At 38.1% G+C, this 229,470-nt stretch overlaps 5 protein-coding genes and 2 long non-coding RNA genes across 7 annotated transcripts; 4 read left to right on the forward strand and 3 right to left on the reverse strand.

Moving 5' to 3' along the window:
• Window positions 1–3,895: 3,895 nt before the first annotated feature.
• Window positions 3,896–39,668, reverse strand: cspg4ba (chondroitin sulfate proteoglycan 4ba). Its single transcript, XM_065266941.2, has 10 exons — window positions 39,499–39,668; window positions 34,891–35,054; window positions 27,847–31,419; window positions 27,304–27,771; window positions 24,357–24,533; window positions 23,197–23,395; window positions 21,818–21,949; window positions 20,402–20,574; window positions 8,866–9,049; window positions 3,896–7,985 (listed from the first exon to the last, which is right to left on the reverse strand). Exons 1-10 carry the CDS (start codon window positions 39,557–39,559, stop codon window positions 5,968–5,970), a joined length of 7,149 nt encoding a protein of 2,382 aa, XP_065123013.2. The 5' UTR covers window positions 39,560–39,668; the 3' UTR covers window positions 3,896–5,967.
• Window positions 39,669–40,194: 526 nt separating this feature from the next.
• Window positions 40,195–44,630, forward strand: LOC135748641 (uncharacterized). Its single transcript, XM_065266892.2, has 9 exons — window positions 40,195–40,312; window positions 41,153–41,191; window positions 41,323–41,472; window positions 41,558–41,678; window positions 41,869–42,081; window positions 42,521–42,604; window positions 42,978–43,119; window positions 43,238–43,400; window positions 43,940–44,630. Coding segments are annotated over exons 2-9 (1,098 nt in total). The 5' UTR covers window positions 40,195–40,312; window positions 41,153–41,189; the 3' UTR covers window positions 44,163–44,630.
• An 8,769-nt stretch (window positions 44,631–53,399) lies between these two features.
• On the forward strand, window positions 53,400–155,800 carry wdfy3 (WD repeat and FYVE domain containing 3). Its single transcript, XM_065266889.2, is given in 66 exon segments — window positions 53,400–53,605; window positions 60,036–60,246; window positions 61,784–61,907; window positions 67,141–67,250; window positions 75,646–75,807; window positions 76,062–76,254; window positions 76,551–76,737; window positions 77,354–77,520; window positions 82,154–82,621; window positions 82,979–83,077; window positions 86,972–87,165; window positions 89,787–90,244; window positions 95,333–95,416; window positions 98,419–98,590; window positions 99,195–99,409; window positions 103,730–103,842; window positions 105,569–105,803; window positions 108,039–108,139; window positions 113,253–113,471; window positions 113,836–114,017; window positions 114,665–114,896; window positions 116,498–116,658; window positions 117,545–117,656; window positions 117,772–117,962; window positions 118,289–118,441; window positions 118,585–118,658; window positions 120,223–120,384; window positions 121,290–121,384; window positions 121,512–121,632; window positions 121,750–121,967; window positions 123,726–123,916; window positions 126,779–126,913; window positions 127,103–127,282; window positions 127,432–127,665; window positions 128,210–128,309; window positions 129,177–129,337; window positions 129,956–130,185; window positions 132,803–132,912; window positions 133,015–133,197; window positions 134,247–134,404; window positions 134,516–134,593; window positions 134,723–134,950; window positions 138,158–138,169; window positions 138,171–138,327; window positions 138,789–138,949; window positions 140,091–140,239; window positions 140,374–140,494; window positions 140,583–140,668; window positions 140,768–140,848; window positions 140,947–141,001; window positions 141,079–141,198; window positions 141,352–141,469; window positions 141,547–141,653; window positions 144,792–144,945; window positions 145,040–145,131; window positions 145,331–145,543; window positions 146,493–146,640; window positions 147,435–147,589; window positions 148,421–148,579; window positions 149,900–150,079; window positions 150,321–150,503; window positions 150,621–150,711; window positions 150,856–151,221; window positions 152,858–152,969; window positions 153,080–153,277; window positions 153,432–155,800. Coding segments are annotated over 66 exon segments (10,569 nt in total). The 5' UTR covers window positions 53,400–53,576; the 3' UTR covers window positions 153,553–155,800.
• Window positions 155,801–157,587: 1,787 nt separating this feature from the next.
• Window positions 157,588–195,270, forward strand: cds1 (CDP-diacylglycerol synthase (phosphatidate cytidylyltransferase) 1). Its single transcript, XM_065267194.2, has 13 exons — window positions 157,588–157,910; window positions 173,907–174,055; window positions 177,859–177,955; window positions 178,525–178,622; window positions 179,037–179,176; window positions 184,664–184,722; window positions 186,069–186,151; window positions 186,277–186,364; window positions 186,492–186,560; window positions 186,976–187,128; window positions 187,290–187,409; window positions 187,516–187,619; window positions 191,257–195,270. Exons 1-13 carry the CDS (start codon window positions 157,848–157,850, stop codon window positions 191,390–191,392), a joined length of 1,359 nt encoding a protein of 452 aa, XP_065123266.2. The 5' UTR covers window positions 157,588–157,847; the 3' UTR covers window positions 191,393–195,270.
• A 1,916-nt stretch (window positions 195,271–197,186) lies between these two features.
• tmem175 (transmembrane protein 175) lies at window positions 197,187–207,273 on the reverse strand. The gene is made up of 10 exons (XM_065267007.2): window positions 206,488–207,273; window positions 206,258–206,296; window positions 205,991–206,088; window positions 205,817–205,868; window positions 205,655–205,690; window positions 204,992–205,075; window positions 204,717–204,881; window positions 201,144–201,225; window positions 199,835–199,970; window positions 197,187–198,057 (listed from the first exon to the last, which is right to left on the reverse strand). Exons 1-10 carry the CDS (start codon window positions 206,677–206,679, stop codon window positions 197,388–197,390), a joined length of 1,554 nt encoding a protein of 517 aa, XP_065123079.2. The 5' UTR covers window positions 206,680–207,273; the 3' UTR covers window positions 197,187–197,387.
• A 1,994-nt stretch (window positions 207,274–209,267) lies between these two features.
• On the reverse strand, window positions 209,268–210,656 carry LOC135748928 (uncharacterized). The gene is made up of 3 exons (XR_010532260.2): window positions 210,092–210,656; window positions 209,468–209,652; window positions 209,268–209,344 (listed from the first exon to the last, which is right to left on the reverse strand). It is a non-coding gene; the product is annotated as an uncharacterized lncRNA (long non-coding RNA).
• A 9,626-nt stretch (window positions 210,657–220,282) lies between these two features.
• Window positions 220,283–222,962, forward strand: LOC141282238 (uncharacterized). The gene is made up of 4 exons (XR_012336760.1): window positions 220,283–221,085; window positions 221,196–221,367; window positions 222,020–222,192; window positions 222,347–222,962. It is a non-coding gene; the product is annotated as an uncharacterized lncRNA (long non-coding RNA).
• Window positions 222,963–229,470: the final 6,508 nt, after the last annotated feature.

The following is a 229,470-nucleotide window of genomic DNA, read 5'->3' on the forward strand; positions in this document are numbered from 1 at the left end:
CTAGCAACCAATCCCATAGACTGCCTTTATAAAAGGCCCAGGTGGATATCTTTGCACCACAGACAAGGGAGTGGGCTCATTTGACTTAGACATCCAATAAGTCTCTCAGGAGCTATCAGCCATGCCCCTAGCAACCACTGTTAAGCAACCTAGCAATAAATACTCAAACAGTTATATCTTCAAATCTGATTGTCGTAGAGACATTGGGGTTGGTTTATATCATTCATGCTGCCAATTAAGTCTATGGAGTATAATCATTGGCCACTGCTAAGCCACTTCCTAGCAACCAAAGACAGTACCTAACGGAATTAACAAAGCCAATATCTCTGCATCAGAACATCATAGAGACATGGGGGTTGGTTTATATTATACATGCTTGGCAAGCAGCCTTTGGAGTATCGTCACTGGCAGCTGCCAAGCCACTTCCCAGCAACCAAAAACAGTACCCTAGCAACACAATTAAAAAAAAACAATATCTCTGCATTAGAACACTGTAGATACATGGGAGTTGGGTCATTTTACTTGTAGCTTGGAGTATACAGTAATGGATTACAATTTACTCCCTATCAACCAAACATTGGTACCCTAGCAACAGAATAAACAAAGCATATATCTCTGCATCAGAACACCATAGAGGCTTGGGGATTGGTTTGTATTATTTATGCTGGCAAGTTGACTTTGGAGTATCGTCATTGGCAGCTGACAAGCCACTCCCTAGCAAACAAAGACAGTACCCTTGCAACCGATTAAAAAAAACTATATCTCTATATCAGAACACCGTAGAGACACAGGGGTTGGATTGTTTCACTTGTGGCTTGGAGTATAATTATTCTTGGATGATTTTGTGGTCTGTGTTTTGCCACAGCAAGCATCACTTCACATTTTCTTCAGAAAATGTACCTATGTAGCTTGTCTTACTGTGTTTCTTAAGCAAACTGAGAGAAACATTTGAACAATGAATAATAAGATAAAACATTTCATTTCAAAAGCTATTTTAATTTTGTTTGGTTTTGATCCTGCATACCAGGCCTCATATGTAAGATCACTTTTGGCTGACATTATAAAAATTGTTCTATACCAAATTAGGTAGTACGTTCCATTATGACATATCTGGTAAAGATTATCTATGACATCTAAATAGCATGTAATCAGTATGTGATCTGGATGTTTTTTTCCAGCATGGAAATATGTTTTGCTACTCTTTCCTCATAGATTAAAGGACACTATCCTGTTTAGTTAAAAAGTGTATATCTTAAATCTCTAAATCAGATGTGCATGAGGGCACAATATTTAAACATGATTTGAACGATTCAGTGAACAGCATGCCAGAAAATTGAATTAAGACAGGAGGGTAATTTTTCTGTTGCCGGGCAGCATGTTTTGGTCTTCAGAGTGCAGACTGGGCCAGATTAAGCTCATTATGTTTCGGTCTCTTAAGAGACCATCTTTAACAAATCACATCTCAGTTGTTTAGTCACCAGAGGCAAGTAAGAACATGCTCAACCAATGTGCAGACAAGAATAAGGGTCTTATACAGTATATTCTCTGACTAGACTTATTATTTACAACAATTATCTACAACTGTGAGGAAAAAGATGAAAGGAGAAAGATCATTACAGATAATAGATAATGTGTCTCTACAACAGACCTTAAATTAATCCTTTTCACTTATGTACAATACATAAAGAGATCCTTTCAGATAATAATATAGCACTTAAACTGTCAAACTTTTTCAATGACAGAGTAATAAGTAGTTGAAAAATATGTTGATTTGTGCATTTCCTCCTATGCATTAAAGGAAAGGTTCACCAGATTATGTGAATTTCAGAATTTTCTCACACTTGTGGATCAGGTTTATGGAAGGTATTTTTGGTCTTTTTTAAATTAATTAATTAAATTATAAAATAAATAATGACATCGCAAAATATGTCCCAAATTTGAAAATTAAATGCTAAAATAAAAATTTTAACATTTTCAATTGGAAAATGAAATGTCAAATCATCAATTTTATTTTATTTTTCAATTTGGCCAGAATGATGCTTCATCACGTTGAAAATAATAATGAAATAATTTAATTTAATGTTTTAATTTTTATTTTAGCCTTTAATTTTCAAATTCGGGACATATTTTGCAATTTAATTTTTTATTTTATCATTTAATTAATTAATTTAAAATAAGACCAAAAATACCTTCCATACAGGTTTACAGTATATGACTAACTTTCTTCAGCCGTAGAGTTACATTAAATTCTAGCTTTATAATGGTATTGAAAAGTACCTGAGATATGAAATTCTAAAAATTATCCATATTACTTTAGTGGGTTAATATTCACTGTATGGACCAAAATTTTCAAAACACACTACTAATGAACAGGTGTTACTGTACTTTTGTCATTTACGTATCAACACAAATCTTAAAGCTATAGCATATGATGATATTCTCAGGAATTGTATGCTGCTAATTTTATGGCAACAGTTTGGGCAGAGCACCTTATTTTTGAATTATTATTAGTAATAGTGTGGGTGTATGTGGTCATGTATTGAAGTACGCTAAGAACTACAGGAGGCATGATATGGAGACGTGTTGGTCGCACTGGTTCTTATGTGTCATGTGACGAAATAGGCATATGACAACTTGAGACATGCAAGAATCCTGTGGACAAATTACAACTAAAAAAGCAAATACTCCATTTCATGATACATCTGACCGATGATAACCCGTCATACATTTCATTTTTAAATATTGTACTAAAATTCTTTCCTTAGATAAATGAATTGTAGGCCTATATTTGTGTATTGCCTTTCTAGCAACATCATCATCTGAAAATTGAATCAACCTCTTTAAATTCCACCTCAAAATGATATAATAAACACTGGTCTGTTTATAAAAAACTAATCATCAAATGAACTGAGCTTTCAGCCTGCATCCTGAAAGAGGTTGAAAAAGACACTTTTAGCGCATCTTAACTGAAATGATAGTAATTAAATACAAAGAGTATCATGGCAATTACATCTGCAGAAGCACCTTGTGTGTGCTCCATTAATGGAAGATACTTTAGATTGTACACTATGCAATAAAAATCCACATATAAACAAATGATTCAGAAACTGAAATGTATATTAAAGGGACAATCCACTTTTTTTGAAAATAAGCTCATTTTCCAGCTCCCCTAGAGTTAAACATTTGATTTTTACAGTTTTGGAATCCATTCAGCTGATCTCCAGGTCTGGCCCTAGCACTTTTAGCATAGCTTAGCATAATCCATTGAATCTGATTAGACCATTAGCATCGCCCTCAAAAATAACCAAAGTATTTGCTGGCTGCAGCAGGCGCATTGCCCAAAAATAGTCCTCTGTTTTTGTAACCAAGGGGAATATTTTCGAGCCTTCGTAATACATTCGTGCCAGTTCCGCCGGACACGTTGGTCGACCGCATACGTCATCAAGGTTTAATATTTCTGGTTTAATTTCAGAAAAGCAACTGTTACATTTCAAGGTAAGAATTAAACTACAATGATTGTATGTCTTAAAATAAATAAATCTTAATTTTCTAATGTATTTTAACTGAAATGTGAGAACCTCGGTGACGTATGCGGTCGAGCAACGCGACTTCCGGAGAACGAACCCGAAAACATGTTCGGGACGTGTCCGGCGGAACTGGCACGAATTGCCACCCTACTTCGTAATATCATTGCGTCTGTTGCAGCCATGGTACGACAAATGTTTCACTCTAGGGAGCTGGAAAATTTGCCTATTTAAAAAAAGTGGAGTGTACCTTTAAGTTTGTCATGTCTAAAGTATTATGTATGTCAATACATGAACAGAATACTTTATAAATCAAGGCAGTAATTACAAAAATCAATGTCAACCTGATTGTGCTGTAGTACATGCTCAGTTTATTGACAGTCAAGTATACATATTCAGTGTATTATATAAATGACTCTTACATAAGGAAAAATATACAATGATCAAAAATACTGAACATGCTATAAATGAAGTATATTCAGTCTGAGCACCAACCTTTATTATATCTATATTCAATGAAACTAGAAATCACATTGCCATTTAGTACAGAGGTCACAGTGGGCATGTTACAATGCTACATACAGCATAATCGATAGCTGCAAATACCACACCACATGCCTAAATGTAGTGAAATAAAATGATAAATTCACTCTTGACCACAGCTGGTTGAATTACTACACCTAATGTAGATTAATTCAAGTAATACAGTGTTTAAATGTACCGTAAAAAGTAAATAAGTGCCAGGAATCCAGTGGTTTTAACATATTGCATCATTATTTAAAGTGTTACAACCTCCATGTATAGTATTACTTCCTGAGAGTATTAAAACATTAAATTATTACACACAAAATGAATCAATAAAACATATCCAAAATATATACATCACTTATGCCATTAAAATGTGCACACCACACGTTTCTACCTACAGTGTGAGTATATCAGTGCCAGATATACAATTTGTGAATCGATAATAAACATCCTTAAAGCTTAAAATATTATACATTTATAAAGACATAGTACCACATATTGTTTTCCCAACAAAATCATGTCACATTTCATTTAAATATTTTTCAATTTTATTCTGACCTATTGAGGGCATTTGACCTGAGGTAGACGCAAAATATATTCCTAACAAAACAAACAGTCTCAAAGGGCACAGATTTTTACAATATGTAATATAAGTCTTATTATGTGCCCAGAATGTGATTGTGAAGTTTCAGCTCAAAATACCCCACAGATCATTTATTATAGCATGTCCAAAATGCAATATTATACAACATCTCCCTATTGGGATAGGGTGGACATTGACAACTCGCTGAGGGCGAAAACTATGGTAATGCAGGACTGTCAGTCAGTGGCTGTAGGCGAGGCTTTATCAGATGTCACATTAACAAGAGAATCAAAATGGCATGTCTAATGAGACTGCTTTGGTTTAATGGGGTTTAAAAAAGGAACTGGTGGATTTTGTTATTGTATTGTGGTTGTGTTTACACACTGCCAACACACATTTATGTCCACAGTTGATTTTGCATAATAGCTGGCCTTAAAATGACATATATAACAATATATGTATATAACAAATAGCAACAAAAATAACTTACTACATTTAAAATACTATTGTCAGAATGATTTCATTAACTTCCAATTATTAAATAATCAGCAAGTAACTTTAATAACAACACCAGCATCTTCAACTAACAAATTAGTTTTACAGAGGAACATTTGTTGTGTCATTTTGTATAACACCAGGGCTGTTCTTATTGCTGTATGGAAATGCATGCAAAATATATCCAAAAACCAACAGGCATTTTAATTGCATTGATTGTTTAATAAACCTGCAGCAATGTGGCAACTCAGAAATAAAAGTGAAAATGACGTATTTGCCAATGTATGGTAACCTGTACTTGGAATGTGACCTTTGTATTTAACCCATCCAATGAATAGTAAACACACCCGGAGCAGTGGGCAGCTATCACTGCAGTGCCCAGGGAGCAATTGGAGTTAAGGTGCCTTGCTCAAGGGCAACCTGCCAGTCGTGAGCCTTGAATCGCCAACTCGCGGGTTACAAGCCTGATACTCTAACCCAGGGGTAGGCAACGATGGTCCTGGAGTGCCAATGTCCTGCAGATTTTAGTTCCAACCGTGATAAAACCTTCCCTACCTGTATTTTTCATGTGACTTTCAACCTTGATTAGTTGTTCAGGTGTGCTTGATTAGACCAGGAGCTAAACTCTGCAGGACATCGGCACTCCAGGACCGACGTTGCCTACCCTAACCACTAGGCTACAACTGCCCTTTACCCAAGTGTTACATACACTAACAAATGTTATAAATACCAATTCCCTCTGTAAAACACAGAAAACCCAACATCAGTCATCAGCATAGTTCCAATACAGTGATGAATATTAAGCTTAAATAGGTTTGTACACACTAAGGTCATAGGTCACACCCAGTACTGATTGTTTCGTAGGGTTGGGTTTGGGGTCCTGCAAAGTATTGAAAATTCTGGCTCCTGGTTTTCAAAAGAGCACAGAGACATGGCCTGGTCATATGGGTTTTCACCTCTGGTCTGCAGTCTGGTTATGGGAGAACTTCCAGGGTTTCTAGGATTAAGAGGAGTGACGGTTACAATTGGGATGGAGGCACTCCACTTGGGCTGATCCTGAATGGATGGATCCTCTGTTGGTTGTGAACGAACTGATTTGCTCTTCTTCCGGTTCCGCTTTAAGAGCAGCGTTAACACAACAACAATGATGAGCAGAAGAAGAACAGCAAGCAGAGGCAATAGGATGATCGTTGAGTTTGAGGAGTCCGTCTGGGTTACTGATTCCACTTTCACTGGGGTATTATTTATTGGATAAATCTCCTCCTTCCCTTGCGTTGGTTTAGGGATAGTGGTATGTACGTCATTGCTGTTTGAGTTACCCCATCGATTACGATTTTTTAACTTGGACACAGACTTGGTCGCTTGTTGAGTCTGCCTCACGGTGGAAGATGTAGAGGTAGGGGCAAGGCCCATTGCAATTGTATGGTTATAAAAAACAGGTCTGATTGTGGACATTGAGACCGTTGACATCTCAAGCGTGGGAACATAGGGTACAATGCAAAAGGGGAAAATCCCTCTGGCAGGTTGGACGTTGTCGGCTTTAAGCACAAATTCAAATGAGTCGTTTAATTCCTGGAGTCCCGTCAGGTTCGCCTTGAACTCAAGGGCCAGTTTCTTCTGCTTTAATTCGCCGAAAGTGAAAGACTCCACAGATTCGGCTTCCCTTTCCTTGTTGTTGGTTGTCCTGATAACCCTGCCATATTCTGGATGTGATGTAATTTCAAACAATGGGTCACTACCGCTCAACAAAGCCAGTTCAGAGACATTCAGAAAATCTGGCTTCAGCTTATTTCGAATTCCGTTTGCAAACTTTGCCCCTTTTGTGTACTTAATGAGCGGCTTCACTGTTATATTAACTACTTGATTGCTTAGATTTGCCTCTGATGTGAAGGCAGTAAACTCAAAGTTATCATAGGAAGATGAAAGATTGATCATGTGGTAGCTTAGCTTTTGCACCTGGAGATCACCTTGATTAAAAACGGTGACTTCCTCATTATCAAGTAGAAGTCTGCCATACTGCGGAGGTATTGTAATTTTATAATGAACTGTAGTGTTTTTACCATTGGTGACTGCAGCTAAGTGTGACTGTGTGAGTGCCACAGAGGTCTGTCCTTGATCCAGTAGCACTTCTGTGTTGTTAACAAGTGAAACAGTGATCTCGATTACATCCAGGTTGAAGAGTTTATATAACGGACGATGATGGCCATCGGTCACGCTGAAGTAGAACGCCCCAGATGCTGGGCTGCCATCATGGACAAAGAACAGCTCTCCGTTATTAATCTGAGCTTGAGAGAAGGCATCCACCGACTCGTTCAAGTGCCCTGCGATAGCGAGGAAACCATTGCTAGGTTTGCTAATCACGGTGTACTGGATTTCACTGGGTGGATTATCTAAGTCTACAACATTTAGATTGTTGGGTCCAATAGCAATGGTGTCACCCTGAACAACTTTAAGGCTGGGGGCTTTGGTCTTCAGAACCGGTGGCTGATCGTTTACAGGGATAATAGTGATATTGAAAGATTCGGACACTATCTCAGAGTCATCTAAGGGGCGGTTTGGTGGTTTGCTCTTTAGGTTGAGAAAGACGTCAAAGTCGAAATTGTCATAGGTGGTCTCAGAGTTGTCATGATGATATGTGATTCCATACTTGTTAAGAATGTACTGAGAGAAATTTGGTTTTTCTTTGGTGAGATTTCGCTCCCCGACGATGATGACACCATGCCGTGGCAGAGATGTGACCTGGTACCAAACCTCATAAGAGCTGTGCTTAGATTCAGGCAGTTTAGTCATGAGGTTGGATGCATCCAGCATCGATTTGTCAATTAACACCTTGTCTCCCTCAGTTACCTGCACAGCTGGATGAAATTAAACGAAAACAGCAAAAAATAAAATTTAGCACAACGCTTTTAAAGTTTTTTATGAAAATATTTCCAATTATATATATAGACGGTTTCATCGGACGCACGTGCGCTGACGCGATACACGTCTGGATCCGAACTTTACTTCCGGTTTCATTTTTGTAATGGTCTGACTAGTTGCTAAACTGATCTCTTGAACAAATGCCTCGTTGAAAATAACAAATCTTTTGGTTTCTTAGGTAATCTATGTGTTGTTTTTTTTTTTTGCTTTTTATATAAATAAACTACGTTTAAAGAACTTTGTTGTTATTTATTCTTAGCGGAGTTTACCAGAAGTTACGTGCGGACCGTGACAGCCGCTTGTTTATGTTGTTCCTGCTGAAACCGTCTATATATCTTGTATATATAATATGATTTGAACACCATTCTTTTTTCACCAGTTTCACCAGTCTGTAAACAAAAATATACTAGTCAGAATTTCAAGTGGATCAAAAATTTCCCTAAGACAAGAATGTGTATTGGGTATTGGTTTTAAGCAAACTTTTAGGAAAGGTTTTTGTCCACTTCAAATGTCGACTAGTGTGGATAATAGATGAGCTTAGATGCAAAACCCTCTAAGCGCACCTGACATGTTTTTTGGTAAATTAGCATTTTTATCAGACTCTTAGTGGATTCTGCCAACAAATTGCTATTTCTAAATGACCTGAGGGCTGGATTAAAGGTCCACTGTGTAGAGTATTAGCAGCTTTTAGCGGTGAGAGGCTTTTGCAGCTGAGCTCTTCATATATAAATGATAAAATATTCTTGCTTTGTAACTTAACAACATTCACTACAAACAGGCAGGGTGCATTGTTTCTGTCACATTTTCAAACTGTACCTTTATTTTTGAGGAGCACAGAGCTTCGCTCAGATCCAACATGTTCATAAGAAATGTCGATGTCGAACGTCTGGGTTTCAAGCGTAGCAGGAGGAGATGACACCGTAAATGTAAACTTGTCTAGTGCTGCCCATCCCAAAGAAGTCGCATGACTTTGCTCATATGCGATTTCACCCTCATCCACCTGTAATGATTACAGTTTTATAAGTCAAATATGTGAGCCTGGACCACAAAACTATTTTTAAGACGCATGGGTATAAGACTTTAGTCTATTTGTAGAAAAAGCCAAAAATATATTGCATGGGTTAAAATGATTGATTTTTCTTTTATGCCAAAACTCATTAGTATATTATGTAAAGATAATGTTCCATGAAAATATTTTGTAAATTTACCGTAAATATATCCAAACTTTATTTTTGTGATTGGATGCAGCAAAATCGCAATCAGAATTGGCCAAAAACTCTCCAACAAACTTTGCTTTCCCATTCAAGTTTGCTTCATGTAAAGCTTACAATTTTCCCCATTCATCATTCCAGAATCTTCTTAAGTTATACCTTATTGTTAATAGGTGTTTCCCGAAACGATCTTAGGTAAGTATACCTTCTGTAAGTCATACGCTCGGAAGGTTGGTCTGGAGTCATAGGCCACATTTACACATAGCTGGGTATTTTTAGAAACAAATATTTCCCAACCTCCGTTTTCAATAATAACCTTGTGCACACTACATCGTTTAAAAAAAAACTTGTCATTTACATCAACCCGCATAAATATGCTGCCGAGCACTATTATAACTATGCCAAACCTATGGGCGGCAGTGTAGGGAGAGGAATAAAGCCATGCAAGCCAATCAAAATCCTCAGAATCAACACAAACAAATAACACGAGCGACTTCCTGTTCCTTTCAAAACAGCAAACATAGAGTGCTGCGTTAAGCATTTTTTAGCGCATAATGTGACGTTTCGGAACCTAAAATCCCGTTTCTCCTAGTTGATACGGCAACACATAACCGGGGTTATCAGAAATCTCAACTTTAACTGGAGGTTTTAGAAATAATGATGTTTTCTTGTAAATGAGAGGCCAAACCAATATCTGCATATTTCCTTCATGTAAACGGCGCATTAGCTATGCCTTATCAATCTTTACTCCGCTAGGGGCCACCACTGTGACAAAAGCTTGTGTACATAACAGTCTATAATTAAAGATCTGTAAAAAAAAAAGCTGCAATACACTTCGTGTTTAATTATGCAAAGCTTTTATATTTTAAAGAATAAAACCCACACATAATTAGACATTTATTATATTAGAGGAGAACCGGGACAATTTTCTACAAGGCCTGATAACATTTGCATCCCAAACTATGACGGCATCTTTAGCACGCAACCCTTGACAGACCTGACAAATATTGCGTTATTTACTCAACGTTTTCCACGTGTAAATCCAGAAAGGTGTTCCCCTTCGAGGGAACTCGAGCTGCGTTGCCGAAGCTACTCTATGGGAACGCCCTCTGCGTGATTGCGTCTAAAGCACGTATGTCAAATCAACCCAATGGTCAAGTGACACGTCATAGGCGGGTGACGTGGGAACCAGGAAGCTATAAAAAGAGCACCCGGCAAGCCGACTTCAGCTCTTTGTGCCTCAGCAAGCAAATGTGTGTCATGATCATGTCCAAGTCCAAACAAAGTTTTAAGGAGTGTGCTTCCCCGTGTCCTCGTTTCATTACGAGCGAGGACTCGCATCGTCTCTGTGTTATGTGCCTCGGGGCACAACACGCACGATCATCTCTTGAGAGGGGTGGTTGTGCACATTGTGAAAGGATGCCGCTCCGTACGTTGCGCTCGCGGCTCGCACTCTTCGAGGAGGGTGGTGAGCCGCGTGTTCCCCACGGTTCTGGCCCCGCTGCTGCCGAGGCAGAGCGGAAGCTGCGATCGCGGGGATCACAGCTAGATCTCACGGACGAGCTTGAGACGGGTCTCCCCCTTTCTCAGCCTTCACCCGCGGGATCTAGTGCCCCGTCTCTGGATTCGGAAGCCCGCCCTGCGGTTTCTTCCGCCCAGGGCGGGAGCCCAGATTTGCATTTGTCGTCGCCCGAGGAAGTCGATATTATGTCTGTGGACGTGGTGGACGCTGAGGAGCCTTCTCATTCGTCCCCCGCGTTTGATGATTTATTGGAGGGTGTCACTAGTGCCGTGGCTCGCTTAAAATTAGACTGGCCGGCGGAGACACAGAGCGCGCATCCTCAGAGCGCGCGTCACTGATGTGTCACTCAGGGCGATTAAAGAGACTGCGAAAGCCGTGGGTAGATCAATGGGAGCTCTCGTAGCCACGGAACGCCATTTATGGCTTAATCTGTCCGAGCTTAAAACCTCGGAAAGGGCATTTCTCTTAGACGCGCCCGTTGCGCCTTCCGGTCTCTTCGGCGATGCCGTTAATACTGTCGTCGAGAGATTTGCGGAGGCTCGTAAGCAGTCGGCGGCGTTCGAGCGCTATCTCCCCCGCCGTGCTCTTGATTCTAGGGCTGCTGGGCGGGAGCAGCCATCGACATCGTATAGAGCATCGCAAAAGCATAGTGTTGCCACTCGTGGTCCCCCTCAAAAAAACTGGGGTTCAGGCGGTCGCACTCAGACATCATCCTAGCAGAAAACAGACCTGAGGGCTGTTATTATGGCGAGGAAGGCGTCGGCTAAAAAGAAGTCCTGAGGGACGTAGTGTCATATTTCCGAGGGCAGCCCCCAGTCGATGCCCTCGGGATGCCAGTGTGTTAACCCCGCCGCAGTGTGTGTTTCGGGGCACAGCGGCTTCATATTCTTGTGTGCCTCGTGCGCGGGGCACTCAACACCTCTCTCCGAGGAGGGAGGCATTAATATCACCCAGGTTGAACCCTGCCAGTTTGGTTCAGGGCACCGGGAAAAGTTTAAGCAGTACACCAAAAGCCAGTTTCGAGAGGCTGGTCCCCCTTATAGAAAATTTGGCAGCATGGAAACTCCTGCCAAACGTGTCTCAGTGGGTTCTGCAAATAATAGAAAAAGGCTACAAAATTCAGTTTTGCAACCAGCCACCCCAATTCAACGGCGTGTTATCTACCATAGTGGGTGCTGGGCAGGCTCTAATAATGGAACAAGAAGTAGAAACTCTCTTGTGCAAGGAAGCCATAGAATGTGTTCCTCCTCACGACAGGGAGTCAGGGTTTTACAGCCGCTATTTCATAGTTCCAAAGAAAGACGGGGGGTTACGTACTATTTTAGATCTACGTCATCTGAACCGGTCTGTTGCAAAACTAAAGTTCAAGATGTTAACTATAAAGCAGATCGTCCCACAAATCAGATCCGAGGACTGGTTTGTGACGATAGATCTAAAAGACGCGTATTTTCACATATTTATCCTCCCGCAACACAGGAGATTCCTGAGTTGCCTTCGGGGGCGTGGCTACCAATATCGGGTTCTCCCTTTCGGTCTATCTCTGTCACCCCGTACATTTACAAAGTGCATGGATGCAGCGCTGGCTCCATTACGACTCCGGGGCATCCGTGTCTTAAACTACATAGACGATTGGTTAATTTTAGCCCAATCAGAGAGTATGGCAGCGCAGCATCGAGATGCTGTGCTGACCCACATGAGAGGACTGGGGTTAAGGCTAAATGCAAAGAAAAGCATGCTCTCTCCAGTACAGAGGACAGCTTTTCTTGGCGTTATATGGGATTCAACAACAATGCAGGCACATCTGTCCCCTGCTCGTGTGGAATCCATTCTTTTGGCTGTAGGCAGAGTGAAGTTAGGCCAGTCACACACTGTAAAACAATTTCAGAGGTTGTTGGGGCTCATGGCAGCAGCGTCCAATGTGATACCCCTTGGGCTGCTTCACATGAGACCGCTACAGTGGTGGCTCAAAACCAAAGGGTTTTCCCCGAGGGGCAACCCGTTCCGTCTGATCAAGGTCACGTGCAGATGTCTTCGTGCCTTAGATCTTTGGAAGAGACCATGGTTTCTCTCCCAAGTCTGATGTTGGGGGCTCAGTACCGTCGAGTTACGCTGACAACGGATGCTTCCCTCACAGGCTGGGGAGCAACTATGGAGGGCCATTTGGCTCATGGATTATGGGGGGCCAGACAGCACAGTTGGCACATAAATTGCCTAGAGATGATGGCGGTGTTCTACGCCCTGAGATGTTTCATCCCTCACCTGCGGGGCCATCACGTGTTAGTCCGGACAGACAAGACGTCGGTAGTCGCGTACATCAACCGCCAGGGGGGTTTGCGTTCACGCCCCTTGTAAAAATTGGCGCGGCATATCCTTCTGTGGACACAGGGGAAGTTGCTGTCCCTCAGAGCAGTGTACATTCCCGGGTGTCTGAATCAGGGAGCAGACGTCCTGTCGAGACAGGGGCTGAGGCCCGGGGAGTGGAGGCTCCACCCTCAGGTGGTGGAGTCCATTTGGACGAGATTTTACCAGGCGGAAGTGAATCTGTTTGCGTCCAGAGAGACGACACACTGTCCGCTATGGTTTTTTCTCACACATCCAGCACCGCTGGGACTGGATGCCATGGTTCAGCCGTGGCAGAGGCTACTGCTGTATGCTTTTCCCCCGATCACTCTGCTCCCGGGAGTTCTGGAGAGGGTTCGTCGCAACAACGTCCGCTTGTTGTTGGTAGCCCCCCTCTGGCCGAACCGAATATGGTTCTCGGACCTGGTGTCCCTCCTCGACGGCTCACCTTGGGAAATACCCGTCAGGAGGGATCTCCTCTCTCTGGCGGGTGGCTCGATTCTTCACCCCCGCCCAGAGTTATGGAAACTGTGGGTCTGGCCTAGGGCTGCACGATTCGAAGAAAAAAATCTAATTGAGATTTTTCTGATCAAAATTGCGATTCGCGATTTAAAGTGCGATTCATTAGTATATAATAAAAGAGCTACATCCAGGTTTGTTGTGGTGGTTTTAATAGCACCAAAGAAAGATGCTGTGCTACTGTTTATTTAAAACCTCTTAAACATTGTGCCAAGTTGTTTTTTTTTACTAAGAACTTTTTTTTAATCTAAGAACATTAAAATACAATTTAACAACATTTTTTTGAAAGTTTTATTTAAAATAACATATAGGCCAACGTATTTTGGCTGTCACTACATCAATGCTTTTGACAAGCAAATGTTTAGTTTTTTATTTTAATCATAAGACTATACTCATTTTGTTTTACTTTTCAGGCATCTGTCATAAATGTAAATATATTAGTTATTAGAATCTATGATTGAACATAAGCAAAAAATACAAATAAAACACTGCACAGTCCTCACTGTAGGATTTTAAATGTGGAGCTGCAGAAGCTTGTTCAGTTAAGAGTAAGGAGTGATTTTAATTTTTGGTGTGTAATAAACATTTCTGACACAGAAAGCACCAGGTTACTGTCTGTCACTTTAAGACACAAGACAGCTTTAAAACTGCTCTGCTTCAATATACTGATAAACATCCAGCTGTTTATGTTCACTTAGACAAGAAAGAAAACTTAAGTTTAGTGATCACGCGTGTGCTGACTGCTCTCTGTGTGCGCGCTTCATGAACCCTCGTGCCTGTAAATATTCAAAGTGGTGCAGATGTGCGGGTGCAAGAAAGTATAATGTACCTCTTTCGTCTGCTGTGTTCCGGGCTATAAACCTGCTTATAGTCTGATGAGGCGCTTGTCATTGTTTGCGATGCATGACGAGAAACGGATGTATATACACCTTTCTTTAAGTCCAACATTACACAAAAGGGAAATGTTTTCGCGCATTTCTGTCCTTTCATTTGCCGGTTAATGAGTTATAATGGGTTTTTAAAATGACTGAATCCAAAATCTGCCAACTTCATGACATTCCGCGTTGTGCAGTTAATTCCATTTGTATGCATTTCGCGATGCTGTCCGTGTTTTCCGCATCGCGGAAATCATATGGCCGTACACTTTGTTGAGGAGTTGAACTGCTGCTCGTGCTCATGTTTTCCAAATGGTGTTATCTGACGTGTTGTCAGCACCTCAATGTTAATGCCCTCTATTGGTTTAAACTGCATCAAACGTAAAATGCGCATGAAGCGAACTGTCAAAAACTGCGTACTAGATGATTGTTATATTTGATAGTTTTGAATCGAAATAATCGCAGCTCTTGCGATTCGAAAATCGCATCCATTCACATCGCGATTTCGGTTTAAAAAACGATTAATCGTGCAGCCCTAGTCTGGCCACTGAGGGGGCCAGACTCATAGAATCTGGTCTCTCAGCTGAGGCTGCTGAGACCATTCTTCACTCCAGAGCTCCCTCCACGAGGAAGCTTTATGCCTTTAAATGGAGAGTTTTTACTTCCTGGTGCAGAAAACACCTGCATGACCATGTGAACTGCCCAATTGGTACAGTCTTGGAGTTTCTGCAGGAAAAGTTCACCGCAGGGTTATCTCCTTTTACGCTGAAGGTGTATGTGGCGGCCATCTCGGCTTACCATGTTCCTCTGGCCGGGCAGTCCCTTGGGAGAGACCCGCTGGTGCAGGCACGTGCACACATAGACATCAAAGGGGGCTTGAGCACCTGCCCTTTTTATTCCTGGAGAGAAAGTGCCCTTTTTTTCTGGGGTGCTTTTAAAAAAAATACTAATAAAATGATCTTTATTCGTATAACAACTGATGTCTGTCTGTTTCTTGTGTTTTTTACTTGTTGCTTATTTAATTTAACATGAATTTATTCAGAAATCATTTAAATGAGATTTAAACTCTTATATAAAGAAAAATAGCGCTATTTGTGGCACACAAACGGTTAACAGATGAGTCCCGCCTCCAAAATTCACATCGCTAATATGATTGGCTTTACCTTTACTTAGTCCCGCCTCTCTAACTTATTTCGCTTTATGATTGGTTTGTCAACACTCGTGGTGCATCATTCGCGCTTCAAGCGCCAAAGCTCAGCCCGACCGAGACGTGATCATGTGCATGATTTTGCAGGCAGGCAGCTACCGGTAAGTGTGTGAGGAAGAAAGCATTCTTATATTAACAGTTTTATGCACAAAATATGGGACACGTTGTTACACATAACGATTCAGGGACATTGTTTTCCATGGCAATCCCATATTAACCTGAAGAGTTGCAAACTTGTAACAGTGTAGTGTATGTAGTTTAAACAGACTGCTCATAAAATAATAAAGCACAAACAATAATACAATTGCTAACTACAGTAGTAAACTTTTTTGTTTGCGTTTTTTGTAATGGCTGTTAAATAAGTATAATGTGTTATACTGGAGTGCTGGAGTAGATTGGAAAGAGATATCTGATGGTTCAGTATTTTACTTGCCCAGTCTGAATTTTCACTGACATCACAAAAAAGTTAAATATAAAATACAAATAAAATAGGCCTAATCTATATTTGTTGTTTCTGACATGTGTAACCCTCATAAATATGAAACCTAAGATTAAAGGTGCCATAGGATGTGTTGTCATAATATGTTAAATTGTTCTTTCACAATAACATTGAATGTATGTTGCTTTATTAAGTGCAAAAATTATCCAGAAACGTTTTTACATGTCTATTTACAACCCTAGAATTTGACATTTGAATGAAATGGTCTATTTTTGCCCTATTTGAAAGGGTCATGAATAATAATGTTGAGCTCTGCTCTGATTGCTCTGCTCTGAGGCTCATGCCAGAAGCTCACATTAGTAAACAGACCTTATATTTTGAGCCCTTATCAGACAAAAATAAATTTTGAGTAACAACTAACAACTAATCAGCTAAACGCTAGCATATGATATAGCATTTATTGGCATGTAGCGCTAACTCAGCAGTCACAACTTTGTTTTTAGCATTTTAACAAATTTGTAATTAATGTTATTGTAATGTAATTTAATGTTTTCAAAACATGCACATTGTGTAATGGCTTCCTTTGCTGCTCTATAAACCTAGCCTACTAAAGAGACCATGTTGTCTGTGTGAACTGATTATTTTGTAGACATCTTTTGAAAATTAAACAATTGGGTGAGTTTGAGGAAGATAAAATTAATTAACCTTTTTAATATTTTTTTTTAAAAAGGAAGTCAGAATTGCATTAATATATATATACTTTTTGTTTAAAAAAAAAAGAAAGAAGAGAAGTGCCCTTTATTTCACTTGAGCCCCTGCCCCTCAAAATGTCTGTGCACGTCCCTGCGCTGGTGGTCCGCTTCCTTCGTGGCACTCGGAGGCTGAGGCCTGTAGTCCGACCCAGGGTCCCAGCTTGGGACCTGGCCGTTGTGCTAGAAGGTCTGTCCATGGCTCCGTTTGAGCCCATTGAGACCGTTCCAGTCAAGTTTGTGGCACTTAAGACAGTACCTCTGTTGGCAGTCACTTCTCTGAGGAGATTGGGTGACCTTCAGGCCCTGTCGGTTTCCCCTACGTGCCTTGAATTCGCACCGGGGATGGTTAAGGCTTTCTTGTACCCAAGGCCCGGCTATGTGCCTAAGGTACCGACTAATGTGCCATGACCTGTCGTACTTCAGGCCCTCTGTCCTCCCCCATTTAGGGATAGGAATCAGGAAAAGCTTAACTTGGTGTGTCCAGTGCGAGCACTGGATGCCTATGTTCACAGATCTTCTTTGTGGAGGAGGTCTGAACAACTGTTTGTGTGCTTTGGCTCGCCCAAGAAAGGCCTGCCGGCGACCAAGCAGACACTCAGTAAGTGGATAGTTGAGGCTATCTCTCTGGCTTATGAGACCACTGGACGGCCTTCACCTATCGCCGTCAGAGCTCATTCTACTCGGGGTATGGCAGCCTCCAAGGCCTTGTGGCTAGGGGCTTCAATGCAGGATGTCTGTGATGCGGCAGGCTGGTCCTCTCCACTCACATTCGTTCGGTTCTTCGAGTTAGATGTTAGTGCTACGCCTGGAGCCCAGGTGCTCATGTCTTAAGCTGTGCGCGTTTTTACACACAGACAGGCACTTGGTAGTATGGTGTTTTGGTACATCGTTCCCATAGCGTAGCTTCGGCGACGCAGCTCGAGTTCCCTCGAAGGGGAACGTCTCGGGTTACGAATGTAACCATTGTTCCCCGAGAAGGGAACGAGACGCTGCGTCTCCCTGCCATACTCCCTGCATCCCTGTCTCGCCTTGCTTCGGCACAATCTAGCTGAAGTCGGCTTGCCGGGTGCTCTTTTTATAGCTTCCTGGTTCCCACGTCACCCGCCTATGACGTGTCACTTGACCATTGGATTGATTTGACATACGTGCTTCAGACGCAATCACGGAGAGGGCGTTCCCATAGCGTAGCTTCGGCGACGCAGCGTCTCGTTCCCTTCTCGGGGAACAATGGTTACATTCGTAACCCGAGACGTTTTCAACCATGATAAGTAAATTCTTAAAGTGGTCATTTTTTTCTTATAACGCGTTGTGTTACTCATTTCATGTGTTACAGTGCTGATCAATCTACAAGTTATTTAGTGCTCTAACACATCCTGAAGTTTGACTTCTCAGAGTTTTCAAAATAAAAGTAAATCAGGTTTAAATGTCATTCTTAAAAGTTTTTACTGTTGTATATGTTGAAAATTGATATTCTAATTTGATTAAAATTCACTTTCATAGTGTTTAAACTGTTGAACAAATTTTTTATTCTCAACAATTCAAGTTTGTACTGTCGGTTGCTTTTAAACATTTGCTAAAACTGACATTTAAAATGAAAATGCAATTTCATTATTTTTTTTCATGTATATTTAATAAAAACAAGTGTGACACAAAAATATATCTTGTTTTGTTATGTTACTTTTGACCCACCTGTGTGTTACTTTCGTCCCTGCTGACAGGGTCAAAAGTAACAATGTGCTACCTATGCTCAAAGTGAAATTATACTGAAGTCGTTTTACATTTGTTCAAAATTCCACCTGATATTAATAGCCCACACTTGTGAGTTACTGACCACAGCAAAAATATATCTTAAACTTTATCTTTTAAAATTAAGTTTTTCTGAAAAATGTTACTTTTGCCCCTGCTCTCCCCTTTATTTAAAAGAAATGATTGTGAGTGGAGGAGTTGGGGAATCTATGAAAGCTATACGCTGCGCTATGAAACCCATTCATTTCAATGGCTTGTGCCGCGCGAGGGCGGTTTTTTTTGTTGCGCCAAGCAAAGCGCGAGCGCAGCGGTCAAAGTTCAAAATAGTTTAACTTTTGCGCTGCGCTCTGTGACTATTACCCGCGTGGCCAATAGAAACGGGGCATCCAAACAAGCAAAATGGACGAAAGCTTATACTCGGGATTCTCAGAGCTTTATAATACAAGTTTATGCTCCTACAGAGACATGGGAAGGAAAGCCGAGTCATGGAAACACGTAGCAATTCAAGTTGGCATGTTACATGTGGTTTAAGTCAAGCAGCTTGTTGTAGGTATGCTTAAAGTTACGTGAAATGGAGACGAGCAACATCAGTCTCTGTATTCCTCGTCGACTATTTAACGCAAATATAAACACTGTAGTAATTTATTGAAAACCCCGCCTACTTTGGTCTGGCCATCAGAGCACAAATCGCTTGGCTGCGCCGAACCCAGCGGCGAGCGCAGCGCACACCGCATCCTATGTGAAAGCCACATTATAGTCTTACTAAATCAAAGATAGTGCTGTACACAGGACTATTTAGTGTGTGTTTAGTGTAGTGTATTGTCTACTTTTGTTGAAATTCTTTAACTTGTGAAGCGTCCTTAAGCTTGGGAAAGGCGCTATAAAAATTAAACATATTATTATTATTATTATCATCTGCATTCCATCCATGAAATCTTTAGTTTACCGGCTAGTATTTAAGCTGCAAATAAATGAATGAATACAGTAAAAATCGTATGCCGTGGGAGCAAATTCAGCTCAGTTTTGGACGTGCTCACCAGAATTCTGCACCAAAGAGCTATCAGGTATGTTCATGGTAAACAAAGCAATGAGACAGCCTGTTAGTTGATCCGTTGGGTCAGATTGCTTTCACACTTATAGCAAACGTTGTTTGCAATCGAGCTGAGACCAACTCTTATAGGCTGTCTTGGATCGATTGTTTTGGTGCGAATCCGAGCCTGATTGCCATGTTCAAATTTGCCTAAATGAACCGAACCAAGGGAGAAAGGTCTGAAAACACCCAGGATTATCTCATGATTTTAAATCAGACTCCAGATTTTCAAATAGTTGTATCTCAGCCTCATATTGTCCTATACTAACAAACCATATATCAATAGAAAGCTTATACAGATGATGTATAAATATTCAGATGATGTAAAAAAAACTGACCCTTACAACTGGCTTTGTGGTCCAGGATCAAATATATTTTCTCCAAAATTATACAAAGCATTTGCTTTCCCCACCTCCCACCCGACACACCCAACATCTCAGCCATGACTGCAAAGTATTTTGTTTTTACTGGTGCGGCACATTTAGTTCCCCTGGTGTAACTTTCTTTACACAAACCAATACTGTCTTATACCACATTCAGTGTAGCAGCTACCCAGGACATTTAGCTATATTAGAACATGCAACATTTAAAGCATAGCAGGCTAAGCTCAGATTAAGCTCACAGTAAATGTACATTCATAAAAGAACTTACCATTTGTTGTGTGAAAGATGAAATTTCGGCTGTGGACCTGTCTGCTTGCACACTGACCAGTTTTCCAAATTTTGGAGGAGTGATCACAGTGAAGTGAATGGTTCGATTTGAGGCACTGCTATCATCATTTGTTACTGCATGAAGAAGATCTTTTGAGATCAAAGATAAAGAGCCTAAACGAAAAAAAAAAAAAAGATAAAAATTACCCTAAAGTTAGCTAGAGGGAACTGCCTAGTGCATACAAACAAAACCGCATTGTTTGGTGCACACCAGTTTAAGAAACTTTTAATGGAAATACTCTGGATTTTTTTATAGCAACTTTTTACAGAAGTGTTTCTAAGTGTGAAAGTATGCAGAAATGACAAAAACCAGAAGTCACTGCTATATTTGCATTAAATGTGTAAAACCACACTGCTTTAAGCAGGAAGAGTATTTCAGGATCAGGTTTCAAATCTCTTTTAGATTACAGGGCATAAGTATGACAATGAAGAACTATAAACTGTATTAAATTATGTATTTTGCTAAAATACACAAGCGCTTTCATTTATGGCCTTAATGGGAAGGTCTTTCTAATTTATATATATATTTATAGTTTCTGCTGTGTTTTACAGGCAATGAAAACTCATTCAGCAGAAGGCCGTAAGACAAGGCTGAGAGTAAGTGGTATTCAAAAGTACTTTCCAAACTCCCACACGAAAATAAAACAGCTGTTTTCTGCCAAATTCGACATTATTTCTACATTTCTAATGATGCTGTGTCAGATACCTTTTATTCCAATTTTGCTATAGTCAGTTCATTTTAAAACTGAAAACAGATGCAGCAGATGTTACTCAGTTGTACTGTCCCAGACAAAGCAACTTCGGGGATCTTTTTAGCTTCTCATATAAAATTTGTCACATGACAGTGTTTCCAAGTTAAGAAAATGACCGAAGTCTAACAAATTTAGGGACTTTTCCCTATGATCTTTTCACATGCACTCCTCTGAGCTATTTATAGTTTGACAATAAAAGTAGTCTTGTTATAGCATGGATTGATTGCACTAGGCTTAAGAAACACTGTGTTAATGTTTAGACAGACTACGAAGTCTTAACTGGCTACAAATGGGTGGTGACTCATTTTGTTGACTTCATACCGAGCGGAAAAGAGGCGTCAAACGGGTTCCCTGATTCGGCATGCGAGTCAGCCAATACTCCAGATGCTAAACTAACTGCTGAGAGTAGCATAGAGTGTTATTGTACTTTATAAAACCAGATGGTTAGCCTAAACTATTCTGTTACTAAAGTCATAAAATACTGGTTTTGTTTTTATGCTTGATAGCGTCTACAATTTGATATTTGATTCACTGCATGCATAGACTGATTTCCTTTTAAAGATCATGTAACATGTTTATCAGTGTTAAGGGTTTATCAGTGTTACCTGGAAACACATTAAGAGGTCCAGCCTTCTCTAGAGTAAGAACCAGGGCACGGGCCATAACACTGAATATTTGCCTAGGGGCAAAGTTCATACCATCGTTTACTTGAAAGTTGAAACCACCTGCCATAGCACCTGAAAGCAGAGCAAACATCACTCACATCAGGAACTAGTTTCATTCACATTGCATTGCACCATGGGAAACAACATAAAACCATATCACCTATTTTAAATATCCATTACAATTGTAATACTCACTACAGTTAGATCATAAATAAGTACACTTTACTATATATTAATATTTAAGAGTGTGCCTATATATATATATATGTTTGTCCACATTTCAGGGTAAAGTTATTGTGTTATATAGTTGTGAGCCATTGTTACACTTTCCTGTTTTCCCTAAAAAGGACATGGATAGAAAAATTTGATGATTTGTCACAAAACACTGTCATCTAGTGGTTAGAGATGCCATTACAGACCCTGAAAAAAAAAACATGATTGTTCTGTCCAAAATCGCCTACTTCCATACTAAATAGTAGGTAAAAATCAGTAAACGAGGTGAGTAGTATCAAAGTCCATTTAGGAAAGTTTGCGCCACTAGGTGGCTATGTTTGCAACGCCTCTGGGCAGTTATTTCAGTCATGCAAGACTAAAGTCCTATCTTACTTGAATGGAAAGATATTTCAAAAATCACTTGCTAAAATTCCAATTAAACAACATATTTCTGACCAACAATGAAAACCTCCATCAACAGTACCATAACTTTTGTTTCTTAAAGGGACACTCCACTTTTTTTGAAAATAGGGTAATTTTTCAGCTCCCGTAGAGTTAAACATTTAATTTTTATTGTTTTGGAATCCATTCAGCTGATCTCCGAGTCTGGCGCTAGCACTTTAGCATAGCTTAGCATAATACATTGAATCTGATTAGACCATTAGCATCGCGCAAAAAATATCCAAAGAGTTTCGATTTTTTTCCTGTTTAAAACTTGACTCTTCTGTAGTTACATCATGTACTAAGACTGACAGAAAATACAAAGTTATAATTTTCTTGGCCGATATGGCTAGGAACTAGTGATGCACCGATGTATCGGCCACCGATATTTATCGGCCGGTTTTTGATGAATTTGAAACCATCGGCTTATCAGCAATAGCACGAGAAAGGACAATACCGATTGTTTATTAATTAACTGCATAAAGAAATCCATTATATGTAAAAAAAAAAAAAAATGCTGAATAGCAAAAACCACCTTCACTGTTTTAATGGTCTATGAGTAGATACTAGAGTGGAAAGTAGATCATAATTCAACACCTACTGTCACAGTATGCGATTTTGGACTTGGGGATTGTTATAACTTGAGAGTTAGCTTATGATCTCACCATTATGCACAAAAAGCAGCTGCCGGTGAACAATGTGAGCTTGAGTAAAGTTCATAATTGGCCTGTTGGGGGCGCTCTTGAGGGCCAGATGACCATTGCTAGGTTGGGTAATGATGTACTCCAGTAGTTCAGGCGGCGTGTCCTCATCCTCAGCATTCAGATCTTCAGGGGTGATCTCTGTGATTGAGTCCACCCACACCTGAGTAAACCATCACACAAATAATGAGACCTAGTGTTAGAAAGGTTTTTGCCTTATTTACACAGCTCAATGTTTCCCAGCCAGAAAGAACAAAAAGAACTTGGATTAACCTACTGAATAAAAAACATTAAATATTTATGTTACTTCCGTACAAAAAAGAAAATAATGTTTGAGATGTATGCAAATTATGGATGATACTCATAGCAGAATATGTGTTTTTGTTTTGTTATTATTTTTAATACAATAATATACACAATATCCTCAGTGGTAGACCATTGCGTTAGTAGTGCAGAAGGTCATGGGTTTGAACCCAGGGTACACATACTGTATACTGATAAAATATGTATACCTTGCACTACTCTGCCAAAACGTAAATGTGATTTCAAAAGTGGCACTAGTGAGCCACCTTGTGGCCAATTATTGATATTTAAATGGTTGTGTTTATAATAAATAAGCAATTGTGTTATTAAACAGAGTGATTTTCCTCACTCCTGTGTGGATGTTATTTATCTTACAACATTTCTTCTTGACTAGAGTATTAGGTTGAGTATCAGGCAGTGAATTACATATATTGAGATTGTAATTCCCTGCAGTTTAAAACCATGACTGGAAAGCCTTGAAGAATCTGAAGCATTTGGGGAGGATAACCCTAACTCACTGCCTATTGTCCTTAATATTAACACTGTTTATTTTTTTAATTAAGGTTAAAAGACATACGTTAAAGCCAGTAATTTATGATAAATTTAGAGGCTTGACCTTATGGGTCTCAGGAAAGTCTTAACCTTATTCTATTTTCTATGATTGATCTACAACACTAAGATCATTGGAGTCACTTTACAAAACTATTAAAATATTGAAACAGAAAACATATCAGCTATAAGTTTGTGTACTCTTGCCTTTGAACCCCAGCTGACCCCAGCTGATAAAAAAAGAGTGATATTTATATATATAGTAATCTCACCCGGAGGACCTTGTTGGCAGTAATGACCGGAGACTCATCGTTGATGGCTATGACCTGCACATAAACAGTCCATGGTGCACTATGTTTTCTCAGCTCCGTGTCATTTGCAGTGATAGTGAAGCTGTCCTCTAAAGTTTCTGTGTTGTCATGGACATAATATATAAACTCCTGCTCCACCTGTTACAAGAAAAAAACATTAAATACGAGGTGTCTTAAAGGGACATTCCAACTTTTTTGAAAATATGCTCATTTTCCAGCTCCCCTAGAGTTAAACATTTGATTTTTACCGTTTTGGAATCCATTCAGCCGATCTCCGGGTCTGGTGCTAGCACTTTTAGCATAGCTTAGCATAATCCATTGAATCTGATTAGTCCATTAGCATCACGCTCAAAAATGACCAAAGAGTTTCGATATTTTTCCCATTTAAAATTTGACTCTTCTGTAGTTACATTGTGTACTAAGACCGACGTAAAAATGAAAAGTTGTGATTTTCTAGGCCGATATGGCTAGGAAAAATCAAGGAATAATCCAAGAATTTGCTGCCTTACCATGGCTGCAGCAGGCGCAATGATATTACGCAGCGTCGGAAAATAGCCCCCTTGGTAACTTTCAATAGACCCCTTAATCGCCCACATCACTGTGACGTCACCGCTCTAGCTGGAGGCAAAAAACTTCCACCGACTGCGGAGCGGCTGCAGATCAGCTCCGCTGCGTTACTGCTCCGCACTCCGCCGTCCTCCAATACCCACCAGATCCGTATTTGTTGCAGAGCGGCTGCGTGCTGAAGTGACGAGGACCCATGAGGTCTCGCAAATTCACGTGATGATCGCGCGATACCTAGTTCTGTCTCTGCCCATTATGCCGTTGAATTATGACGTTTTTACAAACCACCCCAGATCACAACACGAGATCTCGCGTAGACAGAGCAGTACATCAAATCCATACAAAATTCAAAAAATAAGAAGGCTGCTAAAACATTTATTTATGCTCTATCTTTAATGTATTTATTTGAAACTCCCCCTGGCTCTGTTCGTGTCTATTATTTGTTGTTTCTGTATTAATGACTTTCTTTGTGTGTGTTTGTAATGTTTGTATTGCAAATATTTAATAAAAAAACAGGTATGATCACGCGATAAAGTCATGGCTCCGCCCTGCGGAGCTGTCCGGCATCCGTCAAAAATAGAAGCTTTGCGTATTTGTGCCGGAGGGCTGCGGATGGCCGCAGTTGTGACAGATTCGGAGCGCAGTCAGTGGAAATACACACATTGACTTGAATGTAAACCGATTGACTCCGCCGCCGTTCCGCAGCGGATCCGCAGCCGTTCCGCAGTCGGTGGAAATCCGGGGTTAGCCATCTCGCTAAAAGTTTGAGGTTTGGACTTTAAAATGTAACCTTGTTGTTTTTTTGGCTGCCAGAACAGAAGGAACAGCACTTTTGTTTCAAATCGAAAGTTTTACCGGATTCCGGCAATTGTGGTTAAATGCAATACGGCAGAGGCGATCATAAATAATGCTTGTGTTTGCAGAGCACACTTCATATCATGTAAAATAATCTATGCATATGTACTGGTGTGTTGGTTTTATCTAGTACAAATCTGAAAGTGTTTGTTTTATAGGTGAAAAGTCCCCGACCGTGATATTGTTTAGCTTAAATGTTACAGCGATAGATGTGTGTGCCATCCTTTGAATGGTCTCTTAAAATAATCCACATTGCTAATCACAGCTAGCCCAGCGATAGGTTACATTAGACCCTGCTGAAAAAAACAGCATACCAGCAAGACCAGCATATGTTGTGTTTTGGTGCTGGTTTGCTAGTGAACACCAGCTAAACCAGCATCAAACCAGCATCAGCACCAGCATTAGCACCAGCTAAACCAGCACCAAACCAGCATTAGCACCAGCTAAACCAGCATTAGCACCAGCATCCCATGCTGGTCATACCAGCATATGTTGTGTTTTGGTGCTGGTATGCTGTGACCACCAGCTAAACCAGCATAGACCAGCATAATTCCTATGCTGGTTCATGCTGGTTTGATGCTGTTTTTTCAGCAGGGTAAGCCTGGAAAAAATTCCCCAAACCACCTGAAAGTAAATCATATGTTGTCTAGGAAATATCCAAAACCTGGTTAAAATCGCGAGAGTTAATTTACAAAAATAGATGTCACGGTCCCGCAGAATCAGTGACTGTACATATTCGGACAGTTCCGAAAGGTCTTCTGCATCCATGTTTAATAAATCCCTCCTAAAACGCACTAGCCTAAGTTTGTCAACATTGCCTCTGCGGCTCTTTCTGCCTCCAGATAAGCCCCGCCCCCACACAAATACGTCACAATGTTTACTAACTTTGAAAGGGTCATAGCAGGGGAATATCATTGCGCCTGCTGCAGCCATGTTACGACAGCAAAGTCCTTGATTATTACGCCGGAATGGCAACTTTTCATTTTCCGTTGGTCTTAGTACACAATGTAACTACACAAGAGTCAAGTTTTAAATAGGAAAAATATTGAAACTCTTTGGTTATTTTTGAGTGTTATGCTAATGGTCTAATCAGATTCAATGGATTATGCTAAGCTATGTTAAAAATGGTACAGCCAGACCAGGAGATCAGCTGAATGGATTCCAAAACGGTAAAAATTAAATGTTTCACTCTAGGAGAGCTGGAAAATTACCCTATTTTTTTTTTAAGTGGAGGGTCCCTTTAAAGCTTAACGCTAAAGTGTCACCATACATGGTGACCAGAAGTGGTCATTCCTGGTCCTGGAGGGACACTGTCCTGCAAAGTTTAGCTCCAACCCTGATCAAAATGTGTTTGATTAGGGTTGGAGCTAAACTTTGGAGGACAGTGGTCCTCCTGGACCAGGAATGCCCACCCCTGCCATACACAATATTGTGAAATATTATTACTTGATTGTTTATGCCTTTTATATCCTACTTGGAAGATCTGTACCTGTTTCCTTGTAAAGTAGGTTGTGGGTATCCCCGGGAAACGTGAATTCTCGATGCGGCCGTGCAGGGGTCCCTCAGAGACGTAGTATACAAAATTAAGCCCGGTGAAATGTGGGTTGGTGACTTTGATGATCACCTCAGTGAGAGCTTTAGATGCCCCTTCCTTCAATGTGATATTAGACACCTCAATCGGTATGAGGAGCGGGATAATATCCACAGACACGATTATGTCACTGACCTCTGCAACCCCATTGCTGGCCTCTAAAGTGAATGAATCATTTGTCTGGCCAGGTGCGACCTGTACATACTGAATGTTGCCAGCATTAACATCCTGCTGGGAAAAGATTACCAACTGGTCCTCCTCTGTACCCTGGTACTGGTCCTCAAGAAAAAGCCGCAGATATCCATAAGATGGAGGAACTTTGACAGTGAAGCTTATTTCTGCGGGTGAATTAGCTTCATGAGTCACCTGGAGAGAGAGAGAAAAAATAGGTAAAAATTTTAAAAACCTGTGACTGTAAGTAACATAAATATTGACATTTACCTTAAGTTTACTGCTCTCAATCTTGACTGGTTTTCCTTCTTCTACTATTAAAATTTTATTATGAAGGACAACAGGTGGCCTTTGATGGCTTTCCAGGTACACCTTCACATTAATTTGTGCGTCACACTTAAATCCCTTTGCTTCCACTTGGAGCATAAAAACGTCGGCCAGATTTTTGCTGTTGTCATGGTGATAAGACAAGTCGCCGTTCCTCAGGTCATGCTGGGAGAATGACTCCGTTTGACTGCCTTTTAAATATAGACGGCCATTTTTTGGAGCCTCTTGAATACTGAATATGATTTCGTTGTCATTTCGGATGTCAAGGTTTGTATCCACACTGAAGTTAGCATAGCTAAGGGTCTTGACTTGCCCTTTCTGAACCAAAAGACCTGTGTTGTTGCCAACTTTCAAATAAGCATCCTGCGCGCTAATATCCAAAAGGGAGGAAACATAGTGTTTGCCATCCGATACAAAGAGGACAAAGCGACCGGAGTTCATCCCGTGGTGAATAAACAACACCTGTTTCTGTTCCAAGTCTTCCTGGTAGAACTGGTATAGCTTCTGTGAAGTGTCATTTGCAAGAACCAAGTCCCCTATTGGGATACCTCGACGGGTGTAGACGAGCTGCCCGTCACTGAAGTCTGAGTCGGCATCATGGTAACGGAGATCGTCGAGGGTAAGTAATCTCTGTCCATTTTTGACAACGTGGAAAACCTTGTCTACGATGCGAATGGGTTTTTCATCATTCACCAACTGTATGGAGATGTTGAAGATGCCCTCTTTGGGGCCAATGTCATTTTCTATCATAGTATTCTTAGTAAGTGGACTTTTGGAGGCTGTGAAGTTAAAACTATCAAGATTTGTTTCACTGTCATCGTGAACATACATGATACGTTCCTCTAGAATGTCCTGATTGGTAAATGAAAGAATATTGTCAAACTCTTTTGTAGAGTTGGACGAGTTGATTCGTGTTAGCTTGCCATGCTGTGGAGCCTTCGTGACAGTGTAGTGTATTTCTCTAGTGCTAAGAGTTTCGGCAAACAAGTCATCTTTTGTGATAAGCTTACTTTCACCTTCAAGAAGCGCCAACCCATTGTTTTTCATAAAAATGCTGTTAACATCTGCTTTAATGTTGATTTTGAAAATGTGACTAGTGGAATGTGCATGCTTGGAGACTATCTGAAATGCAAATTCATCGCTGGTATCCTCAAACGATCTTTTCACCAATCTGTATTCTACTTTTAGATCGGTGATGTTCCTTTGACAAAATGTAGAATTGACATCCAACTTGGTATTACTCATTACAAGCGTTCCTCTTGTTGGTACAGTCAACAACCTGAAACTAAGCTCATCCTCAGACAAAGTTACACCGTGTGCTGTTGCATACAGATTCTGGGAGTCAATTACAGCGGTTGTAATTTTATCCAGTTCTATGGCTTCATTCTTCTCCAATGTGTAGTTTATCCACTTTACTCTAATGGGAAACACCAACTCCTCTGTAGCTCTGGAAGCCACAGTGACTTTACATTTGAAGTGATCCATGCTATTACTTGTTTGGATGGACTGGTAAGTGTTAAGGTAACGCAAGCGCTCCTTTTCAAGAACTCGTTGAGAAAACGAACTGGTGACCTTCCACTCTCCATTTGAGTGAAGCCTCTGAAGTTCACCAAATTTTGGTGGCTCAATCACATCATAACGAATATCAACCATCTGCTTTACTGTATTTGTCCAGACTGCGAGTTGGTTGTTGCTTAACAGAAACATCTCCCCTTGACTGACTTCCAGGCCGGTGTTATTAGAGATTTTATACTCCAATCCCACTGCCATGATTCTGAGGACCACTGTGTTACTCACTTTCTCTCCATCGCTTACTCTCAGCACAATCCTGGAGTTCCTTACCCCTGTATGGACATAATTGATATTTCCCTCTATAAGGGACGAGTGAGAAAAAGAGGTTACAGGTGTACCCGGATTGTCTTCATTTTCCAAATACCCAGCATCAGCATTAAGATTGCCTAATACAGAGTAAACAAGATCTGTATAATTGCTATCAATGTCTACGGCTTTCAGAACATCAGTGGTCAGCTTCTTCCTGGAGTTCTCTAGAAGAATAAACAGATTCCCTTCGGGTAGACTCAATTCAGGGGCATCGTTGGTTGGCGTGACACTGACATTATATCGGTACAACTTGTGTCCCTTTAGATAGCCTGGAACCTCCTTTCTGCTACTGGAGAACACAGAGAACATAAAGAAGTCTTGGGGGTCTTCAGATCCTCCGTGGATGTACATCACTCTGCCGTGCCACAAATCCAACATGCTGAATGTATTCTCTGCCTGTTCTTGGTCTACATCGAGCCTCAGTTGACCATGCACGGGCTGCTCTTCAATCCTAAAGATAATCTGAGACTGGCGGATACCAAGTTTCTTAAAATCGAGGTTAACTTTTATGTGCTTTGCATCCAATGACGCCCGACCACCTTCTGGAACAACAAGGTTCTTAAGCTGTAGAAAATTATGTCCATACTTCTTAACAAGACCTTTAGCTAGGGTAGAGACATCTGTGAGAGGCAGTTGTGTGACAGTGCTAGCAGGGGTTATAGGGAGAGTTGCTGGGCTGACTGTAGTGCTTATCTCAAACTCCTTTTCAGGTTCACAGCCAACAGAGATGTCTTTAGTGACCACAGCATTGGGGAGACCCATTTTAACATTATTTACTCTTATGTTCCTGAAGCAACCTTTAAAGGAACCACCTTTAACACGCTTTCCTGCCACTGAAGAAAGGCCAACCTTTCTGACCTCAGAACGTGTGCTGTCATCGATTCCCCCAAGAAAAACCAAACCTTTCAGGTGTAAGGTTTTGGATCTAGAGCTAATGCTGGACTTTACAGTCTCTCCATCTACTGTGAGTTGGAGGCTTTTCGGAGTGAAGTAGAGTTTGACATCATGCCACTTATTGTCATTAATGAAGGTGAGAGAACGTAGTTCTGTTTTAGTACCGTCTTTACCAACCACAGCAACAAGAAGACCTTTCTGGATCTCCAAGGCGACAAAATCTCCCTGCCGTGCAGAGTTGTACATAATGATCCCCTCTTCGGCCGAGGTGTGGACTGAGCTTTCGAGAACCCACTCTTGTTGTGCTGTCCATGGAGGAAGGGACATGTAAGCCCTCGAGCTGAAAAAACTGATTGGATCATCCTCATTTGCAAAGAACTGAGGGCTGCATCCAAGAGAAACCTCATAGACATTCTTAAATCCTGAGTAGGGCCTCAGTGAGGAGAGAAGGTTGTGCTGATTAAATATAACTTCATCAAGACAACCACGGAAGCCATTGAGATCACTGGACAGATAGGGCTGATCCAAACCTCCGGTACCACCCACATATAGACCAATGTTGATGTTCAGCTGCTGTTCTGGACCTGGCATTTGCAAGCTGCTCTTGGAGTGGTTGTCCACAGTCAGTGTGACATTGTGGTATTCATGGAGAAGCTGTATGTTGTGCCAGGCCAGATCATTTAGCTGGGTGCCACTGTCTGAAAGAAGAATCTGCTCTCCAGAGCCCAGGTCCAACCGTGCCTGTAAACGATAGAAGCGAACAAAACGTTAAAACAACGATAGAACAAGAACATCTTTACATAATTCTAGATTAAGGCTTAAATAAAAATGGTTGCATCTAAAGTATAGATTAGTGGTTCTCAAACTTTTTGGCATGCACCCCCCTCCGCTTGTGTAGGGTGCATCCCTTCGTCCCCCCCAAAGAAAATTCATGACATTAAACAATCTTAAACTTAAACTTTTAATTAATCAAAATATATAACATGACACAAAAAAGTGTCACAAAAAAAATATTTTTCTGAGATTTAATTCTGTATAATTTATTTCTGTATCAATGTATGATGAATTAATGTATTTTAATTCCTTTTCATGGCACCATCTCACACCCCAAGGGAAAATATTTTTATATTTCTATTTAAAGAATATACTACTTAATCAAAAAATACTATTAAATATCACATTGTGACCCTGTCTGTGAAATCCAGGCTTATAATCTATGAGATTAGGAGAATAAAATTGTCAAAGAAGCCCTTTACATTATGTAAATATGTTTAAAACAAGCGTGCCGCACAAGCCCTGAAAAGTGAAGCCAAAACATCTCGATCGCCCCCCAGTGACTGGTCCCAGTATAGTTCATAAACCCCGCCTCCCCATGTTATTCAATGGGACTTGAGACCAACTAAAAAAATTAATTACACTTCAATTAACTTTTTTCAGAACCTGGTTTCTGTCATTTATTGTAGTTTTTATCACACCGATGTAAATTCAAATGTTTGTTTTTAACATAAGTTTGTGTTTAGTTAGTTATTTAATGATATAAAAACGGTGGTGTCACGTCATGATTGACAGCTGTGATATCGTGTGATATGCGCATTCTGCGAGAGCCAGGGCGGGGTTTTGATTTCGCGGCTTCACTTCCTGCTCACTACTGCGCATGACTGGTCCCGAAATCGCTACTGCGCAGACTCAAGACCCAAGATGTCAGCGCCATATCAGGACACTGGCGGCTTCACTTTTCACCAATGGAAGGGAGCGAACAGGCGTCGTCCATCTTTTTTTACAGTCTATGATTTAAAACAGTAAATCACAAAAAATAACTTAAGCTTGGTCACATGGGGCGGTTTCCCGGACAGGGATTAGTCCTAAACTAAAATAAAGAGCTGTCCAAACTGAAAACAACTTGCACTGACATATCTTAAAATACATCAATGCCCTTTGTTTTGTCTAAAAATGCACACAAGTAATGTTTTAGTAAGGCATGTTTATTAAAACTAGTTATATTTCCCCATAAAACTAAGGCCTAGTCCTGGTTTAAGCTAATCTCTTTCCGGGAAACCATCCCATTGAGTTTAAATAAATTCAATAAAATACTGCATAATGTTTAGAATAAATATTACAATATAAAAGTTGTTCCCACAACATCAATTCCTATTAAATTTATCAGAATTAAAAACAGTGTGTAATAGAACAAGCATTTTAATAATTTATTAATATCCATATGTCTTTCATGATGAAAACAGATAGTTGCAAATTGCAACCAAAGTATTGCATTTCACTCTGAACTTGACTTGCGTCATTGTCATTACACGCGATAGCAAAGGCAAACGTGTCAAGGCTTGCAGAATATTTGTAGTCTTTTCTCAGTGGAGAGTGCAATTTTAATCTCTGTACTGGTTTAAAAATATTAATTTCCAAGCTAATAAGACCTCATCAGACTTAATTTGAGCTGTTCTATTTTAGCCCAGAAATAATCCCTATTAATGAGATCTTACAAGAGAAATGTAAATAATAAAAATCCACTAGAGATTCATGCAAAGATTTTGAATTCAGTGGACTGTAGAAGTAGATTTAATCTTGTCTAGTGGGTAGAAATGTTCCCTCACAGTAAGAATGTCCCGGCTAGGTCAGGTGGCCTTTCTGTGTGGTGCTTGCATCTTTTCTCTGTGTCGGCCTGGGTTTACTTTGGCTCCCACAGGCCAAAACATAGAGGTTAGGTGAATTAGAGATTTCAAACTCCCCCTCCACCAAGATGTATGAGATTGACCAGTTCTCGCCATGTATACAGCCAAATAGTTTAATAAATATCATTATAATTAGGGATGCACCGATACCACTTTTTTGGAATACGAGTACGAGTACGAGTACGAGTACTTGCATTTCAGTACTTGCCGATACTGAGTACTTAATAAAAAAACATGATTTAAATTTACAGGTAACAGCTTTAGTCATATAATTTAACAAAAAAACAAAGGACTAGTTTTCCAGTATGTTGTAAACTCTGCCTCTTTGGACAACACAAGAGGCATTAACCCCTTACACGTCGCTCAAACATAGACATTTCTCAGACCGTGGTAGCGATTCCAGGTACCGGGGACTTTTAACGAGTATGAGTACTTAAAGGCGTTCTAAGCGAATCTGCAAGACGTTAGTTTTTGTTGACGTTTGAATTGTTTTCAAACAGATGGAGCGTAGCTAACTACTCCCCCTCCCCCTCCCTTCCGTGCTTTCATGAACGCGTACAACCCCCACCCCCAAATCCTTCTTGACGTTTATTGGTTAGAATACTTTGTTATGGTTTCTGTTTGTAGGTTTGGCCACTGTGTTGTTATTGCCGTTTGTGAAGTCTGGGCTGTCTACAGAGATCGCGTTTTTTTACAGTTTGATCAGCAGACAGGCAGCAAGCAGATAGTGAGGAGATGTTTGCTGTATGTAACAAAAAATGTTTTATGGTCTAAAACGCGTCAATTCGCTTAGAGCACCTTTAAGAAAATGTGGTATTGAGGCCGATACCCGATACCAGTATCGGTATCAGTGCATCCCTAATTATAATAAACAAACAAACAATCTTGTCTAGCAAATCCACTATGTATGTTTCCGCTTCTCTCACATGTCATTTCAGCTCACATTCTTTAGCCCCCATGCCTGAGCAATGATAAGCTTTGTAATGTAAACCTTCACAGCTTTCAACAGGAAAAGAAATCTGCTTTGAAATTCAGCTGTAGTGAATGATAATTTTTTACTGCAGATCAACTCTGGTTCAAATACAAATACCACTCTAAAAAAACTCAGCATTTTGTCAAAAATATAAAAAAACAACATTTGAGTTAAATTAAGTTTAGATATGACCCGAAAACAATGGGTTAAAAAAACATAACTTTTAGGTTAAAACAATCCAGCATAGGTTAAATTAATCTAATGGGTCAATGTTAGTCAATTTCTGACCCACCGCTGAGCTGAAAATAACTCAGCATTTTTTATAGTGTCTATAATTTTCAGGTAGACCTTGAATATCTTGTTTAAGCATGGGAGTCTTAATTTAAACATTTAATAAACATAATATTACTTATGATCTTTAAACTCTACTAATGCTTATTGTAACATTTAGGGCTATAATTTAATTGAATTTTGAGTCTGTGTATTGACATGTTCCAGCCTGTAAATTTGTTGTGATCTGAGGGTGACTGTTGTGAAGTATACCAACGTGTAACTTACCTGCAGTCTGCCAGCATTCATCTCCAGCAGGATGTAATCTGTCTGCCCTGCAGCTAGGAAAAGCAGGCCGCTTTGGCTGGAGGTGCGGAAGCGGACGTGCAGCGTGTTACGGCTAGACAACTCTGTCCCTTTCAACTGCACAAATCCATCACCAAAGAATGAAGCTGCAAAGAGGAGAGTTTTAGCCATGATCCTTTCATTACATTTCATTAAATGTTATTGTAAATTGCAGTAACATGAAAGCAAATATAATATGTGAACACATAGAACAATTTGAAATTGAAACTACGTTCAATTTATGATCTAAAATATAACTGATTAATGTGCAGAGATAAATATTGTTATGTATATACTTTCACACAACCTGGCCATTGTCAATATACCGCAAACACTTCACTTTTAGGAGAGGTCTGATGGCGCCAGGGAAGCGCTATGATATCCATGTGCTTGTGCTGGCATGCTTTGCCCTGACAGCAGCCTGCTCTCTCAACATAAAAGACTCTGACATGGCCACATTGTCTTAGCCCTGCTGTCCATAGATGGAGGCTTGCCTTGGACGCAGCTGTTTTTCAACCCAGTCACTACATGTCACCCTCTAATCTACACTAATGTGTGTTGTGTACTCTCATCTGCTCTTACTCCACTCTCATCTGTGTTACTATAGTATTTAAACTCTTAATTAATGGTTCCAACCTTTTTTAAGTCTTCTGTAGAACCATTGGTTATCATTTTTGAATTGCTACAAAAACAAAAAACACCTCCTTAAATGAGTTAGTTCATTTTTATTGCCTTTGTCTATAATGCACCATAAACAATGTAATTCACTTTCAGTGACCAAACTGTATTAAAGGAAAACACCACCGTTTTCCAATATTTTACTATGTTCTTACATTAACTTAGACAAATTAATACATACGTTTATTTTTTCAATGCGTACACTTTGTACAGCGAGTCGTGAATGTGTAAGCATTTAGCCTAGCCCCATCCATTCATAAGGATTCAAACAGGGATGAATTTAGAAGCCACCAAACACTTGTTTTAGGCCATGTTTTCCCTATGAGTAATTACACTAGTATGTATGGTAGCACAAAATTAAACATGGCGATTTTTTAAGCGGATAAAAATTTGAACTATATTGTATGGCGAAAGAGCACTTAGTTACTTTGCAGCACTTCGACCTCGGACGCAGTAATATTGAAGGAAGTTTGAGTGAGAGGGGGAGTGGTCAGGAGTAGAGGTCGACCGATATGTTTTTTTCTCTGGCCGATGCCGATATTAAGAAATCAGGGCATCCGATGGCCGATATGTTTGGATGATCTTCTACATGTACATAATAATCAAAATGTCCTCATCATTACCACATATTTTAAAATGTCACTATTTAAGCCAAAGTATTTAAAAAAATTATGACTGGTCTCTCAGTCCATCAGCACCATGCATTTATCAGACACCGATATTACCTGACACTATGGTGTCATCATCTTTGATCAGTTTTTTACCATGGCATTTATTGCTTTGTGGGATAAAATCCTTATTTGATAGACCTGATAAATTATTTAATCATCATAAAGTTAACATAGTAAATGTCTATTTGTCTGTCTGTTATTTAGGGCAAATCTTTCTAAACACATTTACATTCTCATTTCTGAGGCGCTATGAGTGACTGATTGTGCTGCCAGTGATGTCTTGTGAGTTTAGTGTTGGGACAGATCTGTCGTTTCAACCGTTCATTCAAATGAATCCATTCAAAGAAGTCAGTTCGCGAATCGGACACGTTGTGTGCTAATCCAGGCTGAGCAACGCAAAACTGTAAACAAAGTGTTACTGTAACAACACGAAAAACATTTCCTCGCTGGATATGATTTGGTCTTCAGACCTTTCGCCATCGTGTCCGTTTTGTTTTGAGTAATATGTGCGAGGGAGCAACCCTATATCACGAAAATGCGTGACTATTTCACGCATGGACCAGCGTGACAATGTCACGCTTTGCCGCGTTTGAGCGTGAGCATGTCACGCTTTGCTGTTTGTGTCACTGTCACGTATTGGTTACTCAACTTTTTTTTCCTATTTTCAAACCATTGTCGCTTCGGTTTAGGGTTAGATTTGGTGCTTGTGTTATATGTCACTTTAAGTATTTGTCACTTTAAGTATTGGTTTATAAAAATAAAAGATACAATACTTATTCTTTTATATTTTCTAAACTTTAACCAATTGTCACCTGACGTTGGGGTTAGAGTTTGTTTAGGTAAGGGTGTCATTTTATGTAAATCTAACCCTAAACCGAAGCGACAATGGTAAGAAATTAGGACAAAAAAGTTGAGTAACCAATACGTGACAGTGACACAAACAGAAAGCGTGACATGCTCACGCTCAAACGCGGCAAAGCGTGACATTGTCACGCTGGTCCATGCGTGAAATAGTCACGCAATTTCGTGATACTGGGTTGGAGGGAGAGAGCAGAGAGACAGTTTAAAGACAGAACGTGTGCACGTGCGGCTCTGCTCACTCGGTCACGCAAACAAGGATCATCACTCATTAATCACATGAAATGAGCCCAATCTTTGCACTGACGGTGCACGGCGAGACATAAGCCCGTCGCGCTGTTGTACTGGCTGCTTAATTTGCATGATCCCGCCATCGTTTACGAAAGCTTGCACGGCTGCAGAGTCTCACACACACGGGAGCGATCTGCTTGCAGCAAGAGGCAGCGTCACGAGTTCTACAACAACGCTTAGGTGCCCACAGATGCACCTGCCTATTAATCGGCCTAATTTTGCAGCAAAATCGGCCAAAGACAATTTTTTTTAAATATGCCAAAAATCTGCCAAATTATCGGCCCGGACAATAAATTGGACGACCTCTAGTCAGGAGTGATGATGTTACTGCGCGCCAAGGTCGAAGTGCTACAAACTATACCCATACAATATAGTTCTCATTTTAATCTGCTTAAAAACTCGCCACGTTTTATTTTGAGCCACCATACTTACTCGTGTAACTACTCATGTAACAGTCTTTAAATAGGGAAAACATGGAAGTGTTTGGTGTCTTCAAAATTTTTCCTGTTTGGATCCCAAGGAATGAATGGGGCTAGGCTAAATGCTAACACATTTACAATGCACTTTACTAAGATTAAGTGTACGCATTGAAAAAAGATAGATATGTATTCATTCGTCTAAGCTGAGGTAAGAACATAGTAAAATATTAAAAAACGGTGGTGTTTTCCTTTAAAATAATGGAAAAAATGTGTTGCTATATAAATAAAACTTCAACGCACTTTAGATCACTTTAGATAAAAATGCATGAATGTAAAAAGAGATTAATAGTAAGAAAGATAATACTGTGAAATCATGAGTAATCATGTTTTATTTATTTTAGAATAGCAATATTAAGACCAAACAATGTATTAAATGTATGTACACAGTAATGATAAAAATTTTGAATTGAGACATTAAGTTGCTTCTTATCCGATAACCAAACATCAGACTAACAGGATTTTGGGCTAAACCAGAAGTGACAGAGAGGAGACTGGAATGCAGTGCTGTCTTTAGTCTGTCATTACCACACAAAGAATAAAGGTTCTGGATCTGACATCTCAGAGATTTTATAAGTCTGGACACTGCACTCCAAAATAAGACCCCAGAAGACATCTGCATTCTTCAAATCAGATGATGCAATATCTTGATAATTCAGTGAAGCTGATATTGTGATGCATATAACCAACCAGCAACTATTACAACTACATGAGAAGAAGCACATTTGCATATAAGTTTCATCTAAAGATGTTTGTCATAAGAATGTGTGTATAAAATATATTATCTTCCCATGACTTTTTAAATAAAGATGAATATTGTGTACTTTGTGTGAATAGATTTTCCATTATTTTCCCATTATTATAATATGCACAAACTATGTTTATAAAACAATGGTTAATTATTAAGTAATGCAGAGATATACACCAATAAAACATTTACTGTAATAATTGCAAAATCTTTATTTACCAGTTCTATCATTTATTTTCTATGACTGTTGGAATGATTTCTGAATTAATTTACCAATATTTATATAATCCAGTAATAAACCATCCTTTAAAACGTGTACTATTTCATAGTTTTTGGCCTTAATTTAGCTTTTCTTTGTACCAAGTCCTTAAATTGGGCAAACTGAATTTTAAATCTCTAAAAAGGGACATAAAAATATACTGAATGTTACAACCTGGACTGGATAATACACTGATTTGAGGAACAACAGTCTAGAACCGAAGACCATAAACTGCCTGAAGAGCAAGGTGTAAACATTGAAGTATTTATTAATTGACTTATCCCAAATATCTGGGAATAAAACCTATAATTTATTAAAACATTGAATAGACAATTTAAAAAAGACAAACAGCAGCAGCCATAGCAAATTAAGAGCTAAGAGGAACGTTGTCCGGTCTGGTGCATGAAACATCAAAGAAACGCGTGATATTTAGTCAAAATCAGGGGTCGGCCTCTTGCCTTCGCTGAAGCCCCCTAACTATAGTGTAAAAAGCTGGACAAAGTTAAAAGCTGATGCTTCCATTCCATACGTGCCTTGCATTTGCTATACTTGAATGATCAAACAACTTACCCCCTTGTGCGAGTCCGACAAAGAGCAAAAGCAGTCCGTTTATTAAAAGGGTCGTCTTCATTTTAACATCAGTGTTATGTGATATTTCCGCTTAAAGTTGAAAAATATTGTGATTCAAATCCATTGTGTTAACAAGTTCAACGCGGTTCCACAAGTGAAGTCCTTTAAAATCTTTTCACAAACTTGCCCACTCGAGCAGCGAGCAGAAGAAACTCCGCCTCCTACATCTACAGATATTTACCCCCACCCACAGCCCCTGCAAGTCTTTGACAGACAGTCCGGGAATGTTGGGGGCAATTAAACTAATTCCTTGGAACTTTTTGCATTATTATTAGGCTACTATTATTATATGTAACATTACTTTAATTTTAGGGATTTAAAGTGTACACGTTATTTTAATTATTACATATTATAACATTCTGGTTAATATTTTCTGATTAAAAATAGTGAAACAAAATATTTCCCATTGAAAATATTTTTTCTTGCTTGTGTGGTACCATTCCTCATTGCAATTCATCTAGATAAAAATGTCTGACAAACTTTAAATAAAAATTAGGTAAATCCTCTTAAATGGCAAACATTTACATTGACAAAAGAAGTAGCAGATGCAGCTGCGCGTTCGACTTGACTCGACTTTGTCCCGCCCACGAATCCCAACGAGCCAATAGGAAAGGCTGTAGCCGCTCACTGCGCATGCTACAGGAAGTCTGCGTGCTGTGGACACAAGACAGTTTGCATGCGCAGATCTTGGGACACAGTACTGCAGGTGATCTGTACTCTTCGCATCACCGATATTCTGAACAACTTTCATTTGGTATGTTAACAACAAAGTGATAAACAGCACGTTTTTCTCTGCATGCCATTTTTTCCGATACTGTCGTAGTCTTTTATGTTTTGACCAGATTTTGAATGAAAGTCGTGCACCTTCCTTCAGAAGCTAAGTGGTGTTAGAGATAATATCTGCATTGTTCGTCGACATCATTCTCACTTTCGTTATTATCAAGTTTTTTTTTATTTGATATCGTTTGTTTATATATAAATATCTCTGACGTTTATTATAATGTTTAAATGCGTTTATTGTATAGACATCGCACACCGTCACTTCCAGTAGGCGGCGATGTCGACATCAAAAATACATATTATGGCCCTATTAGTTTATTATCGTCCTGCGTACAAGATGTTCGTGGTAGTTTCGTCGATTTCAGTCTGTAGTATTAACGCATCTTTCGGGTGTTAGGATTAGTACATGTAAAATTTAAATGGGCCCTACACCTTTCAATATCTGGATGCATAACGATTAATCATGATTAATCTGTAGCAAAATAAAAGCTTTTGTTTATATCTTATATGTGTGTGTGAACTGTGTATAATAAGTTTGTATAGATAAATGCACACACATGCATGTATATATTTAAGAAATGTTTACATGTGTATATTCATTTGTATATTTATGTATAATTTATATTATATATAAATATAAATACTTAATATATAAATATATATTTTTTCTTAAGATTATACATGCATGTGTGCATAATTATATGTACATAATTATAATACACAGTTCACACACATATATGATGTAAACAAAAACTTTTATTCTGCTGTAGATTAATCACAATTAATCATAATGCACGCCTACTTTCTACCCTAGGTATTGAATCTGACCACCAGCAGTTGACACAATAAAAATGTAAGTATGATAATGTTATGTGATAATTATCAAAATAGTAAATATGGTTAATTGTTTGTGCCCAAATATACATTCAAATATACATTATGGATGCACTGTGTATTTATATAGACCTTTCTGTTTCATTACAGGATTGGGTTGAAGTGCTACTTCTCTCTTCCTGTGGCAGCGGGGGCTTTATTCGTGGTACTCCCTTACAGTATATCTCTGGTTGCCCAATGGCTTTATGGCTGGCCCAATAAACCTGGGTACCAAAAATACATAGAGGCTCTCAAACCAAGGTGACATGGCATGAATTGATTTGGAAAACATTTATAGTTTTGCTTGTGTGTTTTTAAGGATTCAAATGTCTTCACTTCTCTGCAGGCGCATATACTGTTTGACAAGAGCCGTGCTTGAGATGCTGAAGTATCTGCAGTATGGGAAACTGTATTTTCAGTGGAAATTGTGGTACAAAAATGACAAAAATAACAAGCACTATGTGAAAGTTAGTTCTGTTTTTTATATCTGTGGTAGATATAAATGTAGTCACACAGACTGTAAAAAAGCTATAAATATATTTTTTTCCTTAAATTCGTCGTTTTTATACTGCTGTGATGCAGTAGAAATTTTTGTATTAGAAAGTTATGGAAATTAGTTACTGGATAGATTACATAATATGTTATGTCCTTTCTTAGGGCATCACCTTTGGTCGCAGAGGTAACAAACTAGATTTATACTATTCACCAAATGTGGGCCGTTCTGATGCTGGTCCAGTACCGGTGGTTATATTTGTGTATGGAGGTGCCTGGGGCTCAGGAGACAGATCCATTTATTGTCTTTTAGCTCTACAAATGGCAAAAGAGCTTAATGCCTCTGTAATTTGTCCAGATTATTCCATATATCCAAAGGTGAGTTATTAATTTTTATATTAACCTTTCTACTATCAAATGTTTTTAAAGGGGACATCTGACTTTTTCCATGTTTAAGTGCTATAATTGGGTCCCCAGTGCTTCTATCAACCTAGATTCTCTGCAAGCATATGAAATAATAGGTTATTGAAATTTGGCTCCCCTTGTGAGGTCAGAAGGGGATAATATCGTCCTTTAATCTGCACTATCCAACTACGGCACTGCCATTTAGGCACATTTTTGCTCACACCTACAAAGTGGCAATTTTAACATGCTATAATAAATTATCTATATGGTATTTTGAGCTAAAACTTCACATACGTACTCTGGGGACAACAACGATTTATTTGACATCTTAAAAAAGTCTTGTGAAATGCCCCATTTGAGATGTTTTTTTAAACTGAAATTAACAAATACGCAATATGCATTGTGTTCTTAGGGAAATGTTTTAAATATGGTTCAAGATATTAGTGACAGTTTGCTGTGGGTGAGAGAAAGGGGCCAAACTTTCAATCTTGACAAAGTAAGTTTTTAACTCTATTCCATTTTGAACTTGAAAGACAAACAAATGAAGTGGCATTACAAATGTTTGTTTTTTTCAAAAAAAGTTTTGAATAGCCGTTGGATGAGATGCATTTTTAAATGTCTACATACCTGTGTTGCACATTTTATATTAATGCAGCAAGAACTGTAGCAGTGTTGCTTGGCAACCACAGACATCCTACATTTAGGATCTTGAACTACCTTAGATGGCCTATGTTTATTCTGATGATTCATAAATATAACTATTTATTCAAGGTGCCATTTTAAAACATTTTATATTATTGAAATGTTGGCATAGCAAAATCTGTGTAAATATATTGACTGTTTCTCATCCAGAGTCTTTTTTTATGCAGGACAACATAGTTTTAATGGGTCATTCTGCAGGGGCTCATCTGTGTGCCCTTACAACACTGTTTTTATTAAATGGTGAAAAAGAGCTGTTCATTGAGAATCACAAACAGAGAGAACTTGCATCTGCCATTAAAGGACTCATCGGTAAATGCACCATGTGTATTGTTAATATACTGTATTTGATTTATAACATTACCCTATTGTTATATTTAGTGAAAACATGATTAAAGATTAATGATTTTGTGATTTATTTTCATAATAGGTCTAAGTGGAGTGTACAATATAATGGATCATTATAAACATGAGAAAATGCGGGGTGTTGAGTACGTGTCAACTATGCACAAAGCTATGGATGGGATGGAGAACTTTGAGTATTACTCACCGACATCATTACTCGAGAAATTGAATGAGGATCAGTTGAAACGGTATGAAATAGTTATTGGGTTTTTTTTCACTCAGTCACACATTACATACAGTAAACAGCAGGGCCATAACCACAAAAGACATTTAGGGGGACTCAAGGTGCCATGGTGGGGTAACAGCTTGGTATACAACAGCTAAAGCAGCTCCTGTATACATCAATTTATGCAGCAAATTCATGAGCAGTCACAATAGATGGTTGGTTGGTTTGATCTTTTAATCACTCTACTGCCATTATTGGCCAGCAAGTCAACAAGTAGTTGTAACCTGCTTATTAGGTATGAATACAATTCACCATTTAAGAGTACAAATGTGTGCACAGTTGTAGTGAGGCTGTTGGATAAAAGCTTTTTGTTTTATGAGCTATTATGAAGGCCAGAACAATACATTCCTTTGAGTGGATCTGTCAGGGAGAAAACACACAGACGTGAATTACAGTGTAATAGGAATTGTTACTTGTTGTGTTATTTATGTGTAACTTAAATAATTGTACAATTATTACTAGTGAACACTAATGTTGTCTTTGTGTCATGATTTTGTCCAGAGTTCCTCCAGTGACATTACTTCATGGAAGCAGTGACATCATAGTTCCAGTGGAGTCATCAGTGAGATTTTCTGAGCTCCTCACATCTCTTTCTGTTAGGATGTCTTGTTATCTAATACCTAAAATGAACCATACCGAGATGGTCACTGACCTTATGGCACCAGACAGGCACTTTTACCACACTGTTTATGGCTGTATTAAACAGGAATACAGTAAATTTTAGAGTTATGTGTTATTAAGTCATGGAATTACTAATATTTTAAAGCAACACAATGTAGTTTTTTTACCTTTAAATAATGTCTCTAAAATTATTTCAGTGATAGAACCACTTTTAACTGGACAAATTGTACTGTTGCTGCAACCTGAGCAACCTCCTAACTACAAGCACACTCTGAAAGTGACAGTGGAGGGTAGAGCACACGGCCCTGCCCCTCCCTCTGCCTGCAGAAAAGTGTCTGATACCAGGCACTGTTGCGCTTTTCAACCACATGGGGGAGTCATTTTTACATGGAAACTACATAGTGTTGCTTTAATTTCCAAATAGTGTTATTTTAAAGTTTACATTTAAATGTTTAATTTTCTGTTCACTAATGTCACGGTATGCCTCATTTACAACGTATGTTTAATATGTTGGTGAAAACATGTTAGTTATGTGCTTGTTGTCTGTCTAATAAATTCTACTTAAAAATCATTTGATGTTTAATTAATTGTAAATAATGAAAGAGGAACTGTAACAATATCTTCTGGAAACTAATATGAGAGAAAACTACAATATATAAAACACACATACATGCTTTTTGAAAACCTATTTACATATTTGAAACTAATAATCTGAAACTTTACTGCTTTGGCGATATAAACTTATTCTTGGACTATATAGAAGTATAATGGGCTGCTAACATGAAAAGCATATTAATCACATGTTTATGCTTTAATTTTCTTAAGAAACTAATTATATTAATATTCATATAATATATAAAACACTGGTCCATGGTGTTTACCTGTTTAACCTAAGATACCTGGGATCAATCACACAACCCATCGTCACTAGAATAGATGGCTTACAAACACATCTACACACATAGATGACAATAACTAACAATTATTCTTTACATTACTCTCAGTGGCAATGAATTAAGTTAAGATAACACTACTAATACGCATAGATTGTCCACTAATTATGATCACCTTTCTGACCGTATCGCTATGACCAGCGGGTGTCGATGTTTCCCGTGTGTTTTAATTTTTTACAGTGAGCGCTGTGAGGCAGCAGCGTCTCCCACACCGCTGAGATGAAGTAGGAGCTGGGACGAGCTCGAGCTTGTGTTGTTTGGGATGTCGAGGATTAAATATGGCCACTAGCTAGCTAATCTAAAAGAAACAGTGAGCGCTTTAAAAGCACCCGTGAAACATGGATGGAAAAAGCGCGAGGGGGTCTCTATAGAGCGGTTCTTGCTGAAGCTGAGCACATAGGCTGATCTGGTGAGTTCTCATGGATATGCGGATACACGGGAGACATCCAAAACACGCATATACACACACGCACACTGGCGCTAGCTTCCTTTCTCTTCAATACAGCTTCCTTTTCACTATTTATAGAACTCCATTTAAATGTGAATTTGTTATTTGTTTAATATAAACGATATGTCGTGCAGTCAGTGTATATGAAGATGAAATGCACAGTCAGACGTGTATGGTTGTGTGTAGCCGGGCTAGCTGCGGCTAGGAGTCCGTTAGCTTGTTAGCTGCAGGCAAATGTTGTGATACATAAACAGATGCCGTCGTTTATTATTATACAAGTTAACTAACAGTAGTTATTTAAAGACATATTTTAAGGATTAATGGCGAGCTGTGTTTGTGTGTTAGCTCTACTGTCACTAGATTGCTTGACTCGCGACGCGACGGCGTTGAATTTATTAGTGATTCTTGTCAATGTACATTTGTTTGGTTGGTTTTATGTATGTTAGTCTTTTCCTAGTTTTGTTTTTTTTTTGTGGCAATTTGCTCATTTTATTGTCATTGTCATATATTGTCATTTGTGAGGCTGCACCGGCATACTATGGCATCTTTATGTGTATGTGGTGGAGGTTACAACGTTACAACTGTAAACATTTTAAGGATTAAAAACACTTCTGTCATATACATGATATATGTATATATATATATAATATCAGATGTGATGTTGGAGGCAGTCGTGATTGATTTCTTGATGGTGCTGTTGTGTGCAGCTGCTCCAGGTGAAAGGTTGAGGACTCGAGAACAGCTGTGTGTGGCCTTAACACGTCCAGACTGCGTATATATGTATGCCATTTACTTTCTGTTGTGACTCTTTACAAGCACATACAAATCATATTTGAGAAAAATCTCATTCGATACAACCTACGATTGTGTAAACACCTCACTGATTGTATTGTGCAAGTCATCCATCAAACCCATGTGCTGTTATTCAAATCATAATATTGGCATGGGTCCATATCAGTCTGACATGACCTCAATTGCCTCTGTTTAAGGGCTTATAAACGTATTTATACTTGGCCTGGTGTACAGCATAGCGATGCATCTGAAAGACTTTAACTAGTAAGATGGTTTGACAGGATGTTTGTTTTTGGTCAAGCACATTTGCAAACCATGATTGTTTGGTTTGTCTGTTACAGTTAAGATGTATTCCCACCTATGCTCATTAAAGTGGATGTGTTGATGCATCATTAAATGATAGTTTTTAGTATAGCACATTAATGTATATAGGTCTGTGACTACAGTAGTTCACAGTGAGTCACACAGGATATGCAAGTCATGCATTTCATGTGATATTTTGCACAATACAGGCTTCAAGTTTTTAGTGTTGGCTAAATGACATTGTTGGAAATGTGACTCATTTTATTTGCAAATGGCAAAGTGTTTGTTTTCAGGGTTGAATGCTATTAAAGATGTGTAACCTGGTTAAGTAACAGTTCTGTCTTTCTGTTATTTTCGGTATTCTGTGTCATTGCAGCCTGGTTTTGATTTCATGTACTTGTTTGTTTCATCACTCATCTTATTCAGTTCTTCCCTGTAATTTTGATTTTATTATTATTATTATTTATTATGGTACTTTGTGCCAATCCAATATCTGTTTCAGGTTTCTCAACATGACCATGACATTTTTTTTCATTAAAAAGCATTTATTGTTTTGTGGTTACAAACAAAAAGTTTGTCTTCTGCACACTTAGACATTGGCCTTCTTTACGGAGAGTAACACTGTGTCCTAATTAGACACAACGCGATGCTGTGACATGTGATCAAAGGTATCTTTACCATGTTAATCAGAATTTTTTGTCCTAACCAGCCATTTTGATTTTTGAAACGGGTCTATTTTTTCAATGTCGCGTCTGGCAGCTCAGCCTACACAGAGATCTCATTTAATGAAACTTCTGCACATTATTAATATTAATCATCAAACATGGATGAGGAGAGACTAATTATACATTTAAAAGCAGAACTATATAACAAATTACCTTAAGTTGCACAAGGAAAGCTATAAAAAAGCGGAGGGATGCTTCTCTGAAAGTGTGTGCATTCCCCAGCTGCGTTGCGAGAGAGCAAAACTCAAACAGAGCAAAACTGTTCTGATTGGCTGTGTTTTATGATTGATTGCATCGCACTACGCCCCTTTTTGCATTTAGTATGGACAGGCAAATTGCCCATCGTTGGAATCATACCACATCACGTCTAGCTGGGGCACGGTGTAACGCAGCAAACTTACCATAGACGGGAATAATATTATTCAAGTCACATGATTAGTTAACGTTTGCCGATACAACTGGTTTCTATACTGAACAGCAACACAATCGTAAAAATAAAACGATTTGCAGTCTAAAGGGCTGTTCACACTTTAACGATAATGATTTCCCACATGATTTTGTGGAACCATGGGGCTGGATGATGTCACCTAATAAGCATATTCATGATGTCATTACTTCATACTTGTTTTACTTTAAGTATGTTTTACATTTATTCATTCACAAGAAGGGCTGCATACCGATTAATCGCGACTAATCGTTTGCAGAATATTGTTTTTGTTTACATCATATGTGGGTGTACTTAATAATAATACGCATGTATATATTTAAGAAATTTTACACGTCTTTAACCAATGTTTTTTTTACACGTTCTTTAACCAAGATAAAGCTGAAGCAGGATTGTGAGTGTCCATACCTACAAAATGTATTTGTGTGTAATGTGTGATGCGCTCATTGCACACCACAATATTCACACACTGAACATGTAAATATAATGTTTTTCTTGCATTTGCTCGGCTATAACCAGCAGATGTCTTCAGAAAGCTGCATTTTGTGTATATCTAAACAGAATAACCACATATCGCCAATAGCGGGCTTTCATGAGGATAGTTGGCAATAGTTATTATAATTATTTTCATCATAGTTTCATATTAACATGCGCATAACTACTGCCTCGCCCCCCGATACTATCGTGTATTGGCGATCTCACAGGTTGATGATAGAACGATCTCAAAATGGGGCATATCGCCCAACACTAATGCATGTTCAAAGGCACCAATTTCCTTCTCCGCCGGTGGGTGCTCTTCACAACGTCAAACTATGCTTAGCAACGATAGATGCTCTGGATCGTCCGTGCGCTTTAGAAAGGAGGAGAGAGGCGCGGTCACGATTTCCGCATGGTTTTAGACGCGACGTGAAGTAAATGTGAAGCAACTGTGCATATGTGCTTGGCCATTTCGCTGGGTGCTTGAGAGGAGCCCCGGGGCACCTACGGTATCGGCGCCTATGTGTGTGTTTATTGTAGCACTTTCCTCCATGAAACAACAAGTAAAGAACCTTTTTGGGGTAATGTTTCCAGCCACGCTCAAAACACGTTCTGATGGTGTACTGGTAGCGCAGATTGATACTTGTTCATAACCTTGAGTGACAGAACGTCCGTTTCTCAATCTGAAGGTTGCGGCCTCTGGAGGTCGCATATGCCGGCTGCATATGTCATCAAGGCTGGTTTATTTCAGCTAACTGAGCATTACATTTGCTCGTCATAAGCATATTACTACAATGTACGATTATTAACAAAGAATAATAGTCAACTTTATAATTGTTAATGTTATGAGTTAACATAGTCTTGATGACATCACTGATATGAGTTGCCTTCCCTTGCAAATAGCGCACTAACTATGAGTCTGCTGGCCGTTCGCGTTTACACAAATTGAAGACATCTCACTGGGTGGGATTGTACTTCATATATTTCATTTTTTGTGACATGCACACCACCACAGGGCGCACTTCCCCACTGCGGTTCGCACTTCACCACTGCGGTGGTTATGACAACCGTCACAGCCTTAGTGATGAGCTTCTCCATGGTTTAGTCTGCCATTTTAAAAATGTGAGCACCATAAATTAAAATAAATTGGATTGGCTGGCTGTGGTTTATTGCATATTAGTTGAAAAATATCTCTCTGAACGTGATCCCAATGGTATTGATTGTATTAATAGTTGTGGTATGAACTCCGGTATTCACTTTAATTTAGAATTTTTTTTAACTGTATAGTTAGCGTTACTGTCCATTAGGGGTGGGCAATAAACCGGTAGACATGATTAACCGGTAGAAAATTGTCAACCTGTAGAGATTTTGGACAATCGTCTCTATCCAGGTTACGCGCCCACGTCACGCTCCTGTGCGCGTTGTCACGGAAATGTAACGTTTGTACACGTATTTAAGCACCACGGTTTTAAAACAAGTTATTTTAAGCCATTAAAACACAAACCACAGATCTTTATGCGTGCGCTCTTTCTGTGTGTGAGGAGTAGGGTTGCCATGGTGACAGAATTTTCCCACCGCTTAATCAGCGCGTTACAAACCCGGTTATCCCGGTATCACCGGGTGTGAGGGGCTTATAAATGCCCTTGCAGACGTGCACATTTTACTTTCACTTTTGAATTACGCAACTGTTTAATGCAGTTCTTGCGTAAGCTGCGTTAAATCGCTTATAAATTTGCGTGCAATGCAAGTGCAACAGCTGGTTTAATTAAGTGCTTGAGTCAATGTGCGCAGGTAATTCTCACAGAACCCGCCAGTCCCAAGCAGAGCAACCAGCTACTTCTCCATAAAGCGCTGCTTGAATGATGGGTTTATTATTTTTCTTGATGAAAAACACAACAATAAAACGATCTCGCTTATATTAAACAACATATATGTATATTATAACAAAAACGAGTAAGCACGCGGCTTCTGCTATCCTCTGGTCAGTCAGCTCGTCTTGCACACTCTGATAAGAATAAATGAAATCTGACATCTGCTGCTCTGTGACGTGACGCGCGTTCAGCTCCGCTGAATTCAGGCAGCAGATACATTTAGTTGTAAGTGTTTGCTCTCTCAAACGAAACTAAATGATTTAATTACACGAAAATATCAAAATATCAAAGACGGTGTCGCAGTGGGCAAGTGATCTAACCGGTGAGAGGCTGAAGCACCAGTAATCACCGTTTCACCGACTATCACGGCAAGCCTAGTGAGGAGCAAGCGAGTCGCGCAACCCCTGCTCATTTAGCTTGTGAGCATTTTTGCCGTTTTATTGGCATTAAATAGATATATGCGTCAAAATTCCCGTCTTTGCAAGTATCCTCATAAACATTAACATTTAGGGCTTAAGAGAAAGTGAACAGCTAAAGGTCCGGAATTTAATTCCTTACATTTATATAGCGCTTTTCTCAGTACTCAAAGCGCTTTACATGTGAACGGGGGAATCTCCTCAACCATCACCAATGTGCAGCATCCACCTGGATGATGCGACGGCAGCCATATTGCGCCAGAACGCCCACCACACATCAGCTTATTAGTGGAAAGGAGACAGAGTGTTATAGCCAATTAGTATGAGGGATGATTAGTAGGCCAATGGGCAAGTTTGGCCAGGATGTCGGGGCACACCCCTACTCTTTTTCGAAGGACATCCTGGGATTTTTAATGACCACAGAGAGTCAGGACCTCGGTTTAACGTCTCATCCGAAAGACGGTGCTTGTTGACAGTATAGTGTCCCTGTCACTATACTGGGGTGTTAGGACCCACACAGACCACAGGGTGAGCAACCCCTGCTGGTCTCTCTAACACCTCTACCAGCAGCAACCTGGTTTTCCCAGGTGGTCTCCCATCCAAGTACTGACCAGGCTCAGCCCTGCTTAGCTTCAGTGGGCAAGCTGTCTTGGGCTACAGGGTGATATGGTGAATTTGGCCTTAATTATAGGGATGGGCGATATGGCCTAAAATCCATATTGCGTTATACATTGCAGCCTCTTGCGATAGCGATATGTATTGCGATATAATAATTTCAATAGACTCGTTTTAGAACAGGTTATATAGACCCTTAGAAAAGCCAAACTGCTTAAAAAGTAAGTAAAAGTAAACCGTTATGGCCAGATTAGTCTTGTTACCTCTCTTAGCTGGAACTTTTGCCTGACGCACTCTACAGCAGGGCTGTCCAGACTTTTTTGTGTGGTGATCTACTTTTAAAATGATAAAGCCGACAAGATCTATCTGCTAAAAAACACAGTTAATTATTTTTATAACACTAAACACTTTAAATGCTTGTAAGGACTATACTGCATATATATACTGCATGTTTCACAATTACTAGACCATAATGCCAATTTCCCGCGTGGAGCAGCAGTTAACTTATGTGCGATCTACCAGCATTGCCGTATTGGACACCCTTGCTCTACAGAGTATATTTTCCAGCTGCTTGTTGGACGGCTTAAATCCAAATAATGTTGCATCTGTCTTTTTCACGAGTTCCTCTGTTTCGCTGACGCTTTCATCATTGTTTATTCGGCTGCAGCTCGTGGCTCTAAAGTTCGCGGGTAGATTGTGTCATCAACACGCATTATCGCGATAGTGCAATAGATTTAAAATCTCTATCGTATGCCAATTTTCTATCGTTTATATTGCATATTGTTTATATTGCCCATCCCTAGTCTTAAAGGGGAAGTTACTTAATTTTGCTCCTGTCTGTCACTCATGTTTATTGAAACAGCATTAAGAGAAAATCTCTCACTGCTATTAACTAAATCACTTTTCTATCTTAAATTTTATATATATATATATATATATATATATTATATATTAGGGGTGTAACGATTAACCGTGCAAATGCGCGTTTTCTCAATGAATGAATTTGAATGAATTGCGGTGAAATCCAGGCACATCCGAACGCCAGGGGGCGTGCAGAAACTCCCTTTGTGCCACAGAAGAAGTAGCATTAAGAATGCTATTCCAGGAAATGTCTACAGGAATATTTATATTGCTGTTCTTCAAATTTTTTCAGGTATTTTCATGATAATAAAGAATATTTTAAATGATTTTGTTTAACGAGTGTTGCTTTTTTAAATGCACGTTATAAACGACTCCGACTCATAATGATTTTAGATTGAAAAGGACTTCCTACTGACCAAATGCCGTACACGCACAAGCTGTGCATGAAACAAAGAATCGCAGCCTTACGATTCAGAATCGATTTCAGACAGGCATTTTTAATGGGACTCACGGTTGAATCGTTACATCCCATATATACATATACATAAAGAAGTAAAACTTAACCAAAGAGAGACATTTTGGATATATTAACTTAAGGCTATGAAATATAAAAGGGGACTAAAAGGTTGTTACACTATGGACAGTAGGGGTGGGCGATATGACCAAAATCTTCTATCACGATATATATATAAAATGAATCCTATCGTGATAGAAGATTTTGGTCATATCGCCCACCCCTACTGTCCATAGTGTAACAACCTTTTAGTCCTCTTTTATATTTCATAGACTTAAGTTTATATATCCAAAATGTCTCTCTTTGGTTAAGTTTTACTTCTTTATTTTCTTTCCTTAGTTATGCTGATTAATACATTTTAAGAGTAGCTTGATTACTGTTTACTGCATTCATTTAAATGTTTTGCTGTAGGCTATTATTTATTTCCCTTTCTAATAGCATTTTTGAGTTCAGCTAATAAATCAAGTATTTTTAGTTCTAACAATAACATTGAGATAAGTCCAGTTTAAACATAAATGTTTTTTACTGTTTAATCAAATATTAATTTGTTTTTACAACGTGAAAAGTCTTTCTTTGCCCAACAGTATTATATGAAATCGGACAGTCTATAGAAAGTAGTTTAGGCTTTTGGCCATTGTTGTTCCAGACCACAGTTAGAACAGAGTACATCCTCTGAATCAGATGACTTGCTTCCCCTTTCTAAAAAAGCATACTCTTATGAAGTTTAGAGAATGACTATTGAACCTGTTGATCTTTGTAATTATTGTGTGATTATTGTGTAACTACCACCAGTTTATAAATAAAGCCCACCCCCTATACTGTCGATATGGTATCTCCTGGTATGACACTGGCCATCCCCCCCGTGGTGTGGCCACGTGGTAGAGCTGGTGACAGGGAGGATCAGCTGTGCCAGTCCCTGCAGGCTGCTTGGCTCTTTGGTGCACAGGTCTCCTGGCAGTGCCAGTGAGGAGTGTGATTCGAGCTCACTCCTACAGTGTCCTATAAATGGTTTCTGCTTTTCAAAGTAAACAGCGCAGATTAGGAACATTTATTTTCTTCTCCATCTTTGGATCGACATCGCATTGATAACAACAGGGATGCTCGCAGAGCACAGAGAGAACAGCAGGTATGGAGAAAAACATGTTTTATATGTCTCCATGGTGACAAGGCGTTTGTTTACACTTTGTAGCTTTGTGTCATGGTTTTATTTGCTGCAATGGTGGTCTTGAAATGGCTTCTTTGCTTGCTACTGATGTGCCAGGAGGCGGTGCATTGCTGAGATTTTTTAGACATTCAAATAACATTTTATGTGTGGTTGTTTTAATTAAATTTAAGGCCATTTAAGGTAAAGCAGATAAGTTAGCAAATGACAGATGGCAGAGCTACAGTGAAATGATGGCGCTGTTCTTCCTGATAAAATAAAAGGTTTCTGTGTATTTCATATGCAAGAACGGTTATATATCTTGACTCACTACTAGAAATAATAAGCGTCTTGCGTCAGACACTGTAGGCCTAAATGATTTCTTTACTGATGGACCCAGTTGTCATTTATTCTGAAATTGTTATTTTGAAGGCCGCGAGCTTGTGGTTTCTTGCTGCTCATTGTAAATCAGGTTAAGACATGTTTGAATGCAAGGTCTTCATTAAATGCTGACGCATTAAGCACAATGACTTGACAGAGAAAGGTCTTTTCATTTTCGTGCAAAGTGACCAGTGGCATAAATTTATTGTTGACTGGTTGAAGTTGACCAATCTTCGACTAATCTTAAGATTGTAGCTACTGAAGGTGGTGTTTGATTATTGTAGACATCTAACCTTCAAATTTAAGAGGACATGTTGTTTCTTGTAAGCCATGTTTTGAGCATCTGCCAGAGACATGCCAAGAAAATATAAGTGTGATGGTTAAAAATATCTGTTGTTATGAAATTAAAATCTTACAAACTTATAATAGTAGATACATTTTTTATATTAGACAGCATTTCTATAACAGATGTTAGCTTTTTTATTAACATGTTTTATTTTTTAATTTTTTATCAGGTACCTCATAAGACTTTTCAGACTCATTCAGACTCCTGATACAATTTGGTTATAAAACAAATAAAGTAATAAACAACATTTTTAAAGAGCAACTATGGTCCGATTCACGTTTTTAGAAGTGTGTATTAGTACATGTTAACGGTATGCATGGGGTACATACCCCGAAGTAAATGATGACGCAAGTTATCGTTTTCAATGTAAATCTCTTTTCCTGGACTACAACAAACACACGGATTGTAAGCAACAGTTTACTTCCTGGGCCGGTTGATGTGAAAAAGACCGACATTATCATAATTCCTCCCACTTAGACTCATAGCCTGTAAGTTAACTCCTGTCAGCATTGCCTTGTGAGCTAATCTTTCAAACATGGTAAGGACCGTCACATTTCCAGCTGATGTCAGAGGTATTCAGGCCAATCACAATGTACAGATCAGTGACACAAAGCTTTTTAGATTGAAGAGCTTTGTACAAAATCAGAGCGTTTGAGGAAAGCAGTATATTTGGAGCTACAAAAATGTTCAGTATGTGGAAAATAATGTGTTTTTTAACCGTAAACCACGCTAACACATTGTATTATACCAAATAGACCAAATTACTGCATTTTTAGCAATGAAATAGGTGCACTTTAAAACAAATATTGAGGTCAGGAAAGCATCAAGTTCCTAAATATAAAAATACTATACATGGTTCATGTCTATCCTTGAGTCCGGTGAGGTGTTTTATAATGACATGTTGACAATGTAGCCTCATGTTTACTTGCATAGTTCAGTGCTTCTGTCCACCCCACAACAGTGACAGAGATCAGAAGTTTTTGTCTTTACGTCACTCAGCATTCCCAAGAGACTTTGAAAGGCTTTGAGGAGGTTGAAGCAGTGCTTTTTTTTCTCACACTGTCCTTTTAGAGCTTGCATTGCTTTCTCAGACAATCATTGGAGCTGGCAGCTCTCTAAGAAATGCCATGAAAGAATTAAAGCGTAAAAGCTTAGCCACATTTTACTGAACTTTTTATGTTGCAGCTACCTTACTATTCATTAATTTACATCAAAGCTGCCTCTGTATGTTCTATAGCACAAGATTATATGTTGAGAAATGACAAATATATTAGATTTTTGTTTTTAAACAAGCTTTAGGTTAATTATACTTAAGCAAATTACAGTTAGACTTAGCAGCACAGTTGTAAAACACATGCATGTTTGGATTAAGATTAAATTTGCTGCTGTTTTTACTGACCATATTATGTACCTCATACAAAACTTAAAAGCACTTTTTTAGCTGGTAAGATGGTGTCTGATGGATTCACATAAAATTAACATACAGAAGCATTTAAAACTCACAAATGGGGTGTGTGCAAGAAAACATTTGTTGTGGAAATACCGTAATTGAAAAGTGTATTCCTCTCTGTGTCAGTGTTTTAATGTTACAGTTTAACATAGCAAGCAGTATTAAAAGCCAAATGTCAGCCATTTAAGTACAAAGTGTACTCCAATATAGAATTTTTGTAAACATTTAAAAAACAACTATTTTTAAACACAGTGGTTAACCACTGACCTGACTTTGGGGTATGCACCAGTTATGCAGTGAGCTTGGTTCAAAAGAAGAGAACTTCATCTGCCTTCGTAAAAACCTTCTGATGCGCGCAGCAGCGTTAGGTGAATGTCCGAGCGGCACACGCGACCGACCAACTAAGCAATATGATAGACATGTGAGAGGGCTGTGTGTCATCGCGCAACAATCGCCTCTAAATATAAAACACAGACTTAACATTACGATGGGCTTCAGTGTTAAGGGAGTGCTTTACTTCCTGCTTTATTCAAAACAATTGCATCCTAATGACAAAAGCATGCCCGTGCTCGGATCGATAAATGGACACTGCGAGTGCGTGATTCTGGGGGACTAGGGAGGGGGCATGGTTTGGTTTGGTGCACCCTAATGGCGCTTTTCCATTGCATAGTACCCCACGTTTAGTTTAATTTGGGTCGGGTCAGCTTAGTTTTGGGAGCTTTTCCATTGGGTGCAGTACGTATTACCCGGTCCTTTTATTCGTACCACCTCCGTTGGGGTTCCAAGCGACCCGAGCTGATACCAAACGTGACGCGAAAACACTGTAGATCACTGATAAGTTCGACAGACTCGTCACTACAGCGTCATCGCTATAATGTAAATATTAGCTTTACCTTAGTGTTAGCTTGCTGTCTCGAGGAAACATGTTGTCTTCTGTTCTGCTATAAGTTCCCAAACTCCCATTTAGCGATGAAAAACATCCACAGGTTGAGAATCAGTGACACCATAACAGTTTTTTCCAGACTTGCGTTTGTGGCGGAACATTCGCGATGAGCACGTCAGCATTATATATGCTTAAATGCAACTTATATGTGGCTCCGCGGAGCGCCGTCGGCTGACGCCGCGGGTGTTTGAACAGAAACTGACATGTGAGACAGAGGTAGTGATAAACGCAAAGTGCAAACATCTGTTTGTGGTGGTCAATTTTAATTTTGTTGCGGACTGAGAAATAAATAACTGTATGGGAATATACAACGACGATCTCACTTGTATGATGTCACAGCAGGCAGCGCAAATATAATGACACGCCTATAATCCCTCCCACTCCGAAGTGTTACTAAACTCGATGGAAAAGCTAACCACGCCAAAGTGAGGTGAGCTGACCCAACCCGAACTAAACTAAACCGTGGGGTTTTATGCAATGGAAAAGCGCCATAAGTGAATTGTAAGTGTGCTACTCTTAACTTTCAAACAGATTCCCATTTGTTCTGTTCGGTTTCCTGAAGAAATGTTGCAGCTTAGGTTGGTAAATATAACTCCTCAACTCGTTTCCTTTTTGTTTTTTTACTGAGGAAATGCAACACAGATTTTTTTTTACCTGATGGGAGAGGTTTTAGCAGACCAATCACACTGCTTGCAGTCTGCGTGACTCGTCTTTACTACATTTTTGGAGAGGTTCGTAGGATACGGTGTAGGGTTCTCATCTATGCGTAGGCTACTATGTAAAAACGACGCATCAATATAAATTGGGTTTAAAGAAATGAGACTAAAACAACACTATTGTACATCCTTACTCAGTGGAAATTGTGATACTTGAGATGTTTCACTTGGGTCTATCTGTAAAACTAAAATAAAAAAGCCAAATAAAAGAAATGCTGAGCAGTTGTTTTGGTTATGCAAGCCACATGTGGCATCTCAGCAAGCTTACAATTTTTTCCACTCCAGTCTGTCTGAGCTTACAATTTTGGATAATTGCAGCTATTTTTGGATTATTTAGAGCCAATTCAAGGCACCATAATTCACGAGGGCTGAGCAAACGTTTTTGATTATATCGTGGCTGAAAAGTTAAATGACAGTTTGTTGAAATGATATTCCAAAATCTAGGACCTAAATCATGGATAACATTTTTAGTTAGCAGTCTTGAGCTTGTCTTTTGTTTCTCATCTTAAAGTTTTACTGACTTCTTTATTAGCTGTAACTGTCGGCAGTCTTTTTGTACAATGTGTTTACGCAGATGTTGGGTTGTTTGCTAAGGGCACTGCTGAAACATCAGTTTTCTGCACTGGCTCAAGTAAATGTCTGTCAGATGTGTGTCCTATTTTGCCTTATGTGGCCTTTGGCTTCATGTAAAGGTTTGCGTGGTTAAAACTTAATTGTTCTGCCCAAAGTTTGTAATCATTACCTAGTTGGATGGGGTTCATTAAATCACAGCAAGCCACCTCGTACAACATAGGGGGAAAAATGTTTTGTTCACATTGTTTTCACAGGAAACATTGTTTGGTACAGGAAACTTTCATTTTTTTTAACCATACTTGTCCGGAGCACAATCTGGGAAACCCAAGTGCATCTATTTGTTTAGCTCTTGCTGCAGCAGTCTAAACACAGAAAACAAGATTGTTTCTTCATTAGTTAAGAAAACCTGAGTCAGTTGCATGCATAGACCTTTGGCGGTGCGGGGGCAGAAGTGACAAAAAGGGCATTTAATGAACATAAACAAATGCATTTTTTGGCAGTATCTAAATAGTTAATTATTTGGTAAATAAATCTGCCTTAAAAATGCATTTAAAGTAGTGTCTGAAGGTCTGACTGACTTTTAATATTTGAAAAGGATTGTAGATGTGAAAACACGTAATGTGGGTTATATTTATGAGGGCAAACCAGTCTCATTATTATTTATCATTGCTCATTATGATAGCTCATCATCTCTTTTTCTTAAAAATTATCACACATTATGACATTATTACTCATTATGACATCTCTCATTATGATATAATCACTGGGGGGCATTATGACACCATCACTCATTGTGACATCATCACCCATTATGACATCATTCATATATGATATAATCACTGGGGGGCATTATGACATCATAACTCAATGTGAGATCTTCAGTGGTGGTCTTTATGACATCATCACTCATTATGACATGATGAAAGACAAAATAATGAAATATTAAAATATTATTATAATATTTAAGTTATTTGCCTATATTCACATATACAAAATAGCAGACAGACATAATGTGCAAATAGAATTGCCCTAGACTATAAACCAGTGATAGACATATTTTTAATGATATTGACTTTTAAGCAATATTTGTATGGTGTTTAAACTTAAGCAAATGTGCCTTTCAAATTCTGTATTTTATTTCGGTAGTGTACTTCCTGTATTTTACTGTAAATAATATCTTTAACTCATTCCCCGCCAATCCATTTTTTGAAAAGTTGCCTGCCAGCATTTTTTGTGATTTTCACAAAATTTTCACAAAATGCCTTTCAGGAATATTTTCAAAAAAATATATAAACATACAAATATATCAAATGAAAGAAAAGACCCTCTGCTTTATAACAAACAATAAAAACAAACAAACTAAACAGGGAAAAAAACATTTCTTCCTATCTATGTGTTTTCTCTTCTTATAAACTCTTAAATATGGGTATTTTTCTTTAAAAATATTTTTTTTTAGCAAAACTTGAAATAATTGCATTTTTGTAAAGGAGTTTTGTTGGAGATCAGAATTAGAATGATTGTTTTTAAAAATTGGGTAAAATTCAAATGCCAAAAATTAATCAGGAATACATATTTTTTATGCAAATGTTTTCTCTTAATTGACGAGATAACTTGTCAGTGGCGGGGAAAGAGTTAATATACAGTCATAAAAAAATATTATCCAAACACAGAGCTTTTCAATAAATGTAAAAATATATTTACACAAAATGCTTTAGATTTATCCAAACTTCAACTGTATATTAAGTTCCCTTCTATGAACAAATAACAATTTGGATATAGTTTTGCGTGTTTGTGTCCAACAGTATTTCTGTACCTGCAGCAAAATCATCTTTTAAGGACTCACAGCCAGAAGCAGTGCAAAAAATAAACAGGCTGAATTTGATCTGCAACTTGAAGCTAGCATATCATGTCACATTAGAAGTGGACTTTTACTATCGACAATCAATTTTCCTGACATTTTTCCCCTCCCCTTCATTTCCTCTTCTCTCTGCCTGCATGTTTTTCAGGGCTGGCTTTGGCCTCAAGAAGCCTCTTAAGATGAATATGGTGAAGAGGATCATGGGCCGGCCGCGGCCGGAGGAGTGCAGCCCGCAGGACAACGCGCTGGGCCTCATGCACCTGCGCCGCCTCTTCTCCGAGCTATGCCACCCACCGCGACACATGACACAGAAAGAGCAGGAGGAGAAGCTCTACATGATGCTGCCTGTTTTCAACCGGGTGAGGGAAAGAAACGATTATTTAAAGATACAGCGTCATTTAAACAATGAGTCTTTTCAGGCAAACAGTACATTACAAAAAGAAAACAAATGTTAAGCAGTAATACAGAGGGCCTGCTTCACATTCTGTGGGGATGGCCTGTTGCTAATTGTTCCTCATTTTTATGTTATTAAAAGATGAAAATTTCCCTGTTTCTGTTTTATATTGTTCAACAAACTTATTACCAAAGATTTAGGGTGCTTTCATACTTTGGTTAGGACCAGGCAAATTAACATAGTTCGATTGCTCCCCTTCCCCCACTGGTCTCTATTATCATCATATTATTTGGCTCTGAACCACCGTAGACTTGCGTCATCAAGCTGCAGCCGTGTACCGATGTTGCTAGGCAGTGGCGAAAAGGCACCAAAATATTTGTTTGCATCCTCTTTCTTCTTTATTTAAAGCTTTGGTTTTGTTATCAAAAAATAAATACAGAAACCCACTTGCGTCTGTCTTCTGCAAAAGTATACCTGAGAAAGCAAACCATTCACCGACATTTGCTGAGGCAATCCGGGTGGGCATCAAAAGTGCAAGTGTGAAAACCCCCTGAGAAATGATAAGAAGATATCTGGCTCCTTGATAGATAATCTTAGCTAGTGCAATAACTATTTAATGGTAATTCGTAATGCTTCTTTAAAATTATTTATCATAATATCTAACCCTGTTTCAAGCTAAGCCTTAATAGTATCTGGACCACACGTTCAGAAGAAAAGGACCAGCTGTGACTAGTGCTTAATTTTCAAATGCTAAGTGGCCGTTAAAATCAAGTGACTCTCACTTGCTGGTGAAGAGCATGATGGTGATAATCATGCTGCATTGATTATACAGAAAGACTAGAGATGACATTAGTTACAGCTCATTATTGTGACCTTCTGCAGCCTGGGTGCATTAGGTGAGCACTTGTTGAAGTGGGTGAAACTACGCTTTCTATAGCCAAGCTATCTTGGGTGTTCAAGTGTAATAGAGCCACTGTAAATGCTGCAAATTAGCATTAACACCGCAATATGTCAGATTTTTTATTTATTCGTGATCAGAGGACTGCCAGCTTAGCTTTGACTCATTGAGGCACGATTTGTGTTGCACATGCTGTGTTGAAAATAATCTTTTTTTAAAAAGCAATACAAATATTTTTTTTAAGGTGTTACACTAATAGATTGACTATTTTGGCAAATATTTTTTTTAAAATGCCAAATGTAAAAAAACACCCCAAAGAAATGTCAAATGTGATGTCTAATGCAACAGACATATGGTCTTTATAGGTTAATTTATACTCATTGGATTGGACACTCTTGTGTGCCGTCTGTGTCTTTTTGTGCTGTTATTAAAACTGACATATTACCAAAAATTGTGTGTAAGACCCTTCTGACAGAGGGATGGCTTATTAAATCTCAACATGAGCCCAACAGGTCCTTGTGTGTGTGTGCAGAGGGATAAAACATTTTGCTTGAAAAGAGCTTTGTGTATACTGTGTGTGTGTAACCATGTCTTTCTATAACAGGTTTTTGGGAACGCTCCACCGAACACAATGAATGAGAAGTTCTCAGACCTGCTGCAGTTTACCACGCAGGTGTCCAGACTGATGGTGACCGAGATCAGACGGAGAGCATCCAATAAATCAACAGGTACTTTATCACATGTGCACACATGTTCCAGATGTGCTGTTAGCCTTCAGGCTTTTCAAAGGCCTTTTCAGTTTGTATAATCGGGTATAATGCAGGTTCAAGGAAAGGTCAGATTAGTATTTCCAAACCTATTTTTCTTATGTATTCCTCACAGCATTAAAAATATGTTATTACATTAGATTTGCAATGATTGACTTTTAAATATACAACTCGAATTCCAGAAAAGTTGGGATGGTTTTTAAAGAGCACCTATATAACGATTCAGGATTTTAAATTTTCTTTGGTGTGTAAGTGTGTATTAGTACATGTTAATGATATAGAAAAGGGTACATACCCCAAAGTAAACTATTGCACGAGTTATCGTCTTAAACGTATATCTCTTTTCTTGGACTACAACAAACACGGATTGTAGGCAACAGTTTACTTCCTGGGATTGGTGATGTAGTAAAGACCGACATTATCATAATTCCTCCTGCTTTGGACTCAGGCTGTAAGCATTGCAATGTGAGCGAACAATTTTTAAGTCGTGTAAGTTTGTAAGTCGCTTTGGACTAAAGCATCGGCTAAATGCCTAAATATAAATGCGAATCTTTCAAACATGGTAAGGAGCGTCACATTTCCAGCTGACGTCAGAGTTATTCAGACCATTCACAATGTACAGATTAGCTGGCCAATTAGGGACCCAGCGCTTTTCAGATGGATACGTTTTGTACAAACATTTCAGGAAGACAGGAATATCTGGAGCTACAAAAATGTAAGTTATTTGGAAAATAATGTGTTTTTTGAACCATAAACCATGCTAACACATTGTATTATACCAAATACACAAAATAAATAAACGTAGTTTTTAGCAATGAAATGGGTGCCCTTTGAATAAAATGAAAACTAAGGGTGTTTTCACATATACACTGTTAAGGTCGGCCCAAATGACGTGTCGCTCCGAGTACGGTTCATTTGGGTCAGTGTGAACACAACAGCCGCTCTCGGGTGCGCACTAAACAGCCGCTCCGGACCGCTCTAAACAGGTGGTCTCGGAGCGGCTGTCGCCGAACTCTGGGGCGACCCACCTGTGGTGTGAACACTGCTGGACCTCGGGCCGAACCAAATACAGGAAGTTCTCCACATGTTTGAGCCACTGGGCTTCCGTCGTGACGTGAGCCGGGTGTTATATTGTGGGTTAACAACAAACAAGCCAATCCTGGTCCATGGCAGATTCGCAGTCTCCTTTACGTTTGAGCTGATGATTTTATAAATGCATAGCTGTCCTCCACACACAAATAGTGACATTACGGGCTTTTTAGCAAACGGCTCCGTGAGAAAAACTTTAATAAAACAGCTATGCAATTTCGCGTTAAAGCAAAGAAACTTTGCAAAGACGTGCATCGTTTATCTCCACATCTTGATAGCTGCGCTCTCCCTTTCAGGCTGGTTGTCGTGGAAACGTGGGGGTGGTCATGAGACGGTAAGAGCTGTCAGAGACCAATGACAGCGCTGACCGTTGTCACATGGTGTACGGTGCGGCATTTCGAGTACAGCAAAAAAATATATATGTGAACACGGACCGCACTAACCGAAAAATGATACAATGTATTTTGGTGCGCTCCGAGGCCGCACCACGGTGCGCACCAACATATGTGAAAACAGCCTAAAAGACTTTGAAATCCCCAGAGCCAATATTTTTTTCACAATAGAACTAAGATAACATAACAAATGTCTAGACGGAGAAATGTTAGACTTTTATCCACTGAATGAGGTCATTTAAAATTTGATACATGCTACAGATCTCAAAAAAGTTGGGACGGGGTGTGTTTACCATGGTGTAGCATCTCTTCTTCTTAAAACAGTTTGAAGACATCTGGGCACTGAGCTTCTGGAGTTTTGGTGTTGGAATTTGGTCCATTCTTGCCCGATATAAGTTGCCAGCTTCTGAAGAGTTTGTTGTCATCTTTGACATATTTTTCGTTTGATGATGCGCCAAATGTTCTCTACAGAGGATAAATCTGGACTGCAGGCAGGCCAATTCAGCACCTGGACTCTTCTACAACGAGGCCATGCTGTTGTAATACCTGCAGTGTGTGGTTTGCATTGTCCTGCTAAAAAACACAAGACCCTCCCTAAAATGGTCATCGTCTCAAAAAACCTTTATTACCAACTAGAATGTAAAAGTCGGACTCGTCCGACCATAGAACACTATTCCACTTGGAAACAGTCCATTTTAAATGACCCTTGGCCCACACAACAAGATGGTGCTTCTGGACCATGTTCACACGTGGCTTGCTTTTTGCATCTATAGATGGCACGGCGGATTGTGTTTACAGACAGTGGTTTCTGGAAGTATTCCTGGGCCCATTTAGTAATGTCATTGACACAATTGTGCCGATGAGTGATGCTGTGTCGTCTAAGGGCCCAAAGACCACGGGCATCCAATAAAGGTCTTCGGTTTTGTCCCTTACACTCCGAGATTTCTCCAGTTTCTCTGAATCTTTGGATGATCTTATACACCGTGGAAGATGAGATTCACAAAGCCTTTGCAATTTGATGTTAAGGAACATTGTTTTTATTCCACAATGTTTTTATGCACTTTTTCACAGATTGGAGAGCCTCTGCCCGTCTTAACTTCTGAGAGACTTTTATAGCGTTTTATAGCTAATCATGTTACATACCTGATATCAATTAATTAAATTAGTTGCTAAATGTTCTCCCAACTAAATCTTTTCAAAGTGTTTTGCTTTTTCAGCCATTTGTTGCCCCCGTGCTAACTTTTTTGAGACCTGTAGCATGCATCAAATTTGAAATGAGCTCATTAAGTGAATAAAAGTGTAACATTTCTCCGTTTAGACATCTATGTTCTATTGTAATTATTGGCTCATGTGATTTGAAAGTCTTATAGTTTTCATTTTATTCAAATAAAAAAACGTCCCAACTTCTCTGGAATTCGGGTTGTATACTGTTGATATTGTGTATAGTTCACCCAAAAATGAAAATTCTGTAATCATTTACTCATGTTGTTACAACCCGCATAAATTTCTTTGTTCTGATGATATTTTGAGCAATGTTTGTAATCAAACCATTCATGCCCCCCATTCACTTCCATAGTAGAAAAAAAGAATAGAAAATGGGATCCACGGATGGTTTGGTTACAAACATTTCTCAAAAATATCTTCCTTTGTGTTCATCAGAACAAATACATTTATACAGGTTTGTAACAACATGAGAGTGAGTAAGTAGGTACGTTTACATGTAACCAAATAATCTGTTTGTATTCGTATTGATGGGTCAATGGTATTGAAAAGCCTTCATGTAAACACCTTAATCAATACAATTGAGGACGATCGGATGCAAATTTGGATTCTATTGAAGGGGGTGGTGTACTCCGATCTGTGATCCGATCCGCAGGAGAAAAGTACGCATGTAAACGCGTGAATCGTAGTATTTTCTCAATCGGATGCAAAAATACATTGTGCACATGCGCAGAACATTTGTGCTCAAGTTCACGTCTTATATTAAACTCTTATATCACATGAATCTCGTCACAGAAACACGCAATAGCAAGGCAGTGGCATCACGCATTTTTAAGGGTTACTGGGATCACGCGATGTACATTCTGCTGCGTTTATGTGTACTTTTAAAACATAGGCTACTTAAAGCAATATTATAGCGTTGTGTCTTTTGAAAAGTGTGTTTTCATCACTATATCTGAAAACTTCTTAAGAACAACTTTCTCCAACTCCGCTTTGACTTTAATCCAGAGATAAAGCCTGAACTCGACGAGAGATGCTGTCCGCAACGAGGCGTTGCCAATTCCTCTCCTTTGTTAGATTTGAACTACTGTTTAAACTGTTTCCACCAGCTTTTTTTCTGCGGGTTAAAAATGAAAGTATTTCGTTCATTAGTTATTGGTATTTGGGCTGTGAATAGTCATTGGGGTGCTTTTGGGCGAGTTTTGAATGTCCATTTGGGATGGTTGTGATACGCGAATCTGGCAACCCTGGCTGTGCGCTTGCGCAGACGTTCGGATTGAATAGAATGTACATGTAAATGAACATTTAAATAAGATTGCAATGTTTAGGGTGCATGTAAACTGTATCGTCGTAACCTTCAATCGTATTAAATTCAATCGTGTTGACAAGATTTTGTGCATGTAAACATAGCCAATGATGACACAATTTAAATTTTTGGGTGAACTATCCCTTTAGATGTTCTGTGTAATCCTGTTTGGGAATCAGTGTGTTAGCAAGTTTAAATAATCATCAATGATAAGTCACATAACAATATTAAAGGAACAGTATGTAGGATTGTGGCGAAAACTGGTATTGCAATCACAAAACTTGTGGCTAAAACTGGTACTGCAATCACACAGCTGGTGGCCAATACACAAAATGACAACATAAACATCAGTTGAGGGCTGCAACTTCACTTTTTAAATGACAATATCCTGGCCAGACAACTGTTGTCGGTGATATAAATATTTGAAATGAAAATGATATCTTAATGTCTAGTGACATATCAGGGCCATTTTAGGAATCATTTCTTACATACTGTTCCTTTAAGACTTATCATCATATGTTTTGAGAGTGAAATCATATTACATTTGATCTATGCTTGTGACTTGATCCTGTCTTCATAGTCTTAGGATTTGTCTACTATATATTGTGTGTTGGCAGCTTGTCTTGACATATGATGTATGGTAATGTTTATTTTTGGTCATGAAACCTCCAGCATATGCTACACAGAGCCTCAAAACACAAGACTGAGTATATTACCATGTAATGACAAACATACGCTTTATTAATATGGATGCTTTAACATACTAAACATGTTTATTGTTTCAAACGCAGTAAGTCAAAAGAACAAAAGGGAAAAACAACATCTGTTTAATTTGACAGTCAATGCTATAATTACACTAAAACATAATGTACATTTTCTGTATTTTTCGATTTGATATGTTGAATGTATTTGGTGCACTTATTTAGTGCAGAAAATAATGCACTTCTGAGAAAATCATATCCGATATAAATTCACTAGAGTGTGTCAGTGTCGCCTCTCAACCAGAGGAAGCGATGGAGAAAAGAGATCTGAAACTGTCTGCATGTCTTCACCTCTAATTGACTCAGCGTCCTTTCCCAGATGAGGCCAGTCACACACAAGCTGACGTGTGAAAATGGATTCGATCCACACGCTCAGACTGTTAACCGTGTCGGTAATTGTGTTTATGTCTGTGCTCCTCCCACAGAGGCCGCCAGCAGAGCCATTGTGCAGTTTCTGGAAGTAAATCAGAGCGAGGAGGCGAGCCGGGGCTGGATGCTTTTGACCACCATCAACTTGCTGGCCTCCTCTGGACAGGTCTGTGTGCTTTTATGCACTTCAAAATTTGACACCCAAAATGTAGCAGTTGATTTAAGTATAGAGTTTGCACAAAAAAAAAATAAGCAGGCAATAATTTGATCATATTGACCTGCACAAGGAACAAGAAATTTATGAATAGATTCAGTGACTCAACAGAATGTATTTCAAAGTTGAAAAACGACACACTGAGGCCAGAGGTTAATGTGGTTTAAAAATGCTTACTGTCACTGCCATATGTGATTAGAAATAAAGTTCAAGTTGAGCTTTATTGTCCTTTTGCTACATGTGGGGACATACAGTGGAACTAGATGTTGTGCCCTACAGGACCACAATTCTAAATAGGTCAAGACAAGGAATCATCTGTGCTAGGTTTGCCCTGTCACAGATTTATTGCTTTCGTTGTATTTATCAAGCAGCAGGTGTAATTTGTTGAATGTGTCCCTAGTAATTTTGCAGCTAAATAAGACTTCCTTATCTCTAGTTGAGCTGACCTGGACATTTTGCCACCTCCTTTCACTGTGAGATTAGGAAACCCAGAAGGACCAGTATGGTGACACTTCATAGAGTGGATTCATGGTGCTGCCAGGCTTGAGCATTGAGTATTAACCTCTGAGCTGAGAACTACTCCATCTATGTCATCGTGAAAGATAGCTTCTTCATCTGTAGTTTTAAAAGTGGCTTTAGGCTAGGCTTAGATCTAACCTTTCCCTCCTGTTCCAGGATTGGTCGATGTTCTTTACTGCTTTAATTTCTCAAGCTGTCAATTGCTCAAACCTATAGGACTGTGAGTTTGATATATTAGGCTTAGACCATTCAACCATTTGTCCCGTTACGGGCATATTTGAAACAAGCTCTATGTAATTGACCATACCTCTTTGACTGATTACACACCACATGTAAGATCTTAAATTACAGTGTTTTTGATAGCCCTAAACTGGATTTTTCCTTGCTCAAAATGAGTTGGAGGTGGTGAAATTTTTATGTACACATTCCTGTTTAACATGGCCTAACAACACACCTTACACGCGACATATTGATTTTTTTTATAATTAAAGGTGGGGTGCATGATCTCTGAAAGCCAATGCTGACATTAGAAATCACCTAAACCAAAACGCCCCTATAGAATGTGGATTTTTTTTTTGATAGACCCGCCCCACACATACGCAACCCAGGGCACAATGTGATTCACTTGGCCCGACCACCTTTTTCAAGGTTTTTTCTTAAATCATGCTCCCCGCCTTTTAAATGATGAGAAAATGACAATTATTTACTTTTTCATAAAACATGAATTAAATACAACATAGCAGCTAATGTGTTGATTTCCAGTTAACAAACAGCAAAGTTATATAACATAAAAGCAAAGAAATGCAAGATAAGCTTTTCCTTTACAGTTCTAATGTACCAGTACACGATCATAGATGACTGTCACAGTCATTTTTTCCTCCACTCTTGACAAAGAAGATGTTGCTAAATATAATAAAAAGTTCTGTTACGATCCGAATCCTTTGCTTGATCTAATAATTATTAGATCACAACTACAGTTTGTTTTTGTAGGATTGTTTGTGCTTTTTGTAAAGAAACATGACAAAGACACCTGTTGAGAGCCAGAGGCTCTATGCAAGCAAAACCCTGCCTAAAAGGATTAGTCCATTTTCTTAAAAAAAAAGGATTTTTCTCATTTTAATGGACTTTAATGGACCCCAACACTTAATACTTAACTCAACACTTAACAGTTTTTTTTCAACGGAGTTTCAGGACGGTTTCACATTTGGTGCGATTGCCTGGTCCGAACGTGAGTTCGATTGCTTCGATTGGAAGTAGGCGATTTGGGACGCAGCGATGATTTCTGAATGCCTCCGCAAAAATTGACGTCGGCGGACAGCCCGTTGTCATCGAAACGACTTTAGTATGTTTGGGGCAGACAGACGCAAGTGCGTTTCTGTATTATTTCTTTGAAAACAAAACCAAAGGTTTAAAAAAATAAGAACAAAAGTCAAGCAAGCATTCTATGCATTTTGTTGTCAAGGTAAGTGCACGCACACAAACACACACGTCTGTTTTGGTGGGAAATTCCATATAATACGTAATTAACAGTGGTTCACTTCCGCGATTTGGTACGATTGCGCTCACATTAGCAGCGAACCGATCTGGAGTTCACATGAACCGGACCCCAGACCACCCTTTTTAAGCGGACTCGAGTACGTTTCGCGGGTGCGCACCCGAGTTCGGAAGACAGCGTTCACATCATCCAAATGTACCGAACTCTGATGTCAATCGAACCTGGGTGCGCACCAAAAGTGCTAATGTGAAAACGCCCTCAAAGGACTCTAAACGATCCCAAATGAGGCATAAGGGTCTTATCTAGCAAAACAATTGTCAGTTTTGACAAGAAAAATTAAAAATATGCGCTTTTAAACCACAACTTCACGTCTTCCCTGGTCCTGTGATGCGCCAGCGCGACCTCACGCAAAACGTCATCACGTCAAGAGGTCATGGATGATGTATGTGAAAGTACGCCCCAGTGTTTACAAGTGTGGAGAAAGAGGACCGTTCCGACATTGTTGTATGTGGAATGATACTAATTAATGTCTTTGTGTCAGTTTATTGTTTAAAAGGTCCGCAAATGTGCGTTTCATATATGTAACATGTGACCTTTCGACATCATTACGCAATTATGTGAGGTCGCGCTTGCGCGTCATAGGATTGGAGATGGACGAGGAGGTTTGGTTTAAAAGAGCATATTTTTTATTTTTCTTGTCAAAAATGACAGTGGTTTTCGCTGGATAAGACCCTTATGCCTCGTTTGGGATCGTTTAGAGTCTTTTTTTATCTCCGTTGAAAAAAACTGTTAAGTGTTGAGTTAAGTGTTAAGTGTTGGGGTCCATTAAAATGAGAACAATCCTGGAATATTTTCCTAAACAAAACATAATTTCTTCTCGACTGAACAAAGAAAGACATCAACATTTTGGATGACATGCATGTGGTGAGTAAATTATCTGGATTTTTTAAAGAAAATTGACTTATCCTTTAAGCATTTTGTTCCTGTATTGAGAAGCATGGGTTGATGAAACAGACAAAGGCCTGCGTGTCATTCATCATCAGATAAGGAAAATCTGATCTTTCTTTCTTTAAAGTTCTTTTAAAGGTACTGTTCACTTTTGATCTTAAAAATGAATGACTGATATTTCAGGTCACCTCAAAGGAGGTGCAGATTTTCAGAACTGTTAACTAAAATGTCACCTCCAGAAACGATTACCTTAATTATGTGGGCACCTTGATGTCTTCTGGTTTTCAGTAAATTGATGTCACAGAGGTAGTGGGATATCCTGTATTTCATTGTAGGAGCTGTGCTAATACTCTTAAAGGGGTACTACACCCAAAAAGGAAAATTCCCAAAGAAACACCCAACTAAAGATATTATGATAAATAGGGCTGTGACGTGTCAGTATTTTAGCACAGTGGTGGTTATAGAATGCATGTGGGGTGCGCACATGGACGTGCACATTGATGCATAAAGGCTTATATATGATGCATACATATATTTTGTAATATAAAAATGTAAACGAGCATCAGATATAAAAAATTTTAACAAATGTGCATGCTCATAGGCTCTGGTTTCGTTTTCCACCAGTGGGTGCTCATCACAACGTCAAGCAATGCTTAGATTACTTAGCAACAAATTTTAGACGCAAAATGGGAAGCAATTGAGCATATGTGCTTGGTCATTTCGGTGGGTGCTCGAGCCCCTATTTGCACTTCCATCCATAAAACAACACTCGGTTCAAGTGAGAAATATTTTTAGGGTTATAATTTTCCCAGCTGTGCTGAAAACATGTTCTGATGGTGTACTGGTAGCACAGATTGATACTTTCTAACAACCTTGAGTGACCAAGATATATCTTGCCCATCATCATTGATATCAGTTGCCTCCACGCACTAGTCTGCTGGCCGTTTGCGTTAACACGAACTTGAAGGCATCTTGCTGGGCGAGATTGTACTTTATATTTTTCTTAGTTTGTGACATGCACTTTACCACCGTGGGTCGCACTTCACCACCACGGTTGAGCGGTGGTTATAAAAACCGCCAAAGCCCAAATAATGGTAAGCACACAGTTGATGGTACCCATTGACTTACATATTAAGAAAAACAAATACTATGGAAGTGAGTGGGTACTGTCAACTGTGCACTTACCATCATTTATCCAAATATCTTCTTTTGTGTTCAACAGAAAAAGAAACTCATACCGGTTTAGAACAACATAGGGTTGAGTAAACGATGACTGAATTTTCGATTGTGGGGATACAGTAATTTATAGCGTGGTAAATTGTATTCACTACCTAGATTTGTGTTTGCTCTGATCTCTAATCCTTAAGGGTCATTATCTCTATAACATGTTAAAGGAAACGTGTGCACAAAATTTTAAATGCAGATCTGCCCTAATAAGTGCTCCTTCTCTCTCACACACTTTCCTCCCTTGTTTACACATAATATATAATTGAAACACTTTCTGCTTATAATCTTCATGCTGCTATGGTCATAAAAGCAACAGTACTGTAATAAACCAACACTTACATTTCAACTGAAAGCTGATATTATCCACAGGATGAGCTTGAATTATTTACACAGGCACCACTTTCTAGACAGGATTCTTTGGTTTTGATAAGTTTTCGAGGGGTAAAATATGTTTGTATTCCAAGCCGTGAGTTGCAGACAAAACGCTGTGCTCCTGGCAACACACCCCCTGTCCCTGGATACAACAAAAGTCTTTTCTTTTCTCTCTATAAGGCTGCTGTTTAGTCTCAACATTCCCAGTGCACCCTCAAATCACCCTCACGGAGGCTATTTCTCTTGTCTGAACTTTTTTCCTCACTGCAACAGCTTCTGTTACTGGTCTGTGAAAAGTCTTCCAGCTCTTTCCTTCTTTATATTCACCAGCAGTCAGGTGGTATTTTTCTACATCTGACATAGTCATTTTTGTCATGTACACTTAACCCAGGCCAGTATAACACTATTTGCTGACTCAACCTTAAAACCTATCACTAGTTTTATAGCACGGTTATAGCACACACATAATAGGTTTGTGATAAATGCATTAAGAGCATCCTCCATAACATCACCCAGACACCACATGACCTGCAGATCGATTGCTTTGTTCCGAAACCAAGGGTTAAATGGCTACAATGTCGCAATTTCATCTTGGTTTTGGTTCCTTTAATTGGTCAGAGTGCATCTGTTTATATTGCGTGATTCCCTAAAGTTGTCATCCGTCAGGATGGACTGACAGCAGCTTTGCGGAATTATTATTGTGGCTTTTTGGTAACAGCTGTTATATTACTTCATTATTTTAATTAGGAATCAAAACTTATATGGGACAACATTCTTACCATGTATCTGTTGCGTATAAGAGCAATTAGAAGACATTTTCAAAGGAAAAGGCACGCTTTTGGCGCTGACATGCTCACCAGAATTCGTCACCAAAGAGATCAGTTATCTTAATAGTTAATAAAGCAATAATAATGCTTGTTCATTGGTCCATGGGGTCGGATTGCTTTCACACTTCTACCGAACCGCTCAAGTTTGGGCGGTCTCCGAACGATTGTTTTGGTGAGGTGTGATGGCTCTGTACCACACCCAGGTGCGGTTTGGTTAATTGCTCGCTGGCAGGCTTGCATAGGTGGGCTCGAGCGTGGTTCTTTTGGGCTCAAGTGTGAAACGTGCAATGGGATCGCAAATCAGAGCATGGATCAAAAAAAAAAAACGCCAATTTGCGTGACCACTCACCTTCATCTGCCTTGATGCAAGCAGGGTTACGTGAATGTCTGAGCTACACAACCCCAAAACCAACTAAGCAACACGATGGCATGTGAGAGGGCTGTGTGTCAACGTGCACCAAAACACAGACTTAACATTATGATGGCTCAAATGTACAGTGTGGGTGCGTGCTTCTGGGGGAGTATTGAGGAGCGGCAATCACGCTGGGGCACGGTTTGGTTTGGATAGTGTGAATGCGCCCTTAGTGTTCAGGCAAACTACCACAGAGAGAGCTATTCCAGGCCTTGACCATCTGCCATAACAGAAGCAGCAGCATCTTATGCTTTGTGTGGTGTCCAACTGGGGTTGCAATTTCTCGCACACATGCACCTTAATTTACTTTGCCTAGGAGGCTTTATTTCTGTGACCTGCCTTCATTTTTCACCTAAATTCTAATTTGAAAGGAAAACACTATTCTTTTTTTAGCTTTGTCCAGACAGAAGTGGTTTGTATTGGACGCCATAGTGTTCCTAAAAATGAAAATGCCAAAGTGGTGAATCTCTTCTGCCTTTTGCTGTCTCATTTGTATGAGATAGTTAGTGTGACAGTGCTTTAATGTATCCTCTATTACTGCGCGGCACTGCTGAGATTCTTTGGCTAGATCCCACTGTCTACTTGGGGTTGTTATTATAATGGATTTAGCTGTTTGTACCCTTTGTGCAGAGGCATGTTTTTGCAAAGCAGCGTGTGCATACTTCTTCAGACTAGATCTGTAATGAAAAGGGTTAGATAAGTCTGTGTCTGTGCATGTGTGTGCGTGTCTACCATTTTCATGACTCCTGAAAGCAGTCAATGGGATTTTATCCCCTTACATCAGTGTTGCATTGGCACCAGTAGCAGGATCTGCTCTGATTAGTGTCAACGCAGTTGCGGCTACAGGTGACATGGCTGGGAAGAGTAGAGCTCAGATCTGCCTGCAGTATCACGTCCACCTGAGCCCCTGTCCTGACAAGAGATGACATCATTTGCCTGTCATATGTGAAATTCTCCAAAGACCTGAGGCAACAAAATGTAGAGCGATGCAGCATCAGATTGAATGACTTATTTAATGTTGATATATAGTCTATATATTTTAGGAATAATTGACAACGGGCTGTTGAATTATTAAAAAATAATGCACACCCAGCATACCTGTCAACATTGGGATTTAAAAAATAACGAACATTTCCCGAACCCCCCCCCCCCCTTTCATTACTATGCAAGTAAATGGATGGGTACACTGCAACAATACTAAGAAAGTATTTTTGTCTTGTTTTCAGTACAAATATGTTATATTTCTTAATCAAGATATATTTTTTTGATGAGCAAAATGATAAAGAAAAAGGATAGATATCCTCCAGATAGTGACGGTCCTGACCACTTCTTTCTCATTTCGGCCGCGTGGCATGCTTGGCCCCTCGCCCGCTCGCGGTGTGAAGATCGTCCGTGCTATTCTCTGATATGCACTTGACGGCCTTTTTTCTGCAAATTTAAAAGAAATATGTATAAACACTGTAGTAATTTATTGAAAACCCTGCCTACTTTGGTCTGGCCATCAGAGCACAAATCGCTTGACAGCGTATTTGAAATATAAACAGAGAGTGCCTTTGTGTTTAACTAATCACATATTTGAAAACTGCAATTCTAATTTCTCACTAGAAATGCAATTTTAAAAAGGTAAAAAGTGAAAATATACATTTATTTACATTAAATTTGTGCTCCAGCCACTTTCCTGGCCAACATTTTATTATTTCATACTTGACCAGGCTCGACCAATCACATTCCCCATGCGCACACACTCATAGAATTTTGGGACAGGACGATGGAGGTATCTCAGGAGACAGGAAGTAAACCTAACATTGGATTCGGACATGCCTTGATGGCTTCCTGCCTTGCAATGCTGCCTCAGAAGACAGAAATTTAGAGTTTTCGGACGCAGCCTCGGAAAGTGTTTCTTCTTCTTGTTGTTTCATTGGCGGGTGTCGTTTGAATGATATACAGATATACTGCCACCTGCTTTATGGGAGGTGAAAGACATCAAAAGCAGTCAGAGGAATTTTTTTTAGATACACTAAAAATACGGGAGAAATATGGGAAATGAATTAAACGGAATGGTGGCGGGAAAGAGTGGTAAAAAAACGTGAGAATCCCAGCAAAAATGGGAGGGTTGACAGGTATGACACCCAGGGTGGTAATGCAGCACGAAGCAAAGCAGACTGCTGTTACACCATGGTTGTGCATTATTTCCAGTTTTTTATAGTTATAACTATACTTATATGAGTTCATAAAAAATGTATGTAGGTTTTTTACTGTAAGGACAAGAATCACTTATGGTCAGATCAGGAGGTTCAGACCTAAAACTAAAGTTTAAAGACTTTGTTCTAATACTTATTTTGAAATATCATATTAATTCAATTTGATTCACTGATTAAATTTTGTCGTCTTTTTGTATATTCTATCTAGCAAACTTGTTAAATATTAAACGCTTAACTGAATCTTTTGGCCATACACAAAACACTGTATGCTTTGGTTACATGTATATGTCTATGTATAGAAGTCACTGGTGGTTCCTTGACTTTAAAATCCTTTGTGTTTCTGCAGAAAACTGTGGACTGTATGACCACCATGTCCGTGCCCTCCACCCTGGTGAAATGTCTATACTTGTTTTTCGACCTGCCCCACATGCCCGAAGTTCCTGGTGCCACCCAGACTGAACTTCCCCTGGCTGATCGCAGAGCTCTGCTTCAAAAAGTTTTTGTCCAGGTCTGTGTGTCCACATGAACAGTGTCAGATCTCACGGTTATACCCATTAAACATAGTTTCTCTGCTGTTTTTAATGTTATGTTGTTATATAGCAATTAAATGCTGATGAAAAGCCTAATAATGATAGTTCGCTTTCATAATGAATTAACTTTAATATTATAATTAAACAATGAGTTTGTCCCGAACATAATATATGATTTTTATATTACCTGTGACATTTAAAGTGACATAAATTTTTCTGGTTTTCCACTTAGATTCTGGTGAAGCTGTGCAGTTTTGTGTCTCCGGCAGAGGAACTTGCTCAGAAGGATGATCTACAGCTACTCTTCAGTGCCATCACTTCCTGGTGTCCCCCTCACAACCTACCCTGGAGGAAGAGCGCTGGAGAGGTTCTCACCACTATTTCCCGGTATGGCCTCAGCGTCAATGTCGTCAAGTATATCCACGGTGAGTAGAATTATAGTTTTCCGTGATTTAAGTTTAATATGTGCGTTGTCTGTTTTTTAAACAAAACCAGTGGATAACGGGTGGGATTACTTGTTTGCAAAGGGGCTGTAGGACTGTGGGTGTGAATGTTGTGATTCCTTTTTGTATTCTCATAATTTTTCTAGTTCTGTACAAATGAAACACCCTAAGCAGCTGTAAGGCATTAAATGTTTCCCCGCAGATGGTCTGCCAAGGTTAAAACAGCTCAGATGGTACACAGGCGACATGACATGGTGTGTTTTGTCTCTCTTTTACAGAGAAAGAGTGTTTGTCGACATGCATCCAAAACATGCAGCAGTCAGATGACCTCTCCCCTCTGGAAATTGTGGAGATGTTCGCTGGGCTCTCATGTTTCTTGAAGGATTCGAGTGATGTATCTCAGACGCTTTTGGACGACTTCCGCATGTGTCAGGGCTACACCTTTTTGATCGACCTTATGATCAGGTGCCTAATCTGTGATTATTTGTTACACATCCATTTCTTCAGGGTTAGCATTTAGCAGACACTTTAAACGAAGTGCATTTCATTTACGCCACACATTTTATGCATACATTCAAACATAATATTAGCATTGCTATGACCAGACTCTACTAGTTGAGCTGCATGAAAGTTTTATAATAATTATTCATGTACTCCATTCTTTTAGCTATAAACAAAACAACTATTGAGACCGTTAAGAATAGGGATGCTCCGATCAGGATTTTTGCAGCCGATGAGTAACGGTTTTCTGTTTTCATGATCAGCCGATACCAATTCAAGCCGATTCAAGCTGATATGTAAGCTCCTTGTTTAAATCATATGTAAAGGGTGCTGATGTCCATGCCCAGTGTTTACACACAAACAGATTTTTCTGTTTGCGTGACTTTCAGTGCACTCATGACAAAAATTACGAACTGAAAAGAAAAATCTACTTTGAGATTCATTAAGAATAGGAAGCAAATATGCCTTGGGTGTTAGTAACTTTGTGTTAATTATATGCGGTTTTCTGTAATTGTAGGCAAACTTGTGATTATTGCTGAATAGTTGTGGTGATTCCCTGTTATCATTCCTTGGGTTGTAGGTTGGAACAGGCCAAAGAGGATGAATCCAAAGATGCTCTAAGGGACCTAGTGAACCTGGTGACAGCTCTGACCACATATGGTGTCAGTGAACTGAAGACAGCTTGTATCACCACCGGTGCACCCTTCCTGCTTCCAGGTTTTGTGGTTCCACAGCCTTCTGGGAAAGGTGAGTCCACCTTGACATACAGTTGACTTCTTGACTTATGTCACAGCACAGCTTGCTGTGTAAGCAGGTGATGTGAAATTCCGGGAATGTTGGACTTTAGCCAGGAAAAAATAAGAAATATTTGAATGGCTTGTTTGCTATGTTAGGGATTTAGATCTATTGTTAGTGCTTCAATAGTACAGTCATTCATGTCTCATTTTGTTCTTTGTTCCGATAAGAGGTTTGTATCATTTTTGCAATACATTTCATTTCATTCACTTAGCACATAAATTGTTAATTAGCAGCTTTTAAAAAAATATTTACGTTAGAATAATTAATAAAATAAAATATATTATTTATACATTTCACATAGCAAATTGTAAAAATATTTGTAGGCGAAGTTCAAGCTGTATAGTAAAATCATGAAAGAACATATGAAGAGTTTGGTTCCAAAACGCAATAAATCCATTTTGACTAATTTCGGTAAAAACATGTTTTCTATAACCAGAAAGTGACAAGATGAAAACCACTTTTCCTGTTACAAACTTTCACATAGCATCTTTAGGTTATAAAATTATTATAAAAACAAAAAAAATTTTCCACAAAATGCAATAAATCCATGACAAGTTTATTTTCAAAACGCTATAAATCTGTTGAGTCAATATATAAATGTGCATTCATCTTTGCCATGTTATATTAATTCATTTAGTTAACTAGTGGTATACACTGATTATTAAAAAAAAACATTAATGGCATTAACCAAAACACTTACTTTGTCATATTAAGAACACTGTCATTGCTTGCTTGGGATGTCGTCGTTGAACTTTTTTGCCAGCGATCAGCTGTAAAATGTTTGGTCTTGCTCGATTTTCGTTGGCTTCGTGTAAAATAAAAGTTTTATAAGATCCCCTGGGGTCAATGTGTTAGCACGAGAGAAGTTGATGCTGTCAGGGGAACAAGCAACCGGCATTTTCCGTCTCCTGATTGCCTCTCATGTAAAGTATTTGATGTTGATGGCTTACGTTTGTTTCCCATCACAGAAAACCACCACAGGTTTAGCAATGCCATTGAAGTATTTTTTTGTTTTTGTTTGTTTGTTGATCACGAAGTACAAATTAGATGAGGAAAACTAAGATTCCGTTTATTCAACACGCCACCATTGTTTGCTTACAATGCGTGGAATAGTGCGCTGTGATTTGTTGAGCAAATGTATTGCTTTCTTTACAAAAGAAGGACTGGCGTTTATTGCGTTTTGTGAAAAAAGGGAGAAAAGATGACAGAATAACATGGTGGATATTGTATTTAGCTTAAAATTAAGAATTTACTTTTAAATCCTGACCTAATATAATACTGATTTTGGCAGTAACTCACTTTTTTTAAAATGGCGTTTATCGTGTTTTGGAACCAAACTCTTCATATTTTTGTTGTATTTAGGGATGCATCAATTACTTGGCCTGTAAACGTTACCGGCAGATAAAACAAAATTTTCTGACTATCGGCTAATTGTTTAAAAACAGCCAATTATACTTTTTGCCTACAGTTTTTCAAATATTATGAATTCAGACACACTACAGTCGCCTACTTCGCCTACTACAGTATAGAAGTGGCCATTTAGTATACTTCCAGCAAGATTTTGAAGTGTTCATCCATTGGACTCATTATGATCCTGTGAGCCCCCTGTAGAGGAGTCACCCAACAAAGAAAAAGGAAAGGTGTTGTGGTATTAAAAGCAGTACCGCGGCTCTATTCAAATGTAAATACATAAGAAAAACAGCTGTGGTTAAATTGGGCTTCTTTAACATCATCTAAATATCTCACTGGTTGTTATGGTGACGTATGTCACGTGATGTATCAACATGGCGGATGTAGTATGTTCGAATTTCATTCACACTTCCCATATACATACTACATAGAGTAGAACATACTGTTTTAACAGTCACTTCATTTTATTCAGTACGTACTGTCACAGTATGTGATTTCGGTCACGGGACACAGTGAGTAAGCCATATTCAATGAACAAGCAATTTGGTTGTGAAACAGTTCAAACGCTTTCACTTCCACCATCAGACAAGAAGTTTCATCTAGGCTTTGTATGTAATGTGAGGTACTGTAGCATTGTGGTTATTTGCGTTCACAGAAATGATCTAAATTAAGATCCTCGTGCATGACCCCTATTTTAGTCTTGCAGGATGAATAAACCTCTGTAATCAGTGGCTTTCTAACCCATATTGTGAGATTAGCAGTATTCTTCCTCTCAGCATCATCATTTGATTTATGAACCTCCCCTCACCAGACTAGATTACACTGTTAATCACACAGGGAGGAGAGCAGCCTGTGGTTTCCGAGGGAGAATTAAAACATTAGTGTTCGCAGGCTGTAAATGGCATTAATTGGACAGAAGGAGGCAAACTGAAGATACCTACTGTGTAATCTGGTTAGGTTATTTGTTTGGCCTGTCTTATGCCTTGCCAAAAGCCATTAAATGCTGTAATTAAAATAATGGCTCCTGATAATGATGTTTATGCACCCAGTCACATCAAGACTTCCTCTTATCCAACAACCCAATCTAAACCAGTTTATTCCATGCTTTACTGAGTGTCATGTTTTTATGTGGCCGAGATTAGCATTGTGTTGAGGGTGCATAAGGGTTGAATAAACAAGTATGAGGTTTTTATAGTGCAGGGTAACAGGCTGACTTTTTATTTTGCTGAACGATTATGTGATAGACTGACATTACTTGTTAACATTGCATACTGTAAGTCTTTTAGTAACTCTAGTTTGTTCGTTTGTTTTATTTGGATCCCCATTAGCTTCAGCATAAGCTTAAAGCTATTCTTTCTGGGGTCCTATAAACTTTTCATGTGACAATACATTTACAGGGCTCCAGACTGCCACCAAATGGGGGCATTTTGCCACCAAAATTGGAGAGTGTGCCACTGAATTTTACATCCAGTTGCACATGTGCGTCCAGTAAATTTGACCTTTTTTTGTGATATAACACTGAATTTGAAAACAGCACATTGTACTTTCTGTATCTATCATTAGTTTTTTTAACAATGTGTGCCCCTAAATTTTCTGGTTAAGCCCCTAAAATTTTCAGTTGGGGGCCACTGTGCTCCTAGTGAAAAAAAGTTAGTCTGGAGCCCTGATTTACTCCATCACATAATTACATCTGCACATTACACACATCACTTCACTTTACACACATTTAAAATAAACAATTGACACAACAAAAAATAAAAATAAAACTCCGAGTAGATCTAAATCATAATAAAATCAAAATAAAATACCAAGTGACCTCTACAGTCTACCAGAATCTCTCTAATTAATGTTAAATATTGAAATATTTTTGAAGGCAGTATTTCTTTGATAATATTTTAAACCCATGATAAGTATTTTGTTGTTTATTTCTAGTCTTTAACATGATGACACAAAACAAAAAACTTTGTGTTTGTTAAAATGTAATTATTTATCTCAGTCAACCAGGGAAAGAAAAGTGCAGCAAGCACTTTTTGTTGCAGACAAATAACTACTATGGTCATTACTTTGTGGACTCTACGTGCACTGCGTTTCTGCCGTCTATGACTGCTTCCTAAACCTTATGTGGCATTCACACCAGATGCGGAAGAGGCAGCAAAATCACGCTATTCACGCGTAGTTGGACACTTGAACATTTTGAGTTTACTTGCTTTATTCGTGTGTGTGAAATTCTAGTCCTTCGAGACATTCATATGGAAATTTGCGTTATGGGAGGGGCTTCTACAACTCCGCCCACTTCCTGTAATCCCGTCCCTTCTAGAGCAAGTTCCTGATTGGTTAACGGGCGCAAATATCTGCCAAAGTTTAGATTTTTCAACTTGCGCATTTCCCGTGGCAACGCTCAATTTGTGCGCTCCGTGCCATTCGCACATATCCGTGGCACAGGATGCCTTTTTGCGTCTTTGCATTGACTTAACATGTAAATCACTCGCGCTTGCCACCTCTTCTGCGTCTGGTGTTAATGCCACATTAGGCAGCTGCTTACTGCCTCATGAGACAAGGACTTTGGAGCATGAAGGCAGCTCCAGGGAACGCATTCGGACAGCCTTCATAGGCAGCGTAATGGAATTCTGTTTGAAATATAAACAGAGAGCGCCTTTGTGATAACTAATCTCATATTTGAAAACTGTAATACTAATTTCTTGCTAGAAATGACATCAAAAGGTTTATAAAGTGAAAATGTAACTTATATTTTTTTATATTTATATATTTATATTATATTTACACAAAATTTGTGATTCAGCCACTTTCTTGGCCACCATTTTATTTTTTCAAACTCAACCAATCACCTTTGGTGGCAGCATTATAGAGATATTGGATGCAGCCTATGTAAAATTATTATGCTGTGTCTTAAATTTAGACCTCAATGAAAGTCTGAGAAAATAAAACCATGTATGGTTGTTTTTAGCTATGCAACAGTTCCCCATACATAGGTCACTGGAGTTTCTAGTGTTGCCATACTGTCAGTATCACTATAGTGCTACTGTGGTGTCATATGTTATGCAAAAACCATTGCAAAAACAACAAATCTAATGGTGGCATTGTGGCCTAAGACTTTTGCCCAGTACTGTATATTTTATATTGTTGACTCAAGTTTTTTTATTTTATTTTTCAGGCCACACAGTCAGAAACATCCAGGCCTTCTCTGTCCTACAGAATGCCTTCTTGAAGGCCAAGAGTGGTCGACTAGCTCGCATGATCCTCGAAGCCATCGCCAACATCTACGCTGCCGACTACGCTAACTATTTCATCCTGGAGGCTCAACACACGCTGTCGCAGTTTGCAGAGCGGGTGGCCAAGCTACCGGAGGTGCAGTCCAAGTACTTCGAGCTGTTGGAGTTTGTCGTTTTGGCGCTCAATTATGTACCGTGCAAAGAGCTTTTCAGCGTCAGCGTGCTTTTGAAGTCGAGCACGTCCTACAGCTGCTGCATCACGGCCACTCGCACCCTTCTCAAGCTGGGACGCCACCACCCTGTCTTCAGTGATGTCTTCCGTGAGTTCGGATTGCTTGAAGTGCTGGTTAATTTGCTGCACAAATATGCAGCGCTGTTAAAAGAACCATCGCAGGCCCATGGCGAGCAAGGTAAGACTAAACTCTTATTAATGGCTATTTTATTATGCACAAAGTAAAAATAGGATTTAGCCATTAAACCGATTATAATATAACAAACTTTTTTTGTATCGTGGTAAAACCATGTCAGTTTTGAAACACCTTTGACTGCCATGTCAGTTTTATTGTTTATGAATACATATGATGTATATGTATCTAAAATTCTGATGCCAGGTGAAGGTTGCATGACCAAACTTCAAAATCTGGTCAAAAAGGAGATATGCTGTGTTTTTGTGTCTACTGTAAATGGTGCAGTTAGCAGCTACAATTTACACTACAGCGATTATTCTCTCTCTCTTTCTCTCTTTCACTCTCTCTCTCTGTATTTAGGCGATTCCAAGAACAATGTTGCTGAAGAGCAAAAGCAGCTTGCCTGGCTTGTCATGGAGACACTCACTGTTCTCCTGCAAGGCTCAAATACCAACGCAGGTAACATGATTGTTTCTTCGAGAGGGTTTATATATCTTCTGAGGTAAAACTACATGTTTGTGAGACAGAACTATTTATATTTTCATTATGCTGCGTTTACACCAGCCACGGTAGAGGCGTCAAAACCGTGTCTACCACATCCAGTTTGCCGCTTAAATACTTTGAATGCATTTGCGCGTCTACAGCGAAGTAAAAGCACAGAAAAAGCAAGCATTTAATGCACGTCAGAGGCGAAATCTGCTTCTTGTGGGAGGGGCAAGTGCTATGAGGTTGTCTGTTTGCAAGATGGCTGATGTTGATCGTGCATTCATCCAGAGAGTTACAAGTTTGTATTTGGTCACCTTACTATAGGGGGAAAATAGTTTAAAAAACATTGGGAATGCCGCGGGTTGATAAACGTCACGCGACTCAAAAGTGAAATGTGTATTTACAACTTACCAGGTTGCTCAATGTCCTCATTGACACTCTTCCAAGCGAGGTCCTTTTTATTCCCCTCTTTTTAAAAATAAGAACTTGTGTCGTATAACTCCGGGTGACTTCTCACGGACAATATCAAGCGTTCCTTCATGTTGAATGAGTGATTCCGGGCGGGGCTTCCAACACAGCAGCAAGCAGGCTCCTGATTGGTTAACGGGGCGTGAAAATCCGCCAAAGTTCAAATTTTTCAACTCGGGTGTCAGACGCAAATTCGCGTGAAACGTGACAAAAAAAACACCATTTGCGCGTACCGTGCCAGGAGCTCAATTCACGCCATTCGCGCGAACTAGACGGCCGAATGAGGCAGAATCGCGTCTAACGCGTCCCGCTAAACGCCTCGTTTGCGACGCGAGACCTCCAGACACACGTCAACGTGTCTTCACATTGACTTAACATTGAAATCACTCGCGCTTCACGCCTTAACGGTGGCTAGTGTAAACGCGGCATTAGAGTTGCGCAGATGCACCATAGTGAGGTCGTCGCTGATAAACGATAGCATAGTCACACGATAGTTTTTTATTTGTTCATTTTTTTACTCATTTATGCCAAGTCCCTGGTTTGGTGGGCAAAAAGCAGAAGCTAATTTACTCTAAGGGCAGCTGGCAATGACCGCAATGTGATGCGCAATGTGCAGTTGTGTTGCAAGTGCGTGTTATGCAGGAATGTTAATTTGAAACTATGATGATAATAATAATTATAGCATAATAATATTTAAAACCGTAATGGGCAAACATGCAAATGCTCCCTATCGTCCATATGTCCATATGTTTGATCGTCTATCGTCACAACCCTAGTGATCATTTATGACGTGTACTGGATGTAATATAAACAGACAATAACAGAATAAAAGTTTAAATATGGCAGCACAATATAATATCATATGCGTGTTTGTCACGTAAGCTCAAAATATTAAAGGGATAGTTCGGCCAAAAATGATATTAAACCCATGATTTACTCACCCCCAAGCTGTCCGAGTTGCATATGTCCATAGTTTTTCAGACAAACACATTTTCGGATATTTTAGAAAATGTTTTAGATCTTTCAGTTGATTAAATGTAATGTTACGGGGTCCAGGACCTTCAAGCCCAAAAAAAGTGCGTCCATCCTTCACAAAATAAATCCAAACGGCTCCAGGATGATAAACAAAGGTCTTCTGAGGGTAATCCGCGTGGTGTTGTTGTAAAAATATCCATATTTAAAACTTTATTAACGTAAATAAATACCTTCCGGTAGCGCCGCCATCTTAGTCTTGTCCGCATTCAGGATGAGAGCTTACGCAGCCTACGGAGGCTACTCTGCTGCTGCTCTGTGCCCCCGCCCTCCGAATTTGTCATACGTCACTAAGAACAGTGCGTACACTACACTAATACTCTCTCCTTAATACAGAGGAGTCTAAGATGGCGGCGCTACCGGAAGGTATTTATTTACGTTAATAAAGTTTTAAATATGGATATTTCTACAACAACACCGCACGGATTACCCTCAGAAGACTTTTTGTTTATCATCCTGGAGCCGTTTGGATTTAATTTGTGAAGGATGGATGCACTTTTTTTAGACTTGAAGGTCGTGGACCCTGTAACATTACATTTAATCAACTGAAAGATCTAAAACATTTTCTAAAATATCCGAACATGTGTTTGTCTGAAAAACGATGGACATATGCAACTCGGACAGCTTGGGGGTGAGTAAATCATGGGTTTAATATCATTTTTGGCCGAACTATCCCTTCAATAGTTTTCTCTCACAATCATTTTGTTTCCCTTCAGAAGACATATATTAGCTCATTGGAGTCCTATGGATTACTTTTATGATGGATAAACTGGGCACTATTCATGTATTGCAGAGCTGGAGAAAGCCAGGACATTGTTTAATATAACTCACAGTGTGTGCTGTTAAATAATACTCAGAATTGGATTAACCAGTCAAAGTACTGATGGATGTGAAGTACTGTTCAAAAGTCCACCAGCTTTGTTGTTTTAGCAAAGTTTTAATGTCCATCCATATTTTTTTTCTCACTCTTTTTATTAAGATACAGACAGAAAATACAGGAAATATGTACACAAAATTATAAACAAAAAAAAATTCAGAATTAAATATCTTCTTCAGGCATCAGTCAGTATTTAGTTTGACCTCTCTTGGCACTAAACGCATCTTTAGGGAGTTTACCCTAAATCCTTTACACTTCAGCTTATACTTTTATACAGTTTTTAATACTACATACACATTTCCTGTATTTTTTGGTTGTATTCTAATAAAGAGACATGAGATATGATTATATATGATCTCTATAACATTGCAAAAACGACAAATCTAATGGTGGCATGGTGGCCTAAGAGTTTTGCACAGTACTGTATATGTTTACAAAGTTGAACAAAATCACACAATGAACCCTTGGGGTTTTCACCTAACATCTTTACAAATTTCTGCCTGATTCAGCTATATTTTCGTAGCTAGCGATACCTGGTGTGCATTCTTTGATCGTAAATGTTTGGCGTAAAGAGCATCTCGAGGTGCAATGATTATTTATTTTGCTGTCATCAAGAACAGTAATTACAGTAACAGTAACTCTTTGTAATTACAGTAAATCATGCATGACACGGACACATTATTTTACTGTGTGACTGCCTGGTGTGATAGCTATCCTATGCTGAAATGATATGTGTAAGAACACCAGAAAAAGATGTGACATTTACATCCATAAACCACTATTTATCCATAGACCACAATAAATGTCAGTCATTTTCTTTGAGTATCTTGAGCAGTTTATCCATCAAGAATAGCAGCCTGCCCTTAAATGGCTAATTTAAACTTCTGTACAGATTCTAAACACACTTAACTGAATAATTCATGTAAGTGCATACAAGCTCCTTATGTATTCTTTTAAACCTTCAGCTTTACTTGGCACATACAGTGCACATCGATTAATACTGTATGCTTGTATTCACATTTGTCATTTGGTTTTACAAACCAGTGGACTACTTTTTTGCGGTTATCGACGCTATGCCATAGATGATAAAGCTGAAGTTGTATAGAAGCTGGAATGTTTGTCTCAGGCCCTGGATCAGTCACACTTTTTTGCTGAGTCAGCTCTGTGGAAATGCTGTTAAGTTTAGCTCTCTAATCATTTCTCTTTGTTACGACTGCTGCTCGGTCTCGGACCACTGACTCCCGCAGATGCTCTCATGCTTTATTCATTGTTAGACAATCAGATTGTTTTTAATGTAAAAAAATTACTTGAGTGACTCCATATATTCATACATCACCATAATCAGTCATTTTATCTCAGTGCAGCCAATTATTGTCTTGATGTATGTGATGTTTACATATGGATTTTAAACGATGCATTAAAGATCTTGCTGAGCTGTAATCCCCCAAGTTTGTCGCAGTAAAATCATCTGTTTTCTTCCAATCTGTCAGGTTTATTTCGTGAGTTTGGCGGCGCGCGGTGCGTGCACAACATCGTGAAGTACCGTCAGTGTCGCGAGCATGCTCTGATGATCATTCAGCAGCTGGTGCTGTCGCCATCTGGGGATGATGACATGGGCACGCTGCTGGGCCTTATGCACTCTGCGCCATCGACAGAACTGCAGCTCAAAACAGACATATTGAGGGTGAGAGAGCATTTTTTACAACTTGATACTCATGTTGTGTAGATTGACATCACTTTATGTTTTCCTTGTTCTATAATGACTCTAGTGTAGTAAAATTTTGGTACAAATAAATATGAAATGAAAAACGCATACCTTCCTTTAAAAAATGTATTGGATTTATATACTTATATGTAAATGTACTGTAGCTTATTACTGTGTTGTGTGTGGATGTTGCAGCAGACAAATTTCTCTCAATGGAGACAAAAAAATACTACCTTGACCTAGACCTAAGCAATACCTAGCATATATATTGAAACTTTAACACTCTAGTTGATATTTTTTTGTGACCTAGATGTAGGTGAAAATGGGTTAGTGCTTATCAGACGCCATGAATCTTATCTAGGATATTACCATTGCTTCTGTCTGGGATAAATTTGACACCAGCAAAAACAAACTGTAGATTAAGTACAATAAAGCAGTGGTTTTCAAACTTAGACATTTTATAAAATACATTAATTTATCATAAATTCTGTGTAATTAAACCTAAAAAAAAATAAGGCTACTCACAAACATCACTGCTTTGTATACTTTAATATGTTTTGTCTAATTAAAATTTTTTGTTTAAAAAAATCATAAATTTTCTTTGGGCCGCGAAGGAATGCATCGTACACAAGGGGGGGTGGCATGCTGAAAAAGTTTGAGAACCACTGCAATAAAGAAGTAAATGAATAACAAAATTACTAGAAAAAGTAAACCGATATATAATGGATGCATCATTCAAAAACCAATAAATTATGAGAATTCAATGAATTTTGAGTACATTCAGTGTACTTTAACAAACTTTAATTTAAAGGAACAGTATGTAAGATATTTATATCAATTAAACATACAATTTAAAATTAGTTGCAGCCCTCAACTGATGTTTATGTTGTCATGTTGTGTATTAGCCACCAGTTGTGTGATTGCAGTACCAGTTTTAGCCACAAGTTTTGTGATTGCGGTACCAGTTTTGGCCCCAATTCTACATACTGTTCCTTTAAAACACTAAGTTTGTTTAGCCAGGAAATTGGCCTTAAGGCCAAAATGTTTTTTTTTACAGGTATTTGAGGGTCTGAGTACAGTGCGTGTGACGCAATTGTTGTCATCAGAAGAGTGCGTGCATACTGTACGCGCCACGCCAGATTTTTGATACATTTTATGCGTTGGACGCACATGCGTGTAAAGGAGAATGTAGTATGTAGCCCATGACATTTGTTGCATTAAACATCTGCATACATGTACGAGTAAAATAAACTATACTTTGCAAGGTTGGGCCGTGCACGCACATTCACGTACATGTAAAAAATAAAAAACTAACTATACTCTAGCACTGGTCGATAAAACGATATCGGTATGTACCATTAATATACACCTTTATCGTTAACTATAGGAACCTTTTGATAAAACGCCTGTTAATGTACAGTGTGTAATTTTTAGAAGGATCTCTTGATAGAAATGCAAAATAATATACAAAACTATATTATCAGGGGTGTATAAGACCTTTCACAATGAACCGTTATGTTTTTATTACCACAGAATGAGACGTTTTTATCTACATACTGAGGGTCCCCTTACATGGAAGTTGCCATTTTGTGCTACCATGTTTCTAAAGAAGCCCTTAATGGACAAACTTTTTTTACTAAGATGTCTCCGAAGATGACATGTTTGTCCAGTGGTGGCTACCATAGCTTCTCAAAAGCATTTCAAAAGCGAGGGGTAAGCAGTGAATGGAGCCATTGGTTGCAATTCGCAACCTCACCACTAGATACTGCTAAAATATACACACTGCACCTTAAATGCATTGCTAAAACTGTATTGCACTACATTAAATCGCCGTTTCTAGATTTTAAACAGCAAACAGCCAATAATAACAAGTGTTGCTGTGGGGTTCGGTTGCGCCATCGCCATGTAACAGGAAAAGCATGAAAATGTGTAAAAATAAGTGCTGTGGCCGAGGAGATTGTCAATAATAAAAGGAAAAGTTAGCTTGCCAGTGTGGAAATTCTTTGTTTTTTGCTTCAGACCAGCATCAGAACAATGTTGTGTGTAAGCTGTGCATACTTGTGGGCCGGGTATACTCGCAGTGATGGCAGTGTTCGACACATATTAAATATAAAAATTATTTCTTATTCAAATGATTACTCTACCAGGCCGTATTGATTTGGCGATTTACAGTTTAGAACAAACAACAAGAAATAAAAAATTATGGTGACAAAAATGCTCCAGAGAGAGCATTTATAGTCTATTTAACACCAATTTCGTCTTTATGTAAGATATACACATTTTTTGTACTGCTAAACTAAAATAGTTTATTGTTTGCCTTAATAAAGTGTGTAAATACAACATATAGTTAAATAAAAAAAATCTACTTGTCAATTTTTTAAAAGCTTAATAAAATATATCAATAATTATCCCTATTGAATGATATATCATGTTATATCGATGATAAACATTTTAGCACTATCACCCAGCCCTACTATACTTCGGGCTTAGAGTCTCTTACACCACAAAATGCATTTTGCTTCTTATAAGCTCTCCATCCACATCCAAATTTATTTACAATCATTCAATAACCCTTTATCATTCTTTCTCTTCAAATTCAGGCTTTGCTAGCTGTCCTCCGGGAGAGCCATCGAACACGCACCGTCTTTCGCAAGGTGGGCGGCTTCGTATACGTGACCTCACTGCTGGTTGCCATGGAGCGGTCTCTCTGTTCTCCACCTGTCAGCGGCTGGGAGAAGGTCAACCAGAACAAAGTCTTTGAACTTCTGCACACTGTAGTCAGCACGCTGACAGCAGCCATGCGATACGAACCCGCCAACTCGCACTTCTTTCGCACCGAGATCCAATACGAGAAGCTTGCTGATGCGGTGCGACTGCTGGGTTGCTTCTCCGATGCTAAGAAAGTTGGTCCTTCGACCGTTTTCCCATCAAACGCCCAACCATTCCAGCGGTTACTGGAGGATGAGATCATACCTGCAGAAAACGTTTGTCCAACACTGAAACACTGCAGCAAGCTGTTCATCTACCTGTACAAGATGGCCACAGACTCATTCGACAGGTGTGCATAGAAGTGATCTTTTCTTGATGAGTAAACAGAAACATTGGGTCTCATTCACTAAGCATGTGTACGCACAATTTTTTTTGTAAAATATGCGTAAGGACGTTTTAACTTACAAATCATGATTCAACAAAAACGTTTATACTAAAATGTATTTTAAATGTATGCAAAAACGTAAGAACAACTTAGACCACACATACACAATAATCATGAACAAGGAACAAATATATAAAATATTTAACAAGATATATATTATACGGTTCTTTTTCTTTGTTCATGATTATTACGTACGTGTGGTCTTAGTTGTTCTTACGTTTTTGCATACATTTAAAATAAATTTTGGTCTGAAAGTTTTTGTTGAATCATGATTTGTAAGTTAAAACGTCCATACGTCCATTTTACGAACAAATTTGTGCGTACGCATGCTTAGTGAATAAGATCCAATGTGTTCATGTGTCTCTGACAAGATTACAATTTAAGTCATTTGTGTGTAGAAATCTTTACAATCCTGCCGATAAAATATGAATTATTTTAATAGCATACAGTGACAGTATACTCACCTACGTTTACTTTCAGTAGTAGAATATGGAAAATAGTAATAATAATGACGCAGATTATACAATGACCTCCAAAAAGGTCAACCAAATTTTAATTATCTTTGAAGTCGCCATCCTTTGCCAAGATGGTTTTTGCATTGTTTTAAACAACATCAAAATAGCTGATTTATACAGTAGTTGCTATTAATGTAGGCTCATCCTCAGACAAACCCCAGGACCACCTATCTGATGTGTATTGCACACAAAACTGTAACTTTATGTTCGCACCGCCATAGGCGAGAGCGTAAAAAACACACTGGCTGTCCTTCCAATGACGCTATAGAAAAAGAGTAGTGGACGCTCGAATACATTCGCTGGAATCCTTTTCCGCCTTTCCAATTGGTTGCTGCTGAACCGTGTCATAGCTCATTACCATAAAATTGAGTTGATTTTAACTCTCCTTGATGCTCACATCGTCCAAGATGCACCACGGCACTGCTCATCGTAGCTCACGCCACGGCCAGCTCTCATTGAAAATGAATGACTTCCGGCCACTTTGACACTTAGGTAAGATACATCTAGAAAGCACTAATCTGATTGGCTACCTTCGTGCTTTTTTAGGGACTACTTTAACTTTTCTTTGTTCAGTTGTAGTTTAATATTTTATTCACTACTATTAACGGCTCGTTATAGTTGTGCGTAGGTCCTACGGCGTAGCCGCGATGGCGTAGGTTCCGCATCGGTTTTCATTTACACTTTTGTGTCGTCGTCCGCCTCGACGTGCAAACACGTGTGCAGACCGCTGGTAGTCAGTATCCACGTGTATAATCACAGTTGCAGAGCGACCTACAAAGAAGAAGAAGCTTAGCAACTTAACCCACAAACGAAGAAGAAACAGCAACTTGTTGTGTATGATTTGAGAAGACCAGCAATGATGAAAATAAATAAACAGCGACTTTTGTTGCAGTTTGAGTTAAATCACTCCTCAACTTGGCCATTCTTTGTTTTCACCATCGCAAACGGAAATACCTATGACGCAGTTTTTTTACCTGACGAGAGGGGTTCTGGTGGACCAGTCACAGTGCTTGCAGTCTGCGTAGAACTGACCCGCTGTTAAAAAATATTGTGAGGTGCACGTCAGGCTACGCATAGGCTACGGATAACTTACGCACGACTATAAATCAGGCTTTAGTCTGTGAAGGGATGGTCACACCAGAGTCGTATAATAACAGAGTTACGAAACGCTTTGATCTCGCCGCCGCGCGGTCACGTGATTCAGGTAACGTTCTACAGTTCCAAACCAAGCAGGGCTGTCAATCTGTTTGCATAGGTTTTCAGCTATTTTAGGTAAATATTAGCTTGTAATGGGAATTGATCACTATACTTACTGTGTTTATAACGTTTTTTTTTACTAGGGAGTGATGGAAATACAGTAAATCAGTTAACTTCTTACACCCTGAAGCTATTTTGGGGATTTTCGCTTGGATTTGGCCTACCCAATTTCAAAAGCATCCCATACCCACATGCAGAGGTTTACATACAAAAGTTTGGTATCATTTTACAGGTAACCCTTTGAAATTACATAAAACACTGTTAAAAGTGCTCAACATGGTTGTATGTGATATCAGTCCTCTAATAAACACAAAAATAAATAGGCGCTTTTTGATGTTTTTTTCTAAAGTTTTTATTTGAAAGTATATAACTCTGGCCCTGGGTATCTCAGGTCCCTGCAGACAGTTTTGTTTGATTCCAGCAATTGTCAGCTTACAGAGGAAAAAGGAATTTTTTCTCTATCATAATATATGCAAAAGTTATTTTACTCCAACTGATGGGAGGAATAATACGCTTATGGTGTACAATTTCTGCCAAAAAACATTTGAAGTGCTCCCATAACCACATACAGTGGAATAAATGCAATATCTTTATATCATTTTAAAGAAAACCCTTTTAAGTTACATAAAAAGCTGCTGTTTGTGACAAATATTGTTATTTAAGTTGTTTTTCATATGATGAAACACCAAATTTTATTTTTTATGTTGTAAACACTGTCTTTGATAGTGTATAACTCTGGTTCTGGGTGCTCTAGCAGACTGCAGACAGTTCTGGTTGTTACCAGCAGCAGACAGTAAACACCCAAAAAAAGAATGAACTCTTAAGCATGTCGCATTCAAAAGTTATTCTCATTTTACTAAAGGGTGTGAAAATACATTTTTCATAAAAATATTAATTTTTTGTTTTGCACATATAATAAATAGCAAGGGATTATATATGCACACAACCAAAGAAAATGCTGTGAATGGACTCATTGTTTAGAGTAGGACCTAAAATAAAAGATGATGTATCATTTGTGGCTATATGTGCTATCTGAGGCAGTCCACACTCAAGTTTCCCATATGTTTACAAAAGACCATTTTTTACCTTATTATTCATTCAGCGATTGTTGGATATGTGTTGATATTAGAACAAAAATAACGATGTAGCCTTATTCCTGAGAGTGAGAGCTTTCATTTGATATAAGACTTGCCCATGTTTGTCATTTTTGAAAAATATGAAATATGTAAATATTAAATGATATAATAAAATATTGGGGGGGTGATAGTGTAAATTAAGTGTAAATAACTTTCTTACAGTAAAAGATGTGTCAAAGTGATGCATATCTGCAGAAAGTAGAGACTCTAAGCTTTCAAACAGTATCTCATATTTGTTACTGGGGTCCATGACGGAGCATCAAAGATTAAAAGAATATTTTATATTAAGTCAAAATACGAAATTCTGGACCCGGGACAGGGTCCTCAGGGTTGAAGAGGTTAATAAAGATAAACAGTTAATTGTGACCCAAATATAACTGTGGTTATCTATACCAACTACAGCAACACAGTTTATCTTTTATTTTTGTACCAAAATATGGCTATATAAATGGCTATCAATCTGCTAAAAATATAATTCCTACACTTTTACTATATTAAAATCACAAAAAAGATCGCCAACGCGGTTATTTGTAACAGTGAAGCATAACAGAAACACACTAAATTCATATTTTAAATTCACATTAAATGTTAATATAATCATACATGATTTTCGAGGATACATCACTCGTATTACTTACCAAACACAATGAAACACATAGCAGCATTGTGAAGCAGTGTGACTTTCTTATAAGGCATTTAGCTTGTCGCTGTTGCCCCCTAGTGTTACTCGTAATATATAAAAAAGATAAGTATAAAGTAGATGGCCACCAGTAATAAAATATTAAACCATTAAATCTATATTATTCACACATTATACACAACTCATTAAAATATAAAAAATTTACTAGTTATTATTAACGATAATCATTCATAAAATATCACTGTTGACTATATTAATGAAATGTCCGAAAATGTAAAGAGAAACGGTAATTTCATCGATTTACCAGCAGGTGCCATTGAAATGAATGGGCTTCAGTGCTGCGTTTGGAACTATGCGTCACTACCGGTCACTACATGAAACGCTGTTTCTTCCGCATTCCATTCTTGCAACGGACGTCTATGTGAGTGTCGTAACTCTATTATTATACGACTCTGGGTCACACTACACTGTTTATTCTATTGACTTCCATTTATATGCATGCGGATGCATCAGAAAGAGGTTGTGCAAAGATATTTTCGCACCAGAGATCAAGTATGGCAAACTTTCACCTGGGAATTCGTATCACGTGGAGATATGTGACTAGTAGAAAACTGTAACGTCACAGCGTAACATTTATTTCTACTGAAAAGCAAAGATGGACGAAGCCAAGAGCTTATATTGAAAAATATAGTCCGACAAATAAGTCTAGTGTGACCATCCCATGATTCTAGTGTAATATAGTCCCACATAGCCAGACCTTCAGACCGACGGCAGTAAGAATGGGGTCTAGCAGCTTTCATTAACCAAAGATTGCCCTAAATGCCATCTGACTGACAGGTAAAGCAGCAAAACACCGTTTTGTTATGTTTTCTGCATATAGTTACAGACTAGGACACATGATTTTCATGTTTTTACAATTTTGTGTGCCTTTTGCGTCAGACGTTAGCCAGTGGTCCATGGGTCTGAGGCTAGGTATAATATAGCTCTGATAACCCCACCCCTTAATGACATACAAAACAAAAATTACCATCCTAGCGTCTCTTCTGGTGCTAGATTTTTTTTTGCCAGCGAAAGCCACAACACTATTTATCTGCTATTTATTGAACATCCTTACTTTACAAAGTGATGCAAATGCCTTTTCATGCCATCTGAGCAGCAATGCTTTGGGCTTGTGTTTGTGTTAGATTTGCATGATGTATAGTTCCTCTATATGTGCTTTGCTGTGAGCTGTATTTTCAACAGGAACTAACTGCCTCCCTCTCTTGCTCTTTCTCATTTCTCTGTCTTTTTGTAACCTCTGGCATTGCCTGGCTGCACACGCTGGGTGTGTGTGGTATGGAACGGCTGTTTGTTTGTGTTTGGATGGCTGTGGGAATGTTCGGTCTGTCTTTATGTTGATTGTCGGGTCGTGACTCTGCGTGTTTGTGCGGTTGAACGGCTGTAGTCGTGCTGAGCAGGTGCCTCCCTGCTTGACTCACGAGACCTCGTTGCCCTCTCCATGGGGCACGCCAGCAATCGCCAGGAAGAGGTACTGCTTTCTGTCACCTCTTCCTATTTTTCCTCTGTCATTTCCTCTTTTTAATTCTTATTACTTGCCTGTTCAGTCTTCCATTTCCTTCTCTCTTCTTTCATTCAACTATTCCCTCTCTTGATCACTATATTTGTTTATCGTTTCCTTCAATCTTTCTCTAATACCTTACTTTGAATTATTTTGTTGGTTACTGTTACTTGGTTTCTGTGTCTGGTGTTGCACAGATTAGCCCGCACACCATGAAGCGTGAAAATCCTTATCCACATATTATGTATAATGAACTTTGAAATATTTTCTGATTGGCTGTTGTTTTGCTGCATAACTGCATTTACACATTTATTCATCACCCTTTACTCTTCTCCACATCATATCATCTGCCGTGTTAAGTTACTTTTGCTCACCGCTGAAGCTCGTTTTCTTGAACAATTCTGTATTTTAGAGAATGTTTAATCCAACAAATTTCACTGACGCATTGTCTAACCATTAGTGACATAATGTGGTGCTGCTTGTCGCTTAACGCTGTCGATTGCTTGATTACTTCAGCATTTTACCTGTTTACCCTGTAAACTCATTGGCCCAACATTCTGCTTCCTGTTAATATATCACTTGTAAACATGTATATAAAAAGACAGATTGTGGAGGTGCATAGTAGGATAACGTGCCAATTCCTAAAGCTTCACATAGTAAACTATTAAAAGCACATTACTGTAATTTTGTTCCATCATGTCTCATCTGGTTAGGTTACATTATATCTGGATAATACTGCCAATATATGAGGTATACAGTCCTGGTCAGAGTTGACATGCTTAAATATGAGCCAAAAAGGTTGTTGAAAGAAATATGCATTGTTCTATCAGTCTTTTTTATTTAACAAAAAATAAGGGGGAAATTAAATAAATAATAGATCTCTAATAAAAAAATATATTTTTTATGGCATACAAAAAAGGGTTTGTGTTTGCATAATATTACACACAGTACAGACACATATATTATGTATATACACTCACCTAAAGGATTATTAGAAACAACTGTTCAGTTTCTCATTAATGCAATTATCTAATCAACTAATCACCTGGCAGTTGCTTCAATGCATTTACTCCAAATTGATGTCAGAATGGGAAAGAAAGGTGATTTAAGCAACTTTGAGCATGGCATGATTGTCGGAGTATTTCACTGGGATTTTCAGGCACAACCATTTTTAGGGTTTACAAAGAATGGTGTGAAAAGAGACAAAGATCCAGAATGCGGCAGTCCTGTGGGCGAAAATGCCTTGTTGATGCTAGAGGTCAGAGGAGAATGGGCCAACTGATTTAAGCTGATGGAATAGCAACTTTGACTGAAATAACCACTCGTTACAACCGAGGTATGCAGCAAAGCATTTGTGAAGCCACAACACGCACAACCTTGAGCCAGATGGGCTACAACAGCAGATGACCCCACCGGGTACCACGAATCTCCACTACAAATAGGAAAAAGAGGCTACAATTTGCACGAGCTCACCAAAATTGGACAGTTGAAGACTTTCTTTTGAGACATACAGATGGTAGAATCAGAATTTGGTGTAAACAGAATGAGAACGTGGATCCATCATGCCTTGTTACCACTGTGCACGCTGGTGGTGGTGGAATGGTGTGGGCGATGTTTTCTATGGCAAACTTTAGGCCCCTTAGTGCCAATTGGGCATCGTTTAAATGCCACTGCCTACCTGAGCATTGTTTCTGACCATGTCTATCCCTTTATGACCACCATGTACCCATCCTCTGATGGCTACTTCCAGCAGGATAATGCACCATGTCACAAAGCTCAAAATTTCAATATTTCAAATTGGTTTCTTGAACATGACAATGAGTTCACTGTACTAAAATGGCCCCCACAGTCACCAGATCTCTACCCAATAGAGCTTCTTTGGGATGTGGTGGAATGGGAGCTTTGTGCTCTGGATGTGCATCCCGCAAATCTCCATCAACTGCAAGATGCTATCCTATCAATATGGGCCAACATTTCTAAAGAATGCTTTCAGCACCTTGTTGAATCAATGCCACGTAGAATTAAGGCAGTTCTGAAGGCGAAAGGGGGTCAAACACAGTATTAGTATGGTGTTCCTAATAATCCTTTAGGTAAGTGTATATATAAATACACACAAATGCATATATATAAATATGTGTGTGTATTTATGTATACATAACAATAACACACACATATATTATGCAAACACTAACTTCTATTTTGTATGCGATTTATCCCGATTAATCATTTGACACTACACATATTTCAAATGCACATTGGCCACAATTATTAGTACCCCTAGAAATCTTTATGTGACAAATATATGAGGTAACACAAACGCCAAATTCTATAACTTGCACAAGATGGGTTTTTTTGCACACGGTTAAATATACTCCTGGATCTTTAATGTTGTGGGTCTTGTTTAGATACACAGAATTATGGATTATATTAAACACCAACAAATAATATCCTGACATCCTTTGCTAGAAATCTTATAATGTGCCAAAAATCAACTCAAAAATTGGTTACTGAGCACAATATCAAAGTCCTACCATGGCCATCCGAGGCCCTTGACCTAAACCCTTAGAAAATTAGTGAGGTGTACTGAAGAAGAAAAAGCCCCAACGTGGACCAATGTAAAAGTAGGATAGAGAGAGGATCTGTTCTGTCTGCCTTCAACCTCATGAGACATTACAGAGGACTCAGAGCTGGCATATTGGTTGCAGATAATATTCAATTATTTAAAAATGGGACGAGTAATTGCTAAAGCATGAGAAAAGCGCATTTCAAAATGAGCTTCCTCCATTTTCAATTATTTTGGTTCAATGAATTGTTAGATTTTGTGATTTTTTTTTTTAAAGATCAATATAATACACAGTGCATTTTTAATTCCGCAACTTTCTTTGCTCATATTTAATAGGACTGCACATGTGTATGATTGTTTTGTGCTAAAAACTAAGATGAGTGATTAAACAATCTCTTCTTTTCAATAGACATGGCTATCACGGCTCATCCAATTCGGCTCCTGGCAAACCCTTAACAGACCTGAAGGTGCACTTAGGAAATCCCTCTCAGCACTCCTCAGACCCGGTGGTCATTCACCCTGGAGCAGTGTTGGCAATGGTAGACCTTCTACCTTCCGTGTCTTCTGACACACAGCCTGAGGTATGAGCTGCTTGCTTGTACATTGGCTCTGTCTTAAAATCTAGTGAGCAGATACCCTCTGACCTGTCTACATGGGCATCTCTTTGAAGAAAATGGTTGCACAAACGGTTGTTTATCCCTGACTTGAAACTAGAAAAGCTTAATGAATATCAAATTGCCATGAAAATATATACAGTAGTACACAAAATGCAGAGCTTGGTTTGCCACATCCATGAAATGTGATGTTTACGCTGGTGCCTACAATTTGAGATACCAGCAGCATGCTTACTATGTTCATTATGCTTTGAGACAGAGCCAAGTTTTTACATCTTCAAAGACATCGCTCATGAATCGTCTAATGGACAATAAAAACATCCATCTCATGTACCATCAATATTAAGTCTATAGTCAATACTATTTCAGGATCCGCAATGAGAATCCGATCTCCCTAATGGCCTCGCTGATTCACTGCAGTGGTCTACAGAACTTACTGACATTATCATGCAATTATCATGCAATGACTCTTGGTGTTTGGCTAAGCTACAAATCTTAGTTTTTCATTTCAATTCAAAGTTTCATCATCTTTGAGGCCTGAAACTCACTTCACTCTCACCTTGCTTCTCAGCATGCTCTGGATCTTCAGTTAGCGGTTGCTAACATCCTGCAGCTTCTGGTGCATTCGGAGAGGAACCAGCAGATCCTTTGTGAGGCGGGTCTGCACTCACGCCTACTTCAACGCTGTAGCTGTGCTTTAGGAGATGAAGATCACCCGCTCCACCCACCCCTACAAAGGATGTTTGAGCGACTGGCCTCTCAGGCCCTACAGCCCATGGTGCTCAGGTGACTCAAAAGACTTTCATTACGTTATCATCCTTCGATAAGCGGTACGAGAGGAAATTGCTAAAGGGAACTTGAGAAGAGACCAACAAAGCATTCAAAACAATGCCGCTCAGGCCTAGATAGAGCTGTAATAGGATTTATATCCTGCAGCATAATGGCTTATAGCCTTTTGTAATACCGTTTTATCAGTTGAGCATTGGAGCCCTAAAAAGCTTCACACTAGCTTGATTGAATGTAAAAATTGGGCATAGAGATTGTACAGCTGTTCACAGTAGCAAGAGTGTGTATGTGCATACAGTGCATCAGCAATAATCATATTACAAGCAATTTACCTGGGTTTGTCCACTGAATGAAGCCTTGTTTATACTCGGCGTGTCCCCATAAGCGTTGGTGCGCGCTGCAAAACTGACGTCAACGCGGAGTGGGCAGTCGTGCGCGTTGGTTGCGCGAGACCTCATTTCGCATGGAGATGTGCAATTTTTTTAACCGCACATGTGGCTCCACATCCTAAAATGAACGCATGTACTATGCATATACTATTTATCTAACGCTATTAAAGTATTGAAACTTTGCTTTTTAAATCACAAATTCTTTAACATATTACTCAAAATTATTGACTTATATTTGTATTGAATGTACCACTGGATGAGGAAGAAAATACAAACCGTGAGATTTCTTTATTGTTTGTTTAGTAAAACGTTCATGAAATTACATATTTAAGAGATTGTTGTTTTATTCATCAGTTATTTTAGGTTTTTTCTGATTGTTTCGGGCAAGGTAAGGGTAAGATTCCTTGATCTTGCTGGACGTTCTTAAAAAATGCAATGGAATATGCAGGATATTTATGCAGTTTTATGCGATGAAACTGCGGGAACTTGCAAAAACTGTTTGCAGCTTTTGCAGCTTTTTAATGATGTTCACGTCACATAATCACGTCACTTCATAACATTCCCATGGCAACTTTTTAACTTTTTGCTAAGATATATGTGATTTTTGAATTATGAAATCATGCAAGCCCCGCATATTTTGCACACGGAAATCTGCAATTTATGCTGCGAAAGTGCGGCGTATTTGAAAAAATGTGGCCCCTGCATAAATATTTGGACTTTGGCTGATTATGCTTCATGTTTTTCATGTTTTAATCATGTTATTCTGGAGGGACTGATTCATGTTCGCATATTTATATATCAAGCTTTGATGTTACAAGCATAGATATGTATAATAAAGGCTAGATGTCTCGCCCGTGCTGCTGGCCAATGGAGGTCGACGTCCGCACCTGGCGGCCATCTTACCTCAGACAGCTCGCTCACTGGTAGCATTGTGTTTAATGGAGCATGTACTTTTAAATGACCATTACTTGCTCAATTTTCTATCGATTTTCAAACGGTTTGGTTTGTTATAAACGTCAGAGATGTACCTATGACACTGTATACTTATGATTCATTTTCATGAAATATGTTAAAGCATCCAGAATTATAGCCAGGTTAATAACATTTGTAAGAAACCAAACCAAATTGAATGTGGTGTGACACAAAGACTGTGTACGGGTAAATAAAGCAAGGACACTTTCTTTTATTACACTTTTTTTAACTGGCTGCGTTTAAAAACAAACATACAACTACTTTCAAACAGATTAGTGTTGTCCATATGGTAAAGAAATGGCTTGTTTGAGCTGTTTATTTTAATGATTTACTCAAAGTTATTGCTTTGGCAAATCCTTAACTGAATGAACCCCATTTACTCCATCAGAGTCATGTTTGACTCACAATGTGTTATTGTGAATTCTGTCTTTATAAAAGTTTAACTGTGGTAATTCATTTGATGCTGTTTAGTAATATTTAGTAGGTTGTATAAGTAATTGTTTGCATACACTGTACATATAATGTTAGAAAGTGTAATCAAAGACATGTTGTCTTGCCATTATATCCCAGGGAACACACATATACATTTATACCTTTAGACCCTTTGTATAAACGCGTCTGCTCTACCAAATGCATAATTAAGATGTAAATGTATAGATAGACAGACAGACATAGTATTACAAGCTTTACAAAGGCTGCATTACATTGTATACTTCTAAGACTAATATTTATGGATCTATATTTTAATGGAGTATGTTTCAACCCCCCCCCCCACGATTGCATTGCATCCCACATCTAAGCTCCTTTCGAACCTGTGTTTTTGTTTATACCAAAACCAGATGAGTCAGTTCAAAATTAGTTTTGCTCCTAGGGGTCTTGCATGATTTGGTCTTTATAGATTTGATCTCATCACAGCTGCGCGTTTGCATAAAAAGAAAATAATCAAATTTGACACATCTCAACGTTATTTAAAGCTCTCCATGGTTAGTCTCTAAGTAGAAGGGATTAGTGATTTTCAATTTTCCGCATGGCTGATCTAAAGGGGTGCAGACTTTCCTATAAAATACCAAAAACAGCAATTCAGCTCAGCTCATCTAAAACCCAATTCATACTTCTGTGTCGATTGTACAACGTAGCCTACGCTTAGTCGGTGTTACACAGACTGTAAGTAAACCTAAATGCTTCAGACCTGTTTTATAGTAATAAACAAAAACACATTTCAACTTGAATCATGTTAAAACCACTTATGTGCTTTTAAAAAAATTCTTATTGCATTTGGAACAAGAGAGGGTTGAGGAGAAGGTTTTTGTTTTTCAAGTAAAGTGAGTCGTGATATTTTGTTTTGATATGCCACAATCTCTAGATTGTCTAAATTGCTTTTTTTTAATAATCCAACACAGTTTTACAAATTATAGCGTATTATTTCCCAGACCTCCTGGCTATGGATTACGGACCCCACTTTGAGAACCCCCTATACCAGTAATGGGCAACTTCGGTCCTGGAGGGCCGGTCTCCTGCAGAGTTTGGCTACAACTTGCCTCAGCACACCTGCCTATGTTTCTAGTATGCCTAGTAAGACCTTAATTGACCGCTTCAGGTGTGTTTAATTATGGTTTCAGCTAAACTCTGCAGGACACCAGCCCTCCAGAACTCCAGGAGTTGCACATCCCTGCCCTATACCATTCTTTGAATGGATTTTCTAAAACACACTCTGTTTCTCTTTGTTCTAAGTGTTAACACTTTACTTGAAGGAGTGTTTATAAGACTGACATGACACCTTCATAATCATGACATGACATGTGTCATGATTATGAAGAAGATTTTATGCACGTTTATGACAACTGTCTTTACGTGTCATTTGTTCAATTATATATTTTTTGTATGCAAAGATGACATTGTTTGAGATGACTTTGTTAGACAACTTGACATAAACCAATACATCATAACTTCATCAATCATAAATTTCTCATAAACATGACATAGCAGATTAATAATTAAATTTAACTACCTAGCTTTAGCTTCAATATGTACCACGTCGGAAATTGAGGTCAAGAAACATATTCATAACGCTGTTTAGATTACTTGACAGAGGATGAACACTGACATTTGACAATTACATTTTAATGACAATTCAGTTTGTATCGCTCATAAAAAGTGGTCAGGAAAATATTCATGACACAATTATAATGGCCTCATGACAGTCAATGTCTAAAACCGACTACATGACAGTTTAATGTAATGTTAACCCATAAAGCTAGGTAGTTTCTTAAGTTTGATTATTAATATGCTATATCATGTTTATGACAGATTTATGACAAGTTATGATGTATTGGTTTATGTCTAGTTGTCATAATAAAGACATCTAAAACAAAGTCATCATTTCATTAAAAATAACATAATTGAGCGAATGTCACTTTATCTTTTCATTTTAAAAGAACCAAACCAAGTTCACTTTGAGTGAACCAGAAAAGGAACTAGCCGAATGTGAACTCAGTCCTTTTGATGTTCACAATATAGTGGACTCCAATGAGTACCCAGTTCTTTTTTTGGTCCTCTTCAGAACTGAAGTGATCCCCTTTCTTGTTCACATCACAACTTCATAAGAACTCAGATCCCAGCTTTCTGTGTAGCAGCTGATTTTGATACAATGTCAAAACGTGTGGTCTGAGTTCGGTTCGCTTTTGGGTCCTTTTAAGGGGGTCTGAGATCACTTGGTTTGTTCACATATACACCCTGAACTGCTCCGAGAGCGTTTGGAGGGCTCAAACGAACTAGGTGTGAAAACACCCTTAATGACAGGTATCATAAATGTGCATAAAATCTCCTTTATGTGTCATGTCATGATTATGAAGGTGTCATGTCAGTCTTATAAACACTCCTTCAAGTAAAGTGTTACCTATTAAGTTTACAAAATATGTAAACATATCTTCATAAAATATTGTTTATCCATTTTTTGCAGGGAATTTCTACGGCTAGGAAATCCTCTGAATTGTGGCGCTTGGGACAAAAAGCTCTTGAAGCAGTACCGGGTCCACAAACCGAGCTCCCTCAGCTATGAGGCTGAAATGCGAAGTAAGAATAAAGGAATGCATGTGGACTAATAGAACTGTCACTGTGCTTTTGTGCCATCCCATAAAGAGTCTGTGTCCGTGTTGTGTGCACTTGTTTCTGTAGCTTCTCTGTGGGCCAGTGAAAGGAGAGATATTACTGTAGGCTTCACTGAATCAATCACTATCAGAATCAAACAAAAGAAATTCCCTTCTCCTTATCCTCGGCTCCTCGTTTGCCGGAGATGAGTTCCTAGCTTCCTTAATTACCAGTGAAATTACTTTTCTCCGAGCCCACGCTATGTTGAACGATTTTGTTTGAACTTGTTAAAGTAAAGGTTTTCGCTTACTGGAATGGGAGGTTGTGCACTCAGGGGTCCAACCGCACAAGCAGTTATTTTAGTTGGTTATATTCACAACAGATTAGCGTAGTGATCTCACTTCCTACTGTCTGGATATGCAGCTGCCTTTTAAGGCAGTAACCTAATTATAATGAATCCTCACTGGTGACTTATGTAGAGTGCCTGCGAAGACTGTAACTCATAACGGCACACAAATGGCACTCGATATTGGAATAAATGTGAACTACAGTACATAATCTTTTTTTTTAAATGCTGATATTTTGTTTCTCACACTGAATTTATTTATTTTCTGCCATATTCACCAGCTAGTTTTATATTATTTTAATACTCTTGCAATAACTGTTATTTAAAGGAAAACCGTTTTTCAATATTTTGCTTGGGTCCTTTACACACTGCATATTACTTTGGTTGTTACTTCACCTTTTAATGCTTGATCCTGTTCTGTACACACACAGTTTAGTAATTTACGGGACTGACAACCGCATTCACAACCGAATTAACTTCTGCAAAATGCAGGTATAGACAACCGCATTTACAGAAACTCTGCATAGTGTGTACATAACCGAACTGAACAACTAGTAGTTAATAAAGTGTTTAAACATGCATGATGGACATGACAGGTCTTTCTTCTGAAAAAAATAAATGCCTAGAAGGGGAAAACTTATTTTGTATACGCGGTGCAGAAAATGACAGAGGCACGAGCGTTTGCTGACTTGTGTTGCCAGATCTTGCACGAAAAAAACTGCGAACAAGAAAAATTAAATGCGGTTGTCACTTGTCACTCCCGAAAGTTTGCAGTGTGTACGAGGCCTATGTTCTTACCTCAATTTAGACAAATTATAACATGCATATCTTTGTACAGCGCATCGTGAATGTATTAGCATTTAGCTTAGCCCAATTCATTCCTTAGGATCCAAACAGGGATGAATTTAAAACCAACCAAACTTTTTGTGCCACTGTACTGACTCCTGTGACTACTCATGAAACAGTCTTTAAAAAGGTAAAACATGGAAGTGTTTGGTGGCTTCTATATTCATCCCTGTTTGGATCCTAAGGACTGAATGGGGCTAGGCTAAATGCTAACACATTCACGATGTGCTGTACAAAGATTAAGTGTACGCATTGAATAAAGATAGGCATGTATTAATTCGTATAAATTGAGGCAAGCAAATGGTAAAATATAGAAAAATGGTGGTGTTTTCCTTTAAATGACAAATTGCAATTGCGTTAATGTTATTTTATATTTTACCTTACATAGCAGTTTAATGCTACAAGCATTTATAAGACAAAACTGGCTGTATCAGTTCTTTTTTATTTTGCATGATTTCCTGTATAGTGTAGTCGTGTATGTGCATTTCCCCACCAACATCTGTTCTTTTGCACCTTCAGACAGCATGACCTTGTCCATGGAGGGTTTTGGGCCAGACAGCGTGTTTACAATTAATGAGGACAACAGCCAATACCGGATCAGTCGGAGTCTTGTGCGATCGGCCGAGGGCAGCACTGTGCCCCTCACCCGAGTCAAGTGCCTGGTCTCCATGACGACGCCCCATGACATCCGTCTCCATGGCTCCTCTGACACACCTGCTTTCGTGGAGTTTGACACGTCATTAGAGGGGTTTGGGTAAGGCTACTGTTTGCATAGTCACTGACAAACAAACATGTATCCATCATTCATGCATCAGAGATTTATTGAAAATTCAACATGCAGTACTTTGATCAAACATAAATTTAATGTTGTGCTTCTGAAAGCATGACCTAGTTTTCAATCCCCCAAAATACAGGCTTGAAACGCGCATAAATCTCTCAACATAACACAGTTCAAAGCACAACAAAGAATCCACACTGTGAGCCTCCATCTGTTTCTGTTTAACATAATCCCATAAGGACACATTTTGAACTGAAAATCAAACAGATCTGATGTTTTATCATTTTCATTCATTATGAAAGCACAATTATCATACTTTGTCTCCTTTCCAAATAGATAACTGCTTGAATGGCAGTTTTTTTTAATGAAAAGACAGGCATGGCTAACCCACATGCCTTAAATAATAGCAGTTGTGCACCGATTACATTCTTATTTTACCAAATCTCCCAGTTTGGTCATTTTTTTCAGTTTAATAGTGTTATTTCACAGCACTTTTATTGCTCAGTGGACTTCAATTCCCTGTAAAGCTGTACCAACTGTGCAGTAAAAAAATTATGTTTCAGTCATATGTTTCCTCCAGTGTCTTTAAATATTTCCTTCTGCATCCGTACATTTAAATAGATGTGCTTTAGTATAACCAAAGATGTAAAAATCACTTGTACTGGCCCACAATTCATCGCACAAATGCTAAAAAAATCAGCACACGCAGTGCACTTCCCATCTGCCTTCATAAAATATTCATTTAAACACGTTCTGTATTTGGGCGTGTGGACGAGCCTAATGGTGCCGCCACAGCTGGTCTTAGAGCTTTTTGGGTTATAAGAGAGTGCTTAGAAAAAAGGGATAAACATTAGACCCTTTCAGAACACATTTATTGAAAAAATAATTTTTCTTTGTATTTAAAGCTTATTACAATTTAAAAACCCTAGTCGTCTTATAAAATAAATGTTAGCATTTTTTAATTACAAACCAAACATATTTAATTCATGAATGATTTTCCAAATTATAATATCCTCTAAATGTCTAATTTAACTAACTTATGGAGACAGTTTTGTACTTAAATTATAGCTAAGCCCAAACACACACACACAAACACGTCTGGTGGTCCGTGTTAATGTCTAAACGTTTCTGGTTGGATGGTTGTATTGTTGCGGGGTGTTTCAGACCACAGCTTGTTCGATTTTAACAAGACATATGAGGCTTCCTTTGAAAGAGTTAATTAGCCTCCACAGAGCTCTGTTCAGAAGCTATTTTGAGTGACAGTGGGGTTTTCTGTTTATTTGATAAAAACTGAATGTTTAATAAAGTAGAGATTGACAGCAGTATCACGATGCACAAAACCTATTTTCCTATTTTATGAGCAAACCCTTAAAGGGACTTTTTTTTTTAAAATAGGCTAAGTTTCCAGCTCCCCTAAAGTTAAACATTTGAGTTTTACCATTTTGGAATCCATTCAGCCGATCTCCGGGTCTGGCAGTACCACTTTTAGCATAGCTTAGCATAATCCATTGAATCTGATTAGACCATTAGCATCATGACCAAATAGTTTCAATATTTTTTGTATTTAAAACTTGACTCAAGAAAATTAAAAGTTGCGATTTTCTAGGCAGATATGGCTAGGGACTATACTCATTCCGGCGTAATAATCAAGGACTTTGCTGCCGTAACATGGGTGCCGCAGGAGCAGAACGCCCGAAAATAGTCCTCTGGGTAACTTTCAATAGGAAAAATATTGAAACTCTTTGGTTATTTTTAAGTGCGATGCTAATGGTCTAATCGGATTCAATGGATTATGCTAAGCTATGCTAAAAGTGGTACCACCAAACCCGGAGATTGGCTGAATGGATTCCAAAATGGTAAAAATCAAATGTTTAACTCTACCGGAGCTGAAAAATGAGCATATTTTCAAAAAAGTGAAGTGTCCCTTTAAAGATCGTGTACATGAAGTCGAATTGTTGATTTTTAAGTAAGTTTAAATACACATTTTCATAATGTGCTATATTACGATGTACTATTTTGTCTGTGTTACGTAAAGCAAGACACCCACTAATATGAATCATATCAATCTCCTTTACTTTATAATCCGTTAGTGTGAAATTTTCTCACATTTTATGACTGTCTATCACCGAGAGGCACAAAAAAAAACGCCCGGAACGCAGGAATTCCTGATATTTATCTTTTGTTGTTTTCTCATCCTTCTTTCCTCTCCAGCTGTTTGTTTTTGCCCAGTCTGGCTCCTCACAACGCACCCTCAAGCAATGCAAACACATCTGGAGTGAGTGATGGGGCGGTGGTCAGCGGTATGGGAAATGGTTCGTATGCCCGCACACAACACAATCCTTTCATTTACATAATATCAGCCGATAGCATCTCATTTGTGTGATATAAAGCCCAAAATATGAAATAAATGTAAATGTTATCATTAAGTTGATAAAGTATGCTGCAGTTAGACATCCATTAAGTACAGGATAATGTACAGTCAAATGATCACTATCGCTTTGTTGGTCCTGATCATACTGCTGGGGTGAATTTAACAATTAATGGCTGATTGACTACATTATCCTGCTTATTACAGCACTAATGACTAAATTAATATGTTTTAAGGCAAAACCCTCTAAGTGCGCCTGACATGTTTTCCTGTAAATTAGCATTTTTTTGCAGACTCTTAATGAACTTCTGCAAACAAACTGTGATTTCTTAATGGCATGCGACTGGGATTAAGTGCATTTAAAGCAAATGTATCTGATGAATGTATAATACATGCCAAGAGCATTCGGTTAATGTGATTCTTTCATTTTTGACCCAAAGTGGCGTTTAGCTGATCTGGGCTCTTCATATATTCATGTTCAGAGAGACATAAACATAGTTTGATAAAGAGTTTTTTGTTTGTTTGTTTAAGTTTAAGAAGGTGGGTGTGTAGGAGGCAGTTTGACAAATTTTGTAAGGAGTATATGTGTTTGACAGGCATGAGGTGGAGAGGGAAGGAGCGCAATGAGTGTGACTGAATCTGGCGGAGTCTAGAGAACAGAGAATTTGCACTGAAACTTGACAGAGCTTGACAGAAATTGTGTGTGTGTGTGTGTGTGTGTGTGTGTGTGTGTGTGTTATGCTCCTATGTGAGAGTCACCAGCTCCTAGCAGCCTTGAGTAGGCGTGCAAGTGCCTATGTAGTATTAATGAGGTGATTCAGGGCTCGCTGCCTCTCTCTCTCTCTCTCTCTCTCTCTCTCTCTCTCTCCCCCCTCCCCTCTCTCTCTCTCTTTCTCTCTTCATTTTTCTGTCCCCTGTTTATCCTACATCTATCTCCTCCCTTCGCTATGTCTTTCTCTCACTCTCTGTCTTGAATGTAAATGGATGACTTCAGTATTTATAGATAGATTCCTGCATCATGTCCACTGACCTATTTTTGCCGATTACATCATCATCGTCATTCCTGCTTGGAGAGTTTCATTCAGATCTCTTGCAGTCTGGTTCATTGTTCTTGACTTCTTGCTGGGGGTCCCTGGGTTTGGGTTGCAAGCCCAAGTGGATTTTGTGTCCTAATAAGCTTGGAATAAAATGTTAAACATGTGTGCTAGAAGAAATAGTTCATTATGAAATAGGACTTTGCAGGGAGTTTAGCTTGGTAATGATTTTTGATGTTTATAGAAAATGGGACTGTTGTAACTTGGAAATGCTTCATGCTTATCTGCATGCCTTTTACAGTTATGCATTTGATGCTTTTATCCAAAGCAACTTACATTGCAATCAGGCTTTCCATTTTATTAGTTTATGTCTTGCTGTTGATAGGGTGATGCTCTCTGCTATTGTAAAAGTGTGTAGTACATTGTGTCTAACCAATGTTCATTTTAATGGCTGGCACAGTTCTCTTACTTCGAAAGCATTGGGTGGTCGATGGCTAGTATGTGACCAAGTCTGTGAAAACCTAACAAAAGTCGTTTTTTTTGTGGTTTACTGTTTTCTACTACATAAAATAACCCTACATGTCCATTCTGTGGAAATAGAGTCTTGATATTGAGTAAGTTCAAGTAAAATATTAAAATGAATGTGAAATCAATGACTGAAATCAAACTAAACATCTCCATAATTAGATTATAAGGCTTCAGATTGGATTTCACAGGCTGGGTCAGAAATATATACAGTAAATCCACAAAACACTTTACAGAAAAATGAAAATTACTTTATGATTTACTCGCACTCAAGCCATCCGAGATACATATGTGAGAATCATATAAATTTGAGTTATTTTAGTAAATGTCCTGGCTCTTCCAAGCTTTATAACTGTAAAAAACAGGGTCCTTTCAAGCCCAATAAGTGTATACTGTACATTCTTTACAGAAATAATCCCCAGGGATTTAATAAAGGACTTCTGAGGGTAATCGATGCGGTTTACTTTATAAACTACACTATTCAACATTTCAAGTGGATCAAAACCTTTCTTAAAAGTTGTCTTAAAACCAATACCCATTCTTGTCTAAGGAGAACTTTGATGAATGTTTTGACCCACTTCAAATGTTGACTAGTATATTCTAATTGGCTTTTGTTGGCGGCAAGGTATTGGCAATAATAAAAGTCATAGCCAAAATCATTTAAAGATCACCTATCGTCCGATTTTAAATTTGCTTTGGTGTGTAAGTGTGTATTAGTACATGTTAACTATATGCAAAAGGTACACACCCTAAAGTAAACGTTGATGCAAGTTATCGTCAATCTCTTTTCTTGGACAACAATAAACACACGGATTGTAGGCAACTGTTTACTTCCTGAGATTGGTAATGTAGAGAAGACCGATATTATCATAATTCCTCTTGCTTGGACTCACAGCCTGTAAGTTAACTCCTGAAAGCACTGCATTGTGACCGAACCTTTTAAACATGGTAAGGAGCGTCACATTTACGGCTGACATCAGATGTATTCAGGCCAATCACAACATACAGATTAGCTGGCCAATCAGGGACAGTTTTGTACAAAATCCGTGCATTTCAGGAAGACCAGGAAATCTGGAGCTACAAAATGTAGCCTGACGTTGTCATACTCAATTTTAGTCAGAATTTGAGTCTGTAACCGCGCCATTGGGCTGTGATTATAGGGCGTGTTTAAATCGAACTAGGACCAAAAATTCCTCTTAGACCTATAACCAATCAGAGCAACCCAGTGTGCGACGTATGTTAAAATGGCATCTTTTGCAGCCTGAACGAACTGCTAGTTATTTCGCTACAATGACACTAACATTATTATTATGCTAAGTCTGAGTTAGCGAACGTACCGACACCTACTATGTTTACAACATTTCATTCATATCATAACATTGTGAGTTATTTACTAAGTCATACAGTCAGACTATCTCTGACCATTCGTAAGTTAGATGAACTTTATCCACGGGCTTCCGAAAAGGAGCTGGCAACGACGTTAGTTATATTCACGTTGTCGTGCATGCCGTGTTGCCTATTTTCATTGTGTTCCATCGCTTTCTCTGTTCATCTTTTAAAATCAATGCGCTGTCGTTATCTTCTAAAACAGACTCGATGGCAGAATCTTCACATCTCAATTCTCCAGCGGCAGCCATCTTTGTTGTAAATGGATTTAACACAAGCGCTCTTTGTTGACGTTGTTGATTACGTTACTGTTCATCATCTGTCCATCATCGTATAACGCCCTGCCTGACAATTTGATTGGTCCGGCAGTTTTTGTACGAGCATAGTAGCACCACTACGGAGTGACTCCAGACCGAATTTCCCCAAGCCTACAATGTTGTGGGCAGGGCTAAATTCGGCTGGCACCCAGGCTGACAAAAATGTACAGTATGTGGAAAATAATAACCATAAACCATGCAAACACATGTAATTTTACCAAATACACAAAATAATGTAGTTTTTTAGCAATGAAATAGGTGCACTTTAAATAAATGGCCTGGCCGTTGTATTGGTGTACAGTAATGTTTTTCTAAATATGACACTTTATTTTCTTAAACACATCCTTTCCAACAATAGTTCAATCTTCGCTTGCAAATGAGACTATTTTGATTCTCATAATATCTAACATTAGTATTTATGCATCATAGATTAAATATTGTTTCTGATTCTTGGGAATTAGGATAAAACAGGTTTAAATTTTGAAAAAAAAAAGTTTGTTAAATTACAAAATCTGAAGGTATATCATTATAGACCAAGGTCTTGGCTGTTCAGCAATTTACTGGTGCAACCTCCCCTGTTCGTATTTTTTTCATAAAATAGGCGTTTTTCCAGTTATTACTCATACAACGTTTACTTTAAGCCTAAATAGAATAAGTAATGATTTTTTTATTTAATAAACATATTTTTGTATTAATAGAGACTATTAATTTAATAACTCAACAGCACTGAAGAAACATATTGTAAGCATTTTTATTTAAAACAAATAAAACTCCATCTGATGGTGGTGACATTGGCCTTGTTATTTCAAAATGTATACCACTCAAGTCAATGGCTTCTTGCTTAAAATTTATGTAAATATTTGGTCCAAAAATAACAATCCTGAGCACTGTGATGAACAAATATCAAATCATAACTTCCTAAAATACATAAAACCTGACAGAAAAGACAGAAAACCTGACGGTGGTGACATCTGAGGGTGGTGACAAAAACCTAATATAGATAAAAAAAATAGATGAGTTGTTCACATTAGCCATCTTGTTTCCCCTCTGTTGCTAGCTACTTCAGACCTCTTCTTAAAAATGATACATTTATTTCATAATCTAATGTTTTTTTACAAAGATGACGGTGTTGACATGTTATGGTTGTCACAGTAGCAGTGTCCAAAATGATGAACAAGTTTAAGAGAAAATAGCAAACATACAGGAGCTTGAGTGATCTTGAAGCATGCAGTAAAGCTAAAGGTTTGAAAATGGGGTCCTCAGGAATGCAGTTGACCCTGTAGTTGTCTGATTTTTTTGCTTTTTATAAATATCTGATGGTGGTGACGAATATGTGGGACACATTTTGAGCAATCACAAATTAATAGTAAATATTGTTCAGAACTCACTGTTTGTAGTTTTTAATACAAATTACAATGTACCCTTTCATGTGGTAAATATATTATTCAATTCAATTATTACTTTTGGCTTTTTTAATCAAGTTGAAATGATTATCTCTTAACCGAGGACAGCTGATTTTGTAGGCAATGGGCCAGCATATAATCATAAAATTAATTTAAAAAAAAACTAAAAAAAACCACACATATCTGCAAAGGACCCCCTGATTATAACATTGATTCTTTTTCTTCATGAAAATGTTTTTAATTTCCAACAATTAGCACTTTTTTAGTGGGACATGTTTTTGCCAAAGTTTCAAGAATCAGTGTGTATTCCCAAATAAAAAGTAAATAAATAAAATGAATTGAATGAAATGTCAGGAAAATGATTAAGTTGTGTTCATTTTTTATCTCTCTAGGAGAGCGATTCTTCCCCCCCCCATCTGGCCTGAGCTACTCGACGTGGTTTTGTGTTGAGCGCTTCAGCACACCGCCACAGAGCCACGCGGTTCGTCTGCTCACAGTGGTGCGGAGGGCCACCTCATCCGAGCAGCATTACGTGTGCCTGGCCATTGTGCTCTCCGCTAAGGACCGATCTCTAATTGTGTCCACCAAGGAGGAGCTGCTTCAGTCCTACAGCAAGTGTTTTAAGAACTACATTTTTCATGACACTCGCACTTCCTTTACCACAAATTAAAGTTTATTAAAGTAAATCGTCGGATGTAACCTTTACAGATCTGATATTTTTACAGACCAACAAAGCTGTAGAATCTTTTAATTAGGAAAATTAGAAGTATGAAAAAAAAATGTTTAATTCTGTTTTCGTAAGTGCCATAAAAAAAATGTTCTGGCTTGTGATGACAGCATGCCTGTGTGTGCTGTAGTCAAACTAACAAAAGACAAATAAATGTGTAGCAGAGTTTCACAGACTGAAATGCAGAGGAAAAGTTCCTTTGTCTGTGGTTAGTGACATGACATCATTTCCTTTCTCTCCCCTCACAGTGGATGACTTCAGTGAGGAGTCCTCCTTCTATGAGATCCTGCCCTGCTGCGCTCGCTTCCGATGTGCTGACATCATCACCGAGGGACAGTGGCACCACCTGGTGTTGGTTATGAGCAAAGGAATGCTGAAGAACAGCATGGCAACTCTCTACATTGATGGTCAGATGGTCAACACAGTCAAGGTGTGGCCCAGCTTCTGATGTGAACATGTTTATTGTTTTGTTTTGTCTGATGTCACAGGATAAGTGGCGGTTTGATGATTTGTGTTGCTGGTGTCTGCTGATTCTGTAGGACTATAGCGTTTATTTTGCATTTGAACTGGCTTTTTACCTTCAGAAGACATTACAAGATCATTGTTACTCCATGTACACTGTTCTTGTATCACCATTGCTGTGGTCACATTTTCTTGCCTCGTTTCACGTGTTTAACATTAGTACCTTTAGCAGAACCCAAAACTGGCCTCTTATTTGACATCAGAAATATTATACGGTATTTTAACCATTCACAATTTATGATGAGTGACAGAATGACGTGGGCTATTGGTCATACATCTGAAAAGAAATAAACTAAAATAATCATTGCAAAAATGTTTTGTTAAAATAATGCACAAAATTATTTTATCTTCTGTAAAATAGATTTTAGCAGCTCAGTTTCACACCTTGTTTATTTCACACCTTCAGGCCTCTGCTTCCTTTTGAGGTTTCATGTTCTTGTTTCATTCACTATAATCACTGCAGCTTTAACTATTACTCTGATTGATCAAATGCATTTCCTGCCTCAGGAACCGATGAGGTCAGACTCACCTCTCTTGTTATTCTTATCATTGCAGCTGCACTATGTTCACAACGCCCCTGGCGGATCGGCCTCCGCAAACCCACCCGTGGTTAGCACGGTGTACAGCTACATCGGCACGCCGCCGGCCCAGCGCCAGCTCTCCGCTTTGGTCTGGCGACTGGGGCCCACACACTTTCTGGAGGAGGTGCTGCCTGCTGCAAGTGTAGCTGCCATCTATGAGCTGGGACCAAATTATGTTGGCAGTTTCCAAGCTGTTTACATGCCATGTGAGTACCTGTGATTTTACATTGTGGTGGATAACTATGGTCTCTGTGAAAAGTTTGATTGTAAGTTAGCAGGGCTGTCACTTTTGAGAAAAATCAAATTCGAACGGATTTCGAATATCATGCAATGTATCCGAATATATTCGAATATCTAGGCGCCCCCCACGCGCATCGAAAACCCACCGTAATGGAGGTTCAATCACAAAATTATTAACAGTGACAGTCATAAACAGGGTTGTCTGGATTACTTTTTTACTTAATGTTTGAAACAGCATGTTATACACTTATGAATAACAAACTTATATATATAAAAAAATGATTCAGAACCGTTACAAACAATAACGTGACAACTTAAATAGCAGCAGGAGTATAACGTTATAGGCAGACGCAAACGGAATTCCCGCCCGCAGATTTCGGCAGAAAACTCCGCGGAATTCCGCGTATTTAATGCCCGTCATGCTCAAGCGCGGGATATGTATACAAAGCCTATCCCGCGCGTTTGTGAGCCGTCATTCACAAGTACATTAACCCTGCGCGTGCTGTTTACTTGCCCATTTTCAATGATAGAGAGCACAAACCATTTGATACTTGAGATGAAATTAAACTTACTGCTTTAAGCAGATCTCACTTGTCGTCAATGTGACGCGCAACAGTCAGCACATGATCATTTCAAATCCGTTTACAAGACAAATGCTGTTGTTGTTTAATATAAAGTTTACATTGCGTTGTAAACATGATGAAATTATCTTCATAGATGCTAATTTCATAATGTGAACGTATTAACACAAGCTTTTTATTCTGCTATAATATTTAACACTATAAACAATATGTCATTTTTATATACAAACTAAAATTCTATTATGACATGCACATGAGGTTCATTTTGGTCCCATTTGACTCCCTCTCTTGCGCACAGTTGCCGTCATCGTTCTCACTCTCAGCCTCCTTCCTATTATGAGGTGTTACTGTAAAAAATGCGCTACACATGGCATTTAAAAAACCGGATGGTTTATTTATAGTTCGAATACGGATATTTCACGTCATGTTCGAATGCATATTCGAATATCGAATAAAAAGTGACAGCCCTATAAGTTAGTGGAGGTTGTAAACATTGGGGCAAGGGATTGGCTAATAATGTAACGTGCCCGCTAAGCAAACAGCAAAAAACAGATTGTGTTTCAGATTGTGCGAGTCTTATATTTTTGTTTCTGTGATGGTTGTAACATTATTTGCCCTCATTTGATAAAAACACTACAAAAAATAGTTGAGTGCTTATAATCAGCATAAATGTATCAAGCAAATAGTGTTGATTTTGTAAATATGTCCCTCTCCACAATGAGCCTAGTTTATATAAAATAGAAGCAGTGCATGCTTTAAAACAGCTAAATTTAAATACAACTAAACACTGCTTAACTGTGTTTTGATGATAATTAAATAAATTTTCACACTGAAAAACTGCATGCAAAAGTGCTTGAGCTTGAATTTGGGCCTGTATTCTGAGTATGTTTTTTTTTCTCATGCATATGTAGGACACAGCCTTATATCACATGGTTGCTTGTGGTTTTTTTTTCTGATCAGTCAATGTTTTCCTATGGTGTCTCCAGGTAAAGACTCAAAGACTGAGGCTGTGCCGCCCTGCCCTGTTGCTTTAGTCCCAGAGGAAAAGGTCTCCTTCAGTCTCTATGCACATTCTGTATCTTTTCTCACTGTGGCCAAGATCAGAAAGGTCTACAATAAACTGGACAGCAAAGCTATTGCCAAACAGGTCAACAGTCTTGTTCTCTTTCTGCTTCTTTCTGCTTAATTTTATTAAGTAACACTGAATATTAAATGACATAAATGATGCAATATCCTGTAAAACCGATGTACTTGATTCAGGGTTCCCACGGCTCCTTGAAATTTGTGAATCTGGGGGGAAAAATTCAAGGCCCTTGAAAGTATAAATGAAAATAAACATACATGCAGGTCATTGAAAGTGCTTGAATCTATTTTATGCAAGAAGTGTTTTGGAAAAAAAATCCATATTATTCCCGGTGTTTGTAGGGTAATGTCATAAAAATGTCAGACTTTTAAGCAAAACTCTTTTAAGTGTTTTATTGTTCACTTTAAATGCTTATATCTTCTGAATGTAAATGTCGATACATACCAAAATACTTTTTTGCATAGTTGTGTTTTGCACATCAAAACGTCTCTGGTTACGTATTTAACTGTTGTTCCCTGAGAAGGGAACAAGGCGCTGCATCTCCCTTGCCATACTTCCTGCGCCCCTGTAACGCTGTCTTTGGCAACATTTCAGATAGCAATATACTTCCTGGCTCGCACGTCACCCTGTCTTTGTCGTTAAGCCTCACCATTGGTTGAATTTGATATACACATTCAGACGCACTTACACCTGGAGGCGTCCCCAAAGTGTCACCGCAGTGACACAGCGCGAGTTCCCTCGTAAGGGAACTGTAACAATGTATCTTAAAAGGTAACAGGATGTAACCTTGTTCTCACTTGAAATGTGTCCCCAAATTTATTCCTTGAATTTGAGGGTACTGGACCTGGAAAGTGCTTGAAAGGTCCTTGAATTTGAAGTTGACTAAGGTGTGGGAACCCTGTTGATTAAACAAGCTTCTCTGATAAATAATTTTCATGCTTTTTTTCAGCTGGGGGTTTCCTCTCATGACAGCGCCACACCAGTCAAGCTTGTCCACAACGCAGTGGGCCATCTCAATGGACCTGCCAGAAATATCGGAGCAGCAGTCATTGGTTACCTGGGTGAGTGTTTTGACTCGGTCTGACATGTGCTGTTTTGTTTTGAGTGACTATGAGAATATTAAAAAAGTGTCACAGCTCAGCCCCTAAACAGTAGCTGTTATCTTGTTCTATCTAGGTGTGCGTGCCTTCGTTACCAAACCTGTGGCAACAAACCTTCAGTACACGGGAGGAGCAGCAGCCATTCTTGGCCTGGTTGCTATGGCATCGGATGTTGAGGGTCTCTATGCTGCAGTTAAAACATTAGTGTGTGTTGTGAAAAGCATCCCGCTGGCTAGTAAAGAGATGGAGCGTATCAAAGGCTACCAGGTGGGCTCTAATAACATTTACTTTGTGACCTTTGAGCCGAAGCTGTCTCTTATTCCCTCTGCTCTAGCTATAGGCTGGAATTGGTTAGTGAGGTGGCAAATTAAATGATAATAGGAAGCTTGGACTGTATTCTGGTGCGACTGGTAACAAATGGGTGCTCGTAAGGGGGTGTGGCATGCTGTTTTGAAGATAACAGATGGTGCTCTGTTTTACTTTCCTGCTGCTTTAATTATGTCTGTATTAAAATGCAATTGCTCATGAAGCTTATGTTGGTTGTGATGTTTGAATCTTTCATCTGGTCTTTAACTAAACATCTTCTGTTCTAGCTTTTGGCCATGTTGTTGAAGAAGAAACGGCCATTGTTGAACAGCCATATTCTGCATCTGACTTTCTCTCTGGTTGGGACTGTGGATAGTGGCCACGAGACTTCTATCATTCCAAACTCCACGGCTTTCCAGGATTTACTCTGTGATTTTGAGGTAGGGAGGAATTAAAATCGCATCAGGGTTATGCCTTTATAAACAAATAAAAAATGTACTACTTCTAGTAAAACAGTAGAACAAAATGTAATCAGCATTTTTAAAAATTCTACATTGTTAGAACTTTTTTGATGTTGTTTCAGGTTTGGCTTCATGCTCCCTACGAACTGCATCTTTCTCTTTTCGAGCACTTCATTGAACTTCTGACTGAATCAAGGTAATTCATCTGTATTCCAACACTGTGTACTGAATCATTAACCCCTCTTACTTGGACCTGAACGCTCGCAGCATTGACTCCTTCTAGCACATGAACTTGTAATGTACATAATGTACGGATTCTTCTTTGGACATGAGCTTGTAATATGCATAGCTCTGCCATTTCTTTGCACTAAAGAGGTTGTTAGGCGCGCAAGGGTTTAAACTTAAACCCGCTCCCTGGCACACAGGAAATTTCAAAGCGTCTGGGCTTTAATGACACGCTTGGATTAATGGCATCAAAAGATTGCGGTCATGACAGGGTTGCCCTTAGAGTAAATCAGCTTCTTTTTGTCCACCAATCAAGTGACTTGTCATAAATGAGTAAAAAAATGAACATAAATAAATAAATGAGTCAACCATTAGGCCCCCCATATTATTGTGTATTGACGATCTTACAGGCTGACGATAGGACGATCTCACAATAGGGCATATCGCCCAACACTATAAGGAACATATAAAGAGTTTGGTTCCAAATAAATCCATTTTGACTCATTTCGGTAAAAAAACTGTTTTCTGTACCAAGAAAGTGACAAGATAAATTCACTATTTTCTGTTACAAACTTTCACATAGCATCTTTAGGTTATAATAACATTAAATATTCAAATCCATAATTTGATTTTCAAACATTTATTATAAAAACTGATTCTTTTTTTCCCGCTAAATCCATGACAATCCAAGTTTTTTTTTTTTTATGTTATTAATCTATTAAATCAATATATAAATTCATCTTTGCCATGTTATATTCATTTAGTTGACTAGTGGTATACACTGATTAAAACAAAAAAACATTAATGGCATTAATCAAAACACTTACTTTGTCATATTAAGCACACTATCATTGCTGCTCTTATACTTGGGACGTCGTCGTTGAACTTTTTTGACAGCGATCAGTTATAAAATGTTTTGGTCCTGTTCGATTTTCATTGGCTTCGAGTAAAATAATAGAACGTTTTTCATAAGATCCCCTGGGGTCAATGTGTTAGCATGACAGAAACTTGATGCTGTCATTTCAGAACAAGCAACAGCCGGCATTTTTCCTTTGCCCGAGTTTCTCTCGCGTAAATTTTTAGATTTTGATGGTTACGTTTCTTGCCACAGGTTTATCAATGCCATCAAAGTTTTCTTTTGTTTTTGTTTGTTTGTTTGTTGATCACAAAAGTACAAAGTAGATGAGGAAAGCTAGGATTCTGTGTGTATTCAACGTGCCGCCATTATTGTTTACAATGTGTGGAGTGGTGCACTGTGATTTGTTGAACGGATTTATTGCATTCTTCAGAGAAGGAGGAGTGGCGTTTATTGCGTTTTGGGAAAAAGGGAGAAAAGATGACAGAATAACACAGCGAATATTGGATTTTGCTTAAATTTAATTTTTTTTTTTTCATACTGACCTGATACAATACTTATTTTGGTTGTAACTAATTTTTTACAAAGGCGTTTATTGAGTTTTGGAACCAAACTCTTCATATAGCTATACTGTGTATATGTTTGATAATTGAACTGGTCCAATTGTTTGTGTTCTCAGTGAAGCTGCTAAGAATGCCAAACTATTGCGGGAGTTCCAGCTGATCCCCAGACTGTTGCTCACACTGAGGGATCAGTCTCTGTCTCAGCCCACCATTGCTGCCATCGGCAATGTCCTCAGTCTGCTCCTGCAGGGCTTTCCCAACTCCTATGACCTGCTCAGGTGAGATGCACAGCCATATTTGTACCACAAAACTACAAGACAGAATCTGAATAAAATTTGGGACGGTTACCGTTTTTGACTTATCTTTATTCTTATTAAAGAAATGGTTCACTTTAAAATGAAATTGATCTCATTTGCTTACCCTCATGCCATTCCAGTTGTATATGATTTCTGTTCTTCAGCTAAATTGGTTATATTAAGTACTATGTAAACTCTTCCTAGCTTTGTAATGGGAAATTGTGGTCGACATTTTTAAGAAAAAAGCACATGTGTCCATCATTTAAGTAATCCAAATGACTCCAGCACATCAGTAACATCAAATCTCATTAGAAAGATGCTTATATCTAGGCACAAGACACAAGAGAACCAGTGAGATTGGGCTTTATCGATGTGGTGCCACTATATTTTTTAACTTACATTGCCAATTTGTATGTTTAATATGTGACACATCAATCGCTCGACAAGTCATATAGGCCTACATGTATGATGGCAGAAGGGTGAGTAAATTATAGGACACTTTTAATTTTCTGGTGAACTTAAGACTTATTTGGATAAGTTGTATGGCATAATGTGCGATCAGCCAGTCAATACTGGAAGATCAAAATGTTGTTTCATCTGTGAAAAGAGATTTATGTTATGATAATGACTATATAAATATAGATTATATCTAGTTACTAAACAATTATTTGGACAGTTAAACATGCTTTTTTAAAAACATTTTTAAGAACACAGAGGTGCTGCTAGAGACAAAAATACCAAAATAGTTAACCACCAATGAGAATTAAGGATTCCAGAGAGCAGTCTAATACAATTAAATTATTATAAACTATTGATTTGTTTGTTTATTTTTCATAAAACTTGAAAAAAATCAGTTGACTGATGCCAATGTTTCTTTGCCTTGTCAGGTTTGGGCAGTTCATCTCCTCAACGTTACCAACATTTGCAGTTTGTGAGAAGTTTGTTGTTATGGAGAACACCAATGAGGAGAAAATCGACAGAGGTAAACTCACACATATTAAAAGATGTTAGCATTTTGTTTATGAAGAAAGACAACTCGGCATTACGAAAAGAAGTGCTAAAAGTATAATTTCACCTTTCAATTGTGTGTCCGTCCTGTATGTATCTAGGAATTGATGATGAATTTGGAGGCCTTTTGTCATCCAACCTCATTCTTCTGCGAAACAGACTGCTTGACATCCTGCTCAAGCTGCTCTTCACCTGCAAAGAGAAGAACACGGTTAACGCACAGTGAGTTTAATTTTATATCTAGCGTTTTATAAAATTTTTAAAGTTTAACCTTGATGTTTATTGGTCATCATCAACGATCTTAAAACCTTTGTTTTGCCCTTCTGCTGCCACCCACAGAGCTTGCGAGGAGCTTGTACGCACCTTGGGTTTTGATTGGTTGCTTATGTTTATGGAAGAGCACGTTCACTCCAGCACGGTGACGGCGGCTCTCTTGATTTTGGTGGTGTTGCTGAGTAACCAATCCATCCTGAGCCGGTTTAAGGAGGGCCTGACAGGAGGTGGCTGGCTGGACCATACAGACTCTGTGCTCACTAATAAGATTGGCACTGTTCTTGGTAAGCCTTGCAGGGCCTTACTGGCTGTTAACAAAAAATTTTTACAGGAACTGGGTTTTTATGCACACATTACATTATATGACAACAGCCTTTTGGGGTCCTGAAACACAAACTTTTGTAAAGGGGTCTAAAGTGCAAGTATTTGAAAGTATGGCTTGTTGACAAATCTGCGATAATGGTGATGTCATACATGTGTTAATTCGGTCTATAGGCATGCGCGAGTATAACCCAAACAACAGTGGCGGCCGATAGGACTGTGTTTGTCTGAGTTTATTTACACTTCTACAACAAAGTTTACAAAATGTAGCTGTTTTATAGTTCAATGTCACTTTGTTGTAAAAAACTTACCGTACCTCGTCCATCTAAACAAAACGTGACGTCTTTAAAAGAATAGTCTACCCTTTTGCCACATTAAACTATGTTATTACCTCAATTTAGACGAGTTAATACATATCTATCTGTTTTCAATGCGTGCACTGTACAGCTTGTCGTGAATGTGTTAGCATTTAGCCTAGACCAATTCATTCCTATGGTACCAAACAGGGAAGCCACCAAACACTTCCGTGTTTTCCCTATTTAAAGACTGTTACATGAGGAGTTATACCAGTAAGTATGGTGCCACAAAATAAAACTTTTTTTTGGTACCATAGGAATGAATGGGGCTAGGCTAAATGCTAACACATTCACAACGCGCTGTACAGTGCACGCATTGAAAAAAGATAGGTATGTATTAATTCGTCTAGGTTGAGGTAATAACATAGTTTAATATGGCAAAAGGGTAGACTATTCCTTTAATGTTTGTATTTACTGCTCTGTAGAAGAATGTGTATGTGTGCAAGTGTGTTTCTTTACAAAGTCGCATCACCATCTACTGCCCTGGCCCACATAATTCAGCATTTTTAGTAATTTTAGTGGATCAATGTTAAACGGATCTTCCTCACAGCGTTGTCGTTTGTACATATAAAGTAAAAAAGCAAGGTTTTTCAACAGTGTCATCATGTAAATGTAGCCTTAAATGTAGCCTAATAATAAATTAGATACGCATCGTTATGATTTTTTTTTTGGGGGGGGGCGATACTGATTTAAACAGCCAACTATTGTCCAATATCGATATTAAACACTTCTATACAATGATTTTTGGTCTTTTTCCGAGATTTTGAAAAAAGCCCAGACCACAGACGTTTTCCGTTTTACTCTTACTCTGACCGCATGGCTGACGTGAACAAGTAATCCCTCACGATTAACATTGTGATTTACATTTTTTTCCGTCTCATACAGTATCTGACACACTATCATTTGTACAGATTTTATTTAGTTTTTGGAAGTATTTAATTATTTTGATAATATTTTTTTAAATGCTGAATTATGCAACAGACATGTAACTTATTGCCTTCATGCAGTTATTTAATAAACAATCGGTATCTGCCTTTTTTATGCTATTGCAATTTAAATGAATCAAAAATCGGCTGATACATATTGCCGTCCGATACATCGGTGCATCACTATAATAAATTATTTGTAGCACTAGACTGAGCTTTGAAAAATTTAACTTGTCAAATGAGCCCAAGATAAAAATGAAGAAAAAGATTTGATTTTGAGGAATTAATTAAAAAGATTTGTTTGTGAGGATTTGATTGTGAGGAATTAGGCCTAGTTAATATATGCCCTGAAAAAGTGCAAGACAATGTTATTATAACGCAGTTATTAGAGGTTTGTGTTTCTGATGGTTCAAAAAAAAAATGTTTTTTGCTGTCACAGGTTTTAACGTCGGTCGAAGTGCAGGAGGCAGGTCAACAGTGCGTGAAATCAACAGAGATGCCTGCCATTTCCCAGGATTCCCTGTCTTGCAAACACTGCTGCCCAAACACACCAATGTTCCCGAGATCTACTTCATGCTCATGGCCCTCTTCCTCCAGCAGCCAATCACAGACCTACCTGACAGCCTTCAGGTACATGTCAGTATTCAACCCTTTTTCCTACTAAACAGACTTCAATCTTTTGTGTGGTTTTACAATCAATATTAACACTCATTGTTTTTTAAGGTAACTTAGTGCATGCTAACTTTTCTATGATCAAAAATGACAGTCATGTTATATAATCACATTTCTGTGTTATTTCCAGTCATTAAGGCTATATCCACACGAAGCCGGTGCATTCCCTATCCGATAATTTTTTTTCCTTGCTCTAAAAAAATAATCCGTAAACACAAACCACTGAAACCGACTGAAAGCGGTGTAGTATATATGCCGGACCAGTATGGGGCGCTGTAATTCTGCCACAGATATACACTATACACGGAGAAGAAGACTTTGAGCATGCGCATAGCCAACGTATGGTGTTGTCCATTATCGCTTGTTGGTCACCACAATTGCATTGAAGCAATAGATTTTGCTGTAATAAAGCTAGTAGACCTTAGTGGTTGTTGCTGTTACGTGTGACGCTTCCGACACGTGATGTGATGACGTTTTCGCTTCACAAAATATACGGATTGGCTGTACAGATGAAACCGCAAGGGTGTCGGTTTCAGATTTATCCACTTTAGGACCCGGTATCAAAAAATAGCGGATTCAGTCTCCCAAAACGCCGGATCCGTGTGGATGAAACGCCAATACGATAACAAATTTATACGTATACAGTGATACGCGTCTCCGTGTGGACAGCCCCTAAGTCACACATTTTATGTAAATAGTATAGTGGTTCCAAACTGGTTTTGCCTCAGAACCCAGATTTTTCATTGGAGAGGCAACACAGCACAGTACAGAAATGTAAAAAAAAATTACTCACACATTAAAATGAAAATGTGCTTTCGGCAAACAGTTATTAAGAGCGCAAACATATTGTGGCCTGCACAAATTATTTAAAGTATATTCCACTTTTATAAAAAATCTCTAATTTACTCACCCCCATGTCATCCCAAATGTCTATGTCTTTTTTTGTTCAGTAAAGAAGAAATTAAGTTTGATGTGCTTACGCAAAACGTGAGGTCTAGTGCAAGATGAGAAGTTGTGGTTTTAAAGTGCATTTTTTTTTCTTGCTGCAAATGACAATTGTTTTGCTAGATCAGACCCTTACACCTCGTTTGGGATTGTTTAGAGCCAATAAAGTCGATTAAATTGAGAAAATTATTGGAATGTTTTCCTCAAAAATCTTAAACGTGCATTGTGGGACTTTTAGCAGCATCTAGCATTGAGACTCTGAATTGCCACCAACAGCTTGGTCCATAGCTCACCCCTCCCTTTCATAAAGCATTGTGAAGCTTTCGTTTTCTCCTGCAAAAATCTGCAGGTCCAATCAGCGAACAGAGGGGGGTGGCTAAAAATGATGACGTTGAGGTTGTGCGTCAGTTTGAGTTGTAGTTCAGTAATGACAGCGGAGAAAGACGTGAGAAAAGCTATTCGGTCCGTTGTTGCAAAGCTGTCGAATATACAGTAGTTAAAGCCGGAGCAAGAACCAGGTTTGCTAAGTTTTGTTGGTCTGATTATTCGTACTTGTTGTTTCCGTCCGGTTTCGGTGCATGATATACGTCACGACCACACGTTAGCGACTGCGTATGGCAGATCCTGAGTGACTCTGCGCAGATCCAATAGTTTTAAACTTCAACAGAGGACCCTCCTTAACGGAAGCAACGCTTTGCAATGGAGCGTGGCCAGACTCTCTGTACAAATGAAATGAATGTACGAGAGTCTGGTTGGACCAGGCTACCCCCAAACCATGTCAAAAGCTCCCCCTCATTTGTATATTACATATATATTTTAATAAAGCAGATTGTCTCTTTGCACAAAATAATCAACATTTATTAACCAGTTTTTAAGAATCTCATGTGAATTATTTGAGAAATATTTTAAAAATTATGAGAAATATTTTTATATTTGTAAAAAGATGACATAAACATTCTTTACAAATATATTTAAATCCATAACACTACATACTTTCTGCATACTATTTACAATTATAATGCGAAGTGTGTAACAGAAGCTACATAGTTCACAAATCATTTGCAATGAATTACATAACTGTGTTGTTAAAAATAATAAATCTAAAACTATTTACAAGCAATGTATCTCACCTCACTATAATGGAAAATTTTTTTTTTATATGTTTATGTAATATGGATGGAAAAATCACATTTCAGAACAATTAGGATATTTCAATTATTTTAATATTTTGATTTAGCCTAGCCAAGGCTCCCCTGCAGTACCGCGACCACAGTTTGGGAAGCACTGCTCTATAGAACAGTTTGTCCATTTAGGGGTACTGTAGAAACATGACAGTGTGAAATGGCAACTTCCATGAAATGGCAACTATGTACATAAAAGGGCTCATTCTAATGTAATTAAAACAAAAGAGTTCATTTTTTCATTTAGGGTCTTTTAACACCACGTATAATATAGTTATGCATATTATATTGCATTTCTTTCAAGAGATTCTTTTAAACGTCATACGTTCCAGCTTCAAATCTTAAGTAGTTGCAAGTGAACTCATATTTATTTAATCTGGTGCGTATTTTACTTAGCATAGTGTTATTAATAAACTTGTAAAAATGAGGTTGTCACACAGATTGTGCATGTTTGCATTTGCTTAATTTTACCAGTTGCCAATCAGTGTGCACCAAAATACCACAGTGTTATATTGAACTACAAGTCATTTCTGGGTAGTGATCCAGCAGTTAAGGACTACTGATCTGTAACAGTAACGCCATATGACTGTTCCCTCTGTTTGAGAGCTTTGTAGTTTCATCACACTACACTACACTCCTTTGGGAGACTTTTGATAATATCAAGCTCCTGAGTTGTCTCTTTCTTCTCACACAGTTTGACTTGGACTCTATCTGGACGTTTATATTTGGTGTCCCAGCCTCCAGCGCTACAGTGATGGGCTCCATTCATAACATGTGCACTGAAGCAGCATTCCTGCTCTTAGCCATGCTGCGCAGCATGCTGAACCTGGTGAGTCTATAGTCCGCCTGACAACGACAGATGACTTTTTTAATTTTTTAAAAGCCCCCTTTACTCTACTCAATCTTTCTAGATATGCATTGCATTTGGAGCAACAGCTAAATAACATCCATATTCTGTCTGTTGAAACTGAAAAATGCAGCTGACAGATTTTGATGCTTGCCTTGTGTTTTCTAACAGCCTTGGCAGTCAGAAGAGGAGGGTTCATGGTTGAGAGAATATCCTATCACTCTCATGCAGTTTTTCCGATACCTCTACCACAACATCCCAGACCTGGCACCTATGTGGCACAGCCCGGACTTCTTGTGTACACTTGCTGCTACAGTTTTCCCTTTCAATATTCGTCCCTATTCTGAGATGGTACGAAGCTAGGTTTTGATTCTTGGTTTAAACCTATTAGCTGCTTTATTTCTTAAACCTTTTCAGTCATTGGATAATTAGATTTTTTATATGACAAATAAATGGAGATTTCTTGTGTTTTTACTGTATTAAATGTCATTTATTTTCAGGTGACTGATTTGGATGATGAAGCCGGCTCACCCGCAGAAGAGTTTAAAGCCTTTGTTACAGACACAGGCATGAACCGCAGCCAGTCAGAATACTGTAACGTGGGCACTAAAACCTACCTGACCAATCACCCAGCCAAAAAGTATGTTTTTGACTTTATGAGGGTCCTTATAATGGACAACCTGTGCATGACACCTGCCAGCAAGCAGACCCCCATCATTGATCTTCTGCTAGAGGTGAGAAGCCTCTCCATCTTTCAGTTAATGTGACCCTTGAGCACATATCCAGTCATAAGTCACAAGGTTATATTTGTAGCAGTATCCAACAATACATTGTATGGCTTAAAATTGTCGATTTTTTTTTTAAATCAAGTACAGATCATGTTACATGAATCTATTTTATAAATTTCTTACCGTAAATATAAAAAATGAATTTATCGTTAGTAATGTCTTTTGCTAAGGACTTCACTTGGACAAATGTTAAGGTGATTTTCTCAATATTTAGATTTTTTTTGCACTATTTAGATGTTTATCTTGGCCAAATATTGTCCTATCCTAACAAACCGTCCAGCTGATGGTGTATAAATCAAAAAATTGACCCTTATGACTGGTTTTGTGGTCCAGGGTCATAAATATTTAATCTCTTACCAGAATTAAGCCAAGCTATGTTCTCATTTGGATATATTTTGTATTGTCCTGTATCACTGGAATAAATCTTAGGTTCTTAGTAAAAGCCATTGCTTTTACATTGCAGAAACACTAACTTGGTTTCTGTTTTCAGGCCTCACCAGAGCGCTCCACCAGAACTCAGCAGAAAGAGTTTCAGTCCTACATCTTAGACAGTGTGATGGAGCAGCTCCTCGCAGCAGATGTTTTATTGGGTTAGTTCTGCATCCCAACCATAAGGGTTATTTTTAAAATCTCTACTGTTGTACGTACTTTAAAAATAAAATTCTGTGGTTTGCTTATCTTCATATCATGTTAAATCTAATGGCACTTTTCCATCTCATAGTACCCCACGGTTTGGTTTGGTTTGGTTTGGGTCAGGTCGGGTCAGCTCACCTCACTTTGGCTTGGTTAGCTTTTCCATCTAGTTTAGTAACACTTCGGAGTGAGAGGGATTACAGGCGTGTTTTTATATTTGAGTTGCTTACTGCTGTGACAACACACAAGTGAGAGCGTTGTTATACATTCCCATGCATTCTTTCTCGGTCCGCCACAAAATTAAAATTGACCGCCACAAATAGATGTTTGCACATCACGTTTATCACTACCTCTGTCTCACATGACAGTTTCTGGACAAACACCCGTGGTGTCAGTCGACGTTCACCGCTTGAGCCTCAGTTAAGTTGCATTTAAGCATAAATGCGAACGTGTGCGTTGCGAATGTGTCGCCACAAACTGTACGTTTGGAAAAAAACTGGTATGGTGTGCCTGATTTTCAACCTATGGATGTTTTCATCGCTAAAAGGGAGTTTGGGAACTAACAGCAGAGCACAGATGATAACATGTTTGCTCGAGACAGCGCAAGCTAGCACAAAGGTAACGCTTATCTTTACATTATAGCTATGACGCTGGTAGTGACGATTCTCTCAGACCAATCAGTGATCTACAGTGTTTTCACGTCACGTTTTGGTGTCAGCTCAGGTCGCTCATGACACCTTCTGTGACCCTTGACCTTCAGTTAATTTCTTGTCATTGTTTTCTCATTGTAAATCTTCTCTGGCTGTGGATCTGTCCTCCAACAGGTGAAGAGGCGTCATTGCCAATAACAACAGGAGGAAGTTATCATATCCTGGTGAACAATGTCTTCTATTTCACCCAGCGTGTGGTGGATAAGCTATGGCAGGGAATGTTCAACAAAGAGTCCAAGCTAGTGGTGGAATTTATAGTTCAACTGATTACCCAGGTGAGAGAAGATGCGTGACCTTGTATCAGGTTTCCTACACGACATATAATTTTTTTTTTTTTTGCACTGCCTATGATTGCCAAAGCAATTGCACATCAGTTTAAGGGAGATTTTCCCAATTCAGTAACATACCTTATAATTATAAGGTTTGCAAAAGCAAAATATTGCTGCAGTATGAACTAAAAAATATCTTTCATAGTTTATAAAGATTAAAGATCATTTTATATTAATGTTTATTCCCTACTACAGTACATACAAAGTATGGTTCATGCAAACTAATACTTTAGTTTAGTGCAAAAAAAATAAACAATAAACAAATGCCAAATTTCAACCTTTTCTGCTATATTAGCATCTGAGTGAATAGGGGACACAATTAAATATGTTAAAATATTTTTGCTTTGTTCTGTTACTTCTTTATTAGTTATAAAATACCTCACATTCTCTTACATTCTTAATCCTTTTAATGAGTTATTAAAACCCATGCAAAAACTCTCTTTTTGTGTGTAAGACTTAGAAAGATTTAAAGTTGAGTTCTCATGTGACTTGTATGAGTGTTGGTTTCTCAACAAAACTTTTCTTACATTTTCTCACTTCTGTTTCTCCCTGTTTCCTCAACAGTCCAAAAGGCGATCGCAGGGTTTGTCTCTGGACTCTATCTACCATTGTCTAAACCGAACAATCCTATACCAGCTCTCTCGTCCACACAAGACTGTCCCGCAGCAGGTCACACTGCTGGACTCACTGCGTGTCCTGACAGTAAACCGAAACCTCGTGCTGGGACCCGGAAACCATGACCAGGATTTTGTGGCTTGTCTGGCCCACTGCTTAATTAACCTGCACACGGGAAGGTGAGAAACAACAACTACAAAGTTTTTTATATATCTTTAAAGATTTATACATATTACTCTGAGCTGCATTTGTGTGTTTTGTACATGAACACCTTGAAGTCTGTATTATTAGTTTTTAAATGTTTGATAGTTTAGTATTTAAATGTCAGTAGAGTTTCAGTAATTTTGATCAAAATGGTGACTTTGCCAGGCAGTTGAATTTTTTTACATTTGTATTGTTAACTTCTATAGTAAGTGACAAATACATTTGTAAAGAATACTATCATTTGATTGGAATCATGACTTTCGATGTTAAAAACTTTAGAGACTAAAATATTATTTGGGGTACTTACTTTAAAAGTAAGCCTATTGTCTAAAAAGACAATCCTGTTTATTATGCTGTCCTAGCTATGCACATTTTTTTATTATTTGCTTGTAGCATTTAAGTAAGGATGTCACATAAAAGAAAGAAAGCAGCACTGGGCCTAAAAAAATGCATATTTTAATTTGTATTTGATAGTGGTCATGTTTGTCAGTGCTGATCAGAGCAAAATTGGCAAATTTTCAAACAAAGGTCTTATATTATCGACACTCTTATGAGAACATAAACTCAAATGAACTAACTATTAAGTTTGAATATTGGATTAAGCAGATATATACAGTAGATAGGAAGACAGAGGAGGTATTTTCTCATTTACAGGATTGTTTGTGCACTAGTATGGGCGATATTCTCTTGTAATATAAGGGGGGCGGGGCAATATTTTCTTATTTATTTATTTGCACATTTTTTGTATATAACAAGCCGCTGGATTGGTCAACAAAAACAGAAGCTGCTTAGCTACCTTAAGGGCAGCTGGCAACTAGGGGTGGGCGATAAACCGGTAGACAAAATTAACCGGTAGAAATTTGTCAACCGGTAGAGATTTTGGACTATCGTTTCTATCGAGGTTACGTGCCCACGTCACGCTCCTGTGCGTGTGGTCGCGAAAACGTAACGTTTGTACACGTATTTAAGCACTGCAGTTTTAAAACAAGTTATTTTAAGCCATTGAAACACAGACAACAGATCTGTATGCGTGCGTTCTTTCTGTGTGTCAGGAGCGGACAAGTCGCGCAACCGCTGCTCTTTCTGTCTGTGAGGAGCGCGCAAGTCGCGCGACCTCTGCTTATTAAGCTCGTGAGCATTTTTCCCGCTTTATTGGCCTTAAATACACATATGCGTCAAAATTCCCGTCTTTGCAAGCATCATCATAAACACGACCAGTAAGGTCTTAAGAGAAAGAACAGCTAAAAGAGCTAAAAGAGAAAAGCGCATGTGTAACAGTGTATTGGATCCGGACTTTGGTCTTAAAGGGGAAGTTACCTAATTTTGCTCCTGTCTGTCACTCGTGTTAATCAAACAGCATTGAGAAAAAAATCTCTCACTGCTCCTGATTAAATCACTTTTCTACCTTAAATAAAAATATATATAGGCCTATACATACATGCATAATTATTTATTATCATTCTTATTGACTGTGTATCTTCAGAGAGCTTGAGTTTTGTTTGTTTTTATCTTCTTTCTATGCTTGTATATGTTTTTTGTGAGAATTATGAACATTTCTATGGTATTAAAGATTTAAACCTTATTAAAACATAAAAAACTCTACCGTGATACATATCGTTATCATGATATAAAATTAATCCTATCGTGATAGAAGATTTTGGTCATATCGCCCACCCCTACTGGCAACACTGTCTGGACCGCAACCAAACGTTATGCCAGTAATCCGAGTGCGTCATCAATGCCCGGGCGCTGTAAATTACTTGCGTGGCAGCAAACGTGAACAGCCTTCTCACTTGTTAGGAAGCCCTGCGGCATTACAAGCCCAGGTGCGAGAAAATGTCCAAGCTTTGCTTATTGCAAGTTCAGGTGCAAGGAGACGTCCAATAGTGTCGTCTATCAGCACAACCCTATTGTGCACTGTGTATTGCTGTGCTGTTTTCGACTTTTGAGAGTCTTGCGCTGTATATAGATCCATTCAGAGCTTTAGAGAGACTGAGAAATGAGATTAGCACAGAGACAGTGAACAAAACTGCATTAGTGTGCTGTGTTGCTAAGCTGAAAGATCAATAGCTTAAACTGACTGATTTCATTTCGAGTGTCTGGTGATGTGCAGAAATGTTTCCTTATTATTGTCGGATTCAGACACTGTACTGATCAAATGAATGTGTGTCCCCGCATGTGGAAACCCAGCTAAAGTCATTTTTGTGATTGATTGTTTTCTACATAAAATCTTCATGTAGAACATTCTGACTGAGTACATTTTATATTAAATTAATTATTGAAATTAAACTTTAATGCTCCTAAAACTGGATTTTACAGACAGGGTTACAGTAACTGTAATAATATTAGTTTCCCTTGTAACTATTAACTTATTACTGTTGGCTGGGAGTAATGATATATTACTTTTGAAAGGAGTAACTAGTAATGAATAAAATAAACATTTATTTGAGTAACTAGCCCAACGCTGATGCAATGTGACATACAAAATGGGTTTTCAATAATAGCTGGACACTGTAGAAAAGACATTTGTATTGTATGACTATATGCAGTTTATTGAGGAGTTGCTCATATCACTCTCATCTTGTTTTCCAGTAGCGTGGAGGGCTTTGGTCTGGAGGCGGAGGCCAGAATGACCACCTGGCATGTTGCTGTTCCTTCCGAGAACGAGTCGGACAGTGTCCAGAGCCAGGATGTTAGCGAAGGTTGTTTTGTCCATAAAATTTTAGCAAATAGTTTTAACTCTTCAATACCATTACTTTTTTGTTGTGTGATTTTAACCTTGTCTGGTATGTGTGTTTGTTTAGGGCGTCAGTTGCTGCTCAAGGCAGTGAATCGAGTGTGGACAGAGCTCATGCACAGCAAGAGACAAATGCTGGAGGACATTTTTAAAGTGTCTCTACCTGTCAATGACAGAGGACACGTGGACATTGCCACCGCTCGACCTGCTCTGGAGGAACCTGCTGCCAAAAGCTGGCAAAACCACTTGAGTGAGGAAAACATCCAATCGACCACACTTAAATATTCACTTTATCCGTTGATTTACACAAAGACCAATAATTATTTAATTAATATCGGGGTGCGGGGCAGTAGTTTTCTTGTTTATTTATTTGCTCATTTTTACTCATTTGTCTATAACAAGCCGATGGATTGGTCAGCAAAAACAGAACCTGCTTTACCTTAAGGGCAGCAGGCAACACTGTTTCATTGTGGTTTAAAAAAAAAAAACAGAAAATGCTTTCCAGGAAAATTTTCTTCTATAAATATATTTAAAAAAAAACAATTATACAAAAAGTATCACATAAATGTGAAAAAAAAACATTGCATTAATATTATATATAATGTAATGAATTAATTGCATTTTTGTAAAGGACTTTTGTTAGAGGTGAGATTCAGAACGATGAGCAAAACATACATTTGTTTTACAATGTTGTAGAATTAGTTGATGTTTGTTTTTTATAAAATGGGTAAGAACGCCCCCAGTGGATAATAGCGGAATTATAGATTACTGTAAAAACTGGTCAGAGTAGCATCATTGGCAGAGAAATGTTTTCTCTTAATTGACGTGATAACTTGTCAATGGCAGGGAAAGAGTTAAATTGTATGGTATTTTTATTGATAATTTGATTTACTCCTGCCCAGGAACAGCAGATTTATGTAGCTAATTCTGGGGCAATCCTTTGTTATTGTCCATTGTCCCTGTCAAATAAAGAGTGAAATGAATAAAATAAAAATTCTAGGTAAATGTTAATAAAAAACATCTACAAAACTTTAAAATTTAAATCTCAAATGCTACATTAAAAGTATTATTGGATAGTATTTTATTCATGGAAGGTGTTAAATCATCACATGCACCCATATATTGCACATATTTACAGTAATTTTAGCAGCTTGTACACACACACATTATCCTGTGTCTGTCTTTGTCACTTTGTGCTTATGTTTCTTGCTGAAAGTGCTTATTAAAAATTCTCCCTGTCATCTCATCCTCTGATGGTTTTTATAGCTGCGTCAAAGCTTTGTCTGTTTTCATTTTTAGTTCATGAGAAGAAATGCATCAGCAGGGGCGAGACAGTTGCCCCGGCGAATCAGTCCAAACTGTCTCGGGTCAGCAGCGGCTTTGGTCTGTCCAAACTGACTGGGTCCCGCCGCAGCAAGAAGGAAAGCGGAATAAACAAAAACAATCTTTCTGCCCAGGTAGCAAAACAGTGAAAACTATTTCACAGCTGATGTAATCGCTTCAGCCAGCAGCTTGTTTTACATTTATTGTTTCTAAAAGAGAGTTTTGATTGTTTTGAATGGCCACAGGAAACATTCCAGTGGATGTTCACACACATTGCTGTGGTTCGAGATTTGGTTGCAATGCAGTACAAGGAGTATCAAGAGGTAACCTGCACAGTAAAAACCTACATTATACAAACAATGCTTATTCTTAGATTTGGTTAGATTCGATCACATAAGTATTTTATTAGTGTGGCATGTACAAAATACGCATCCAAATATGTTTTTTAACAGAGGCAGCAGAATGCATTGAAATATGTAATGGATGAGTGGGCAGGGATTGAATACGAGCTTCTTCGGGAAAGGGGTCTCTGGGGTCCTCCTATTGGCTCCCACCTGGATAAATTTCAGTTGGACATGACCGAGGGACCGTGTAGAATGAGGAAGAAGATGGTTCGAAATGACATGTTTTACATCCATTATCCTTATGTGCCTGACCCTGAGCCCAACGCCAGCACTCAGGTTAGTCTATCTTATTTACCTGCTATTTACCTGCTTCCTAAAGTCACCTTCCCACTGTAACTTGAATTAAAAACATTGCCGATATATACATTTCGACTCCCCAAAATAAAAAAACACAATTTCATCCCATTAACCAAAACAAAGTTGTTGAAATTTTCTATAGTTTGAATGTGAATCCTTTACATTACATAAGGGGTGAGCAGGGCACAAACTAACACGGAGTTATCTGTAACACGGCTACTTTACATATGTATTCAGGGCCGATCAATCTGTGCTTTTGGTCTTTTTTTCTTACTGTAAGAAGATGATCTCCTGTGAATTTGTGAAAAGTTTTGTGTGTTTTCGTTAACAAAGAGTGTTTTGGGGGCATGGAAGGAAATTTCTTCATCTGATGTTTTTTTTTTTCGATTTCTGAGTTGGGTGTGTAAGTCACCAAATCCAACCTTATATTATTTTAATCTTGTTACATAAAACATAAAACAGTACAGAATATATACGACATCAACTGTTTATTGGTAATGTTTATAATAGTTCTTAATGTGTTTGCAGGTACTTTTGTTGTTGTTTTAAATGAAAAAGATAATAATTTTACAATAAACTAATAATTTCATAAGCTCATGTTTCCATCTAGTGCAACAGAATCTATGTAATAATATTTTCATTAAAAGAAAACAATACTGAATGCATTAATAGTTTAATACTTTTTTATGGGTTATTACATACTTTTAAAACCCTAAGGCAGGGGTTCCCAAACTTTTTTCCTGCGCACCCCCTTCTATGTTCCAACCGGGTTGGCGCACCCCCGATCCCTGCTTAAAAAAAAAACATGCTAAAAAGATTTGTTTTTAAAGACTCATGTTTAATCATGCGCAAATAACCAGGGGCCGGTTGCAACAGCCGGACGTTAAGAAGTTGGGTGTAAGTCCTACGTCGAACTTAGCTACGTCTGACATTGTGAAAAATATTTATGCGTGTTGCACCATCTGAAACTACGACCAGACGCAGCTACGCTCAGCGTAGATGATGTGCGCCCCCGTGTATGCGTTTAACCACTGTGGTATTTAGATGCCATTCGAGTTTACTATGGTAAAAAACATACACTTACTGCCGTCAGCTAATAGATGATAAATGAGAGTTTCCTCATGTTTACCAGTGCGCTCTCCTTCTAGATGCGTGCGTAACGTGCAGACCCATCATTCACGAAATATGATTCATTATAATCATATTGAATCAAAATGAAATGAAACAAAATTAAATGAGAGCTTTTAATAAGTTCTCTACATTGTCTTTGTAAGTATTTATGTATTTTATTATATTATTCATTGGCGGTCTCTTTACCATGCATGAAAACACATTGGTCGCATATCCTGTGCATTAGTCGTGCCCATGTCTCGTCACATTTCATTATTTCTATTTTTGCCATAAAAAAGTTTCTCTCTCTTGGTCCCTCTACTCCATCGTGACTAACAACTTTATCATAAGATGTCCCACACTTGACAGTTTCCCTGATTTCAGCCAGTTAAGCATATTTATAATATACATGGAATGAATGAAATGAGTTGGCACGCATTTAGGCTGCAGTGCATAACAGAAGAGCAGTGCGTAGAAAAAGACAGCAGCTGTCTTCTACGTTTCTATCAAAAACTAATAAATTATAGTTTTTTTATTTAAATTAAAAGTGATTACAAAGGAAATGTTTACTGTTCATTTTTTAAATTATTTATTGTATGGAAAAATCCCACTTAAAGAAACAGACCGCCATTACAGTTTTCCTCTCGCGCACCCCCTGGTGGCAGCTTGCGTACCCCTGGGGGTGCGCGCACCACACTTTGGGAATCCCTGCCCTAAGGGACAGTTTCACTCACAGGAAATATTTTAAGAGCGGTCCAAACTGAAAACAACTTGCACTGACTTAACTTAAAATACATCAGTGCCCTTTGTTTTGCCTCAAAATGCAAAAATGTAATGATTTTAGTAAGGCATGCTTGTTAAAACTAATTATATTTCCTAATTAAACTAAGGCCTAGTCCTGGCTTAAACTAATCCCTGTTGGGGAAACCACCCTTAAGTGTGCCTAAACTACAGCCCTGCTGTTTGCCCTATAATAACTGCATTGCTTAATGCTGAAATGTAAAAGTCATTGCTTCTGTCCAAAAGCGTCTTTTTCTTGATGGCTTCTGTTTTATGATAGAAAGACTACACCTCTACACAGCTGTTGAATGCTGGTTAATTTTTTATTTTACCAGCCTCTAATACTCTAATATTTCACACACAGAGAAACCTCTAGAACAGCAGGTTTATAACCTGCTTCTCTGATGTACTTACAAATCCCATAATCTGCATCCACTGTGTGAAGTTTAATAATATTCAAACGATTTTTGAATGTCTTAACTCAACTCAGTGGTTGTTATGCACAGCTGGTCCACACAAACAATAAAATGCAATTCTGTTTGGAGCTACTAGCTGCTGTGCAGAAAATGCACAGTTCACCTTTATTATCTCTTAGGGGTTGGTGCCACTACACTTTTTGTTCCATTGACTTCCATTTATACACATGTGAATATGTGTCCGACCAAAAACTTAAAAAGCTTTAAGGGATAGTTCACCCAAAAATGAACATTTTGTCATAATTTACTCACTCTCATGTTCTTACAAACCCACATAAATTTCTTTGTTCTGATAAACACAAAGGAAGATATTTTGAGGGATGTTTTTAACCAAACCGTTCGTGGACCCCATTTACAGTACTTCCATACTAGGAAAAAAGACTATTGTGGAAGTAAATAGGGTCTACAAATGGTTTGGTTTCAAACATTTCTCTAAATATTTTCCTTTGTGTTCATCAGAACAATGAAATTTATACAAGTTTGTAACAACATGAGAGTGAGTAAATGATGACAGAATTTTCATTTTTTGGTGTACTATCCCTTTCAAATAGTCACGAGTGGGGGTATTACTGGTGCGTTTTATGTCATTAGAATATGTTTAACCAAAACCGTATTAAAAAACAATGTCTTTGGGGTGATGAAACCTGAGGCGCTAAAACGCTAACTCACTTTTGAGTTTTGCCTACAAAAAGACATCATCCCTGCGGCACTCTGTTACACAATTACAATTATTAAGATTGTGTTTCCCCCTGAACCGAATAAATATTTTGCAATTAAACTGAAATGTAGCAATAATGTTCTCATATTTCAATTATTTCAGAAACCAGCGCGGGTACCGGCGAGCGATCAGCTATGACAGTAAGGAGTATTATATGAGGCTGCTGTCAGGAAACCCAGGGATGTACCAGCACTCTATTGAACAAAACACTGAGGGAGAGACGACACAGCAGGAGCCTGAACACGGGGAGGACACCATCGCAAGGGTCAAAGGTCAATATAACATTTATGTGCTTCTTATGACATATTACACATCAAATTTCTGAAGGGAAGTAAACAAATCTAATTTCAGTTTGGCTGTGAATTACTGGGTGTTAAATTACATACTGGGTGTTTTCAGATAAAACTAAGTGGCTGCTCTCCACCTTTTTTTTTTTTTTCATTTTGCGAGTGCTTATAATTTACGCAATCTTATTTCAATCAATTGCTCTGAAATATCTACGAAACTCTGGTTTCACCCGCTACACTCCAATCTAAGTTTCTGAAAATCTTCACCATAGCAGGAGTTTTCATAAAAGTTAATTGTCAGTCACCTGATTCTGCGTTCGGGTGTGAATGAATGGCCAAGCCGCATAGATTAGGCCAAGGTTTTGCAATTACCTTTGTATGTGTGAACAGGGCCTTAATACCAGGTATAGACAGGAGCTTAGCGTACTCTCTGTGTGGTGTTTTAGGTCTGGTGAAGGCTCCTTTGAAGCGCTCCCGGTCCACAGCAGATGGCGCTGATGAAGAAAGTCAGGACCAGTTGCAGGAGCTGCTGGAGTTAGGAGCTATGGACGAAGAGCAAAAAACAGACAACACCACGCTGCTCCGCCTGCTGGAGGAGGGAGAGAAGGTCCTACAGCTTTTATAGTTCTTACACAGTTTTAAAGCCTAAAAATGAAAATGTTGTCATCATTTAGAGGCTGTTAACACTTGGCATTAACATGCGTTTTCGTCGATCGGATCACAAGTGGACAACGTTAATGCCAGGTGTAAACGGTGTTCAAAACGTTTTGAGCTCGTCCACTTTCAACCACTTTCAACCACATCCAGAGGTAGTCGAAACCACTTTCGATCGTATCGCTTTGGAGTTGCGGAACGCATATTTGGTTGAATGTGTTCGAACAGCCACACGCAACCGCCTTCTCTCCGCCCATTTATCTAATCTGAGGTATTAAACACAAGTTTTACACCTTTTTTTGACTTCTGGCGTGAACATATGGTGAACAGCGCTATTTTTAGCCTTTCATTGATAAAACTAAAGCGTCTGATCTCCGTAGTTTCGTTTTGAAAGCGTGTGAAAGTTGCGCGATCCTATTTCATCAATTGCGCTGAAAATTCAGAGAAAGCTCTTACATACACACAAACAAAACACTGTGCAGCATGTTTACTTGCTAAACAAGCAGTGGACTCCGACATAATATTAGTTTGCATCCATATAAACTCATAATTACTTCCGCTCGGGTTTGAATGACAGCATAGAGACTCGCCCACTGTCTCACAGACCACTCCCTCACAGTATTCAGGACAGATACGGTCGAAAGTGGACAAAAGAGACGGATTTAAATACCAGGTGTAAACGTAATGTGTCTCTCTCGTCCACTTGTAATCCGATCGATGAAAACACATCTTAATACCAAATGTAAACAGCCCCTTACTCACCCTTTATACATTTCTTTGTTCTGCTGAATCAGGCAGTAAGCAATATAGCACCATTAAATTCCATAACAGGAAAATATAAAGCTATGGAAGTCAATGGTGCTCAAAAACTTTGGTTATCTTTTTTGTTACCTTGAGGGTGAGTAAATTTTGACAGAGTTTTCTTATTTCATTAATATCAATCAGTAATTTCTGGTACACCACCCTGCATTGGTATAAAGAAAGTTGTAAAATAAGCTGGTTGGATGATTATTCAGACTGAATTATTAATTGGGCTTATGAATATGAATGTACTGCATGTTCATGTGTGTTGTGTATCATGTGTTTATTGACAGATCCAGCACATGTACCGCTGTGCACGAGTTCAGGGTCTAGACACGAGTGAAGGGCTACTCTTATTCGGGAAAGAGCATTTCTATGTGATCGATGGCTTTACTATGACTGTGACCAGAGAGATTAGAGACATCGAGACACTCCCTGAAAAGTAAAATTTTGACTTTTTTTAAATGTTAATGTGAAAAATGTTTTAGTATATGTTTTAAAATGATTAACTTATATTAGAAATCAACTTTATAGTGTAAAATGTTTGTGACCATACTGTTTCTGTGATATGTGCAGTATGCATGAGCCCATCATCCCTCGAGGGGCACGGCAGAGTAAGAGTCATCTGAAACGAACCTGCAGCATCTTTGCTTATGAAGACATCCGAGAGGTGCACAAGCGTCGCTACCTGCTTCAGGTGTGCACATGTACCATTCGGCATACGCAAATAATTGTGATATAAATTCTGATTATAACCTTAGCCTGTATTGTTTTATTCCTTATAGCCAATGGCAGTAGAAGTGTTTTCAGGAGATGGCCGAAATTATCTGTTGGCTTTCCAAAAAGGAGTTCGGAACAAAGTTTATCAGAGGTAAAGTAAATGAACACTCATGCCTCTTTGTATAACATTTTCCAGACTCGATAATCGATCAAGAAGTGGCTTGTTAAAAAGAAAGTTCTGGTTTTCTAGGTTTCTGGCAGTTGTTCCCTCGCTAGCTGACAGCTCAGAATCGGTCTCTGGACAGCGTCCCAACACCAGTGTGGAGCAGGGGTGAGCTACTCAAACATGACAAGCTCTACTATTTACTAGGTTATGAAGTATTTAGAGTTTATTTACAAAAAATGGTAAGCTTATCTCTTTGTCAACAGGTCTGGTCTTCTCAGTACACTGGTCGGGGAGAAGTCAGTGACCCAGAGATGGGAGGTACAGTATATTTTGAAACAGTTTTTCGATTGTTTGTTTATGTGGTGTTCCTCACGAAAGACGGTTTGTATCCGCAGAGAGGAGAAATCAGTAACTTCCAATATCTGATGCATCTCAACACATTGGCTGGCAGGTCATACAACGATCTGATGCAGTATCCCGTCTTTCCATGGATCCTGGCAGATTTTGACTCTGAGGTACAAAACCTCTCCTTTTAACTTCCCATGAGTGACAATTATAATTTTATTTTACAATGAAAATGTAGATGAGTCTGATCTTCCGTCAGTACATTTGTTTTGTGACATTGGTGCGATTTTTCTCGGGGTTAATAATGATGTATTATTCCTTAGGAACTGGACCTTAATAATCCAAAGACATTCCGAAATTTATCCAAACCTATGGGAGCTCAGACAGATGACAGATTGATCCAGTACAAGAAAAGATTCAAAGACTGGGAAGATCCTAATGGTGAGTGAAAGACTCGTTTGTGTCGAGCTTTGCTTATCGTGGTGACACATTTTAAGCACGTTTGGGTTTTCTCACAGGTGAGACTCCAGCGTATCATTACGGCACACATTACTCTTCGGCAATGATTGTGGCATCATATCTGGTCAGAATGGAGCCGTTTACTCAAATCTTCCTTAGGCTTCAGGTAAGTACAATTGATGCACCTTGTACTTGACACGTTCACCATCTTCATCCTGGATTGCTTTTATAATTTTTTTCCTTTTATTTTAAGTCACTTACTGAAAATTAAAAAGTCTGGTAAAACACTAATTTTACATCTCAGTAGTGATCAAAAGTGATGTCCAGAAGTCACCATATTTGCTTTTAATGACCCCACAGTTTAGATTAAACCATCAAAATTATATGAAATGGATAAAACGCTAAATTTAGTTAAAGGACAAGTTCGGTATTTGACACTAAAAGCCCTGTTTTCAGATTGTTTATGATGATATAGAACGGTATTGACCGAAATTTGGACATATGATGCTGGCCCGAGAATTTTGGGGTGTTTGTTGTATCAGCCCCCACCTCTACAATGGCTGTATAGGTGCACAGGAGCAATCCTTCCTAAAATGCATTAAACTTTTGTTTACAAAGACGTGAAACTCACCGAGTGGTCAGGGGTGTTCACTGATATGCTCACACAAAAATCGCTTCAAAAGATGCTTTCCAAAATTTCCAAATTTCAGTCAAAACCGTTCTATTTCATCATAAACAACCTGAAAACAGGGCTTTAAGTGTAGAAATACCGAACTTATCCTTTAAGGTATTTATTTGACAAAGTCCCCCCCCCCAAAAAAAATGCATACTACAGTGTATCAGGAAATATGGGGTTTTGTTGTAATACATATAATCAACTGCATAGAAAAAAACAAACTCACAGATAAAAAAAGCTTATATTGACTGCAATTTTGCTGGTTGTTAATAATATGTTGATCCTATCTTGTTTTTGAAAAGCCATTTTCCTGGGCCTTGACTTGTGCATGTGTTGTGTGTATTTTTGTCAGTCTTACTTAATTCTTCTCAACGCTTAGCATTGTTTACACCCCAAGCACAACTATACAACATGCACACAAAATTTTGTAATACATTTTTAATAAAATATATGAATTAGGGATGTTAACAATTAATCGATCTTCGATTTATTGTCGATAAGAATTTACTCGATAAAACTTAACGATTGTTGAAAAACAAGATCATGCACGTGTGTGCGGCGCCTGCGCAAAACACATACAGTCGGAGAAAAAAAAATTAAGCGAGCGCGCAAAGAAACTACTAGCTATGATCACAACGATACTCGATGCCAAGCACACGCATGTGCTTTTTAACGTCATGCGAGACGAGGCTGGCTGGCTGCCAACGCAACGAAATGATGACATCCGCAGTGGATCTGAGAAGGTCCGATGCAAATACGTTTAGGATACTGAAAGCAAAGACCCTCTTCATGGAAGCCTGCAAAATTAGCATAGCAATGCTGCTATATACAAAGAAGGAGACCAGAAACCGTTTTTAATGAACAGATTAAAATGTAATCTTAAATTATGGCAAGAAACTGTCAAATGTAAACTGTAACTGACTGTCGTTACACCCTGAATGCCCGCAACATATATCACTGATCATCATTATTGACTGGCTGAGGCGCTGCGTGTTTTCTAATGGAAGGTTGCCATCTCCGTAATATAAGCATCTTTGCTGAAAGTACGTCTAAGCTGAGGTGACGACGAGAAAAGTGCCCTTCGTGTGCTTCTTGGATATAATTACAAACAGTGTATCAACGACTCGGAAAGCGAGGTAAACAACTTGATAAATAACACTTGATGATAATAAAACTGTTATTTTGACATGGACTTTCATGCGTCTGTTGCAGAGTGCCCATGTGAGGCGGAGTTATACACTGTGTCTATTAGTCATTATATTTCATTACGAGATAAGTTTAAATTGATGATTTTATCAAAACAACAACTACATTGACTCATTTTACAATCCCACTAGCATGTTATTTAGACAAAATAAAATCTTTTAAATCGCGTGAGGAAGCTGTCGTTTTTATGCACACTTTTATGTCATTGGATATGCCACTGCAGTGAAGGCTTATTGCACTATTACTGTTAACGATTATTCGATTGATTGATCGTTAATTTAAATGAATATGGGAAATTGCATAAATTGACATCCCTAATATGAATATAAGGTAAAGACGTTAATTTTATAATTAACAAAGTTGGATATAACTTTTGGCCATCCCAGAAAGATTCCAGCTTTTCAAATAGTTGTATCTCGGCCAAAATATTGTTCTATCCTAATAAACCATACATCAATAAAAAGCTCATTTATTTATATGTTTACATCTCAATTTCAAAAAAATTACCCATATGACTGGTTTTGTGGTCCAGGGTCACATATGCAAAACTAGATCCTTTATGCAAAGATAAACCTCTCAAGAAAATTAATTGGGTGTTGCTTCTGAACTAATGTCAAATAAGCCAAAAAGCTCTCCCAGTTCTTCCCACCTATTGAGTGGCAACAAAGAAGGAGAATTGGCAACAAGCAGTGACAATGAGTCAGGGACCTTTAGGTCAAGAAAGGACTGCTTGACTTTGACTTGGGACATGAAAGTTGTTTATCTTGGATAACACCAAGCTGGAGGCTACAAAGGTTGACCTTTAAAGGGGACAGAGAATGAAAAACCATTTTTACCTTGTCTTTGTTGAATAATGGTAGTCTACCCACATTCACGAACACACAAAAAGTGCTAAACATGCTAAACATCTCAGTCTCATAGAAATTCCTCTTTTAGAAATTTCAGCCAGAAAACAGCCCAATCTGAAAAACTGATGCTTATGACATCACAGGCATCTAACTGCCCCTCCACTTTAAAATGATTGGCTACATTTTTTTGAGTGGCAGCAAAGTCAGCCAATCAGTAATGAGATTGCAAGTTAAGCCAGTAGGGGGAGCCAAATAGGTGCAAAACCACTTGTTTAAAATCCCCCACCCTAATAGAGCTATCTGAGAGAGGTTTTTAGGAAGCTTCTAAGGCATTACAGACCCACACAAAATTTTTTTTGTCTACATGTCACATCACAGAACAAGGATAAATACCCCGTTCAATCACTCTATTTCACCTTTAACTGAGATATATGATGAGAGTGATCTCTGGGAGACCGAAAGGTCCAGTCTTTTTAAGATAGTCTTGTTTCTTCCTCTTTTACATTCCCCTGTATATCCATTATTATACAAACAGAAATATATTTTGCAACCGATTTCATCTGTTTACCCTCAGGGTGGACATTTTGATTTGGCCGACCGAATGTTCCACAGTGTGCGGGAAGCTTGGTTCTCTGCTTCCAAGCACAACATGGCTGATGTAAAGGAACTAATCCCCGAGTTCTTCTATCTTCCCGAGTTTCTGCTCAATTCCAACAATTTTGACCTTGGTAAGTAAAAGCTTAACAATTAGCTACATCGTAACACTCTAAATACACTTCTATATTTTTTGTGTTATTTAATTTGATTGGTCTGTCTTTAAAGGGAGTAAACAGAATGGCACCAAACTTGGAGATGTGCTTCTACCTCCATGGGCAAAGGGAGATCCAAGAGAGTTCATCAGAGTTCACAGAGAGGCAAGTATTGAAAAAATTCAACTCTTACAGTTTCACAATCTTTTAAAGAATTTGAAATGTCATCGTTTCATCATCTCCAAATATAGATTCTGCTTTTTTAGTCAACAAGTTTTTTTTTTACTTTTGGCAGGAATCTTTAATGGAGTATCTACTGTAGTTTTGCTGGGGCTCCTAAGTTATTGTTTCTGTCTGTTTTCAGGCTTTGGAGTGTGACTATGTCAGCGCCCATCTGCATGAATGGATTGACCTGATCTTTGGTTACAAGCAGCAAGGGCCACCAGCAGTTGAGGCAGTTAATGTCTTTCACCATCTCTTTTATGAGGGCCAGGTGGACATTTACAACATCAATGACCCACTTAAAGAAACCGCTACAATTGGATTTATCAACAACTTTGGACAGATCCCAAAACAGGTAACCCATTTTGTTCTTATGATGATTATTGATTATACCACAGGGCTGTTGAATGCTTTATTCTGATTGAGAAATGGTCCACAGGTATGCATTATTATTCAATAAATGCACACCAAACCTGTGAAATGTCTTAAAATAACCTCCAGAGCAATGTCTTTGGTAACCGTGGTATAAGGGGAATAATTGACTCCGGTACTTTGAATAATTTGAAACGGCATAACCACCTTTGGTCTGCATTATTTTCAAATAATTCAACGGCCCGTCATTAATTTTTCCTTACATATTAAGCATGTCGACTGGTCTGAAGACCATCATAAAAGTTACAGGTTCTTAGTGTTTTCTATCTTTAAAGATTTTTGTCATGGCAGATTTCGTTGAGACTTTAAGTGTTGCCACATGCAATTCTCAATATATGTATGAATAATTGATCATGTTAATATCATATCCATATGCTTTAAAGAAGGGGTCTCCAACCTTTTTGTGAGCAAGGGCTACCACAATGGATAAAACAATCGTTTTTGTTATAGTCTACTCAAAACTTTTTGGTTTTACTTGTTGATTTCATTTTATTTTACCTGTTGATATGTTTTACTATTGTTTCAAATGTTAACACACGAAAACCAAGCCAAGCTAATATAAAAAATATGTAATAAATAAATATTACAATTGAGACTCTGTGCGGGCCACCTGGAGACCCCTGCTTTAAAGTATTTGTAGACTTCAGCCATACTTGAATGAAAATCTTTGCATTATATAACAATATATCAAAAGTATGGAAATAACATTTTGTCATTCAAAACATTTCACCAAATGCATTGCAACACACATTATTGTAAATGTGACTTAAATGTTCAAAAAGAATTTAGAAACTTTTTGGAGCTCCAGTACATTTTTGCATTTGTTTATTTTTGCCCAGGATGCACTAACATTGTTTTTTCTTTAATTATAGCTATTCAAAAAGCCACATCCTCCAAAGCGTGTGCGCAGTAAATCAAATGGAGAAGTCCCTGGTGTGTCAGTTACACTGAACTCCACCTTAGACAAGATCTTCTTCCATCATCTGGACAACTTGCGGCCTTCTCTCACCCCCGTCAAGGGTAAACATTTATAAATGGTCTTGACAATGCCCAAACAGATCTTACAAGGCTTTTTTATAACTATAAAGCTTAAGCATAGCCAAAACGGTTTAGATCGAAATAATTCCTCCCGCTTTGACTCATAGCATGTTAGTCACATCAGAGGTATTCAGGCCAATCACAACGTACAGATTAGCTCGCCAATCAGGGATACAGCGCTTTTCAAATTGATACATTTTGTACAAAATCCGTGCGTTTTTAAGAAGAGAATGAAATCTTGAGCTATGATACAAAATACACAAAATAACGTTGTTTTTAAGCAATAAAATACACTCTAAAAACTAATGGTGCTTATTGGCTTGTAATCATAGAGGAACCATTTTTAGTGCTATATCACCTATGAAGAACCATATGGGGGTCATATAGCACCAATGTAGCACCACATATAGTTCTACATAGCACAATATGGTTCTACACAGGTACTTCACCGGTGCTGTATGGCACTTAAAATGGTTCCTCTATGATTACGAGCCAAGAACCACTTTTAGTGCTATTTAGCACCGTTTGTTTTTAGAGTGTAGGTGCACTTTAATCTCATTCTGTCCTTTGTTGGCTGTTAATAGTGAATGCATGTTCTGTAGTTTTTGCATTATAAAAATATCTATATAAAATATCTATTATTGTTCTACCTTCAGTTTATAAATTTGGTAAAATGATATACTTTCTTATAATAAAGAATTTGTGCTTTGCCTCAAGGTTGCAGGATATTCTTAATGCATTTTAATGAGTTGTGTTGTGTCATTTCTGTCTTGCAGAGCTTAAGGACCCGGTGGGTCAGATAGTGTGCACTGACAAGGGCATTCTGGCTGTTGAGCAAAACAAAGTATTGGTTCCCCCTGCCTGGAATAAGACCTTTGCCTGGGGCTACGCAGACCTCAGCTGCAGACTCGCTAACTATGAGTCTGACAAGGTCATCAGCAACATTCATGTTACTCAGTTTGCTTACAGCATCTGTTGTTTTTGACTGTCAGATTCTAAATGTGCTTTTAGAAAAAAAAACATTTACAAGACTTAATAGAGACTTAATGAATATTCATACAGTGTATCTTCTAGAAATTAGTTTGTGTTACAATTTACTTAAATGATCAAAAAGCATTTGAAATGAAAGGAGTTTCTATTATGGCTGTCAGTTAATCTAAATATTTAGTAATTAAACACATTTATTGCATTGTTTTATTTGTTCACATCATACCACTTTAAACATTACAATAATACAGTTGATAGTACAGAATAATTTGGGTATAGTGAAATGGGTCTTCTAAAGAAGCTAAAAAGCTTATAGGTGGCGGCCCATGGTAAATGAAAGGGTAGTGGTACGGGCAATGTACACAGTTTCCACCTGTCACCAAAATATTGAATAAAAGCATGCAGAAGCACACAAGAACATACATAACAATACATACATATACAATAATACACATACATCCCATCAATCCATGAAAACAGTTTCGTGTTAAATATAGGTTAATATGAATTTTTGGTTTGTTTTTAAACAATTACAATTAGGTTTATTAAGGGATAAGCTTTTTTTGGAGCTGACATTCATAGCAGAATCTTCTCTACTAATCTACTTTACTGTATGTATATAAATGCAGTTTTTGTATGTTTGTCAAGTGTGGACACAATCTCCAAAATGTTGTTTAGATTTATTTGCATTTTACGGTGTATTAGTGCTCACTAGTTGTTGTATGTGGAGGTTGCTTGTGCTGTTGGCTTATACTGTTTTTGTCTTTTCTCACAGGCAGTGGTAGTATATGAGTGTTTGTCTGAGTGGGGGCAGATCCTGTGTTCTATCTGCCCAAACCCTAAGCTGGTCATTACTGGAGGATTCAGCACAGCCATCTGTGTGTGGGAGACTGGGACCTCCAAAGAAAAAGCCAAGTCCCTCACGCTCAAACAGGTAAATGTTATTATCATATATATTAAGATTTATTGTGTATTTAAGTGCTGCTGCTTTCAATCTTATTTTTCACATGCATTCATTTTACATTATACTGGGACAACTGAAAATTGATATGTGAAATACGGAAAAGGAAGTTAATGTCCTTTAAACTGCTTTGCTAAACCGTGGCTTCTCACAACTGTCCTGGAGGACCCCTAGCCCTGCAGATTTTCCATGTCTCCTTCATGTGATTGGTTACATGTGTGTGACGTAGCAAACCAAAAAAGGCGATTTCAAATCACAAGAATTAGATGTCTCTGGAAACTCAAATATTATGGATAAAATGCAAAGCAATGTTGTTGAATGATGAATTTGCACATGAAACACTATAAACAACAATAAAATCTTGATTTTCACCACAGTGAGACTTTTAAGTGTCGTAAGATTTCAGGACATAGTGAAAATCAGATGCTGCTTCTTGTGAAATCATTTAAATTATCATTCAAATGTATTTATTATAGTGCTTCCCACAGTTTTGCATTGTTGCAAAGCAGTTTTACACTAATAGTACAGGACTTGACTCCAATAGGCTTTATGCCCAGCTGCACTACTTCCTGAACTTCAGCCAGCTCCTTGTTTCCTGTCTGCCATTATTGGACAAATCCAGGTGTGCCTGACCTCAGTAGTCACAACAACAATAATCAGACACACCTGGATTAATCAGTTTGTCCAATAATGGCAGACAGAAAACAAGGAGCTGGCTAAAGTTCAGAGAGTAGTACAGCTGGGCATAAAGCCTATTGAGAAGTCATAAGTCACATGTTTTTTCCATCCTGCACTTAAAGGGACACTCCACGTTTTTTTGAAAATATGCTCTTTTTTTTCAGCTCCCCTAGAGTTACAAATTTGATTTTTATCATTTTGTAATCCATTCAGCCGATCTCCGGGTCTGGCAATAGTCATTGATTATTACGCCAGAATGAGAGTATAGTTCATAGCCATATCTGCCTAGAAAATCACAACTTTTAATTTTCCGTCGGTTTTATTGCACAATGTAACTACAGAAGAGTCAAGTTTTAAATAGGAAAAATATCGAAACTCTTTGATTATTTTTGCGCGCGATGCTAATGGACTTATCAGATTCAATGGATTATGCTAAGCTATGCTAAAAGTGGTAGCGCCAGACCTGGAGATCAGCTGTATGGATTCCAAAATGGTATAAATAATGATTTTATGACTTTATGCAAAAATTCCTTGTAAATCCAAAGTTTTACATGCATGTACAGTACTATTTCTTGCAACTGTATAGTATTTGTGAAGCATTTGTCATGTTTGCAGGCTCTTTTGGGACACACAGATGCAGTAACATGTCTCACAGCATCTTCAGCTTACCACATCATTGTGAGTGGCTCCCGAGACCGAACTTGCATCATTTGGGACCTGAATAAGCTGTCTTTCGTCACGCAGCTTAGGGGCCACCGGGCTCCTGTATCAGCGCTCTGCATCAACGAGTTGACTGTGAGCCTACATAAATGCTTTCTTAGAGAGCAAACATACATTGCTCATAACCTCTAGAATTAATGAATGAGTTTTATAGTGTAGTGAAAATGCTTTCAAAATATTTTGAAAAAATTTTGTGTTCCTCTTATTTTGTAATTTCAGAGGATAGAAGCAACAAATTTGTGTTTTCTTATATGTTCCCACAAAGTGTCATAAGCAATAAAAAGAATGTTTAAACCATGTGTGTCTAAATATATAGGGTGATATAGTGTCCTGCGCTGGAACGTACATTCATGTGTGGAGCATCAATGGAAGCCCCATTGCCAGCGCCAACACTTTCACTGGCCGCAGTCAGCAGATCCTCTGTTGCTGTGTCTCTGAGATGAATGAGTGGGACACACAGAATGTTATCGTCACGGGACACTCCGACGGTGTCGTTAGGGTAACAGTCCTCTACCTTATTTCTCTCCTTTTTTATGCATCTTTAAAAATGTAGTATTGAAGAAGCGACAGGGGTATTAATACAGGTGTTTCTTTGTTACATTATATTTTTTCATAGTTCTGGAGAATTGAGTTCCTGCAAGTCCCAGAAACTCCTGCTCCAGAACCTATAGAGCCTCCCGATGTGCCAGACTGCTGTGGAGAGATGGGTAATTATATTCTTTGTGGAATTTATTTTAATAGATTATAGATTAATCTTGATGTACACTATGTTTAACTCTTTCAGCCCACCTGCTGCATTGCAGCATTTTCCATTTAACTTTGTTAACAAACCCCAAATCTTGTTTCTAAAGAAGGTCGTGATGCTCCAGACGATGACAGCAGTGAGTCTGAGGGAGAGGAGACCAGTCTCATTCAGGACACAAAACCTCGAACCTCAAATAGCCAGCCCAGCAGTACCGTTCACAGACCCAAACCCCGCACAGGAGCCTGGTCGGTGGACAGTGGCTCTGATGATTCCCGCCGCTGGTCAGACACACTCAGCATTGACGAGAAGGACGGCTTTGTTTTTGTTAACTATTCAGAGGGCCAGATAAGACCAGGAATTCCTGCGCTGCAACATTCCCAACCTAACTCTCAAGCACCCCCACAGGGGCCAGTACCACAGCCGCTTCAGCCCAGTACTATAGAGGCACGATCCTATAACAAACTCAAACCAGGTATTGTAGATAAAACCAGCCTGTGCATTTCTATGTACTATTCAGTCCCTCCAAAAAAACGTGATTATGCGATTACATGATTTAGCGCATAATCAGCAAAAGTCCGCATATATATGCAGCATTTTTGCAGCATAAATTGCAGATTTCCGTGCGCAAAATATGCAGGGCTTGCATGATTTCATAATCCCCGCATTTTGGTAGCAAAAATCACATATATCTTAGCTGAAAGTTGAAAAATGTTGCCTTTACCTCACACAAGTGCAGCCATGTCCCCTGTTGCCATGGGAACGTTATGAGTGACATGATTATGTGACATGAACATCATTGAAAACAGTTTCAGTTCCAGCAGTTTTTTTCAAGTTCTCGCCATTTTATTGTTTGAAATTGCATAAATATCCCGCATATTCCATCGCATTTTTTAAGAAAATGTGCCGCAAGATCAAGGATTTTTGCCCACAACAATCACAAAAACACACTGTGTTTTTCTGGAAGGACTGACTATTGTATCACAGATTTTAGGTTACAATTACTGGAAAATTAGTGCAAATGCTTTTGATTTGCGTTTTTATTTTATTTAGCATTTTCTGTAATGCAATTAAATGATCAAAATGAATTCTTTACATTATAAACATGCATAAAAGGTTCATGGATTAACATTATTTTTGAATGCTTTAGTATTTGAGATGTTCATGTAATGTTTTACATGACAGCATTTCAACTGGATGAAATTTGTGTTCATTCACAAAAATGAACTTTTTTAAAATATTTATTTCTTTCTATTTCCTGGTTCATTTCCCTTGTGATTAAAGGAAAACCCCACCGTTTTTCAATGTTTTACTATGTTCTTACCTTAACTTAGCCAAATAAAAACATATCTATCTTTTTTCAATACGTCCACTTAATCTTTGTACAGCGCATCATAAATGTGTTAGCATTTAGCCTAGCCCCATTCATTTCTTAGGATCCAAACAGGGATGAATTTATAAACCACCAAACACTTCCATGTTTTTCCTATTTAAAGACTGACATGAGTAGTTACACAAGTAAGTATGGTGGCACAAAATAAAACATAGCAATTTTTTAAGCGGATAAAAAATGAGAACTATATTGTATGGTGGAGGCGCACTTAGTTTGCAGCACTTCGACCTCGGGCGCAGTGATATTGGCGGAAGTTTGTGCGAGAGGGGGAGTGGTCAGGAGTGATAATGTTACTGTGCGCTGAGGTCGAAGTGCTGCAAACTAAGTGCTTATCCGCCATACAATATAGTTCTCCTTTTTTATATGCTTGAAGAAATCGCCGCTTTATTTTGTGCCACCATACTCACTCGTGTAACTACGCATGTAACAGTCTTTAAATAGGGAAAACATGGAAGTGTTTGGTGGCTTCTAAATTCACCCCTTTTTGGATCCTAAGGAATGACTGTGGCTAGGCTAAATGCTAACACATTCACGATGCGCTGTACAAAGATTAAGTGGGCGCATTGAAAAAAGATAGGTATGTATTAATTTGTTTAAGTTGAGGTAAGAACACAATAAAATATTGAAAAGCGGTGGCGTTTTCCTTTAAAGGAGTCTTCACATTGTTTTAATGTGAGCAACTGCATGTTTGTTGCCAATCGCTTTGTCTCACGAACAGGCTACAGATGGGAGAGACAGCTGGTGTTCCGGAGCAAACTCACCATGCACACTGCATTTGACCGCAAAGACAACGCTCATCCTGCTGAAATCACAGCGCTCGCCATTTCAAAGTAAGTTTGTGAAATGATGCTGAGATGAAAGAGAAACTTAAGGGCTGAATGTGATCTAAGGTGCTAGTGTTTGGTCAAAAGATATTAAATGGCTTGTCTGTTGTACTCAGAGACCACAGTAAGATTCTGGTCGGTGACGGCCGTGGTCGAGTGTTCAGCTGGTCTGTCAGTGATCAGCCAGGTCGCTCCACGGCAGACCACTGGGTGAAGGACGAGCAGGTGGACAGCTGCTCTGGATGCACTGTACGCTTCTCCCTCACTGAAAGACGCCACCACTGCAGAAACTGTGGCCAGGTCTTCTGCCAGAAGTAAGCTGCATTTCATTCAGAATCATTTTAATGAAAAAGTAATTTAGTATATTTATTTAGTTTTAGGTGTTGGGTTGTCGTGTCGTGTATTTTAGAAATGTAATTGAAATTGCTTGACAAAAATGACATTGTGAGTTGTTGGATGTTCCCTCAGGTGCAGTCGCTTCCAGTCAGAGATTAAGCGGCTGAAGATCTCCTCTCCTGTGCGAGTGTGTCAAAACTGTTACTACAACCTGCAGCATGAGCGGGGCTCTGAGGAGAGCCCGAGAAACTAAATCAACCCCACCGCACTTCACACCCGTGCGCCTAAATCCCCAGCTTCCCTCTTAAAATAAAAACACCCATCCCACTGCTCCCTGTGCAAAATCCCTATCTGTAAAGCACTGACGTAACTAAAATGGGATCACTAATGCTCGTTTCGTATATCGCGGAGGTGTGACCATTAAAGAGAGAGAGAGAGAGACGATCTTTTACCATTATTGCATTTTACTTCTGCAGTATGCTCGGTCATCTCAGCATTGGCATCATCCACCAAGTTGGCAATGTTTAGATTATAGGAAAAGCAATGCACATAAAACACTTCCTCCTGAAACGAGTTGACATTTGTTTATATTGTAAATACTTACAATGGCCTTTTTAACTAGAAACAGCAAAACAAAAAGTCATTATTAAAAGATAAAGAAACACGACACATTGCTTGTAATATAGTATTATGTTAAAAATCACTTATGGCTTTAAGAAAACCCCGAAAAGGCGAGTATGTGTAGTTGATGTCACAAGTCACCGCATCCCAGTCGAAATATTATTGGGGGACTATGAATGTTGATAATATTTGTAGGTTGACATTACTAGCGTGTCTAGTTATGCAAATGCTTATTTTATTTGTTTTGTACGTTCTGTTGAAGTGTTGCCCACAGTATCAGCATGTTGCCATATAGAAGTTTTAATTTTACATTTTGTTGCCAAACTGCCTTGATTTGTAACTATTAACGTATATTGTAACGTATTGGATGATGTTAGTATGTAAATTTAGACGTTTTTATCACTTTAAATGATTTTTAATGACAGGGATTCAGATTATATCAGATTTATTAGGAAAGGATTTGCAGGCCTTTAGATGATTCCACGACCTTTTTTATGCGTTTCAGAGAAAGGAGTATTTATGGTAAATTGAAAGACTAGATTATGAGAGATGTTTGTAAATGTCAGTGCTCTGTCTGTATGTTTTTGTGTAGTGCCAGCCTTCCGTCTTTCTCATCCTAATGTGATTCTTTGTTCTTCTTAACCAAATATGAATTAGACAACTTGTTATTGATGCTAAACCAGCTCTTGACAAAGATGAGTTTAGGTTAAAACAGCTATTTTTAACATACTGTGTATATATCAGTTTTAACAATTTGCAAAGTTGCACCAGTGTATATGTTTTTAGATTATTAAAGCAATAGTCACTGACATTTTCACTCCTATTTACATTTCAGCAAAGTCTGTAGCTTGAAAGTTATTGTGTGTAATGATGAGTAAGGGATTTAATAAGTTTTAATGTGTAAAAGAAGACTGGAACATTATTGTCCTTATACCTTTCAGGACTGAAAATGTGATACTGTGGGCAATACGATATTAAAAATGCTGCTTTGATTAGGAGAAAGAATTCCTTTCTCGTTCTTTCTCTGACACTTGCATCCTTAAAAAGATGAACATTTTGTTTTATTCCTTGTTATATAATTTCTGTCATTAGCTGTCCAGCCTAATATGCACTCCTTCTAGTTTATTATACATTAATGTACTGTAATTCAGTGTGCAATCTTAACATCAAGCTGTTGGGATTTTGCTGTCAACAAGCAGCTTTAAGATCAAAATGGCTATATCAGTCTGAAAATATTTTTGCACCTTGACATGTAGACAAGAAAGACGTTGGGTTATCGTTGTTTTGATCAAATGCATTGTTATGTTGTGGGCTATTATTTTAAAATGGTGCATTTCATCACAGTGAAATGAGCTGTACAAAGTATTTATGCAATTATAAGATTTTCTTTTTTTTATGATTAAATAAGTTTTGTAATTTTTCAGCAAGTTTGTTTACTTGTTGCATGTTTAACACAGCTGACTTTATGTGTCAGTGTATTGTACATGTTTTGGCATTACATTTGATTTCTCTTATTTGTAAGGCATTATTCAACAAGTTGATTCTGAAAACCCTGAAAGTTTTGTGTACAGTTTCGGTAGGTATATCCCACAACTTATGAGTTGACTTTTATATTCTTATATTTAGACGTTAAGGACTGATCCCAGGACTGAGGAAATACACGGATTGTCCCTTTTTTTGGTGGTCTTGTGATAGACTGCATTACTACAGTATCTAGTGTGCAAAACTGTGGTAGCTGAATGTTCATTGTATATTTGTGTTGAAAAAAATTACATAAAACTCTCTCCCCATAAAGTAACCCCATACCTGTTATTATAATGCAATAGATATGGTACTCATACTTTTTAATTTAATGTCAATTAAATACTTGCTGTTTACCACCACCAGTGTATTCTGTTCAGATGAGTCATTGTTACTTGCAATGTAGTGCATCACTAAACTCTTAAATGCGCTTTTATTTGGATTCATGTGTTAGATTAAAAAGTGGAAGCTCTTTTACTCAAGTTTAAAAAATATTGTATTTAAGATCAAATGTGATATTTTAAATAGCACTGCCTTTTGATTATATTGATTTGAATAAATTTTTTCCAGTAGAATGTTTATTGTAAAACATACAATAAGAATTGTGCTTAATTTATAGTGGGACTTTCTAGATTTCATAAGCAACAACGCCTCCCATTTATGATGACTGTTTTCCAGGAAAACTCCTGAAAAATCATTTGATTGATTGAGAAACAATTTATTTTAGTGAATCATGAATCCCTCTGAGTTCTTGCAACATGCATGTTTAAATTTTGGTATCCGCTACTAAACCACTGAGCCATCTAGAAAAAGCTACGAGACATTGTGTCACTGGAATGCTTAAACCATAACTTCTTTAATTTTATTAATACATAATAAACAAATCTGCTTAGCAGACAGATAGCTAATGTACACCTTCCTATACAAATTTTAACAGTTTATATTACAAATACCGACCGTTATGAACCATGAGCTGTTTACCATTAAAAGAATTACAAAACGTTCACAGGTGGTTTTCCAGACAGGGTTTAGGTTAAGCCAGGACTAGGCTTTAGTTAATTAGGAAATATAGTTTTAACAATCACACCTTACTAAAAACATTACTTGTGTGCAAACTAAGTGCACTGATTTATTTTAAAGGGGTCATTGCGTGAAAATCCGACTTTTTCCATGTTTAAGTGCTATAATTGGGTCCCCAATGCCTTCTATCAAAAAATCCTATAAAATACACCAATTAATATTTTTATTCTGTGTAATTGCAAAGTTTTGTCAGTGAGCCTTCATTAAAAACATTCATTATGATGAGCCTTGTGTTTAATAGTGTTTAATAAGGCCAACTAAATTCAATTTAAGCTAATAATAGTCAGTTTTACTGAGGTTTTTGCAACAGCCGCTATGAAATTTCAACAAAATGCAAATGAGGTTCAATGCTCATTTGCATTTTAAAGGACACACCCCAAAATGGCACATTTTGCTCAGACCTACAAAGTGGCAATTTTAACATGCTATAATTATTTATCTGTGGAGTATTTTGAGCTAAAACTTCACATACGCACTCTGGGGACACCAAATACTTATTTCTCATCTTAAAAAAATCTTATAATATGACCCCTTTAAGATATGTCATGGCAAGTTGTTCTCAGTTTGGACAGCTCTTACATTTATTTTAGTCTAGCTAGTTAGTATAATCTCTGTCCATGTCTGGGAAACTGCCCCTTAGAGTCTAGTTACTGTGTAAAGAATTGCTTTAGTCTAGAATTAATAGAAACTTTTTTTTTTTAAAAACTAGAGTATTTATTGGTAAGTTTACTGTAAGTTTGGGAAGGGGGCTTATTGTTGTTGTGTATAATAAAGAATAGGTTGGGATCCACCAACTTAAATTAAATTGTAAAACGTAAAGCACCTGCTGTAACGCAACCATTGTCGTGACCTTGGTCATTCACAGAACTATGAAATGCCATGTATCCACGTGCACAATGCGAACTTTTGCGACTCCTGACATGACGACACCAATATTGGCATTGGGTGGATGTGACTTCACAGTGAGCTAATAACCGTCACTGTTTTCCTGGTGTGGTGTCGCGAGAATGAGTGAGCTAAACTCCAGCCGCAGAGTGGAGCAGTGTTTCCTCATGTTGAGAGAGAGAGAGAGAGAGAGAGAGAGAGAGAGAGAGAGAGAGAGAGAGAGAGAGAGAGATTGGTCTCTCACTAAACTAACTATCACAGCAGCGAGCGAGCGCAGATCTGTGGACATAAACAAATGCGCGTAGGCTGCCGAAGACACTTTAATGTTCGCTATTGCTTAAACTATCCGGATTAACGAGACTAACCCCGAGCCGCCTCTGCTTCTTTTTAACGCTGATCTCCGACGATATCTATGTATTATTCCGACTGAATTCAGCGAAAATGACGGAGCTAAGAAGGCGAGGAGGAGGAGATCCTGACAGCACAGAAAACATCAGTGACAAGGTAATTTCCTCACGAGGCTGTATTTATTTTCCTCAGTCAAGTGCGAGTGACCTTCTAGCTAAGCAGCTAACGAACGGCCAGCCCACTTCAGCATAAGTAAATATTAGACAAATACTACTGGAACAGAACAACAACATTAGCCTTAAATGACTTTTTTAGTTGTGAAACTCAAAAACATAGCGTAAAATTAGTTAACGTCTATATAAATAGCTTAATTTCAGTTGTCTGATATTAAGTTGTTGAGGATAATAACTTACAATGCAAACACAGATACACATTGTGGTTGTGTCTCAAAATTCAGCGAGCTGCCTACCTAGACAGCATTTTAAGGCATCATAACTCAAAACAGTTCACCAGGCTATAGAAGTGTTTGGTATGGCCAAAAATGCAGTTAGTTTTAAACAGTATAGGCTTTGTTTGAACAACAGTAATTCTGTCTGAATAAACTTTATGTTAACCTGCCATGAGGTAAGATTAATTTATAATTTCATAAACCATGATTGTTGGGGGTTATGTTAGAGAAAGTTAAGTTCGTTAGTTTAAGTTCGTCACCAGACCTAGTGTGAGTGACCAACATTTATTTGCTGTTACACATACTGTACACATACACATAACTGATTTACATATTTGGTAACATTGTCACATGCCTTGAGCGCCAAACTGTAATTACAAGGTATTAAACTGTTTACAACTTGTCAGATAGTAAATTAATTTAGTTAAGTTGTATAAGTCGTGAGTTAGTTATTGGAAGAAAGTTATTGGAAGATTTTGATTGAAGAAAGGTAAGAACTGGGTCAGCTTTTTATGAAAGGTGAAGTGAAGAAATGATTAAATAACAGGCAACATGGTTTAGTTCAAATGAACTTGTGAATCTGTTCAAAGTCAGCTTTTTACAATCTTATCAACTTTCTTGATTTTATGAATATCACATATATATCATATCTCTAACAAGGTTATGCCTTGCCTTTAAATGAACACATGATCTTTTAATTAATCTTAAACAGTACCTACTTCATTGCTTAAAACAATGTTATTTTGTGTATTTGGTATAATACAATGTGTTTGCATGGTTTATGGGTAAAAACAAATTATTTTCCACATACCGTACATGTAGCTCCAGATTTCACTCTCTTCCTGAAACGCACAGATTTTGTACAAAACTCATTGATCTGAAAAGCGCTCATTGATCTGAAAAGCGGAAACGTGACGCTCCTTACCATGTTTGAAAGATTCGGTTGCAAACATGAGTTAACCTAAGGCTGTGAGTCCAAGCGAGAGGAATTATGATTACGTCGGTCTTGTCTACATCACCAGTCCCAGGAAGTAAACTGTTGCCTACAATCCGTTTGTTTGTTGTAGTCCAAGAAAAGAGATTTACGTTGGATATGATAACCCGCATCATTGTTTACTTTGGGGTTTGTACCTTTTGTATATAGTTCCCTGACAAGCTGAACCATATTGCAATATGTCTGCAATAATTAATGCGAAATTGCCCCGATTGTCAGCTGCGGCTTTGTGTAGTAAATGCTGCTCCATATGAAAGCAGGTAATGGCGAAATCAGGAAACCGGCTTCACTGACGAGATGCGTGTGACAATCACATGCAATTATCTGGCAGCCCTAGATAACAATCTGGAGGGCTACTTTTTCAATATAGTCTACTCAAAATTTTTTTTTTATGTTAACATACAATTAAAAAAAGTTAAGCTACTATAAAAATATGTAATCATTGTTGGAGATCACTGGCATAGAGCCTTTACTTCTCTGGAAATGATGCGTGTTGATGTTCAATTGAACAAACGGTCTTTAGTCTGACTAATATTGGCTGAGATCCCAAATCACATGTGAGACGGGTCAACAAATCACTTGGCCACAGTTTGGGAAAGTTGTGCACAGTAGTCATCTTGGAAATGGATGTGTTTTGAACACATTTGTAATTGATTTCTCAATTACACCCTTAAAAATAAAGGTGCTTAAAAGGTTTTTACAGCTATGCTATAGAAGGGTTTTTGAAAGGTTCTTCAGATGTTGAAGGTTCTTTATGGAACCATTGTGTGAAGAACTTGTGAAGTACAGTACACATTTTTTTGTCATGGATAAGAATGTGTGTTGTGTTGTGTTATGTTTTAACCGTATTACAGTGTTTCAAGAATTCAGGATCAGTTTAAGTAAAAAATAATTGATGACGAGCCGTTGAATTATTCAAAAATAATCCACACCCAAGATGGTCCAATACGGCAATACACAACGTCATATAACCAAATCTAGAAACATTTTGGGCCATCATTTATGGATTGGTGTGTCTGCTGCACCAATAGCATCAAGAAGTCAAAATCCATTAGTCCTCAACCCAACAATTAGTTCTGCCATTTTGCATTTTATCCTAACTTTAGTACCAACTTTGAAGGAAAACATCACCGTTTTTCAATATTTTACTATGTTCTCACCTTAGACTAATGAATACATACCTATCTTAATTCAATGCATTCACTTAATCTTTGTACAGTGCGTTGTATTAACAATAATACAATAATTCACATTTAGCCTAGCCACATTAATTCCTAAGGATCCTAAGCAACCAAACAATTCCATGTTTTCCCTATTTAAAGACTGTTACATGAGTAGTTTCACGTGCAGGCACAAAATAAAAAAGCGGATAAAAATGAGAACTATATTGTATGTAAGTTTATATTCTGCTTAAAAAATTGGCACATTTTATTTTGTGTCACCATACTCACTCGTGTAACTACTCATGTAACAGTCTTTAAATAGGGAAAACAGTGTTTGGTGGCTTCTAAATTCATCCCTGTTTGGATCCTAAGGATTAAATGGAACTATGCTAAATGCTAACACATTCACGACACGCTTTACAAAGATTAAGTGTATGCATTGAAAAAAGATAGGTATGTATTAATTAGTCTAAGTTGAGATAAGATTTGTAAGTAAATGTTGAAAAACGGTGGTGTTTTCCTTTAAGGAAATGCAGAACTACTGCTTCGTATGTCAACAAAGCTATATTATTCTAAAATATCCTGTTATTCAACATTACTCTAAAAAATGCTGGGTTATGCTGAAAGCATTCTCGGGTCAAAGAGAAACAAACCCAACTATTAGGTCTTTTTACAGAAATACTATTGAAATACTTTGGGCATTTTTTATGCATTAATTATTCTGCGAGGGTAGCTGGTTTATCCTTTTGTATGGTAAATACTGTATACAAATAGATGTTATGCTAGGAACATGCAGGCGTAAGGCCGTTAGCAGTTGTGTTGTTTTCTTGGAGAGCACTGACCTTATATGACTAATGCTGATGTCTCATAGGCTGAGCTATGCCTGTCTGTTCAGAGCCCCTCAGTCAGTCCTCTCAAGGTCAGACTCCCCATCACTCACCGCAATAATCACGATTTACAGCTCTGCACTTTTTTATTTGTTCTCCTATCTCAGAGACTTATGGTATACCACAGAGCTCAGACTCATGGTTTTGAGTTAATATCTTATCTCCATCTTAGTGACAAAAACATTATTACCCTCTGTATCTCTGGGTTTTAGTATAGTTTGAAATGTACCACCTCAGCAACCCTTTAGAGACAGAGTTTAATAGAGCGTCACAACCTCTCTGTAGGCATGTCCTTAAGCCTGGTCTCAATGATAGATTCTATCTGACTTTTTTCCTCTGGTCATCATGGCCTACTTCTGCAATTCCTAAAAACAAGCTGGTTACTCAGCACCTTTTGTAATCACACAGTTATCTTATAGGGGCCTGGTGGTGTAGACGTTGTTGATGTTTGTACAGTTTCTTTTTATTTTCCTTGCTAAAAAAAACTTGGACAAGATGGTTTGGTGCTGGTCTGGATGGTGGATCATTATAGTAATGGTTTGAGTCATACTGGTGATCACTTGGCAGGTAGTGATGGTTGTACAGGTCTGGCAAGTTTTGGAATGATTGCTGAAGCCAGATCCTAGGGCTGATACAGAGAATAAAAAGGTAAATATATAACCAATTTCAGTGGTATCCAATAGCAGGGTTTCCCACAGAAAATTTGTTAGTTAAGGTGGTAGGGTTGTGCAGGTGGGCGGGCCGGGGGCGTGGCAATCAAAGGGGCGGGGCGTATGCGTCATGATGAAAATATTTTATTTAAAACACTCAAATAAAACTCAATTTTGAAGAAACTATGACAAAAAATGAACACATACTAGATTATTAATGAATTAAATGTTTTATCAACAGGCTAGTTATCCTCCAGACAGTGACGGACCATGTCTTTCTCTCATTTTGGCCATGTGGCGTTTGGTGGAATTTTTTTTTTTTGGACGACCTAGTTAAGGTGGTAGGGTATCCCAGCTTAGGTGGGCCACCCGAACTGAAAAATGCTGCGGGAAACCCTGAATAGGGTTAGGGCTGTGCGGATTCAAATTTTGGTAATATATCGGTATTTTTGCATCCAGATACGTGATGAGACAATATCGTCTTATCGTATATCATATACTGTAAAAAAAGATGGACGACGCAACGCCGTCCTTACTTCCATTGTAATGACCTGAACGTAAGATGTCCGGCAATAAGCACTGCCATGTTATGCAAAAACGCCAGTTTGTAGCCATGGAATGCACAAAAGGAATCATCTGTGGAGCCCAGAGGGTATCAAACTTCCACCCAAACACTCGCACGCCCGATTCAACCACGCTCCGTACATTTTGTCTGTGTGAAATAACACAGAAATCTAAAATGAATAGTTAGTTTTATCTTTAATTTTCCCTCGAACCTCAGAGAGTCTTAGAGAAGCTGTCAATCACAAATGTCAATCATAACAAAATAGCGTCACATTACAAGCTAAAATGAAACTTATCACAGAAATGAACAATTGAACAGATATCAGCGTGATAACAACTATCTTAAAGGACCAAAACCATATTTTGAAAACTTTATTGGAAGTGTAATTTATTTTGAGCCAAGTCCCATTTGTTTGCTTGGAGAGGGTGGGGTTTATGACTTGTACTGCAGCCAAGCCAGCCACCAGATCAAAGAGCCAGCAGTTTCACTTTTCAAGATGTATGAGGCACACCCGATTGGGATGGTTTGATATGACTCTCCATTTTTGCAACAAAAGATCTGACAGAATGTTTTTTTTGACCAGTCTGCATGTTGTATATTATCACTAGGGCTGGGTATCGATTCAGATGTTCCAGATCGATTTGCAGATATATTTATAAAAAAGAACAGTGAACGTAAGTTAACAAAGTAGGTAATTAATAAAAAGAAATTAATAGCCACAAACCTGTATATTAAACTCTTTTATTTTAGGTACACTTTGGTACATTAAAACAGAACCCATCTCTAATTTTGAAATGCATATAATTATGTTAAATACAATACAATTTTGATGCAAGATGAAAAATGTAAGCTGAAAAAAGTCGCAATCCTTGATCAAACAGGATCAGGTTATTTCATTTTTTTAAAATCGATTTGTGGCCTTTGAGAATCGATTTTGAATCGACCACTTTAAAAAAAAAATTTTTTGCCCAGCCCTAAGTATCACCCACCCCCAAATACAGAGATATAGATTTTGGTTAATATCGCCCAGCCCTAAATGGGGCTATTTTTGTGTTTCCCAAAAGTCACCAGTTAGTTTTAAAGCCTGGTTATGAACACAAGCATAAATGTTTCATGCGGAGAAAAAGCATATATCCTGGTGTCCCACTATTGCAACAGTGGACACAGAATCCAGCACTTATCACTGCGGTAGGAATGCTGCTGCATTAGCTCTCCTCCTGTCGCTTTTGACTACAGCAGTGAGTGCTCATTTCATTATTTCCGGCAACAGTATGAATTCCTAATGTGCCCATTTTCTGCCACCCCTGTAAAGCAATTAAAGCGACAGTAAAAAACTGTGCCAAGCTGTCATTCATCTCCTGACATAAATATAGGGTCTCATTTCTTTTCTAAGACTTTTTATTTTATAGCACTTTAAAGAGAATTTAGTAAGTCACTTTCATCATTCCCAAAGTGATGATTTGACACTTGGACACATTGGTTATATGATCTTTGTCCTTTCAGCACATTTAGCTACAGACACCCGCTGTGCCAGTAGATACTGAATGAGAGATACGGTGACAAAGTCATTATGCCTTTGTGTGTTTGTGTTGTGGTGTGTGCTAAGCCTAGCTGGGGTAGAGCTGGACTGGGCCTTTTCCCTTTCTCTCTTTGTCTGGGATTAGTGTAGTCTCATTTATGGAAAAGCTAATCAGCACACTAGTCTGCTTATATCCTCACTCACAGGAGGTTCCCTTTCAATACGGTTCACTTCGCATTGCGTCAGTTAGCTGACGCTATGGGGGGGGGAAACTCCTGTTTACTCCGTGACTGAAGCCTATTGGTTAACGTCTGTACAAAGTACAGACCAATGACGTTTGAACCCGCGCGCGGGAGGAACGCGTCCTTATATAAGCGCGGTTCAATCGTCAGGAGCTCATTATTTTCTCCTTCAGCGCGAACCTCTCGCTGCTCCGAAGAAAAAGAAGAAGCCTTACCTCGCCGTTGACAAAAGCCCTGCAGCGGAGTCCAGGCCTAGCGTCTTCTCCTGCCGTTTTCCGGCTGAGAACCGAAGATAGCAGAGTCCAGGTCTAGCGTCTTCCCCTGCCGCTTTCCGGCCGAGAACCGAAGATAGCCTTCGCTTGCCGTGGTACGAGCCCTGTGCAGCGGACACGCCTGACGAGGTCTCCCCTGCGGCCGCCCGGTAAGATCAATATTTTTAATATAAAGCTATAAGCTAAAAGAGCAGGCGCTGTTGTAATAGCGTCCAGCACAGCGGCTCGGTGAGCCTCTCTGCTATGAATTTCCTCCGAGCGCGTTACCGGTCTGGCACCTCCCACGCCGGGACCGCGCTTATGCTTTGGTTGTCTTATCCATGTTTCGTGCTCCCCCTGCTGTTCCTCTCTCGCCGGGATGAACACACGGCGAGCCATGAGACTAGATGGATGCATAGACAAGCACACACGGACTAACTCCCCCTGTGTTCTGTCACACCGCAACCGTTCATGCTTACAGAGTCCCTTCGCTCCTCTCAAATTCAGTGGCGAGATCTCTGGCACATATATTAATCCCCCGAGTGCATCGGGTGATACCGTCACAACGCATGGCTGTTCTGTCTGTTGCTGCTCCCCTCTGCCGTTCCTCTCTTGTTGAGATGAACAAGCGGGGAACCGTAGACCTGGATAGATGCATACGACAAGCAAACACGGGCGGTCTGCCCCTGTCTCTGTCATAGCACAGCCACTCGTGCTCCACGCTCGCGGAGTCCCTCGCTCCTTTCCCCACAGTGGTGAGGTCTCTTAACGGCTTAGCTAGCACGCGGTATTACGGCTCGCTGCCTCTAAATGCAGCTGTCCAGTGTTCAACGATTACAGAGCTTCATGCCCCTCCCCTCCTGGAGCGGCGCGATCTCATTCGTCTGCTCGATAGGGCCGATTCGCCGCTATTGGAGCACCAAGAACACTCATTTTAAGAGAGCTTCATGCCCCTCCCCTCCTGGAGCGGCACGATCTCATTCGTCTGCTCGATAAGGCGGACACGCCTCTATTGGAGCGCTAAAACACTTATTATAGAGCTTTACTGGCCTGAGCCGATCTCACTTCAGATAGCTCATTTTTCGTCTGCCTGGTAATTTCTCTCTGGTTTAGACGGAATCAGAGGCAGAACGAATTTGTTTATAATATACTGAGGCCCGAATACCTCCCTTTATTCAGTCCCGTCCTATATCAGTGCGCTGAATATTGGTACATTCTTATATATATATACCCGGTTTTTCTGCCCTTTTAATAAACGGCAAAACCGCGGGCCTCGCGGCAGACTTCCTCTCTGCGATGGGTTCAGTCTGACATTAAACTACCTAGACATACTACCCTGCTCCGTGAGCCGTTCGGTCACCGTCACTACTGAGGCTTGTGCACCTGAACGGCTGAGCTCTGGTCTCCGCAGCATAGCTGCATCAACAGAGAACGAAACTGTCTGGGAAAAAGGGGTTATGTCGCGCCTCGGCTGGACCGCCCTGAAATGTTTTCTGTGTGCTGTTTATTCAAACATACTGTGTAATACTGTCGGCTATGCGACCTCACTATAGTGGCGAACGGTATTTAATTCCTCTAAAAAGAGTAATTTCCGTGCTTACTATACTGTGTATTGACACCCACGGTTGTACGGTGTCTATAAACACTTTATCGCCTTACTGACAAGCAATCAGTAATACGCACACACGGCCCGCTGCCCATAATTCTATCGACGCTAGCCGAAAAAACCCCGGTTTGGCCATATACTGTGTATTGACACCCCACGACTGTACGGTGTCTCTAACACCTTTCTGCCAAATTCGCTCGCAGCCCACCTCAGTTTCTCCGCTACGATGCTGATGGCGCAAACGAGCACGGTCTTACGGCTGTTAATCTCTCTTCCTAGAGGAAGGACAGCCTCAGACTTTTGCATGGCTCCAAGCGTTTGAATCGCGCCCTCTCCGGACGGCCACTCAAACCCTTTACAGCCAAGCGGTTTATGACGTTTTTCGGCCATATAGCTGATTTATATTAGCGGATCCGAAGACGCTCACACCTCCGCTCCAATACTCGGAGATATTAAGGGTAATATCAACCTCAAGTGAGCTTGCTACCCGCCACAATAAGTTTCAAAGCTTAAAGCGCGCGCACAGTCAGACGCGCGCGGCATCTCGTTTAAGACGGGCGCACGTACCCCTCTAACGAGCCTCAGAAAGCTGAATATCGTGGCATTGTTCATAAGTCCACTTCAGTTTGACTAAGCAAAGGTCCCGCCCCGAGCTGACGGCCGGGAAGCTTGCTTAAGTTACACACTGCTGCATGGAGTGCTGTCATTACGAGCTAGCCCAGCATTTGCTGTGGGTTGAACACGCTTTACGACGGCAATCAGCCTTCGGCGCGTGGAACGCCGTTTGTCTCATATAAATCACCTTGTACTGTGAATACGGTACATTTAAGAGGATGATTTAGCACTGCAGCACTCTCGACCGTGTTATTGTGATAATGCGGTCGGGCAATCTACGGTGGTTTCATTATTTACCGAACCAGACTGAGATCTCGCCCCCTGAACAAGCTGACGAGCAGGGACGTGCACAGGATTCTTTAGGGGCAGTTGCTCTGACCTAAATAAAGGGCACCCCCCCCCTAATTTTTTTTTTAAACTCACGGCCAATATGAAGGACTGAGAATAACAGGGTCTTTATTAAAATCAGCAAACATTGACTAATGCCTACCAAAAAAATTGTAGCCTAGGCTGCTTGTCTGCAAGCTATGATAGCTAGCTGCTATCTGTCTGATTATTTAGGCTTAAAGGAGGCAAACTCAGCCAGGATTTATGAAGATTTTAACAGAGGTGGAAAGAGTAGCCAAAAACTTTACTCAAGTAAAAGTACAAGTAACTGAATAAATAATTACTCAAGTAGAAGTAAAAAGTATGCAATGAAAATAATACTCAAGTAGCGAGTTACTAGTTACTCATGAAAAAATAAATCTAGATATACACATGCAAACACACGCGCACACACACGCGCACACACACACGCACGCGCACGCACACACACACACACACACACACACACACACACACACACACACACACACACACACACACACTACAGTGCCCTCCATAAGTATCAGAACTGTAAAGACAAGATTTTTCTGTTTGCTGTGGAGACCAGAAATTGGTAAGATAAATATCAGTATGTCAGAAGTTTAGAATGTCACATTTTATTAACCTTTGTTTATGTTTCAACACATACATGCTTTAACAACAAAGAACAACAGCATTAAATGCTGACTTATGTATGTTGTACACAAATGCACATACGTGAATCAAACTGATCCTACACATTTTATGCTTTTCATGTGTAAACAATCAGGACACAGCTAAGTGACCATTAAAAAATAATAGTGTGACAGATTCTGTACTTTTGTCACATGTTCATCTTTTAATGTTTAGACATTTCTTGACTCCACAACAAACAGAAGAATACTTATGTAGGGCACTTCTACAGTATGTGTAAAACTACAACATACACAAACAGTACAGAAAAAAGAATACAAACACAGAATAGACAAGCATTTCAAATTAACAAATTAACTCTAGTCTCAATGTTGATGTAGCTTATAGCTGAAATATCAGACAAGTAAACTGACAACAGTTTTGCATATGTATAAAGTTAGAAATCTCCTGAGATGGTCTGAGGACATTGACAGTTTACACTTACATAAAAATGATTTTAGACAAAACTCATGTTTTCTTACATTGTCATGTCACGTGTGTTTTGTGAGAATCACTTACATCATACAGTACAGTATACAGCGAATCAGATGTCAATCATCGATGGATTTTCTTCAATCTGTGCTACAATGCTTCTGGAGGTTGCACGCGTGTCTGACGACGAACGATCGCGTGTATGTAATGGCGGGTACATGTGTGAAGTTTTGCTTTTAGTTAAAAGATTGGTAAATTAATTTCCACGTCACCCAACACTGGTTATATTCTGTGTGTTTCTACATAGGTTACGAGTAAAACAGCTTCGAACGATTCCGTTTTTGCAGCGATCTGAACAATTCATTCAAACTGATTCGCGAACCAATTTTAAACGTTTGGCCCATTCGCTTTGTAAAGAATCGACTCAAAAGACTCATTTATTTTCAACACTTTGTAAGGACTCGACTCAAACGAGTCATTAATTCGCGAATGCGCCAGAAACACAAGATAGCAATTTAAAAATAAAATACAAATTTTGTAATTAATTAAAATACAGTAATGAAGGAACGCTGCATAGTGTAAACAAAGTAAAAGTAAAATTTATTTTTTTCCACCTCGGAAGAGCAACTTGAGTCGAGAAGGGCATATGGGCAGTTGCCCGGGCAACCTGAGCAACCCCCCTGTGCACGTCCCTGCTGACGAGTCATCTCCTTTATAAACTCATTGCATCGCTTTATAAGCTATGTTCAATCAGAGTGATACGCATCTCATGCTAAAACTACCAATATTAACCCATTACGATGGGCGTGCGGAGATGGCATCCGTGGGACACGACCTACATTACGTGCCTTATGACACATTGACACAAGCTGCTAGGACCCCTTTCACGAGGCGTCCTTATGCAAGTCTGATCCATTCTGTCTAGTGACATTTGAAAGTCAATACCCCCCGCGAATCGTGGGTGGAACACTTTTCTCCTCACTACAGAGGCACGGCGGCTCTCTCCCCTACCTATATCTATGTGGCCGTGATAACAGCGAACCACGCTTTTAAGACCGACCATTCATTTAATTCACAAGCCTGTCATCTCTCAGATGCGGACGGCGGCGGTAACAGCGAACCATGCTTTTACGGCTGGCCATTCACTTTATTCATAAGCCTGTCATTTCTCAGATGCGGACGGTGCCCGAGGCACAGCGCTCTGGAACTGTCCAAGGTCCTGGATGACACATACGTCTGACGTACATCAGACGATCAGCTGTTCATCTGCGTCACAGATCACTCACTAGAGCACCTGTCAATACAGGCTATTTATGGATCGTTGACGTTATCACCTCCCGTGACAATTATGCTCACTTGTCTTAGAGCATGGGCATGGTCTTAGAGGTTTCTCATTTGACAATTGTGACACGGCCGGCTGGTCCCCGCCGTCCACGTTGTCAGTTTACAGCTTCGACATCCCTGCTTCGCACTACTGAGGTTTGTTGCATTAAAGGTGCGCCCTTTAGCTCACCTGTATGCACGATATGGTTTTTAATTTATATGCGTCCACCGTGCGCTTAGAGAAGCTCACATGTACACGCTATAACATTTTGGTATACAATAAGATGCGCTTGGGAAAGCTCACCTGTATACACAGCTGTGTTATGATTTGTGACACATACATTGTTGTTCATCTGTGTACGTTCACGGTGCGTTGGGTGCCCACCGTTACGTTCATCAATCATATTTGTACACATTCACGGCGCGTTCTGTGCACTGATTTATCTATACGCATTCACGGTGCACTGAAGAGTTCACCCGTGTGCGCACAATTTATTATCAGAACACATGACGGCGCGCTCGAGAATCTTGCCGGCCTGTGCATTATAACACTCTGATTCATCTATATGCATTCACAATGTATTCAAGTGTTCACCTGTGCCCGTGCAATTTATAGTCAATACACATTTACGGCGCGCTTGGAAAGCTCACCGATCTGTGCACTATAATACTACCTATGTGCATCCCGATGCGCTCGAGGGTGCACCTGGGTTCACACTATTGTGGTATCTGTATAATCCCACGCTACGAACCGTTCTGCCGCATATTATAGTCAGATCGGCCGTTCGTGAGCTTCGCAGATCACTCACTACGTATGTCTGTTGCTAACAGTGGTTATTTAGATGGATCGTTGAAACCATCGCACTGGCTCACGCCCCTCTATGAGCTATGTCCTATATAGAGCCCACTCTCTGCGAGTTTGGCTTCTTCATGAACTTGGTCTACAGGGGTATCTATATCTATATTTGATATCTGCTACGCGGCCGGCTGGTCTTCGCCGTCTACGTTGTCAGATTGTACAGCTTAGACGTCCCTGCCCTACGAGCGCAGGTTCTCTCGGCCCCATCATGCACGCTCATGCGTTTTATGTGTACACCACGGTGCGCTCAGCGAGCTCACCAACGTGACTCTGAATTTACTTATCTCGCACAGCCGCGGCGCGCTCGGTACCTCGCCGTCTTGTGCTATGTTATGTGCCCCCGGTGCGTTTAAAACCCCACCGTGTGCGCGTCAACAATTATATGGTGCTTACACATTTGCTTTTTAAGCTGTGAATATGCCGGGTATAGGGCCACACGCAGTGTCTCTCCGGTAAGGCACTTCAGTACGTTGTGTATGCACGGCGTGATGGGATTACGTTCCCCCATAGCGTCAGCTAACTGACGCAATGCGAAGTGAACCGTATTGAAAGGGAACGCTTAGGTTACTCACGTAACCCCGGTTCCCTGAAATAACGGGAACGAAGCATTGCGTCTCTTGCCGTGCTACAAACGTCTACGCAGCGAGTGTTATTCGGCTGCGCGCTTCAGTCGAATATAATGAGCTCCTGACGATTGAACCGCGCTTATATAAGGACGCGTTCCTCCCGCGCGCGGGTTCAAACGTCATTGGTCTGTACTTTGTACAGACGTTAACCAATAGGCTTCAGTCACGGAGTAAACAGGAGTTTCCCCCCCCCATAGCGTCAGCTAACTGACGCAATGCTTCGTTCCCGTTATTTCAGGGAACCGGGGTTACGTGAGTAACCTAAGCGATACGTGTTACAATCATGAGGCATACAGACAGTATGCCTCTCAGGTGCCTACCTGTATTCCTGCCCTAAGAATTTAGTTATTTGTGCTTTGATCGAGGAGATCATCACATCATCACACCCTTGGTTTTTAGCCTGTGGTTGTGTCAAATGTTGATATTTTCTAGGTTAATTGAAACAAGCAGTTGGGTTTGTCCATATTTACCCAATTATGGGTTGAAACAACCCAACACGTACTGTATGTGGTACAGTATATTTCTCTTATTTAGTAAAAAAAGACAATCACTGTGTGGATCTGCATGCACATGGTTGAAAGAAGCTGGAGCACAAAGATACTTATGTCTTATTATTACTGTTGCATAAAGTATGCTTTAAACAAACTGCTATAATTTATATGAGAGAGAGACATTTTTATATTTTTACTAAAACTGTGCAAAAATAACTTTTACCTCATCACGCTTAAAGGGATAGTTCACCAAAAAATGAAAATTCTGTCATCATTTACTCACTCTCACATTGTTAGAAAGCTGTATAAATTTCTTTGTTTTGATGAACAAGAAGGAAGATATTTTAAGGAATGTTTGTAACAGATCATGAGTCCCATTCACTTCTATAATAGGAAAAAATAATACTATGGAATTGAATGGGGCACATCAATGGTTTGGTTACAAACATTCCTCAAAGTATCTTCCTTCGTGTTCATCAGAACAAAGACATTTATAACCCTAACCCCTAACCTAACCCTAACGTGAGAGAAAGTAATTGATGACAAAATGTTTAACCCTTTAACACTTAGAATCATTGTAAAGAGCTATTATGATATAGGTATAGTCTGCAAACACTGTTGACTGCCATGCAAATATCAGTGCACATTCATAAACACTGATTGCTTTTCTTTTTTTCATGACCGTTCAGTGAAACCCTCGGGTTAATAATAGACCCACTCATCTGTAAAGTAAGAAAACTCGATCTCCTCATCTATCTTTTGTTCTGGCAGGACACGGAGAGATATAATGTTTCAGTTTGCTCATTGCTGTTGGCTTTCTTTTCAAACTTCCACTTTAATTTTCACCATGCACAAAATCAGTTTAAATTCATCGATGTAGCTAATATTTGATGTGCCTGTAAATTTCCATGAACGTGTTCGGGGGCCTCTGTGTCCCCTCATTAAAAAGTTAACAGAAGGTTTCTTTTACATGCCTTAATCTGAGTCTTGTTTCAGACATGAGTGATCCCTCTACACAACTTGCTCCATTAGCACAGCAATTTATGGTCCAAAGTACTTTTACTAATTTTGGAAATTGGACCACTTTCCTCCTGTTTCCACTTGGCCAAATATGGAATTTATTAATGCTTTCAGGAATTAAATGAAGCTATTTATGGAAACAACTCCGAAAAGGATGTGAAATAGTATTAGTAGTTATGCCTGCTCATACCAAAAATGCTCTTGAGTAACACTATGCTACGAAACTAAAATATTTTGGCAAACCCATCAACTTCCTCCAAGTTCTTTCTCAGCTGTCATTGCAGAAGACTGTCAGCTTGTAAGCACGTATGCATACAGTATTGTCCAATCAGGGTAAAGCTTGTTTTGCTGATGGACCCATTTTACACACTAGTTTTTGCAGTGTGTAAACCACTGGTTACTGAAAGAAAGATATAATTTTTTTGTACTTATGTTATGTGCTATGTTGTTCTTTTCCATAATCTAAAAAAACAATTGTGCTACAGTAGACTGTCTGCATTGTGCTTAAATCCAGATTATAGATTTATTGCAGATTAATAAGACAATTACATTTCAAGCTTTCCAGGATGAGGGTTGCTACCACAACCACATGATAGTGGTTTACAAATTAGCAATGACCAAACAAGATTTCCCTATGCTGATGTTATCAATGGGCATGGCGGCACCACACCTGTAGCTACAAGCTAGGAAACATATGTCTGGCTTCTCTTTTATGAATTAACTTTCTTTTAAAAGCTATCTTGCTTTGTTTCTGTTGTCCGCAACATTTTATTCTGTTCATGGCTCATAGTTGTGGTATTTTTGCCAAGGCAGTCATGAACGGGAAGAGACCAACTTGTCAGATCACCTTTCTCTGAGCATGCAGGCGGCTTTGAACTTTGACCTACTGTACACGCTGATGCCGATACTCAGGTGCCGTGCCCTCCAGCCAGATTGATTTTCCTCCCAGCCATTTGTCTAGAATTTGCCTAAATTATTCCAGCTAATATTCAGTCCACCATCGCAATCCATTACTTTGACTGGTAAATCTATGATTTCCATGAAGAGATTGACCACATTGGTAGTTTTGTTTTAAGTCTCTGTCAAAGTATGTGAGCTTTCTCTTGTCTAGTGAGCGTTCGGTGTGTTTGTGTAGTGTTAGTAAGGTACAAGATGATAAACCTGCACATCTACTTTGAGCTTTAGCATTATGTGCCAGTTTACCTTAAAGGAATAATTCATCTAAATTTAAAATCTGTCACACTGGGTGTTTTTTCCCATGCAAGTATAATGAATCATGAAATAATTGTATTTTAATTCATATTTGCTAATATTAATCTTTTAACATTAAACAACCGTTTGATGTCTGTGTGTGTGTGTGTTTAAATCCATTAAAACTGTAGTTCATATTTCTTTGGCATCTTATGTATGTGTGTGTTTGCAGGAGGCAGATGGCGATGACAAGTTCTGTTTTCCTGGTGAGGGAGAAGGAGACGCAGAGGGCGAGTCCAAAGCGGACACACCAGACGTGCCACCTTCCACAGATAACACTCCAGAGTGTCTCAACAAAGCCCTGGAGGGCTTGTCATCAAGGTACTTGCAAGCAACTCCCTAAGCAATCTACTGTATGGCGTTATGCATATACTGTATGCTGATAGTAAGATCTCGGTTCAATGCACACAAGCAACTTAAAGTGGCTATGAACCTGTCGATTTTACATTTAAAAACATTGAAAGCAATAAGTTATAGGCTATTTTGTAACATGGTTCTGATGTTGTCTGGAAAAATGGTTCGTTTGTAGGGGCGGGCCGCATTGAAGACCTGGATGTAAACGTCCACTGCTATGATTGGATAGCTTCATTCCACGTAATTACTTGTGGGGAATTGTTCTGAAAACATTAATGTGTAAAAAATAGCAGCCGAACACATATGTTTGAGCCACAAAAGATTCTGGGTGCTAAAGATGATACACATAAATGACAATGCGTGAAGTAAAAAACAAAACTTTAAAATCAACGTGACTAAATTATCTTATTCAACACAGTAACCGCTCTTCCTTATCACTAACTTTGTATATTTCTATTGTGCTTGTGAGGTTGCTCTTACTTACACATAACGTTACATACCACAGTTATAAGATAAAAAAGCTTTGTTGAATGTTGGACCTTTTTAAACGCAACTTGCCTAAATTACCGTATACAACACAGTAGGCGGGCATCAGAATCTAAATCACGGCTGGTAAGTCCTTCCTTAAATGTTAAGTTAAAATAGATTTTTTGATTCACTGCCCCTTTAAGATCGTCTGTGTGTGAAGTCACCTGTAACACAGCTTTTATTGTACAAACTGGTTTAACCCGTTTTTACTATTTTACTCGATCTGTAAAAAATGCACGTATATCCTCTGCATGAATACTCTTTTGTTTATTTACTCCTGTTACGTTGCTACCACATAAATGAGATTGTTTATAAAAGGGCCCCTAAGTGTTTTTTAGCAATATAAAAATAGTCTCTGGTATCCCAAGAATGTGTCAGTAAAGTTTCAGCTCAAAATACACCACAGATCTTTCATAATACGATGTTGAACATGGATATTTGTGGCTGCAATGAAAAACATGCTGTTTTTGTATGTTTCTTTAAATGCAAAGAAAGCTTCTGTTCCCGTATGCAAAGTAGGAGGTAGAGCGATTACACATGTGCTTTGGACTACTTGAAAACGTGTCTCTGGCAGAAGGTTGAACTATGCGCTCATAAGGTGGAGTCTGAGAGCCGTCATGGGTGGGGCGTAATCAATGTGTCATCACATTGATAGGGGATCCCCAACAGCCTGTTTTGTGTGACGGTGGTGGTTTAAAGGAGATTACGAATAAATGAATTTGTATAATAACAGGATGTTTCTGCAAACACACTGGCGACTCATTTTCTGCTAGAAACACATTTATAAAGTGCATTTTCTAGGTAAGGGGGGCTTTAAAATCAGTGCCTGGTGAAAATTGATCCAGTTAATCTTGGAAAGCAGACACATAACTTTACAGCAAGTACTGCTCACCTATACACTTTTATTCTGATCAATAAGAAAGACTTCAGTGATATATGATATGCAGATGAGGTCTGGCGCAAAGTATTGGGGCAATGGGCCCTTCAGGGGATTAAATGGGGACTTTCAAATCCTAGTCAGTTTTGCTGTACTGTTCAGGATTTTTGTCTTGATTTTAAAAACTGTGCAATGCCATCCTTTTCAGTATTAGATTTGTAAAAAAAGCATGATGCAACAGAAGCCATATTGCACCAGAACACCCACCTCACACCAGCTTATTAGTGGAAAGAAGACAGAGTAATGTCACCAATTAGTATATGATGCCAGGGCACACCTTACTCTTTTTTGAAAGCCATCCTGGGATTTTTAATGACCACAGAGAGTCAGGACCTTGGTTTAACGTCTCATCTGAAGAAGGACAGTGCTTTTTGACAGTATAGTGTCCCCATCACTATACTGGGGTGTTAGGACACACACAGACCACAGGGTGAGCACCCCCTGCTGGTCTCACTAACACACCTACCAGGAGCAACTTAGTTTTCTCATGAGGTCTCCCGTCTAAGTACTGACCAGGCTCAACCCTACTCAGCTTCAGTAGGCAACCAGTCAAGAAGTAGCTGGAGCAAGCTAGGTCCCCGGTTCGAGCCCTGGCTAGGTCAGGTGGCCTTTCTGTGTGGAGTTTGCCGGTTCTCCCTTTGTTAGCCTGGCCTTACTCTGGTTTCCTCCCACAAGCCAAAACTATGCAAGTTAGGTGAATTGGAGATACCAAATTGCTCCTCCCCAACCCGTGTATGGATTAAGTTGTGTGGATCAACTTTGTATGGATTTACCAGTGAAAATAGCCAGATGCTGAAATGGCGTACAGAAGAAAGCAAGAAGTAGCTATAACAATTAATTGCAAATATTGACTTTGCACATGTGGATGATTAAAGGGACATTGCACTTTAAAAAAAAATGCTCATTTTCCAGCTCCCCTAGAGTTAAATATTTGATTCTTACCGTTTTGGAATCCATTTAGCTGATCTTCGGGTCTGGCGGTACCACTTTTAGCATAGTTTAGCACAATCCATTGAATCTGATTAGACCATTAGCATCTCGCAAAAAATAACCAAATAGTTTCGATATTTTTCCTATTTAAAACTTGACTCTTCTGTAGTTACATCGTGTACTAAGACCGACGGAAAATTAAAAGTTGCGATTTTCTAGGCAGATATGATTAGGAACTAAAGTCTCAAACTGGCGTAATAATCAAAGACTTTGCTGCTGTAACCCGGCTGCAGCAGGCGTAGTAATACTGCCCGAAAATAGACCCCTTGGTTACTTTTAATAGCAGGGAACCATTTTCGGGAAGTGTGTAATATCACTACGCCTTCTGCAGCCATGTTATAGCAGCAAAGTCCTTGATTATTACGCCAGAATGAGAGTATAGTTCCTACCCATATCTGCCTAGAAAATAGCTCATTTTAATTTTCCGTCGGTCTTAGTACACAATGTAACTTCAGAAGAGTCAAGTTTTAAATAGGAAAAATATCGAAACTCTTTGGTAATTTTTTTGGGCGATGCTAATGGTCTAATCCGATTCAATGGATTGTGCTAAGCTATGCTAAAAGTGCTAGCGCCAGACCCGGAGATCAGCTGAATGGATTCCAAAACGATAAGAATCAAATGTTTAACTCTAGGGGAGCTGGAAAATTTGGAATTTGGAATTGGAATGTCCCTTTAAGTATGTTACCTTTAGTGGAAATTTTTTACCCAAAAAAGTTGTTGTGATGCTCTGCAGTCTTCAAAAGACAGCAGATGCGTGCTAGTTCAACCCAGGACAGCATGCCTGAATGCCGAACACCGGCGCCTGGCTGGCAATTTTGTGATGATGCTGCACTTTTTCTCTTCCTCCCTTATGGCTTTCTCTCCATTGACAAATTCCCCTCTATTCTGTTTAGCTGCATGTGTGAGTTTTAGCACCTGTTCTGCAAATTGACACTTCAGGGCAGAAAAATACGAATTTATATTTCTGATGGAGCCACGTTTGTTACATTTACGTCACCATAAAAGTAAATCTGTCCTATTGATTTTGTTCTTACAAAATCTAATACAGCCTGCAACAACTGTGAAACTTACATCAAACTGAAATCATATCAATGTTTTGTGAAATAGAGGCTCTTTTTATTCAGTTTAACACACCCACATTCCACATCTCAAAAGTAGGTAAACCATTAAGTGCACGGTTCGTAGTGAACACTACCTTCTTTTACAGTGGGGGGTTGTTAGCATTTAAATGCGTATTTTAAATATTTGTTTGTTAATATACTGTATAAGGTTTTCTTAAATGTGATCTCTAAATTCTCAATTTTGATCTCTACAGATGGAAAAACTGGTGGATAAGAGGCATATTGTCAATGACAATGATTACTGGCTTTTTCCTCATCATCTATTTGGGACCCATTATGCTCATTTTAGTGGTAAGTATGAACACGTATGTGTCGCACATACACACATTTAAAATGGCAGGCACAGTGACCACAGACTAGACAGGATTTGAAGTTCCTTAACCAGATATACAAAACATGCCTCCATAATGAATTAGTCACCTCGTTTGTAACCTCACCTGACTATGCAAAATTAATTGTCTAAACACCCAGTGCTGTGTCTTAACCAGACGTGACGCGACACAGTAACAGATGATACATGCTCTGCCTTTAACATAAAAAATTGTGTGGAGGTAACAGGACTTTTTTTATGAAACTTTCTGTTTCTGTGGAATTGCCCTGGAAGGCCTTGAGCATTGTGAAATCTCTTTGGCTCAAAATCCTTTTCACATAACTTTACATTAATAGTCTGTTATATTATGACTGGCTGTGATAATTATGGCAACACCCAGCAGTTTTGATCAGTTTGGACAACTTACCAACTGAAGTTAATATTAACCATTATTAGACATTTTTATGACCATTCCAAGAAACTGAAAAGAAATGATTGATTTGGTAAATGTGTTTATTTTCTAACTTGCATATTTTTTATTTTTTTGTAGGTCATGAGTATTCAAATCAAGTGTTTTCATGAAATTATAACCATTGGTTATAGAGTTTACCGTTCCTATGAACTGCCATGGTTTAGGACTCTCAGTTGGTAAGTAAAATGCAGACAAGGGTTAATTTTAAGCTTTTCAAAATATATTGTTTTCTCGCCCTGCATCTCTCTCTCTCTCTTTCAAGCCTTCTCCTTCTCGCTGATATGTGTACTTGACATTCCTTTACTACAACAAACAAACACACACACCCACTATCTCACGTTTTTCTAGTTAACTTTTGCCATAGATAAAGTTGTGATTAACTGGACTTGAACAAAGTGCACTTCCATGTTGGAAGACCCAGCATAAAGTACACCCATCTGCATGCTTTGTTCAAACAAAACAGCTCTTGCATTAAAGAAGATAGATGAGCCACTAGAAAGGCCATGTATTATTAAAACCCAAAACAGTTTCCACTGAATGCTTGTCTTTAACTTGGATCCTGACGTAAATCTTGACACTGTGTGTTTCAGGTACTTCTTGATTTGTGTGAACTACTTCTTTTATGGTGAGACAGTGGCAGATTATTTTGGCGCCCTCGTCCAAAGGGAGGAACCTTTGCAGTTCCTTGTGCGTTATCATCGGTTCATCTCATTTGCAGTCTATTTGGCAGGTGAGTCTAACTGCCTTTGTTCAATGCAAGGAGGCTTTTGAATATCAAAGACTTTTTATGACTGTAGGGGAAAAGCCTACAATCCACAATTAGCTCTGTCCTATAGTTTATTACACATCCAACAGAGTTAAAGCATGTAGTTCATGATATGAGTTCATGAAGGTTGATTGTTTGCTTAGTCACACTAACATAGATTTGTGTAAACATGATGAATGGTCTGTGATGATTGGCCATTTATTCAGCTTTGAAAATAGTTGCCCACTGAAAGACAAAGAGATCGGGAGATGAACAATCATTTTTCAGATGACACAGTGGAGAATATGGGGGCTGCGTCTCAATCACCTCCCTTGTTCAGTTGTCAGGGCACTTATCAGGGAGTCGGTGACGGTCCTTATGCTCCCTTACAGGAAATCACGTGACCTTTTCTGAAGCTCTTCAACCGATAATGCGCAAGCCAAACTTGATAAACTTCATGAAATGCGACAAACGTTTGTCTTAGTTTTAGTTTTAATATAAACACACATTGCTAGCCAAAAAGGGACCACAATTTACTTAATATTTAATAGTAATATATTCTTACAAAATATGCTTGGATATGTAACAGCTGTGAATTATCATAATGCGCTTAAGCAGTCACATCACAGAAAAATAATTAAACAGGGTCCCAATGTGAAGTGAGCTAGGGTTCTTACCAGTGCCTGAACCTGTGTACACAATACGACCTTGGGAGCTTGGGAGCTGAGTGAGACACACCCAGGGATTCATCTTTAAGATTCCAGTAGTACGCATAAACTTTAATTTAGTATTTTTGTGAGCATTTGGGTATCTGTGCCATCATTCAACACACAGTGTGCTTAAAAAGACCCCTTGAGTCCCTTGATCCAACCTGTTTCTCTGTCAAAACCAATTTCCACAAGTTTTCACAAAGCTGTGACAAAGTATAACAATTAGCAACAATTCTCAAAACAAAAAATTATATTTTTGTCCAGTCCTAAGTTACTAACATTACACAATGAGAAAATGAGATCATGGAGATCATATTTATATATTGTTATGGCTATATTGTGATATGGTTATGTTCACAATATAGCAATTGATTGCCTAATTAGCATTGATTGCCTCATTGCTTGTATTAAATGGGTGCAATGTAATTAAAATGTGACTCTGGACCACCAAACCAGTCATAAGTCGCATGGGTATATTTGTAGCAATAGCCAACAATTACTTGTGTCCAAATTATTTCAAAAATCATTAGGATATTAAGTAAAGATCAAGTTCCATGAAAAGATTTTGTAAATTTCCTACCGTAAAAATATAAAACTTTATTTATCATTAGTAATATGTGTTTCTAGGACATCATTTGGACATGTTTAAAGGCGATTTTCTCACACTCTTAGAACGAATGTGTTAAAAACAACACATTAGTGTTGATTCTGGGACAACACACTAAAACCCTTTTCACACAGACATAACGGAAAATACACGGGAAAGGCATCCTGGATTTGTCCTGGAATCGTTAGATTTTTTTTCATTCACACAGCCATGATTAGCCGGCATCTGATGGTCCCGGAAAGACACGTGACCTGTTGAAAGTCCCGCCCTCTCTTCTATGCAGCGTCTGAAGTTTGCAAATTATTTATTATTTCTCTCTCCAGAAACCACTCGCGTGCATTTTTGTTTATGATACGATTATAAAGGAGCACATGACGCGCCGTTCTAATGCTGGTGAATGATCTCAGCTTCTAAATGGATAGTTGACGAGCTCCCTGATCTCTGCTTTAATACAGTTTTCAGACATTTCTCATCATGATTGTTTATATGCATTTAAAACCCGCATTTTGAGGAGCTGAACAATATATCTTGTTGGGATGACGCACGGGTATTTTCTTTCATTATAGCTCAAATGAGCACGTGACACGATATTCTTTTATGCTGCTGAATGATCTCCATTTCAACGCAGTGACAAGCTAACTTACCTGATATCTGCTTCAGTCCAGTTTGCTGACATTTCTCGTTGTGAATGTTGTAATCCCTAATTTTAAAGAGTTGAACCAACTTCATGTTGCCATGACACGCGCGTCCTCACTACGGCACGTGCGTCATTGTTTATTTGTCTCATTTATCATTTCCAAGCTAACTTACCTGATATCTGCTTCAGTCCAGTTTGCTGACATTTCTCGTGGTGAATGTTGTAATCCCTAATTTTAAAGAGTTGAACCAACTTCATGTTGCCATGACACGCGCGTCCTCACTACGGCACGTGCGTCATTGTTTATTTGTCTCATTTATCATTTCCAAGCTAACTTACCTGATATCTGCTTCAGTCCAGTTTGCTGACATTTCTCGTGGTGAATGTTTATATGCATGTTATCTCTCGTTTTAAGGAGCTGAACCATAACTTTTGTTGTGATGACGCGCGCGTCCTCACTACGACACGCCCATTACGGCATTGTTTCGGCTTCTTGTTCACACAGAGGGTATTCCATGTATCTTACTAGGTCCTCTTTCCGGCAACGATCCCAGAAGATTAACGGGACGAGTTTGTGTTCACACAGACGCTTGTCTGGCAATTTTACGGGTATTTTCTGGGACCAAAGGTCTGTGTGAATGGGGTTTAAATGTGTTGTCCCAGAATCCACCGTCTCTGTGTTATTATCAAAACAACACATTTTAACACAACTTATGCTATATTTTAACACAAAATCAATACAATATGACACATGTGTTAAAAGCTTAATGCACAAAGATGTGTAAATCCTTTCTAAGAGTGCAACAACAAAAAAAATCTGCAACCTGATTCTAGATATGATGAGTTTTGTTGCAAAACGAGATAACTCCGTTTTAAAAAAAATTGTCAAAATATGTTTTAGGGATGTTAACAATTAATCGATCTTCGATTAATTGTCGATAAGAATTTACTCGATAAAACTTAACGATTGTTGAAAAACAAGATCATGCACGTGTGTGCGGCGCCTGCGCAAAACACATACAGTCGGAGAAAAAAAAATTAAGCGAGCGCGCAAAAGTTAAACTACTAGCTATGAACGATGCTTGATGCCAAGCACACGCATGTGCTTTTTAATGTCATGCGAGACAAGGCTGGCTGGCTGCCAACGCAACGAAATGACATCCGCAGTGGATCTGAGAGAGTCCGACGCAGAAAATGCAAATACGTTTAGGATACTGAAAGCAAAGACCCTCTTCAGGGAAGCCTGCAAAATTAGCATAGCAACGCTGCTATATACAGAGAAGGAGACCAGAAGCCGTTTTTAATGAACAGATTAAAATGTAATCTTAAATTATGGCAAGAAACTGTCAAATGTAAACTGTAACTGACTGTCGTTACACCCTGAATGCCCGCAACATATATCACTGATCCTCATTATTGACTGGCTGAGGCACTGCGTGTTTTCTAATGGAAGGTTGCCATCTCCGTAATATAAGCATCTTTGCTGAAAGTACGTCTAAACTGAGGTGACGACGAGAAAAGTGCCCTTCGTGTGCTTCTTGGATATAAATATAATTACAAACAGTGTATCAACGACTCGGAAAGCGAGGTAAACAACTTGATAAATAACACTTGATGATAATAAAACTGTTATTTTGACATGGACTTTCATGCGTCTGTTGCAGAGTGCCCATGTGAGGCGGAGTTATACACTGTGTCTATTAGTCATTATATTTCATTACGAGATAAGTTTAAATTTATGATTTTATCAAAACAACAACTACATTAACTCATTTTACAATCCCACTAGCATGTTATTTAGACAAAATAAAATATTTTAATTCGCGTGAGGAAGCTGTCGTTTTTATGCACACTTTTATGTCATTGGCTATATGCCACTGCAGTGAAGGCTTATTGCACTATTACTGTTAACGATTATTCGATTGATTGATCGTTAATTTAAATGATCATCGAATATGGGAAATTGCATAAATTGACATCCCTAATATGTTTATTATTATGTTATCATGTTATTATTTTGTTTTATGGTGCTACCTAGCTGTATTTTTTAAGTTATGAAGGTTTAAATCAAAACAAACCAACTGCAGTTGAATTGATATTAATTGTAATGCACAACCAAAAAACGAGATTTCTGAAAAATAAAAAAATGGAGTTATCTCGTTTTGCAACAAAACTCTTCATATTTAAATTGCTGTATCTCGGCCAGATATTCTCCTATCTGAACAATCCATTAAAAAATCTCAGTTTAAAAAAATCTGACTGGTCCAGTCCAGGGCCACACATTAGAAATACCAATTTAAGACTATCTGCTTAAGGTCAGCAGTAGAGTTGAATGTAGATATAAATGCACTGTATGTTAATGCATACAGTACAAGAAAATGCATGCACTGTTGCCTCTGTTAAAGCCATAAATGCACAGTGTTGCTGGTTTCTTACCACTGCAGACTTTCTCTCTAAGGGGGGTGTGCACACCAAAGCTTTTATGTTTTCAATTGTTTCCAATGGAAGCACAGTGCTTTTCAAAACAGCCAGCAGCTGGCATTTGTTTTCTGCACTCAGCGTTGAGCCCGATCATAGACTGTAAAAAAAGACGGACGATGTCCGTTCGCACTCTTCAATTGGTGAAAAGTGAAGCCGCCAGTGTCCCAATGCGGCGCTGACATCTTGGGTCTTGACTCTGCGCAGTAGCAATTTTGGTACCAGTCCTGCGCAGTAGTGAGCAGGAAGTAAAGCCAAAAAATCAAGGCCCCGCCCTTGCTCTCGCAGAATGCACATATCACAGCTGTTAATCATGACGTGACACCATTGTTTTATAGCATTAAATAACTATTTAAAAGCAAACTTTTTTTAAAAACAAACACTTGAATTTATATCAGTGTGATAAAAACTACAGAAAAGTACAGAAACCATCTTCGGAAAATTTTTATTGTTTATTTGTTCTCAAGTTCCATTGAATAACATAGGGGAGGCAGGGTTTATATCCTATCCTAGGACCAGTCACTGGGGGGCGATCGAGACGTTTGGCTTTACTTTTCAAAACTTGTGCACCACGCTTGTGATAATTGAAAAATATTCAACTGGCTCGTCAATGTCAGTTCTCACACGGCCATCCAATCACAGTGGAGGAGGGGTGGGATAAACATCACAACAACAAACCGGCGCATTGTTCAATGATTGATAAACAAAGCAGAAGTATCACAACAACCAAAGTGCTCAGCTGAAAAAAGGCTGGCAGTTGGCATCCACCTGTCATTTTTAGACGCGTTTAAAAGCTTTGGTGTGCACGCCCCCTAATTTCTAATCCAGCGATTGTTCCAGTATTTGGTAAAAAAAAAATCATCTACAAAACAAAAATGCAATGTAATGCTTTCACAACAGCTTTCAGAACAGTAATAAACTTCTAAATGTTGGAATATTACAAATTTTGTGCTTCTCTGATGTCAGAGTTTTTAAACAGTGATTATAATGTGTCCTTTATTTCCAAAAAAAACTAACTGCATGTTATTTGCTTTTTCCAGGTTTCTGCATGTTTGTTCTGAGTTTAGTGAAGAAACATTACCGCCTGCAGTTTTATATGGTGTGTATAAGTACTTTATATGCCAGCATTAAACATGACAAGTTTACAAAATATGTTAAAATGATTAATTGCATTTAATACAGTATATTTACAGTGCTTGCAAGTTATTTAAGGGTCATTTTTAATAACTTTTTCTGTTAAAAATACATAACATTATTTATAACCTTAAATTCCCCACTGATTTTGAGAAATTTATGCTATTTTAAAAGTTTTAGTGATGTCATTGCAATATTTGATTACTGAATTGATCTTTTACTTTTAATGTGAAAACCCCTCCGAAATGAACTCCCACAGTGAAATGGCTTTAAGCTGGGATTATTTATACCTCATGATGACAAGCAACAACCGTAAAGGGCTATTTGAAATCGCATGGTGTTACAGACAGTTTTACTCTTTCCTGTGGTTTGATAGTCGGGCACAATGGCGAATACGAACGAGGGGACATAATATTGGTGTTATGATCAGTGGTCACCTGTCAATCAATCTTATTTTGGACAACTTTAAAAATTGCAGTTTTTTCTTAATTTGCATAAGATCGTTTACTTAACCACTACATCAGTGTGATCTTCTACACCTGCCTTTACAAAGTGAAAATGGTGCATATTGTTGTGTGGTTAATCTGCATAGCTGACAAAAACATGCTGTGTCAACACCAACGGTAACTCTGATGGCTTTTTATTTACCCAGAACCAAAGCCCTTAAGCATAGACAACCTGCAATGTTTACATTTTTCTTTCGCAGCCTTGCAAGCACTGTTTTCTCTTTTGGGAAATGCAAACTTAGTTTTGATGTAAGTTTGTAGCCAGTCATTAGCAAGAAACTTAAATATGTTAATGTTGAATTCAGCCACAGCAGTATTATTTAGCACATCTCTAATAACAGGCGCAAATTTAGATGCACTCTTCATTGTCACCAGTTGTCATTTATTTGCACTGTAAGTGTGGTCACACCCATTCCAGATAAATCTAACCACACAGTAGCACTCAATAGCCAAATATTTAAGGAATTTCATCATCATACAAGCCTAGTTTGCTTTAGTATTTATAGAGAATATAAAACCACTTTGTTACTTGAAGCCATTTAAATCATAAACATTAAATCATGGTGTCCCATGGCAGATCAAGGAGTAAATACAATATAACTACACAATAATGCTGTGTTTACAGATCGATTTCTGTTGTGATATCTCACTGCACAGTCATGCATGGTTTGTCTTATCATCATAGTTTTTAGGGACCAGGCAACATGTCAACCATTCACACTGTGACTGTTTGTGTGTGTGTGTGTGTGTGTCTGTGTGTGGGTGCCCATTGTGTGTGTGTGCTTGTTTGTGCTTGCCATTCCAGTTTGCTTGGACCCATGTGACCTTGTTGATTGTGGTGACTCAGTCACATCTGGTCATTCAGAACCTGTTTGAAGGGATGATCTGGTAAGCCCACCTGACCTGATAGACCTGTCTTAGGTTTCACCTCACACTTTACTGCACCTTATATGATTTTGAATCCTGCAGTTGTTTATTTTTAGGTAATAAAACTCCCTAATTTTATTTTCTAGGTTCATACTTCCTATTTCTACTGTGATCTGTAATGACATCATGGCCTACATGTTTGGCTTCTTCTTCGGAAGAACTCCACTTATTAAGGTGAACCTGTTTTTTTTGCTTGGTACATTTTGAATAAACTCATATCATACTCATATCATAGTGCTGTAAAATTGCACAAACTTATTTTGTTATCATATTAATTCTGTAACTGTATGCCATCTTTCAGCTCTCTCCAAAGAAGACCTGGGAAGGCTTCATCGGAGGATTCTTTGCAACAGTGGTCTTTAGCTTCTTTGTAAGTTAATCATTAGAGACCCTTGGCGGCTCATGACTTTTCTCCGAGGAGAAATGAATGCGTGACTGGTCAAAACATTGTCGTGCATCGCGTGTCATGTCAAAATAAGTGCCTGCTTCAGACACTTCGTAAGGGTTTATGATTAAAGAGACGCTCGCGTTTGCTAGATACTCGCTTAATCTCACTTGTGATTAGAGTTTAGTGTTAAGTGTCTTGACGAGACATAAACGTCTCTTTTATCATGAACCCTTTCGATGCGTATATTCTGACATGACACCCCAAACACATATTTTCTCAGAGGAGGATGCATCGGCCCCCACTGCCCTTGAGCAACATTGAACATCGGTTGAACCACTGACAACCAGAATGTGCTAAATATTGATGGAAAGCTAAAAAGTTATTTCTTTCATTCTAGTTTGCGTACCTGCTGTCCCAGTACCAGTACTTTGTGTGTCCAGTGGAATACAACAGCGAGACGAATCGCTTCGCTGTAGAGTGTGAACCCTCAAATCTGTTTGTGATTCAGGAATACAGCCTGCCTGCTGTGGTGCAGAATGTCATTAGATGGGTGAGTAAAGAGGTTTAGTAAAAATGTGTTTTTAAGCTCTGGGTAACATTGTAATTATATTCTTTATAGAGGTAGATTTTTTATGCTGCATTCATTAATAATGCATGAATTGTTTTGTTGTTTTACCTGATAATGATGTTTGTATGTTTATTTGTCTGCAGAAAACCGTCAACCTCTACCCATTTCAGATCCACAGTATTGCATTGTCTGCTTTTGGCTCTCTGATCGCACCATTCGGTGGATTCTTTGCCAGTGGCTTCAAACGTGCTTTTAAAATAAAAGTTAGTTACCATTAGGCAGAAATCATGCACACTTTTAGATTTATACATTTTGACTTCACATAACCCTCTCAGATGTACTGTGAACTTGTGCTTTTTTATTCTGTAGGACTTTGCTGACACAATCCCTGGTCATGGTGGGATGATGGATCGCTTTGACTGTCAGTACCTGATGGCTACATTTGTTCATGTTTATATAGCAAGTTTTATCAGGTGAGAATGTTTGCAAATGTCTTTCTTATTTGGTGATTTTCTTTCACACATTTAAGATAGCAATAATGAGTATTGCATATACCAAAAATGTGTCTAAAAAGAATACACTATAGTATATAAATTTGTTTTTCTAACAAACCAAAGGTTTAGGGTCACTTATTCTTTATTTATATTTAACATTATTTTAGCATAGCTCATCAAATAATTAAAATAATAAAGTCAGTAACAACACTCATGTAAATACAACAAATATGGAAATTATATTGCAACTAAATAAAACCAAAATTAAAGAAAACTGTTATATTTAAGTTTCCTTAACGTAGTCACCATTTGCCTAAAATTTGCAAAAAAACCATACTCTTGGTATTTAATTAACCGTTTAGCTACCTCTCAACCAAATGGTTGAGCACATTTTTAGTCAAATTATTTTATTGAGAGTAGTACATAAGCTGATTGAGCTATCTTTACCTGTCACAACATTTCTTGGATGGTCGTCAGAGACAAAGAAATCACTCCTGCCATGTGAACGGTTCTTGGTGAAATTTTGCAAGGAAAACATATGTTTTGACATATTTCACTGTGAGAGCCTCAACTGTACAAAATTATGTTACTTGGTGCCATGAAAAAACTTTAGTATGCTTTTAATAATTTTTTTAAAATGTGGTCTACCAAACGGTTGATTTGTCACTTTGTGGTAAAAGTAGAAAAGCTAAGCTAATGATTTAAGATCATACATTTCTGTAGTCAGAATGTACTATTTGCTGAGAAATATACATTTCTGATCATAGACAGCTATGAATATAAAACCCAAGCAGTTAAAGGGTTAAACAAAACTGAAGGAGTTTATATCTAATATAGGTCCCTTTTGGCAGCTTTCTCTTCATTATTTGGTCCAATTCATGCATTTCAGGAACTTTTAAATAATCATATTTTTGTATTTATGAAATATTAATTAGGGCTGTCAAAAGATTAATTAATCACAATTAATCGCATACAAAAGTTTGTTTTGGCATAATATATGTGTGTGTGCACTGTGTGTAATTATTTTTTATATATAAATACACACACATGCATGTATGCATTTAAGAAACATTTACATATATATTTTTAGATACATTTTTAGATAATTTTTATATTTTCTTTTTACATAAAATTTACATAAATAATATTTTTCTTAAATGTATGTGTGTATTTATTAGGGCTGGGCATAGATTAATCTAGATTAATCTCATACAAAATTAAATAAATATTTTGCATAATATATGAGTTTGTGCTGTGTGTCAATATTATGTATATTTAAACACACACACATACATATATGTACATTTAAGAAATGTTTTATTTATATATCATTTTTTAAATTTATATATAATATAGAATATATAAAAATATAAATGAATACATATACACATGTAAATGTTTCTTAAATACTAGAGCTGGGGATCGATTCAGATGTTCCAGATCGTTTCGATTTCGATTCACAAGCTATCGAATCGATTCCCCTTTCTATTCTGATTCTCGGATCGATGTTTATGCTTGATTCTCGATTGAATGAATATAGATTTAATACAAATACTATGTTTATAAAAAGAACAGTGAACATAAGTTTACAAGGGTAATTAATCAAAAGAAATTAATAGCCACAAACCTGTATATTAAACTCTTTTATTTTAGGTACACTTGGGTACATTTAAACAGAGCCCATCTGTAATTTTCAAATGCATACAATTATGTTAAATACAATACAATTTTGATGCAAGATGAAAAATGTATGCTGAAAAAGTAATTCCTTCATCAAACAGGATCAGGTTATTTCATTAAAAAAATCAATTCGTGGCCTTTGAGAATCGATTTTGAATCGACCAGGTTTAAAAAAACGATTAATCAAAAATCTATTTTTTGCCCAGCCCTATTAAATACATACATATTTATACACAAACTTTTATTTTGTATGCGATTAATCACAATTAATCTTTTGACAGCCCTAATATTAATATGTATAGATGGTAACAAGTTAAACAAATGGTTTTCATGGCCCAAACTTAACTTCCGGTAGACTTCTGCAAGGTATCAATAACCTTAGGTGTCATTTACACTGGGGACGCTGGGGACATGTCCCCACCACTTTTTGAAATGGCTGATTTTGTCCCCATCACTTTTTGGGAAAGCATTTGGTTAAAATGTTCTGAAAAATCAAGCAATACATATGCAACTTTCACTGCAAAAATGACTTTCTTACTTTGTATTTTTGTCTTGTTTTCAGTAGAAATATCAAAAAAGATGCTTTTCTTGATTAGCAAAATTACCTAAGAAAATAAGTCTATTTTTTAGACAAAAAATACAATTTAAGTGAATAAAATATAATTTCTCACCCCATTTGCAGATATTTTTGCTTCTTTTAAGCACAAATTCACTTAAATTCTATAGTTTTTCATTTATTTTTTTAGACTTATTTTCTTACGTCATTTTGCTCATCAAGAAAATACATCTTGATTTAAGAATTTTTAGATATTTCTACTGAAAACAAGACAAAAATACTAAGTAAGTCAGATTTTTCAAGATTTTCTTATTATTTTTGTCTGGTTTTCAGTAAAAATATCAAAAAATTATTTAGTTAAGATGCTTTTTCTTGATGAGCAAAAATCTAGTTTTTAGACCAAAAATATCAAATTTAAGTGATTTTGTGCATAAAACAAGCAAGAAAATCTGTCAATGGGGTAAACAATTGAATTTTTCTTGAATTTAGTGTTTAAGAAAAATTTTCTAAAAAAAATTGCTTACCCCATTGCCAGATTGTTTTGCTTGTTTTATGCACAAAATCACTTACATTTGGTATTTTTGGTCTAAAAACTAGACTTCTTTTCTTATGTCATTTTGCTCATCAAGGAAAAGCATCTTAATTTAAGAATTTTTAGATATTGTTTCAGAAAACAAGACAACAATACTAAGATTTTTTTTCTTGAAAATAATTTTTTGCAGTGTACGACTGGTTTTGTGGTCCAGGGTATGTTGTGTTGTGTGCTATAGTGTTTTTTTTTTTACATATGTAATGAATTTCATTGTAATCATTAACTGCTGTTTTCTACAGTATGGTGCTTTGGCACTGTTAGGTTGAGCTGCGGTGTTGCAGGGACTGTTACATGTGCAGTCAACATTGTTGAGGGTTTTATGCCGAGTATTTTTGTGTTGTTGACCGGCTTACACTATGCCCATTTTTGATGAGCCGTTATTCAATATTCTTCGTGTCCTGCTGTATTGATTTTTCATCTGATTTTTTGTCCCCACCACTTTTCAACACAAACAAACGCCACAAACAAACGCCCCTGTCAATAACAACTGAGTCCATTATAGAGTAGTTAATTTTTAATAACAAGCAAAATATATAACAGGTAAATTAGCTTATTTCAAATCATAGCTAAAGCATATTAACTATAAAACTGAGCTAACGTTACTGTGTAAAATGAATGTATACAATGGTAATGTTATTTTTGATAAGGTATTCAAACTGTAGATCGTTGGTGTACATATAGGTTCCATGTCAGCTGTACCGTTGATAGAAGAGTGCTTCTGTGTTTGGTTTGCCTTTATTTCCAGAGGTGTACAGACAGGAAGTTGACATGATTTCTCTCTTCCCCAGGGGACCCAATCCCAGTAAGGTCTTACAGCTGTTGCTCGCCTTGCAACCAGAGCAGCAACTCAACATCTTCAACACACTGCGTAACCACCTGCGGGAAAAAGGTGTATTGCCCCCTGCTGTGGAGGAAGCCCACTGATGGAAAACTACCACAGCAGACAAAAACAGCACATGTCTTATTGACTGTGATCACACAAGCACACTCCCAATTAACTGTACACCAGCTGCTGGAGCTTCCATACAATAATTTGAGAGTGACACGTGCTGCAAACTCTCAACCCATTCAAACTCAGCGTTTGCAGGAGGACAATGACCACAAGAGGGAAGCATAATTCTTTTAACCAGAACCTCTGTTTGGAGAAATCAGCACATGGGATCTTTCGATCAGCACACATGCAAAACAAAGGATGATGTACGTGGTGAGTAAATGTACGACATTTGTAAATGCAAATGTACGTGAAGTGATATTGTTGCACTGATTCTGATAGTGATTCTTTCTTAACGTATGAGTAGGAGATTACAAGTATAAGTGCTTTGAGACTGCAATAACTCATAATGGTGACTTTTGACTTCATGATGGAGATTTCTAAGATGCCATAATTGTCATGGTTACCAAATAGAAGTGATTTGTAACAGGGTCCTAAACGTAAAAAAAACCTTTAAAAACAAGTCTTAAACAGAAGCATGTTCTTAAATCCTACTGTTACTACTGAAAATAGCCATGTTCTGCTTTCCTTTCCGCGTTAAATGTTTTTGTGTGAAAATAATTTATATGTTTCCCTATATAAATATATATATAGATTATAGATTATATATGGCTTACAAAATTATGCAAAATGATATGCAGAAAGACCTAGATCTAACTTTATTTTCCTAAATCAAGCATGAATATACCTCTTTAAGGGTGAAGAATAACCTGGAAGGTTGTTGATAGGTGATCTGTGACTTGACCATTCATTGAAGTTGCACTGTACGATAGCTACAAGGGTCTGAAGACTCACTTTTAACTGTTATGAATTCACTCTTCTGGTTTTGCTATCAACAAGCACTTGTGCTTTGGGTACATATGTGATATTTTAAGTAATTATAATAACATGCTCTTAGAATCAGTGAGTTTTATTTTTTTAAAGTAGACATTTATGTGCATCTTCCTTGCATTGTCCTCCCTGCAATATTGTTTTTAAAAAACGGTTACCAAACATTATGTACCAAAGTACTATTTTGCTGTATAAAATAGAAAACACTTCATATTACATTGCGTTTGAACGAATATAAACATTGTCAGATGCTACATCCTTACTTAAAAAAAACAATAAAATCTGGCGCAGTTTATGAAATTCCGTTACTATGGTAAATAAATGCTCATCCTGTCATCTTCACTAGCTCCTTGTGCAATAACTTCTTAATGGATTTCTAATGCCCATGACTGTTGTCCTATTTACACATCAGCAGACCCACACAAAATCTTCTTGTGAAAAGATTTCTACATATTTCCCACCCTGTTTTGTGCTATGCAAGTGAAAAACAAAAGGCAGTTTACAGCCAACAGATTTTTGGTTTAAATTGCTTCTAAACTTATTGAATATTTTGACTGTTTTTAATAGGCTTTCAGCTACCAATCCTGAACCACAAAACCAGCATGGGTATATTTGTAGCAATAGCCATCAATTCATTGTATGGGTCAAAATTATCGATTTTTTAATGAAAAAAAAAAAAACATTAGAATATTAAGTCATGATCATGTACCATAAAGATATTTGATAAAAAAATTTATTATTTATCATTAGTAATTTGTGTTGCCAAGGACTTCATTAGGACAACTTTAAAGGCAATTTGATTAAATATTGTCCTATCCTAAACCATACATTAATGAAGGGCTTATTTATTCATGATGTATAAATCTCAATTTCATAAAACTGACCTTATGACTGGTTTTGTGGTCCAGGGTCACAAATGTAATAATCTCTGTTATTAGCAATATCAGCTGTTTAATGCATTCAACATTTACATTACACAAATTATTTTCCCAACAAAGCATAGAAAATGCAAAAAAGTTATCCGATTCTGTACGGCCTGCACACTGAGCACTTAATGTAGTTTGGGACCAGTTGTGTGTATTTTCTCTGAATGTGACTCATTTATTTCTTAATTCCTGTCATCAGTAAGTTTACATTTGCCTTTCCTGTGCAGACGCTACCCTGTAGACTACATAGAAGGATTGCATACATAGTAGGATTGGCTACACCAGCTTTATCAGATTTTTTGCATAATGCATTCATGTGAGAATGCAGTTTGTGTAGTCATTTGAATCCTGTCAGACCAAAAAGAGTATGCACCTCCTCAGTCAGTTGTCTTTAGGTTGTTTGTTCGTGTCACTGTTGTAATAATTTAAAATAAAGGTTTTTGAGAGCTGCTGTATGGTTTAAATGATGTGATATTGTATAGTACTGTTACAACGTTTAACAGCAAATAGGTTTCAAATAATTTACATCGCAGTTCGTGTCAATTTCTTGTTTAAGACCTTTTATTTATGTGTCTGTGTTTAATTTTCACAAATATTTTCTATTATAAATCTGTAGGTTTGCAGTAGTATATGTTTACTAGCAGACCTGGTGAATACATGAACAAATTATTATTGGCAGGATGGGGGAAAATAAGATAAAGGTAATTTATTCATGCTGTTGTTGTTGTTGTTATTATTATTATTATTATCATCATTTGGTGAATAAACTCTTTACTTTTAACCCATTCTTATTTTGGATGCATTCTTTACATGACTATTAATTCAAGAATCAAAGTACATCTGCAAGCAACAATTTAGTTTATTCTTAAATGTTCAGTCTTTTATGTTTCAACATATGAACAGACACAGTAATAATGCCATTTATGAACAGACACAGTGTAAATGCCTTTCAAGACCAAAGCATACTGGAGGTTATTCATGTCAGTTGAGCAATAATAAACAGTTATGTCTTTTTTGACAGATGCGCTTTACAGGAACATTCTGTAGTCAGTATGTCAATAACATTTAGATGAAATACAAAAAAAAAAAAAAATCTGACAACATAACAGATAAAAACCTAACTATAAAGCACAAAAGATCATTTATAATGGCTTATCTTGATGTTCAAAGTTATATTGCAACATGCTAAATCCAGGCATGTAAAGTGCAACAAAGACTTCATGCTTTTTAAGGTGCATTTGCGGTTTACTATTATTATATAAAAATTAAAGCTTATTCACTTTAAAATTGTATGTAAATTTAATGGAAGGCTGTATGACATATCTTTTGCCACCAGAACCTGCTAATGGCCAATGAATAATGACAAATGAAAAATGAGATACAGCACAGTCCTACAGACTGCAAATGTTACACATCTCCAACTATTTATGAAAATAACTGTTTAAAAATAAAAAGACAATTAAAAAAATCTATATAACTGATCATAAATGATGATGCCTAACTCTGTGTGACACCTGTAGGTTATATGAACTATGAAATAAAATTACTCGGTTTAATATTGTAGTTACACATTAAAATATGTATATAAACCAAAAAGATAACCTGTCAGCATGCTATTAAAGGTGCTCTAAGCGAATTCACGTGTTTTGGGCCATAAAACATTTTTTGTTTCATACAGTAAACATCTCCTCACTATCTGCCAGCTGCCTGTCCTCTGAACACACTGTAAAAAACACGGTCTCTGTAGACAGCCCAGGCTCCACAAACTGCAACAAAAACAAAGTGGTCAAACCTACCACCACAAAACAAAGTTCTCCAGCCAATAAACGACAAGAAGGATTTGGGAGTGAGGGTGACTTGGGATGATTCGTTCAAAAAGCACGAAAGAGAGGGGGAGGAGTTTTGTTTGACAACACTTCGAACGTCAACAAGAATTGACGTCACACAGATTCGCTTAGAGTGCCTTTAAAGGTGTAATGTGGGACTTTTAAAATGATCTTTTGATAGAAATGCAATATAATATACATACTATACTATAGAGGGTATGCACGTGACGTCACCTTCGGCGAAAGTGACCCCGGTTACGCCCACTGAGAGGCAAAAGACAGAGGGGCAGAATTTGCGTACAGTGTGAAATCCGCAAAAACGCATCTAAATTGGAAAAAGCTGTTGTGCGATTGACTGTAAGCTACTAAGAGATTTGACAAGAATTCGGAGCTATCGTTTTACAGACTGCCAAGAAACACAGAAATGAGAAGTAAATGAATCATCCATGCCAACGTCCAATGATCACAGGTGGGTTGACAAGTTTGCTAGGGTCACTATCAAGTGCAACTAAATAAAATTTTTGCTGATAATTGTCAGTTATACTGCAATTATCGCGGCCACTGCTAGAACAGCCAGCCATTTTGTTGAATGTTTTGCTACTCAAAGGAGAAGTAAATCAGTAGCAGTAGCCATATGTCAGGTCAGGTATGTAACATTTTGGGATAAAAAATTCTATAAAAAATACATGAAATACACATAAATGAATACTCTTTTCTAAATAAATAAGTTTTGTCAGTGAGCCTTCATTGAAAAGGTGTGATGGTTTAATAGTGTCATATATGTCAGGAAAAGCAATGTCTGGCCATATGCCAATGTCCACAAACTACTGGTTGTTTGGCAAGTTTTAAGGGTCACCGTTAAGGCCAACTAAATTTAATTTAAACTGATAATAGTCAGTTTTACTGGTGTTTTTCGCAGCAGCTGCTATGAAAACCAACCTTTTTGTTGAATGTTTTGCCACTCAACAGGGCGAGTTCCGGCGTGGTAACGTGGAAAAGTGACATTGATTATATAGTTATAGTGGGTTTTTAACAATGATGTATAAAGACCTTACATAATGAACTGTATTGTTTGTATTACCTTAGAATGAGCCGTTTTAATCCATAGATATACATAATAAAGGCTAGATGTCTCGTCCACGCTACTGGCCAATGGAGGTCGACGTCCGCACCTGGCGGCCATCTTGTCAGAGTCAGCTCGTAACATTGTGTTCCAGTGGTGCATGTACTTATTAAATAACCTTAACTTGCTTAATTTTATACTGATTTTCAAACTGTTAGGTTTGTTATAAATGTCAGAGATGTACTTATGACACTGCATACTTATGAATAATGTTCATGAAACATGTTCAAGCATCCAGAGTTATAGCCACGTTAAAGGTGACATAGAATGATTGAACTTAGTATTTATCCTTGTTCTGTGATGTGACATGTAGACAAAAATATTTTTGTTTGGGTCTGTAATGCCTTAGAAGCTTCCTAAAAACCGCTCTCAGATAGCTCTAGTAAGGTGGGGGATTTTAAACAAGTGGTTTTGCACCTATTTGGCTCCCCCTACTGGCTTAACTTGCAATCTCATTACTGATTGGCTGACTTTGCTGCCACTCAAAAAATTTTGCCAATTATTTTAAAGTGGAGGGGCAGTTAGATGCCTGTGATGTCATAAGCATCAGTTTTTCAGATTGGGCTGTTTTCTGGCTGACATTTCTAAAAGAGGAACTTCTATGAGACTGAGATGTTTAGCACTTTTTGTATGTTCGTGAATGCGGGTAGACTACCATTATTCAACAAAGACAAAGTAAAAATGTTTTTTTATTCTCTGTCCCCTTTAAAGGAATATTCCATTTTCTTAAAAGAAAAATCCAGATAATTTACTCACCACCATGTCATCCAAAATGTTGATGTCTTTCTTTGTTCAGTCGAGAAGAAATTATGTTTTTTGAGGAAAACATTGCAGGATTTTGCTAATTTTAATGGACTTTAATAGAGCCCAACATTTAATACTTAACTCAACCCTTAACAGTTTTTTTCAACGGAGTTTCAAAGGACTATAAACAATCCCAAACGAGGCATAAGGGTCTTATCTAGCGAAACGATTGTCATTTTTGACAAGAAAAATAAAAAATATCCACTTTAAAACCGCTGTCCTGAGATCAATAAACACACTGAGCTCTCACTCACCTAATCCTTTCCATAGTCTATTATACAAAACGATTAGAGGACATGACAATATTATACAGTACACAGCTGTCAGTTGGGACCAGGTAGCGAGCCTAAGCTTCAAAATTATCGCAACAGTGGACAAGCCTGATCTAAGACCCTTCTCCTTCCATTCGCTGCAGCTACTAAGCTACTATATCATTAATAGGCAGCTGTGGATCATCTTCCACTACTAGAATTCTGTCCACATCAGGTCTCACTAAACCGAAGAGCCACTTCAGCAGCGTCAGGGCCACACGTACCAGCAGCCTTAATAAAAGAAAGGCGAAAGGCACGCCTATCTCCATTATGTGAAAGATGGGGGCACTGAATTGACTAAGCACACAAGTGAGAAGAAAGGTCCCAAGTGCCACACAAGGGTAAAGAGAGAGCTTGGCCAGCATGAAGGTGTGCTCTTGCCCCCCGTACCGCACGTACGGGTGTAACGTCTCGCGCTCGTTGAAAAGCGCCACTATCCATATGGCCAACTGGAAAAGGCCAGCAAAGAAGATGATGACGCAGCTGATCTGCACGGCCTCGAGTTCGTTGCGTGAGCCTCTGGGAAACTCGTTGGTGAGCTGGTATGCGAGCGGCAGGCCGCCCACAAAGGCCAGGGAGAAGGTGTTGAAGAGGCCCATGAGGCGCGTGGCCTTTGTCACATACAGAAAGAGAGAGTGGTGGACGAACCAAAGCAGCCCGACCGTGGCGAAGGAACCGAAGTAGGCAAGGTACTCGGGGCCGTAGTCCTGAAGTGCAGCAATCAAGCTGCCGTTAAACTCCTTATTCACAACAGATGGATTAGGCACGTTGTCTTCACTGTATACAGAAGACACAAGAGATTACTTCAAGTTCAGTAGAAGTCAGTACATACATTCTTAAAAATAAAGATGCTACACAATGACATAGAAACACATTTTTGGCACTATGATTCCATAAAGAACCTTCAATATAAATTTGCCAAAAGATAAATCTGTACTGGAAAAGGTTCTTTAGATTATAAATAGGTTCTTTTAAGAGTCTTTGACTAAATTAGGGGTGTCCAAACGTTTTCCTACCAAGGGCCAAAAATCTAACCTGACTGAGGGCCGTGGGCCGAAATTAAACGTTGCTGTGTTATATTAAAATTAAAGTTGCCCTGATTCTCCTAATTTATAATTTTCTAATATTTAAAAAAAGCAAACATTACTCGGTTTATGCATAACTAATGCAGTTTTATTTTCAAAGGTAACTGTTGTAAAAAAAAATTTTTTTGTCAATCATTTTTAAATTTCCTTTTGTCTGTGTGCCACTGCTTCGACCTCTCCATTATTAGCCTATAGTACCCGAATTTGTTGAGTTTCGTTATTCATGCTATACACCTTCAAAGTATGCATGTACATTAAAAAAAATATTCACTGGTATTCTTTCAATTTAATTTAAAATGTACATTTTAGTAATGTACAAATGAACCAATTTTTTTTTTACACTTTTAGAAAATGTTTAATTAAAAATATGAACATCTGGGTCAATGACGTTTATCCTTTTTCCTTATCTCACATGGCATGACGGGCCAAATTAAAGGTCATTGCGGGCCAACTGTGGCCTGCGGGCCCTAGTTTGGGCACCTCTGGACTAAATGCTTATTTGGGGAACCAAAAAGTTTTCTTCAATGGCATCGATATTAAGAGTAAATGTTGTTTAAAAGGCTTTAAAAAGTTTATGGATGTTTTTAGGTGACTTAAAGCAACACTATGTAGTTTTTTTTTTACCTTTAAATGATGTCTCTAAAATTATTTCAGTGATAGAAAAACTTTTAATTGGACAAATTGTACTGTTGCTGCAACCTCCTAGCTGCTACAAGCACACTCTGAAAGTGGCGGTGGAGGGTAGAGCACACAGCCCTGCTTGCAGAAGAGTGTCTGATACCAGGCACTGTTGCCCTTTTCAACCACATGGGGGAGCTGCAAGTCATTTTTACATGGAAACTACATAGTGTTGCTTTAAACAAATTATCTTTTTTTACAGTTGCACAGTGAGTATTCACAACTATTTGTACGATGCATTTGATACTGTCATCGTCAACTAATACAACAAAATCAAAAAAGCAAAAAAAAGAAAAGAAAATGAGCCTGACATGCTGTAGCTTAAAGATGCATTGTGTAACTTTTAAATGGATCTCTTGACAAAAATGCCATATAATATATATATATATATATATATATATATATATATATATATATATATATATAACTATATTATCAGAGGTGTATAAAGACCTTACAAAATGAACAGTTTTTTTTATTACCTTAGAATGAGCCATTTATATCTACATACACCTTGGGTCCTCTTACATGGAGGTTGCAGCCATGTTACTACAGTAGCCCTTAATGGACAAACTGTTCTAAAGAGCATGTTTTGTTACTACGTTGTCTCAGATGATGACATGTTTGTTCTGTGGCGGCTACCACAACTTAACTATTTCGAAAGGGAGAGGTGAGCTGTGGACTGAGCCGTTGGTTCTATTCACAGTCTCACTGCTAGATTCAGCTAAAAGTCCCACATTGCACCTTTCATTCATTGTAAAATCTTAAGTGGATGAGAGAAAGTTACAAACCAAATGTCTAAGATGAGTAGGGTGGCAACAATAGCATAAACTCCATCAGTGAATGCCTCGACTCGTTCTTTACTTAAGGGTTCGCTGGGGTGGTAGGTGTAGAAAAGCACGTGATCTGCATCATCTTCCACCTGACCTGGGTGTATGGAACAAGGGATAACACAGATGTTCAGTTACAATTGTTTATATACTATTTATTAAAACTAAACTTGTATCACATAAGAGTATAGTGTTTAACCCTTTAACTGGCGCAGCCCTTTTTGAGTGGGGGGTGAAAAGGTGATGTGCACCTTCAAATTAATATAACTCTGGTATATTTTGGTCTAGAAGCCTAATTTTGGTCTTGTTTTAAAGAAGACACGTTAATGTTTTTACAGAACTGCTTGAAGGTGAAAATATTAACTAATTTTTAGCAGTTTAAATTTATTGTAATAGGTCAAAATAATGAATATAGTATTCAGGGTTCCCACACCTTTGTTAACTTTAAATTCAAGGACCTTTCAAGGACTTTCCAGGTCCAATACCCTCAAATTCAAGGACTAAACGTGGGGACACATTTCAAGTGAGAGCAAGGTTACATCGTTTTACCTTCTAAGATACATTGTTACAGTTCCCTTTCGAGGGAACTCGCGCTGCGTCACTGCGGTGACACTTTGGGGACGCCTCCAAGAGTAAGTGCATTTGAATGTGTATATCAAATTCAACCAATGGTGAGGCTTAAAAACAAAGACAGGGTGACGGGGGAGCCAGGAAGTATACCGTTATCTAAAATATATTGCCGAAGACGGCATTACAGGGACGCAAGTATGGCAAGGGAGACGCAGAGCCTTGTTACCTTCAACATTCGAAGATATAAGTATTTACAGCGAACAGTTAAGCACATGTGCTTAAAAATTCTAGAATTTTTTTATATTATCCTACCCTACACAGGGAATAATATGTTTTTTTCCAGAAAACTTTCAATGACATGTATCTATGTATGTATATTTTCAAAAACTTTCCAGGGCCTTGAATTTTTTACCCCAGATTCACAAACTTTCAAGGATTTCAAGGACCCATGGGAACCCTGAGTATTATTTTATACATAAAATTATCAAAAAAAAAAGAGGTTTGCTGTCAGGTTTGCTGCATACTCTTGTTACAAATTAATAAATTATAGTCACTGCATTGATATTACTGCTAAAAGGTTTTGAAATATGAAAACTACATTCTTAGACCTTTCCAGCAATTTATAGTTTGTCGTGATAGATTAGCATTTACATGCAAAATATTGAAGTAAACTCTGGTGTCCCGCTCACTGTATTTTTACCTCCAATGGCTTTATTCCGGATCCACTTCAGAGACTGAGAGATGTATGGCAGGAATATTACAATAGCCAGAATGACATATGACTGTCAGGGACAAAAATCTGTATTTAGTATTAAGTAAATATATTTAAATGTCTCACACGAATTATATTAATATACATATATAATAGTATGTACATTTGTTATAATTATATATATTTAGCTCAGATGTAAAAGCAGCTAAACGCCACCTCCATCAAAAGTGAGATAATGATATTAAAGGATAATTCCGGTATTTAACACTTTGGGTCTCATTTCTGGTTTGTTTTGGATGAACTACACTGATGGACACAGAAATTTTGACAATGGGTCGTGTCTTGAGTTTTTGACTTGTTTAGAAGCGTCTCTTGACTGCTTCAGAATGGAAGTCAATGACCATGCACAAACATGTCATTAAAACAACACTTAACGTTCATTTTCAAAACTGTACTACTCACCGAGTGGTGCGTGGTGTTCGTTGATGTTTAAAAACAAGTTGTGAAGCGAAATACAGTTTCTGTCGTGTTTTATTTGGCATTTTGTAAAATTCCATTGATCTCTCTTGTAAGACTCATTGCTCGCTGATATATCACTCCGCCACTGGGAAACAGAAAAGGGTCTGTTTACATGTGGTTGTAGTTTTTTCGCTCGGTTTCTCTCAGAAGAAAATTTTCCCATATTTGTAGGGCTGGACCAGAATATTTGAATATTTGTTCCGTGGGTTGACATTCGATTTTCAGTTTTGAGATTCGAATATATATATATATTAATATTTCACAGCGTTAATGCAGAGCTTTTGCCAAGCAGGAAGTGCGCTTCACGCTCCCGCTCAATAGGTGGCGCAGAGAGACCCACATCCATAGCCAACAGCCACCAAACGCCACCAGTGGAAGAGATCGGCTCGAACGGAAAGCGCGCTTCCTGCTTTGGCATTCACGCTAATAGTGTTGTAAATAACGTCCAGTTTCTTGCAAAAACTGATTGATTTGCTTCACAAGACGTCAATATGTCACACTGAGTTATGGGGGATTACTGTTGTATTGGATATATATGCTTTAGCTCTTAAAGTGTGCGGATCGGTTGACTTGCATGACAGAGCACTGGGGTTTCTGCAAATATCTTCTTTATTGTTCTGCTGATGAAAAAACATATTGGATGGTGTAAGTGTTATAAATAAACTTACAACCCCAAAACAGAAAAAGTTGGGACACTGTAGAAATTGTGAGTAAAAAAGGAATGGAATAATTTACAAATCTCATAAACTTATATTTTATTCACAGTAGAATATAGATAACATATCAAATGTTGAAAGTAAGATATTTTGAAATGTCATGCCAAATATTGGCTCATTTTGGATTTCATGAGAGCTACACATTCCAAAAAAAGTTGGGACAGGTAGCAATAAGAGGCCAGAAAAGTTAAATGTGCATATAAAGGAACAGCTGGAGGAGGACCAATGTTTAGGAATGGGAATGTTGTCCTATTCTTGTCTAATACAGACTTCTAGTTGCTCAACTGTCTTAGGTCTTCTTTGTCGCATCTTTCACTTTATGATGCACCAAATCTTTTCTTTGGGTGAAAGATCTGGACTGCAGGCTGGCCATTTCAGTACTCAGATCCTTCTTCTATGCAGTCTTGATGTTGTAATTGATGCACTATGTGGTCTGGCATTGTCATGTTGGAAAATGCAAGGTCTTCCCTGAAAGAGACGATGTCTGAATGGGATCATATGTATCTAGAACTTGGATAAACCTTTCAGCATTGATGGTGCCTTTCCAGATGTGTAAGCTGACCATGCCACACGCAGTCATGCAACCCCAAACCATCAGAGATGCAGGCTTCTGAAAAGAGCGCTAATAACAACTTGGGTTGTCATTGTCCTCTTTAGTCCGGATGAAATGGCATCCCAGTTTTTCAAAAAGAACTTCAAATTTTGATTCGTTGGACCACAGAACAGTTTTCCACTTTGCCAAAGTCCATTTTAAATGAGCCTTGCCCAGGGAAAACACCTGCGCTTCTGGGTCATGCTTAGATATGGCTTCTCTTTTGACCTACAGAGTTTTAGCTGGCAACAGCGAATGACACGGTGGATTGTGTTCACTGACAATGTTTTCTGGAAGTATTCCAGAGCCCATGTTGTGATTTCCATTACAGTAGCATTCCTGTATGTGATGCAGTGCCATCTAAGAGCCCGAAGATCACAGGCATCCGGTATGGTTTTCCGGTCTTGACCCTTACGCACAGAGATTGTTCCAGATTCTCTGAATCTTTGAATGATATTATGCACTGTAGATGATGATAACTTCAATCTCATTGCATTTTTTCTCTGAGAAGCTCAGAAAACAATTTTTCGCTGCAGCATTGGGGGAATTGGTGATTCTCTGCCCATCTTGACCTCTGAGAGACACTACCATTCTGAGAGGCTCTTTTTATACCCAATCATGTTGCCAATTGACCTAATAAGTTGCAAATTGGTCTTTCAACTGTTCCTTATATGTACATTAAAATTTTCTGGCCTCTTATTGCTACCTGTCCCAACTTTTTTTGGAATGTGTAGCTCTCATGAGATCCAAAATGTGCCAATATTTGGCATGACATTTCAAAATATCTTACTTTCAACATTTGATATGTTATCTATATTCTACTGTGAATAAAATAAGTTTATGAGATTTGTAAATTATTCCATTCCTTTTTTACTCACAATTTCTACAGTGTCCCAACTTTTTCTGTTTTGGGGTTGTATATTTGGAAAGTATGCTACCGTTTTATTACAGTTTGTTGAACTTCGTTCATTTATTTTCGTTGTTTTATTTAAATAGCCTACCCTTTACGTTGTCAGTAATTACTGTGCTGTTAATTTCTGATACGGGAGTGTTTGTTTGTTAGAAAAAATGTAAGGCTACCTTATTAAAAGTGCTCTTGTGTTTTGTTTCACTAATGCTGTTCTCGCAGGATGCGTGACAGGCATGCCGAGTGTGCTAACGCTTCAGACTCAAATATAGAGCAGAAGTGTATATGCGGTTGTGAGGTATCTGAAAAATATAGCAAATAACACGGATTGAAATCATACATTGCGCCAATATATTTGTTTTTAATCATCAACGAACACCCCGAACTACTCGGTGAGTAGTACAGTTTTGAAAATGAACGTTAAGTGTTGTTTTAATGACATGTTTGTGCATGGTCATTGACTTCCATTCTGAAGCAGTCAAGAGACGCTTCTAAACGAGTCAAAAACTCAAGACACGACCCATTGTCAAAATTTCTGTGTCCATCACTGTAGTTCGTCCAAAACAAACCAGAAATGAGACTCAAAGTGTTAAATACCGGAATTATCCTTTAACCGAATGCTCTCGGCAGGTATGTTCCTCAAATACTTTCACTTAAAATCTGCTTAATCCCGGCCTGAGGCCATTAGAAATACCGGATTGTTGGCAGAATCAATTAAGAGTCTGATTAAAAAAAACAATGTTCATTAGAGAAGCACTTAGAGGGTTTTGCATCTGAGCTCTTCATATCCCTAACCGTAATCTATTATTTAAATACAATTTACCTACCAGTTGGAAAAAGATGAATGAAAAGATGATGGCAAAAATGCACATGATGGGAACCTTCATGATGACTTTGAGAATGTGCTGCTTGTAATAAGCCGGATTCTCTGACATCTGGATGTGATCGTTTAGAAGAAAAGGATGGCGAAATCCGTACAAGACAATCGAGGACTGGTGACACAAAGTAAACAAATGACTAAAGTGAATACTTGACCCTGCTTAAAGGTAACTAAATCAGGGAATGCTTTTCTAGTCTTTTTCAGAGACAATGTAAATGTTACCTGAATTAAACCAATCACAATGACACAAGCACAGAAGAAAACCATGCCAACGACATTGTCAGGAAAAGTTGCCATAAGGGAGAACTATAAGAAGATAATGCATATAACAAACATTAAAATAACAACTGGAAAGAAAAATAGTCATTAAACATAACCTTTACACCCACACATAAACAATTTACAGGTGAAACAGGTGAGACATGTTTATTTAGGGGACTTTTTAATATGTAAAATACATTTTTGGTGTCTCCAGAGTACATATGTGAAGTTTTAACTCAAAATATCATATAGATAATTTATTATACCATGTTAAAATGACCACTTTGTAGGTGTGAGCAAATATGTTCTCTGATCTCTGCACTAAATGGCAGTGCCGTAGTTGGATAGTGCAGTTTAAGGGGCGGTATTATCCCCTTCTGACATCACAGGGGGAGCCAAATTTCAATGAGCTATTTTTTCACATGCTTGCAGAGAATGGTTTACCAAAACTAAGATCTTTTTCACATTTTCTAGATTGATAGAAGCACTGGGGACCCAATTATTGCATTTAAACATGGAAAAAGTCAGATTTCATGATATGTCCCCTTTAAACATTTGCAAATAGTGCAGGACTCAGCAACATTAAAACATCAGTGTTTGTTCTGTCGAGTGAACATTACTCACAGTGTATGGCAGGAAGGTTATGAGCATCATACAAGCCTGAAATAGAATAAAAAGGGAAATGAAAAAGTCACTACACTTTCTCTATGAACACAAAGCTAACTTACATTCATCATTTAAAAGAATATACTGTATGGCTGATTTAAGCTTTATTGGCACACTCACCAGGTTTAGCAATGCAAGAGTATCGTCTGTGTGCGAAATGACCTGAAACAACCTAATATGAAAAAAAATGTGTAAATGAAATCTCTTATGGACTAAAGGAACTGCAAGGCAGTGGATGAAGGGAATAGTTATTAAGTTAATATCTGAACCCTACTGTGGCTTAAATCCTCTCACCTTACATGTGCAGCCCAAGCAACAGTGACGATCAAGAAGGTCATCAAGTAGACAGAAACCTTGGTGGTGAGCAAAGACTGAATACTCTCTTTCAGTTCCTGAATATACAGTGATTATATTGGTTAGATTTTTAAATGTACAAACCTATATTATATAATATAAATGTATAATGTATATAAACTAATTTACAAAATTCAAGATGCTTTTCAGATAATTTCAGTTAAGTGACTCTTTTAAACAGTATAAAGACAACATGATTTGTTTTACCTCATTATTTTGAAATTTTGTATGTGCCACAGGTAAAATCTATAAAAAAGAAAAATCATGGTATATTCAATTCCATTTTACACATGCACATTTTACACCCACGGCATTCATATATTGAATACTTTAAATATGTAACATGGCAGCAGTAACAAAGAAAATGTGAATATCTTGTCATATGTGTGTGGATTAAACTGTACAGTGAGTTTTGTCTAATGGGAGTTACATCTCACCATTACAGTGGCGATGATGGCTATGAGAGCATCACTATAAGCGAGCAGGCGGTGTGATGACTGCGTGCTACTGTGGCCGTCTTTCTCCGACGACGTCACGCTCTCCAGAAACGAATGCGCGTGATTTCTTCTTTTCTCCATTTCCTCGTCATCGTGGTGCTCGATTATTTCGCTTTCATCGTTTTCTTCCATGACAGCGGCGGTGGACGGTATCAGTGAACGACGCGTGCATGAATGCTGTTTGCAAACAACGATGACGCATCATCAGCTGACCGGAAATACATGATCAAATGACTCGTACACGTGACGTCACCTTCGGCGTAAGTTACTGCGGTTACGCCCACTGAGTGGCTAAAGACAAAGCGACAGAATTTGTGTACAGTGTGAAATCAGCGAAATCACGGGGAAAACTCGTCCAAATTGGAAAAAGCGGTTGTGCGACAGACTGTTCTAACAGATTTAACAAGAAATCGTTTTACAGACTGACAAGAAACACCGAAATGAGAAGTAAATGAATCGTTCATGCCAACGTCCACTGACCACAGGTGGGTTGACAAGTTAAGTTAGGGTCACTATCAAGAGCAACTCAATTTATCTTTTGCTGATAATTGTCAGTTATAAAAACTCAACAACTATACCGTGGGCAAATTTACTACCCTTTCGGGTTGTTCGTGTACAAAAACAACCCATTAAATCAAACGGCTGTAAAAATGTATCAGATAAATATTTTTTCCATTGTTTTATTCATAAATCTGTTAATCACCCTCAGTAGTGATCAAAACTACCAAATGCTTAAATCATTCCACGATTTAACTCTTTAATTGCCAAGTTCATAAGTGGTGTCACTGATTTGATGAAAAAAAAAACCCCACAAAATTACAGATTTTCAATATAAAAAGTGATTGTGGACTGGATTTTTTACCTTTTTCAAAGGTTTCAAAGATTGGTTAAAACATTAGCTTTTCTGCATTTTTAGTTTTTGTGCAGCATCAGTTTTTATTTTTTTCTCCCTAATTAGTTGTTCTTGGCTTTTTTGGCCTCATTGACTTCCACTATAATAAAATGTTTTGATTGCAAAGCCATGACACTATATAATCATGCATTCTTGATTGTTGGCAGTTTTTCCTTTTGCTAAGAGGTAAAATTTGTCATTTTTATTGTTGATCACCATGTGGCACCATTAACTCTTTAGTAGGCCTGTGCAAAAAACAGAGCTTAATTTCTGGCTTGTACATTGAGAAAATAACTACAAGTAAGATAAAATGCAATATTAGGTTTCAAAACTAAGATGGAGATAAAAAGGATAACGTTACAAATTGCAGCTTCTTAACTGTGCTTCAGTGTTACTTTTTAACACACTGTATGATTGGGACAATATGTACACCCAGCAGGGTTGTTTTAACTCTGGGAATTTTGCTGTGTGGGTCAATGACGTGATGTTAATTATTTTGTGTCCCTATAGGATAAAATAAATGTAAAAGGGTTAAAATTTCAAACTAAATTTGCAGACATTCTCTCTTTTGAGGACCAAGTCTAAAATTTCTGGTTTTATTATATTTTGAAAGAATATTTAGGGTATAATTGAAACCGGTCTGTGTCAATTGGTGTAACTAGTATTTTTTTTAAAATGAAAATATAAATATATTCATTAAAAAATGTGGAATAAAATAAAAGCATCTAGTTTGGTGTAATATGATTTTTTACATACATTTTTACATCATTTGTCAAAGATTATTTAGAAAACAGAGCTGTTTTTAGCATATGTCAGCAAAAATATTACAAAAATACATTAAAATTTACATTAAGAAATAAGTAATAAAATGCTATTACCATAATTACCATGTAAATGTTACACCATTTGACATTTTCAGGTCCATTCAGTCTTAACCTTTATAAAAATAGTGCAAATGTATTTTTTTTATTGCATAAAATTAACATAAATCCAATGTGCATTAAAACCTGATGCATTGTTTTAAAACAATTTTTTTTTAATTAAAGGGATAGTTCGGCCAAAAATGATATTAAACCCATGATTTACTCACCCCTAAGCTGTCTGAGTTGCATATGTCCATCGTTTTTCAGACAAACACATTTTCGGATATTTTAGATATTTAGTTAATTAATTGTAATGTTACGGAGTCCACGACCTTCAAGTCCAAAAAAAGTGCGTCCATCCTTCACAAAATAAATCCAAACGGCTCCAGGATGATAAACAAAGGTCTTCTGAGGGTTATCCGTGCGGTGTTGTTGTAGAAATATCCATATTTAAAACTTTATTAACGTAAATAACTACCTTGCGGTAGGTCAAATTAACCTCTAAGATTTTATCCTCCAAATATCATAATATTCTAATATCTGATCACTCCCCGGTTTCTATAACAGTAGATTTTGGTATAGAAAGACCCCCTTACGCTTGGCGTTTTAACCCCAACCTGTTAAATGAGGACAATTTTAAAACGGTCTCCAATGCTCATTTAGCTGATTTCATCTCTCTAAATGTGTAACCGTTTGCTTTAAAGAAAGCGAAGGAAAGATGAATCCATGTGCAAAAAGGTTTTATTGTGGTAAAATCCCCAAAGGGCCAGCAAACATATCCAAAGGGCAAATCCAACAAACGTAATCCAAAAACAGGCAAAGTGTCAGTGCAGGCAGAGTAGAATCACAATCCAAATACAGGCACAGGTCAAAAACAGGCAGAATACAAAAACAGGTAACAGGAAAAGGGGAAAACCCAGTGAGTTTGACTTACTGCACTGAATAGAGGACAGCTTAGATGTGAACGGAGCAGCAATGGACCAACTTTGACAACTTGTATCTGATCTTCTTCTAATTCTCGTAGTACTTGACTGATCCGCTCCTACAGCGTGGCATTAAAAAAGCAAAAGATTAATCACACCCATGGATTTGTCTTAAACACAGATACCAGGAGATCACCCATCAAATATCGAAGGTAAATAAATAAATATAAGTGATGAAACACCTTTTGTGCAGCGAGCTGTTCCTCTCTCTGTGCAATTATTCTCTGTCTGGCTCCACGTGAAGTGAGTTTCCCTGAACTTGTGACTGGAGGAGGAGGTCTGGGATCTACAGAGGAAATCTCTTTGTCTTTATTTCTCTTCTTCCTCTTTGGTATACGCTCTGGGGTGTTAGCCAGTAGGGCCATACCTGATAAACACAAATCTGGATTAGCATTTGAGCACATTGATTGTTTTTACAGCACAGATATAAAATGTACAAAAAAAAACAGGACCTAGAGCGAGTCGAGAAATCTAATGTAGAAGTCAAAAAATCTTTTAAATATTGGTGAGATCCCCTGTAGTCAATAATAATAAAATTTTAAGGTATACTCCAACCAAATATTCATATTTTCAGGGGTAAGCCATATGCATCACTTTTTTATGGACACTTCCCTCGGATAAACACGCCCACAGGTCAATCAGCGGGAGAGCGAGAACCAATGATGCCAAGTCACAGGCATCACTTCACGTGACAGCTTTGTTTTATATTAAGACTCAACAATGGCATGAAAGAAGAAGTGTGTTTTTGGATGTAAGGAGAAGAAAGCCAGCCATTCTGATGTCATTCATTGATCAATGGTGAGTACCTGCTGATGGCTCAGGTGTCCCATCTCTTTGTATCCCAGCGCGAGAACTCTCGCACCCTCCCGTGACATCTCTCTGTGCACCTCATCATAACTGGGTAGACACTCTGAGAACTAAAACACAATAATGTTTTCTGAATAAAAGTATTCATTGCTATTTTTATCTATAGACACAATGAAAGGACAGTCCTGGCATAAATATTCATAATAAAGTCTCGTCCGCGCTGCTGGTCAATGGAGTTCGACATCCGCACCTGGCGCCATCTTGTCACAGTCAGCTTGCTCACTCATAACATTGTGTTTTAATAGTGCATGTACTTTTTAAATAACCATAACTTGCTTAATTTTCTACCCATCTGTTTGGTTTGTTATAAATGTCAGAGATGTACTTATGAATAATGTTCATGAAACATGTTCAAGCATCCAGAATTATAGCCACGTTAATAATGTTTGTAAGAAACCGAACCATTTTTAAATCTGTCACGATTTCAGCGAGATAAGAGTATTTGTGTTCGTGCAGACCATTCACTTTACATCAGGTACCACAGAGCCCACCGGAAAGCTTGCCTGTGACCACCGGTGATGATGTTAGAGACTCCACCGTAAGACATCTAGCCTTTATTATGTATATCTATGGTCTTGGCTACATGAGCACAATGGCTTAATATTTAAATGTACATTAAACTGATACTCCAGTCAATCACGATTACCCCATGATTTACTCACCATCAAGCAATATATCATATAAACCATATAAAGGAAATTGCTTCACATACAAAACCCTACAGAATTTTGACTGAAATTTCAAGTTACAAAAATGATTTGTGTCACAATTTTAGTGTTTTTTTTACCAAACAAAGGCCACTTGGTGTCATTGTTTGCTGCATACTTTTATGGAAAATAATAAATTATTATCACCGCATTAAATTAACACAAAAGGTTTTGAGATTTTAGAAATACATTCTTAGAGCTTTCCATTGATTTATAATTTATAATTTAAGATTATTTTAGTTTTATAGTAAGATTAGTGTTACAAAATATGTATTAACAAAATGGCCCCATCTGTGGGCCCGTGACATTTTATAAAATGATTCTCACTCTGTAATTTTTTTCTTAAAAATGTGATGAATATTTAAACGACACTCATAGAGCCATAAACAGTTTGTGTGGGCCCCCAACAGTTGGGGTTAAAAATAGTAAAAATACAACAACAATTGAGAAGACATAAAGTTACCTGACAAAATAAAATCATGAGCATCGTTATGTTTGTCTTCATAATCATCTGCTGTGGGTTCAGACAGTTTTCATTTCTGTGGGTTCAGTTTTGATCCTCATGATGAGGTTCCTAAAGTCGATACGTTTGACTGAATACATCTTAAGTGTAGTCTGCAGGATCTGCTGCTGTTCTCCAGCGTTACAGACAGGATCCAGAGACTCTGTTGATGTTTGATCAGTAGATTCCTCATCCTGTAAACCCTGATCAGTTCCTGATTTACGGCATATGACATTAAAGCACCGCGAGACATTTGATTTTGACGCGATCTCGCGGTACCTTGACGCTTGATGGGAATCGTTCTGCGCAGCACTATTCAAAAGAATGTGAACACTTCACTGATAATCTACTTTGCAAGATAACAATTGCAAATTACCTCTTTGCAGTCTTTAAGCTATTAGTACAGTTTAAATTGTTGTATTAGCAGCAGCTATTGGTCTGGTTTTGTTTTCATAGTGATACGTGATATTTACGTTTTTTACCACCTAAAAAACCGTACCAACTAGGTGCTTTTACAACGTTTAAAAACCTCCTTTTTGGTTAAATTGTTTTTTAAATGTAGGGTGTCGTTTGTAAAACGTTGTGCTGCAACATTACCTAATTACAACCAAAATATAACGTTTAAAACGTTGTAAAAACGTTTTGTGTTTGCTGGGGATATGTACGTTTCAAATTTTTTATTTTTGCCATTCATTTCCATGCATAAAGGCTATCAGCAGGAGGAAATTCATATAACAAAAATTATTATTTTCGAGCAGGTTCACTTACTGTTTCTTTCACCGAATTTTAATTTTGTGAACAGACCACTTTTACATGTAAAAAATTAATATATTTACAGGTTTAGTTATGAATATTGTGTTTGATTATTATTACAGCTTTCATTTCATCATAATGTGACATAGGCTTTCATTTACATTTGTAAAGGACAATAAACAATTAGTTGAACTTATCTTCCTAACAACTCTTAGGTTAAAGAAAAAATTAAGAAATTAACACACAGTTATTATTATTATTAAAGCAACACTGTGTAGTTTTTTTTACCTTTAAATAATGTCTCTAAAATTATTTCAATGATAGAACAACTTTTAACTGGACAAATTGTACTGTTGCTGCAACCTGAGCAGCCTCCTAGCTGCTACAAGCACACTCTGAAAGTGGCGGTGGAGGGTAGGAAACACAGCCCCCCCCTTCCATTGCCTGCAGAAGAGTGTCTGATACCAGGCACTGTTGCGCTTTTCAACCACATGGGGGAGCTGTAAGTCATTTTAACATGGAAACTACATAGTGTTGCTTTAATGGTGTTGATAATTACTGAAAGAGTTGACAAAGAACTGAGGTCACAGCAAAGATAAGTAAATCAATTTATGTATTTTTGACGAAAAAATATTTAATGAAATTCAACACGCCTTCCAGTGGTTGGCTTTTCACTTTATGCATAATATTCTTCATGTGTCTTTTAAGGTGATCACTGGGGAAAAAAAGAAGCATCTGGTCCCTTGCAGGGTCAGATTATACCGCCTCTTGCTCCAAAATCTCACTTGAAATACAGTTATAGTTTTTTTCTAATTTAGAATTTTTAAGAAGTTTTTTTTTATTTACCTACCCCTAAAGCGGCTTTATGATACAGGACCCATGTGTTGAAATGTTTGCTTCATATAAAAAACAAGAAATTAAGGTAGTCCTACCACTAGAGGGAGACAACAACATATATTAAATTAATTATTAAATTAAAGACTAATTAAATCATAACAAGAATGGATGCAGCTAAATTTGTATTCGCCTGACCATAATTATCAAAGACTTGACAATGTTCTCGAATTGCTGCAGATGGCAGTTCACAGCAAGAATTAGGTGAAATCCTGAGGTGCATGGCCCTGTAATTCTGTATGTTTGATACAAAGAGAATGAAAGAGAAAGAGTCTGTTTTCATTGACTCTCTGTGTCTATTCATTCAGCACAAATCAGCACAATCTCTAACAATATATTGGAAGGCCACAATAGAAGAGCGCCTTTTGTTTCAATGGAATTTCAATCAAAGTGGGCAATTACAGAAATGGAACAGTAACCTAGCAACTAACAGTCTGTCCTGCTCATTATCATGTGACTGCAAAATGACAAATTTCACATTATACATGCACATGCACAAACATTTGCATTTAAAAACAAAATAGATTTCAATTTTTATTTTAAATTATAAAAAGAAAACTATTACCTCTCATTTGTCCTGTCTGGAAGGTGAGTGACTGAATACATCATATTTTGTCAATTGAAAATAGCTATATCCAGTTAAAAAGTTAAACATCAGTTTAAATGTATGATATCTGTATGAAATGTTTTTAATGTAACCAATATTTTTAAGTTAAATTAACTCAAATTATTTTAAAGCAACCAGGTAACTTACTTTTTTAAAGGTACAGTGTGTACATTTTAGCGGCATCTAGTGATGAGATTGTGAATTGCAACCAACCCCTCAGTACACTGCTCACCCCTTACTTTTGAAATGCATAGAGAAGCTACTGTTGTCACCACCGGACAAACATATCATGGTCGGAGACAACTTAGTAAAAAAGTTTGTCCGTTAAGGGCTTCTGTAGAAACATGGCGGCCCAAATGGCGACTTCCATGTAAAGGGACCCTCGGTGTATGTAGATAAAAATGTCTCATTCTAAGGTAATAAACACATAACGGTTCATAATGAAAGGTCTTTATACACCCCTGATAATAAAGTTTTGTATATTTTTTTGCATTTCTGTCAAAAGATCCCTCTAAAAATTACACAATGCACCTTTAAGTTGAACCAACAAATATTTTTTACAGTGTACTGAAGTTTGCACATAGTTTAATGCAGTGGTTCTCAAACTTTTTCAGCATGCGGCCCCCCTTGTGTACAGTGCATTCCTCCGCGGCCCCCCAAAGAAAATTAATGACAAAAAAACAAAAGTTCTAAAACTCAACATTTTAATAAAAAAACATTAAATTATACAAAGTAGTGCTTTTGGTTAGTAGTCTTATTTTTTTAGGTTTAATTACACAGAATTCCTGATAAATTAATGTATTTTATAAAATGTCATAAAACTGGGGCCCCCCTGGCACCATCTCGCGGCTGTTTGAGAACCACTGGTTTAATGTAACAGTGCAACCAAGAAAGTCACTTCATCTGTCTACAAGTCTACAATATAACTGCAACATGCAGTTGACTACAACTAAAAACATCAGTATACATCTCAAAAAAATGACTGTTGCTTGGGCCTAATTTTTTTATAAATCAGTATTGTCTTTATAAACCATCAAACTGTACAGCAGAACAACATTTTACAACATTTAGTGGCAGTTTCCCAGACAGGGCTTAAGCCTAGTCCCAGACTTGCTGAAGACTTAACTGAAAACAGCTTGCAATGACATCTTAAAGGGGACATATCAGGAAAATATGACTTTTTCCATGTTTAAGTGCTATAATTGGGTCCCCTAGTGCTCCTATCAACCTAGAAAATGTGAAAAAGGTCAACCCAGTAACTTAGTTTTGGTAAACCATTCTCATACAAAAACACATAATTGAAATTTGGCTCCCCTTGTGATGTCAGAAGAGGATAATGCAGTCCCTTAATCTGCACTAACCATGGCCTTCCATTTAGTGCAGAGTTCAACTAATTTTCATTTTAAAGGACACACCCAAAATGGCACATTTTTGCTTAAAGTGGCAATTTAAACATGCTATAATAAATTATCTATATGGTATTTTGAGCTAGAACTTCACATACGTACTCTAGGGACACCAAAGATTAATTTGACATCAATCACCACATACTCCTGTAAACCCTCATGGCTATAGGTGTCTCTGACACAGTGCTTCTATGGTTCAAGTCATACCTCTCAGGTAGGTAGGGTATCCTGGAAAAGTGACGTCTCCATACCCCAACTTCTCGATACTGGGGTGCCTCAAGGCTCTGTGCTTGGACCACTGCTCTTTTCGATATACATGACATCCCTGGGTTCTGTCATTCGAAAACATGGCTTTTCCTACAGTACCACTGCTATGCGGACGACACTCAACTCCACTCCACAATTTTTGCCCACATCTCAGCATGCCTGAGGGACATCTCACTCTGGATGAAACATCCCCATCTCCAGCATAACCTTGCGAAGACAGAACTGCTTGTCATATTATCCAAAGATTCAGCACAACCTTTCCATTCAGCTAGGTTCCTCGACCATCATGCCTTCCAGGACAGCCAAAAACATGGGAGTGGTCATTGATGATCAGCTTAGCTTCATGGAGCATGTTGCCAGCCCTGCTCGCTCTTGTAGATTCATCCTTTACAATATAAGGGAAATTAGACCTTTCCTAAATAAGCATGCTACGCAGGTCCTAGTCCAAGCTCTTGTCCTGTCCAGGCTGGACTACTGCAATGCGCTACTGGCTGGACTTCCAGCCTGCACAACCAAATCCCTACAGTTGATTCAGAATGCAGCGGCAAGAGTGGTCTTCAATGAGCCAAAGAGGGCGAACGTCACTCCTCTCTTTGTCAAGTTACACTGGCTCCCATATCAGCTTGCATCAAATTTAAAGCTCTGCTCCTGGCCTTTAAAACCACCACTGGGTCAGCACCCCCTTACCTTCGCTTGCTTATACAGCCGTATGTACCCTCTTGATCCCTGCGCTCTGTCACCGAGCAATGGCTTGTGGTCCCATCTCAAAAAGGGAAAAACCATTATCGCGTACCTTCTCAGGAGCTGTTCCACAACTGCGGAATGATCTGCTGGTCACGACACAATCTGCTGACTCTGTAGCTGTCTTTAAGAATCGTCTAAAAAGCCATGTCTTCCGCCATTACCTCACTTCCTATTGGACTTACTATCTTTCTCTATTTTTCCTTTTTCTTTATCTGTACATTCAAAAAAAAATTACTAACTAACTCTTGGCTATGTATACTGTGGTGGACTTGATGAGACTATTTCCAGTGCACCTATGTATTGCTGTTCTTGTGTTGCTATAATTGCTTCTAAGCGTCTGCTAAATGACTAAATGGAAATATGTTTGTAGAAACTACTTAAGTGTCCTAATATAACTAAGGCCTAGTCCTGGCTTAATCTAAACCCTGTATGGGAAACCACCCATAGCTGTTTATCTTACACACTCTCTCCCCCTCTCTCTCTCTCTGTCTGTTTGTGCGTGTGTTACACTGATCTAGTAATCTAGAAATCATCACTATTACATAAAAAGCATTAAGTGATTTTTATTTCCTGAGAGATGAATCCTTTATCTTTACATTTAATCCGTTCCCTTACAATGAAATCCACTATAAAATTTTCTGGTCATCCGTATTGAGGGGAGCAGATATAATCAATGTCAAACCTCCAAACACTCCATACGTTACACAGTCCATTGACAGTTTCTATACATTTATTTCTGAAAGTGTAGGTATTTCACAGACTGTGAGCCTTTTTAAACACATACTGCTAAACTAACCAAAAAACATGTCACAAACAAAAAGTTTCTCACTTTTTTTTATAGAAAACCTTTTGTTGTCCTGAATCAGAACTTGGTGGCTGTGAACCAGAGATGTGACAAAAGTAGGTCAGTCAGCATTTCCCCCCCCCTCCAAATCTGTAATTCAGTTGCTCTTAATTGCTCTTTAATCTTTATATGTCAGTAGTGGCCGGGAGGGAGGAGTTCCTGCAATGATCTTTAAGGAATGAAACCTGCATTAGCATGCTAGGCAAATCCCTTTTTAAGATAAATGAGATCTGATCAGAGAGAGACTAGCAGAGCAGAAACAGAACTGGAAAACAAAAAGCTCAAATCATAAATGAGTAGCACAGTTGCAGAGGGACTGGAGATACAGTTCGTCATTGTGATACATATTGGGTGAACTTCAGGATATTTAGATACGGATGTGACTAGACATAGCACTGGTAAATCATCGACCAAAATTTCATGTGATGCTTGGTAAATAAAATAAACAAACAAACATAAAAAATGCATTATAATACACTATGGTTTGTAATCTAATAATATTTAATACTGTATATGTGCATCCTGTTTATGACAGGCTCGGTGATGCTAGAATCACTGAAAAGAGATACTGCTGTCTCCAGATGATTGAACAAAACTGCTCAGTACCAAATAACAGCCATGTAATCACATACAACCTGACAAGACTAGCAGAGCACTTTCTATTTCCCTAGTTGTTTGAAGCTGTCAAGGCCTGAAGCTTTTAGATTACGCCAACAAAGCATGAGAAAAGAGCGATAATCGTTTTCTGCACTGCCAGTGTAGTTGAAATTCAAACTGTTGAGGATCTTTTGGCAAAGAGACTGCTGAGCATAAATAATAATAATAATAATAATAATTAATTTTATTTAAGCACTTTACATTTTAAAGAAAATCTCAAAGTGCTACAGTAAGGCATAATAAAATTTAAACTAACAATGATTTCAACATTTAAAAGTTAAACAGAAATGTAAACATTAAAAGACTTTTAAAAAAGGTATGTTTTAAGACCCTTTTAAAAATATCAGTCATTTGTCGGGCCCTTAAATGTTCAGGGAGGGCATTCCACACATATAGACATTATATATGTAGACGCCTTATAGGTTGACTGACGCTGCTTATTGAAGCTGACGTATCATCGCAACCGCCATCCTGGATGGGTCCCCAAAGCACCCCCCCTGTATTTATTTTGAGGAAGGTGTATCCCCAACTACAATAATCATAACTCTCAGAATTGTTACCAGATTTTCACACGTTAGTAACGTTAGTTATGATGACATAATATTAAAAATCAATCTTACTTGTGAAAGGTAATCCCAATGCGATCTGGTATCATTACTGTGCCGTTATTGCAACCGTATGTTGCACAAAATATAGGCATAGTTGCTCACTCTCCGTTGACTTCTATTTACTCTGGTGCTAGCGTTCCAGCATGTCTTGAGGTGTCTACGTATATAATGTCTATGATTCCACAGACGAGGAATAAATAACCTTTACGTTTACAGCTAAAGGAATGGGGAAAAAAAATTATTTCCTCATATCAAACAAAGAAGGATGTATGGTTTAAGGAAAAGTGTTAATACGTTTAAAGTAGGATGTAGCCTACACTCCAAAAAAATGCTGGGGTATTTTCAACCCAGCACTGGGTCAAAAAGGGATGAACCCAGTTGTTGGGCTGAATTTATCCAATGCTGGGTTTTTAAACCCAAAATGTTGGGTTGTTTTAATCCATTGTTGAGTCAAATCCAAACATTTTCTGTGTTAATTTATCCCAACAGCTAAATGCTGGGTTGAAAATAAACCAGCATTTTTAGAGTGGACGAAGTAGTGGCAAAGTAAGAGTGGAACGATGGGAGATGTTGTTTTCACCACCCAGAGACGTAATGTTCACGAATAAGGTAATGGATTAATACTTTATTACCTTTACGTTTGGGCACAACAGCTGTGTGCTATATGCCCTATCACTACCACTTCCACATTTGTCCACACGAGTTGCCATGCATCCAAGGATAGCGTGGAAATTACTTCACTGATAGGCGACAATGACAAGGGATGAGCTATTATTAAAAATAAGAATTTCTTTGCATTTACAAATCCTTGAGAACTTTTGGAATAATAAGATACACAACTGCAAGGATAATATACATGACATTACACTGTGATAGTGGTTTTTGGATATTTTATTACAAAAATCTTACTTAATGTGGCTTTAAGGTCCGGTAAATTGTTATTTATTTGGGAATTATGTGATATTCCGGAAACAACTTGTTACATTCACTATTATTATGACCAATTGCCAATTTTAAAAATAAATGCGCTGAAAGGCTTCTTTTCCTTGATACGATAGAAGAACCATTTTTGGTTCCTTAAAGAACCATTTCTTTCATATATTTTTAATAATCTAAAGAATCTTTATTGAAACAGAAAGATTCTTAAGATGTTATAGCTTTTTTATGGAACCATTTACTTAAAATGTTTTTTCAATGGCGTCTTAAAGCACTTCAACAAATTTCTCATTAATACAGTTAGAGTAACCTGCAGATGATGTGGAATCTGAGCCTCTGAATTATTAAAATAAATTGGAGATGCAGCACAGATGTGAAGTGTGGAGTATGCATGTTTATCTTAGTGTGAGGACTGGAATGTGTGTATTTGGCTGCATTAATATTTATACTGTTTTTTCCTGCCTGGCATATCCTCTTTCTATCTTCTTTACAGACACATCTCAGTTCATGCTTTTCTTATCTGTATGAAAGCAAAGAAAAAACGTAGCTGCCAGGATTTAAAGGAGAAAGATCAAAGCCAAAGTACACACATGACAGCTGACAGTGACCTCAAACGCTTCAAAGACCTTAAATAAGCTCGTGCCTCACCACACATTAGAAATAACACACTACTATCCAATGGTTCCTTTACTATTTGTGTAACATTAAAGAAAAACTGCTGTAAAAGTTTTGTCTTTACCAATTGCCAAAATCCATCCCATCAGCATCAATGCTACACTGTAAGCAATTGCCGTAAATTTACAGCCAATTTTCAACACTAAAATACTGTTTTCATGTTAAACAGTTTAGTACTGTAGTTAGCAATGCATTGTGGGCTGCTTAAATTGGAGCAACAAGACAGAGGCCCTCAACAGTAAGTTAATGTTTTAAATTACAGGACAATACAGTATTTTCTCGAAAATGCATGTTGACTGGGGAATTTGGAGCACGGTCAGAAGCACTATTAGTTTTATAAATTGAGGCTAGCCTTTTGCTTTTGGTCAATTTTCTTTAAAAAAATACAGAATTTGTCATTAACCCCTGGATGGAATTTCGGGAACCATTATTTGGATTGGAGATTTTCCAGAAGAGGACGTACAATTTAGATGACGTGCTGCACATTCTCAAGTGTTCTTCATCAAATTCATCAGGTCTTGCATCTACAAATGAAACGGTAATTCAAATCTTATTCATATTGCCAAGAATGCTTGATATCAACTGATAGAAGCTTCTCTTGCTAGGGATTTAAACATGTCATTGAACAGTGAGGCTTAGATTTGAATAGCCAAAACAATATTACTTTTGAGTGGTATTTTGTTTAATTTTGGTAAAGTTAGCCGTAGGCTACTTCTGAATTTGAGAAACAACACTTATTAAAAAATTTACTTTAACCAAACCATAGGATTATTTGAACATCGACTATCCAAGATGGTTTTGGTGAGTTTTATTTTGTTTGTGTCGACTTTTAATGAAAAGTATTTTACAAACAGTTAACAAGAAAATAAAGCTAATTGTAGTTTGGTTAAAGTTGAATAGTCAAGGCTTTGCATTTTTCTTTTTAAACGCCAAATTGGTGTGAAAATATTGTCTTTCTGGACTCTTTGTGAATGCAATGTGTGTACTAGTTTGTGGGAGTACTACTACATATGTAAAAAGAGAGGTGTAAATATTTTTTTGGCTCAAAGGAAGCTGCATGTAAGCTACGTGTGACAACATGGAGTTAAAAAAATAAATTGTTACCCTTTAAATTTTGAATGTCAAATCTATTTAGAAGTTTGATTGTAGGTACCTCGTTCACGTCTTGGTTACATTCCACCTAGTGTTTACTAATTATTGTCCTTTTTATAAATTTTCTTCTTAAAAATCTTATTATGGTAAGGATAATGTATTTGTTCCCTTCAGGTATCTGCCACTGCAGCTGACGTTGAGACAACTCTCGGTCTTCCTGCAAGTCCTCGCCTGATACCTGGTAATATACATTTAATTTAGAATCATTGATAGACACATTGTATATTTTATCCATTCATCTTGAGTTTACAAATGTTTACACAAGGTAACAAGTATTACCATGTTGTTAAGTTTCAAGTGCAACAAGGCAAGTCAGAATTAAGGGTTGGATGATCACCTTTAAGGGCTCTGAGGGCATCACACCAACATTTGCAATTGGACTTGCTGCTATGTTTGCAACCTACTACATTTTCAGCCTTCAGTATCAAGATGAGACAGCCTGCCCTCTGGAATTCATTCAGAGGTAACCCCCCTTCATTCCCTACCATCATGATATATACAATTCAATTAATGTGTTTGTATTTTATGCATAAAATGGAATTAGTACTGTACATTTCAAGCCTCAACACCTACACACACACACGCACACGCACACACACACACACAGGGTATAGACTTTATTATAATTCCATTTGATGTCATTAAAGGAATAGTCTACCCTTTTGCCATATTAAACTATGTTATTACCTCAACCTAGACGAATTAATACATACCTATCTTTTTTCAATGCGTGCACTGTACAGCGTGTTGTGAATGTGTTAGCATTTAGCCTAGCCCCATTCATTCCTGTGGTACCAAAAAAAAAGTTTTATTTTGTGGCACCATACTTACTGGTATAACTCCTCATGTAACAGTCTTTAAATAAGGAAAACACGGAAGTGTTTGGTGGCTTCCCTGTTTGGTACCATAGGAATGAATGGGGCTAGGCTAAATGCTAACACATTCACAACATGTTGTACAGTGCACGCATTGAAAAAAGATAGGTATGTATTAATTTGTCTAGGTTGAGGTAATAACATAGTTTAATATGGCAAAAGGGTAGACTATTCCTTTAAATCCACTCAATTTGTGCAATGACGAAAGGCAAAAAAAACAATTAATTGCTTTTGATTTAGGCACTTCATTGATATAAATCAAGAGAGAGGAACAAATGCCAAAATCATCAGACAAGATTGTCTCTAAGAAGAAAGGTGTGATCGTCCAGAAGTCGTCTTCTGCAGTTAAATACACACGTGGCCATGCTACTGAAGAATCTCCTTGACTTTTTAATGGAACTTCATATAGATCGGTGAGTATATAATCTTTCTCTCATTTTTTTGACAGTCTGGCATTGCCACAATACTGGTATTTTTAACTTTATAAGCATTAGCTTGGAGTTTATACTTTACATCCGTGATTGTTTAGTTTATTTATGAGTATGGTTGTTTTTTGTTCTTTGACAGTGGCAGCACTGGAATAATGCTGCAGAGAGGAACAGCGGCTACTAAAGTGATGATCGTCTCTTCTGGATCCACAAGAACTAAGATGTAAAAACACAAACCTACCTCACAGGACAATTTTAAGAGGTAACCTGCAAGTCTAGCTTGCAGTGGCACATGTGCTTATACGGTTTCATCCTAAATGTTTTTTATGCTTATTATTGATACATCCTGACAAAATGTTCTACTGTACTATAAAAGTTTCAAAATGGCCTTTGGTATGTTTTCAAAAATACTTTTTTATGCAAAACTATAGGTTATGCCCTTCACATTTGGTTAGGATTAGGGGCAGTCTCTGACGAGCAATTTAAGAACGTACGTTTATTGCCATAGTCTAAAGCAAGAAACTACTGTTTCTGTTTACTACTAGAAAGCTTTTTCAGCATTGTCCAACAGGATTTATTTTCTTTTCTTTTTTGTATTCATGTTGACATTGACATTTCTCTTTGAAATAAAGGTGTTTGATTTGGAAGTTTTTGTTGCTTATTTTGCATAATATTCACAATAATGCATATCTTAAGCAGTTGTCTTTAGCCCTGGGAATTCATTGGGCAAGTTCATGGGAGACTGATATTTTAAATATCAATGAAGAATTTTTAGAGACTAAATTTATGTTATTTAAAAAACGCTGCATATTTCTGTGATTATTTGGAAATTACAATAATATTGTTTAGGTTGTTACTTTAAACCTAAACAATATTATTTTAGTTTCTAAATAAATCACAGAAAAATGCATTTATTTTTTACTGTATTAGACTGTGAAATCATTTAACAGTGTGACTACAGAAGTATTCTGTATTTCTGGTTTACAGACTACTACCGTAAATTAATTTTACATATGAATACTGTAAAAATAACGGTATACTGCTGGCGTCTCTGCTGCCAGCTCTTTACTGTAAATTATATAAATACAGAACAATACAGTTTTTCTGGTTTACAGACTACTACCGTAAAGTCATTTTACGTATAAATACCGTAAAAATAACAGTATACTGCTGGCGTCTCTGCTGCCAGCTCTTTACTGTTATTTTACAGGGAAATTTTTTACAGTGTAGTGAATAGAAAGAGAGGCATAGGGGATTAAGCAGGGATGAACTGGCAGTGTGAATTAAAGCTCATTTGCTAATGGTCCTCCCTTACCCTGAGAGCAGCTGGAGTGATAAATCAGGTGCTGCTGCAGTGCAGCATTGTTGCTCAGGGACTCAACAATGCAGACAGTCCCTCTTTTTTTATCGGCCCATGTGAATGCTGGTTAAGCACGCTGTACATCCACAATTGTGATGTGAGATGACGAAAAAAAAAATTCCTTTCATCATTTTTAACCCTCTTCAACTCCTCTCTGAAGAGTTTTAATAGTAGGGGGTCACTCGCTGTGCTGTGAGACATAATATCCTGTATCTTACAGCTGTGAGACTATATGGAGCATCTATAGGACACAACATTTAAGTTGTCAAAAACATCTTTATTAAAATCACTGCAAGCTATGAAGCTTATAGAGTAACTAAACTATCATGTTCAGCGTTTGCAATTCTCCATGACCATTTTTGAAATGCAAGCTGAAAAAAGAATGAAAAGGTTTAGAGAATGTGTGTGTACATATGTTTGTGTAATTAGTTTGTGGCAGCCTGAAGAACAGCAGGCCACCTGCACATGAAAAGCAACAACACACCTGTCTCTACAGGGCCAATGAGACCTACTGGAGCATAGCCTCAAACAACTGATAATGTAGACCAGGGGTCTCCAACCTTTTGTGAGCAAGGGCTACTTTAAAAAGAATCTGAATGGGTTACCTTTTTTACTAAAACATTTTTGTTTTACTTGTTGATATGTTTTATCATTGTTTAAAATACATAAAGAACATACACCAAAGAAGCCAAGCAAATATAAAATATGTAATAAATAAATATAAAAATTTAGGCTAATAATACATTTTGGTGGGCAACTCACACACTTTGTGGCACCATGTTGGAGACCACTACTGTAGACTGATACTGGGGACCTTAAAGGTAGAAACATGCTGACAAAAAGAACATATAAATGATAATATGTTTTATATATTATGTTTTCTATATGTTTAAGTTAGGAGAACTAGATTATTAAAAGCCTTAAAAGATAGTTCACCCAAAAATAAAATTATGTCATCATTTCCATCATTGTTTTTAATCCAATGCTGGATAAATATTGGACAGAACACATGTTGGGTTATATATAAACCTATGCAACCACCCAGCATTGCATTAAAACAACCCAGTATATGTTTGTTTATTAATCCAACATGTTTCTGTCCAATATTTACCCAGCTTTGGGTTAAAACAACTATTGAAGTCAGTGGGTTCCAGAATTTTAATTTTTTGGGTAAACTAAGTGGGAGGTGCCCACTGCTGCCGAAATAATGTAAAATTAACAGTAATGCTATGGAATTCTTTTGTGTGCAAAGATGAAAAGATGATTGTATTGAGAGAAGTACAGGAATTAGTAAGCATTTGAAGTTGTTATGGCAACCAGATGCACCACAAGCTGATTTCCTGAAAGATGTTCCAGAATGAAAGTATCAGCATAAGATATTTACAAGCAGCTTCTCTTCTCTGCAATGTCACTGCAAACCACAAATTATACTAGTGATGGTATAAAGGACATTCAGGATACTTTGACAGTTAAAAGTGTAATGTTGGGACTCTCAAACACTTTGCCAAACTGTGATGTCTGACATCCTAGTATTACATTACAGGCCTGCAAATATTACACACACAAAAAATCAATGTAGGTGGATGATGTGTGGAACTGTGTGTGTGTGTGTGTGTTTCCAAGGAACTGTGTGTTTTTGATATTATTACAGCGTCACTAGAAACCAAGTGCACTATTACCATGGAGACCTGTCAGCTGCTTGGATACAAATATACGACAAAGCTGTCAGGACTGTAGGCTTTAAAAAAGTAAAGCAATAAAGAAAACACAAAATATTTAGAGCAAATGTATGCAAACATTTGATGGTACTATTTTCAGTTCATATTGTTCATATGGAAGTCCTAGTAAACTTTTTGAGAATAAAGCTCTAATCCATAAAACCTTCTTGTTGTTCTCTTACAAAAATATTTGTATATGCTTGTCAAAAAGACAACACTGGGATCATGGAGGGTACTGTACAGACACTGTTTATATGTTATGTTCAGCATTTAATTTAATTTACATTCTATAGAAAATTTACTTACGTTCCCAAGTTTATATGTCACACACAAAAAATCTGTAAAATCTTCTAAATCATTTTAAATAAATCAAGTATCAACTCCTATTACATAAAAGTGCTTTTTGTTTAATGAAACTACAAGTTTGTCAGTTGTAAGAGGAGCAGATATTTTAAAAGAAATACAATAAATACATTATAAGCTTCAAAAGGATCTTAAACTAATATGGGAATGACTTGTGAGTGAAGACAAACACTGTGATTAGGGTCAGGTGTGAATGCTGTATCTTTGTAGCAGGTGTAAAGTGAAGGTCTACCTGTGTTGAAGTAGATGTAGCTCCAGAGGCACAGTCCCAAGTGTTATCTCATCACACCTAGGGCAAAGGATATGATGTATGTGCACATTGTGCAGGGCAGACAGACCTTCAGGGGTGCTGGAGTTTTGATGAAACACAGTATTGGATGTGCCTAGTTATTCAATGCAGTGTTCTTCTGTCACACCGCTCCTATTAGACACCCACTCCTGATATCAGCTTGAACCTGGGCAACAATATATCTGATTTTGTGGTTCTCACTCATATTTGATAGACATGAAAGTGTGAATTATGATTCCATATCAGGGACAGCCATGTGTGAGCCTGGGGATCACTACCCTGCCATTCTATATGCACTATGAATGTTCAGAGACATAAACCTGAATGGGTTTATGCCTAAAAAGCTCTAAGCACATTTCTTGACACATTAGATTTTAACAGGAGTCTTTTAAAAGTAGTTACATAATGCATTTTTTAAAGGAAAAGGAAATCAAGGAAGAGAGACAGGCACTGCATTTAAAGCTCACATAACACATCTTGGTTACAGAGTAGTATTTCATCCTTCATATGTCCAAAGAGTCATTTGTGTTGTCAGATTATTAAAAGACAGAACGGCCATTCCGTTTTTTTCCGGAGAAAGACGAACACTTGAAGACGTACGGTGGGCGGAGCTAAAGAGTTTCTAAAAGTATGCATAGCCTTTGGATACTAATCTACAGCTGTGACATCGATGGAAATTAAACTTAAATAAAAACTTTTTTTTTTAAATAACTATGGTTTACAGTCAGATACAACTTTACACATATAATCCAGAATCAGATACAGAGTCAGTAATTGATCAACAGGAACAACAGCAGCAACGATTACAGCAGGGCAATTAAAGGTACAATTTGTAAGATAATTGCAGTAAAATATCCAAAAACCACTAGTCCAGTGTTATATATTTTGTCCTTCTGATTACTAACAATATCTCTAATGTTTTCAACTAGTTTTAAATTATGAGAAAATTGCCATTCTAAACAGTGACACGGGGCAGTGCAGTCGCCTGTAAATAACGTTAATATCCACGTTACCCTTTGTTACCGCCTTTATTAATGTAAAAACCACATGACAACAGTGTCGTGGACAAATGCGGAAGTAATAGCACCTGTCGGGCCACTTGCTTGTTTATGGTAAATTTGTTAATCTGAACACTTAATTCTGTGCTGTGTTGACACACCATCGTATTGGACGAATACTGTAACATCTATGACTGACAATTGCGTTTTGAACATTACATGAAACCTTACATAATGAAATAAAATGATGTCATCAAACATAACATTTATAAAACTTGATTACTTTACCTTATATGTTAACATGATTTCTTGTTCCCGTCTGATTGATGGCCATCAGCGGTTGAGTTAAAGTCAACAAATCCCATCATTTCAAGATGCTTCAGAGAGTCATTAATCTACGTCATTGTTATTGTTTTGATTGTGCGCCCTCTAGCGGCGCGGATTATACAAATTGCATCTTTAATCCTTGTTTGTTTATCCGCTATTTTAATAAAAAAGCTGCATTTGCCCATTTAAAGGTGTAAATGTTGTAAGTGCAGTTCAATGCCAACTGAGGCGAAAAATGTTTGCTGTTCGTGTTGTTTACAATACATGCACGTATGCACCGATTGCAAATAAAACACGTGAGATTTTGCTTTACTTACGCCTGTGGTTGCGACTGCTAAACAGGGTCTTTTAAAGTTGGGACTGCTCCGTCAGTTGTAAACAAGTGGAAAATCCGGCGTCACTTGTTTGTAAAGCAATTCTTTCCGAAAAGCACCCAGGAAACAAACAAAAACCCATTCGCAATTACATTGCTGTCCAGGAAAAATGAACAGCATCCACGGTTGTCTTAAGACAGGGAAAGCTAAATAAAGTTTTCTTCTCTTACATCCAAAAACACCGGTCACTTCTACTCAACGGAGCAGCAATGCTAATGCGCGTTCTCGCTCTCACTTGATGTACAGGCGTGCTTTCTGGGGGTAAAGGCCCATCCATAATAGAAAAAATTGGGGGTCCATAAGTCATAACGGATACCCCTGTTCGACAAAAAACTTTTGAAAATTGTAGGATAAAGGAGGCTTGAGTTTGGCCCAGAAAACCTTTTTCTTATGTTTACCATGAGAATTACAACTCTTAAACTGTGTTAATAAGTCAGAATGCATGAAATAGCAACATTTCTGCACCATTGAGAAAAAAAGCATTTTGTGTCCAGGCCTAAATTGGAGTAAAGGCCCTGTCTGGAAGGGCCTACACTGGTGTAACCATATTTTAAATCCCTGCAAACAAAGAAAATTCCTTTAAAATTAGTATTTGGTTCCTGTTTGGTTATTTGGTTTATTTAGGTTTTATTTTTTACAACCAAAAATAATGTTTTGGGAACCAAAAATGAAGTTATTCTTGGCTAACCAAAAACGAACCTTAAAAAAGAACATTCTGGAAAACAAAAATTGTTACTGTAGCTGGGATAGTGGTTAGTCGGGTTTTTAAGACATGGTTGTCTTAAACCAAAGGTTGGTGGTTCAATCCCCGGCTCCACTGGACCAAGTGTCGAGGTGTCCTTGAACAAGACACCTAACCCCAGCTGCTCCCGACGAGCTGGCTGGCGCCTTGCATGGCTGACACCGCTGTAGGTGTATGAATGTGTGAGTGAATGGGTGAATGTGAGGCTAATTGTAAAGCGCTTTGGATGGCCATAGGTCTATTAAAAGTGCTATAAATGCAGTCCATTTACCATTTACCATTCTATCAAAATCAATGTAGGGTGGCACAGTACAGTAGGTAGCACTGTTGCTTCACAGTAAGACGGCAACCGGTTCGAGCCCTGACCAGATCAGATGGCCTTTCAGTGTGGAGTTTGGATGTTCTCCCTGTGTTGGTGCGGTTTACACTGGGTACCCTCAGTTTCTTCCCACGGGCCAAAAACACGGAGATGCCAAATTGCCCCTCACCCAACATGTGAATGGAACAACTTGTGTATGGATTAACCAGTTTTTGCCATGAATATAGCCATAGATGTTGGAATGGCGTTAAGAATAAACAACAACAAAATGTTGGGCTCAGCTACATTGGCTGTAATTTTTGGCTCACCATAACGATATCCTACAAAACTACCACTGAAAAGATAATAATGAAGATATTTGATGTTCCTTTATTATTCCACATTTGGATAGAATAGCCTGCAATATCTCATTCAATATGTGCACCATTCTTGACCTAAGCAGCCTTTTATTTAAAGTTTTAATGTGACACTTCATCATATTATATTACACTCTATAAAATATGCCCAAACCAAAACGCTGGGTTTAAATTAACCAAAGCAGCTGTTTAAACCAAACCCAAACCCACGGTTGGGTTAAATATTGACAGTTTCTATGTTTATTTAAACCAACAGTGGTTTGTCCATATTAAATACCCACATGGGTTGAAACAACCAAGCATTTTTTGATTGTGGATTTTTGGATAACCAGTACTGCCCTTACGAAAATTAACCATGGTTTTAATGTGGTAAAAGTGTAGTAACCATGGTTTTTTGGTGTATTAATTACTATCAGC

The sequence above is a fragment of the Paramisgurnus dabryanus genome, chromosome 5 (genome assembly GCF_030506205.2).
Source record: "Paramisgurnus dabryanus chromosome 5, PD_genome_1.1, whole genome shotgun sequence".
Classification (NCBI taxonomy): Eukaryota; Metazoa; Chordata; class Actinopteri; order Cypriniformes; family Cobitidae; genus Paramisgurnus; species Paramisgurnus dabryanus.

Excerpts from the sequence above, each read along its gene's own strand:
- cspg4ba (XM_065266941.2), bottom strand. The coding sequence starts at position 39,559 with ATGAAGACGACCCTTTTAATAAACGGACTGCTTTTGCTCTTTGTCGGA. Across the intron at positions 24,534-27,303 it reads CCTACTTTACAAGGAAACAG|GTGGAGCAGGAGTTTATATA; the intron begins GTACAGATCTTC and ends TTCTTGTAACAG. Across the intron at positions 23,396-24,356 it reads CTGCCAACAAGGTCCTCCGG|GTGTGGGTGGACTCAATCAC; the intron begins GTGAGATTACTA and ends TGGTTTACTCAG.
- LOC135748641 (XM_065266892.2), top strand. Across the intron at positions 41,679-41,868 it reads ATAACAAGCACTATGTGAAA|GGCATCACCTTTGGTCGCAG; the intron begins GTTAGTTCTGTT and ends GTCCTTTCTTAG. Across the intron at positions 42,605-42,977 it reads AAACTTTCAATCTTGACAAA|GACAACATAGTTTTAATGGG; the intron begins GTAAGTTTTTAA and ends TTTTTTATGCAG.
- cds1 (XM_065267194.2), top strand. The coding sequence starts at position 157,848 with ATGACGGAGCTAAGAAGGCGAGGAGGAGGAGATCCTGACAGCACAGAA. Across the intron at positions 174,056-177,858 it reads CTGGAGGGCTTGTCATCAAG|ATGGAAAAACTGGTGGATAA; the intron begins GTACTTGCAAGC and ends TGATCTCTACAG. Across the intron at positions 186,365-186,491 it reads GAAGAACTCCACTTATTAAG|CTCTCTCCAAAGAAGACCTG; the intron begins GTGAACCTGTTT and ends GCCATCTTTCAG.
- tmem175 (XM_065267007.2), bottom strand. The coding sequence starts at position 206,679 with ATGGAAGAAAACGATGAAAGCGAAATAATCGAGCACCACGATGACGAG. Across the intron at positions 206,089-206,257 it reads CAAAATTTCAAAATAATGAG|GAACTGAAAGAGAGTATTCA; the intron begins GTAAAACAAATC and ends CTGTATATTCAG. Across the intron at positions 205,691-205,816 it reads CTCTTGCATTGCTAAACCTG|GCTTGTATGATGCTCATAAC; the intron begins GTGAGTGTGCCA and ends ATTCTATTTCAG.